At 56.1% G+C, this 243,793-nt stretch overlaps 7 protein-coding genes, 5 long non-coding RNA genes and 1 other non-coding gene across 56 annotated transcripts; 6 read left to right on the plus strand and 7 right to left on the minus strand.

Annotated features, from left to right (window-relative positions):
• Positions 1–16,645: 16,645 nt before the first annotated feature.
• Positions 16,646–30,953, plus strand: LOC144336995 (uncharacterized). Its single transcript, XR_013409547.1, has 2 exons — positions 16,646–16,761; positions 29,914–30,953. It is a non-coding gene; the product is annotated as an uncharacterized LOC144336995 (long non-coding RNA).
• A 7,004-nt stretch (positions 30,954–37,957) lies between these two features.
• NFIC (nuclear factor I C) lies at positions 37,958–150,053 on the plus strand. Of its 24 annotated transcripts, none has more exons than XM_028839220.2 (11): positions 37,958–37,991; positions 59,853–60,384; positions 104,316–104,387; positions 112,994–113,068; positions 113,758–113,881; positions 114,551–114,675; positions 129,819–129,944; positions 133,298–133,482; positions 134,581–134,734; positions 137,441–137,526; positions 143,573–150,053. In XM_028839220.2, the coding sequence occupies exons 1-11, from the start codon at positions 37,989–37,991 to the stop codon at positions 143,588–143,590; spliced, it is 1,500 nt and encodes a 499-aa protein (XP_028695053.1). In that variant the 5' UTR covers positions 37,958–37,988; the 3' UTR covers positions 143,591–150,053. The 24 variants fall into 24 exon arrangements, 18 of the variants coding, with proteins under 18 accessions (XP_028695053.1, XP_077835166.1, XP_077835158.1 ...); XM_077979040.1 differs by having other exon boundaries at positions 114,554–114,675; positions 143,573–146,214; XM_077979032.1 differs by lacking the exon at positions 143,573–150,053 and adding an exon at positions 140,503–140,870 and having other exon boundaries at positions 137,441–137,613.
• Positions 42,587–43,257, plus strand: LOC144336974 (uncharacterized). Its single transcript, XR_013409523.1, has 2 exons — positions 42,587–42,772; positions 42,950–43,257. It is a non-coding gene; the product is annotated as an uncharacterized LOC144336974 (long non-coding RNA).
• LOC144336997 (uncharacterized) lies at positions 58,749–62,784 on the minus strand. The gene is made up of 2 exons (XR_013409549.1): positions 62,617–62,784; positions 58,749–58,850 (listed from the first exon to the last, which is right to left on the minus strand). It is a non-coding gene; the product is annotated as an uncharacterized LOC144336997 (long non-coding RNA).
• LOC144336978 (uncharacterized) lies at positions 63,705–65,594 on the plus strand. The gene is made up of 2 exons (XR_013409529.1): positions 63,705–63,986; positions 64,627–65,594. It is a non-coding gene; the product is annotated as an uncharacterized LOC144336978 (long non-coding RNA).
• On the minus strand, positions 67,631–69,608 carry LOC144336975 (uncharacterized). The gene is made up of 2 exons (XR_013409524.1): positions 69,479–69,608; positions 67,631–69,183 (listed from the first exon to the last, which is right to left on the minus strand). It is a non-coding gene; the product is annotated as an uncharacterized LOC144336975 (long non-coding RNA).
• A 5,840-nt stretch (positions 150,054–155,893) lies between the features above and the next one.
• Positions 155,894–161,490, minus strand: SMIM24 (small integral membrane protein 24). The gene is made up of 4 exons (XM_001117904.5): positions 161,331–161,490; positions 160,028–160,139; positions 159,620–159,676; positions 155,894–156,498 (listed from the first exon to the last, which is right to left on the minus strand). The coding sequence occupies exons 1-4, from the start codon at positions 161,395–161,397 to the stop codon at positions 156,345–156,347; spliced, it is 390 nt and encodes a 129-aa protein (XP_001117904.2). The 5' UTR covers positions 161,398–161,490; the 3' UTR covers positions 155,894–156,344.
• A 2,720-nt stretch (positions 161,491–164,210) lies between these two features.
• SMIM44 (small integral membrane protein 44) lies at positions 164,211–165,181 on the minus strand. The gene is made up of 2 exons (XM_077979178.1): positions 164,739–165,181; positions 164,211–164,588 (listed from the first exon to the last, which is right to left on the minus strand). The coding sequence occupies exons 1-2, from the start codon at positions 165,040–165,042 to the stop codon at positions 164,347–164,349; spliced, it is 546 nt and encodes a 181-aa protein (XP_077835304.1). The 5' UTR covers positions 165,043–165,181; the 3' UTR covers positions 164,211–164,346.
• Positions 165,182–172,721: 7,540 nt separating this feature from the next.
• On the minus strand, positions 172,722–188,793 carry DOHH (deoxyhypusine hydroxylase). Of its 7 annotated transcripts, none has more exons than XM_015122453.3 (5): positions 188,642–188,793; positions 179,116–179,460; positions 176,584–176,660; positions 174,017–174,254; positions 172,722–173,568 (listed from the first exon to the last, which is right to left on the minus strand). In XM_015122453.3, the coding sequence occupies exons 2-5, from the start codon at positions 179,387–179,389 to the stop codon at positions 173,249–173,251; spliced, it is 909 nt and encodes a 302-aa protein (XP_014977939.2). In that variant the 5' UTR covers positions 179,390–179,460; positions 188,642–188,793; the 3' UTR covers positions 172,722–173,248.
• Positions 188,794–188,938: 145 nt separating this feature from the next.
• On the plus strand, positions 188,939–219,599 carry FZR1 (fizzy and cell division cycle 20 related 1). 13 transcript variants are annotated; one of them, XM_077977064.1, is made up of 15 exons: positions 188,939–189,102; positions 190,844–190,958; positions 205,382–205,484; positions 210,627–210,752; positions 210,879–210,942; positions 211,028–211,155; positions 211,767–211,849; positions 212,336–212,519; positions 213,624–213,689; positions 214,542–214,644; positions 214,739–214,923; positions 215,240–215,513; positions 216,077–216,231; positions 217,280–217,372; positions 217,655–219,599. In XM_077977064.1, the coding sequence occupies exons 3-15, from the start codon at positions 205,416–205,418 to the stop codon at positions 217,694–217,696; spliced, it is 1,572 nt and encodes a 523-aa protein (XP_077833190.1). In that variant the 5' UTR covers positions 188,939–189,102; positions 190,844–190,958; positions 205,382–205,415; the 3' UTR covers positions 217,697–219,599.
• On the minus strand, positions 203,659–203,727 carry LOC114674249 (small nucleolar RNA SNORD38). The gene has a single exon (XR_003725264.1). It is a non-coding gene; the product is annotated as a small nucleolar RNA SNORD38 (small nucleolar RNA).
• A 1,568-nt stretch (positions 219,600–221,167) lies between the features above and the next one.
• TEKTIP1 (tektin bundle interacting protein 1) lies at positions 221,168–228,725 on the plus strand. 2 transcript variants are annotated; one of them, XM_028839228.2, is made up of 4 exons: positions 221,168–222,090; positions 226,027–226,265; positions 226,348–226,473; positions 226,621–228,725. In XM_028839228.2, exons 1-4 carry the CDS (start codon positions 221,948–221,950, stop codon positions 226,800–226,802), a joined length of 690 nt encoding a protein of 229 aa, XP_028695061.2. In that variant the 5' UTR covers positions 221,168–221,947; the 3' UTR covers positions 226,803–228,725. The 2 variants fall into 2 exon arrangements, with proteins under 2 accessions (XP_028695061.2, XP_077835288.1); XM_077979162.1 differs by having other exon boundaries at positions 221,771–222,090; positions 226,027–226,473.
• MFSD12 (major facilitator superfamily domain containing 12) lies at positions 226,986–240,981 on the minus strand. Of its 2 annotated transcripts, none has more exons than XM_077979113.1 (10): positions 240,517–240,981; positions 234,453–234,663; positions 230,944–231,088; positions 230,669–230,851; positions 230,279–230,371; positions 230,096–230,188; positions 229,074–229,244; positions 228,893–228,987; positions 227,621–227,751; positions 226,986–227,511 (listed from the first exon to the last, which is right to left on the minus strand). In XM_077979113.1, the coding sequence occupies exons 1-10, from the start codon at positions 240,785–240,787 to the stop codon at positions 227,489–227,491; spliced, it is 1,416 nt and encodes a 471-aa protein (XP_077835239.1). In that variant the 5' UTR covers positions 240,788–240,981; the 3' UTR covers positions 226,986–227,488. The 2 variants fall into 2 exon arrangements, with proteins under 2 accessions (XP_077835239.1, XP_014977945.3); XM_015122459.3 differs by having other exon boundaries at positions 240,490–240,981.
• Positions 240,982–243,793: the final 2,812 nt, after the last annotated feature.

Here is a 243,793-nt window from a genome sequence, read left to right on the forward strand (position 1 = left end):
GAGATGGGGACATGGAAGGAGGAGGGGGGTTGAGGAAGATGCTGAGTCTGGAGACCTTGAGGAATGTCCTGGAAGCTGAATAAGGGACCGAGATCGCTGGAGTCTAAGATAATGACTAGAACATCTGCGATCAGTGACTGCTTGTGAATTGGATGGAGGGAGGGAGGGAAGAGTAGATAGGTGGGTGGGTTGATGGGTGGACAGATGAATGAGTGGATGGCTAGGTGAGGGGATGGATGGATGGATGGATGGATGGATGGATGGATGGATGGATGGATGGGAGGGAGGTGGATGGATGCGTGGATTGATACGTAGATGGATGGATGGATGGATGGATGGATGGATGGGTGAATGGGAGGGAAGTTGATGGATGGATGGATGGGTGAGTGGATGGATGGATGGATAAGTGGATAGATGAATGGAGAGATGAATCAATGGCTGGCTGGCTGGATGGATGGATGGATGAATGGGCAAACAGATGGGTAGGTGGATGGTTGCATGGATGAATGGATGGACGACTGCATGGTGCATGGATGGATGGATGGATGGATGGATGGATGGATGGATAAATGGATGAATGAAAGGATGGATGAGTGTATGGCTGAGTGAGTGAATGGATGAGTGGAGAGATGAATGGATGGGCTGATGGATTGGATGGATGGATGGATGGATGGATGGATGGATGGATGGATAAGTAGAGAGATGGATACGTGGATGGGTGAATGGATGGGAAGGTGGGTGGATACATGGATAAAGGAATGAAGGGAGTGGTGGGTGGATGGATGGATGGATGGATGGGTGGATGGGTGGGTGGATGGGTGAATGGATGGAAAGGTGGATGGATAGATGGATAAAGAGATGAAGGGAGTGGTGGATGGATGGATGGATGGATGGATGGGTGGGTGGATGGGTGGGTGGATGGGTGAATGGATGGAAAGGTGGATGGATAGATGGATAAAGAGATGAAGGGAGTGGTGGATGGATGGATGGATGGATGGATGGATGGATGGATGGATGGATGGATGGATGGATAGATAGAGTGATGGATGGGTGGACAGGCGAATGGATGGGAAGGTGGATGGATAGATGGATAAAGGGATGAAGGGAGTGGTGGATAGATGGATAGATGGTTGGCTGCATGTGTGGGTGGATCAATGGGTAGGTGGAGCCTGAAGACAGAAGTGGCTGCCCTGAGTGTGAAGGCAAAGGTACAGCCCTAGGAAGCCCCCAGATCAGGGCCAGGAAGAGGACATCTGGGGAGGGGGCAGGAACTGTGCCAGTTGCCCCCGTAACTGCCTCTCTGTAAGGTCTCTCCACCCAAGTCCTTTCCTCTGCCCCTCTTCCCCATAAATGGCTTTAGGACTTGGAATCCCCGCCCCCTCCCCGTACCCCACCACACACACACACACACATGGCTCAGCTCTGGGGGGTCTACCGCAGACAAATCAGTGGAAAATTAAAAGAGTGCCTGTGCACTGGTGATCGGCGGCTTCAGCAGGGCACTTAATGACCCCTTTCTGGGGATTGTTACCAGCTGGAGGTGGCGGGGGGGTGAGGGTCTTCACCAGCCACCCAATCTGCGCAGGAGAGGGTGGTCCCTGGGAGAGGGGGTGCAGCCCACGAAGCCAGAGGGTGGCAGTGATGACAAGGCTGGGAAGGGCTTAGGCAGGGACAGGGATGACCTTGAGCTCTGGGGATGAACCCACCTGGACCCCTGCACCCCTGTGGCTCCTGCTGGGATGTTCTTTCTCCCTCAGTTTGGCTAGATGGCTCCAGCTCATCTTGTAGGTCTCAGGTCCAATGTCACCACCTCCAGGAAGCCCTCCTGGACTAGGTCAAATCCCCTCAGAGGTATCTGACCACCCTTATCTATAATCCTATTTGCCTGGAGGCCTTGAGAGCAAAACCTCACTTTGCCACATTAACTGTGTGTCCTTGGGGAAGTCACTTTCCCTCTCTGTGCCTTATTTTCCTCATTTGTAAAATAAGGCTGTTAAGAGAATTTTTTTTCTTTTTTAGAGACAGGATGTGACTCTGGCATCCAGGCTGCAGTGCAGTGGTGCGATCACAGTTCACTGCAGCCTCAAATTCCCTGGGTTCAAGCAATCTTCCCACCTCAGCCTCCCAAGTAGCTGAGACTACAAGTGCATGCCACCATGCTTGGCTAATTTTTTAGTAGAGATGGGGGGTCTCACTATGTTGCCCAGGCTGTCTCGAACTCCTGACCCCAAGTGATCCTTCCGCCTCAGCCTCCCAAAGGGCTGGGATTACAGGCGTGAGCCACTTCGCTGGGCCCCTGTTGGGAGGATTAAATGAACAATTGTGGGTAAACTGGTATTTACTAAGCCTTTATTATGTACTGGGCACAGGGCTGAATCTGGTCCTCAAATTCTCATAAGCCAATCAATGTCAGCAAGATGTTCATCCCCATTTTGGGGAGGGGGTCACTGAGGCCCCTGGGAACGAGGTAAATTCACTTAATAGCGTCATCGTGTGCCTGGACCAGTCCAGTCCCCTCTGCTGTCACCCCCACAGTCTGTCCTCCCCACAGCAGCACCAGAGGATGCCTGTGAGCACCAGGATCAGGTCCTGTCCCTCCTCTACCTACAAACCTCCATGGTTCCCACCTCCCTCAGGGTCAAAGCCCAAGTCTTCCCCATGGTCCATATGACCTGCCCCGTCCTCTCCCTGCCCTCTCTTCTTCCCTCTCTCCCCACTAACTCTGTCTGCTCCAACCACACGGGCCTCCTTGCTGTTACTACAACATGCCAGGCATGGTCCTGCCCCAGGGCCTTTGCACTGACTGTGCCTTCTGCTCAAGATGCCCTTCCACCTCCCCTTAGACAAACTGGCTGTGCCTCCTCCATCTGGCCTCAACTCAAATGGCATCCAGGACACCCCTTCCCCAACTAAAGGTCCTCTTGCTGTAGTGTCTGCCCCGTCCCCATTCTTGTGAACATAACAGACACACACACACACATTGCAATAATTCTGTATGTGACTTTGCAGGCGTCTCTGTTCCCCACTCAACTGCAGCGAGGCAGATACTTCTGTCCTAGCCTTCTTGGGGCCTCCAGCACCCCACATCAGAGGGCGTGGCTCATAATTGGCACTGAAGGGCCGGGTGCAATAGCTCACGCCTGTAGTCCCAGCACTTTGGGAGGCCGAGGCAGGTGGATCACCTAAGGTCAGGAGTTTGAGACCAGCCTGACCAACATGGTGAAACTCCATCTCTACTAAAAATACAAAAATTAGCTGGGTGTGGTGGCGCATGCCTGTAATCCCGTCTACTCCTGCTGAAGCAGGAGAATCGCTTGAATCTGTGAGGTGAAGGTTGCAGTCAGCCAAGATCATGCCACTGCACTCTAGCCTGGATGACAACAGTGAGACTCCATCTAAAAAAAAAAAAAATCTCTATCAGTATGGATTTGTACAGATTAATGTTATACTTTGGTTTCTTTTTTTTTTTCGAGACGGAGTCTCACTCTGTCGCCCAGGCTGGAGTGCAGTGGCCGGATCTCAGCTCACCGCAAGCTCCGCCTCCCGGGTTCACGCCATTCTCCTGCCTCAGCCTCCCGAGTAGCTGGGACTACAGGCGCCCGCCACCTCGCCCGGCTAATTTTTTGCAGTTTTTAGTAGAGACGGGGTTTCACTGTGTTAGCCAGGATGGTCTCGATCTCCTGACCTCGTGATCCGCCTGTCTCGGCCTCCCAAAGTGCTGGGATTACAGGCTTGAGCCACCATGCCCGGCCTGTACTTTAGTTTCTAATTCAATTCTGTGTATACACGCACACATTATATATATATATATATATATCCTCAACAACAGCAAACATTAGAGAAATATTTGTGATGTACTTGCAAAAGAATTTTACTAGGCAACAAATATGTAAAGAGTTCCTACAAATCAATAAGAAAAGATCAACTGAAAAGATATGCAAAAGATATGAACACATAACCACAGAAAATACTTAAAAGAAATAAAAATGGACTTTAAATCTGTGAGAAAATGGCCAGGCACAGTGCCTCACACCTGTAATCCCAGCACTTTGGGAGGCCGAGTTGGGAGGACTGCTTGAGCTCAGGAGTTTGAGACCAGCCTGGGCAACATGGTGAAACCCTGTCTCCACAAAAAATACAGGGATTAGCCAGGGTATAGTGGCTCATGACTGTAGTCCCAGTTGCTCGGGAGGCTGATGCAGGAGAATCACTTAAACTTGGGAGGCGGAGGTTACAGTGAGTTGAGATCACGCCGTTACACTCCAGCCTGGGCAACAGAGAGAGACCCTGTCTCAAAAATAAATAATAAAAAATAGATGACTAAATTGATTAAAATATATGAGAAAATGTTCACCCTGATTCATAGGAAGGTAAATTCAAGTTAAAACTACAATAAGGCGAGGTGTGGTGGTTCACACCTATAATCCCAGCACTTTGGAAGACTTGACACAGGAAAACTGCTTGAGGCAAGGAGCTGAAGACCAGCCAGGGCAACATAGTGAGATCGTGGCTCTATAAATATGGGGTGCAGTGGCTCACGCCTGTAATCCCAGCACTTTGGGAGGCCGAGGCGGGCGGATCACCTGAGGTCAGGAATTCGAGACCAGCCTGGTCAACAGGGTGAAACCCCGTCTCTGCTAAAAACACAAAAATTATCCGGATGTGGTGTCAGACACCTGTAATCCCAGCTACTCGTAAGGCTGAGGCAGGAGAATCGCTTGAACCTGGGAGGTGGAGGTTGCAGTGAGCCGAGATCGCACCACTGCACTCCATCCAGCCTGGGCAGAGCCAGACTCCATAAAAAAAAAAGAAAAAAGAATATTCAGTGCCACCTAGTTTGTAGTGGCAAAAGTCTGGAAATAAATAGAATAAGCATTGAGAGGCACTTTTCTTTTCTTTTCTTTTCTTTTTTTTTTTTTTTTTTTTGAGACGGAGTCTCACTCTGTCGCCCAGTCTGGAGTGCAGTGGCGCGATCTCCACTCACTGCAAGCTCTGCCTCCCGGGTTCACGCCATTCTTCTGCCTCAGCCTCCCGTGTAGCTGGGACTGCAGGCGTCCACCACCTTGCCTGGCTAATTTTTTTATTTTTAGTAGAGATGGGGTTTCACCGTGTTAGCCAGGATGGTCTCGATCTCCTGACCTCGTGATCCACCTGTCTCGGCCTCCCAAAGTGCTGCGATTACAGGCGTGAGCTACCGCGCCCGGCCTCTTTTTTTTGTAAGTGATGCATCCGTGCAATAAATCGCTGCAGCATTTAAACGCGCTTGAGTATTAGCCATTCTGATGGGCAACCCTCTGAAATTTAAGTGATGAACGGCCGCGATGCCTGCAGTTGTCACTAGAGGGAAGCACATGACCATGAAAACTTCTTGCATAACCGTCTCAAATTATTGAAGGGTTTTATCCTGTGAGTTTCATTCTTCGGTTTCTTTCTTTCCTCTTTGATTTACCCCATGCATTTCTATCCGTTTTCTTTTTCTTTTTCTTTTTCTTTCTCTTTTTCTTTTTTTTTTTTTTTTGCGACGGAGTCTCACTCTGTCTCCCAGGTTGGAGTGCAGTGGCGTGATCTTGGCTCATTGCAACCCCCACCTCCTGGGTTCAAGCAATTCTCCTACCTCAGCCTCCCAAGTAGCTGGGATTACAGGTGTGCGCCACCACGCTGAGCTAATTTTTATATATATACTTTTTTTTTTTTTTTTTGAGATGGAGTCTTGCTCTGTTGCCCAGGCTGGAGTACAGTGGTGCGATCTCAGCTCACTGCAAGCTCCGCCTCCCGGGTTCACGCCATTCTCCTGCCTCAGCGTCCCAAGTAGCTGGGACTACAGGCGCCCGCCACCTCGCCCGGCTAAATTTTTTTGGATTTTTAGTAGAGACGGGGTTTCACCGTGTTAGCCAGGATGGTCTCGATCTCCCCACCTTGTAATCTGCCTGCCTCGGCCTCCCAAAGCACTGGGATTACAGGTGTGAGCCCCCATGCCCGGCCCACACCTGACTGATTTTTGTATTTTCACTAGAGACAGAGTTTTGTCATGTTGTGCAGGCTGGTCACAAACTCCTGACCTCAGGTGATCCGCCAGTCTCGGGGTCCCAAAGTGCTGAGATGACAGGCGTCAGCCACCACGCACAGCATATTTATTTATTTATTTATTTATTTATTTATTTATTTAGAGACGGAGTCTCGCTCTGTCGCCCAGGCTGGAGTGCAGTGGCCGGATCTCAGCTCACTGCAAGCTCCGCCTCCCGGGTTCACACCATTCTCCTGCCTCAGCCTCCTGAGTAGCTGGGACTACAGGCGCCCACCACCTCGCCCGGCTAGTTTTTTGTATTTTTTAGTAGAGACGGGGTTTCACTGTGTTAGCCAGGATGGTCTCGATCTCCTGACCTCGTGATCTGCCCGTCTCGGCCTCCCAAAGTGCTAGGATTACAGGCTTGAGCCACCGCACCCGGCCATATTTATATATTTAGTTTGGACGGGATATTGCTCTGTAGCCCGGACTGGAGTGCAGTGGCATGATCATGGCTCACTGAAGCCTTGACCTCCTGGGCTCAAGCGATCCACCTCAGCCTCCAGAGTAGCTGTGACTACAGGCTTGTGCCACCTCGCCCGGTTAATTTTTGTTTTGAGTTTTTGTTTATGTTTTCTTTAGATACAGGGTTTTGCCATGTTGCCCAGGCTGGTCTCAAACTCCTGACCTCAAGTGATCCCCCTGCCTCAGCCTCCCAAAGTGCTGGCATTACAGGTGTGACCCACCATGCCCAGCCCCATATTAATTGTTTTGTTTTGTTTTTTTAAGATGGAGTCTGGCTCTGTCACCTAGGCTGGAATACAGTGGCGCAATCTCGGCTTGCTGAAACCTCCGTCTCCCAGGTTCAAGCAATTCTTGTGCCTCAGCCTCCCAAGTAGTTGGGACTACATGCGTGCACCACCACGCCTGGCTAATTTTTATATTTTTTAGTACAGATGGGGTTTCACCATGTTGCCCAGGCTGGTCTCGAACTCCTGACCTCAAGTGATCCACCTGCCTTGGCCTCCCAAAGTGCTGGGATTACAGGTGTGAGCCACTGCACCCGGTCCTGTATTAACTTTTGATAGACATTCAAGCTACAAATAGGAAAGTGTATCTAGTATAAATGTACAGCTCAAAAATTGTCCCAAACCAAACACATTTATGATTTGTGTAATCAGGTCCCTGAACTCATCAAGAAAAATGATATTTCTCCTTCCCCCACCACCCTCATAGTCACCCTGATCCTCCCCCTTGGTCTCGAACTTTCCCATGGTTAAGCACCAGCCCGATTTCTCTCTTCATAAATTAGTACAGGGCACAGTGGCTCACATCTCTAATCCCAGCACTTTGGGAGGCTGAAGCAGGAGGATCACTTGAGGCCAGGAGTTAAAGATCAACCTGGGCAACACAGGGAGACCCCAAAACGTAAACATATGTTTATCTCAAATAACAAAATAAAGTAATCAATCAGTACTGCCCACTGTGAACTCCATGTACACTAAATCACCATAATGACAGGCCTTTTGTCCTCAACATAAAGCTTGTAAGATTCATCTGTGTTGTTAAAAGTTTTTGTAGGCCGGGCGCGGTGGCTCAAGCCTGTAATCCCAGCACTTTGGGAGGCCGAGATGGGCGGATCACGAGGTCAGGAGATCGAGACCATCCTGGCTAACACGGTGAAACCCCGTCTCTACTAAAAATACAAGAAAATTAGCCGGGCGAGGTGGCGGGCGCCTGTAGTCCCAGCTACTCGGGAGGCTGAGGCAGGAGAATGGCGTGAACCGGGAGGGCGGAGCTTGCAGTGAGCCGAGATCGGGCCACTGCACTCCAGCCTGGGCGACAGAGCGAGACTCCGTCTCAAAAAAAAAAAAAAAAAAAAGTTTTTGTAGGTTGAGTGTCAACACATTTTTTCTTGTAAAAGGCCATATCATAAATATTTTAGGCTTTGTGGACCAGGCAGTCCCTGTTGCAGCTACTCACCTCTGTCCCTGTAGTCAATAGGCAGCCATAGACTATATGTAAGTGAGTGGGTGTGGCCGTGTGTGCCAATAAAACTTTATGTATAAAAATAAGTGGTGGTCTGTGTATTAATCAGGCTTCTCAAACAGAACCAATGCGGGGTGTTTGTGTGTGTGAGAGAGAGAGAGACAGAGAGAGAGTGATTTTAAGGAATTGTTGGGTGTGGTGGCTCACACCTATAATCCCAGCACGTTGGGAGGCTGAGGCAGAAGGATCTCTTGAGCCCAAGAGTTTGAGACCAGACTGGGCAACATGGTATCCCCATCTCTACAAGATAGATAGATAGATAGATAGATAGATAGATAGATAGATAGATAGATAGATAGATAGATAGATAAAATAAAATAAAATAAAATAAAATAAAATAAAATAAATTTGCCAGTTATGGTGGTACACACCTGTAGTCCCAGCTAGGTGGGAAGCTGAGGCAGAGTTGAACCCAGAAGCTCAAGGCTGCAGTGAGCTGTGATCACGCCACTGCACTCAAGCCTGGGTGACAGCATGAGATCCCGTCTCAAAAAAAAAAAAAAAAAAGAAAAGAAAAAGTAAACAAAATTGGTTCACTTGATTTGGGGGCCAGCCAGTCCAAAATTTATAGAACAGGGCAGCAGCTAGACATTCAGGTAAGAGTCAGTGTTGCAGGCTGGGCACGGTGGCTCACACCTGTAATCCCAGCACTTCGGGAGGCCGAGGTGGGCGGATCACCTGAGGTCAGGAGTTCAACACCAGCCTGGCCAACATGGCAAAACCCCGTCTCTACTAAAAATACAAAAATTAACTGGGTGGCTGAGGCACAAGAATCGTTTGAACCAGGGAGGCGGAGGTTGCAGTGAGCCGAGATTGCACCATTGAACTCCACCCTGGGCAACAGAGTGAGTCCCTGTCACCAAAAAGAAAAGAAAAGAAAAAGAAAAAAAAAAAAAAACAACAACAGAGAGTCAGTGTTGCAGCCTTGGGTCCAAAAACTGTAGGGCATTCCCTGCAGGCTGGAAACGATGACTTTTTTTTTTTTTTTTTTTTGATGGAGTCTCGCTCTGTCGCCCAGGCTGGAGTGCACTGGCATGATCTCTGCTCACTGCAAGCTCCACCTCCCGGGTTCAAGTGATTCTCCAGCTTAGCCTCCTGAGTAGCTGAGACTACAGGCACCCGCCACCACGCCTGGCTAATTTTTTTGTATTTTAGTAGAGACGGGGTTTCACTGTGTTGCCCAGGCTGGTCTCAAACTCCTGAGCTCAGGCAATTGCCCGCCTCGGCCTCCCAAAGTGCTGGGATTACTTTGTGAGCCACCACGCCTGGGAAAATGAGGATTTTTATGTTCCGGTCTTGAGGCAGAATTCCTTCTTCTCTGGGAAACCCTGAATGTTGCTCTTACATCCCTCAACTGATTGGACGAGGCCCACCCACATTACAGAGGGTCATTTCCTTCACTTAAAGGCAACTGACTCTAGACATTTTCCACATCTGCAGAATACCTTCAGAGCAACATGCAGATGCCTGTTGGAGCAAACAACCAGTTACCATGGTCTCTCCCCGAAGACCCATGCAATCAACCATCACAGGCTGGATCTGATCCCGGGCCGTGGTTTGACAGTTCCAGTGTTCACGTGCTCCTTGGCTTACGATAGGACCATGTCCTGATAAACTCACCATATGTTAAAAATATCGTAAGTCGGCCGGGTGCGGTGGCTCATGCCTGTAATCCCAGCACTTTGGGAAGCTGAGACGGGTGGATTACCTGAGCTCGGGAGTTCAAGACCACCCCAGGCAACATAGTGAAACCCTGCCTCTCCTAAAATACAAAAAATTAGCCAGGCGTGGTGGTGTGCAACTATAGTCCCAGTTACTCAGGAGGCTGAACTGGGAGAATCGTTTGAACCTGGGAGGAAGAGGTTACAGTGAGTCGAGATCGTGCCACTGCACTCTAGCTGGGGCAACAGAGTGAGACTCCGTCTCAAAAAAAAAAAAATCGTAACTCAAAAATGCATTTAAGCCAGGTTCTGTGGCTCATACCTATAATCCCAGCATTTTGGGATGCTGAGGTGGGAGGGTCACTTGAGGCCAGGAGTTCATGAGCAGCCTGAATAACATAATAAAATCCCATCTTGGCCGGGCACAGTGGCTCATGTCTGTAATTGCAGCACTTTGGGGGGCCGAGGCGGGCGTATCACCTGAGGTCAGGTTTCACCTGGCCAACATGGTGAAACCCCGTCTCTACTAAAAATACAAAAATTAGCCAGGCGTGGTGGTGCACACCTGTAATCCAGGCTACTCGGGAGGCTGAAGCAGGATAATCACTTGAACCCCAGAGGCAGAGGCTGCAGTGAGCCAGGATCGCCCGGCTTCACTCCAGCCTGGGCGACAGAGCGAGACTCTATTTTTTTTTTTTTTTTTTTTTGAGACGGAGTCTCGCTCTGTCGCCCAGGCTGGAGTGCAGTGGCTGGATCTCAGCTCACTGCAAGTTCCGCCTCCTGGGTTTACACCATTCTCCTGCCTCAGCCTCCCGAGTAGCTGGGACTACAAGCACCCGCCACCTCACCCGGCTAGTTTTTTGTATTTTTTAGTAGAGACGGGATTTCACCGTGTTAGCCAGGATGGTCTCAATCTTCTGACCTCATGATCCGCCCGTCTCGGCCTCCCAAAGTGCTGGGATTACAGGCTTGAGCCACCACGTCCGGCCTTCTATTTTTAAAAAAACGAAAAAGAAAAAACGTATGTTGGAATCATTGGTCTTCGTTTCCTGGGCCTTCCTTAACAAAGTAGCACAGCAGGGCCGGGCGCAGTGGCTCAAGCCTGTAATCCCAGCACTTTGGGAGGCCGAGACGGGTGGATCACGAGGTCAGGAGATCGAGACCATCCTGGCTAACGCGGTGAAACCCCGTCTCTACTAAAATACAAAAAAAATTAGCCAGGCGAGGTGGTGGGCGCCTGTAGTCCCAGCTACTCGGGAGGCTGAGGCAGGAGAATGGCGTGAACCCGGGAGGCGGGGCTTGCAGTCAGCCGAGATCCGGCCACTGCACTCCAGCCTGGGCAACAGAGCCAGACTCCGTCTCAAAAAAAAAAAAAAAAAAAAAAAAAAAAGTAGCACAGCAGGAGGGGCTCAAACTACAGAAATGTATTTCCTGACGGTTCTGGGGGCTGGAAGTTCATATTCAGCGTTGATTCCTTCTGAGGGCTGGCAGGGAGAGTCTGCTCCACCCTTCTCTGTTCTTAACCTGTAAGATGACACCTTCATGTACATGTGACGGTCTCCCTAAGTGCATGTCTGTGTCCAAATTTTCTCTCTTTTTATAAGGACACCATTCAGGTGTCGGATCTGGACTAATGGCCTCATTTTATTTTGATTCCCTCTATAAAGACCCTGCCTCCTAATAAAGTCACCTTCTGAGGTCCTGGGGGTTAGGACTTCAACATATGAATTTGGGGGGCAGCACAATTCAATGTATAATCACCCTGTTGTCCATGTCGGTTTTTTGTTTTGTTTTGTTTTTTTGTTTGTTGTTTGTTTTTTTCATTGCTGTTTCCACCCATTCTAGTGTGGATGTTCATTTCAATTAGGTCCAGTTCTGGGCTCTTACAAATAAAACCGCTGTGAACATTTCCACGCATGTCTTTCAGTACATAGGTGTGCCCGCCCTTCCTTCCTTCCTTCCTTCCTTCCTTCCTTCCTTCCTTCCTTCCTTCCTTCCTTCCTTCATCTCTCTCTCTCCTTCCTTCCTTTCTGTCTCTCTCCCCTTCCTTCCTTTCTCTCTCTCTCTCTTTCCTTCCTTTTCCTTCCTTCTTTCCTTCCTCTCTCTCTCCTTCCTTCCTTCCTTTATCTCTCTCTCTCCTTCCTTCCTTTCTCTCTCTCCTTCCTTCCTTTCTCTCCTTCCTTCCTTCCTTTTCCTTCCTTCTTTCCTTCCTTTCTCTCTCTCTCCTTCCTTCCTTCCTCTCTCTCTTTCCTTCCTTCCTTCCTTTTTTCTTTCTCTCTCTTTCCTTATTTCCTTCCTTTTTTCTTTCTCTCTCTCTTTCCTTATTTCCTTTCTTTCTCTCCTCTCTTTCTCTCCTTTCTTTCTTTCTTTTCTCTCCTTTTCTTTTCTTTTTCCTTCCTTCCTTCCTTCCTTCCTTCCTTCCTTCCTTCCTTCCTTCCTTCCTTCCTTCCCTCCCTCCCTCCCTCTCTCCCTCCCTCCCTCCCTCTCTCTGTCTCTGTCTTCTTTTTTGAAATAGGGTCTTGCTCTGTTGCCCAGGCTAGCGTACACTGGTATGACCATGGTTCATTGTAGCCTCAAACCTGGGGGTTCAAGTTATCCTCCCTCCTCAGCCTCCTGAGTAGCTGAGACCACAGGCATGTGCCACCGTGCCCAGCTGAGACCACAGGCATGTGCCACTATGCCTGGCTAATTTTTTTCTTTTTTTTTGTAGAGCGGGGTTCTCACTCACTATGTTGCCCAGGCTGGTCTGGAACCCCTGGGCTCAAGCAATCCTGCCCCTGGCCTCAGCCTCCCAAAGTGCTGGGATGATAGGCGTGAGCCACTGCACCCAACCAAATGTCCCCTTTTCATTAGGACACTGGTTTTTGGACTAGGGTCCCACCCTACTCGGCAATGATGTCATCTTAACTAACTCCATCTGCAAAGACATTATTTCCAAATAAGGTCACCCTCTGAGGTCCTGGATGTTAGGACTTCACTATATGAATTTAGGGAGGTGCAGTCCAACTCATAACCACCCTGTTGTCAATGTAGGGGGTTCTTTTTCTTTTTCTTTTTTTGAGACGGATTCTCGCTCTGTCGCCCAGGTTGGAGTGCAGTGGCGCAGTCTCAGCTCACTGCAACCTCTGCCTCCCCAGTTCAAGCAATTCTTCTGCCTCAGCCTCCTGAGTAGCTGGGACTACAGGTGCCCGCCACCACGCCCGGCTAATTTTTGTATTTTTAGTAGAGACAGGGTTTCTCCATGTTGGCCAGGCTGATCTCAAACTCCTGACCTTGTTATCCACCCACCTCGGCCTCCCAAAGTGCTGGGATGATAGGCGTGAGCCCAGCCAGGGAGTTCTTTTTTATTGTATCCATTCTCGTGCAGATTTTCATTAAGTTGGTTCCAATCTGGGGCTTTTATGAATAAAGTGGCTATGAACATTTCCATGCATGTCTTTGGCTATATAGATGTGCCCTTCCTTCTTTTTTTTTTTTTTTTTTTGAGACAGGGTCTCGATCTGTCACCCAGACTGGAGTGCAGTGGCTCAATCACAGCTCAAGGCAGCCTCAACTTCCCAGGCTCAAGCAATCCTCCCACCCCAGCCTCCTGAGTAGCTGGGACTGCAGACGCTTGCTATGCATGGCCAATTTTCTTCCCTCCCCTCCCCTCCCCGTCCTTTCCCTTCCCTTCCCTTCCCTTCCCTTCCCTTCCCTTCCCTTCCCTTCCTTCTCTTTTCTTGTTTTAGACATGGGGTATCTCTATGTTACCCAGGCTGGTCTCGAACTCCTGGGCTCCAGTGATCCTCCAGCTCTGGCCTCCCAACATGCTGGGGTTACAGGTGTGAGCCACTGCACCCAGACCAAGCATTGTCGATAGGGATACATACAACATAGGTGAAGTTCCTGCACACAGTAGGATCACAGAGACGCTATCATCATTTGTGACTGGCACAGGGAATCAGGCAATGAATTGCCCATCAGAGAAGACAAGGAATAGAACAGAGGGAAGAGACAGATTAAAGGTTAAAAGCCCTGGGCGCCGTGGCTTACGTCTGTAATCCCAGCACTTTGGGAGGCCGAGGCAGGCAGATCACCTGAGGTCAGGAGTTGAAGACCAGCCTGGCCAATATGGTGAAACCCTGTCCCTATTAAAAATACAACAATTAGCTGGGCGTGGTGGCAGGTGCCTGTAGTCCTGGCTACTCGGGAGGCTGAGGCAGGACAATCGTTGAACCCAGGAGGTGGAGGCTACAGTGAGCCAAGATTGTACCACTGCACTCCAGCCTGGCTGACAGAATGAGACTCTATTTCAAAAAAATAAAAAAGGCTGGAGGGAGCTGTGTGTTGCATGGCAGGTGCGTGGGGGGCAGAGATCCCTCCTACCCACCTGTTTCCCCCCAGATCTGTGCCAGTGGGGTCAGCGGGGACATCAGGAGAAGGACCTGCTGGTGGGTTCAGTTGCTTTCGGCGTGCTGGGGACAGGTGGCTGCAGGGAGAGTGAATGAACTGTGAGGTGGACCAATACAAGGGCCACCTTGTGGGGTAGTCTGGGGGGTATCTGGGTTCAGGGAGCCTCCACAGCCCCGTCCCTGCCTCCCAGAGCAGCAGGTACCTGCCAGGCGACAGCAGGCAGCCAGGCCTGGAGCTGGGGTTTGGGGAATCCAGCTACTCTCTCATCCAATCCCAGCTACCGCTGCTGGCCAAGGCCGTGACCTTTCTCCCAGATCCTGGAGCTGAGTAACAGTTACTGGAAAAATAAGTCGGCCATCTGGGGGTGGCCACAGCCCCATCCTGTTGGGTCCCCAGCCTGGCTGCTAGAAGTGAGGGTGCCAGGGCTGGGCTGTCTGTCCTACACAGCAGTACCATAGCCACCGATGTGACCAGGCCAGGTACCTCCTCCCCGTCACACTCTATCCCCGCCATGCTGTACTTCCCCCAGTGCAGGAGCCTGAAGTGACGGCCCCACTCCCATACCCGGACACCCAGGAAGGCCTGATGGGTGGGTGGAGAAAGAGTCCCGGGCATCCCTGGCAGCCCTGAATGTTTCCTCTGGCCCTGGTCTCAGAGACGCCCATGTCTGGGAAAAGCAAGTCAGCAACTCGGCCCAGAAGGAGCCTTTGACAGTGACAAGGGCTGCATTTGAATTTCAGCTCTGTCACATTTTTTTTTTTTTTTTTTTGCAGGGTGACTCTGAGCGGGTCACTCATTTTCTCTGAGCCTCAGTTTCCCCCTCTGGAAAAAAGGGAATAATGGAGCACCCTCATGGCCGGTTTCACGATGCTCAAATGCAATACAGTTGTGCTAAGCGCAGTGCGTGGTCCTGAGTGGGCAGTCAATATACATGAACGGTTCAGCCCTCAGTTGCCAAAGTATGTTCAAGGCACCTGCTGCGGGTCCAGCTCTGTCCTAGACACAGGAGATCCAGCAGCAAACAAAAGTGACACAGACACCTGTCCTTCTCAAGGGGTTGGGACTCCAGGGAGAGACGCAAACCGTGAATTAAAATGTTAATGTCCAAGAAGGATGAATGCTACAGAGAAATGAAACTATCATTAGATCTTATTATTGTTGTGACTGTTACTGTTGACGCCAAGTTGATCGTGATTATAGCCCCGATTCCAGCTTCCACAGGTATCAGAGGCATGCAATTATTTAGCACCAACTGCGTACCAGGCTCCAAACACCTATAGCCCCACAAATTCATTTCCCAGAAGAGAAACCAAGTTCTCAGGTCTGTCCAAGGTTGTGAGCTGGTTGTGTAGGGCAAGCCTGGAAGTGGATCTGCCAGATGGCATGATTCCCGGACCTGCCCCCACCTCCCAGGGAGAGCTGGCATCCTCCCAGCTGGACCTGGCCCCCCCTTGGAGCTTCCCCAACCTGGGGATACAACAGGGCCCCCACGGGGAGGGAGGCAGCCAGGGCAGGCAGTGGGACAGAGCGAGGAGGGAGCAGAGTGTCTGCCACCCGCCCCCACGGCTGCCTGGGAAACGCCAGGGCCTAATCCTGGCTCAAGAGGACACGTTGTACCAGAGATTATATAAACCGACCTCTCCCTTTGTTTGTTTAATTCTTTCAGGCTTTTCCCCTCATCCTTCTCTCTTTAATCGCTCTGCCAGTGGGGCCAGGGGTGGGGTGCTCCGGGCTAGGCCTCCTCCGGGAGGGAGGGGGCTGCAGACCCAGCACCCCCCACTCTGGCCACACCCCTACCTGGTTTCCCAGCCACCCTCCCCCTGCTCCTCCCCCCACCACACACACCAAGTCCTGCCAGTGGCAGGGGCTGGACAGGCTTGGCCAGTGGAGTGAGTCTGAGAGGCCAAGGCCAAGGGCACTGAGTCAGGCTCAGACTCTGCTGGGCCCCTGGGATGTGGCTTCTCCACTCAGCACTCAGCTTCCTCTTCCAAAAAAATGGGATCCCTGTGGTCCCAACCCCCAGGTTGTTGAGAACACGCCCATGCAAGGAGTGAGCGTGGCCCATGGTGGATGCCGCGTGAGAGCTGCTGCCTGGCCCCAGCCCACACTGCAGACACCCGGGCAACAGTTTCGCCCTCAGACTGGCCCTGGAGCACCGTGACTGGTGGCCAGTCGGGCCTCCCGGATGTCCACAACACCCAGTGGGTGCTCTGATGTGGAAGGTTGGGCACCATCACCCAGAGAGGGCAACCAGGGGTGTCTGGCTCTGTGCCCACCCACCGCTGACTCCGAGCCAGGCCCTGGCCCTCACCAAGACCCAGTATTTCCGTCTGTGTCCTGGGGAGGCCAACATGAACCTCCCACCATCAGGGCAGTCCACCCACAGAGAGGCCTGGGTTCCCCTCCTGACCCCTCCTTTACCACCTCTGCCACCTGTGCTGCTTGGTTGCTCTGTGCCTCAGTTTCCCCATCTGTAAAGTGGAGATCATCACAGCAGTCAGACCTCCCAAGAGGATTAATCATGTTAATCCTTACAATGTATTTATTCTTAATTTATATTACTTTATTTTTTTGTAGCGATGGGGTTTTCCCATGTTGCCCAAGCTGGTCTTGAACTCCTGGGTTCACGTGATCCACCTGCCTCGGCCTCCCAAAGTGCTGGGATTACAGGCATGAGCCACCGCACCTGGCTATGCATTTTAGAACAGGCCCTGACATACATTAACATGAAAGTATCTGCTAACTAAAGGAAAATAAAATAAGTAAAAAACGGCCGGGCGCGGTGGCTCACGCCTGTAATCCCAGCACTTCAGGAGGCCGAGGCAGGTGGATCACCTGAGGTCAGGAGTTCGAGACCAGCCTAACCAATATGGTGAAACCCCATCTCTACTAAAAATACAAAAATTAGCTGGGCATGGTGGTGTGAACCTGTAGTCCCAGCTACTTAGGAGGCTGAGACAGAAGAATTGCTTGAACCCAGGAGGAGGAGTGAGCTGAGATCATACCACTACACTCCAGCCTGGGTGTCAAAGTGAGACTCAGTCTAAAAAAGAAAAAAAAATAAAAATTAGGCTGGGCGCGATGGCTTACGCCTGTAATCCCAGCACTTTGGGAGGCTAAGGCGGGCGGATCACGAGGTCAGGAGATGGAGACCATCCTGGTTAACACGGTGAAACCCCATCTCTACTAAAAATACAAAAAAAATTAGCCGGGTGTGGTGGCGGGCATCTGTAGTCCCAGCTACTCAGGAGGCTGAGGCAGGAGAATGGCGTGAACCCGGGAGGCGGAGCTTGCAGTGAGCCGAGATCGAGACACTGCACTCCAGCCTGGGACACAGAGCAAGATTCTGTCTCAAAAAAAAAAAAATAAATTAATTAAAAATTAAAAAAAAAATAAGTAGGCCGGGCGCGGTGGCTCAAGCCTGTAATCCCAGCACTTTGGGAGGCCGAGACGAGAGGATCACGAGGTCAGGAGATCGAGACCATCCTGGCTAACACAATGAAACCCCGTCTCCACTAAAAATACAAAAAAATTAGCCGGGCGTGGTGGCGGCGCCTGTAGTCCCAGCTACTCGGGAGGCTGAGGCAGGAGAATGGCGGGAACCCAGGAGGCGGAGCTTGCAGTGAGCCGAGATCGCGCCACTGCGCTCCAGCCTGGGCGACAGAGCGAGACTCAGCCTCAAAAAAAAAAAAAAAAAAAAAGTAAACAAAGAAACCAGGCCCATTGCACACATGGGTAATTGATGTCGATGTTCCCAAAGCAAGTCAGAGGCAGGGCTGGGAGCTGAGAAACCAGGCTGGGAACCTCCCACCCTGCACCCCCATGGAGCCCAGTGGAGGGAGGCTGGGGGCGGGGGACAGAGAACTGAGGTCACGGTGCCAGGTCCCCAGGGGCCCAGGCTCACGTTCCTGCCCGATGGCCGCAAGCTCCCAAACATCCCACTCCGAGCCTCTGCTTCCCTTCTCTGTAAGACAAGCCCCGGGGTGGCACAGGGTGGGTGGGGTGCCGGGGTGTCCGGCCACTCCCAGCCCTTTACATAACCTGCGGCACGGCAGGAAATCAAAGTGCCAACAACTGCCTCCTCAGTAACCGACGGGCTCCCTCTGTAACCGACTTCCTGTCTTTACCCACCCACCTTGGGTACCAGCTGCCTGCTCCCTACCTCCAGTGGCAGAGGGATCCCATCCCTGATCCCAGGGCTTCCTCCCCAAGGAAGGGCCCCCGTACCCTAGGCTGTTCCACCATGCCACCCTGAGTGTCCAGCCAGCTCTGGCCTCAGTTCCCCCATCCAGATATGTCCCTGGGCTGCCAGGACCATCACCCTGCTTCTTTCGGCCATTGACTGGGAGACTGTGTACTGGCTGCCCCCAAACTGAGGCTGGAGGTCAGAGGGCAAAGGGCAAAGGCCAAGGAATTCCCTTTTTTTTTTTTTTTTTTTTCCTGAGACAGAGTCTCGCTCTGTTGTCCAGGCTGGAGTGCAGTGGCACTATCTTGGCTCACTGCAACCTCCGCCTCCCAAGTTCAAGTGATTCTCCTGCCTCAGCCTCCCTAATAGCTGGGATTACAGGCATGCACCACCAAGCCCGGCTAATTTTTTTTTTTTTTTTGTATTTTTAGTAGAGACAGGGTTTCACCATGTTGGCCAGGCTGTTCTTGAACTCCTGACCTCAACTGATTTGCCTGCCTCAGCCTCCCAAAGTGTTAGAATTACAGGTGTGAGCCACCATGCCTGGCTAGAATTCCCTTTTTTAATTAATTTATTTTATTTATTAATTAATTAATTTTGAGACAGAGTATCACTCTGTTGCCCAGGCTGGAGTGCAGTGATGCGATCTTGACTCACTGCAACCTCTGCCCCCCAGGTTCAAGCGATTCTCCTGACTCAGCCTCCTGAGTAGCTGGGATTACAGGCGTGCATCACCACGCCCAGCTAATTTTTGTATATTTAGTAGAGACGGGGTTTCACCATGTTGGCCAGGCTGGTCTCGAACTCCTGGCCTCAGGTGATCCACCTGCTTCGGCCTCCCAAAGTGCTGGGATTACAAGCACGAGCCACCGCACCCGGCCAGAATTCCATTTTTAGAGCAAGAAAAGCAGGAGTTGCCTCTCATCTTGAGGGAGGGAGACTCTGGTTCTTCAGGGCTTTTCAAAGCTGTGGGTAGGGGGTGGACGGTGCCCCCGCAATGGTGCAAAGAGGAGACCCCAGCCCTGCCCTGGAAGGGAGTGCAGGCTTGCAGGGAAGGTCTCTGTGGCAAACTTAGTGACAGCCAGTCATATGACTGTCCCCATTTTATAGATAGCGAAACTGAGGCGTTAAGCAAGGCCGCCATCTGCCCAAGGTCCCGTGGTCTGTAAGTGGCAGAGCCGAGATTTGAACCTCTGAAGACATGACTGCCGGGATGTGGGCGGAGGGGTCAGGCAATGGGCCCTCTGTGGGCTCTGCAGGGCTGGAAATCACAACATCTCTGCACAGACGTGGGTGACTCACTTCCGTGCTGTGACTCCTGCCAGGCATGTTAGCGGATCCTCTTGGACAGATGGAGAAACTGAGGCTCAGAAAACAGGAGCAGCCTGGGCAAGTTCATTCATGGGATACGGTGAGAGAGGCTGGGCCGGGGAAATACCCTCAGCCGGGAGGACTCCAGAACCTGTAGGCAGCATCGCCACCCTTCATATCGCCCACCTTGTGAGGGCCTAGCACCCCAGGCCTCAGTTTCTCCATCTGTGAAGGGATAGATGCCGGAAGGCTGTGACTGCGACCTCAGAGGCTGGCTCCCTGGGGCTCCGCCAGGCCGGGCATGAGGGCCTGGAGTGTGAGGGCAGGCTCTGGAGAGCCAGGTGATGCCTGTGCCCACACCCACAGTGCCAGGCCCACGGGGCAGAGGGGCTGGGGTAGACTCTTCTGCCATGCTCTGTGGTCTCTTTCCCCTACTGGGCAGGGCCAAGCTTGGTTCCACGTCTTCATCCAAAACTGCATAGCACACCAGCAGGAAAACCAGGGCCAGCTCAGCCAGCCTCCAAAGTCCAGCTCTTTCCACAGTATCCAGAGGGTTTCAGAGAACTCAGGGCACCAGCTCCCTGGCCTGGAGCCCCAATGCCCATGGGCAAAGGGCTGAGCCTCAGTTTCCCTGTCTACTCCACAGGGGCCGTCATCCACCTGCTCATTGCTCTGTGTCTTTTTTTTTTTTTTTTTTTTTTGAGACAGAGTCTTGCTCTGTCACCCAGGCTGGAGTGCAGTGGTGTGATCTCGGCTCGCTGCAACCTCCCCCTCCCAGGTTCAAGCGACTCTCCTGCCTCAGCCCCCCAGGTAGCTGGGATTACAGGCACCCGCCACCACGCCCGGCTAATTTTTGTATTTTTAATAGAGACAGGGTTTCGCCATGTTGGCCAGGCTGGTCTCAAACTCCTGACCTCAGGTGATCTTCCCGCCTTGGCCTCCCAAAGTACTTCACTTTTAAGAACATGTAATGTGTCCAGTGAGGGAGAAACATTGGGTAGCTGTCCTGCCCCATGGATCGCCAAACCCAGGAAGTGTTACCAGCTGTCTATCCCTCATCCCTCTTTCTGCTGGGCTTCTCCTCCCTACCTGTGTGGAAGACTGAAAGGGAGGGTTCTAGGGGTGAGCCCAAACAGACCCTGAACCACATCCTGAGCAAGCCCCACCTCCTGGGAGGGCTGCAGGAGGGGTTGGAGGCTTGAATCAGCAGAAACAGAAGCAGCAGCCTCCACACTTGGGATGTGAGTCCCACCATGGTGCCCTGCACGGCCTGGGTGCGAGTGTGAGGGGACCTAGAAGCCTGTGTGTTGCATGTGGCCATGGATCCCTGGGACAGACCCCTTTCTTTCTCAGCCTCAGTTTCCCTATCTGTAAAATGGGACAGGCCAGGCACGGTGGCTCATGCCTGTAATCCCAGCATTTTGGGAGGCTAAGGCGGGCGGATCATGAGGTTAGGAGATCAAGACCATCCTGGCTAACACCGTGAAACCCTGTCTCTACTAAAAATACAAAAAATTAGCTGAGCGTGGTGGCGGGCACCTGTAGTCCCAGCTACTCAGGAGGCTAAGGCAGGAGAATGGCATGAACCCAGGAGGCAGAGCTTGCAGAGAGCCGAGATTGTGCCACTGCACTCCAGCTTGGGCGACAGGGCGAGACTCCGTCTCAAAAAAAAACAACAAAAAAACACTGTCTTTGGGGGCTGTGTGTGAAGAGGTGGCAAGGACAATCAATCCAGGCTAGGCATGGGGGCTGAACCAAGGAGGCTATCCCTGTATCCAAGCCAGACGCATTCATCAGGCGCCTACCATGCCCTCTTGTCGAACCCAGGGCAGCCTGGAGAGGTGGGTACAGGGGTTGCCAGGCAGAGGACAGACAGCCCAGGGGCAGGACAGAGACACTGAAGTAGAGGGAGCCTCAGTTGGCCTTGGACTCAATGTGCGACTGTGAACTGGTGCCTCAGTTTACATATCTGTAAAACGGGGTGAGAAGTGGCTATGTCAGGAGTCATAAGATTGGACTCATCTGTGAAAGTGCCTGGCACATGGTAGGTGCACAATAAACCTGTCATTGTCCTCATCTCCCAACACTGTAACGAGGATATTTATTTATTTATTTATTTATTTATTTATTTCAAAACAAGAGTCTCACTCTGTCACCCATGCTGGAGTGCAGTGGCACGATCTTGGCTCACTGCAATCTCTGCCTCCTGGGTTCAAGCCATTTTCCTGCCTCAGCCTCCCAAGTAGCTGGTACGACAGGAACCCGCCACTGCACCCAGCTAATTTTTGTATTTTTAATAGAGATGGGGTTTCACCTTGTTGGCCAGGTTGGTATCGAACTCCTGACCTCAGGTGATCCACCTGCCTTGGCTTCCCAAAGTGCTAGGATTACTGGCATGGCCACCGCACCCGGCCATGAGGTTAAATGAAGCCTGCCCTATACTCAGGAGACTGAGGTGGGAGGATCACTTGAGCCCATGAATTTGAGGCTGCAGGAAGCTATGATCGCATCACTGCACTCCAGCCCAGGTGACAGAGCAAAACCCTGTCTCTACAAAAATTAAAAAATTAGTCAGGCGGGTGGTGCATTCCTGCACTCCTAGCTACTTGGGAGGCTGAGTCGGGAGGATGTCTTAAACCCAGGAGTTCAAGGCTGAAGTGAGCCATGATTGCACCACTGCACTCCAGCCAGGGCAAGAGAGTAAAACCCTATCTCTAAAACAGGCCAGGCGCGGTGGCTTACACCTGTAATCCCAGCACTTTGGGAGGCCGAGGCGGGCAGATCACCTGAGGTCAGGAGTTCAAGACAGCCTGGCCAACATGGCAAAACCTCATCTCTACTAAAAAGACAAAAACTAGCCTATAATCCCAGCTACTCGGGAGGCTGAGGTAGGAGGATTGTTTGAACCCAGGAGGCAGAGGTTGCAGCAAGCCAAGATCAGGCCACTGCACTCCACCCTGGGTGACAGAGTGAGACTCTGTCTCAAATAAATAAATAAATAAATAAATAAATAAATAAATATTAAAATTAAAACATTTAAAAAATGCAATAAAAAGCCAGCCCTCTAAAGGACTCGCCCATTGTAGCAAGTCAATAAATGTATGTTGAGTAAATAAAAAAAATAATGACGCAGCTCCTTCCATGGCATGACGTCTTCCCGTTTCCAAAACTGCTAGCTTTCTGCAGCTGGGTTCTCAGCACTGTGGACATCTGAGCCAGATTGGCATGTGTGTGCTGGGGAATGTGCTGTGCATGGCGGGAGGTTGCGTAACATCCCTGCCTCCACCTACTGCATGCTAGCAGCAACTCCCCCCGCCCACCGACCCACCCCTGTCCCAGTCATAACAACCAAATATGTCCCCAGACATTGCCAAGTGTCCCCTGGGGGGCAGAATTACCCCGCTGAGAATCACCGCCCAGCATCGTGGTGACTGTTCAAAGTTCCCGTTTAGCAGAAGAGAATAAAGGCTCAGAGAGGGGCAGGTCTAGCCCAGGGTCACACAGCACAGTGGGGTGGAGCTAGCTTCTGCACTGGGCATGACTCTGGGCACAGCCAAGCAGGGGTGGAGGCCAACAGCTCTGGCCATGCCAGGGTTCCAGGAACTGCCAGCAGGGGCCCAGGACATGCCACTGTTGCAAAATCTGAGGGCGGCATGCCGGCAAGCCTGAGCAGTTGCCACGGCCTCAGCCCCGTGGGCACCGCCTGGAAAGAAAAATGCAACTCACACCTGGGCACCGGGACAACCGGTGGAACCCCAGGCGTGGGACGGCTACCGGAAAGCAGGGCCCAATCAGAGACGGCTGCCTTGCTGTGTGGCCTATCAGAAGATGGCTGCATATGTCCTGGCCAATGAGAATCTCCCAGTGAGGAAGGCCACGCCCCCCCAAGTGAAGTCCATTGGCCCCATGAAACGGCTTTGATCCTAAAATTTCTTCTTCACTCTGTTGGTTGCAGACGCAGGTCAGCTGATGCTTCCTGATGCGTGGGCACTGAGGGTCGATCTGGGAGAGCAACCTTCTCAGAGGTGTGCCCCCAGACTGTTACCACCTACCCAGAGCCAGGATTCTCCTTAACATTTCAATGCCACTTATTAACCCTTTATGTATTTATTTATTAAACAGAGACAGGGGTCTCGCTATGTTGCCCAGGCTGGTCTCAAACTCCTGGCCTCAAGTGGAATTCTCACCTTGGCCTCAAATTCCCAAAGTGCTGGAATTATGGGTGTAAGCCACCACGACCGGCCTCATTAAACATTTACTGAGGCCGGGCATGGTGGCTTATGCCTGTAATCCTAGCACTTTGGGAGGCCGAAGCAGGCGGATCACGAGGTCAGGAGATCGAGACCATCCTGGCTAACATGATGAAACCCCACCTCTACTAAAAATACAAAAAAAATTAGCCAGGCGTGGTGGCAGGCACCTGTAGTCCCAGCTACTCGGGAGGCTGAGGCAGGAGAATGGCGTGAACCCAGGAGGTGGAGCTTGCAGCGAGCCGAGATCGCGCCACTGCACTCCAGCCTGGGCGACAGAGTGAGACTCCGTCTCAAAAGCAAAAAAACAAAAACAAAAAAAATTTATTGAGCCTCTGTTACGTGCTAGTCACTGAGGATGTGATGATGAACAAGGTGGATGTAGAATGTAGAGAAACAGCCACATTGGAGAAAGGGCCCTCCAGGCATAGGGAACAGCCCATGCAAACAGCCTGGGGCAGGACGGCACCTGATGTGTTGGAGGAACAGCGAGGAGGCCCCTGTGGCTGCAGCAGAGGGAGGAGAGGGAGAGAGGGAGGAGGCGAGGGCAGGGAGGGACAGGGCAGGTCAGGCAGGGCTTTGTGGCCCTCAGGGAGGACTCTGTTGCCTGGAGGGCGGTGAGGAGCCATGGAGGGCTTTAGGCAGTGGAGGGATGTGATGTGGGACTGGAGCCAGGTCCTTTCCCTCTCTGAGCCTCAGTCTCCTCATCCATCAAACAGGGGAATGAGAATGCCTACCTGGGGGCCCGATGCAGAGGGGAGGGAAGGACCCCACACAGTGGCCGGCACATGGCAGGAACACAGCTCCCACCAAGGTCCAGCCCCGTCATAGCCCGCCTGGGCCTGTGACGTCCCCTCGGCCCGGATGCCCCACTCCCACCCTCACCCCTGCAAGGCCTGTCCTACCTGAAGCAGCCAGAGGGTGCCTGTGAGCACCTGAGTCAGGGTCCAACCCTCCTCTGCCCGCAGCCCTCCATGGCTCCCACCTCTATCAGGATCAAAGCCCAGGTGCTCCTTGTAGCCTACGAAGTCCTGCACAACCTGTTCTGTCCCCTCCCTGCCCTCCCCTCCCCACTTACTCCCTGTCGCTCACTTTGCTCCAGCCACACAGGCCTCCTCCTGTTCCTCCACGCCAGGCATCATCCTGTCCCAGGGCCTTTGCACAGACCTGGAACGCTCTTCCCCCCACGCTCCCCATGGCTCCTCCCTTGCCTCCTTCAATTCTCAGCTTCTTAAAATTGCACCCTTGGCCGGGCGTGGTAGTTCATGCCTGTAATCCCAACACTTTGGGAGGCTGAGGGGGATGGAGCACCTGAGGTCAGGAGTTCGAGGCCAGCCTGGCTAACATGGCGAAACCCTGTCTCTACTAAAAACACAAACAATTAGACGGGTGTGGTGGCGGGGGCCTATAATCCAGCTACTTGGGAGGCTGAGGCAGAATTGCTTGAACCCAGGAGGCGGAGGTTGCAGTGAACCGACATTGCACCATTGTGCTCCAGCAGCCTGGGTGAGAGAACAAGACTCTGTCTTTAAAAAAAAAAAAATTGCACCCTTAAGCCTGCCCCACCCGCCTCCCTCTTTCCCTGGCCTCCTTTTCCTCAGTACGACTCGCAGCACGCTGTCCACTTTCCCTCTGTGTCCTGGTCACTGCCTGTTTCCCCATCTGATTATCAGAGCCATGAGGGCAAGAACTTTGTTTTGTTCTTAGTAGCAGTAACCCCAGAACCCAGAACAGGGCCTGGCACACAGCGGGTGCCCAATAAATGCGGGTACATGAGTTGTTGAAAGGCGGTTGTTATCCTTATCCCCTCCGTGTTCCAGATCAGTCCCTGTCTCCCTTTTTGCCCTCCTTCTCCCACTCTAGCCACCCTCCTCAGCCCTGGGGGAGCCCCAGAGGTCCTTTGGGTGGGAGAGGGAAGAGCAGGCAGGACCAGCCACCTCCAGCAGCCTTCAGCCCCTCATCACACCAGCGGCCGAGCAGGAGTCCTGGTGATTTTCTTCTTGAATCAGAGGAGGGGTCGTAAGCCCGGCAGTGGCCACACTTGTGTAGGGGGATCTTCATGCCACAAGGTTGCCTGAGCTCGGTTCTGGCCAGAGGCTGTCCTGTGGGATGGCTTCCCTGGAGATGGTGGGGATGGGTCTATGTGGGTGGGTGCAGAAATGCCACGGGGTCCCGACCCCCCACTCAGCCTGTAAACCCAGCTCAGACCATCTTGGTGGGGGTGGGAGGCAAGGCCCCGGCGAGCCCCCTCTTTCCCTATTTCTGGCCCAGGGTCCCCGCCTTTAGCTCTGGATTCGCCACCAGCAAAACCCCGAAACTCCACGAGGTTTTCAACAATGAACAGATGTCACAGGCGGTGGGGATGGGGGCCGAGCCAAGTCTGAGAGGACCCAGGGTCTGTGGAGCAGTCCTGCTGCCCTCCCAGTGAGGAAACTGAGGCAGGGAGCCCCCCTCCATGCCCCTGTGCCTGGGGCTGGGAAGCCAGTGCCATCCTCGGAAGATCCCCGGAGCGGCCACGTCATAGCTGGCGAGGGCAGCTCCAGGGAGGGCGAGGACCGGGCCCATTGCCATGTCAAATTCCTCCCGGAGCGGTGGGGGAAGAAGGAGACGGAGTGCTTTTTTTGTCTTCCCTTCATCCTCGCCCCCCCTTCCCCAACTCCACAACAGAATCAAAAGGAGGAGAGAGAGAGCTGTTGGCAGGAAGAAGGAACTGGAGCCAAGCCGAGGCTGGGCTCACCCTGAAAAATCACACTCTGGGCGGGAAGAGAGGACAGAGGCTCTTCCACCCCCTTCCCAGCATTTTGCAAAAGCGGAAAGGGGGTGGCCCGCTCAAAGGGCATCAGATGCGGCCTTCACGGCCCGCAGCTGGCAGCTGCCACCTCTCCCACGAGTGGCTCGACAGGCTTTCTACCTCCAGACCTTAGCTTGGCCGTCCTCTCCTCCTGGAATGCCTTTCTCGTCTACCTCAGTCTCCTTCCGGGCACCACCTGGGATCTGGACTTCAAGCCCCATGGACCTACAGGGCCAAGAAGAGTCGTGCTGCGGCCTAAGGCCAAAATAAACCCCCAAATCAGTAATACGTAATCGATCTTTTTGTTTGTTTGTTTTTTCTGTTTTTTTTTTTTTTTTTTTTTTTTTTTTTTGAGACAGAGTCTCGCCCTGTCGCCCAGGCTGGAGTGCAGTGGCACGATCTCGGCTCACTGCAAGCTCCGCCTCCCAGGTTTACGACATTCTCCTGCCTCAGCCTCCCGAGTAGCTGGGACTTCAGGCGCCCGCCACCTCGCCCGGCTAATTTTTTTGTATTTTTAGTAGAGATGGGGTTTCACCGTGTTAGCCAGGATGGACCCGATCTCCTGACCTTGTGATCTGCCCATCTCGGCCTCCCAAAGTGCTAGGATTACAGGCGTGAGCCACTGCACCTGGTGTGTAATCAATCTTTATTTAAATATCGATATTTCATTCATTCTGGATCTTCTGCAATCACTTTTATCCTTAGAAAGTTTGTGTTAAACCATGAGTTATCAGTTGGGTAAGGTGGCCTCACCCACCCAGCACCCAGTGTCAACCCAGCATTTTGGGAGGCCAAGACAGGAGGATCGCTTGAGGCCAGGAGTTCAATACTAGCCTGGGCAACATAGCAAGACCCTATGTCTACAAAAATTTAAAAATTAGGCCGGGCGCAGTGACTCACGCCTGTCATCCCACCACTTTGGGAGGCCGAGGCAGGAAGATCACTTGAGGTCAGGGGTTCGAGACCAGCCTGGCCAACATGGCGAAACCCTGTCTCTACTAAAAATACAAAAATTAGCCGGGTATGGCGGCAGGCGCCTGTAATCCCAGCTACTCAGGAGGCAGGAGAATAGCTTGAACCCAGAGGCGGAGGTTGCAGTGAGCCAAGATTGCACTGCTGCAATTCCAGCCTGGGAGACAGAGAGAGACTCCATCTCGAAAAAACAAAACAAAAAAAGAGAGAGAAAAAAAAATAAAATAAAAGAACTCCAGGCAGGGGAAAGGGCTATGCGTGTCTGAACTCTGGCCCAGCCTGTGGAGCTGCGCAGGGACGGAGGGGCCCCAGGCACAGTGGGGCCGGCTGGACTAACCTGGTCATCAGTCTTTGCTCCAGGAGCTTCAGCACTGAGTTTTCAGGGAACGCACGGCTGCCTCGGTTCCTTCCTAGTGCCAGAGCCCGCTCTCGGGGGCATGACCCCAGCAGATCCGGCCATGCCAGCGGTCCCATTGTGTGACACTGGGTAACCCATTTCCTTCATCTGACGCCTCCTCTATCAAACGAGGTAATAAGGGCTCCCCTGCCTGGCCTGGGGCTGTCTGTGCATGAAATGGGATAATTGCCGGAACCCGCGGCCTGACTACCTAAGCTGTTATTAAGGCTGCAGACCTACCTGTGGGCCTCAATTTCCTCATCTATAAAATGGGCTCATACCTGCTGCTGTTAACCTCTCAGGGTTCTGGAGGATCAAGGGGCACTGAGGATGCCTTGCAGAAGAAACGTCTGAAGGCCGAGCAAATTCTGCAAAAGTGGCCACAGTGGCTTTTCTTGTGAGGCTGCTTTCCCCCCACCCTCAATTTGTATAATGTCCCTTGCAAAAGTGTAGAGAAGGAGGAAAAAATATAACAAACAAACAAACAAAAAACAGCCAACACAGCCATTGTTGCAATTTTTTTTTTTTTTTGAAACAGTGTCGCTGGGCTGCCCAGGCTGGAGCGCAATGGCCAGATCTCGGCTCACTGCAAGCTCCGCCTCCCGAATTCAAGCAATTCTCTTGCCTCAGCCTTCCAAGTAGCTGGAATTACAAGTGCATGCCACCACGCCCGGCTAATTTTCGTGGGTTTTTTTTTTAGTAGAGAGGGGGTTTCACCATGTTGATCAGGCTGGTCTCGAATTCCTGACCTCAGGTGATCCACCTGCCTTGGCTTCCCAAAGTGCTGGGATTACAGGTGTGAGCCACTGTGCCCGGCCCACTGTTGCAATTTTAACCTCTTTTCTCCTGTTCCCAAACCTCATCCGTCAGTTTCTTTTTTCTTTTTTCTTTTTTTTTTTTTTTTTTTGAGATGGAATCTTGCTCTGTCGCTCGGGCTGGAGGGCAGTGGTGCAATCTCAGCTCACTGCAACCTCCACCTCCTGGGTTCAAGCTATTCTTCTGCCTCAGCCTCCCAAGTAGCTGGGACTACAGGCATGGCATACCACCATGCCCCGCTAATTTTTGTGTTTTTAGTAGAGACGGGGTTTCACCATGTTGGCCAGGCTGGTCTTGAACTCCTGACCCCAGGTGATCCACCTGCCTTGGCCTCCCAGAGTGCTGGGATTACAGGCATAAGCCACTGCACCCGGCCATCCCTCACTTTCTTTTCCTGCCCTTTTTTGCTGCTAAGAGATAGAAGGTAGAGCCATTGGACCTGAAGATGGGCTTTGTGAGTCAACTTGCCCAAATTCAAATCCCAGACTTAACGTTGGCTGTGTGGCATTGAGAAAGTGCTTCAACTTCTCTGTGCCTCAACTTCCTCATCTGTAGACTGGGAATGATACTATTAGGTTGGTGCCAAAGTAATTGCAGTTTTGGTCAGGCACAGTGGCTCACGCCTGTAATCCCAGCACTTTGAGAGGCGGAGGTGAGTGAATCACAAGGTCAGGAGTTCAAGACCAGCCTGGCCAACATGGTGAAACCCTGCCTCTACTAAAAATACAAAAATGAGCCCACTGTGGTGGCACGCGCTTATAATCCCAGCTACTTGAGAGGCTGAGGCAGGAGAATCGCTTGAGCCCTGGAGGTGGAGGCTGCAGTGAGCCGAGCTCATGCCACCGCACTCCAGGCTGGGCAACAGAGTGAGACTCCATCTCAAAAAAATAAGTAAATAAATATTTTTTGTTAGAGACGAGGTTTTCCCATGTTGGCCAGGCTGGTCTCAAACTGCTGCCCTCAAGTCATCTGCCTGCCTCGGCCTAGTTTTTGTATTTTTAGTAGAGATGAGGTTTCACCATGTTGGCCAGGCTGGTCTCAAACTCCTGACCTCAAGTGATCCGCCCTCCTTGGCCTCTAAAAGTTTTTACTTTTTTTTAGATGAGTTCTGCCTCTGTGGCCCAGGCTGGAGTGTAGTGGTGTCACCATAGCTCACTGGAGCCTCAGCCTCCCTGGGCTCAAGTGATCCTCCCTCCTCAGCCTTCCGAGTAGCTGGGACTACAGGTGCGCTCCACACCCACAGCTAATTTTTAAAATTTTTGTGAAGATGGGATCTCTCTAGGTTGCCCAAGCTGATCTCAAACTCCTGGGCTCTGGCAATCCTCCTGTTTCAGCCTCCCAAAGTGCTAAAATGACAACTATGATCCACCCTGCTGGGTTTTGGTTTTTTACATTGTTTAGCGGTTGAAAGAAGTCAAAAGAACGCTTTGTGACACGTGAAAAGTACATGTGATTCACATTTCAGTGTGTGTAAAGTTTTACTGGCACATGGCCACGTTTATTCATGGCCATGCCGTCTATGGTGGCTTTTGTGCACTAGGGCACACCTGAGCAGGTGCGATGGGGATGCTACGTCCTGCGAAGATGAAAATATTTGCTCTCTGGCTCTTTACAGAAAAAGTCTGCACACCCCTGAGTTAATGTATCATGAGCACTTTGAACAATGCTGGGCACAAAGTGTGCTGGTATTGTTATTCAAAATGTGTTTCAGGTCGGGCGTGGTGGTTCAAGCCTGTAATCCCAGCACTTTGGGAGCCTGAGGAAGGCAGATCACCTGAGGTCAGGAGTTTGAGACCAACCTGGCCCACATGGCAAAACCCATTTTAATCTCTACTAAAAATACAAAAATTAGCCAGGTGTGGTGGTGCGCGCCTGTAATCCCAGCGACTCAGGAGGCTGAGGCAGGAGAATCACTTGAACCCACGAGGCAGAGGTTTCTGTGAGCTGAGATCGTGCCGCTGCACTCCAGCCTGGGCGACAGAGCGAGACTCCACCTCAATAAAGAAAAAATGTGTTTCAGGTTGGGCGAGGTGGCTCATGCCTGTAAACCCCACACTTTGGGAAGCCAAGGGCAAGAGGATCATTTGAGCCCTGGAGTTCAAGATCACCTTGGGCCACAGAGCAGATCCCACCTCTACTAAAAATTTTTAAAACATTAGCCAGGTGTGGTGGTGCACTCCTGTAGCCCCAGCTAGTTAGGAGGCTGAGGTAGGAGGATCCCTTGAGCCCAGGAAGACAACGCTGTAGTGAACTTTTTTTTTTTTTTTTTTTGACCGAGTATGGCTCTGTGGCCCAGGCTGGAGTGCAGTGGCGCGATCTCAGCTCACTGCAAGCTCCAGCTCCCGGGTTCACGCCATCCTCCTGCCTCAGCCTCCCGAGTAGCTGGGACTACAGGCGCCTGCCACCACGCCCGGCTAATTTTTTGTATTTTTAGTAGAGATGGGGTTTCACCTTGTTAGCCAGGATGGTCTCGATCTCCTGACCTCATGATCTGCCCGTCTCGGCCTCCCAAAGTGCTGGGATTACAGGCTTGAGCCACCGCGCCCGGCCTTGTAGTGAACTATTAATGCATCACTGCACTTCAGTCGGTGACAGAGCAAGACCCTGTGTCAAAAAAGAAATGCACAAAGGTAAAAAAATTATATATGGTTCATACAAAAATGATATCATATGTTGTCCCCTATAAACATCCCATCATCATTATGTCTCCCAGACCACTGCCAATTTTTGGAAGCCTCACTGTGCCATCTCGTGAAATGTCCTCCACAGTCCCCTACTGCTGGACACTTAAGCTGTTCCCAGTTGCTAAGATGGAGCTGCAGGAACAGCCTCGCGTTTTAAGCTAGATTTGCTTTTATGTAACAATCACTTTTACGTCATTCACTATGTGTTAAGTCCTATCTCTGGGCACTTTGCAAATATCAACTTATTTCATGCTCTCTCCAACTCCCATAAACTCCCCATTTTGCAGATGTGAAAACGGAGGTTCTGTAGGTTGAGGTGACTTGCCCAGGATATGAACTCAGGCTGGACAGCTCCTGTCAATGCCCTGAGACGCCTGTCTCCTTCCCTACAGTGGAGACCCAGGAGCCAAATCACTCTGTCAAAGGGGAACAAAAATTCTTGCTGGGCGCAGTGGCTCACGCCTGTCATCCCAGCATTCTGAGAGGTTGAGACGGGTGAGTTACTTGAGCCCAGGAGTTTGAGACCAGCCTGGGCAGCATGGTGAAACACCATCTCTACTAAAAATACAAATATTAGCTGGGTGTGGTGGTGCATGCCTGTAGTCCCAGCTGCTCAGGAGGCTGAGGTGGGAGGATCGCTTGAGCCCAGGAGTTGGAGGCTGCAGTGAGCCATGATCATGCCACTGCACTCCAGCTTGGGAGACAGAATAAGACCTTATCTCAAAAAGTAATAATAATAATTATTATATATGTACATATAATATATAATACATACATGAGATTTTTGAAAATTATGTTGTTTTTGCCTAGGCTAGAGTGCAGCAGTATTCATAGCCATGATCATAGCACACTATAATCTGGAACTCCTGGGCTCAGGTGATCCTCCTGCCTCGGCCTCCTGAATAGGTAGGACTACAGGCCTCTGCATTAGGTTATTTATTTATTTAAGACAGAGTCTCACTCTGTTGCCCAGGGTGGAGCGCAGTGGCACAATCTCAGCTCACTGCAATCTCTGCCTCCCAGGTTTAAGAGATTCTCCAGCCTCAGCCTCCCAAGTAGCTGGGATTACAGGCACCTGCCACCACGCCAGCTAATTTCTTTTTTGCACTTTTTTTTTTTTTTTTTTTTTTTTTTTTTTTGAGACGGAGTCTTGCTCTGTAGCCCAGGCTGGAGTGCAGTGGCCGGATCTCAGCTCACTGCAAGCTCCGCCTCCCGGGTTCACGCCATTCTCCTGCCTCAGCCTCCCGGGTAGCTGTGACTACAGGCGTCCGCCACCTCGCCTGGCTAGGTTTTTGTATTTTTTTTAGTAGAGACGGGGTTTCACCGTGTTAGCCAGGATGCTCTCGATCTCCTGACCTCGTGATCTGCCCGTCTCGGCCTCCCAAAGTGCTGGGATTACAGGCTTGAGCCACCGCGCCCGGCCTCTTTTTTGCACTTTTAATAGAGACAGGGTTTTGCCAGGTTGGCCAGCCTGGTTTCGAACTCTTGACCTCAAGTTATCTGCCTGCTGCATCCTCCCAAAGTGCTAGTATTATAGGCAGGAGCTACTGTGCCTGGCCGTTTTTGCCTTTTGCATAGCACAGTCATGAATATCCTGGGTCATATTTCCTGTGGATATTTATCTAGGAGAGCAAAGGCTATGTTATTTGGCACATGTATGTTCAGTGTTGTGGCTAATGTCAGTCTGTTTTGAGAGAGACTGCAGTGTGGAAGAGATTTGTGTACCCGTGGCTTCTAACACTTGGTATTGTTGGACATTTTAAACTAACGGGCAGTGAAATGGGAGTAAAACGGGGCCTGTGACTTTATCATACATGTCCTGGATTCCTAACAACGTTGGACATCTCTTCATGTATTTGTCAGATGCTTGTGTTTCCTCTTTTCTAAAATGCCTTCTCAGGCTTTGCACATCTTTTTTTTTTTTTTTTTTTTTTTGAGGCGGAGTCTTGCTCTGTTGCCCAGGCTGGAGTGCAGTGGCACGATCTCGGCTCACTGCAAGCTCCGCCTCCCGGGTTCACGCCATTCTCCTGCCTCAGCCTCCTGAGTAGTTGGGACTACAGGCACCCGCCACCACGCCCAGCTAATTTTTTGTATTTTTTAGTAGAGACAGGGTTTCACTGTGTTAGCCAGGATGGTCTTGATGTCCTGACCTCGTGATCCACCTGCCTCAGCCTCCCAAAGTGCTGGGATTGCAGGCATAAGCCACCTCGCCCGGCCTGCATATTTTTCTTTTGAGTGATTGTCTTTTTCTTATTGGAACTTCATTCATTTTTTGAAGAGATGGGGGAGTGGGGGTCTCACTATGTTGCCCAGGCTTGTTTTGAACTCCTGACCTCAAATGATCCTCCTGCCTCACCCTTCTAAGTAAGGAACTGATTCTTTTTAAAAGACTGTATGAGATTCCATCAGAAGGTTTTCCTTTTCTTTATGGCATGCATTCTCAACAAAGGCAAAATTGGTTCTTGGCAGGGTGGTGTGAAAAAATCTTACTCTTTTAATGTACAAAACACAGCAAAACACAGATATACATATAGTATATAAGCAAATATACAGGACATCTATATTACTAAATTTTCATGTGGGGTGATTAGGAAAAGTCTGAAAAGATCTATGGGGTGATAATGACAAACAAGGTTTTTTTGTTTTGTTTTGTTTTGTTTTGGAGACAGAGTTTCGCTCTGTCGCCCAGGCTGGAGTGCAGTGGTGTGATCTTGGCTCACTGCAAGCCCTGCCTCCCGGGTTCACGCCATTCTCCTGCCTCAGCCTCCCAGGTAGCTGGGACTACAGGCACCCGCCACCATGCCCAGTTAATTTTTCTGTAGTTTTAGTAGAGACAGGGTTTCACCATGTTAGCCAGGATGGTCTCGATCTCCTGACCTTGTGATCTGCCTGCCTTGGCCTCCCAAAGTGCTGGGATTATAGGCGTGAGCCACCACACCCGACCAACAGACAAAGTATTTTTATACCAATTTTCATGAGTATATGGCAACAAACATTTTTAGGGGCATACATACCTTTTCTTTTTTGTTTTTTGTTCTTATTTGGTTGGTTGGTTTTGGGTTTGTTGGGATTTTTATCTAGTTTCTTTATTTATTTTGAGAAAGAGTCTCATTCTGTTACCCAGGCTGGAGTGCAGTGGTGTGCTCTCAGCTCACTGCAACCTCTGCCTCCTGGATTTAAGTGATTCTCCTGCCTCAACCTCCCGAGTAGCTGGGACTACAGGTGCCTGCCACCACACCTGGCTAATTTTTGTATTTTTCATAGTGAAGGGATTTAGCCATGTTGGCCAGCCTGGTCTCGAACTCCTGGACCTCAAGTGATTCACCCACTCGGCCTCCCAAAGTGCTGGGATGACAGGCGTGAGCCACCACACGCAGCCCCTGCTGGTTTTTTGAGACAGGATCTCACTCTGTCGCCCAGGCTGGAGTGCAGTGGCGTGATCACAGTTCACTGCAGCCTCAATCTCAAGGCTCAAGCAATGCACCCACCTCAGTCTCCCACGTAACTGGGACTACAGGTGTGTGCCACCATGCCCAGCTAATTTTTAAAATTTTTTGTAGAGATAAGTTCTCACTATGTTGCCCAGGCTGGTCTCAAACTCCTAGCCTCAAGTGACCCTCCCACCTCTGCCTTCCAAAGCACAGGGATTACAGGTGAGCCACTGAGCCTGGCCCATATATATGTTTTCTCAAGTTTAGAATAAGCTCCCAAAATTTAGACCGTAAAATCTGAGCCTGTCTTAGGCCTGTGCCACACAAGTCAAACTGCTTTTACAATTCATACACCCATTCAAGCACTGATGAAACTGCCTGTTTCAACACATCCTCACCAGCACCGGTTTTATCCATTTACAAATCTGCAGTGACTTTGAGGAGTGCCAAAACATGGTAGATTCTTCTTATTGTTTTTCCACCTTTCTTTGGTCTCTGTAAGGCTAAACCTTTTCAATATGTTTGCTCATCACGCTGTCCCTGGGGAATGTTCTAGAGTAGAACATCAAGTTGGCCCCTATGAAAAAGAGGGGGTCCCTTCATGTGGAGGGGCAGAAATTTAGCTGTGTTGTAGCCTATAGTTATGCAGAAAGTAGAATTTGCAAGCAGTGCACTTGGATATGTAGCCTAGAGGAATTTCCAGCAAAGTGTTGAAAGCACACGCTTCTTCTCTCTGCTTGTTATAAAATGTGAGAGGAAATAGACAGATTGAGGGAAGAAGTGTGAAGTAAAAAGGAACCAGGACTTGATAATCTGGGAGATTCTAAGCCCATGGAGATCACAAAAGATGCTAAAATTAGATGCTCCCGACCATCACCACTTCTCAACTCGGTGACCTCAGGCAAGTGTCGAAACCTCTCTGAGATGCAGTTTCCTCATCTGTAAAATGGGCTTGATGGTAGTAGCACCCACTTCAGAGGGCTGTGGTGAGGGGTAAGTGAGTAGGTTCATGTCAAGCACTTCACGCAATGCCAGGCAGGTGCAGGGGTGACTTCGTAGGGAAAATGATGGGTGAGAGGCACTGCATCAGTGCTCCACTGTCTCTACACCCCTCATTACTTCCTGGCTGCTATCAACCCATCCCTCCTCTCTGCTCCTCACCCGCAGGTACCTAATTCCCTGAGGCAGGGGAGGGAGTGAGAATTCAGGCTGAGGATTAGTAGAGGCCGATTAGGGACAGGCGGGAGTAGGAGGGTCTCCAACCCACTAACCCTTCCCTTGCCGGTCCTGCCTCAGGTTTGCGGGAGGGATGGGGGCCTGCAGAACTTTGGTACCTGCCACACCCCTGGATAAAGCATTAGGCTCCCTGCTGGTTGACCCCAGGTTGACCCCTCTCTGGGCCTCATTGGTTCCTTCTGAACTATGGGGTGAAGACTGCAGAAATGAAATGGGAAAGCCTCAGCGTCTGAAGATGAGGGCACAGGGTAAATGCCTCGGGGCTGGCTGAGACATCCTTCGCGTAGACAACACTTACTGAGCACCCACCATGTGGGCAGAGCTGCTGGCATCACCGTCGCCTAGAACTGCTCAGCTCCCAGAGTGCCAGACTCAACTTCCAGAACCCCCAGACTCAGCCATCGCTCCGGAGGGGCGCTCCGGGGCCTGATCCTCCTCCTGGGGTGCCGCCTGCTCCCACCCTCACCCTGGGCGTCCTCCCTGGGGGAGCAGGGAACCACTCCCCCAAAGGGGTCCCTGAAATCTTGTATCCTCAGTGTGGGTGTGTGAGGGGGGAACTGGGGAAAGACAGACAGAAGGACCGTAACAGAACCCCTTTCACCAGTCACCCCCTGCAACCTCCCGCAGCTGCGCCAGACGCAGAGCCGGTGGGGGGGAGGGGGCGGTGCCTACTCTGCGGCTGTCAGAGGAGGGGGACTGCGGGAGAGCGCTTGGGGGGGCGCTGCGGCAGGCGGTCCCAACCCGCAGAGACTCGCGCGGCAGGGGCGGGGGCGCTGACCCACCTTGGCCCGGCCCCTCCCCCGCTGCGGAGGCCTCGCCATTAATCCTGACCGGGGGAGGGGGCGCCAGCTGCCCCCACTTCCTACGGGGGCCGCTGCGAGCACTCCCCTGCCACCCCCCGCCTGGAGCCCCCGCGGGACCCCCAGGGGACCCCCGCCCCCAGGTCTGTCGCCCTCGGTGTCGGAGTCTGTGTCTGTGTCCCCGTCTGTCCCGTTTCCCTGCTGTGCGTGTGTGTAGCCGCGTGTCCCCCGGACACCTGCAGTCACAGGCCAGGGCGGCTGGGGGAGGGGTCCTGGGGGTCGGCGCGTGGGTCTCTCTGAGGTCTGGGTGTCTTTCTGGGACTGTGCGTCGGTGTGATCTCGGGGTGTCAGCCCCACAGGCTGCGAGTGTGCGTCTGTGTCGGCCTCCTGCAGAAGGTGTGTGTCCCAGATGCCTCACCGGCTTCAAGCGTGGGTTCCCGTGTGCCCGGCGGACACCCACGGGCTGTGTGTCCGTCACACGCTGTAGGCGCCGCGCGTGGGGATCTCTGCGCGTGTCCGTGTGTGGTGTGTATGTGTCCGTGGCTGAGTCGAGGAGGCCCGGCCCGCCGGTGTCCCCGAGTCGCCTGCGCGCGAGTGTGTGTATGCGCGTGTGTGTGCGCGCGCGCAGCGGCGAAGGTGGATCCGCTCGCTCCGCAGCGAGCCCGGCCGGGGCCCCTCGACCTGCAACCGCCGCCGCCGCCGCCGTTCCCCGGGCCTCCCCTCGCGGGGGCCGGGCCGGGGATGGAGCCGCAGCCAGAGCCGCTACAGCCGGAACCGCGGCGCGGAGCAGCCTGAGGCGCGGGCGGCGCGCGGGACCGGGGGGAGGGCGGGCCGAGGGGAGGGTCCTGCGGGCCGGGGGGGCGGGCGCGGCGCGCCCCCTCCCTGGCGCGCTCGCTCCCTCCCCCGCGCGCCCTCCCTCGCCGCCTCCTCCCGCCGCCTGCGGCCCCCCCTCGCCGGGGACCGAGCGCGCTCGCTCCGGCGCCGGCCTCGCCTCCTCGCAGCAGCGCCATGGTACGTCGCCGCACCCACTTTCGTTTTCGCCCGGGGACTTTTTGGGGTGGTGCGTGGGCTCCGGGCGAAAGTTGCAAGGTCTGGGGGGACAAGGGGCGGGGGCCGCCCGGAGGAGGGGCTCAAGGCGGGGACCCCCAGTAGCCCGTCGCCGCGGGACCCCTACCCACGATCCCCCCCGACCCCGGCTGGGGGCGGAGCTGGCGCGCGGGGCGCCGCGAGAGACCCCAAGTGGGGAGCCCCTGGCGGGCGCAGCGGAGTTGGCGGGGAGGGCGGGGCTCCCCGGAGAAGGCCCCAGCAACCCCAGGCCGGGCCCCCGCCCCCTCCCCGGGCCAGACCCCTGGCGGGAGGGCGCGGCCCTGGGCGCAAGACCCCCGAGGGCGCAGTCCATGGGGGAGCCCAGGCCAAGGAAGGGGCGCACGGCGGGGCGGTGCGGGGGGCGGGGGTCGCGGCGGCCCCCGCGGGGTGCCCCGGCCCGGGCGAGCGCGGCGCGCCAGCTAGCGGAAAATGGCCGCTGCGGAGAGGGGCGGAGAGCGCGCCGCGGCCGCCGCCGGGCGCCTTGAACTTGGAGCCGGGCGGGCGGCCGCGCTCGGCGCCGCGCAGGAGCAGCCGCCCCTCCTGCTCTCGCACCGCCCCCGCCCCGCCCCTCGGCAGACCCCGGCCCGGCTGCCGCGCACACGGGGTCCCCAGCTGGGAGGGACCCCTGGGACTCGGCCGGGCGCGCCCCAGGCCCGGGAGCAGCGGTGGCTGCACTTGGGGTTCCGGTGTCCGGTCGACTGGCGTCTGTGTCGTGCGCACCTCTAGGGGTGCGTGGGAGCCCCTGCGCTCCGTAATGGGCCGGCACTGGCGCCTGGGGGAGCGTCCGGGGTGCGCGCGACTCGGTGGTCGCATACCTGCCGTGGGGCCGCGGGTCCTGGCGCGTCGGTTCCTCCGCTTTCTGCGTCCGCGTGTGTCTGCACATCCACGTGCTGGCGTGTGTTGTTGTGAGCGCCGCCCGCATTGTGCGGCTGCGGGACACTCTTGTGTCTTTGGATAACTGGGCGACTGTGCGCGCGTCCCTGCGGGGCGGTGTCGTGAAACTATGGCTGGGCTGCGTGTCCGCGGGGCCGCGTGTCCCTGGGTGACCGTGGGGTGTCCCCGTGTGGGTGTGCGGCGGTTGAGGGGGGGTCGCCAGGGAGTGGAGAATTGTCGAGTGGCCGCGTTCCAGGGGACAGTTGGGTGCCGCTCGCTGTGTGCGAGTGACTGGCGCTGTGTCCCCCCAGGGAAGGGTCTGCCTTCCACCCCTGGCCTCGCCTCCCGCAGTTCCTTTTATCCTGTAACTGGGGACTGCCTGGGCGGCGGGGGAAGAGCGCTCCCTCTACCTTTTCAAAACTGTGTCCCTTTACCTCCTCCCTAAGTCCCCTCCACTTCCCCCAGTTTTCGGGGTCCCCCATCCGCTTGACCCAGGGGGTCCTGGCTGGAGGTTCGGGCACGAGGTGGCGCCGGGACGCGATCACGATCACTCGCCTCGCAGACGTCGCTCGCCAGGGGTTGCGCTTGCGCGGGGACCTGCCCCGAGGGGGGCGGGGCGGCGGAGGTTCCCCCCTCCCTGCGCGGCCGTGGAAGTCCCGAGGGGTGGGTGGTTACAGCAGAACAGGGGTTAGGACGGGCCCGGTGGGTGGCTAAAGAGACCCCTCTTATCCTATGCTAGGGAGAGCCCAGGGACGCCGGGACTGGTCCCGCAGTCCCGCAGTGCCGCCTCCAGCACTTGCCCCCAATGGACCAGAGGCTGTGGGCACAGAGAGCTGTTTTCTCACCTCCAGGGGAATCCCCGCCGCTCCCCACCCCCCCACCACACCCCCTGTGCGTTTGATATAATTTTCTAAATATAAAAACCCCAAGGCCAGGGGGGTGTCTCTTGTTTTCTTCTTGACGTCCCATCATGGGGGGCTGTTTGGGATTTCAAGAAGAAGAGAAAACTCATCACACAATGACACGGAGTCCTCCCTCCACAACACTCAAGGTCACACTTGGGTCGTCACCATCCCCCACACCCACTCCCAGCCTCAGACTCAGCACTCTCCCTCTGCACTCCCGGACGGACGGTGGGACGCCCTGGCCTTCAGCATGCAGCATGCACCTCTGTCCCCATTTTCTGTCCTGTGCACAGTGGGACACACGTGCATGCAGTCATAATTACACACACACACCCCCACGACACTCCCTCACGGTGCCTGTGTCTGTACGACTATGCACACACAACCACACAGAGACTCACATAGACACACAGGCCTGTCTAGAGACAGATGTCACACACACACAGGCGTGCACAGACACACATGGGCAGACGCACTCACGGATACAAACACCGCACTTGCGGGGGGGGGGGGAGGACAACCACATGTCACCCTCCTGCCCTTCCCTGTCCCCACCACGCTTCTGCAGGGCCAAGAGCCCAGCCCCAGGGAAGAGCTGGTTCGGGAGAAGCAGGGAGGTGGCGTGCTGTGTGTCATTGTGATGGCGCATATGTGACTCTGTGTGTGCCTGTGTGGGAATACCAGGAGGGTTCCACTTGTGGGTGTGTGTGCTTGTAAGAGTGTGTGGTTTGTGTGGAGTGTGTGTGTGATTGTGGACAAGTGCCCACGTGTTTGTGGTTGTGTCTGCACTTGTGTGGGGGCAGCTGTGTCCCTGTGTTGTGCTTGTAAAGAAGCGTCCTGTGGGGAGTTGGGAGGGTGTATTTGTGACTGTGTGTGCCATGTGGGCCTGTGTGTGTGTGTGTCTCTGCTCGCCCCTCTTTGAGGAGGTATTTGAGGTCAGATGTGGGGAAGGCTGTGATCATGTATGTATGGGTCTGTTTTTTGTGAATCTGTGTGTGTGTGTTTGTGTCTTTGTATGTGTGTAGGTGTGTGTCATGTGGAGTCTGTGTCTGCAACTGAGTCTGCACAATGTGTGTCTGTGCGTCTCTGTGGGTTGTAGTGTGTGGTGTGTGTGACTCTGTGTGGTGTGTGTGTCTTTATCTGTACCAGCCTCAATGGCCTATCTGACTTTTAACTCACTTGACCTTAACATCCTTTCTACAGCCTCAGTTTCTCATCTGTAAAATGGGACCATATGGGACACTTGCAAGGTTCACGGGGAGCTGACATTGTGAGCCCCTTGCTGAGTAGGTGTGGGGCAGGGGGAGGCTGAGTGCACACTGCACTGCTGTATAATCATTTGCCTGCAAGATTTATGTCCTTTATTCTCTGGGTGTGGTGGCTGTGGGGTTACCATGGGGGGCTGGGGTTCCTATCTACCCTACCTGAGCTGCTCTGTGAATTGCATTCAACTTTTTAAAAGTTTTCCTTTAATTACTGAAGCCATTAGTGATCATATGAAGACGATACAACTGTATCCAGAGGAAAAAAATCCAGTCTTTCTGATCACCCCCATTTCTGGGTGGAACCCCACTCCAGAATGTTACCATCTATAGTTGAAGCATTTGCAGGAGTGAGAAATACACATTCTTATAGAGGATACATGTGCGTATGTGTATATTTCCATAAAGGAGGTACTTGTGGAAATACTTGTGTATTTCCATAAAGGAGATATGTATGTGTGTGTGTGTGTATGTGTGTATATATATATATATATATATATTTTTTTTTTTGAGACAGAGTCTCGCTCTGTTGCCCAGGCTGAGTGCAATGGCATGATCCCAGCTCACTGCAACCTCCGCCTCCCGGGTTCAAGCAACTCTCCAGTCTCAGCCTCCCGTGTGGCTGACGTTACAGGCACCCTCCACCATGCCCAGCTAATTTTTGTATTTTTAGTAGAGACAGGGTTTTGCCATGTTGGCCAGGCTGATTTCGAACTCCTGACCTCAAGTGATCTGCCTGCCTCGGCCTCCCAAAGTGTTGGGATTACAGGCGTGAGCCACTACACTTGGCCAAAGGATATATATACATATGTGTGTGTGTGTGTGTGTGTGTGTGTATATATATATGGACACTGTATATATTTTTATAAATACATGTGTACTCTTTAAAACCCTAAATGAGATCTTGAGTTTCCTTGCTGGGTCTACAGCAGTGGGGTCTCAGCCAGGGGTGATTCTGTCCCCAGGGGACACTTAGCCATGTCTAAGGACATTTGTGGTTGTCACAACTGGGGGGTGCTCCTGGCATGGAGTGGGTTGAGGCCATGGACACTGCTCAGCGCCCTGCAGTGCCCTGGATCGCCCCAACCCAGAGAGCGATCCAGCCCCAGTGTCACAGTGCCAAGGGGGAGAGCTTGGTCTACAGCTTCCTGTCCCCCCGCTTGTCTCTTGGGGACATCACCAGTTGGGAGCCGCTGGTTTTACTCAGTTGCATAGTGTCCCGGCCTGTGCCAGGATTACTAAACTGGTCCCCCACAGATGGACAGCATGGCAGCTTCCAAACTGTGGGCATTAGTTTTATAGGTGGCAGTCAACTCTTTTGTGCTTCTGTATCTGGGACAGTTGCAGAGATGCCGAAGAGTGAAATAACTGTAGAGAGAGTGCTTTAAAAAAAAAAAAAAAAAAAAAAAGTGAGCCAGATTGTGCCGGAAAGTGCCAGGAGCTAAATCATGCACCCATCTTCCGGGCCCTCCACACGCAGGTCTAAATCCACCAACTGCCTTTTTAAAGAAACTACGATGTACGGTTCCCTGCTGTAACCAGGGGCAGGTATTTGCTGACTCGCCTACAACCCAGAGAGTTAGGAGCTGGCGTCGCCCCATTTCACAGCGGGGAAAGCTGAGGTGCAGAGAGATGAAGCTGCTGGCTGGAGGAGACATAGACCCAAGTATGGAGCCTGCGCTGCACTGGCCTGCTGCGTGCATGTACGGAACCAACTGTGTGTGCTGCGGGGGGCGGGGGGGGTCCCTTCCCACCCAAACTGGGATATAGGCTGCTGTTCATACACTTGCAGAAGCTTCTCCCTGTAGCCACTACCAATAATATTAACACACCCTTCCCACAGGCTAGACTCCAACCTTCCCCACCTTCCGAGATGCGTCCTGTTGCCATAGCCATTTTACAGATGAGGAAACCGAGGTTCCTAGAGGGGCAGTCTGTGCTCTCTAAACTTCACCTTCCAAAGGATTCTAAGCTACTGAATGAAGGTTGCAGGCAGGGTGGGTTGTGCAGGGGAGGGAGGGTGGAAGGCACGGGGTCTGGAAGTCTAGGAGGATTGTCTGAAGTCAACCGCAACTTTTAAACGTCTGTGAATTTTAGATTTCACCCTATACGTGTCCCTAGTGTGTTTTAATAAAATACTGCTTCACGTTATATTGGTAATGTGGATTTCCAGATACACTTCTCACCATTTAATTCAAATGCTCCCCACAGTTGCACGGTGGGTTTCAAACACAGACACAGACACACACACACATATATTTATGGAGTGTTCGTGATGTGCTAAGCACCGTTTGAATAATGTCACCATCAGGCAGAGAGGAGTCTGGGGGGGCGGGGGGGGTGCCCAGGGAACCTATGCTCCAGGAATTCTGCTGCCTCCTAGTCTACCTGTCGGGCCCTGGGCAAGTGGCTTCCGTTCTCTGGGCCTCAGTTTCCTCTCCTGCAACACCTGAGGATAATGGGTGCTGGTATCTTCTGTGCCCCTGGTCCTGGGGCACCTGTCCCAGCTTGGTGAGAGGGTATCATTTGTCCTTGGGAAGCTCGGAGAGATGAGGCGAAATGGCCAAGCTTTCTAAGAATGTCTTTAGTGGACATGTGTCCGAAGGTCAAGGCTCTGCTAAGGTCATTGTCCCTATCCCCAGCAGTCCTACAGGATGGGCACCTGTAAGCCACTTTATAGGGGAGAGAACCCTTCGGGTGGGAATGAGAGACACAGCAACCTCTGAACAAGCCTGGGAGGATCCAGGGAGTGAACCGGGGGAGGGTTAGGGCCCTGTCACCAGATGCCCTGGGGGCTCAGACCGAGGCAGGCCAGGTCTCTGCCCTGTTATTCTAGAAGGAGAACAGAATGTGGGCTCCGGGGCCAGATGGCCTGGCTCCAAGCCCCCCTCGCCATACCTCAGTCTTGAGATCTGTGAAAAGGGCACGTGCACCCCTGAGGCAGGTGGAAATTATTGGATACCCAGGGGGAGGCTGCAAGGGTTTATCTGGCCAGCTGGAGAATCCGCCTGGACTCCGTCCTCTGGGGTGCTGGAGAGAGACGCAGGCGAGGCCACCCCGCCCCTGCCCCTTGGGTGCTGAAGAGAGCAAATTCTGGAGCCTCCTGTGTTAGCCTGGGCCCTTCTCGCCAAGGAAGGGACGGCTGCACACAAGCCCCTCTAGCTGGGAACCCGCAGCCCCTGCCTGGCTCTGAGGGGAGAAGGGAGCGAGGGTGCTGTGGGACCAGCAGCTCACCATGCACCCAGAGTCGTACATCTTTAAGGGGAAAGAGGCGCGCTGGCCGGCCTCTGCGCACGTCACTTCTTCATTCCTTCCCTCCCCCCTGGCTCGTTCCTCCAACTTCCCGGCCAGCTCGGGGGTGATGAGGGGGTGGGGAGGGGGGGCCTTAAAAATCCACCTCTGGCCCCTCAATGTCCAGAAACAGCCGAGTACCCCCTCTCCGCTTGATCCGAGTGGGGGTCGCCCTGCAGTCCCGGGGTCCGGTCTAGTGCCCCTGGGCACTGCGTAAATTCGGGAGTGGGGGGTCCTGAGACGTCGGGGGAGGCTCTCCTTTCTCGCTCGCGCCCTTTTTTCCCTCGTTTCTTTGAAAGTTGGGTGTTGAGAAGTGGGAGGTTCGGGGTGGGAGGGGAGATAAATGGGGGGTGGGAGGGGAGAGAAATGGAGGAGGGAGGGGGAGGGTGTCAGAGGGTGGAGAGAGAGAGAGACAGAGACGGGGGAGAGAGGAAGAGAGAGACACCGAGAGAGACAGAGGGAGAGAGGGACAGCGAGCGAGGCGGGCGGCGCGAGAGAGGGAGAGCGGGAGGGAGGAGGAGGGAGACCGAGGGAGGAGGCGGCGAGGAGAGCGCGCCGGCCGCGGGAGGGGGGGTGGGGGGGGTGGTTTGGAAAAATGACTCAGTAACTTCAGCGCGCCCGCTCCGGCCGGCCCTGCGCCTCCCGCCGCGCCCGGGATGTATTCGTCCCCGCTCTGCCTCACCCAGGTACGGTCCTCGCCCGGCCCCCGCCCGCGCCCCCTGCGCCCTGGGCCCCGCGCCCCCCACATCCCAGCCCCGGAGTTTTGAAGCCGGAGGAGGCGGGACGAAAAAGGCGCGCGTCCCTCCCGCCATCCCTGCCCGGGATGCCCCCCCGGCGCCAAGGGCTGGGGTCCGGTGGGGGGATGGGTCAGGCTGAGGGACCCCCACACACACCCCTACCTACCCTGAACCCCCTAGGCGGGACTCCCGCCCAGCCTCCCCACCCTCGACTCTCGGGACCTCTCCCGGATGTGGGGGCTTGGTCTGCAGATTTGCGCTCCCCCCTACTCCGACGTACTCCCCTCTGACACTCGGAAAGGTCGGGGTGGGGGCTGGTCCCCCTCCAGCAAGGGCTCTGCGGGAAGCCCCCCGCCTGCCTCTGAGAGGAATCTAGGGGGTCATGATTGGACCCTGGGTCTCCCCAGCTGGAGAGAAGGGGACCTCTCATGTGTCTCCCCCATGTCCCCCCACCAAGGTTGTACGGGCCGCCCTGGCCCTGGGCCGCCTTTCCCCCGTTATTGGCCCACGTGTGCGTGGAGGGGGAGGGGGCACGAGAAGTTGGAGGCCCAGGAGGGGGAAGGGTGCTCTGGCGGCCCAGCTCGGTCCCCCGCTTTGCAGCCCCCCCCCCAGCACCATCCTGATATTTTGGCTGCATCAATTCTGGATTCTGTAGCCGCCGCCGGGAGGAGCGGGAGGAGCGGGAGGCCCGGCGCTCCGGGTCTGGCCCGGGCACTGCGGCGCTGCGGACGCCCTCGCCAGCCCGGCACCTGCCCCTGCCCCCTCCCCCTCCCGTAGCCTCTCACCCCTGGCCGCACTCCCAGACTGCCCCGGGGCCCAGCCTTGTGCAATGGCTGAGGGGGTGTATAGGGAGGGGGCGGCCCCCCCAACTCCTTCCAGCCCCAGACTCCCCGGGGACCCCGAGGTCTGCAGGTTCCGTTTTCCAGATTGCTGCTTTCCTCCTCATGCTGTGTGTCTTTAGGCTGGAGAGGTTCTGGCCTCAGTTTCCCCTGAAGTGACGTGCGGCTAAGGCTGGTTCTGGAGAGAGGGGCGGTATGGCGGGCAAACTGTAAAGTCCGGGCATGTGGGGGGTGCGATTCCAGCGAGGGCCAGGCCAGTCTTAAGGAGCACTGTGTGGGGAGTATGTGAGTGCCCGGCTTCCGCCCCAGGGCATGGCGCAGTGAGGGACTCCCCCACGCCAGGCATGGCCCTTGGTAGGGTCTTTCTCACCCGCCCCCTGCAGCCGACAGGGAATGTGGGGGCTGGTGCTGAGGGGGTCTGAGGCCTGTCCTACCTATGATCCCCTGAGTGACCTTGGGTAAGTCCCTGTCCCTCTCCCAGCCTCAGTTTCCCTTTCTGAGCAGCTTTGAGGAGGGGTTCCCGAAGAAGGCATCTCTTTGAAGCTCTCCAAGAACAACCAGGGTTGAGTGGGCACGCTGTGTGACCTTGGGCAAGCTTTGAAGTCTCTGGGCTTATGGGGAGACTGAGGTGTCCCCGCTTTGTCCTCGCCAGCTGGAAGGAGCCATTTGGGAGGGCTGAGCGGAGGGGAGGCTGTTCCCAGGCTGGGGAGGTTGGAAGGCTGCCTGTGCACCCTGGAATTCCCCCATCAGGGCTGGTTGGGAGCCATCCTGGTTGCTGGGGTTGGGGGTAGTGAGAACCCCAGACCAGGCATTGCTTCAGAGAATTGCTAACTCAGCCTCAGTTTCTCCAGGAATAGGGCAAGGACCAACCAGGAGGGCTGTCTGTGGACACCGAAAAACGGAGAGGCTAAAAACTAAAAACTATCCAGGGTTGCCGCGTGTAACAGACAGAGATGAGAAGACAGAGAGGGGCAGAGAGACAGAGGCGAGAGAGCTCCCAGGCCAGGGTGGGGACAGCGAGTCCCCAGTGCAGGGGGCTCCCTCCTCTCCTGTGATTCTCCTCTCTGCCCCTCCCTCCACCCCAGCCCCAGAGTGGAGCTGGGGACCCCCTTTCGGGTTTCTCTTCAGCCTGAATGTAATCCCCACTGCTCCCCCAAGGCCCAGCCTGGTCTGGGGTAGCCAGCGGGGCGGGCTGAGGGGCTCAGAAGGACCCTGAGTGTCCCATGCAGGACCCTCCCACCCAAGTCCTGGCTGCCTGACTCAGTTTCCCAAATCAGATCCCCTCGTTTCTCTCATCTTGGTCTATTTTTGTCCGTCTATCTCTCTCTCTTTCTTTCTCTCTGTCTCGCTCTGACACTCTCTCTCTGTCTGTGTGTCTCCCTGTCTCTCCATCTGTGTTTCTCCCTGTCTCTGTTTCAACAGCTCCCGGTCGCTGTTGGTCTCTTTCTGTCTCTCTTTCTCATCCTCTGTCTCTGACGTGTCATTCTCTCCCTCTGTCTCTATCTCTTCGTGTCTATCTCACCATCCCTTTCTCCTGTCTTTGTCTCTGCGTGTCTCTCCGATGTGTCTCTGTCTCTCTGCTTCTCTGTCTCTGTCTCTCTGCCCCCTTCCTCTCTGTCTCTGCGTGTCTCTCCGATGTGTCTCTGTCTCTCTGCTTCTCTGTCTCTGTCTCTCTGCCCCCTTCCTCTCTGTCTCTGCGTGTCTCTCTCTGTCTCTCTCTGTCTCTGGGCCTCCCTCTCCCCCCTTTTCCCAGCTAATTTTACAACCTGAGCCCAACCGAAAATAGCTCCCTTTTAGCTGATCCGACCCGGATCCTTCTCGGGAGCCGAGGCTGGTGGAGGGTGGGGGGGCGCCTCAGTGCCAGCCCGCTCTGTGCCACCCAGGCCCTGCCCGCTGAGGGGGGGAGCGGGTGCTGGCGGCCCTGGGGCATTCTGGGAGCCCCGGGCCAGGCTCGGCGGTGACTCAAGCTCTTTTTCACTTTTACTCTTAAGAGGAACTGTGTGGAGCCCGCAGCTCCCATAAATCCTGCCGGCGGGAAGGCCGGCCTCCCCGTGTCTGCTCTGGGCCTCCCTCCCTGCCTCCCTCCCGTCGGCGGCACCGCCACGTTATTCTGGGTTTGGGGCCAAGTCCCTCTTGGCTGCAGCGCGGAGGATTCCCCGGGCCACCTCCACCCCGCCGCCCAGTCCCTGCCTCATTCATTCATTCTTTCCTTCATTCCCTCGTCCCATGCCCTCTCAGAGTGGAACGTGCTTTGCTGCCGTTTCTGCAGCAGGGAAACTGAGGCTGGGAGGGGCTGTCCTCCCACCCCAGACCCCTGACCTTCGTTGGATTTTCTAGATCTTCCTTAAGCATCTCCTGGCCCCCGGGGATAGGAGAGGGTGGGGGAGGCAGCAGGGCCCAGGCCGAGTGTGCGTTCTTAGAGGGAGCTTGGGGGGTGCCTACCAGGAGCAGGGGGCCTGCAGCCCCTCAGGGCTGGGAGAGGGGCTAAGAGTCAGAGACGGCCAGGACCTGCCTGAAGCAGCACAGCGGGGCTGGCAGAGCTGAGGCTTTCCATCTGGCGGCTTGGGCAGGTGGGCGCTGTCTCCCTGTGTGCCCCCGACCCGGGGCCTGGTGCCCTCTGATTTACTCTCTACAAGGCGCCGCCACTCTCCCGGTGTTTCTCCCTGTCTCGGTTTCTCTGTGTGTCTCTCTCTGTTTCTCCCCCTCCCCTCTCTGCGACGGAGGTGCCTCTGCGCGCCAGGGCCAAGCGCCCTGTAAATCACCAAAGCTGGGATTCTGGCAGAGTCAGCATTCTCTCTCTCTCTCTCTCTCTCTCTCTCTCTCTCTCTCCCCCCCCCCACCTCCCTCTCTCCCCCTCTCCCATCTCGTTCTCTTCTCCTCTCTCCTTCTGTCTCTCTCCTCCTCTCTCCCCACTTCTATCTCCCTCTCTCCTTCTCTCTCCCTTTCCATCTTTCCCTCTTCCTCGCTGTGTCTCTCCTCCTCTCCCCTCTCTCCCTCTCTCTTTCTTCTCTTTCTCTGTCTCTCTCTTTCTCCCTCCCTCCCTCCCTCTCTCTCTGTTCCTCTTCCTCTTTCTCTCTCTCTGAGCTGGCCTCCCACCCTGTCTCACACCAAATGGATGAGAAGCGCTGCCTGGGCCTCCTGCCCCTGGCCACGGCCCACCCCCCACTCTCCTGCCTGTGTCCACACCCACCTCACCTGGGTGCCGGTCTGCCCTGCAACACATAGTGTGCAGGCACCCATGTCCTGACCAGGACACATCCATGACCACATGCTGGGCGCACACGCGTGTACACTCCCTGACACCCACATGGACAAGGACACAGCTCTGCCTCCCTCGGATCTGCCCTAACAGGGATCACCAACACATAGATCTAGAGTACCCCTCAGATCTGCCTGAAAATCTTGCTCAGGAGGCTCCAAACCCAATATAGTACCTGGTATAGAGTAGGTGCCAAATAATTGCTATAGAGCGGTGCCAAATAAGTGTTGCTGTGCTTGTGATTGTTGCTAAACTAATTCTCCTCTTTCCTGACTCTGGGTGGGTGACCTGCCCCCACCGTCCCCCCGACCCCAGACTGTTTCTTGCCCTGAAATGAAGTCAGCAGAAACCCCCACTTCCTCAGGACTGCTGCAGATTCAGGGAGGCAACGAAGTTCTTTTCGTTTGTTTTTTTTTCTTTTTGAGATAGAGTCTCGCTCTGTTGCCCAGGCTGGAGTGCAGCAGCGCGATCTTGACTCACTGCAACCTCCGGGGAGGCAGAACATTTCTGAAGTCCACGGTGCAGGGCTTGGTACTCAGTTGGTGCCCAATAAATACCTGTTGCATGAATGAATGAATGAACGAATGAATGAATGAATGAATGCTTTTGGTTGAGAGACGGGACTTTGGTCCTCCCCAGCCTCCCGTTTCTCTGCCAACATAAAATAAGAAACATAATGGCACTTTCCTGAGAGACATCACCTTAGTTCAATGCCTGGTACACAGTAGGTGCCAAATAAGCATTGCTGTGCCTGTGGTTGTTGCTAAACTAGTAATTGCATTAAACACCCCAGAGGCATTTTCCAATTTCCCTCCCTTCCCTCTGTGTGTATTTGCACAGCATAAGCCGGGCTTTGGGTTGGGTGACAAGGACAATGGTGACTTGGAAAGGCACAGGCTTGGACCCTTCTCCACTGTGGCATTTCTGTTAGTCTTTCTTTTTTCTTTCTTTTTCCTCCTTCCTTCCTCCCTTCCTCCCTCCCTCTTTCCTTCCTTCCTTCCTTCTCTCTCTCTGCACCTCTCTCTCTCTCTCTCTCTCTCTCTCTCTCTCTCTCTCTCTCTCTCTCTCTCGGAATCTTGCACTGTCTCCAGGCTGGAGTGCAGTGGCGTGATCTCAGCTCACTGCAACCTCCGCCTCCTGGGTTCACGTGATTCTTCTACCTCAGCCTCCCAAGTAGCTGGGATTACAGGTATGGGCCACCACGCCCGGCTAACTTTTGTGTTTTTAGTAGAGACGGGGTTTCACCATGTTGGCCAGTCTGGTCTCAAACTCCTGACCTCAGATGATCCACCTGCCTCGGCCTCCCAAAGTGCTGGGATTACAGGCGTGAGCCACTGCGCCTGGCTCATTTTGGTGTTTTTAGTAGAGACGGGGTTTCACCACGAGCCCGGCCTCTGTTAGTCTTTTCTCCCTGCCCAGCCCTGTCCAGGGTCTCCCTGAGTATGACCAGCCCTGCGTGGGTACCAGCCTTCTTTACACATGGGGGTGCGTGGATTGGGGGGGATCCCAGAGGCAGAGGATGGGAGCATTGCTTCAGTGGTCTGGATGCTGGAGATGCTAACAGATCAAAGCTATGCCCTCGTGGGACCGACAGTCTAGGCCGGGTCGGGGGCAGGGAGGAAACGAGGTGACCAGGACTCCTTGAGGATGTGGCGTGTAACAAACAAGGGGAAGGGAAGCACGTGGGACTTGCAGAGTGTGCACGGTGCAGACCAGGTGTCACTGGACACTCTGGCCCCACACTGTTTGCTCAAGGGGCCCAGGAGTGGGGGTGGGGTGTCAGGAGGCCCAAGGACCGGTCCCAGCTCAGTTCCTTCCCGACTGTGTGGAGGATTTCATGCCTCAGTCTCCTCCTCCAGGCAGTGGGCGCAATGATAGTCCTCACTTCATAGTAGGCTTTTTTTTTTTTAATGGAGTCTTGCTCTGTCGCCCAGGCTGGAGTGCAGTAGCACCATCTGGGCTCACTGCAACTTCCACCTCCCGGGTTCATGCAATTCTCCCGCCTCAGCCTCCCAAGTAGCTGGGATTACAGGCGTGCGCCACCGTGCCCAGCTACTTTTGGTGTTTTTAGTAGAGACGGGGTTTCACCATGTTGGCCAGGCTGGTCTCCAACTCCTGACGTCAGGTGATCCACCCGCCTCGGCCTCCCGAAGTGCTGGGATGACAGACGTGAGCCACCGCGCCCATCCCCCATTTCATGGTAGACTTGATAGCTCATCAAATGCTCAGCCTCTAAGAGGCACAGCCTTGCTCCCTGCCTCTCTCCCCCACCTCCTGGGCCCTGTGGCTCAGCCCTCATTGTCCTCCCAGAACATCAATGCACAGAGGGAAGTAGGGGGACCCAGGGTTCATTTTGCTGACTCATTACTTTGGCAGGGAGTTTGAACCCTGTGGACTCGGTTTACCCAAATTCCTCACTGTGGCCCACAAGGCCCTGCCCCGCCTGTCCTTGTCCCCTCCCCAACTCTCCCCTCCTCTCTCTTTCCCCCTTGCTCATTCTGCTCCAGCCACATGGGCCTCCTCGCTGTTCCTCTAACACACCAGGGGTGGTCCTGCCCCAGGGCCTTTGCACGACCCATTTCTCCCTCAGAAAATTTCCTGGCCGGGAGTGCCATCTCTCAAGACTTTGTTCAGGTGTCTGCTCCTGGAAGAAACCTTCCTGGACCACCCCAAGCTAAAAATCACCCCCCACCCCAGAGATTCTCTGGTCCTTCAAACTCTTTTAAATTTCTTCAGAGCACTTTGCCCAACTTGACGTTTTATTACATATTTTGCTGCTGTTAACCATCCATCCCTGCCTCAGATCTGGATCCAGGTGAGGGCCGAGCCCAGGTCCCTGCCAAGTCCTCAGCACCGTACCTGGGGCGGGCATGCAGCAGGCACCCGCTAAATGTTTGTTGAGATAGTTGAACGGCCTCCCTGGGAGCCGCTCACATGTCCACAGGCCGTGATTCTCTGAGCTGGGGGAAGGAGCGGCCCAAGGTTAGAGCCTGATGCTGCTGCCGGATGGGCCTGGGATTGTCCCTGTGACCATGGACGAGTCATCTGACCTGGAGAAGAGGGCATTAGAACTAGGGCTTTGAAGGATGTGTAGGAATTTGGGATAAGTGCTAAGTAGGTAATGAGCAGATTCTCATGAAGGATTGTTGAGTCACTTTCACCTGGAAACTTTTGGTTTGGAGATTGGAGTTTCATGTCCTGGTTTGCTGGCCTGGACTTTCAGGGTGGGAGGAGCACAGGGACGTGAGTGAAGGGCATCGCCCAGTGCATGGCATGGTCCTTCACCAAGGGCTTGGATCCAGATGTCTCCCTCCCAGCTGCTGCTGCTCTCTTTGGCCAGGAAGTCCCAGTAGACTAAGCTGGGGTTTCCAGGAAAGGCCTGGCCTTGTTCCCCTTCTCCCCATCACTTTGCAAGGAACAAGGTCACCAGGGCAAGGAATGAGCTCCCCTTTCTCCAGCAGGCTGCAGTATCCCTTTCTGCCCATTGTACAGAATGAGAGACTGAGGCCTATCTGAGGTGATCTGTTCCCTAGCCATTCAGACAGTGAAAACAGACATTACTGTCACCCAGCCACCTTCTCTGACACGGGGAGGTGATAGAGCTGGATGGTCCTGGCTAGATCTGGGAAACCCTGGGTTGAGAAGGAAAGGCTGCTTGAAGGAAGGGACACTGGAGATAGGGTGTTGAGGGATGTGTAGGAGTTTGGGAGGATTTTCAGCATCTAGCTTGCCTTGGTTATCTCTTTTGCTGGTTTGGGCCTCTGAGGGCAGTGGGAGGTCCCTGGAGAAGAAGTCCTGGTTATTGCAGGTCACATGGGACAAACAGAGTGACAACCAGCCAACCGGGCCCTGCCTCTCACCTGGTCTGATCCCCTGGGGAGGACAAGGGAGGATGGGGCAGCAGGTCCATGACCCAGTTACAAGCTGTTTGTCTTCCTGCCTCTGTAACTAGCCGGGGTCACCACTGACGTGGGGGCCCCCCCCTGCCCGCCTCCCTGGCACCTGTCCCCGGAAAGGGCACAGAGAGGGGGAGGAACATAGAGAGGGGAGGGGCAGTTAGGGAGGAGGAAGGGAACTCAGATCTAGGAGGGGCCAGAATGAGAAAAGGAATTCGCAGGAGGGGGGCTCGGAAGTGGGGAAGAACTCAGAGAGAGACAGAGGTTGGGGAGAGAAGGAGTTGAGGGGGCAGTGATCCCTGCCCCCCTCGCGGACGCCTCCCCCGTCCCTTCCAGCAACCTCTTATCACAGCCCCAGTAAGCGCCAGAGCTTGGGTGGCAGCCACAGCCCCAGCTGGACACCATTGTCCGGGCCTCCTGCCCTCCTGGCATCCCCTCCACGGGCAGGTCCTGCGCCGCCATGGATCCTCTCTGCCGCGTCCCACTGTCACCCCACACACCGCCCCCACCGCCCGGCTTCCCTGGCCAGACCATCTGGGCTCTGGTCCCGGCTCTGCTGACCGGCTGTGTGACACTGTACAAACCGCTCTGCATCTCTGGGTCTCGTCCAGGCAGGGGCAGGGACGAGGTTGGACAGGGCCTGGGCCGGCCCCCCTCCATCTCCCCTTTGCCTTAGCAGGTTGGCTGGGGAAGCGGGGGCAGCGGAAAAGGGCCCTGAGGTCCGGTCCCTGCTGCAGCTGTTACGGTGACTCACGCTTCGGGGGACACTGGGGTGGGGGAACGTCGCTGGTACAAGCTGACTCTGGTCTTGCTGGGTGGGAGGCTATTTTCAGAGCTTCAGTAATAGGTGAAATCTGATGTCCCGCCCCTCCCCCCGAAGCACCCCATGGCCGGAGGTGGCCCAAGGGGACGTGGAGCACAGAGCAGGGAGGGTGATCTGGCAGCGGCTGCTCTGCCCATCCTGGCCTGGAAATGGGACCGAGTCCAGCCACATCCGCTGGCACACACAGCGGGAGTCCAGGGTGAACATCTCCCTAACTTCCCGAGACCCCAGCCTCACAGAGAACAGGCTGTTCTGAGAAAGGGACCCATGGCCTTCCAGGGGGTCAGGGCCCTGGTTCTTATCGTCACACCGGCCCCGAGACCCTGTGGGACCTCAGCCAGGTCTCCACCCCTCTCTGAGCCTTAGTTTCCATGCCACAGAACGCGCGGCGGGGCCTGAGGCTGTTCCCCGCTTCCTGGAAGATCGTCTGCGTCAAATGATGATCACAGCAATCGTGTCTGTAGTAATGGAAACACGCCAGTGTCTTGGAGGGGCCGAGGCGGGAGGATCGCTTGAGCCCAGGAATTCGAGATCAGGCTGGGCAACATAGCAAGACCCCCATCTCTAGTAAAAGTACAAAAATTAGCTGGGCATGGTGGCGCACCTGGAATCCCAGTTACTCGGGAGGCTGAGATACGAGAATCGCCTGAACCCAGGAGGTGGAGGTTGCAGTGAGCTGAGATCATGCCACCACCCTCCAGCCTGGGCAACAGAGTGAGACACTGTCTCAAAACAAAAAAAAAAAAAAAAGGAAAGAAAATACCCCAGTGCCTTGGGAGGCCGAGGTGGGAGGATCACTTGAGCCCAGGAGTTTGAGACCAGCCAGGGCAACATAGTGAGTGAGACCCCATCTCTGCAAAAATAAAAATAAAAATTAGCCAGGCATACTGGTTTGCGCCTAGAGTCCCAGCTACTCGGGAAGCTGATGTGGGAGAATCGCTTGAGCCTGGGAGTTCAGGGCCCAAGTGACCTAAGATCGTTCCAGTGAGACTCCCATCTTTTGTTTTGTTTTGTTTTGTTTTGTTTTGAGACGGAGTCTCGCTCTTGTCTTCCAGGCTGGAGTGCAGTTGGCGCAACCTCGGCTCACTGCAACCTCCACCTCCCAGGTTCAAGCGATTCTCCTGCCTCAGCCTCCCGAATAGCTGGGATTACAGATACCCGCCATCACGCCCAGCTAATTTTTTGTATTTTTAGGAGAGATGGGGTTTCAACATGTTGGCCAGGTTGATCTCAAACTCCAGACCTCAGATGATCCACGCGCCTTGGCCTCCCAAAGTACTGGGATTACAAGCATGAGATGCCCATCTCTTACACCAGGCTGAGATGCCCATCTCTTAAAAACATTTTTAAAAAGTAATAAAATAGCCCCGGTGGCCGGGCGCGGTGGCTCAAGCCTGCCTCTGCTAAAAAAAAAAAAAAAAAAAAAAAATACAAAAAATTAGTTGGGTGAGGTGGCGGGTGCCTGTAGTCCCAGCTGTTTGGGAGGCTGAGGCAGAATGTCATGAACCCTGGAGGCGGAGTTTGCAGTGAGCTGAGATCGCACCACGGCACTCCAGCCTGGGTGACAGCGAGACTCCCTCTCAAAAAAAAAAAAAAAAAAAAATCCCAATAGCAGTGTAAGTTGTAATGACAACAATAATCGCAGCATTAATAACAATGTAGCCCTTTGAGAGCTAGTGGGAGGAGAACAGGTTTCTGTTCTAGGAAGGGATCACCCCTGTCCGAAATGCCCAGCCCAGCCCTGTCAAGGCAGGGAGATGGCAAGTCAGTTTTGCTTCTCTTTCTCTTCTTTCTCCTTGAATTTATTCCACCTTGAGGCTGAGAAACCAGGTCCCAGATGTTTTAAATTTATTTTATTTTATTTTATTTTATTATTATTTTTTTGAGACGGAGTCTTGCTCTGTCACCCAGGCTGGAGTGCAGTGGGGTGATCTCGGCTCACTGCAAGCTCCGCCTCCCAGGTTCACGCCATTCTCCTGCCTCAGCCTCCGAGTAGCTGGGACTACAGGCGCCCGCCACCACGCCCGGCTAGTTTTTTTTTTTTTTTTTTTTTGTATTTTTAGTAGAGACGGGGTTTCACCATGTTAGCCAGAATGGTCTTGATCTCCTGACCTCGTGATCCACCTGCCTCGGCCTCCCAAAGTGCTGGGATTACAGGCTTGAGCCACCGCGCCCGGCTGTTTTTTATTTTTTTAGAGACAGGGTCTTACTCTACCCCTAGGCTGGAGTGCAGTGGCACAATCACAGCTCACTGCAGCCTCAACCTCTGAGGCTCAAGTGATCCTCCCACCTCAGCCTCCTAAGTAGCTGGGATTACAGGCGTGCGCATGCAGCAATTACGCCCAGCTAATTATTTTTGTAATTTTTAGTAGAGATGGGGTTTTGACATGTTGTCCAGGCTGGTCTGAAACTCTTGGGCTCAAGTGATCCATCCACCTTGGCCTCCCAAGTAACTGGGACTACAGGCGCGCACCACAAAAATTATGCCCAGTTAATTTTTGTAGTTTTTGTAAAGATAGGGTTTTGCCTGCTGGGCGCAGTGACTCACACCTGTAATCCCAGCATTTTGGGAGGTTGAGACAGGTGGATCACCTGAGGTCAGGAGTTCAAGACCAGCCTGGCCAACATGGTGAAACCCCATCTCTACTAAAAATACAAAAATTAGCTGGGCATAATGGTGTGTGCCTGTAGTCCCAGCTACTTGGGAGGCTGAGGCAGGAGAATCGTTTGAACCGGGGAGGTGGAGGTTGCAGTGAGCCGCAATTGTGCCACTGCACTCCAGCCTGGGTGACAGGAGTGAAACTCCATCTCAAAAAAAAAGAAAAAAGAGATGGTTTTTTGCCATGTTGCCCAGACTGGGATTGAACTAGGCTCAAGTGATCCGCCCACCTCTGCCTTCCAAAGTTCTGGGATTGCAGGCATTAGCCACCGTGTCCAGCGGAGATCCCAAATGCTGTGCAGACTCAGTTTCCCTTGCTGGAAAATGGGAAGAATGGGAGGGGTCTGCCCACACCCGACAGGGAGCCAGGGGCCTCCCACTGCCCCACGTTGCTCTCCAAGGGGCTGCCGTTATTTTCGTGGGGAAGTCAGATATCAGAGTGCAGGTTCCAGTCCACCTCTGCCCCCCATGGCCAGGTTCCCCCTCAAGGCCTCAGTTTCCTCATCTGTAGCATGGGTTTTGGGGGGCTGCCCTCAGACACCGATTCATCATGATTTGGGAGTAGGTTGAAGTCCCAGCTCTGGCCTGGTCTCAGCGTCTCCCCAGCCCTCAGACTTCCCATCTCCAGAATGGGTCTGCAGGGAACGCGGTGGCCCCTCTCCCAGCTCTGAACCTTCGTGGCAGAGTGTCTGCTTCTGTGGTCTCTGTTTCTGTATCCGCACGGTGGGTTCATGGAAAGGGGAAAGGAAGGAGAGGACTCCACCTGGGATCTCTCCTCCCTCTGATTAATCCTGGTACCCTTTAATCTCGTATCTTTTGATGCAGAAATCCCCCACCTTTCCATCAGGCCCTGACCTCCAGGCGGGCCTAGTGTCTGCCTGTGGACCTCAGCCAGGCCTGTCTGTACATCTGCTCTGTAGGAATAAACTTTTGTACTCATTTTTTGTTTTCCCAAGACGGAGTCTTGCTCTGTCACCCAGGCTGGAGTGCAGTGGCATGATCATCTCGGCTCACTGCAACCTCCGCCTCCCAGGTTGAAGCAATTCTCCTGCCTCAGCCTCCTGAGCAACTGGGATTACAGGCATGGCACCACTACGCCTGGCTAATTTTTGTATGTTTAGTAGAGACAGAGTTTTACCATGTTGGCCAGGCTGGTCTTGAACTCCTGACTTTATGGTCTGCCTGCCTCGGTCTCCCAAAGTGCTAGGATTTTTTTTTTTTTTTTTTTTTTTTTTGAGACAGTCTCACTCTGTCACCCAGGCTGGAATGTAGTGGTGAGATCTTGGCTCACTGCAACCTCTGCCTCCTGGGTTCAAGCAATTCTCCTGCCTCAGCCTCCTGAGTAGCTGGGACTACAGGCATGAGCCACCATACCCAGCTAATTTTTTGTACTTTTAGTAGAGATGAGGTTTCACCATGTTGGCCAAGCTGGTCTCAAACTCCTGACCTCAAGTGATCCGCCCACCTCAGCCTCCCAAAGTGCTGGGATTACAGGCATGAGCCACCGCGCCCCGCCTCTTTTTTTTTTTTTTTTTTTTTTGTGAGTCAGGGGTCTCACTTCGTCACCCACTGGAGTGCAATGGTGCAATCTTGGCTTACTGCAGCCTTGACCTTGTGGGCTCAATCGATTCTCCCACCTCAGCCTCCCAAGTAGCTGGGACTACAGGCATGCATCACCATGCCCAGCTAAGTTTTGTTTTTGTAGAAATGAGGCCTCACTATGTCATCCAGGCTGGTCTTGAACTCCTGGGCTCAAGCAGTCCTCCCGCTTTGGCCTCCCAAAGTGCTGGGATTACAGGTGTGAGCCACCATGCTTGACCACCTACCCTAGTTCTTTTTTTTTTTTTTTTTTGAGACAGAGTTTCACTCTTGGCACCCAAACTGGAGTGCAATGGCGTGATCTTGGCCCACTGCAACCTCTGCCTCCTGGGTTCAAGCAATTCTCCTGTCTCAGCCTCCTGAGTAGCTGGGATTACAGGTGTGCTCCACTATGCCTGGCTACATTTTTTTGTATTTTTAGTAGGGATGGAGTTTTGCCATGTTGGCCAGGCTGGTCTTAAGCTTCTAACCTCAGGTGGTCCACCAGCCTCGGCTTCCCAAAGTGCTGAGATTACAGGTGTGACCCACTGCACCCAGCCTTTTCTTTTCTTTTCTTTTTCTTTTTTTTTTGACAGTGTCTCACTCTGTCACCCAGGCTGAAGTGCAGTGGCACCATCACAGCTCACTGAAGCATTAAACTCCTGGGCTCAAATGATCCTCCCACCTCAGCCTCCTGACGAGTTGGGACTATAGGTGCAAACCACCACGCCTGGCTAATTTTTGTTTTGTTTTGTTTTGTTTTGTTTTTGTTTGTTTTATAGAGATGGGGTTTTACCATATGACTCAGACTGGGTCTCAAGCTCCTGGGCTAGGCAATCCTCCCTCCTCGGCCTCCCCAAGTGCTGGGATTACAAGTGTGAGCCATTACCCCCAGCCCAAGCCTAGTTGCAATAGGCAGAGAATAGGTCCATGACATCTTTGTTCTCCCAACCTCAGTTTTACCCGTCTGTACAATGGGTCCTCCATGAGCTTCCACTTGGCCCCCTTAGCTTGCTCCATCTGTGTACTGGGGTTCAAGATAGGTCCTCCGTGTTCGGGCAGGGTGGCTCACACCTGTAATCCCAGCACTTCAGGAGGCTGAGAGCCAAGGTGGGCGGATCGTGAGGTCAGGAGATGGTGACCATCCTGGTCAACGTGGTGAAACCCCATCTCTCCTAAAAATACAAAGATTAGCTGAGTGTGGTGGTGGGCACCTGTCATCCCAGCTACTCGGGAGGCTGAGGCAGGAGAATTGCTTGAACCCGGGAGGTGGAGGTTGCAGTGAGCCGAGATTGTGCCACTGCACTCCAGCCTTGGTGATAAGAGCAAGACTCTGTCTCAAAATAAAAAAATAAATAAAAATGATGGTCCTCCACAAACTTCTGCGGTGATTTGTGCCTCTCACGTGGTCTAAGTCTCAGTTTGCTTATCTGGGTGATGGGTTCTTTCAGGTCCCTGATAAACCTCTCCTGGGTCCTCCCCGGCCTTCTGTGTGCCCCCGGTGGCGTGCACCGATCTGCAGCAACCCCCTGCCCACTTCTGCCCAGCCCCTCCCACTCTGCGGGTCTGTCCAGGGCCCCTCCGACCTCAGCCTTTGGGGCCGGGCAGTGGGTCCGCCCTCCGCGTCCCTGGCACCCCTGACCTCTCGCCTCTCCGGCCTACAGGATGAGTTCCACCCGTTCATCGAGGCCCTGCTGCCTCACGTCCGCGCCTTCGCCTACACCTGGTTCAACCTGCAGGCGCGGAAGCGCAAGTACTTCAAGAAGCACGAGAAGCGGATGTCGAAGGACGAGGAGCGCGCGGTCAAGGACGAGCTGCTGGGCGAGAAGCCCGAGGTCAAGCAGAAGTGGGCGTCGCGGCTGCTGGCCAAGCTGCGCAAGGACATCCGGCCCGAGTGCCGCGAGGACTTCGTGCTGAGCATCACCGGCAAGAAGGCGCCGGGCTGCGTGCTCTCCAACCCCGACCAGAAGGGCAAGATGCGGCGCATCGACTGTCTCCGGCAGGCGGACAAGGTGTGGCGGCTGGACCTGGTCATGGTCATCCTGTTCAAGGGTATCCCGCTGGAGAGCACCGACGGCGAGCGCCTGGTCAAGGCCGCGCAGTGTGGCCACCCGGTCCTGTGCGTGCAGCCGCACCACATCGGCGTGGCCGTCAAGGAGCTGGACCTCTACCTGGCCTACTTCGTGCGTGAGCGAGGTGAGGTGCGGCGGGCCTGAGCGGGGCGGCCATGGGGAGGGTGTCTGATGGCGGTGACGCGGCCTGAGGAGGGTCTGGGGAGGAGGCCAGTGCCTGTCGATGTGATGTGGTGGTCTGAGAGGGGAAGTGGGCCTTGGAGAGCGTCTGACGGGGGTGACACGGGGCCAGGAGCGCCTGAGGGAGGAGGCCGGTGGGTATAGATGTGATGTGGTGGTCTGAGAGGGGAAGTGGGCCTTGGAGAGAGTCTGAAGTGTGTGATATGGCACAAAGAGAGTTGGAGAGAGGAGGCTGGTAAATATAGATGTGATCTGGTGGTCCAGGCGGGGCAGCAGGCCTGGGAGAGCATCTGACGGGGGTGACATGGTGCAAGGAGAGTCTGTAGGAGGAGGCTGCTGCATATGGATATGATGTGGTGGTCCAAGCAGGGAAGCGGGCCTGGGAGAGCATCTGATGGGGATGACATGGTGCAAGGAGGGTCTGAGGGAGGAAGCTGGTGCGTGTAGATGTGATGCGGTGGTCCAAGGGGAGAGACGGGCCTGGGAGAGCGTCTGACGGGGGTGACACGGTGCAAGGAGTGTCTGAGGGAGGAGGCCAGTGCATGCAGGGCCCAGGGTAACTGCTGATGGGATGTGGAGGTCAGATGGAGGAGGCAGGCCTAGCAGAGGTCTCAAGTGAGAGATGGTACAAGGAGGTTTTTTTGACGGAGGAGGCGGGTGGGCTGTGGTGCTCCAGTGGTAGAGGCAGGATCTCACCCTCACGTCTGAGGGAGGAAGCAGGAAGGTCCTTGAGGTCTTGGGGGATGAGAATGTCCTGGAGGGTCTTGGGTGCAACGGACGGCCTTGCTGGAAGCAGGGATGAGGAGAGGAGAAGGACAGACCATGCCAGCCCTCCAGGGAGAGCCGGGAGAGTCCAGGCACTGCTTCCTGTGAATGCTTGTTGGTTGATCGACTCTCAGACCACACCAGCAGAGAGGCCTGATGAGCCTGGCCCTGCCAGTGGGCTGTTTGCCGGTGGTCAAATGCCTGATGTTGAGACCAGCAAGCTTTGCGGGGGTGAGGAAATCCAAGCTGGCTTCCCAGAGGAGGAGGTGCAGCTGAGCTCAGCTCTGCAGGATGGCCAGGCTGCAGTGAACAAGGGGATGCCCCAGGGGGCCTGGCAGGAGCATGGAGGTGGGAGGCCTGACGCCTGTGCCTCTGGTCCCGGTGCTAAGAGCAGGGTTGGTCCTGTAGCTTCTTGGCTGTGTGGCCCGCTTGGACTTCAGTTTCTCCTGCCTGCCAAATGGTAGAGGTGATCAGAGTCCGTAGCTGGATGGGGCTATGGGAGGTTCCAGAAGATCATGCGTGTAGCCACGTGCAGGGTGTCAGCTGCACCCCAAGACCTGAGTGGGTGCACAGCACCCCTGCCATGCCCACCCAGGCTGTGTCTGGAGCACGCATGAACCCTCACACACCCAGGGGCTGCCAGAGCATGTGGGATGGGTGCACGCCAGACGCAGACCCATGCAGGTCACCAGCCCAACCCCAGCCCAGGCAGCACTCTATAGAAAGAGACAATTGCACAGCCTGAGAGGGAGGGGCGTTTCCCGGAACAAGGGGGACTCGGACCAGACTGCCCGTGCTCCAGACAAAACTCTTCTTTTCCCCAGCTGTAGACACAACCCTTTTCTGTGCCTCAGTTTCCTCCTTGGTGCAATGGGAGTAACAGCCATGCCACCCTCTAGAGCTGGTGCAAGAGTGAGACAGGGTCACGGGCTCCCAGGCTCTGTGGTGTGTGGAAGGAGAGCAGGGCAGAGTTACCCAGTTTTTTTTTTTGTTTATTGTTTTTCCTGGAGACAGGGTCTCGCTCTGTGCCCCAGGCTGGAGTGCAGTGGTGTCATCTCGGCTCACTGTAGCCTCCACCTCCCAGGCTCAAGCGATCCTCCTGCCTCATCCTCCCAAGTAGCTGGGACTACAGGTGCACACCACCATGCCCAGCTAATTTTTTATATTTTTTTAGAGATGGAGTCTTGCTATATTGTCCAGGCTGGCCTCAAACTCCTGGGCTCAAGTCATCCTCCTGCCTTGGCCTCCCAAAGTGTTAGGATTACAGCAGGCAAGAGCCACTGCACCACACCAGTTACCCAGTCTTTTTTTTTTTTTTTTTTTTTTTTTTTTTTGCGGGGGGAGATGGAGTTTCACCCTGTTGCCCAGGCTGGAGTGCAGTGATGTGATCTCGGCTCGCTGCAATCTCCACCTCCCGGGTTCAAGCGATTCTCCTGCCTCAGCCTCCCCAGTAGCTGGGATTACAGGCGCCCGCCACCATGCCTGGCTAATTTTTGTATTTTTAGTAGAGACAGTGTTTCACCATGTTGGCCAGGCTGGTCTTGAACTCCTGACCTCAAATGATTCCACTGGCCTCAGCCTCCCAAAGTGCTGGGATTACAGGTGTGAGCCACCGTGCCCGGCAGTTACCCAGTCTTGATCTTGATTCTTTGACCTTGACCTTAGCATCTTTCTCCTCCCCCACCCCCACCAATGAGCAACAAACCTACTGGGGCTGGCTGTGAGGGGGCATTGGGGACGGTGGGGGCAGAGAGGTGGGCCGGGCGACTGCCTGTTGGGGGCAGGAGGCAGAGGCCACCGTGGGGGAGGGGGTGCTCATCGCCACGCAGGGCCAGACCTCTCTGCCACCACACATCTTCCTCGCCCGGCCCCGCCCCCACCTCCTCCACGCTGAGCTGATAAAATTTTGAAGCGAGCTTTCTGCTGCAGTCAGCACAACCTCTGGGCACCTCCCCACCCCCACCCAGCCCCTCCCGCCTCTGCTCAGCAGGCAGGCCTGTGCCCCGGGTCAGGTTGGCCTCTCTGAGTGAGGGCTGCACCCTCCCTCACCCCCAGCCTGCCCCCTTCGTCCCCAAGGGAATCCCTGCTTCAGTTGGCCCCAGCAGGCCACACCCCCCCCCCAGCCATGCCACCTGCCCACTGCGAGTGCTCCATCTCCTCATGGGGGTGAGAGCTGGGCCTGGACTCCAGCCCCAGCTCAGCTGCCCACTGGCTGGGTGATCTGGGGCCGGTCACTCACCCTCTCTGTGCTTCATTTCCTTGTCTACAAACTGGGGGGCTCAAAAATGGTTGCCCTGTAGGAAATGTTGCGTGCCCAGGGTGAGGGCTCAGTAAACCACCATGAGGCACCGTGAAGACCAGGCATTAGGCATGGGGCTAGGGCCCTCCATGGTTATCATTACTAACGTTATCCTCTTCAGGATTGGTTTGTTTGTTTGTTTTTGTTTTCATTTTTGTTTTGAGATGGAGTCTTGCCGTGTCGCCCAGGCTGGAGTGCAGTGGCGCGATCTCGGCTCACTGCAAGCTCTGCCTCCCAGGTTTAAGCAATTCTCCCGCCTTAGCCTCATGTGAGTAGCTGGGACTACACATGCCCACCACCACGTCCGGCTAATTTTTGTATTTTTAGTACAGACGGAGTTTTGCCATGTTGGCCAGGCTAGTCTCCAGCTCCTAACCTCAGGTGATCCACCCACCTCGGCCTCCCAAAGTGCTGGGATTACAGGTGTGAGCCACCACAACTGGTCTTGTTTTTTAGTTTTTGCAGAGATAGGGTTTCGTCATGTTGCTCAGGCTGATCTCGAACTCCTGGGCTCGAGTGATCCTCCTGCCTCGGCCTCCCAAAGTGCTGGGATTACAGGCGTGACCCCCTGCGCCTGGCCCATCCTCCTCATTCTGATTATAATCTCCCACTGCCAGGCCTTTCCTTATGCTGTTCCCTGAACATAGAATGTCTTTCCCATATGGAAAACCCCAACTCTGGCTGGGTGTGGTGGCTCATACCTATAATGCCAGCACTTTGGGAGGCCATGGCAGGTGACTCTCCTGAGCTCAGGAGCTCGAGACTAGCCTGGGCAACATGGCAAAACCCCGTCCCTACCAAAAATACAAAAAATTAGCCACCTGCCTGGCTAGAAATTCTTGCCCATTCTCACAGCTGCCCTGTGAGGCAGGGATCATTGCTGTATGTTTTTTGTTTGTTTGTTTGTTTGTTTGTTTGTTTGTTTGTTTTAGATGGGGTTTCACTCTGTCGCCCAGGCTGGAGTGCAGTGGCGCGATCTCGGCTCACTGCAACTGCTGCTTCCTGGGTTCAAGCAGTTCTTGTGCCTCTGCCTCCCGAGTAGCTGGGATTACAGGCAAGTGCCACCACGCCTGGTCAGTTTTTGTGGTTTTAGTAGAGACTGGGTTTTACCATGTTGGCCAGGCTGCTCTCGAACTCCTGGCCTCAAGTGATCTGCCCGCCTCGGTCTCCCAAAGTGCTGGGATGACAGGCGTGAGCCACCGTGCCCGGCCTGCTGTATGCATTTTACAGAGGAGGAAACAGGCTCAGAGGAGGGATCTGACCTGCTGAGGTCACACAGCTGAGACTGGGCCAGGTGGGATTTGGACTCAAGCAGCGTCTACCTCTGCCCTGTCCTTGACACCAGCCTCGTCCTCTGTTAGTGTCGGAAGGGGATGGGCGGAAATTGTGGTGCGTGAGGGGGCAGTCTGCTGGCATGGTGTGGTCACCTTCTAGCACGGTTGTGTGAGGATCTCACAGGCTGAGGTCTTACATAGGGTCCCCGGGCTGTGGCTGGCCTCAAGGCCTCCACGCTGATCCTGGCGGTTGTCACCTTGACAGCAGGAGGACTGGCCACCAGCTTCCTTTTCCGAACCGAGAGTCCCCTTGGCTGTGGAGCGTCCTGGCCCAGCCAGAGTGCAGCGTCTGGCTTTCATCAGCCCTGCTGGGCAGCTGAGACCCTGGGATAGATGCGGAGGGAGGGATGGGCATAGGGCCTTGGTTGGCCTCTTGGGGTATGCAGGGTGGATGTTGGTGGAGGGGCACCTGCCACGGGGCTGAAAGCAGCCACCACTTGCAGTGTCACAGGCGAGAGAGGGGGCCGGGCGAAGTGGCTCCCGCCTGTCATTCCAGCACTTTGGGAGGCTGAGGCGGGTGGATCACCTGAGGTCAGGAGTTCGAGGCCAGCCTGGCCAACATGGTGAAACCCCATCTCTACAAAAAATACAAAACTTAACCAGGCGTGGTGGTGGGCATCTGTAGTCCCAGCTACTGGGGAGGCTGAGGCAGGAGAATTGCTGGAACCCGGGGGGTTGCAGTGAGCCGAGATCGCGATACTGTACTCCAGCCTGAGTGACAGAGTGAGACTCTGTCTCAAAAAATAAAAATAAAAATGAATAAGAAGAGGGTGTCAGGGAGCGGCAGGAAAACAAAGCAGGGAGGGACGTGGAGAGGGGCTGGGGGCCACTTTGGATGGGGAGGGCTTCTCTGAGGAGGCATCTTTGAGGTGAGGCTTGAAGGGGGTGAGGGAACCTGGAGAGGCTGGAGGGAGGGGGCACTGGATGGGTTGTAGCCAGTACGAAGGCCTGGAGCCCAGGAATAGCATGTGGAGCTGGCTGGATGTTCAGGGGGTAGTGAGTGGCGAGGGCCGCCCTGTGGCCTCCTGGTGAGGGTGACCAGCCGGGGATGGGGTGGGAGAGGGTGACCCGGGTGCTCTCTGACCTGCCACGTGCTGGTGAAGGAGGCTGCAGGAACCAGGGCCCAGAGAGGGAAGCCGCCTGCCCGCCCAGGGACTAAACCCAGCCAGGCCTCCCCGCCCCCTCTGGCAGCCCAAGAAACCTGAGGCGCGGGCGGGCACCATGCCAGGGCTGGGTGGAGGAGGGGCTGCCAGGCCCGCCCGCCCCAGCAGCTGCCAGCCCGCCCCAAGCCGCCAGCCCAGATGGTGCCCATCTGCTGACGCCGCCATGGGCCAGCCTCCCGTTCCCGCCTTGCGTCGTGCCAAGCTCCTGCAGTCCAGCGCCTGGAATGGTGCGGTGGGCAGAGCCCGGCCTGGGAAGCTCACAGCATGCCAGAGAGGCTGCCCTGGGTGCCCTGGAGAGGGTGGCAGGAGAAATGTAGGAAGGGGAGGTCCCCAGCACTTCCTGGGTGGAACTGGGGAGCAAGGATCCGAACAGGGATGATGATGGCGGCAAACACACATGGAGTTACCTCTGTGTGCCAGGCTCCGAAGCCACTGTCACCCTAACTGGTTTAATTCTCTCCCCCATCCAAGAAGGAAGGGACTTAGACCTTCTGTCGTGTTCTAGTGGAGGAAGCAGAGACCCAGAGATGGTCAGTCACTTGTCCAAGGTCACACAGCTCCTCAGGGGCAGAGCCGGAATGAGTGTCCAGAACCCCTGTGAAAAAGGGATTGAGGCCGGGCGAGGCAGCTCACACCTGTAATCCCAACACTTTGGGAGGCTGAGGCAGGAGGATCACTTGAGGCCAGGAGTTTGAGACCAGCCTGGGCAACATAGCAAGACCCCCCCCCCCAACACACAACTTTTTAAAAAATAAACCGGGTGTGGTGGTGTATACCTGTAGTCCCAGCTACTCGGGAGGCTGAGAAGGGAGGATGGCTTGAGCCCAGGAGTTGGAGGTTGCAGTGAGCTGTGATCTCGTCACTGCACTCCAGCCTGGGTGACAAAGCAAGACCTCATCTCTAAAAACTGGTTTTTTTTAAAAGGGGTGATTGAGGCCGGTTGTGGTGGTTCACACATGTAATCCCAGCTACACAGGAGGCTGAGGCAGGGCAGTCGCTTGAACCTGGGAGGCGGAAGTTGCGGTGAGCTGAGATCGCGCCACTGCACTCCAGCCTGGTGACAGAGCGAGACCCTGTCTCAAAAAAAGGATGGGGGGTATTGAAATCCCTTAAACCTCTTTTCAAAAACAAACGGAAAGTACCCTTTGAGGTTATCTATTGGAAGCCACACCCTCTGAGTCATCTGGATCATACAGTACAGTCTGTGCACACTCAGGGAGTGAAGGAATGAATGAATGAATGAATGAATGAGGTGAACCCTATGGAAGGGGACCAAGCCCGGGGCCAGGGTGTCCATGAAACTCACCCTGAGCTTGACGGCAGGAGAAAAGGGTCTCAGCCTGCGAGTGAGGGGCCTGGGTTAGCCACAGTGCTGCCCTGGCTTGCTGTGTGACTTTGAGAAGGGTCCTGCCCTCTCTGGCCTGGGGTTGAGGGGAGAGGAGGGTGGGAACGGGCAGCCTTGTGGGCCACAGACAGGAGCAAGCCGGGTCCTCACGGAAAGCCTCCCAGCCTCTTCCGCTTTTATTGATCTTCATCCCGGCCGTGGGTTGCCACGCTGGGGAGACAGAGAGGCCGTGAGCGTGGGTGACGGTGCCCGTTTATTTGTACGGTGGACAGAATTTGTGTTTTCGTGTACTCCAGGCGGTGTGGGGCATATTCTCCTCTTTGAGCCTCTGTAGAATGGAGAGAATCAGAGCCGTGCCTGGCGCTTTAAGGATTGGAGTCAGTGGGCCGGCGCGGTGGCCCACACCTGTAATCCTAGCACTTTGGGAAGCCGAGGCGGGCGGATCACAAGGTCAGGAGATCGAGACCATCCTGGCTAACCCGGTGAAACCCCGTCTCTACTAAAAATACAAAAAAATTAGCCGGGCGCGGTGGCGGGTGCCTGTAGTCCCAGCTACTCGGGAGGCTGAGGCAGGAGAATGGCGTGAACCCGGGAGGCGGAGTGAGCCAAGATCCCGCCACTGCACTCCAGCCTGGGCGACAGACAGACTCCGTCTCAAAAAAAAAAAAAAAAAAAAGGATTGGAGTCTATGGTCTCTGAGAAGCATACAGAAGGCACTCAATAAATGCTCATTTCCTCCCTGGATCCTCTCCCCAACCCCAGGAGGGAAGGAGGGAGGCGCCAGTGCTGCCGCAAAACCCCAGGTCTCCTTTTCCCAACCCAGTGAGCCAGCGGGGGCACCAGTGACCCAGGAGTGGTTGTTGCCAGAAGCTGTCACCCTCTCCAGGTGTCTGGACAGCAGAGGGGTTCCTGCTAGCAGCAACCTGGTACCCCCCAGGGCCGGGCAGCCAGGTGTGCCAGCCGTCTGTCTTTGCAGAGAAGGTGGCTGCCGGGTGTGAGTCGCAGACACCAGCTGATGGTGTATTTATAGCGATGGCAGGAGTCCGCGGGGCACACGTCAGTGGTAAAGAGGGGCGGGCAGGTGGGGTCCAGCTCCCACAGCAGACGAGAGCCCACCAGGACTGGCCAGGGAGCTGAGCAGAGTGTCAGGGAGAATGAGGGGCACGTTCTCCAGCTGGGAGGCCCAGGCTCACACCCCTCCGCTCAGGAACTGCGTGATGTTTGCCAAGCAGCGTTGTAGCTGCAGGCCTCAGTTTCCTCCCCCCTCAAATGGGGATGATAATAATGCTGCCCACCTAATAGGGCTGCATAGGATCCAGTTAGTGCATGAAAAGCGTGAGGACAGGGCCAGATATACAGTTAGCACTCAAAAGTGATTTGTTGCCTGGAAAAGGGAGGGAATCCCGACATGGGCTATAATGTGGATGCACCTCGAGGACGTCACGCCCAGTGAAATAAGCCAGACACAGAAGGACAAATCCTGTGTGGTTCCACTCCTAGGAGGTCCCTGGAGTCGCCAGATTCACAGAGAAAGTAGGATGGGGGACGCCAGGGGCTGGGGAGGGGGCTGAGGAGAGAGAATGTTTCATGGGGGCAGAGTTTCAGTTTGGGAAGATGAGAAGGTTCTGGAGAGGATGGTGGTAATGGTTGTACAACCCTGTGAATCCACTTAATGCAGGGTTAATGCCGCTGAACTTAGAAATGGTTAAAAGAGAGGCAGGAGGATTGCTTAAAGCCAGGAGTTCGAGACCAGCCTGGGCAACACAGCGAGCCCTCATCTCTACAAAAAATGTAAAAATTATCTAGGCGTGGTTGCACGCACTTGTGGTCCCATCTACTCAGGAGGCTGAGGCAGGAGGATCGCTTGAGCCCAGGAGTTTGAGGCTGCAGTGAGCTATGATCACACCACTGCACTCCAGCCTGGGCCACAGAGCAAGACCTTGTCTCAAAACCAGAACCACTCCCCACAAATTTACATTATCTAGATTTTACCACAATCTAAAAATGTAGTTCTAGTTGTGAATAATGACAATAACAAGTAATAATGTTATATATATGGCCGGCTGCAGTGGCTCTACTAAAAATACCAAAATTAGCCGGCCATAGTGACGCAAGCTTGTAATCCCAGCTACTCGGGAGGCTGAGGCAGGAGAATCATTTGAACTGATTCTCAAGTGGAGGTTGCAGTGAGCCGAGATCATGCCACTGCACTTCAGCCTGGGGGACAGAGCAAGACTCCATCTCAAAAAAAAAAAAAAAAGAGAGAGAGATATTATCTCATTTAAATTGCTAGGCACCCCATATGCTCAATTCACAGATGAAGCAGTAAAGCACAGAGTTGACAAGAAACTCACCCAGGGTTACACAGCTGTCTGCAGGGCAGAGCTGGACGAGAACCACAGTGATGATGGTCATGATAATGACAATAATAACTACTGTGCTGTCACCGCAGACACTATTTTTTTTATTTATTGTTGCATGATTATATATGACATATTGCTAATTATTACATTGTAACATATGTAACTTTTTTTTTTTTTTTAAACCGAGTCTCACTCTGTTGCCCAGGCTGGAGGGCAGTGGTGCAATCTCAGCTCACCACAACCTCCGCCTCCCGGGTTCAAGTGATTCTCCTGCCTCAGCCTCCCAAGTAGCTGGGACTACAGGCGCCTGCCACCATGCCCGGCTACTTTCTGTATTTTTAGTAGAGATTGGTTTTCAGTATGTTGGCCAGGCTGGTCTCGAACTCCTGACCTTGTGGTCCACCTGCCTTGGCCTCCCAAAGTGCTGGGATTACAGATGTGAGCCACCGTGCCCGACCTACGCCTGGCTAATTTTTGTATTTTTTTTTCTTTTTTTTTTTTTTTGAGATGGAGTCTGGCTCTGTTGCCCAGGCTGGAGTGCAGTGGCCAGATCTCAGCTCACTGCAAGCTCCGCCTCCCGGGCTTACGCCATTCTCCTGCCTCAGCCTCCTGAGTAGCTGCGACTACAGGCGCCCGCCACCTCGCCTGGCTGGTTTTTTGTATTTTTTTTTAGTAGAGAGGGGGTTTCAATGTGTTAGCCAGGATGGTCTCGATCTCCTGACCTCGTGATCCGCCCGTCTCGGCCTCCCAAAGTGCTGGGATGACAGGCGTGAGCCACCGCGCCCGGCCTAAATGAAACAATATCTATGAAAAAACTAACCCTTTACACGTAGTGAGTGCTGGGAACTGGTGGGCTCTTTGAGGAGTAGGTCCCTCCACCACCCCGCAGATGCCCTTACCCAGCAGAATGCTGGTGTCTGCATGAATGCATTTGTGTGGGGACTCCCGAGATAGCCCCTGAGGGCCCCTCATTCACCCGGGTGGGGCCCAGGCCCTCCCAGAGCCAGTGGGAGGGGGAGGCGCCTTGTTGCACCTGTGATACCCCCCGTTGTGACTGGGCTGCAGTTGTCACCCTGGCCCCGTGCCCAGGAAGCCAAGGGGAGGCTGAGGGCAGCTAGGGACAGCTCCGTGCCCATGGGCCCCTCCAACCAGCTGCCAGGCCAGCCCCCTCTCTCCAGCTGGGCGTGGGCAGGAAGTCACTGATGGTCAGGGTTGGTGAGGGGTGAAGCAGGGGGCATTTGGGGACACCGGATGTCTTGTCCAGATGGGGAAACTGAGGCCCAGAGAGGGGCAAGGCATTGCCCAGGGTTGCCCAGGAAGGGTCTTGGCTCTTATCCCTTCTAAGTCCCATCTTTATTTTTATTTTTTATTTTTTTGGAGATGGAGTTTTGCCCCGTTGCCCAGGCTGGAGCGCAGTGGCGTGATCTCGGCTCGCTGCAACCTCCGCCTCCTCAGTTCAAGTGATTCTCCCACCTCAGCCTCCCGAGTAGCTGGGATTACAGGTGCCCGCCACCACGCCTGGCTAATTTTTGTATTTTTGGTAGAGATGGAGTTTCGCCATGTTGGCCAGGCTGGTCTCGAACTCCTGACCTTGTGATCCACCCGACTCAGCCTCCCAAAGTGCTGGGATTACAGGTGTGAGCCACCACACCCAGCCTAAGTCCCATCTTTAGGTCTGCTTGACTGTTCCAAGGCCACCCAGAGGGGTGGTAGGGACAGCAAGGAGGGACCCCAGGGTCTTAAGGCAGAGCATCTGCCAGAGGAGAGGGAGAAGCAGGTTCTGAGGGGAGGGAGGCGTAAGAATCCTGACGTTGAAGTGGTTTCCAGATTCTCCAGGGCACGAGTCCTGAAATCCCCAAGGCCTGAGTTCTAGAATTTCTTCCACTGGGGTCCTGACCACACAGGCGATTCTAGAATACTCCTAGGTGAATTCCAGACCCAGGGGTCCAGGAGAAATAGAATGTTGGCCGGGCGTGGTGGCTCACACCTGTCATCCCAGCACTTTGGGAGACCAAGGGGGTGCGGATCACTTGAGGTCAGGATTTCGAGACCAGCCTGGCCAACATGATGAAACTTGGTCTCTACTAAAAATACAAAAATGAGCCGGGCGTGGTGGCGCGAATCTGTAATCCCAGCTACTCGCCGAAGGCTGAGACAGAAGAATCACTTAAACCAAGGAGGCAGAGGTTGCAGTGAGCCGAGATCGCGCCACTGCACTCCAGCCTGGGCAACAGAGTGAGACTCTGTCTCAAAAAAAAAAAAAAGAATTCCTACCACACATATAATTTAATATTTTTCTGGTCCTCACACTTAAGCATGTAAATTTAAATATACTGGGAGAATTCATTTTAACATTATTTTTTAACATTATTTTAAATAACGTTAATTTTTTTTTTCTTGAGATAGAGTCTCGCACTGTCGCCCAGGCTGGGATGCAGTGGTGCAATCTTGGCTCACTGCAACCTCCACCTCCTGGGTACAAGCAATTCTTCTGCCTCAGCCTCCCGAGTAGTAACATTAAAATGTTTAATTTTAACATTATTTTATTTAACCTAGGGCATCCGGAATATTACCATTGCAATCCATAAGCAATAGGAAAAATTATTGACCAGGCACAGTAGCTCACGCCTGGAATCCCAGCACTTTGGGAGGCTGAGGTGGGAGGATTGCTTGAGGTCAGGAGTTTGAGACCAGCCTGGCCAACATAGTAAGACCTTGTCTCTACAAAAACATTTAAAAATTAGCCAGGCGTGGTGGCGTGAACCTGCGGTCCCAGCTACTCAGGAGGCTGAGGTGGGAGGATCGCTTGAGCCCAGGAATTCGAGGCTCCAGTGAGCTGTGATTGTGCCACTGCACTCCAGCCTGGGTGACAGAGCAAGACTTCAACTCAAAAAAAAGTTATCGAGGTAGTTTATGGTCTTCTCTTTTTTTTTCCCCCTACATTAAGTCTGAAATTTGGACAGACCAGATTTCAAGCACTGGATGGCATATGCGGCCAGTGGCTGTTGTGTTAGGCAGGCCGTGCTAAGACATCTGAGTTCTAGAGCCGGGGTTCTCGATGCCCGGGCCACAGACGGGTACCAGGCCTGTGAGGAACCCGGCCACACAGCAGGAGCTGAGCTTCCTGCAAGGGACCATTCTCACCTGGGCTCTGCTTCCCGTCAGATCAGTGGGCGGCTTTAGATGCCATAGGAGCGTGAACCCCATTGTGAACTGCACATAGGAGGGATCTAGGTTGTGGGCTCCTTACGTGAATCTGACTCATGTCTGATGATCTGAGGTGAGGCAGTTTCATCCCAGAGCCATCTCCCCACTCACCCCGTCCCTGGAAAAAAACTGTCTTCCATGAAATCGGTTCCTGGGGCCAAAAAAGGTTGGAGGCTGCTGTTCTAGAGAATTCGGAAGCAGATCTCCAATCTCCCAAGTTGGGTTCTTGAAAATGTGAGGGCAAGTTCTAAACCTTCCAAACTGGTTGCTTGAAAATCCAAGGAGGCCGGGCGCGGTGGCTCACGCCTGTCATCCCAGCACTTTGGGAAGCCGAGGCAGGCGGATCTCTTGAGGTCAGGAGTTTGAGACCAGCCTGATCAACATAGTGAAACCCCATCTCTACTAAAAATACAAAAATCAGCCGGCTGTGGTGGTGGGCGCCTATAATCCCAGCTACTGGGGAGGCTGAGGCAGGAGAATCGCTTGAACCCAGGTGGTAGAGGCTGCAGTCAGCCAAGATCACATCACTGTACTCCAGCCTGGGCAATAGAGTGAGACTCAATTCTTTTGCCCAGGCTGGAGTGCAGTGGTGTGATCACAGCTCACTGCAGCCATCAACTCCCAGGTTCAAGCAATCCTCCCACCTTAGCCTCCCAAGTTGCTGGGATTACAGGCGCACACCACCACAGTGGAATTTTTTTTTTCTTTTTTCAGTAGAGATGAGGTCTCACCATGTTGCCCAGGCTGGAGTGCAGTGGTGGAATCATAGCTCACTGCAGCCTCAATCTCCCAGGCTCAAGTGATCCTCCTGCTTTAGCCTCCCAGGTAGTGTAGTACAGGCATGCACCACTACGCCTGGCTGATTTTTTATATTTATTTATTTATTTATTATTTATTTATTTAATGAGATGGAGTCTCGCTCTGTTGCCCAGGCTGGAGTGCAGGGATGTGATCTCGGCTCACTGCAACCACCTCCCAGGTTCAAGCGATTCTTCTGCCTCAGCCTCCAGAGTACCTGGGATTACAGGCACTCGCCACCACGCCCGGCTAATTTTTGTATGTTTAGTAGAGACGGGGTTTCTCTATGTTAGCCAGGCTGGTCTGGAACTCCTGACCTCAGGTGATCTGCCTGCCTCGGCCTCCCAAAGTGCTGGGATGACAGGCGTGAGCCACTGCACCTGGCCTTATTTTTATTTTTCATAGATAGGAGGTCTCACTATGTGGCCCATGCTGGGATTTCAGGCTCTTTGAGCTTTCTTCCATATTGGCTGGGGCTGGAGCAGGACTCCACTGTGGCAGGAAGTATTTGGGTGCAAGGGGAGCAGTTGTGGGGACTGGTAGTGACCCCCAGTTACTGTCTGTTGTGCTTTGGATGCCAGGCACGCGAAGGCTGGCTGTAAGTGTGTGTTTCCAAAAGGTTGTTATGGGGCCTCGGGCACACCCTCACTGGGTCTGGATCCCAGCCCGTCTACCACCAGGCATCCCTTCCGATGGGCAAAGCTGCGTGAGAACTTCCCACAGGGATGCCATGGCTGCTTGTAGCCCGGAGCTTGCAGAGCTTTGTTTAAAGGCAGTGGCTGGGGCTGAGTGCAGTGGCTCATGCCTGGAATCCCAGCACTTGTGGAGGCCAAGGTGGGCGGATCACCTGAGATCAGGAGATCGAGACCAGCCTGGTCGATGGCTCAAGCCTGTAATCCCAGCACTTTGGGAGGCCGAGACGGGCGGATCACGAGGTCAGGAGATTGAGACCATCCTGGCTAACACGGTGAAACCCCGTCTCTACTAAAAAAATACAAAAAAAAAAACTAGCCGGGGGAGGTGGCAGGCGCCTGTAGTCCCAGCTACTCGGGAGGCTGAGGCAGGAGAATGGCGTAAACCCGGGAGGCGGAGCTTGCAGTGAGCCAAGATCTGGTCACTGCACTCCAGCCTGAGCAACAGAGCGAGACTCCACCTCAAAAAAAAAAAAAAAAAAAAAGAGACCAGCCTGGTCAACATGGCGAAACCCTGTCTCTACTAACCATACAAAAATTAGCTGGGCGGTGGTGGCACACGCTTATAGTCCCAGCTACTCGGGAGGCTGAGGCAGGAGAATTGCTTGAACCCGGGAGGCGGAGGTTGCAGTGAGCCGAGATCGTGTCATTGCACTCCAGCCTGGTCACAGAGTGAGACTCCATCTCAAAAAAAAAAAAAAAAAAGCAGTGACTGTCATGATCGGTTGTGGCATCTAGTGGGAGGCGGGGGTGTCTGCGTGTGTGTTTGGGGTACACTGTGGGGGGATTGCAGGCATATTGAGGGCTTACCAAGTGCCTGGCTCATCTAGCCCTCAGGAAACTACATTGTTGGAAGCTGCTTCACCGTCTTACAACGACCCACTGAGGTTGGAGTGATCATTAACGGCATTTAACAGATGGGGAAACTGAGGCCCAGAGAGGCAAAGTCACTGGCCCAAGGTCACATAGCTAAGGAGTAGAGCCGGGATTTAAATCCAAGTCTGGGAAATCCCAGGGCCCGCAGTGGGCACCAGATAAAGGAGCTGTTTGGGGTATGGCAGGGACTGCCCTGGAGCATTCCAGATCCTGCCTTTGGGCCTACAGGGCTTTGGTGCTGGTGAGCAGGCCGCAGGTTCAGCCGGCTCAAGGAGCAGCGTCGGGGCTGTAGCTGGGCTGGGGGCTGGGCGGGCCTCAAACCCCTGGACCTGGGGAATCAGGGAGGCGTAAGCTGCATCTGAGGTTGGGTGTCTCTATGCCTCTGTCTCTCTCTCTACCTCTGATTCTCCCCAAGCTGCTTTGTCTCAGTCCCTGTCTATTCCCACCCCACCCCACTGTCTCTTCGGCCTTGCCAGTCTCCTCCCAGCCCCCCATCCCACCCAGTGGGCTGCCCGGAGGTGGCGGCAACAGGCAGCTGAATGGGCTTCTTGTTCGTGGCCACACCCGCCCCTTGGGGTCACCCTGGGCCATGCCCAGGCAGCGTGGCTGCCTTAAAGGGCTAGTACCCAGAAAGAATGCGAGCAGGGGAGGCTGCGTCCACTCCCAAATCCCACCGGCTCCCAAAGGTGGACCACTCATGTGTCTGACGGGGGTGGGGAGCTCTGTACCTAGACACCCTTGTGGCTTGGGGGAGGCCTGTCTGGAGAAGACGACGTGATAGGGTTTGGGTTTGACCTTGGATAAATCTCTTTGTCTCTCTGTGCCTCAGTTTCCCTATCTAGATCAGGGGGCTCCTTGGAGCCACCCCTGTGGGCTGCTGGGCAGATGGCATATTATCCGGGATTCTGCACACAGTTGACACTCTTCCTGTGCCCACCGTGCCTTGATAGTGCACCTGCCGTTTCAGCCCAGCATTCATCCGCTGTGCAGACTTGGCAATTCCTTCTTCACCTTGCTCCGTGCATCAGTTTCCCCAAATGTAGAATGAGGCGATGGCTGTCTTAGCTTCACAGAGAGCTACGCAAGGATTGAGTCGGTCCGTGGTATTAGAGAGAAGGGCCTGAAACACTGCTGAGTGTCACCTCCGCTGGTGCACTTATTGAGCACCAGCTGCATACCAGGCCTTGCTGAGGAAGCTTCACTGCACAGGCTGCAGTGAGGTGAGAGGGGAAGGCCACCCAGCCTGGATCTCACTCTGGTGTCATCGCCTCCTGCCTCTGCTCAGGGCTGTGCAGCCTCAGGCTGCTCCCCTGCCCTCTCTGGGCCTCAGTTTCACCTTCAGAGCAATGGGAACAGCCCCATCCCTTCACACACTGGAAACCATCACCTTCTGCCTGGGAGGGGGTTGTGTTGTCTCTGGGAATCCCAGGCATCCCCTAGACAGGAGCCAACCCAGAGGCCCTCGGACCCGGGCTGCACCCTGTGACCGCTCCTGGTGGCTGTGGCGCTCCCATGCTCCAGGCCGGCCCCACAGACAGCCCGGGACAGGTTACTGCCAGATAGACAAGCCTGTGCCTCACTGCCTTATGTAACCAGTTTATGCAAGGGCAGCCGGCCCGCTTACATAAGGGGAGGCCGGGCCAGCGCCCAGCTGGGGAGGGGGAGGCTCTTAAAGGGACCGGCGTCCCCCGCGGCTCCCTCCACGGGCACTGGTGCGAATTCATGGGCGAGCTGTGGACCCCGCTCTCAGTAAGGCCGCCATGAATGTCATTATGATTATCTTTGTGGATGTTGTTTATCATTACTATATTCTTTTCCCAGGGCGGGGGTTCAGCTGAGAGGAGGACCACGCCCAGCGCTTGGGCAGAGGGCTTGGGCTGTGGCGCTGGCTCTGGGTGCCACTTGGTTAAGTCCCTCTCTCTGAGCTTCAGCCTCCCCTTCTGCACAGTGGAGCAGTGCAGGAAGGCATGGGGTCCTGGAAGGTCCTGGCCCTGCTGCCTGTTCACCGTGTGGCCTCGGGCAGGTGGCATCCCCTCTCTGGGCCTCAGTTTCCCCATCTATAAAATAGCGCCTGCTCCGTGGAGTTGCTCAGGGAGAGTTGATAAGACACATTAAGAGTTTACATGCCCGCCGGGCATGGTGGCTCACACCTGTAATCCCAGAGCTTTGAGTGGCTGAGACGGGAGGATCGCTTGAGGCCAGGAGTTCAAGACCAGCCTGGGCAACATAGTGAGACCCCCATCTCTACAAAAAATAAAACTTAGCCAGGTGTGGTGATGTGTGCCTGTAGCCCCAGCCACTGGAGAGGCCAGGGCAGGAGGATTGCTCAAGTCTGGGAGGTTGAGGCTGCAGTGAGCTGTGATTGGGCCACTGCACTCCAGCCTGGACGACACAGCAAGACCTTGTCTCAAAAAATAAAAATAGGCCAGGCATGGTGGCTCATGCCTGTAATCCCAGCACTTTGGGAGGTCGAGGCAGGCGGATCACTTGAGGTCAAGAGTTCCAGACCAGCCTGGTCAACAAGGGGAAACCCCATCTCTACTAAAAATACAAAAATTAGCTGAGCGTGTGGTGGGAGTCTGTAATCCAGCTACTGGGGAGGCTGAGGCAGGAGAATCACTTAAACCTGGGAGGCGGAGATTGCAGTGAGCCGAGATCGCGCCACTGCACTCGAGCCTGGGCGACAGAGCACGACTCCATCTCAAAAAATAAGTAAATAAAAATAAAAATAGGCTGGGCACAGTGACTCACACCTTTAATCCCAGCCCTTTGGGAGGCTGAGGCGGGAGGATTGCTTGAGCCCAGGAGTTTGAGACCCGCCTGGGCAAATCCCTGTCTCAAAAATTTTTAAAAACATAAAGAGTTTAGGACAGCATGGAATACAGACGCGGTCAGCACTCATCCAGTGGAACCATTTTGCAGCCAATAAATATTTAGTAAGCTCCTACTGTATGCTAGGCACTGCTCCAAGTGCTGGGATACTGCAGTGAACAGGACAGTTTAAAAATTCGGCCCTGGCCAGGCGCGGTGGCTCATGCCTGTTATCCCAGCCCTTTGGGAGGCCGAGGCGGGCGGATCACGAGGTCAGGAGATTGAGACCACCCTGGCTAACACGGTGAAACCCTGTCTCTACTAAAAATACAAAAAATTAGCCAGGCGTGGTGGCAGGCGCTGAATCTGAGGCAGGAGAATGGCGTGAACCTGGGAGGCGGAGCTTGCAGTGAGCTGAGATCGCGCCGTTGCATTCCAGCCTGGGCGACAGAGTGAGACTCTGTCTCAAAAAAAAAAGCCGGGCTTGGTGGCTCATGCCTGTAATCCCAGCACTTTGGGAGGCCGAGGCGGGCGGATCACGAGGTCAGGAGATCGAGACCATCCTAACACAGTGAAACCCGTCTCTACTAAAAAATACAAACAATTAGCTGGGCATGGTGGCGGGCACCTGTAGTGCCAGATGCTTGGGAGGCTGAGGCAGAAGAATGGCGTGAACCCGGGAGGCGGAGCTTGCAGTGAGCTGAGATCGCGCCACTGCACTCCAGTCTGGGCAACAGAGCGAGACTCTGTCTCAAAAAAAAAAAAAATTCCGCCTTGGTGGAACTCACAGTTTGGTTGAGGTGATGGGCAAAGAACAAGAAATAAATGTTGGTTTAGGCCAGGCGCGGTGGCTCACGCATGTAATCCCAGCACTGTGGGAGGCCGAGGCGGGCCAATCACCTGAGGTCAGGAATTTGAGACTAGCCTGGCCAACATGGTGAAACCCCGTTCCTACTAAAAATATAAAAAATTAGCCAGGCGTGGCGGTATGGACCTGTAGTCCCAGCTACTGGCAGCGGCTGAGGCAGGAGAATCACTTGAACCCGGAAGGTGGAGGTTGCAGTGAGCCGAGATTGTGCCACTGCACTCCAGCTGGGGCCACAGAGCGAGACTCCGTCTCAAAATAATAATAATAAGAAGAAGAAGAAGAAGAAGAAGAAGAAGAAGAAGAAGAAGAAGAAAGAAATGTCAGTTTAGTGATAAGAACTATCAAAAAAATAAAGAAGGCCAGAGGAAAAGAGAGGGATGGGATGTGCTGGGGAGGTCCCTGAAAGGCTGTCTGAGGACCTGCCATTTGAACTGAGACCTGAGGGGTGAGGAGGAACCAGTTATATGAAGAACTGGGGGAAGGCGTTCCAGGCAGAGGGCACAGCCTGTGCAAAGGCCCTGCGGCAGGACACACCTGGCACTTTGGAGGAACAGTGAGGAGGCCCGTGTGGCTGCAGCAGAGTGAGGAGGAGGAGAGAAGGAGGACAGGAAGGCAGGGAGGGTATGGGGCAGTTTGTGTAAGGCCTGGTGGACAGTAGGAAGGACTTGGGCTTCGACCCCAAAGTGGGAGCCATAGAGGGCAATGGGCAGAGGAGGGACCGGCCTTGACTCAGGTGCTCACAGGCGCCCTCTGGCTGCTGCAGGGAGGACAGACTGTGGGGGGCGAGGGCAGGAGCTGGGGATCAGAGCAGAGTGGACCGCCCTGGTGCAAGCAGGCAGTAGCAGGGGCAGAGGCAGGGGAGGGGACAGAATCCAGATGAGCTCCGACGGTGTGAGGATTCAGTTGCTCACCTGGGTCGTTTATACCTTATCTGAGTCTGGCTCTTGCTCTCCTTGCCCCGTCTCCTGCCTGCAAGCCGCACCTGCCTGGGCACATGCAGAGAAGGGAGCGGCGCGGCGCTAGTCATGCCCAGGAGCTCTCCTGCAATCAGGACTTTGTTATAGCGGGCAAGCTGGATATGGGTCCTGGTGCCTGGGAGGCCCGTGGGGCTCTGGGCTCCTGCCAGGGTCCCAGCCCCAACCCAGGTACACCACCCACATGGCACGGTTATTCTCATTTTTTTTTTTTCCTTTTTTTAAACAGAGTCTTGCTGTGTCGCCCAGGCTGGAGTGCAGTGGCACGATCTCAGCTCACTACACCTTCCGCCTCATGGGTTTAAGCGATTCTCCTTGCCTCCACCTCCTGAGTAGCTGGGACTACAGGTGTGCACCACTTCACCCAGCTAATTTTTGTATTTTTAGTAGAGATAGGGTTTCGCCATGTTGGCCAGGCTGGTCTGAAACTCCTGAACTCAAGTGATCCAACCGCCTCGACCACCCAAAGTTCTAGGATTACAGGTGTGAACCACTGCACCCAGCCTATTCTCATTTATTTTCTTTCTTCTTCTTTTTTTTTTTTTTTTCTTTTTTTGAGACTAAGTCACCCAGGCTGAAGTGCAGTGGCACAATCTCAGCTCACTGCAACCTCCGCCTCCAGGGTTCAAGCAATTCTCCTGCCTCAGCCTCCCTAGTAGCTGGGACTACAGGTGTGTGCCACCATAGCCAGCTAATTTTTGTATTTTTAGTAGAGATGGGGCTTTGTCATGTTGACGACCAGGCAAGTCTCGAATGCCTGACCTGAGGTGATCCGCCCGGCCTCAGCCTCCCACAGTGCTGGGATTACAGGCTGGAGCCACTGCGCCCAGACTTTCCTTCCTTTTCATGTCTCCTCCTTCCACTCTCCCATGTACCATCTCTCTGTCTCTCTTTTTCTCTCTGCTTCATCCCTCCCTCTCAACTTTCTGTCTACAGATGTTTATTGAGCACCTAGTCTGTATCAGGCCTTATTCTAGCCACTGAGGGCACAACAGAGATCTAGACAGACAAAGCCTCTGCCCTTGAGGAGGTGACGTTCCACTGGGGAGATGAGCAAACACCCGTGCAGTCACTAAGCAACTCAGCAAATCCATAGGCAATCACTAACTTCCCCTGAAGGAAAAAAAACAGAAGACTGAGATTGAGGGTGGCCAGAGGCTGCTTGAGGTGAAGGAGCTCAGGGTAGACCTCTCTGAGAAGGGAGCATTTGAGCTGAGACCAGGAGAGATCTCAAGGGAGAGAGCAAGCAGTTAGCTGTTTAGACAGAGGGACCAGAATGTGCAAAGGCCCTGAGGCAGGACTGGGCCAGGTGCATTGGAGGAACAGGGAGGAGGCCCCTGTGGCTAGAGCAGAGTGAGTGAGGGGGAGAGAGGGAAGAGCAGAGGGCAGAAAGGGGACAGGACAAGTTGTGCTGGGCCTGTGGTCCTAGTACTTCACTTTGAATACTCCCCCAAATCTCTTAAGGTTCCTCATGTTCCTTTCCCTGACAAGCATTTATTTTGCACCTGCTGTATACCAGATCCTATCAGGAGAATCCCAAATATTCATGCAACAAGTTCATATTGGGTACCTATGGTAGGCCGGGCTCTGCTGGAGTAATCACGCTCATTTGACTGCAAGCATTTATTGAGTGCCAGCTGTGTAAAAGCATTTATCAAGCACCACCTGTCTACTAGGCTGTGGGGAGAGAGGCCACATGAAAGCTTGGGAAGGAGAAAAGTTTCCTTCCACTCCCTTTCAGGTTCGTGCCCTCTGGTTTCCAGCCCCCTCCCACGTTCAAGGCAACACTTAAACCTCTGGGTTCAAGTTCTGTTGTCCACTGCGTGGCCGTGAGACCCAGGGCAAGCCCCTTCCCCTCTCGGATCTTCCGTTTCTCGCTCTGTAAAGCAGGGCACTCCACAATCTGATGTGTTTACAACTCGACATCTACTTTTTGCGGCAAGGGAAACTGAGGCACAGCAGAGTGGAGATGTGTATCTCTTCCTCCCCAAGCAAGACTGGCATGGAGTCCATTCTTCTGACCCCACGCCAAAGCCAGGGCGTTTGGTGTTTTGTTTTTTTCTTGGAGGCCCAGAGAGGGGCAGGGCTTGCCTGAAGCCACACAGCACCGGGCAGGCCTCAGGATTGCGGAGAGCCTTCCCCTCGGCGCCTGCCCGGGCTCCCGTGTCTTCCTCCTGCCTCCTTTGGCTGGGCCGCCAGCCTTGCCTCCCGTCCTCTGGACTCCCCAGGGGCTGCCCAGTTGGAGACAAGGCCCAAGAAATATCAGAAGGAAGGGGAAGCCAGGAGGGGCCTCCGCCTCCTCCCGCCACCCCCCGCCGCGCCCAGCTGCCCCCACCCAGTGCCCGACATTGGCAGAGTGTCCTCGGGCGCTTCCGCCTGGCCCTGCCTGCCTCGTGTGGCCACTGATCCCTTCCGGAGCCTCTCCATGGGGACGCCCGTGTGTGCGCTCAGCCCGTGGGCACATGTGGCTCCCGGGGCTCCCCCCTCCACCCCCCAACCCCCTGCCTGCCCCTCTCCCCCCATCCCTTCCGGAGCCTCTCCATGGGGACGCGTGTGTGTGCGCTCAGCCCGTGGGCACATGTGGCTCCCGGGGCTCCCCCCTAGGCCTGCCCTTCTCCCCCCCCCCACAGCCGCCGAGCCAGGCCTGCCAGGAAGATGTTGGGCGGGGGGGGGGGGCGCGGGGAGGCCTCGGCTTGGCTGCTGGAGAAGCCAAGAATTTGCTCCAAATGTAAACAGCGAGTTATTTTCAGCCCACTCCCCCCCACCCCGGGTGGCGTTGACACATTTGACATTGGCGGGACCGGGAGGGGGTGGGGGCGAGGGTGTGCGTGCGGGTATTTTTAACCTTGCTCCTCACATGCCTGGAGTTTGGCTGGTGCCGAGTGGCGTTTAATGGGGAGGGGGCGCGGAGGCGTGGGGGGCCCTGGGTGGCCGTGCGCGGGTGGGCGCTTGGCAAGGCCGCCCTGCTGTTGGTACCACGTGTTTAACCCCTGAGAGGCTGCAGAGGGGCTGGGGGAGGCGACCCAGGGTCCAGGGGTGCCCCCGAGGCTCCCTCGTCACCTTCTCCTGGTGTCCCCCCCCCCGCAACCCCACCCTGGAGGGCAGGGCCGGGTGCCTGAGGCCGGTGCCAGCCCGCGCCGCCCAGACCCACAAAATGGCCGCCAAGGCCAGAGAAACATCTGGAACAGGGGAAGGGAGAGGCGAGAAAATGGCCGCCAGAGGGATGATGTCATGGGCAGCGTGGCCTCCCAGAGCGTCCCCAGCACGGGGCGAGTCCCTGCCCGCAGGCCTCCGAGCAGGGCCCTGCGGCCTCCAGGGGCCTCCGGACCCACTGTCCAGGCCGGACACCCTCCAAGAGTGACACCGGGGTCCCCAGGGATCCCCAAAGGCGGCCCTGAGACCTGGGGGAGGGCCTGGGCCTCCAGTCCCAGCAGCCCGATGCTGGGGACGGTCCCGGGGCGGTGGTGGCCGCTGACCTGACCCGCAGGACACCGAGGCGTCCACGAGGGCCCGGAGCCAGGCCATGGAGCTGGGGGGGGGCCGGGTGGAAAGAAAAAAGAAACTTTTCTTTGAAAGTGATTCCGAAGCAGGTTGGCTCGGGCCCAGGCGGCCCGGCGGCAGGGGAGAGGGAGATGGAAAGTATGGGCCAGACTTGAGGAATGCAGGAAGGACGAGGACGGGGAGGCCCGGGGTGGAGGCCGGCATCCCGGAGGTCACCCCGTCCACGCCTCTCTGCCTCTCGGGCCCCCCCAGGTCTCATCCAGATTTTCCTCCCTGTCCCTGGCGTGGGCGGGGAGTGCCGAACATCGATGGGGGCTTGTGTTTTTTCTTCCTTTGATTTATCCAGACAGGCTCCGGAGGAGGGCTGGGCAGGGGTTTTAGGTCATCTGCACTGCCAGGATGTGGAGGCTCAGAGAGGGAGAGTGCTTTTAGTGAGGTCACACAGCACTGACAAAACTGATGGTTGCTTCTCTCCTTTGAGCACCTTGGGGAGGAGGAAGTTCTCTATGGAGGATCAGGGTCTGTATTGGAATTCCTTTATATTTTTATTTTATTTAATTAATTAATTTATGTTTGAGGCAGAGTTTCGCTCTTGTTGCCCAGGCTGGAGCGCAATGGCGTGATCTCGGCTCACTGCAACCTGCGCCTCCTGGGTTCAAGCAATTCTCCTGTCTCAGCCTCTTGAGTAACTGGGATTACAGGCGTGCGCCACCACGCCCAGCTAATTTTTGTATTTTTAGTAGAGATGGGGTTTCACTGTGTTGGCCAGGCTGGTCTCGAACTCCTGACCTCAGGTGATCCACCTGCCTCAGCCTTCCAAAGTGCTGGGATTATAGGCTTGAGCCACTGCACCCGGCCCCTTTTTCTTTCTTTCTTTCTTCTCTTCTTCTTCGTTTTTTTTTTTTTTTAAACAGAGTCCTGCTCTGTCACCCAGGCTGGATTGCAGTGACTTGATCATGGCTCACTGTAGCCTCAACCTCCTGGGCTCAAGCAGTCCTCTCACTTCAACCTCCTGGGTAGCCGGGACCACAGGCATGCACCACCATGCCCAGCTAGTTTTTGGGTTTTTTGTTTGTTTGTTTGTTTGAGACAGAGTCTCACTCTGTTGCCCAGGCTGGAGTGCAATGGCATGATCTTGGCTCACCAAAACCCCCGCCTCCCAGGTTCAAGCGATTCTCCTGCCTCAGCCTCCCAAGTAGCTGGGATTACAGACACCCGTCACGATGCCCTGCTAATTTTTTGTGTTTTTAGTAGGGACAGAGTTTTGTCATGTTGCCCAGGTTGGTCTCGAACTCCTGACCTCAAGTGATCCGCCTGCCTCAGCCTCCCAAAGTGCTGGGATTACAGGTGTGAGCCACCATGCCTGGCCTATTTTTTGTATTTTTCGTAGAGATGGGGTCTCACTATGTTGCCCAAGCTGGTCTTGAACTCCTGAGCTCAGGTGATCCACCCACCTTGGCCTCCCAAAGTGCTGGGATTATAGGCATGAGCCACTGTGCCCTGCCTACTTTTTTTGTAGAAATAGGGTCTCGCTATGTTGCTCAGGCTGGTCTGGAACCCCTGGCCTCAAGTGATCCTCTTGCCTTGGCCTCCCAAAGTGTTGGGATTACAGGCATGAGCCACTGCATCCAGCCAATGTCTGTGTGTTTTTCACTGCTCTGTCCCCAGTTCCTAGGACAGGGCCTGGTACACAGTAGGCGCTCAAGATGTGTGTTGGATGAAAGCATCACAGTTTTCTCCTGAGACTGGGGTTTGTACAGATGCTGGCACAGGATGGAGGCAGAGGCTCGGGAAACGCAAAGCAGGTTGCAATGTAACTGGACGCACACGGGAACCCTGTGGTCACATTTCTCAGGAGGGACATGAGGAGGCGAAAACTCAAACTTCCCTCACTTCAAGCGCAGATTCTGTGCCAGGAGCTGTGGACGATAAACCACATTTGAACAGAAGCCTGAATAAAGCAGAAGGGTGAGCCAGGCAGGCATTTGCAGGGATGGTGTTCCAGGCAGTGCTCACAGCCCGTGCAAAGGCCCTGAGGCAGGACCGTGCCTGGTGCAGTGGTGGAACAGCGAGGAGGCCTGTGTGGCTGGAGCAGAGTGAGCGAGGGGGAGAGAGGGATGAGGGGAGAGGAGAGAGGGGGCAGAGGCAGGCTGTGCAGGGCCTTGAGCGCTGTGGGGAGATGGGGAGAACTTGGACTTTTACATATTTGTTTGTTTTTGTTTTTGTTTTTTTGTTTGTTTTGTTTTTGAGATGGAGTCTCCCTCTGTCGCCCAGGTTATAGTGCAGTGGCACAATCTCGGCCCACCACCTTGAACCCTCTGCCTCCTGGGTTCAAGCCATTCTCCTGCTTCAGCCTCCTGAGTATCTGGGATGACAGGCATGCGCCACCACGCCCGGTTAATTTTTGTGTTTTTAGCAGAGATGAGGTTTCACCATGTTGGTCAGGCTGAGCTCGAACTCCTGACCTCAAGTGATCTGCCCGCCTTGGCCTCCCAAAGTGCTGGGATTACAGAGGTGAGCCACCGTGCCCAGCCGAATTTTTACATATTTGTAGACCCAGACACAGTCCAGGGTGCTGGGGACTAGAACAAAGGTTTGGAGAAAGGGCTGGGGAGGGTGTTCCAGAGAAGGAGACGTCAGAGCTGGGCTGCGAAGTATGGCTGGAGGTCTCCTGAGAGGGAGAGGGGCAGGGAAGACAGCATAGCCGGAGCTCAGAGGACTCAGGCCCAGGTCACGTGTATGTTCCATTGCCTTCCAGGACAGAGAAAGTTGAACCTTCACCGGGTAATGTTTAAAAATGGCCGGTGACACCCAGTAGCTGGGAATTCCAGGCCCTGGCTTTGGTTCTCTCTTTAGCTGGCTGAGGTTGGGAGGCGGACGTGGCAGCCGGCAGAGCCAGCAAAATTTGGAAGCTGGCTAACATTGGAAAATCAACCAGGCGAACTCACGGTGGCGGCCGATGCTGGAAACCTGGGCTCCGTGAGGTCCAGCAGATGCCCTGCTGGGGCCCAAGTGGACATCCTAGGCCTTCTGACAACCCGCCAGGTTTTTAAATAAGTGTGATTATGGTTTCAGCAAGTCCTGTCCTTCTACAGCCAAAAGATCATTCAATATGGCCACTCTGGGCAATGCCGGGCCAACCTGCTGGGCCAGGGCGTTGTGTTCAAGCCAAGATTCGCAACACCCGAGAGTCCAGAAGTCACTCGGCAGCCAGAAATTACTTTAAAAATTGCTTTAACTGTGGTAAGACACACATCACACGATTTTTTTTTTCTTGAGACACGGTTTCACTTTGTCACCCAGGCTGGAGTACAGTGGCACTATCTATTGTAGCTCATTGCAGCCTCAAACTCCCAGGCTCAAGCAATCCTCCCACCTCAGCCTCCTGAGTATCTGGGACCACAGGTGCAGTACACACCACAACACCCTATATATATATGTGTGTGTGTGTGTGTGTGTGTGTTTGTGTGTGTGTGTGTGTGTGTATATATTTTTTGATACGGAGTCTCACTATGTTGCATCATCCCAGCTCACTGCAACCTCCACCTCCCGGGTTCAAGCAGTTCTCCTGCCTCAGCCTCCCGAGTAGCTGGGACTATAGGCACACACCACCACACCTGGCTAATTTTTGTATTTTTAGCAGAGACGGGGTTTCACCATATTGGCCAGGCTGGTCTCAAACTACTGACCCTGTGATCCACCTGCCTCAGCCTCCCAAAGTGCTGGGATTACAGGCGTGAGCCACTGCGCCCGGCTGACACCCAGGTAATTAAAAAAAATATTTTATAGAGATGGGGTCTTGCAATGTGGTCGAGGCTGGTCTCGAACTCCTTGCCTCAAGCGATTCCTCCCATCTCAGCCTCCCAAAGTGCTGGGATTCCAGGCGTGAGCCTCTCTGCCCGGCCCAGAGACTTTTGAAAGTCTAAAATGGATTGTCTCATAGGCCACATCACTCGTCTTCACGCTGTGGGATAAAACCCAGGCTTCTCACTGCAATGCACACGGCCCTGAGTGGTCCCGCTCCCCTCCCCATCCCTTCCTCTTTCCTTTGCCCACCACGCTGCAGCCTGGGGTCTGTCGCTGCCCCTCCCACATCCATCTTCATTCCTGCCCCGTGGACCTTGCCCTTGTCACCGAATCTGCCTGGAACGATTTCACCCCAGCTCTCCACACCGCCGGGCTCCTTCTCCTGCTGGAGAGCCACCATCACATCCTCGGAGAGGTTCTGCCTGAGTCCTCCCTCCAATGCCACCCCCAAAGCCATTCCCCCTTCGGCCGGCTTCATCGCCTCCATAGAACCTAGAACCGTGTGAAATGATCTGAGGCTTCCTCTGTGTGTTGGTTCTGCCCTTCTCCCTCCTCACTTCCTTCTCTGCCATCCCCCCAAGGCCTGGCGAGTAGTAGGTGGTCAGTAAACACCTGCTTTGTGAGTGCCGGCCTCCTAGTCACCAACGGCGGAAGCTTCAGCCACCGGATGCAAGGAGTTGTCCCTCGCAAAGGGGGTGGGTGCTCCCGAGCGGGAAGGGTGGGGCCGGAGCCCACGGCCATGCCTTTGTCATGAGCTAGGACGGACCGAATTTGGGCTCGTGGCCACAGACAGGAGAGAACAGTTTGTCCGCACCGTCAGTGCCATCCAGCGTGCATGGCTGTTGTTGTGCCTCGTGTGTTTGCTTGAGCAAAGGCTACAGGGTGCAGTGACATTCCTGGCTGTCCTTGACACCCCACGGACTGGGAAGTCAAGAGAACTGGCTCTCGGCCAAAGGAGGGTGTCATTCCAAATACAATTTGCTGGCTGGGTGCGGTGGCTCACACCTGTGGTTCCTCCAATGTGGGAGGCAGAGGTGGGAGGATTGCTTGAGCCCAGGAGTTTGAGACCAGCCTGGGCAACATAGCAAGATTGCATCTCTAATTTTTTATTTTTATTTTTTATTTTTTTTGAGACGGAGTCTCGCTCTGTCGCCCAGGCTGGAGTGCAGTGGTGCGATCTCGGCTCACTGCAAGCTCCACCTCCCGGGTTCACGCCATTCTCCTGCCTCAGCCTCCCGAGTAGCTGGGACTACAGGCGACCACCATCACGTCTGGCTAATTTTTTGTATTTTTAGTAGAGATGGGGTTTCACCGTGTTAGCCAGGATGGTCTCGATCTCCTGACCTTGTGATCTACCTGCCTTGGCCGCCCAAGGTGCTGGGATTACAGGCATGAGCCACCGCGCCTGGCTGCATCTCTGTTTTTGTTTTGTTTTGTTTTTTAAAGGCAGCCAGGCAGTGTGGCTCATGCCTGTAATCCCAGCACTTAGGGAGGCCGAGGCAGGTGGATCACTTTGAGCTCAGGAGTTCGAGACCAGCCTGGGCAACATGGCAAAATCCCATCTCTCCTGAAAATACCAAAATTAGCCAGGTGTGGCGGGCACCTGTAATCTCCGCTGCTTGGGAGGCCGAGTCAGGAGAATCGCTTGAACCCGGCAGTCAGAGGTTGCAGTGAGCCGAGATCACATCACTGGACTCCATCCTGGGCAAGAGAGTGAGACTCTGTCTCAAAATAAATAAATACATAAAAAGTAAAAAGTAAAAAAAGAAATACAATTTGCCTTGCAGAACCAGGGCCTCTCTTACACTAGCATGTGTGTGGTTATCCATGCTAAATGGTGCTGAAAGAGCCATTTGTGTCTCTCTGAGGAGATGTTTGAGGAAAGTCCTGAATGAGGGGAGAGAATGAGCCACGTAGATAGCTGAGGGAACAGTGTTCCAGGCAGAGGCACAGCCTGTGCAAAGGCCCTGAGGCAGGACCACGCCTGGTATGTTGGAGGAACAGTGAGGAGGCCCTCCTGACTGGAGCAGAGTGAGGAAGGGGAGAGAGGAAGGAGGGGAGGGCAGGAAGGGGACTGATCGGGCCATGCAGTGCCTTGTGGGCCACGGGGAGAAGATGGGATTTTCCCCACAAAGAAGGTGGGAGCCATGGAGGGCTATGGGCAGAGGGCGGCAATGGTCATTTAACTCCTGGAGCTTGGCAAAATGCTATCATCAAAACAGACGTTAACACAAAACCTATAGCTATCCCCTTCCCCTCCGGAAGCTCCTCTGAGCATAGCCACAGAACTGTAAGGTAAGGCAGCGATTGGAAACGCCCGCTTTATAGATGGGGAAAACCAAGGCTCTGGCAGAGGAGGTGACTGGTCCAAGGGCCACATGGCCAGATTTGTGCTGGGGCTGGAACTCCATCGAACTCGGGTTTCAGGGTGCAGCCCTCGTTTCCATGAGATACTTTGAAATCACACAAGTCTGAGACTTGCCACCTCTTTTTTAAAAACCCCAGTGCTTTTTTTTTTTTTTTTTTTTTTTTTTTTTGAGATAAGGTCTTGCTCTGCTGCCCGGGCTGGAGTGCAGTGGCACAATCATAGCTCACCCACTGCAGCCTCGACCTCCTGGGCTCAAGCAATCCTCCTGTCTCAGCCTCTTGAGTAGCTGAGACTAACAGGTGTGCACCACCACACCCAGCTAACTTTTTTTTTTTTTAAAGTAAAGATGGGGTCTCCTGTGTTGCCCAGGCTTATCTCAAACTCCTGAGCTCAAGTAATCCTCCTGCCTCGACCTCCCAAAGTGCAGGAATTACAGTTGTGCGCCGCCACGCCCAGCCCTCCAGTGCTTTTTTATTATTCTTTTTTATTTATTATTATTATTATTATTTGAGACAGAGTTGTGCTCTGTCGCCCAAGCTGGAGTGCAGTGGTGCGATCTCAGCTCACTGCAACCTCTGTCTCCCAAATTCAAGCGATTCTTCTGCCTCATCCTCCCGAGTAGCTGAGACTACAGACACCCACCAGCATGCTCGGCTAATTTTTGTATTTTTTTTTTTTTTTTTTTTTTGAGACGGAGTCTAGCTCTGTTGCCCAGGCTGGAGTGCAGTGGCCGGATCTCAGCTCACTGCAAGCCCCGCCTCCCGGGTTCACGCCATTCTCCTGCCTCAGCCTCCCGAGTAGCTGGGAGTACAGGCGCCCGCCACCTCGCCCGGCTAATTTTTTTTGTATTTTAGTAGAGACGGGGTTTCACCGTGTTAGCCAGGATGGTCTCGATCTCCTGAACTCGTGATCCGCCCGTCTCAGCCTCCCAAAGTGCTGGGATTACAGGCTTGAGCCACCGCGCCCGGCCAATTTTTGTATTTTTAGTAGAGACCAGGTTTCACCATGTTGGTCAGGCTGGTCTCAAACTCCTGACCTCCAGTGATCTGCCTCCTTGACCTCTGGGGATTACAGGCGTGAGCCACCACTCCCGGCCCTCCAGTGCATTTTAAAGGCTCGGAAAAGTCCTGCGTTGTCCTGAAAACTCAGCGATGCTGAACCTTTTTGACCTGCGAACCCCAGGTTTGGGTAAAGTCTGCTGACGTCTAGCGGCACACCCATAGGAAACCCCCAGTGACTTGATTCACCAGGTCCTCGGCCTGGCTTTAGTTTCTCCGGTGTCCGTGTTTGCTTGTGCAATCATGAATGTATATTGACCAGCACCAGGTGCCAAATTGAACGTCTGGACTGAGCTCAACTGCAGAAGGCAACAAATTTGAGAGGGTGTCTACCAGGCCAGAAGAACACACACAAACCGCAAACATTTGAAAGCTTGCAATCGATATCGTATAAAATTTGAAAAGATGTTCATTTGTATGTTTTGTTTTTGTTTTCTTTTTTTTTTTTTTTCTTGAGACGGAGTCTCTATCTGTCACCCAGGCTGGAGTGCAGTGGTGCGATCTCGACTCACTGCAACCTCCGCCTCCTGGGTTCATGCCATTCTCCTGCCTCAGCCTCCCGAGTAGCTGGGACTACAGGCGCCTGCGACCACGCCTGGCTAATTTTTTGTGTTTTTGGTAGAGGCGGGGTTTCACCATGTTAGCCAGGATGGTCTCGATCTCCTGACCTTGTGATCCGCCTGCCTTGGCCTCCCAAAGTGCTGGGATTACAGGCCACTGCGCCCGGCCTGTTTTTGTTTTCTTAAGACAGGGTCTCGGTCTGTCACCCAGGCAGGAATGCAGTGGTACGATCGTAGCTCACTGCAGCTTTGAGTTCCTGGGCTCAGACGATCCAGCCTCCTCAGCCCCCAGAGTAGCTGGGACTGCAGGCACAGGCCACCACGCCAGGCTAATTGTTACATTTTTGTAGAGACGGGGTCTTGCTCTGTTGCCCAGGCTGGAGTGCAGTGGTGTGATCTCAGCTCACTGCAGACTCCTGGGTTCAAGTGATTCCCCACCTCAGCCTCCCAAGTAGCTGCAACTATAGGCACATGCCACCATGCCCAGCTAATTTTATTTTTATTTTTGGTAGAGAGGGCGTCTCCTTATGTTGCCCAGGCTGAATTCCTGACCCCAAGCAATCCTCCCGCCTCGGCATCTCAAAATGCAGGGATGACAGGTGTGAGCCACTGTGTCTAGCCTGTTCAGATGTTTTAAAGAGAAGTGCAGACAAAACTGGGTTGGTGCCTCCACATCCCTCTCTGTGTGATGTTGGGTAATTTTCTTACCCTCTCTGGGTATCCTGGAGATTGTCGGCCCCAGCCAAGGATGGTTATAAGGCATTAAACAATACCTAGGGCAGAGCCTGACATCTAGAACTCATTAAACCATCTCTACACGCAGATGTTGTAATTATTATCAGTGCTATTCTCTCGGTCCACACCCCGACTCACACCTCAGTGGCCCCAGGTGGGGGTGCTCTGAAATTTCTCTGACCTGTGCAGTAGCTGAGGAGGAGGGGCCAGGGGTTCTGCTGGAATAAAGCACAGAGGAGGAAGCTTTGAAGGATTTGTTCTGTCCCAGCTGTCCCCAGTATCACAGTTAGCCACGTGGATGGCAGAAGGGACCTTTGACAGTGGACACAGGGGCCGGAAGGTCCCAGCCTGGGGCTCACTGCAGTCTCTGCCTTCCAGTTCAAATGATTCTCCTACCTCAGCCTTCCGAGTAGCTGGGATTACAGGCGTGCCACCACGCCTGGCTAATTTTTGTATTTTTAGTAGAGATGGGGTTTCACCGTGTTAGCCAGGCTGGTCTTGAACTCCTGACCTCAGGTGATCCACTCACCTCGGCCTCCCAAAGTGCTGGGATTACAGGCATGAGCCACTGCGCCTGGCCTTGGGGCTTTATCTAACCGGCCAGAGAATGGGATTCAAACACCAGGAACCATCCCAAACCGCCAACAAGAAGGAGTCCTGGAGTGAGGGGAACCGAGATCCCTCCTAAAAGGATTTGCGAGGTGTCACAGAATCAAAATTACAGCAAGGGCTCAACTGTGAGACCCCGGGGTGCCCGCTTATTGGCTCTAGACCCACCAGCTGGTGTTCTGTGAATCTGATGCCATTGCTGTCTCACTTTGTGCCTCAGTTTCCCCGGCTGGCGATTACCGTCCCCATATGGGGACGTGTCTGCTGCAGAGGAGTTAACGAAGATTTGCGAGGCAATGGAGGCAACATTTGCAGCCCAACCTAGTCAAAGGAATTACTCACTGTGCATTAATTTGTTGTTGTTGTTTGAGACGGAGTCTTGTTCTGTCGCCCAGGCTGGAGTACAATGGCGCGATCTCGGCTCACTGAAACCATCCCCCGGGTTCAAGCAATTCTCCCATCTCAGCCTCCGGAGTAGCTGGGGTTACAGGCACGCACCACCACGCCTGGCTAATTTTTGTATTTTTAGTAGAGACAGGGTTTCGCTATGTTGGCCAGGCTGGTCTCAAACTCCCGGCCTCAGGTGATCCTCCCGCCTCGGCCTCCCAACCTCCCTAGCACTTCGACGATCTGAAATGACCCTCTTGATTTATTTGCTGACTTGTTCATTTCCTGTCGTGTTCCCATTAGAACATCAGTGTCTCGAGGGGAGGGATTCTTGTCCTGTGTCACCGCTGTGTCCCTCGGGCGTCTGGCATCCGGGTAGCTCTCTGCAATCCGTTTGCTGAGTGATCAAAGGAGAGAACTAATGGCAATATAGTGCAGCTCCAATGTACAGATGAAGAAATCCAGCCTCAGAGATGTGGAAGTACTTGTCCAAGGCCACACAGCCGGAAGCCCGCCAACTCTTTTAGTAAAGGGCCAGTGACACTGTAAACATTTTAGGCTTTTAGGCAGGTGACACGCGGTCTCTGTTGCATATTTTTTCTTTTGTTTACAACCCTTTAAAAATGGAAAAGACGGCCGGGCGCGGTGGCTCAAGCCTGTAATCCCAGCACTTTGGGAGGCCGAGACGGGCGGATCACAAGGTCAGGAGATCGAGACCATCCTGGCTAACACGGCGAAACCCCGTCTCTACTAAAAACACAAAAAATTAGCCGGGCGAGGTGGCGGCGCCTGTGGTCCCAGCTACTCGGGAGGCTGAGGCAGGAGAATGGCGGGAACCCGGGAGGCGGAGCTTGCAGTGAGCTGAGATCTGGCCACTGCACTCCAGCCTGGGCGACAGAGCGAGACTCCGTCTCAAAAAAAAAAAAAAAATGGAAAAGACAGGCCGGGCGCCGTGGCTCACGCTTGTAATCCCAGCACTTTGGGAGACCGAGGCGGGCGGACCACGAGGTCAGGAGTTCGAGACGAGCCTGACCAACATGGCAAAACCCTGTCTCTACTAAAAATACAGAAAGTAGGCAGCCGTGGTAGCGGGCACCTGTAGTCCCAGCTACTCGGGAGGCTGAGGGAGGAGAGTCACTTGAACCCGGGAGGCGGAGGTTGCAGTGAGCCGAGATCGCGCCACTGCACTCCAGTCTAGGAGACAGAGCGAGGCTGCGTTTCAAACAGAAAATAAAATAAAATAAAATAAATAAAAATCTTCTAGTTTTCCCACTAATGTCAGTACCCACAGACTGATTCCAAAACCCTGCACTGAGAATCTAAAATGCTGCCAACCCCAACTCTCATGCTGGGGAGAAAGTGCTTGGTTTTTTGTTTTTTGTTTTTTTTTTTTTTTGTTTTTGTGTTTTTTGAGACAGAGTCTCGCTCTGTGGAGTGCGAGGCTGGAGGGCAGTAGCGCGATCTCAGCTCACTGTAACCTCCGTCTCCTGGGTTCAAGCGATTCTCCTGCCTCAACCTCCCAAGTAGCTGGGACTACAGGTGCCCGCCACCATGCCCAGCTAATTTTTGTATTTTTAGTAGAGATGGGGTTTCTCCATGTTGGCCAGGCTGGTCTGGAACTCCTGACCTCATGTGATCCACCCGCCTCTGCCTCCCAAAGTGCTGGGATTACAGGTGTGAGCCATTACGCCCCGCCAAATCCTTGGTTCTTTAGGCTGGAGTGCAGTGGTGCGATCTTGGCTCACTGCAGCCTCCAGCTCCCAGGTTCAAACAATTCTCCTGCCTCAGCCTCCCGAGTAGCTGGGACTATGGGCGCATGGCAGCACACCCAGCTAAATTTTTTTTTTTTTGGTACTTTTAGTAGAGACGGGGTTTCACCCTATTGTCCAGGCTGGTTTTGAACTCCTGACCTCAAGTGATCCGCCTGCCTTGGCCTCCCAAAGTGCTGGGATTACAGGTGTGAGCCACCGCGCCCCGCCGAGTGCTTGGTTCTTTCTCGACTCAATCCCGTTTTCTTCTGCACAGATCGGGTCTGCCTCTACTCCCCTCACCCCATGCCCCATTTCACCCATTGACCTCTGAAGCCCAGAGATGGGCAGGGGTTTGTCTGAGACCACACAGCAAGAGGGGCAGCAGAGGAGGATGGGAACCCAGATCTGGTTCCCTCCCAGCCTACACCCCTGCAGCCCCCTGGCCCTTGCAAACTTGTATTTAAGCCTCCTCGTTACAGGGGTTTGGAGCCGAGGAAGCCCTGCTGTCTTCTAGTAAATGCTCTCCCTAGACGGCAATCTTTGATGGAGGCTCTGGGAGAAGTTATTCAGGCCTGTGCATTTATTGAGTGCCTACTGTATACCTGGTGCGGGTATAGGGTTGGGTGGAAGGGTCTTGTCCACTACAGTGTTTCAGAACCCTTTTTTTCTCCCCCATTATTGTCTTCACTGGCCAGGCAAGGTGGCTCACGCCTGTAATCCCAGTCCTTTGGGTGGCTGAGGCAGGAGGATCACTTCAGCTCTGGAATTTGAGTTCAGCCTGGGCAACATAGTGAGACCTCATCTCTACAAAAAAATGGTTTTAAAAAATTAGCCGGATGTAGTGCCACAAGCCTGTAGTCCCAGCTACTTGGGAAGCGAAGGCGAGAGAATTGCTTGAGCCCAGGAGGTCGAGCCTGCAGTGAGCTATGATGACGCCACTGTACTCCATCCTGGGCCACAGAGTGAGGCCCTGTCTCAAAAAAAAAAAAAAAATCAGGACCATAATTGCCTCCCTCTAAAGAGCCCTTTTAAATATTGTTTCCCTAATCACTCCCCTGTGAAATTTTAATGGCATTAAATATATATTATATATTATATATAGGTATATAAAGTATACCTATTTGCCATATAGATAGGTATATAAAACGTACCTATATGGCATGTAGATATGTAAAATATGCCATATAGGTATATAAAATATACTTATGGCATTAAATATGTATATATATAATATACAAATATACTGTATATGTTCTCTTCTATACTGTAACTATATATGTCTGTACATTATTATTATTATTATTAAGATGGAGTTTCACTCTTGTTGCCCAGGCTGGAGTACAGTGGTGTGATCTCGGCTCACTGCAACCTCCGCCTTCTGGGTTGAAGCGATTTTCCTGCCTCAGCCTCCCGAGTAGCTGGGATTACAGGCATGTGCCACCGCGCCCGGCTAATTTTGTATTTTTAGTAGAGACGGGGTTTCTCCATGTTGGTCAGGCTGGTCTCGAACTCCTGACCTCAGGTGATCCACCCTCCTTGGCCTCACAAAGTGCTGGGATTACAGGTGTGAGCCACCGTGCCCAGCCTACATTTTTTTAAAAACACAAAATTCTGGCCAGACGTGGTGGCTCACACCTGTAATCCCAGTGCTTTTGGAGGCCTAGGCAGGAGGGTCACTTGAGAGACCGGCCTGGGCAACATCGTAAGACCCCTGTCTCAAAACAAAACAACAACAGAACTTCTGAGTTAGGCAGACAACTTTACTCTGCATCTGACACCAGCTTTGGGAAATACGCTCTGTGCACTGGGCCTTGGTTGACCAACCTCACAAATTGAGCAGATTTAATCAGATGGGGCCAGGAAGTGCTATTTCAGCACAATAAAAACTCAGCAGATGGAAGCTGCCCACTGGGGTCTGGGGAATCTTGGGGCCTTGGAAGTTAGCCAGCCTGAGACATTATGCACTTATGCACATCTGCTCAGATCGAAAGAAGGTCCATTTTAAGGCTGGGTGTCTACTAAGTAGGTGGAGGAGGAGGAGGAATTATCTGTGCCTCTTTTTCTTTTCTTTTCTTTTCTTTTTTGTTTTTGTTTTGTTTTGTTTTGTTTTTTGAGATGGAGTCTTGCTTGGTCACCCAGGCTGGAGTGCAGTGGCTCGATCTCGGCTCACTGCAAACTCCGCCTCCCGGGTTCACGCCATTCTCCTGCCTCAGCCTCCCCAGTAGCTGAGACTACAGGCGCCCGCCACCTTGCCCGGCTAATTTTTTGTATTTTTTGTAGAGACGGGGTTTCACCGTGTTAGCCAGGATGGTCTCGATCTCCTGACCTCGTGATCCACCAGCCTCGGCCTCCCAAAGTGCTGGGATTACAGGCGTGAGCCACCGCACCCGGCCCCTCTTTTCTTTTCATGGAAGCAGCCAGGGCAACACAGTGCGCTAGAATGTTCCTTGCTGATGGCAAAATATTCTGTGCTGTCCAACTTGGTCACCACCAGCAGCCACATGTGGGTCTTTGGTGCTTGAAATGTGATTTGTGCAACTGAGCAACTTAAAATTTAATTTTCTTTCTTTTTTTTTTTTTTTTTTGAGACATAGTCTTGCTCTGTCACCCAAGCTGGAGTGCGGTGGCTCCATCATAGCTCACTGCAACCTCCACCTCCCAGGCTTAAGCAATCCTCCCACCTCAGCTCCCCGAGTGGCTGGAGCTACAGGGATGCCACTACAGCCAGCTAACTTTTGTATTTTTGTAGAGATGGGGTCTCGCCATGGTGCCCAGGCTGGTCTGGAACTCCTGGGCTCAAGTGATCCTCCTGCCTCGGCCTTTCAAAGCACTGGGATTACAGGCATGTGCCACTACGCCCCGCCTAATTTTATTTCAGTGTAGCTGACTTAAATGTAAAAAGTCACATGTGGCTGTGACTCTCATACCGAGGGCTCTAGAACATGGGGAGTTTTCAGGAGCCAAATGATGGAATAACGGTCAGCAGGTGGTTGGGAAATATTCCCAGGTTTTAGAGATGATTTAAAATGAGACGGCCAGCTGGGCGCAGTGGCTCACACCTGTAATCCCAGCACTTTGGGAGGCCAAGGCAGGAGGATCACTTGAGGTTGGGAATTCAAGACCAGCCTGGCCAACGTGGCAAAATCTCGTCTCTACTAAAAATACAAAAATTAGCCAGGTGTGATGGTGGGAGCCTGTAGTCCCAGCTACTCAAGAGGGTGAGGCAGGAGATTTGGTTGAACCCGAGAGGCAGAGGTTGCAGTGAGCTGAGATCGTGCCATTACACTCCAGCCTGGGCAACAGAGCAAGACTCCGTCCCCCCCCCCCAAGAAAAAATTAAATTTAAAAACACATAAATTCCTAGGACTGTAGGAAAAGAAGAAAACTTCCTTAACCCAAGAAAGGGAGCTACAAAACCCCACAGCTAACCCCATTACTTAGTGGTGCGAGACTGGATGTTTTCTCCTGTGATCGGGAACAAGATAAGGACACCACTCTCACCATTTCTATTGAACATTATACTGGAAGTTCTGCCAGACCAATAAGGCAAGAAAAGAGGCGGGACGTGGTAGCTCACACCTGTAATCCCAGCACTTTGAGAGACCAAAGCCAGTGGATCGCTTGAGCCCAGGAATTCCAGACCAGCCAGGGCAACATCACGAAAAACCCGTATCTACAAATAATACAAAAATTAGCCAGATGTGGTGGCGTGCACCTGGGGGCCCAGCTACTCGGGAAGCTCAGATAGGAGGATGGCTTGGTCTCAGCAGTTTAAGACTGCAGTTAGCTGTGATTGTGCCGCTGCACTCTAGCCTGGGTGACAGAGCAAGATCCTGTCTCAAAAACAAAGAAGAAAAAGAGATCATCCTGGCTAACATGGTGAAATCCCATCTCTACTAAAAATACAACAAAAATTAGCTGGGCGTGTGGGCGTGGTGGCGGGCGCCTGTAATCCCAGCTACTCGGGAGGCTGAGGCAGGAGAATTGCTTGAACGTGCAAGGCGGAGATTGCAGTGAGCTGGATCGTGCCACTGCACTCCAGCCTGGGCAATGGGAGAACAAGAGCGAGATTCCATCTCAAAAAAAAACAAAAAACAAAAAAACAACCAACAACAGATACAAAATAACACCATGGAAGACAGTAACAACAGTGCTATTAATCAAATAGCTATAGTAGTGAAGCCACTCTCTGCCTGGTGAAGCTCTGACTATGGCAACCATGGTTCTGGGAGTTTTATTAATAATTCATTCATCACCTTTTTTTTTTCTTTTTTTCTTTTTTTTTTTTTTTTTGAGACGGGGTCTCGCTCTGTCACCCAGGCTGGAGTGCAGTGGCCGGATCTCAGCTCACTGCAAGCTCCGCCTCCCGGGTTCACGCCATTCTCCTGCCTCAGCCTCCCGAGTAGCTGGGACTACAGGCGCCCGCCACCTCGCCTGGCTAGTTTTTTGTATTTTTTAGTAGAGACGGGGTTTCACCGGGTTAGCCAGGATGGTCTCGATCTCCTGACCTTGTGATCCACCCGTCTCGGCCTCCCAAAGTGCTGGGATTACAGGCTTGAGCCACCGCGCCCGGCCTCTTTTTTTTTTTTGAGATGGAGTCTCCTTCTGTCACCCAGACTAGAGTGCAGTTGGTCCGATCTCGGCTCACTGCAACTTCCACCTCCTGAGTTCAAGTGATTCTCCTGCCTAAGCTTCCTGAGTAGCTGGGACTATAGGCATGCACCACCACACCCAACTAATTTTTTTTTTTTTTTTTTCGGAGACAGAGTCTCACTCTGTCGCCCAGGCTGGAGTGCAGTGGCGCAATCTCAGCTCACTGCAAGCTCCGCCTCCCGGGTTCACGCCATTCTCCTGCCTCAGCCTCCCCAGCAACTGGGACTACAGGCGCCCGCCACCACGCCCAGCTAATTTTTTTTGTATTTTTAGTAGAGACGGGGTTTCATTGTGTTAGCCAGGATGGTCTCGATCTCCTGACCTCATGATCCACCCGCCTTGGCCTCCCAAAGTGCTGGAATTATAGGCGTGAGCCACTGCGCCCGGCCCCAACTAATTTTTTTATTTTTAGTAGAGGTGAGGTTTCACCACGTTGGCCAGGATGGTCTCGAACTCCTGACCTCTTGAGCCACGCACGTTGGCCTCCCATAGTGCTGGGAATACGGGCGTGAGCCGCTGCGCCTGGCCAATGTTTCATTCATTACCATCTTGTCCCTCATAAATAGCTTCCAAGAGAGGGTGCTATAGCTGTGTCCATTTCACAGATGAGAAGAGTGAGGCGTGGATGCATCTGAGACCCCACTCCCTGGCTGTCCAAATTGCAAGCTCATGCTGGGAGCCACCGTGGGGGCCTGGCACTTAGTAGGTGCCCAAGAAACATTCTTGCTTCCCAGGGAAACATCCGGACGCCAGCTGGACACTGCAGCCTGCTGAGTCCATGTGGGCTCTGGTTCCAGAAGAGGGTCCTGTGCCCACAGCCTGGAGCCCAGACGGCCGGCTGCCCAGGCTGGGCCCTTCCCAACATCATGGCCACCGGTGCCCAGCCTTGAGGAAGTCCAGATGGAACTGGCCAGCTCCGAGGGGCCGCTGGCTGCCCCAGCCTGGGATCGGCTGCAGGGCTCGGGGCCGAGCTGGGCACACTCCCCTCGGCTGCTGTCTGGCCCAGTTGGCCACAGCTGGGGCAGCCTAGCTGGAGGAAGGGCTTCTCTCATCTGTTCCTCTGTTTCCTGATGAGGAAACTGAGGCACCGGGCCTTGCTCCTGTGCTGTTTATGGCACCTTTGGTCGTGGCAATCAGTGGGTGCTAGACACACAGTGTGTGCAAAGCCGTTAGCACAGTGCCAAGCTAACTCCAGAGGCTCTGTGTGCCAGGAAATATCATTGCTTTGATCATTCCCACGGCAACCCTGAGAGTGGTCTTCATTTATTTTCTTTCATTTATTTATTTATTTATTTTTGAGACAGAGTCTCGCTCTGTCACACAGGCTGGAGTGCAGTGGTGTGATCTCGGCTCACTGCAAGCTCCGCCTCCCGGGTTCACACCATTCTCCTGCCTCAGCCTCCCGAGTAGCTGGGACTACAGGTGCCCGCCACCACGCCCGGCTAATTTTTTGTATTTTTAGTAGAGACGGGGTTTCACCGTGTTAGCCAGGATGGTCTTGATCTCCTGACCTCGTGATCCGCTCGCCTCGGCCTCTCAAAGTGCTGGGATTACAGGCGTGAGCCACCGCGCCCGGCCGATTTATTTTTTTAAAAGAAGGTCTTGCTCTGTCACTCAGGCTGGAGTGCAGTGGCATGATCACAGCTCACTGCACCCTCGACCTCCCAGGCTCAAGTGATCCTCCTGAGTAGCTGGGACTACAGGCATCTGCCACGCCCAGCTAATTTTTTTCTTTTTCTTTTTCTTTTTTTCTAAGATGGAGTTTTGCTCTTGTTGCCCAGACTGAGTGCAATAATGGTGCGATCTCAGCTCACCACAACCTCCACCTCCCAGGTTCAAGCAATTCTCCTGCCTCAGCCTCCCAAGTAGCTGGGATTACAGGCATGCGCCACCATGCCCGGCTAATTTTGTATTTTTAGTAGAGACAGGGTTTCACCATGTCGGTCAGGCTGGTCTCGAACTCCTGAGCTCAAAGTGATCTGCCCGCCTTGTCCTCCCAAAGTGCTGGGATTACAGGAGTGAGCCACCATGCCTGGCCTATTTTTTTTTTTTTTTTTTTGTATTTTTTGTAAAAACGGGGTCTCACTATGTTGCCCTGGCTGGTCTCGAACTCCTGGCCTCAAGCGATCCTCCCGCTTCGGCCTCCCAAAGTGCAGGGATTACAGGCGTGAGCCACTGTGCCACTACCCCTGGCTTAATCATCATCTCATTTTGCGGATGAGGAAACTCAGGCCTTGAAAGGAAAGTAACCTGCTCAGGAACGCAGAGACCCGGGGACTCTCAGAGACAGTACTTGGCTCAGGTGTCTGATCCCAGCACAAAACTGGATAAAATAACCCTGGTGAAAAAGCCCATCGCGGGGCCTGGGAGGGAGAACACTGCTGATGGTTCTGACCCGTAGCTTTCCTTGTCTGTGAAACGGATACAGCCAGGCACGGTGGCTCACGCTTGTAATCCCAGCACTTTGGGAGGCCGAGGCAGGTGGATCACTTGAGGTCAGGAGTTCAAGACCAGCCTGACCAACGTGGTGAAACCCCGTCTCTACTAAAAATACAAACATTAGCCAGGCGTGATGGCAAGCGCCTGTAATCCCAGCTACTCTGGAGGCTGAGGCAGGAAAATCACTCGAACCAGGGAGGCAGAGGTTACAGCGAGCTGCGATCGTACCACTGCACTCCAGCCTGGGAGACAGAGTGAGAGCCTGTCTCAAAAAAAATACAAAAAAATAAAAGAAATAGAAGAAAGTAGTAACAGGGCGGACTCTCGCGATTGAAGTCTCCACATGCCCTCAAGTGCTTCAGGAGTATGCTCTCCTCACTACCTCCCAGCTCTGATAAGGCCTGGGCAATGTTTGTGCCATGTGGAAGATGAGAAACAGGCTCAGGACAGTTAGGCAACTTGCCTGAGGTCACACAGCAATTGCATCCTGGCCTTGGGGTCTGGCTGGTGGGCCGGAGGAGCATGACTCTCTTCCTGCGGCCTTTGATGTTGGTTCCTGCCACCTTTGTCTTTGATCTGGGCGATCCATGGGTGGGGTTGGGGAAGGGGGTCTGCCTGGCTGGGCTTGTCCACCTGCCCCCCAGCTTCAGCCCTCCATGGAAGGGTCAGGGTTCCAGAGGGGGTGGATGTGACTCGTCCTGCATCCAGGCTGCCAGAGTTGATAACGCTGAGCTCAGCGTCTGTCTGCCTGCGCGTCTGCCAAGGAACCTGATTATTTTTAGATAAGATGGAGGGCCAGGCGCCGGGGCAGAGGGAGCACCCAAGCCGGGCGAGCGGTGGGGGCGTCGCCATCACAGAGACCACCCCTCAGCCTCCTCTCTCTGGGGTCTCTGAATGGCAACCCAGGACGAACAGTCGGGTCCCTGGGACTACAGGGGCAGAGGCTGAGGCTGAGGGACCTGACGTCTCCAGGACTCACCTCTCTGGTCCTCAGTTTCCCCGTCTGTAAAATGGGCACAGTGGTAGGCCTCCCGCATAGGGCTGAGGCGGGGCTGAATGACTGAACCTCATTTTATTTTATTTACTTATTTATTTATTTATTTATTTATTTATTTATTTTGAGATGGAGCCTTGCTCTTGTCGCCCAGACTGGAGTGCAGCGGCATGATCTCCGCTTGCTGCAACCTCTGCTTCCCGGGTTCATGTGATTATCCTGACTCAGCCTCCCCAGTAGCTGGGATTACAGGACCGTGCCACCACGCCCAGCTAAGTTTTGTATTTTTAGTAAAGACGGGGTTTCGCCATGTTGGCCAGGCTGGTCTTCAACTCCTGACCTCCAGTGATTTTCCTGCCTTGGCCTTCCAAAGTGCTGGGATTACAGGTGTGAGCCACTGTGCCTGGCCGTTTTGGTTTTGTTTTTTGTTTTTTTTTTTTTTTTTTTTTTTTGAGACAGAGTCTCGCTATGTCGCCCAGGGTGGAGTGCAGTGGCCGGATCTCAGCTCACTGCAAGCTCCGCCTCCTGGGTTTTTACGCCATTCTCCTGCCTCAGCCTCCCGAGTAGCCGGGACTACAGGCGCCCACCACCTCGCCCGGCTAGTTTTTTGTATTTTTTAGTAGAGACGGGGTTTCACCGTGTTAGCCAGGATGGTCTCGAACTCCTGACCTCGTGATCCGCCCGTCTCGGCCTCCCAAAGTGCTGGGATTACAGGCTTGAGCCACCGCGCCCGGCCCGTTTTGGTTTTTTGTTTGTTTGTTTGTTTAATTTTATTTTCTGAGATGGGGTCTTGCTATGTTGCCCAGGCTGGCCTCCAACTCCAGTCGCCCAGACTGGAGTGCAGTGGTGCAATCTTGGCTCACTGCAACCTCCGCCTCCGAGGTTAAAGCGATTCTCCTGCCTCAGCCTCCCGAGTAGCTGGGATTACAGGTCCGTGTCACCACACCTGGCTAGTTTTTGCACTTTTAGTAGAAATGGGGTTTCACCATGTTGGCCAGTCTGGTCTCAAACTCCTGACCCTGACCTCAGGTGATCTGCCTCCCTTGGCCTCCCAAAGTGCTGGGAATACAGGCGTGAGCCACTATGCCTGGCCTGAACTTCATTTTACAGATGAGGCTCAGAGAGGGCAAGTGACTTGCTCAGGGTCACACAGCAAGAAAGCAGCAGGGCGGGGATTTGAACGTCGGTCTGTTAAGACTCCTGGTGTCTTAAGTTCTTACCCATGACTGAGCCACCCCTTCAGAAGCGGAGGGCTTACCCCAGCATACAGGTACACTGGCGCTCACAGGGGCCTAGCTGGTGTCTGCAGGGTGCCTGGCCAGATGTCCGTGACCCTCTAGGGCAGCAGCCAAGGGAAGGGCCCAAGCAGAGACCTCGGGGCCTGGGCGTGTTTCGGGGCCACTATCTGTCTCCACAACACTGGCCCAGCCCAGGACTGGGGCACCAGTGCCAACACCTCATCTGTTCCTGGGGTGGGGTCTTTGTGACGTCACCAATATTTCTTCCCTCTCTTTGCAGATGCAGAGCAGAGCGGCAGTCCCCGAGCGGGGATGGGCTCTGACCAGGAGGACAGCAAGCCCATCACGCTGGGTGAGTCTGGGGGCATCGTGGCGGTGAAGGGTGGAGGGCACAGCCCTGTCCTTGTCTTTTATTTAGGAATCATTTGCTTGGCACCACTCGTTTTACAGAGGAGCAGACTGAGGCTCAGAGAGGTTAAGGGGCCTGCCCAGAGGCGACCAGGGAGCTGGGTTGGAACCCACGACTCTGAGCTGCCAGCTTCTGGGCTCTGAGGTGCTCAGCCCATGGGAGACCCCGGAGGGTTCTACAGTCCCATGGGATGTTTGGGGGGTTTTGTTTGTTTTGTTTTGTTTTCATTCATTTATTTATTTTGAGACGGCGTCTCACTCTGTCACCCAGGCTGGAGTGCAGTGGCGCGATCTCAGCTCACTGCAACCTCTGCCTCCCGGGTTCAAGTGATTCACCTGCCTCAGTCTCCCAAGTAGCTGGGATTACAGGCACGCACCACCACGCCCGGCTAATTTTTGTATTTTTAGTAGAGACAGGGTTTCTCCACGTTCACCAGGTTGGTCTTCAACTCCTGATCTCAGGTGATCCACCTACCTCGGCCTCCCAAAGTGCTGGGATTACAGGCATGAGCCACCGCTCCTGGCTTGTTTGTCTTAGAAACAGTCTCACTCTTGCTGCCTAGGCTGGAGTGCAGTGACACCATCCTAGCTCACTACAGCCTGGACCAGCTGGGCTCAAGCAATCCTCCCACCTTAGCCGCTCAAGTAGCTGGGACTACAGGTGTGCGCCACTGTGCCTGGCTATTTTTTTTTTTTTTTTTGAGATGGAGTCTCGCTCTGTTGCCCAGGCTGGAGTGCAGTGGTGCGATCTCAGCTCACTGCAACCTCCGCCTCCTGGGTTCACGCCATTCTCCTGCCTCGGCCTCCCGAGTAGCTGGGATTACAGGTGCCCGCCACCACGCCTGGCTAATTTTTGTATTTTTAGTAGAGATGGGGTTTCACCATGTTGGCCAGGCTGGTCTCAAACTCCTGACCTCATGATCCGCCCACCTTAGCCTCCCAAAGTGCTGGGATTACAGGCATGAGCCACCACGCCTGGTTTTTTTAAATTTTTTTGTTTTTGTAGAGACAAAGTCTCAGTATGTTGCTCAGACTGGTCTCAAACTCCTGAGCTCAAGTGATCCTCCTGCCTTGGCTTCCCAAAGCGCTGGGATCACAGGTGTGAGCCGCCACACCAGCCCTCATGGGATGTCTTAATAGATGGGTAGGACAGTGTAATTCTATGTTGTAGGGATAGGAAGTGGGAAAATTTAGCTCACCTAGACCAGAGCAGTCACTTCCATCCTAGCCCCCAGCTCCTGCCCTTGTCCCCCACCGTTTGTCTTTCTCACTATGGCCAGAGGACGCCTGTGAGCCCCCAAGTCAGGGCCCATCCCTCCTCTGCCCACAGAGGCTCCCACAGCCCTCCATGCTCCCACCTCTCTTGAGATAAAAGTCCAGGTCCTCCCTGTGGCCCACAGGGCCCTGCACAACCTGTCCCAACCCCGCCCTGTCATCCCCTCCTCCCTCTCTCCCCCTCGCCCACTCCTAGCCACACAGACCTCCTCGCTGTTCCTCCAGTGCACCAGGCCCAGTCCTGCCTCAGGGCCGTTGCACATTCTGTTCCCTCTGTCTAAACAGCTAACTAACTGCTCACTTGCTCTCTCCAGATCTCCTCTGGTCTCAGCTCAAATGCCCCTTCTCAGAGAGGTCTACCCTGAGCTCCTTTACCTCAGGCAGCTTCTGGCCACCCTCAATCTCAGCCCTCTTTTTTCTTTCCTTCAGAGGAAGTTAGTGATTGCCTATGGATTTGCTTAGTTGCTTAGTGACTACATGGGTGTTTGCTTATCTCCCCAGTGGAACGTCACATCCTCGAGGGCAGAGAGGCTTTGTCTGTCTAGATCTCTGTTGTGCCCTCAGGGCTTAGAATGGGGCCTGGTGCAGAGTGGGTGCTCAATAAATATTTGTAGAAAGAAAGGAAAGAGGGAGGGATGAAGCAGAGAGAAAAAGAGACAAGAGAGGATGTGTGAGGAGAGGAAGGAGGCGAGATGAAAAAGAAGGAAGGGGCTGAGTGTGGTGGCACACACCTGTAATCCCAGCACTTTGGGAGGCCAAGGCAGGCAGATCACCTGAGGTCAGGAGTTCAAGACCAGCCTGACCAACACGGCGAAACCATGTCTCTACTAAAAATACAAAAATTAGCCGGGCATGGCGGTGCACACCTATAATCCCAGCTACTGGGGAGGCTGAGGCAGGAGAATCGCTTTAACCCAGGAGGCAGAGGTTGTGGTGAGCCAAGATTGTGCAGCCTGCGTGACGCAGCAAGACTCTGTCTCAAAAAAAAAAAGGGGGCAGGGTGTGGGGGCTCACGCCTGTAATCCTAGCACTTTGGGAGGCTGAGGCAGGTGGATCACCTGAGGTCAGGAGTTTGAGACCAGCATGATCAACATGGAGAAACCACGTCTCTACTAAATATACAAAAATTAGCCGGGCGTGGAGGCACATGCCTATAACCCCAGCTACCCAGGAGGCTGAGGCAGGATAATTGCTTGAACCCAGTGAGCTGAGATTGCGCCATTGCACTCCAGTCTGGGCAATAAGAGTAAAAACTCCGTCTCAAAAAAACAAAAGAAAAAGCAGGAAGGGGCCAGGGTGCCGTGGCTCACACCTGTAATCCCAGCACTTTGGGAGGCCGAGTTGGGTGGATGACCTGAGGTCAGGAGTTCAAGACCAGCCTTGAACATGGCGAAAGCTTGAATGGTTCAAGCTTGGCGAAACCATCGCTTGAACCCGGGAGGCGGAGGTTGCAGAGCCTAGATCACGCCACTGCATTCCAGCCCGGGGGACAGAGTGAGACTGTATTTCAAACAAAAAAAAAAAAAAAAAAAAGGAAAGGAAAAGAAGGAAGGAAGAGAAAGCGAGTGGGTGAGGTGTCCTTCTTGGAAGGACCGGAACAGGCGTGCACAGGGAGGCTGAAAGGTTCCCGGAGGTTCACAGGCCTGAGGCCACTCCTCACTGGCCCCTGGTGACTCCTCCGTCTGTGACCCAGGTCCTCCTCGGCCTCCTGTGATCCCCAGACGCCTTTCTCCAAGCCAGATGTTGGAGGGAGGTGGGGGCAACGGCGCTTGGCCTGGTCCCCTGGGGAGCTTGGGCGTCTGGTAGAGGAAATCACATCCTCCCAGCTCGCCAGGGAGTCCCCCAGAGATGGAGCATAGCAGGCGCTGCACAAACAGGAAACCCCGGTGGGGGGAGGCGGAGGGGGCGTGCTGACACCAGCTGGCCAGCTGGGTCAGCAGGAAACGGCTCTGGCCACTTCTTCTGGACACTCGGGGGCCACCGCTCTGTCCTCCTCAGAATGTGTGGCCCTGAACCTCCCAGCACGGGGCAGGGTTCACTGCCTGCAATCCCAGCACTTTGAGAGGTCGAAGCGGGAGGATCACTTGAGCCCAGGAGTTCAAGACCAACGTAGTATAGCAAGACCCTATCTCTACCAAAAAAAAAAAAAAAAAACCAAAAAAACAAAAAATTAGCCAAGCATGGAGGTACATGCCTGTAATCCCAGCTACTTGGGAGGCTGAGGCAGGAGGATCGCTTGAGCCCAGGAGTTTGAGACCAGCCTGGGTAACACAGCAAGACCCTATCTCTACAAAACATAATAATAATAATACAAAAATTAGCCAAGCATGGTGGTGCGTGCCTATAGTCCCAGCTACTTGGGAGGCTGAGGCAGAAGCATCGCTTGAGCCCAGGAGTTTGAGACCAGCCTGGGTAGTACAGCAAGACCTTACCTCTACCAAAAAAACAAAAAAAACAAAAATTAGCCAAGCATGGAGGTACATGCCTGTAATCCCAGCTACTTGGCGGGCTGAAGCAGGAGGATCACTTGAGCCCAAGAGTTTGAGACCAGCCTGGGTAACACAGCAAGACCCTATCTCTACAAAACGTAATAAAATAATAATAATAATAATAATAATACAAAAATTAGCCAAGCATGGTGGTGTGTGCCTGTAGTCCCAGCTACTTGGGAGGCTGAGGCAGGAGCATCGCTTGAGCCCAGGAGTTTGAGGCTGCAGTGAGCTATGATTGCACCACTGCACTCCAGCCGGGGCAACAGAGCAAAACTCTGTCTCCCAAAAAGAAAGGAAAGATTGTAACGGGGGACTGGCGGGGGTTTGGGTCTGCAGAACCGGACACAGCCATGAGCTCCCTGCAGCCCGTGCTGCCCCCTGGGGAGCGGCAGAGGAACTGCTCCCACCGCCACCCAAAAGCCAAGAGCCCGTCCCACCTCCAAACGGACCAGGCTCCCTGGCTCTTTCCGTTCCAACCCTGCTGGCCTGCAACTTGCCAAGTGCGTTTCAACCCGGGGGCCTTTGCACCGGCTGTTCCCAGTGCCGGGAACATCGTGGCCCTCAGGGAGGTGATGAAACATCATCCGCATCAGAGAAGCCAACAGTCACGGGGCGGTTGCCAGGCGCTGTTCTCGGAGCTTTGCAGATTTTAACAAGTTCCTTCCTCTTATCCAGTCTCATCTTGAGGTCTTTGTAAAATGCTGCCATCTCGGCCAGGCTCTCTCTGGGCCCTGGGTGTAAAATAGCCTCCCTCCCCACCCTAGCTGGTTCCCCACCCGCTGCCTGCCTTACCACAGGCTGATGCACCTCGCATTTGACTTAATGAACTTTTAATTTGTAGTAAAATGTGCATAATGTACAATGTATCATTTTAACCATTTTTAAGTGTCCAAGTCAAAGTGCACTAAGTACATTCACCTCTATGTAATTCCAGAACATTTCTTTTTTTTTTTCCCCCCCAGGCTGGAGTGCAGTGGCGCAATCTCAGCACACTGCAACCTCCGCCTTCCTGGTTCAAGCAATTCTCATGCCTCAGCCTCCCGAGTAGCTGGGATCATAGTCACATGCCACCACACCCAGCTAATTTTTATATTTTTAGTAGAGACAGAGTTTCACCACGTTGGCCAGGCTGGTCTCGAACTCTTGATCTCAAGTGATTCTCTCACCTCAGCCTTCCAAAGTGCTGGGATTGCAGATGTGAACCGCTGAGCCCGGCCTAATTCCAGAACATTTCATCCCCCCTAAAAGAAACCCCGTCCCCATCAGCCACCACTCCCCATCTCCTCTCCCAGCCCTGATGCCCACACATCCCCTTCCTGTCTCTGTGGCTTGGCCTGTCCTGGATATTTCAGAGAAATGGCTCACGCCTGTAATCCCAACACTTTGGGAAGCCAAGGCGGGTGGATCACGAGGTCAGGAGTTTGAGACCAGCTGGACCAAGATGGTGAAATCCTGCCTCTACTAAAAATACAAAAATTAGCCAGGTGCGGTGGCAGGTACCTGTAATCCCAGCTATTTGGGAGGCTGAGGCAGGAGAATCGCTTGAACCTGGGAGGCAGAGGTTGCATTGAGCCGAGATTGCGCCACTGCACTCCAGCCTGGGCGACAGAGTGAGACTCCGTCTCAAAAAAAAAAAAAAAAAAGAAAGAAATGGCATCACACACTGTGTGGCCTTTTGTGTCTGGCGTCCCTCATTGAGTGATGGCCTCAAGGTGCATCCATGTTGTACCCTGTGTCAGAGCCTCGTTCTTTTATTTTTATTTACCTTTTTTGAGACAAAGTCTCATTCTGATGCCCAGCCTGGAGTACAAAAGCGCGATCTCGACCTGTAGCTGGGATTACAGGCACCCGCCACCATGCCTGGCTAATTTTTGTATTTTTAGTAGAGATGGGGTTTCACCATGTTGGCCAGGCTGGTCTTGAACTCCTGAGGTCAGGTGATCCACCCACCTCGGCCTCCCAAAGTGCTGGGATTACAGGCGTGAGCTACCACTACTGTGCCCAGCCCGGCTCCTCATTCTTTTTCTCTTTTTTTTTTTTTTTTTTTTGAGATAGAGTCTTGCTCTGTCACCCAGGCTGGAATGCAGTGGTGGAATCATAGCTCACTACAGCCTCGACCTCCAGGGCTCAAGTGATCCTCCCGCCTCGGCCTCCCAAGTAGCTGGGACTACAGGTGTGCACCACCACGCCCGGCTAATTTTTGTACTTTTTGTAGGGATGGGGTTTCGCCATGTTGCCCAGGCTGGTCTCAAACTCCGGGGCTCAAGTGATCCACCCGCCTCAGCTTCCCAAAGTGCTGGAACTACAGGCACACGCCACCATACCCAGCTAATTTTCATATTTTTTGTAGACACAAGGTTCCGCCATGTCGCCCAGGCTGATCTCAAACTCCTAAGCTCACGAGATCCGCCCACCTCAGCTTCCCAAAGTGCTGGGATTACAGGCATGAGCCACCATGCCCAGCATCCTTTTCACGGCTGAGTCCTATTCCAGTGTGTGGATAGGCCATGCTGTGTTTATCTCTTCAATTTTTTTTTTTTTTTTTTTTTTTTTTTTTGAGACAGAGTCTCGCTCTGTCGCCCAGGCTGGAGTGCAGCGACGTGATCTCGGCTCACTGCAAGCTCCGCCTCCCGGGTTCACGCCATTCTCCTGCCTCAGCCTCCAAGTAGCTGGGACTACAGCTGCCCGGCACCACTCCCAGCTAATTTTTTGTATTTTTCATAGAGACGGGGTTTCACCATGTTAACCAGGATGGTCTCGATCTCCTGACCTCGTGATCTGCCCACCTCGGCCTCCCAAAGTGCTGGGATTACAGGCATGAGCCACCGCGCCCGGCATCCTTTTCACGGCTGAGTCCTATTCCAGTGTGTGGATAGACCACGCTGTGTTTCTCTCTTCATCTTTTGAAGGGGTATTTGGGTGGCTTTCTGGTTTGAGCTGTGAAGAGTGCTGCTAGGAACACTCGTGGACTTTTGCTGACCTATTAATCTTGGCTGCTGTCGCTCGCACTGGACTTTGAGTCTCACGGGGGCGACTGCTTCCGCCTGTGTTATCTCCTGCTGTGTCGGGGCCCAGCTCAGAACCAGACACTGTGGATGCTTAGTAAACGCCTGTTGAGTCCATGAATCCCTCCTACAAGGGCGTCCGAAGGCAGAACAGGGCTGTCCCCAAGCTGTCTGAGGTTGGCCAAGGCTCCTGACCTCTCGGGGACAACTTCGATTTCCAAATCTGTGAAATGGGTCCAAACCACTCCAGTTAAGAGACGACGATCTCCCTTCCTTTGGCATTAGGTAGGAGCGGTGCTGGGGACACGGGGTGGGGAGTTTAACTACGGCTTGTGGACCCGCCATTCAGCTCCCCATTTTAACTGACCCATTGCTGGGTGCCAAGCTCTGGTCTAGGTATGAAGGACACTGCGGGGTCAGGGCAGACAGAAATCCCTGCCCACACGGACCTCCTGGTCTGGAGGGGAGAAGAACAAGAAGCCAGAGTATCTCGAAGGGTGACAGTGTGCAAAGCAAGCCAGTCGCCCCTCCCAGGCAGTTGGATGCAGACCTCAGAACAACCTCGACAGTGGGATTGATGGTTTCCACTTCTGCAATTAGGAAAACATGGAGGCTGAGAGAGGGAAAGTGGCCTGCCCCAGATCATACACCAAGGCGGGTGATGGAGCCAATGTGAGCCCAGGTCTCCGCTCTCCTTTCATTTTGGAGTGCAGTGGCACGATCTCAGCTCACTGCAAGCTCCGCCTCCCGGGTTCACGCCATTCTCCTGCCTCAGCCTCCCGAGTAGCTGGGACTATAGGTGCCTGCCACCACGCCCAGCTAATTTTTTGTATTTTTAGTAGAGACGGGGTTTCACTGTGATCTCAATCTCCTGACCTCGTGATCTGCCTGCCTCAGCCTCCCAAAGTGCTGGATTATAGGCATGAGCCACCGTGCCCGGCCTCCACTCGTTTTTTAAGACGAGGTGTCGCTCTGTTTCCCAGGCTGGAGTGCAGTGGCACAACAATGGTTCATTGCGGCCTCCACCTCTCAGGCTCAAGTGATCCTCCTGCCTCAGCTTCCTGAGTATCTGGGACTACAGGCACGCACCACAACACCTGGCTAATTTTAACACTTTTTTTTTTTTTTTTTTTTTTTTTGAGACGGAGTCTCGCTCTGTCACCCAGGCTGGAGTGCAGGGGCCAGATCTCAGCTCACTGCAAGCTCCGCCTCCCGGGTTTATGCCATTCTCCTGCCTCAGCCTCCTGAGTAGCTGGGACTACAGGCGCCCGCCATCTTGCCCGGCTAGTTTTTTTGTATTTTTTAGTAGAGACGGGGTTTCACCGTGTTAGCCAGGATGGTCTCGATCTCCTGACCTCATGATCCACCCTTGAGCCACCATGCCCGGCCAATTTTAATACTTTTTGTAGAGATGGCGTCTCACTGTGTTCCCCAGGCTGGTCTTGAACTCCTGAGCTCAAGCGATCCTCCTGCCTCGGCCTCCCACGGTGCTGGGATTCTAGGCGAGCCACCACGCCCGGCCTGCTGTCCACTTGAAGGCAGTGTTCCACAGCATGGGGGACCCAGATGAAGGCTGTGTGAAGGCCCATGCGGGACAAGGCCCCCCCGCCCACCGGGGCCTTCCCCATCGGACTGGAGCTGTCATTCCCCCACTGCAGGAGATAGACAGGGTGAACACCCAGGCTCGGGCCAGCCCAAGGAGTCCAGGCAGCCCTGGAGTGTGGAGAAGGGAAATAGGCCCGGCTCAGCCCACTGACCCCACTGTCTTCCTGTTCCAGACACAACCGACTTCCAGGAGAGCTTTGTCACCTCTGGCGTGTTCAGCGTCACCGAGCTTATCCAAGTGTCCCGGAGTGAGTGTTCCCGTCAGCCCAGAGCTGGGTCCTGGAGAGGGGAGGAGGCCGCAGGGAGGAAGGAGCTCACCCCCTCACCCTACTCCTTGTCGTTTCCAGACACCCACTGTGTTATCAAGCCAAGGTTCCTAGAAAGGGAGGGGGCCAGGCCCTTCCCAGAGCCCAAGGTCAGGGCTCCCTCCCACCTCCCCAGGAAACAGAATCCAAATGCTGGATGGCAACTAAGGAACCTTCTGCCCCAGCATCCTTCCTCCTCCCTGGGGCCTCCACTGTCCTGTCCCAGGAGACCCCAGAGGACCCCCCCACCCCCGCTCCTCCTGTCCCCTTGCTTTCCCTGCTGACCTGCTGGGGACCCAGCGAATTCCATCCCACACTGTCTGAATCCCACCCCAGCAAGTCCTGGGCGCTGTCCTTCTTTAGCCCTGACTGACACTCTCCCTGTCCAGATCCACAGAGCCTGGCCTCGAGCTCTGGCTATGCCTCTGCCTCACAGTGTGCTCTTGGCCTCTCCCCATGACCTTGGTCCTCTGATCCATAGAATAAAACTGGTTTCAGCCACCCTAGGAACTGGGCCAATATGGGAAGGGGGTCCCCCTTTGGACTGCACCCAATGGCTTTCCCTACCTCTAAAGCAAACCACAGCACAGGACACTGCTTCCTGCCTCACTCTCCTCTCTCACCCTCTGCAGCACCTGTGGTGACCGGAACAGGACCCAACTTCTCCCTGGGGGAGCTGCAGGGGCACCTGGCATACGACCTGAACCCAGCCAGCACTGGCCTGAGAAGAACGCTGCCCAGCACCTCCTCCAGTGGGTAAGTACCCAGGTCCCCACCTCTGGGCATTTCACAACCCCATTCATCAGCCCATCCCCTCTGGTCCGAGCCGACTCATTCCTCTCCCTGGAATACCTCTTTTCACAATTCACCTGGCCTGAGAAACTCCTATTCATCCTTCAAAACCCAGCCAGCCCCATGTGCCTCTTCCCCTAGCCCTGACAGCCCACCGTGGGCTCCCCCAGCCTCAAATCCTGCTGGCTCAGCCAGCCCTTAGGACGCCCCCCCGCCCCCGGAGAATGCAGACACAGGCTCTTGCTGAGATATGCTGTGTGACCTCGAGCGGGTCACATTGTGCCTCAGTTTCCCCATCCATAAAATGGGATCATACCCCTAACAGGCAGTTCTGAGAACTACAGGTGGTCAGGGGATTAGCCAGGCTGCCTGGGTTTTGGTCTCCACCATGCTAGCTTGGTGTCCGACCTCTGCTGAGACCCTCCCTGCCTTGGCCCGGGTGTCCCATCCAAGCAATGGTTGGAACAGGGGTTCATTGGGAATGGGCTGAACGCCCGCGGCTCCCGCGATGTCTCGCGGGACCACCTCCCTCGCCCTGCCCACTTAAGGACCGGAAGTAGCAAAGCCCGCGGCCGCGCCCCCCGCCCCCGCGTCTCCCTGGTAACCAGCCTCTCCCCCTCCCTCGCCCATAAGGAGCAAGCGGCACAAATCGGGCTCGATGGAGGAAGACGTGGACACGAGCCCCGGCGGCGATTACTACACTTCGCCCAGCTCGCCCACGAGTAGCAGCCGCAACTGGACGGAGGACATGGAAGGAGGTAGGGCTGGTGGCGGGGGCGGAGCCGGCCTTCCGGTCGGAGTTACCGCGGTGGGAACTACGTCTTCCGGCAGCCACTGCGCGGGCGCCGCAGGGCAGGAAGCCAGCCTGGAGCCGCGGGGCCTCCTGGGAATGGTAGTCGCTTCGAGCTGCGCGTGGCTGGAAGTACGGTCCGGGCTCGCGTTCTCGGATCTCTTTGGTTCTGCTGAGGCTGGAGAGGGCAGAGACTGTCCCGTCTGACTTTCCTGCCCTCCATCCTTGAAAGCCACATCTGTGTGGGGTCCCCGAGCTGCAGGATGGACTAGTAGTTACTCTGATCAACAGGGCCTCTCCTCCTGGGATCTGTCATAGAATCCCTCTTCTGTAAGGACCCGTTTGTCCTCTTCCCCGCTAGAAGATCCTGAGATGCTGGAACCCTTCTCATTGGGGTCCTTCTTGAAGTTACTTTTTTTTTTTGAACCAGGTTCGCATCTCCATGGGATCTTTCTCCGTGTGGTTCTGTAGGAGACTCGTCTCTTTTCTGTAGGGTCTCCATTCCCACGGCGTCCTTTTCCAGGAAGATTTTATCCTCTTGCTTTTCTGTCTTCAGAAGGGTCCTCTCTGGAGTGTCTTTCTTCCTTTCTTTTCTTTTTTCTTTTCTTTTCTTTTCTTTTCTTTTCTTTCTTTCTTTCTTTTTCCTTCCTTCCTTCCTTTCTTCCTTCCTTCCTTTCTTCCTTCCATCCTTCCTTCCTTCCTTCCCTCTCTCTTTCTTTCTTTTCTTTCTTTTCTTTTCTTTCTTTCTTTTCTTTCTTGTTTCACTCTTGTTACCCAGGCTGGAGTGCAGTGGTGCAATCTCGGCTCACTGCAACCTCCGCCTCCCGGGTTCAAGCAATTATCCTACCTCAGCCTCCCAAGTAACTGGGATTACAGGCACGCACCACCACGCCCGGCTAATTTTTTGTATTTTTAGTGGAGACGAGGTTTCTCCATGTTGGTCAGGCTGTTCTCGAACTCCTGACCTCAGGTAATTCACCTGCCTCCGCATCCAAAGTGCTGGGATTACAGACGTGAGCCACCGCTCCCAGCCTCCTTTTTTTTTTTTTTTTTTTTTTTGAGATGGAGTCCCAGTCTGTTGCCCAGGCTGGAGTGCAGTGGCACAACCTCGGCTCACTGCAATCTCTGCTTCCCGGGTTCAAGCGATTCTCCTGCCTCAGCCTCCTGAGTAGCAGGGATTACAGGCGCGTGTGCCATCACACCCGGCTAATTTTTGTATTTTTAGTAGAGACGGGGTTTCACCCTGTGGGCCAGGCTGGTCTTGAACTCCCGACCTCAAGTGATCTGCCTGCCTAGGCCTCACAGAGTGCTGGGATTCCAGGCATGAGGCACCACGCCTGGCCTGGGGTGTCGTTCTTATAGAGTTCCTGTTCTTTAGGGTCAGCAGCTTCACAGGGTCTTTTTTCCATTGAACGCCAGCTCCTTAGGATTATGTGTATTCCCTGTCTCCCCAAGCGCTTTCTCTAAAGATTTCCCTTATTTGGGGTCCGCATCTCCACTACAGTTCTCATCTAAAGAATCACTTTCGCTCTAAGGTCCTGCTCTCTGGCCAGCTGGCACCCGTGACTTTCAGGAAACTGTGCAAAATGGCCTGTGGGCTTGTGTCACGCTGAAGAGGGTGTCCCTGGCATCCATCCTCAGATTCTCAGCCGACTTTGTGCCCCTAAATTTTGCAAGCATTGCTCTGTGCAGTACCTTATCCTCAAGGGCCCCGGGGGCAGCCCAGTGGATACATGCGTGGGGTCCGTAGTCCACCTACGGGGGTCTGTAGCTCAGCCCTTGCAGCCTCCTAGTGACTCAAGGTTTCTGAGCCTCCCTCGCCCTGCCCACTTAGGGACCCGGTTTCCTCATCTGTAAAATGGGTGTGTTAGTACCTGCAGTACTGCTTGCCTGGGGTTGTCATGGGAATTAAGTGAATTAATGCATCTCGTGTCCATAAAACAGGCCTGGCACATAACACATAGGCACCCGATAAATGTGGAAATTTGTGGCTTTGTTTTTGAGACAGTCTCACTCTAGCCAGGCTGGAGTGTGGTAGCACGATCATGGCGCACTGCAGCCTCAACTTCCCCGGCTTAAGCGATCCTCCCACCTCCGTCTCCTGAGCAGCTGGGACTACAGGCAAATGTCACTATGCCTGCCTAATTTTTTTCCTTTTTTTTTTTTTTTTTTTTTTTTTTTTTTTTTTGAGACGGAGTCTCACGCTGTTGCCCAGGCTGGAGTGCAGTGGCGCGATCTCGGCTCACTGCAAGCTCCGCCTCCTGGGTTCACGCCATTCTCCTGCCTCAGCCTCCTGAGTAGCTAGGACTACAGGCGCCCGCCACCGCGCCCGGCTAATTTTTTTTTTGTATTTTTAGTAGAGACGGGGTTTCACTGTGGTCTCGATCTCCTGACCTTGTGATCCGCCTGCCTTGGCCTCCCAAAGTGCTGGGATTACAGGCTTGAGCCACCGCGCCCGGCCTTTTTTTTTTTTTTTTTTAAGAGATGGAGTCTCACTCTGTCACCCAGGCTGGTCTCAAACTCCTGGGCTCAGGTGATTCTCCCACCCCAGCCTCCTGAAGTTCTGGGATTATAGGCACGAGCCATTGCATCCAACCAGATTTGTTTTGTCTCCCTTCTTCCTCTCTCTCCTCCCTGTACCCATGGGGCCTAGTTTATTTTTATATTTGAGACAGGGTCTTCCTCTGTCACTCAGGTTGGAGTGCAGTGGTACAGTCACAGCTCACTGCAGCCTCGACCTCCCAGGCTCATGTGATCCTCCTGCCTCAGCTTCCCAACTATCTGGGATTACAGGTGCATACCACCATGCCCTGTTAATTTTTTTAATTTTTTGGTAGAGATGGGGTCTCACTGTGTTGCCTAAGCTGGTCTTGAACTCCTGACTTCAAGTGATCCTCCCGCCTTGTCCTCCCAAAGCGTTGGGATTCCAGGTGTGAGCCATCATGCTGGGCCCCTCTTTTTCTTTTCTTTTCTTTTTTTTTTTTTTTTTTTTTTTTTGAGATGGAGTCTTGCTCTGTCGCCCAGGCTGGAGTGCAGTGGCAAGATCTCAGCTCACTGTAACCTCTGCCTCCCGGGTTCAAGCGATTCTCCTGCCTCAGCCTCCCAAGTCGCTGGGGTTACGGGCATGCACCACCACGCCCGGCTAATCTTTATCTTTTTAGTAGAGACGGTGTTTCACCACGTTGGCCAGGCTGGTCTCAAACTCCTGACCTCAGGTGATCCACCCACCTCGGCCTCCCAAAGTGCTGGGATGACAGGCGGGAGCCACTGCACCTGGCCACCTGTAGGATTTTTAGAAGCAGTATAACATTAGGACCAAGAAGTCAGACTCAGGCATTGGAGAGACCTGGGTTCACATCCCAGCCCTGCCCGTATCTGGCTCTGTGTGCTATGTAACCTGGGGCACGTCATTTAACTTCTCTAAGCCTCAGTTTCTTCATCTTCACAATGAGGGTGATGTGAATAATTGTTCTTTAGGAACTACGGGAGGAGGAAGGGGTAGGACATGTGTGAAGCAACCGTCTGGCCCATGCGACATACCCGGGAAACGGGAGGTCATCGTTGTCCGTGTCTTTATAACATTCCTGTCTCTTTCTGGGGCTCTCAGACGCATCTGGTTGTGACATTTTGGGTGCGAAGGCCCCTCCCTCCCACAGTGTGGGCTCCCAGAGCAGGAGCATCCCTAGAGAGTCTCCATCTCTCAGGGGACCTGCCTCAGTATTTATGAGGTTCTTTTGTTTGTGTGTTCGTTGTTTTTGTTTTGAGATGGAGTCTTGCTTGTTTTGAGAGATCATGCCAGTGCACGCCAGCCTGGGCAACAGAGCGAGACTATGTTTCCAAAAAAAAAAAAAAAAAGTCACTTCTGGTTTTTTTTTTTTTTTTTTTTTTTTTGAGACAGAGTTTCACTCTTGTCACCCAGGCTGGAGTGCAATGGTGCGATCTTGGCTCCACCTCCTGGGTTCAAGTGATTCTTCTGACTCAGCCTCCCGAGTAGCTGGGACTACAGGCATGCACCACCACAACCAGCTAATTTTTGTATTTTTAGTAGAGACGGAGTTTCACTATGTTGGCCAGGCTGGTCTTGAACTCCTGACCTCAAGTGATCCGCGGACCTCAAGTGATCTGCCCGTCCTAGCCTCCCAAGGTGCTGGGATTACAGGCGTGAGACACACCAGGCCCAGCCATCACTTCTCATTAACTCTGGAGTTGATGAGGCTGTTGGAATGTAAACCGCACGCCAGTTAAAGTGAAAGACCACCTCTGTGATGGGCCAAAGCATCCCTGAGAGGAAAACTCATAGCTTTAAGTCTATTTTAGGAGAGGAGAAAGGTGGAAAATAAAGAATCTAGCTTTCAACTGAGAAAACTCAAAACATTTCAAGAGAGAGGAAATGTTAGAGTCTCTGAAGCTCCGTCGGACTTTTCTTCCCGGCTGCTCGCCGGCAACCCCTTCCACTGGGGAAAGACGGGATAGCAATGGGAGAGGACAGAGAGGAAGCCTCCACCAGCTTCTGCTGTGTGATCAGGAATCAGAGAGCGAGCAGGGAATGTCAGAGGAGGTCTGTGCTCCTGCAGCTTCCACTTGATTGCCTCAGGGGATGGCAAACTCACTCCCTCCTGAGGGTTGCATCCTCCGTGTAAAGCCCTCCTGTGTGCTGGCCCTACCTGAGGCCCTGGGGACACAGAGATGATCCAACCCACTCCTGTCCCTACCTTCCAGGGGCTAACAGCCTAGGGAGGGAGATGGGTTCTTACCCAGGTCACTACAGCCCAGAGGAGGAGGCACAGAGGACAGTGAGGGGGCACAGGGGGACCCTGATAAAGCCTGGAAGAAAAGGGAAGACTTCCCAGAGGAGGAGAATCAGGGTGACAGCAGTGAGGAGCTCGGGCAACTGGCTTCTCTGCATTTCCAGCTGTGTGACTTTTGGCAGGTTCCTTAACCTCTCTGCCCCTCCGTTTCCTCTGCTGTAGGATCAGGTTGATGGCCAGGTGCAGTGGCTTACAACTGTAATCCTAGCAACATGGCAAGACCCCAACTCTACTTAAAAAAAAAAAAATTAACATGGCATAGTGGCGTACACCTGTAGTCCCAGCTACTTGGGAGGCTGAGGTGGGAGGATTGCTTGAGACGGGAGGTCAGAGCTGCCGTGAGCTATCATCATGCCACTGCACTCCATCTAGGGCAACAGAGAAAGACCCTGTCTCAAAACAAAAAAGAAGAAAAGAAAAAGGAAAAAAAAAGAAAAAAGGCTCACCTATAATCCCAGCACTTTGGGAGGCCGAGGCAGGCAGATCACTTGAGGTCAGGAGTTCGAGACCAGCCTGGCCAATGTGGTGAAACCCCGTTTCTACTAAAAATACAAAAAACTAGCCAGGCGTGGTGGCGGGCGCCTATAATCCCAGCTACTCGGGAGGCTGAGGCAGGAGAATGGCTTGAACCTGGGAGGCGGAGGGTGCAGTGAGCCGAGATCGTGCCACTGCACTCCAGCCTGGGCCACAAGAGCGAAACTCCATCTCAGAAAACTCTGGCTCGATATCGCAGTGAAGAGAAAACACTAGAAGAATTTTTTTTTTTTTTTTTTTTTTTTTGAGACCGAGTCTCACTCTGTCGCCCAGGCTGGAGTGCAGTCGTGCGATCTTGGCTCACCACAACCTCCGCCTCTTGGGTTCACGCCGTTCTCCTGCCTCAGCCTCCCAAGTAGCTGGGACTACAGGCGCCCACCACCATGCCCGGCTAACTTGTATTTTTAGTAGAGACGGGGTTTCACCACGTTGGCCAGGATGGTCTCGATCTCCTGACCTTGTGATCCGCCAGCCTCGGCCTCCCAAAGTGCTGGGATTACAGGCGTGAATCACCGCGCCCGGCCAAACACTGGAAGAATTTTAACACCCATGGCCCAGGGCTGGACGTAAAGCACGCACTTGGGGTGTGAGAGCTGGGTTTATTATTAATTCGTGGCTAAGCTACAGCCGGGATGATTTAAGTGGATTTATCCACAGGGAAAATGATGGGAGGGCATTCCCAGAAGGGAGAATCGTGGTTTCGGGAGTTGCACTGTTGATGCTTGGGGCCAGATCATCCTCTGGGGCGGGGCCGTCTTGGGCACTGTTGGGTGCTGTGCAGGGTTCATGGCCTCCGCCCACTCCGTGTCAGGAGCACCCCCCAGTGGTGACAACCGTAAATGTCCCCAGATCTGGCCAAACGTCTTTTGAGGGCAGAGTCTCCCCTATATATGGCCAGTGGCATATGCAAAGGGCCTAAACCGAGCAGGGAGAAGGTGCGTGACCCCTGGTCTGGGCCACTTTTTTTTTTTTTTTCTTTTTGAGACAGGGTCTCTCCCTGTCGCCCAGGCTGGAGTGCGGGCGGTGTCACAATCTTGACTCACTGCAACCTCCGCCTCCCAGGTTCAAGTGATTCTCCTGCCTCAGCCTCCCGAGTAGCTGGGATTACAGGCGCCCGCCACCACAACCGGCTAATTTTTGTGTTTTTAGCAGAGGCGGGTTTTCACCATGTTGGCCAGGCTGGTCTGGAACTCCTGACCTCAGGTGATCCACCCGCCTCGGTCTCATCTCCCAAAGTGCTGGGATTACAGGCGTGAGCCACTGCACCCAGCCTTCCCCCCCCACCCAAATAGCAACTTGCTGTGTCGCTCAGGATGGAGTGCGGTGGTGCAATCTCCGCCCTCTGGGCTCAAGCTGTCCTCCTTCCAAGCCTCCCAAGTAGCTGGGACTACAGGCACTCACCAACACACCTGGCTATTTTTTGCATTTTTTTTTTTTTTTGTAGAGACAGGGTTCCCTGTGTTGCTCAGGCTAGTCTTAAACTCCTGGGCTCAAGGGATCTTCCTGCCTCTGCTTCCCAAAGTGCTGGGATGGCAGGTGTGAGCCACCACACCCAGCTGGCTCTATGTCCCTTCCCAACATTTTAGTCCCAGACAGCCCTGCGGAGGGGACTGGCAGGCTCCTCATTTTGCAGAGGGAAACCCCGAGGCTCAGAGAGGTGACGTCACCCGCTCCAGGTCACCCCCGCAGGAAGCAGGTGCACAGGGACACAGAACCACGTGGCCGTTCCCAGCGGCCCCACTCAGGGCACCTCGCTCTCTTTGTTTTATGGGACATCTGCGATGTCCTAAGCTGGGTTATTTCCCCTCCCCGGCAACACTGAGATCTGGGCTGCCCCGGCCATCAGTTGACAAGTGGGGAAACTGAGGCCCAAAGGTCCCACAGCAAGGAAGGGGCAGAGCCCTGAGCTTACGCCCAGTGCTTCCTGGGCCTCTTCCCATCGCTGTGGCCTGCATCGATAAACATTTCGCAGCCTCTGAAGTCCCAAGGAGGATGCCTCAGAACAGGCCTGGCCCCTGGGATGGAGTGGGGTTCCTGAGGTTCCCAGCTGTAACCTCGTTGCTGGACTGAGGCAAGGGCCAGGGGGCCCAAGGGAAGGGCCAGAGGGGCCGGGGGCATGGAAGGTTCAGGCTTACTGCTGCAGCCTGCAAGGTGGTCCCAGGCTGGGTGCTTCCGCAGAGGGAGGACACAAAACAGGAACCCAGGCGGGCAGGGTCTCTCCCGAAGGTGCCCTTGGCCCCTGGCCACCACCCTGGGATGTTCCTCCTCCTCCTGTGCTTCCTCCCCCTCCTCCTCCTCCTCCTCCCCGGCCTTTCCAGCTTCCTGTCTAGACAGTCCCCAATTAGCCGCTCATTAAGGGGGTTAAGCTGATTAGAGCAGTTCTCCCTTCCTCTGGCAGCCTTGGGGCCTTTTCTCCGGGCAGTGCTCAGCCAGCCCCCCACCCTGAGGCTCACAAAGGCCTGGGGTGGATCCTGCCAGGCAAGACCCCCACAGCACGCCTCCAGGCCCCACATTCCAGCCTCTAGGCTCTGCCCGCTTGGGGCCTGGGCCAGGAGTGCCCTTTCTCCTGGCCGCCTCCCCCTGAGGCCTCCCTGCTTACCCGGCTGCGTGGGGTGGAGGGAAGGCGTCTTCGAGCAGCCCCCCGGTGCTTTGTTTTTGCTGCTGGTGTAACCCCACTTGAAGGTGACACAGGCCCCATCCACAGGCAGTTACTACACAGGGCAGGGCAGGCAGCCCCCATCCATTCCTCTCCTCTGTCACCCTGGGCTTCCCCCATCCCTTTTTTTTTTGAGTCAGAATCTCGCTGTGTTGCCCAGGCCGGAGTGCAGTGGCATGATCTCAGCTCACTGCAACCTCTGCCTTCCAGATTCAAGCGATTCTCCTGCCTCAGCCTTGCAAATAGCTGGGACTGGGACTACAGGCACCCACCACCACGCCCAGCTAATTTGTGTATTTTCAGTAGAGATGGAGTTTCACCATGTTGGCCAGGCTGGTCTCGAACTTCTGACCTCAAGTGATCCTCCGAGCCACCGAGCCCGGCCTGCCCATCCCTTTTGGAGCGTGGCCTGGGGAGGGACAGAGTTGGGTTCCAACTCCACCTCCACCCCCGCTTGGTTCTATTGCTTTAGGTGAGTAACTTCTCCCATCAGGCCTCAGCCTCCACATCTGTGAAATGGGTGCAGCTCCTGTAAGCTCTGCACAGGGCAGCTGTGAGGACCACATTATGCGAGGAGGCTAGTGCCTTCACAGAAGGTCCTCACCCAGGGCAGTGCTGCCCCACCCCCAGGGACACTGGCCGGTGTCTGGGGACATCTGTGGTTGTCACAACTGGGGGTGCTCTTGACATGGAGTGGGTGGAGGCCAGGGACGCTGCTCAGCACCCAGCAGTGCCCAGGACAGCCCCTCCCCAGAGAACGAGCCAGCCCCAATGTCTACGGTGCTGAGGCTGAGAAACCTGTGTTAATTAATGTGAAAAAAAAAAAACTGAGGCTGGGCACGGTGGCTCATGCCTGTAATCCCAGCACTTTGGGAGGCCAAGGCTGGAGGATCACTTGAGCCCAAGAGTTTGAGAACACAGGGAAACCCTGTCTCTACAAAAAAATACCAAATGGGCTGCACGTGGTGGTATGTGCCTGTGGTCCCAGCTATGGAGAGGCTGAGGTTGGGAGGATCTCTTGAGCCCAGGAGATCAAAGCTGCAGTGAGCTATGGTTGCCCCACTGCGCTCCAGACTGGGCAACAGAGCGACACCCTGTCTTAAAAATAAAAGTCTGTGCAGTGAGCTGAGATCCGGCCACTGCACCCCAGCCTGAGTGACAGAGCAAGACTCCATCTCAAAAAAAAAAAAAAAAAGGCCGGGCGCGGTGGCTCAAGCCTGTAATCCCAGCACTTTGGGAGGCCGAGACGGGCGGATCACGAGGTCGGGAGATCGAGACCATCCTGGCTAACACGGTGAAACCCCGTCTCTACTAAAAAATACAAAAAACTAGCCGGGCGAGGTGGCGGGCGCCTGTAGTCCCAGCTACTCAGGAGGCTGAGGCAGGAGAATGGCGTGAACCCGGGAGGCGGAGCTTGCAGTGAGCTGAGATCCGGCCACTGCACTCCAGCCTGGGCGACAGAGCGAGACTCCGTCTCAAAAAAAAAAAAAAAAAGGTCTGCCCCCCACTCACACCAGAATAAACTCTCAGTGGGGCAGACGGTGTAAACCAGGGGACCCCCAGCTCCTGGGATTCACCTCCTCTCTCCCTCCCACTCAGGGTGTGGATTTCAACATGTGCAGCCTCCTGGGACCTCAGCAGGGCCGAGGATCATGGGACGCAGAGTCTCTTGGGGGTCCATGGAATCCTCTAAGCCAGGGGGTTTTACCTAGGGGTGATCCTGCCCCCAGGGGACACTGGGTGACATCTGAGGACATTTGTGGTTGTCACGACTGCAGGGTGGTCCTAGCATGGAGGGTGGGTCCAGGGACACCTGGGAGGCCAGGGACACCGCTCAGCACCCTGCAGTGCCCAGGATGGCCCCACCCCAGAGAACGATCCAGTTCCCAGAGAACGATCCAGTCCCAAATGTCTACAGAGCCCAGAGGAGGCCTTGGTGCACTGTCAACGCCCAGTGGTCACTGCTGTCCTCAGCAGATTCATGACCTGCGTCGGTGCTTCTGTCCACTCCACGCGCCCTGCGTAGGGCCCCCTCCTGGACCCCAGACCCTAGAGGCCCAGCAAGAGTGGGCCTTGGCCCCCTTGGGGAGCAGGCATTTCAGTGGGAGATGGGCTTGTTTGTTGAGCACACAGATGGCTGCCCCGACAGGGGTGATGAGGGCCTTTCGTTAAATACAGAGAGGAGGTCAGATGGGCGCGTGTGTTAAACAGACATGAAGAAGCTCCGACGGGGGAGCCCGCGGGCCTGCGTGCTCCCTACAGTCAATATTCTCAGACGGGGCATGCAGGATGCGGGGCGGGGCATACGGATGTGTTCCCTGAGAGGAAAGACGGCCACTGAGATGGGTGGGGGACGCACAGGCCCGCTGGCTGAACAGGGAGGTCCCACCGGGGTCCCAGGCATGCCTGCTGAACAGACGGAGGATGCTTGGAGGCAGGGTGCAGAGTCAGTGTCTGCAGAGCCTGCCGGGAGCATGCTGGGTTATTCTTTCTCGCAGTGCCTGGGCTGCGCTCCCCCCTCCTTCCTGCCCTGCCCTGGCTCCCGCTGGCCCCATCTCAGGAAGCTCTAGCGGTGTCTGCAGGGATGTGGCGGCGGGGGGTGGAGTCTGAGCCAGACTATTTCCATCCAGGACAAGCTGTTCTAGGAAATCCTCCTAAGTGAGCGTCTGACAACCCTAACCTCATTCCCGCCGTGGCCCGCGCCTGCAGGGAGCTGCCAGCCCCTACACACACTCATACACGCTTGCACACACACGTGCATGCTCATTCATATATGCACGCACCTGTGCAAGGCATGCACACATATGTATGCGTGCATGCTTGCACACACGTGTACATGTGTGTGCATGCATGCACGCACACATGGACATGAACATGCAGGTGCGGGCACACACGTGTGCGTGTATTCACATGCACATTGCACACGCATATGCGCATTCACATGCATAGACACATGCACAGACATGCACGCATGCATACATGTATGTGCACACACAGGCATGCACACATATACAGACATGAACGTGCATGTGCAGGCATACACATGCAGGCATGCACATGTGCACAAACGCTCACATGTGTACACACATGTACACAGACATGCACGCATACGTGCATCTATGCACATGTGTGCAGGCATACACACATACATGCATGCACATGTATGTATTCGCATGCACACGTGCACAGGCATACATACCCACACATACATGCCGACAGGACCAGCCCGGCCTCCCTGCCTCCAGGCCACTCTCATTCCTGCCACATCCTCCTGCCCTAGAAAAGCCCAGGCCTGGCTGCTGGGGCCCAGCTTGGTCACAGACTTCATGGCATCCCACTGGGCAGTGGGGCCTCTCTGGATGGCTCAGCCTCCATGCCCAGGGCCTCCGGAGTGTTCCCCCGTGAGTGTTCACAGACTGGGCATGAGTGGAGGCGTCATCCTTCCTGCCCCTCGTGTGGGTGTCCTGGGTGCCAGTCTTCTCCAGAGCCGGGTGTTCCCGGGTCCCCGCAAACTGCTGACCTGCTTCTGGGATGTGTCCCAGCGACACCTTCACTCCTCACAGCATGATGTGTGCAGGGCCGTGGGACAGCTGGTTCCATAGCGACAAAAGTAGATGAAGAGCCGCGTGTCCCCCCGGCTGGGTCCTGGATCTGGGCTCCCTCTGGGCTGCAGCCATCAGAGAGGACAGAAGTTCCCTGAGTGGTAACCCCATTCGGGGAAGGATACAGCGATGCTGGGAGGACAGAGGAGGTGGGGACAGGGCTGGGAAGGGGCTGTGCCACACAGATGGCTGGAGGTACCTGTGGAACCGTCAGCAGGAGACCCAAAACACGGTGACACCCTCACCGTTTCTCATCAGGGCATCACCCGGGGACACCAGGTCACATTTGGGGACATCTATGGTTGTCACCGCTGAGGGGTGCTCCTGGCATGGAGTGGGTGAAGGCCAAGGATGCTGCTCAGCACCCTGCAGTGCCCAGGACAGCCCTCCACAGAGACCGATCTGGCCTGCATCAGCAGTGTCGAGACTGAGAAATCCTGTGCGAATTATTTGGAAATACTGAGTTATGTCACTGCTCACACCAGACACCAGGAGAAGCTCCTGACAGGGCAGACGGTAGAAACCAGGGGGACCCCAGCTCCTGGGGTTCACCTCTTCTCTCCCTCCTCACTCGGTGTGGGTTTCAGTGTGTGCAGCCTCCTGGGACCTCAGCAGGGCAGAGGATCATGGGACACAGTCTCATGGAGGGTCCATGGGATCCCCTAACCCAGAAGGTCTCACCCACAGGTGATTCTTCCCCAGGGTGCTTTTGGTGATGTCTGGGGACATCTGTGGTTGTTACAACTGGGGGGTGCTCCTGGCATGAAATGGGTGGTGGCCAGGGACACTGCTCAGCACCCTGCAGTGCCTAGGAGAGCCCCACCCCAGAAAGCGATCCGGCCCCAGTGTCCGCAGTGCCCACCTGAGACACCCTGGAGGTAAGGAACTCCAAGGGCCAGGTCGAAGGGATGCTAAACTCATCACCCTGTTTGGATGGTCTCAGTAGATATGTTTTACCTTCAAAGAAATGTAAAAATCCTTTCTAAAACTGTGGCTCTCCAGGGCACGCCTCCCTGAGATTCCATTTCCAGGGATAGGGTAGGGCCCAGGACACTGCATTTTTCAGGCGAGATGTGATCCTTAGCCCTCACTTGAAAAAGCTTCCCTGGGGCCAGGTGCTGTGGCTCACGCCTGTAATCCCAGCACTTTGAGAGACCAAGGCAAGGGGATCGCTTGAGGCCAGGAGTTTGAGACCAGCCTGGGCAACATAGCAAGACCTCGTCTCTAAAAAAAATATTTCCTGGGCATGATGGTGCATGGCTGCGGTCCCACCTACCTGGGAGGCTGAGGTGGGAGGATCACTTAAGCCCAGGAAGTTGAGGCTACAGTGAGCTGTGGTCGTGCCCCTGCACTCCAGCCTGGGTGACAAATAAATTGGCCGGACGCAGTGGCTCATGCCTGTAATCCCAGCACTTTGGGAGGCCAAGGTGGGCGGATCACCTGAGGCTAGGAGTTGGAGACCAGCCTGGCCAATATGGTGAAACCCCGTCTCTACTAAAAATACAAAAATGACCCGGGCGTGGTGGCAGGCACCCGTAATCCCAGCTACTCAGGAGGCTGAGGCAGGAGAATTGCTTGAACCTGGGAGGCGGAGCTTGCAGTGATCCGAGATCACGCCATTGCACTCCAGACGGGGTGACAGAGCAAGACTCTATCTCAAAAAAAAAAAAAAAAAAAGACACCGCCCCAGAAGGCCAGGCATGTCCGCTCCAGAGCCGGAACTCCACCCCAGCCTCCAGGAAATACCCAAAATGGCCCTCTTTGGGACTCTGTGTTCCCACTTCATTTTAAAGACAGGGTGCAAGTGTCAAGGGGTACCCTGACATCTCCCCACTCACCCCAAATAGCAGCAGCAGTGGCTCCTGCAGTAACTAACATTTTTCGAGCTGGGTGGCTGACGTTCCCTCGGAAAGCTGGGCTGAAGGCATCCTCAGAGAATGCCCTCATGCCCAGGGATCCGGGACGGCCGTGGGCTTCACCCACACAGGCACCCCTGGCGCAGTCCTCACACCTGCCACTCCCACACTGCTCCCGATGGAAATGCCAGAGCTTTACAGAATCCCCTGTTTTATGAAAAGGGGTGGATGTGGCGGCTCACCCCAGGTTGCACAGCCCCATGGCCAGCCGGGGTTTGAACCGTGGACCACCTGCTTCCCCCACACCCAGGGGCTTTCCAGGGAGGTGCCTGGAGCGGGAGGGAAGCCAGCATTTGGTGGGTGAGCCTATCTGAGTCCATCCATCAGTTTTTGGTTGGTTTGCTTGCTTGTTTGTTTTTGAGACGGAGTTTCACAGTTTCGTTCTTGTTGCCTGGGCTGGAGTGCAATGGCGCAATCTCGGCCCACTGTAGCCTCTGCCTCCTCAGGTCAAGCGATTCTCCTGCCTCAGCCTCCCGCATAGCTGGAATTACAGGTGCCCACCTCACACCCGGCTAATTTTTGTATTTTTAGTAGAGACAGGGTTTCACCATGTTGGCCAGGGTGGTTTCGAACTCCTGACCTCGTGATCCGCCCACCTCAGCCTCCCAAAGTGCTGGGATTACAGGCATGAGCCACCGCGCCCGGCTGTCCATCTGTTTTTTCTGTGTTTGAGACAGAGTCTGGCTCTGTAGCCCTGGCTGGAGTGTAATGGCGTGATCTGGGCTCACTGTAACCTCCGCCTCCCAGGTTCAAGCAATTTTCCTGCCTCAGCCTCCCAAGTAGCTGGGATTACAGGCACCCGCCACCACGCCCACCTAATTTTGTATTTTTAGTGGAGACAGGGTTTCACCATGTTGGCCAGGCTGATCTTGAACTCCTGGCCTCAAGTGATCTGCCCACCTCAGCCTCCCAAAGCACTGGGATTACAAGCGTGAGCCCCCGTGCCCGGCCTCCATCTGTTTCTTCATTTGTTGATTCACTGAGGAGGGTGCGAGGGGCTGAGCTGCTGAGTTGGGGGCTGTCCCGGCTTCTGTCCCAGGCAGCCTGGGAGGTAGTAAGGCCCCTGTCTGCAGAGTGACGCCAGCAAGGCACTGCAGAGGGTGGATGCACCTCATTTCAGATCCCGGGAGGCTCCATTCCTTCCTCCCGTGTGGATGAAGGAAGGCAGAGCTGAGCTGGGGCTTGTCTGCACACACTTAGCCAGTCAGGGTCTAACTGGGCTTCGGACCTGACTGTCTCTGCCCTCCCTGCGCCTTCTCTAGGGCTCGGGTGACTTCTAGGTGATGGGGCAGTCGGGAGCCTTCCCATTTCTCTGGAAGGAGAGTAGGCAACAGGTGGGAGCGAGGCCCAGGGGCACGTGCTGGTACCCAGCTCTCCATCCCCTGGCCGTGCCGCCTTGGCCAGCCCCTTCTCTGCTCTGAGCCTCCGTTTACTCCTCCGTGTAATGGGCTCACAGCCTCTCCCCTTCAGGATTCTAGGGGAAGAGAAGGCAGGGTGATGAGGCTTCCTATCCCTTCGGAGGCTGGCTTTGGGGAAGGTCCAGGGCTCCTGGGGTGTGACCAGCCTGTGACTCTCTCGTCCCACCCCCTCCACAGGCATCTCGTCCCCGGTGAAGAAGACAGAGATGGACAAGTCACCATTCAACAGCCCGTCCCCCCAGGACTCTCCCCGCCTCTCCAGCTTCACCCAGCACCACCGGCCTGTCATCGCCGTGCACAGCGGTGAGCGCCACGGGCCCCTGGCAGGGAGGGGCAGCGGGCCCTGCGCTCAGGCCTCTCACAGCCAGAGAAGTCCCACTGGATGTCTGACCATGAGTCGTATTGCTGTAGCCTTCTAGGTGGGCAGAAAACCACAGAGGTGCCGTAGTGGACAGCGCCCGGGGCCTTGTCCCAGCCCAGCTGAGAGGTTGGACTCAGTCTCTTTGGGCCTCAGTTTCCCCCTTAGTATAAGAAGAGGCTGCAACCCAGGGCTTACCCTTCACCTCACTCCCCTCACCCCCTGTCTCAATCTAATCCCTGCATTCCAACCCCAGACACTGATGGACAGGCAGGATCAGAAGCTGCCAACGAGGCCCGGCGCAGTGGCTCACGCCTGTCATCCCAGCACTTTGGGAGGCCAAGGCAGGTGGATCACGAGGTCAGGGGTTCGAGACCAGCCTGTCCAACGTGGTGAAACCCCATCTCTACTAAAAATACAAAAATTAGCCAGGCATAGTGGCACGCACCAGTAGTCCCAACTACTTGGGAGGCTGAGGCAGGAGAACTGCTTGAACCCGGGAGGCGGAGGTTGCAGTGAGCGGAGATCGTGCCACTACACTCCAACCTGGGTGACAGAGTAAGATTCCATCTCAAAAAAAAAAAAAAAAAAAAAAAAGGCTAGGCTCGGTGGCTCACGACTGTAATCCCAGCACCTTGGGAGCCCGAGGCAGGTGGATCACAAGGTCAGGAGTTCGAGACCAGCCTGTCCAACATGGTGAAACCCCATGTCTACCAAAAATACAAAAATTAGCCGAGCATGGTGGTGTGCACCTGTAGTCCAAGCTACTTGGGAGGCTGAGGCAGGAGAATCACTTGAACCCAGGAGGCAGAGGTTGCAGCGAGCCGAGGTCACGCCATTGCTCTCCAGCCTGGGCAACAGAGCAAGACCCTGTCTCAAAAAAAAAAAAAAAAAACAAGGCCAGGCACGGTGGCTAACGCCTGTAATCCCGGCACTTTGGGAGGCCTAGGCGGGTGGATCAAGTGGTCAGGAGATGGAGACCATCCTGCCTAACACAGTGAAACCCCATCTCTACTAAAAATACAAAAAATTAGTTGAGTGTGGTTGGCGGGTGCCTGTAGTCCCAGCTACTCGGGAGGCTGAGGCAGGAGAATGGCGGGAACCTGGGAGGCGGAGCTTGCAGTGAGCCGAGATCGCGCCACTGCACTCCAGCCTGGGTGACAGAGCGAGACTCTGTCTCAGAAAAAAAGAGAGAGAGGCATCTCCACCTCGGCCGGGCACGGTGGTTCACGCCTCTAATCTCAGCACTTTGGGATGCCAAGAAAGGCAGATCACCTGAGATCAGAGTTCAAGAACAGCCTGGACAGCATGGTGAAACCTTGTCTCTACTAAAATATGAAAATTAGCTTGGTGTGGTGATGCATGCCTGTGATCCCAGCTACTCAGGAGGCTGAGGCCCAAGAATTTCTTGAACCTGGGAGGCAGAGGCTGCAGTGAGCCAAGATCGTGCGCACTGAACCCCAGCCTGGGCAACAGAGCAAGACTCCCATCTCAAAAAAACAAAACAAAACAAACAAAAAATCACCTCCCATGGTTGCCATTGGGATTAAGCGGGACCAATTGTAGGAAGCCTCAAATATTGCTTACTACCCCACGTTCTAGTGATAAAATATTTAGTTCTTTACGCAGTCATGCACACAGAGAGGCAGACCCAATCAAAGCAGTCATTTGGCCCAGGGGTCAGCAAACGCCAGCCCCCCGGCTGCCTGTTCTTATGAATAAAGTTTTATTGGCACACAGCCACGACCACATCTTTGTATATGTCCCGTGGCAGCTCCTACCCTGCCTCAGCAGAGCTGAGTAATAACAGCAGAGACCACGTGGCCAAAAGCCAAAAATATTTACTATCTGGCCAGAGGCTAGGGAGACGGGGGAGTGACTGCTATAAATAGTGAAAATACTAAAAATCACTGAACTGTTTAGAAAGAGGAAAAGGCAGGCATCACAATAGAATATGACTCAGCCATGAAAAGGCACGAGGCTCTGACGCAGGCCACCTTGAGGACGTCACGCTCAGTGAGAGAAGCCAGACACAAAAGGCCACACAGCGTGTGATCCCATTTCTATGAAATGTCCAGGACAGACCCAGCCACAGAGGCAGGAAGGGGATGTGTGGGTGCTGGGGCTGGGGGAGGGGGTGAGGAGTGATGGCTGATGGAGACGGGGTTTACATGCTGGATTTAGGCCTGGCACAGTGGCTCATGCCTGTAATCCCAGCACTTTGGGAGGCTGAGACAGGTGGATTGCTTGAGTCCAGGAGTTGTGAGACCAGCTTGGACAACATGATGAAACCTCATCTCTACTAAAAATACAAAAAATTAGCCAGGCGTGGTGGCACATGTCCCTGCTACTCGGGAGGCTGAGGCAGGAGGATCACCTGAAGTCAGAAGGTCAAGGCTGCAGTGAGCCATGATCATGCCTCTGCACTCCAGCCTGGGTGACAAAGCGAGATTCTATCTCTTAAAAAGAAAAAAATCACTATTCAGCCATTTGCAGAAAGAGCTTACCAACCCCAGGTTTATAGTATAGACCATGGAGCCAGATGGGCTGGGTTCAAATTCCGGGACTGCCACCTGATACTGTGTGGCCTCAGGCAGGTGACACATCCCCTGAAGGCCACCCTGTCATCCTCTGTTGAAAAAAAAAAAGATGGGGCCGGGCGCGGTGGCTCACACCTGTAATCCCAGCACTTTGGGAGGCCGAAGTGGGCAGATCACCAGAGGTCAGGAGTTCGAGACCAGCCTGGCCAACACAGTGAAACCCCATCTCTACTAAAAATACAAAAGTTAGCCGGGCGTGGTGGTGTGCACCTGTAATCCCAGCTACTGGGGAGACTGAAGCATAATTGCTTAAACCCAGGAGGTGGAGGTTGCAGTGAGCTGAGGTCATACCACTGCACTCCAGCCTGGGCGACAGAGCAAGACTGTCTCAAAAAAAAAGAAAAAACCCAGGCTCGGTGGCTTACACCTGTAATCCCCGCACTTTGGGAGGCCGAGGAGGGAGGATTGCTTGAGCCTAGGAGTTCAAGACCCGTCTGGGCAACATAGCAAGACCGCTACATCTGCAAAACTAAAAGATTAAATTAAAACACAGGATAATATCACAGCCCCATTGGGGTTGCCGTGGGAGTCAGGGAATTTGGGTGTAAATGTGGTCAGTGCGGCTGGGGTTTTTTTTGGTTGTTATTAAACGCACTGAGATGCAGGCAGGAATCACACCCGCAGACACACAGTCACACGGTCACAGAGCAGACCGGCTGGAGCCCCCAAGTAATCCCCGCTTCCCACTGTCTCCGCAGGGATCACCCGGAGCCCCCACCCGTCCTCCGCTCTGCATTTCCCTACGACGTCCATCCTGCCCCAGACGGCCTCCACCTACTTCCCCCACACGGCCATCCGCTACCCACCTCATCTCAACCCCCAGGACCCGCTCAAAGATCTTGTCTCGCTGGCCTGCGACCCAGCCAGCCAGCAACCTGGACCGGTGAGTCGGGCGGGGCGCATTGGGGCCTCTCCTGGCAGCTCCGGGTGACCTCCCGGGGGCCACGTGCTCACACGAAGGCACAACTTCTGCTCTGAAGGGTCTTGGGGACTCGGCTCTGAAGTCCCCTCCTCTGTCGTGCTGGGAAGCAGCTGGATTGGGTCAGAATTGAGATGCTTTCGGATGCCAGGGTTTCAGACACGTCACGTCGCACCCTGTGGGGTCTGGGTAGCACCCACAGGTCCCAGCAACTGCGTGAGTGGTACTCGTGTTAACACAAGGCAGGGAGGGACTGGGCATAGCGGCTCAGGCCTGTGATCCCAGCGCTTTAGGAGGCCAAGGTGGGAGGACTGCATAAGCCCAGAGTTCAAGGCCAGCCTGGGCGCATAGCGTGACCCTGTTTCCACAAAAAAAAAAATACTTCAAAATTAGCCAGGTGTGGTGGCGGGCGCCTGTAGTCCCAGCTACTCAGGAGGCTGAGGTGGGAGGATCACTTGAACCTGGGAAGTCGAGGCTGCAGTGAGCTCTGATTGTGCCACTGCACCCCAGCCTGGGTGACAGAGCGAGACCCTGTCTCAAAAAGGAAAAAAGATTTGGGGCGGGGGGCAGGAAGAAATTGATTGCAAAAAACCCACCAAACTCAGTTCAAGCGAGACAGCGTTTGCCAGACTCCACAGGAAGCTTTGGGTGTTCAGAGCTTTTCGGACTTTAGAACCACGGGCCGGGCCGTGGATGATGGCGGATGATGGCGTGCTCGTAATGAATTAGGAAAAACGCAGAGACCCTGCTGTTAGGAGGCAGTGGCACTGTTTGGAAGGAACTCAGTCGAGTTGGCGTGCAGGGGATTTACGGAGGAGATGCAGTGAGCGTGGCCCCAGCAGTGCCGGGCTTTGAATGACACCAGTAAGCGGGCGTCCCTAGGCCCCTCCACCTCCAGCTGTCCTCAGACCCACCAAACCCGCCATGGTCACACCCACGCTCTGGCTCCCCCAGCCTGCCATCCCGCCCGGGGCCGTGCACAGAGCCGGGGGCGGCCGGCGCCAGCAGCCCGAGGTAGAGGGGGAGCCCACCCCTTAACCACGTGTCTCTCTGTTCCCCCAGTTAAATGGAAGTGGTCAGCTCAAAATGCCCAGCCACTGCCTTTCTGCTCAGATGCTGGCACCTCCGCCCCCGGGGCTGCCACGGCTGGCGCTCCCCCCTGCCACCAAACCCGCCACCACCTCCGAGGGAGGAGCCACGTCGCCGACCTCGCCTTGTAAGCACGCGGGAAGTGGTGCCCTGGTGGGGCGGATGTCCGCAGGGGGGCCTGTCCCCTCCCCAGCCCCACTGCCAGGTCAGAGGTCAGGCCCGACCCTGCGGGGCCTGGCGAGTTTGGTGGGTCTCCGGAAAACAGCCCGGGGCCACATGGTTGGGCCCATGTAGGGCTGAGGCAGCCTTAGGGGCTCACCAGACCAAGCCACGGGCCAGGATGAGAGTCCAGGGTCTGTCCCCTTCGCCGAGTCGCCTGGGGGACCCCGGTGCCCACCATGGGCCATCAGAAATGCTCCCTGGTGTGTCATGCAGCTGACAGTGGACATGGATCTCACAGTGGTGGCCCGAGGGCCAGACTCCACCCCCAGACTGGTCTTTTGTGGAAAAGGAGAACAGTTGTTATCATTTTAAAATCAGGACGTTTTACATAAACATTTCCAGAGTTCTGGCTTCTTGGGGAGGAAGGAGCTACGCCAGGCGCAGTTCCTTTGGGTGATCTGGACTGGACCACACCTTTAGATGGGACCCTCTTTGCCTGTCCACCTGACCCAGAAGCCCCTGGGTTGCTGGCCACTGCACCTTCTAGACTTTTCCGCCCTCTGGATGTGGTTCTGGGTGGCCGCTGGATGGCCCCTCGGTCCTGGCATCCTCGTCCTGAGGTCCACCCTGTTCGTCCCCAGTGGCTCTATCCCCAGACTGTCCCGTGACCCCCATGCAGGCTTGGGTGGGTCACCCACCCTCACAGGGCGCCAGACATCTCAGAACCCAGAGACCTCTCCCCATGGACTCCATCTGCCCCTCACCCCCCTTTTTGAGCATCTCTGTCCCTCACTCTCCAAATGAGACCCCCCCACCCCACCCCACCCAAGCAGTTGGTGGCCATGGTTCCTTCTGTGCGCCCTCAGCTCCTCTTCCCCCTGCCCCGGCGTTCCTCCCCCCGGCCCCACTGCCTGCCAGAACCCGGGCTGCCTGCCCATAAAAACCGGCTTCTTTGGCCGGGCGCGGTGGCTCAAGCCTGTAATCCCAGCACTTTGGGAGGCCTAGGCGGGTGGATCACGAGGTCAGGAGATGGAGACCATCCTGGCTAACACGGTGAAACCCCGTCTCTACTAAAAAATACAAAAAAATCTAGCCAGGCGAGGTGGCGGGCGCCTGTAGTCCCAGCTACTCGGGAGGCTGAGGCAGGAGAATGGCGTAAACCCGGGAGGTGGAGCTTGCAGTGAGCCGAGATCGCGTCACTGCACTCCAGCCTGGGTGACAGAGCGAGACTCCCATCTCAAAAAAAAAAAAAAAAAACGGCTTCTTCTGAGCACTGGCTGGAGGAGATCGGCCCCAAATCCACCCTGGGCTGGAATCCCGCCTCTGCAGCTCTCTCCCTGTGTGACCTCAGGCAGGTGTCTTCCCCTCTCTGAGCCTCAGTTTTCTCAGCTGCAAAATGGGTTCGCCTTGGTGCCCAATTCCCAGGGCAGTGGGAAACAAGCCGGTGACATGGGTCAGGGAGGCAGGGAGGACGTTCCTTGTGGCGCCTGACGCTGCGTGGTGTCAGGCAGCTGTGGTCATTCTTGCCCCCCGTCCCTGCCTGCTCATCTGTGAAATGGGAGCATTGACTGCATAGGATCCACTCAGGGCTCAGTGGGATCATGCCCAGAGCCTGGTATGCAATAGACACTTAATAAATGCAGGATCCTGCAGAGGATCCACTCAGGGTTCGGTGGGATTGTGCCCAGAGCCTGGTATACAGTAGACACTTAATGGACGCAGGATACTGTGTAGTATCCACTCAGGGCTCAATGGGATTATGCCCAGTGCCTCGCATACAATAGACACTTAATAAATGCAGGATCCTGCATAGGACCCAGTCAGGGTTTGGCGGGATTGTGCCCAGACCCTGGTATACAGTAGACACTTAATAGATGCAGGATGCTGCGTAGGGTACACTCAGGGCTCAATGGGATTATGCCCAATGCCTGGCATACAGTGGACACTTAATAAATGCAGGATAGGCATGGATTCCACCCCCCTTTCTCTGCACGGGGGCTCTTAACTGCAAATCTACTCCTGCTTCTCCCCCTGAGCCTCGCTGCCTCCAGCTCCCCCAAGCCCCAGCCAGGACAACTTGGGGACCCCACCTGTTGCAGCTTCTTCTCCCCCTACCTGGGTCCCGGCCTGTCTGAGGCCCCCATCCCCGCTGTAGCACCAGGCCGTGAGTTACTCACACGCCGACAAAATATAATCGCTGAGACTGAAATATAAATATGCACATCTGTATGTATGCACACACCCAGCCCGCCCTCTGCCCTCTCCGGGAGGAAGATTAATAAAACGCCCTCAATAATTCATGCACCCCGCGCGGAGGCAGCCCTCAGTGGCAGGACCGGGCGGGCACGGCACACCCTGAATAATTCACGGGCGGTTTTGTGCATTACGGAGCCATCCTGCCTTCCCTCTCAGCAGACACCCTGCCCACCTGGGCGATGTCAGCCGTGACCCCCGGGCCCCTCGAGTCAGGATCCCCGCCTCCCAAGGACCTCGGGCCTTTCAGCGGGGCTCGGTTCAGCCGAGGGAGGGCGGCAGGCTCGGAGGCCCCAGGCACCGGGTGCGGAGGCACGGCTGCGTGACGCCTGGCGGTGGCCACCATCTCTGGGGCCAGGGCTGCCCCGGCTCCCGCAACCCCTCGCTAATGGGCTCTCGGTCTCTCTCCTCCCTGCAGCCTACTCTCCGCCCGACACGTCCCCTGCAAACCGTTCCTTTGTGGGATTAGGACCAAGGGATCCTGCGGGCATTTATCAGGCACAGGTAGGGGCCGAGAGGCCGGCTGGGGGGTCGGGAGGGGCAGGGCAGTGGGGCCGGCCCGGGGGGCTCAGGGCGAGGAGGGCCTGCTGGGTCCCACGCCACACCCCCGGCACAGGGGCGCCAGCCTCCCACACCCCACCCGGGCCTCGAGCCCCCGCCTGGTCTCTCCCTGAGGCCAAATTTCCCTCCACCTTGGTCCTGGGAGGATGGGGTGTGGCCCCAGACTCAGCCTGTGGGGTCCCCAGGGGCATCTCCTGGAGACCATCGTGGTACCATCATGGTAGAGCTATGGGACCAGTGTCGTTACCATTTGCTTCCCATTGCACAGATGGGAAAACTCAGGCCCAGAGAGACAAGGGGATCTGCCCAGGGTCACACAGCGTATCACCCCCCGCCCCCAGCCTCCATCCCCCATCCACACTGAGGCCTAGAGGGACCAGCCGGGGAAACCGAGGCAGCCCATGGCGGGGCGTGGGGCCTCCCAGGACAGCATCTGAGCCCCCACCCCAGGCTCCAGCCCACATCAAAGCCAGTGTGAGGGGTGGGGGCAGAGGGGCTTCGTCAGTAGAACAGACAAGATGGGGCAGGGGCCGGCGTTGGTGTCCATGCTGACATTCATGATCAGGCGGCTGCGGCTGAGTGAGCGTGGCCGGGGTCCTACCACCCCCAGAAGGCAGTCGGGCAGGCAGGTGGTGGACAGAGGAGGTTCAGAGAGGGGAAGTGAATTGCCTGAGGCTGCATAGCAGTCTAGGGAGTAGGGGCGTGGGAGGGCAGCCTTAGCCCCAGGCCCAGGTGTCCCTCACCCCCCACCCCCGCAAGAGGCTCTGTGCAGGCCAGGAGTGTGTGAGCGCGTCTTCGGGTTGTGGGTGAGCAGCCGGACCTTTGAGCCTCTGCTGTCTCCCCGGTTTCTGTTGGGGAGAGGGTTGGAGAATGTAGGGGCGGCTGCCGCAGGCCTGGGAGGTCCAGACGCCGAGAGAAACGAGCTCTGGTCTACCCAGCAGCCAAAGAACTGCAGAGCGTGGAGATGTGTGGGGTCCCCAGGGGCCGTGTTCAAATCTTCCGGCCACTGCGGGAGGTTTCCTGATGCAGAGCGCACAGGCAAGGGTCAGGGGGCCTCCCCGGGACCCTGCGGGGCTGTCCTGGCTGAGCGGATGGGGTGGGGGAGGGGACATGGCATTCCCCCTCCCTCCCTGTGCTGGGTGCCCAGGACGCCTGTAGGCGGCCCCTCCCTCTCCTCCCAGGCTCCACAAAACCAGCCAGAGAGGAAGCAGGGATTGAAGCTGCTTCTGAGTTCAGAGGAGACCCGCATGCCGTGGGTGTAGGGAATCCTGGGTCAGGAGCCAGGGCTGCAGCCCAGCGCTGCTCTGAACCTCTGTCTCTTCCTCTGGCCTTGGGTACCCACACCAGGAGCCTTTGAAGGGCACTGGGGGATAGAAAGGGCACAGATAGGTTCAGACTTCCCCACACCCCCTAAACATTAAGCACCCTGCCTTGCACCCACAGAGCCCCGGTGAGGGGAGTGGCTTGGTCAGAGCCCCCTGCGAGCAGACATCCAGGACTCCTCGCTTTGGGATTTGGGCCACCTATGACCGACCACCCTCTCCCTCGCCCGGTGCTGATGGAGCCAGGCGTTACCTCTGCCACCCCCACCCCGCATCTCTCCCTGCCGGAGGCTGGGAATGTCTTAAGTGGTTCAGAACCCAAAGCTAATAAAAGCTGCGGCGGGAGGAGGCCGCCCGCTTAACCCTTCCCCAGCCTCTGCCTTGGATGAAACTCTGACCGGGCAGTCCTGCCAGGGCCCGGGACCCTTCTCAGACTGCGCTGGCTCCAGCCCCACCCCGCTCGAGCCTGGGAGGGGAGGGAAACTGAGGCAGGCAAGGGCGGCATCTTTCTTAGCATCCCTTTCTTGACTGGCTGGACCCCTCTGGGAACCCAGAAGGAATGGGAACAGGGCTGGCGGAATGGGGTGGGTGGGGGGGCACGGGCAGGGGTCTCAGCATAGGCAATGTTGTTGGGGGGAGGCGATGTGGGAAATAGCTGGAATGTGAGAGACCTCCGATGGCAGGCGCCAGACAGATGACCTGGGCTGGGTTTTGCTCTGGAGTAGTGGGGAGCCACAGAAGGGTTCAGAGGGAGGGAGTGGCCACCCGCCAGGCCTGGGAGTCAGAACTTTCTGGGGCACAGAGGGGAGGTGACACATTGTCAAGAGGCTCTCAGGGGAGCATGAGTTGGGGGGAAGGCGAGGTCCCCAAAGTGGGTGTCAGGGGAGGGCAGGTCTGGGGAGGACCCCAGCGCTGCTGCCCTGACTGGACTAAGAGCACCCGGGGTGAGGCCGGGCACCGCTGCCTCCCTGCAGACCCCAGAGAGAGGGAGGGAAGAAGCAGTGAGAGCAGCTCTCCCCGCTCCCGCTCAAAGGACCCTGAGCTCAGAGGCCTCTCATTTCCGATTCTGGCCAGTCAGCACTTCTGCCTCCGCCTCCTCTATTCCTGGCAGGGATTCGCTTCCCTCTGCCCCCTCCTCCCCCGAAGCCTGGGTGGGCGCCCCTTCCCCTCTGCCTCTCCAGCTCCCGACACCCCCCAGTCCACAGACTCTCCCCCGATCAATATCCCTCCCTCTGATCAATGCTAATTGATCTCGTCCTGGTCAGTTACCCACCCATCCCCCCTTGTCCTTCCCCATTAATCCCCCCACCGTGAGGCTGAGTGGCTCTGATGCCCCGGCCCCTCCCCTCTGTGATGCCCTCCACGCCCCTACATTTCTCCTGCACGGGGGCCCACGTAAGCAGGTGGGTAAACCGAGGGTGGGGGGCAAGGCAGGCGTTGAGCCACATGCCCGGAGCCACACAAGCGGCTGCAGCCAGGCCAGCGGGATACCAGAGCCCAGACCTCACCCTACACACCCACTGCCTCGGTCTCCCCTCAGCTGAGTGGGAGGATATGGAGTTGAGGGTACCTCCCCCACCACCGTTGCTGGGGCCAGAGCCAGGCAGGAAGGGGAGGGGAGGGGGGAGGGGGAGGAAGGGCTGAGGGGAGGCTGGTCCACCACGGGAGGGTCACGCCCAGAGTCTGTCGGTTGCCAACAGAAACCAGACATGAGGTAATGGCCAAGATGAACTTGAACTTGGCTGGAGGTGGGACGCTGGGAACCATGGTGGCGCCAGTTCCATGGGCTGGCCCAGCAGCTGCCCGGTTGGAGGGGCTCTGTTGAATGATTTGCCACAGGGGTGGGGGGGCAGCCCCGCCTCTAACCTCAGGGGTCTTCCCCGGTCCAGAGGCACAGCCCTCCCCTCACAGTCCACACTGGATGCTCCATCCAAGGTTGCAGTTTGCATTTCCAGTGCAGGGGTCTGGACAGCGGCTTCTCTGCAGAGACTGAGGCCAGAGCTGTCCCCAAATTACATGACCCTGGGTACAGGCCCATGCAGAGCTCCCCCCGCCGAGCCTCAGTCTCCCGCCTCTGGTAGGTTGAGAGCCATCCTCAGCTCCCCTGCGCTTAGTGAACTTCTGTGGGGTGAGAGGGGGGCCATCCGGAGGTCCTGTGACAGGATGGGCCCTGAACGCCCAGGACAGTGCTCAGAAGATGCCAAGGGGGTCCTGAGAGGCAGGCAAGGGGGCTGGCCCTGGGCAGGAGCAGAAACGAGAGCCAGAGTCAGACAGGCCTGAGTTCAAGCTCCCACTCTGCCACTTCCATGCTGGTGACCTCGGGCAAGTTCCTTGACTTCTCTGGGCCTCACTTTCTTCCCACAAAACAGAGCAGTGGAGGGAGACCTACTCCCTCCTTCATGGGGGGGCTGGGGTCATCATTAAAGGGGAGAAATTTTTTTGTTTTCTCTCGTTTTTTTTTTTTTTTTTTTTTGAGACAGAGTCTTGCTCTGTCGCCCGGGCTGGAGTGCAGTGGCCAGATCTCAGCTCACTGCAAGCTCCGCCTCCCGGGTTCACGCCATTCTCCTGCCTCAGTCTCCCGAGTAGCTGGGACTACAGGCGTCCGCCACCTCACCTGGCTAGTTTTTTGTATTTTTTTAGTAGAGACGGAGTTTCACCGTGTTATCCAGGATGGTCTCGATCTCCTGACCTCGTGATCCGCCCGTCTCGGCCTCCCAAAGTGCTAGGATTACAGGCTTGAGCCACCGCGCCCGGCCTTTTTTTTTTTTTTTGAGACTGTTTTATGCTGTCCAGGCTGGAGTGCAGTGGCGCGATCTCGGCTCACCACAACCTCCACCCCCGATTCTCCTGCCTCAGCCTCCCAAGTAGCTGGGATTACAGGCACGTGCCACCACGCCTGGCTAATTTTTGTATTTTTTAGTAGAGATAGGGTTTCACCATGTTGGCCAGGCTGGTCTCGAACCCCTGACCTCAGGTGATCCGCCCACCTCGGCCTCCCAAAGTGCTGGGATTACAGGCGTGAGCCACCACACCCGGCCTCTTGTTTACTTTTTAAAAACATTCTCAAGGCTATGCGCACTGGCTCATGCCTGTAATCCCAGCACTTTGAATGGCCAAGGCAGATGAATAACCTGAGGTCAGGAGTTTGAGACCAGCCTGGCCAACATGGAGAAACCCCGTCTCTACCAAAAATACAAAAATTAGCCAGGTGTGATGGCGCATGACTGTAATCCCAGCTACTCGGGAGGCTGAGGCAAGAGAATCACTTGAACCCGGGAGGCAGAGGTTGCAGTGAGCCAGGATCGCGCCACTGCACTCCAGCCTGGTGACCAGAGTAAGACTCTGTCTCAAAAAATCAACAACAAAAAAACTCTTTATGAAGTAAACAAGGCAGCTGGTGTGGTGGCTCATGTCTGTAATCCTAGCACTTTGGGAGGCAGGAGTTCAAGACCAGCCTGGTCTACATGGTGAAACCCCATCTCTACAAAAAAAAAAACAAACTAGTCAGGTGTGGTGGTACATACCTGTGGTCCCAGCTACTTGGGAGGCTAAGGTGGGAGGATCACTTGAGCCCAGGAGGTGGAGGTTGCAGTGAGCTATGATGGCACCACTACACTCCAGCCTGGGCAACAGAGCGAGACCCTGTCTCAAAATAAAATAATAAATTGGCCACAGTGGCTCCTGCCTGTAATCCCAGCACTTTGGGAGGCCAAGATGGTGGATCACTTGAGGCCAGGAGTTCAAGACCAGCCCGGCCAACATGGAGAAACTCAGTCTCTACTAAGAATACAAAAATGAGCTGGGTGTGGTGGGGCATGCCTGTAATCCCAGCTACTCGGGAGGCTGAGGCAGGAGAATTGCTGGAACCTGGGAGGCAGAGGTTGCAGTGAGCCGAGATCATGCCACTGCTCTCCAGCCTGGCAAGAGAGCAAGACTCCGTCTCAATAAATAAATAAATAAATAATAAAATAATAAAATAAAATAAGATTGAGTTCCAGGCTGGGAGTGCGGGCTCACACCTGTAATTCCAGCACTTTGGGAGGCCAAGGTGGGTGGATCACTTGAGGTCAGGAGTTTGAGACCAGTCTGGCCAACACGGTGAAACTCCATCTCTACTAAAAATACAAAAATTATCCAGGCATGGTGGTGGACGCCTGTAATCCCAGCAACTCGGGAGACTGGGGCAGGAGAAATGCTTGAACCCAGGAGGCTGAGGTTGTGGTAAGCCAATATCACTCCATTGCACTCCAGCCTGGGCAACAAGAGTGAAACTCCATCTCAAAAAACAAACAAACAAATAAATAAATAAATAAAATATAAAATACAGTTCCAGATAAACAGATCTTTTTAAGTATAAGTATATCCCCAATGTTGCATGGGCCAGACTTATACTAAAAGAATTCTGTGTTAACCAGAACTCGGGTTTTACTGGGCATCCACAGAAGGCTGTGTCTGGCAGCCTTCCTCAGAGACAAAGTCACTTGCCCTGGGTCACCCAGCAGGTTGTTAGAGCCTGGGATGGGGAAACTGAGGTCCCAGGGTTGCAGGAGGTAGGGGGGGAGCGTGGGAAGAGGTAAAACATGTCTGCAACAGAGTCTGACCCCTTGACTTCTCTCCCTTTCTCTCTCTCCCCCTCCCCCTCTCTCTGTCGCCACTGGGCCACTCAGTCCTGGTATCTGGGATAGCAAAGGTCTTCTTCCCTCGCCCCTTCTCCATCGTCCCGGGAATCCCAGGGGGCCGCACAGCTGGCCCCCGGCCCACGTTTTCGGTGGAAAATTAGAGTGAACAAGAACACCCCCGCCGACCCCCAGCCCGGCCGAAAAGACAAAACACACAGACGCACACACGCAGGAGGAAAAGAAAAAACAAAGGAAAAAGAAGAAGAAAAACTAAAAACCCACCCAAGCAAGAAGACAAAAGGTAAAGACGCAACGTTTCCAACTCTCGGGACGCCAAGGCCACAGGACTGGAGGGTCAGGCCCCGCCACCCCACGGGAGACCCGGGACAAGGGCGTCTTCCTAAATTATTCATCTCTCCGCCTGCTGCTCGGGAAGGACAGACGCCTGCCACCCGCCCGCGCCCCGGAGGCCCTGGCTCTGTCCGGAGACCAGGTGAGCACAGCCTGGAGCCTGTGCCCAGGGCCGACAGGCGCGACACCCAGCAAAACCACCTCTCCCCGGGCCCCCGCGCCTCTGCCGGACACGGACCGGCCCCCGCCCTCCCCACCGAGGACGCAGCCACTGGGGGGAAAGGGAGACGCAGCGGACCCCGGCCGGGCAGCAGAGACCGCGGAGGCGGGCAGGGTGGGGCAGGCGAGTGGTGATGTCATGGGGGTGCGTGGCGCTTGCTAGCCCTGGCCAGGGGAGGGAGCGAGGCCCAGGCACCTGCTGGCCCTCGAGGGGGCCCTGCCTGCTGTGGGGCCTCCCCACACGCCCCTCCCAAAGCGCCGGCCGACTCGCTGTCTCGCTGGGGACTCTTTCAGCCCTCGCGCCCGCCCGTTTGGGAGGAGAAGTCTCTATGCAATTATGCAATTGATCCCGGCCCCCCCACTCTCCCCCCCCCACCCCCGGCATAGGAGGCCCCCCCCCCACCTCGCCCGGCTCACACCCCCAAAGGGAGGGACCCACATTGCACACACTGTAAGAAATGCACTTTCCGAAGAAGCGGATGGGGGAGCCGGGACATCCAGAGCTCCCCGAGTTGGGGGTGCCCGTCTGGAGCCCCCCCATCAGCCCCTGGCGGTGGGAGGTGAGAGCGAGTGGTTTAAGTGCCTGATTCCCACCACCCGCCCCCCCCTCTTTGTCCAGCTGGGACACGGAATGGCCACGGGCCTCCTCCCCCTCCCCTCCAGCCCCTCCACCAGCCCCTCCAGTCACCGCTCATCGCCGTGCCCCCCCCCAGAGCTAGAGAGATGGGGCCCCTCCGTGGCCCAAGGGGCAGAGCTGGGCGTCACCTCCCAAGCATCCTGCCCTGCCGGGGCGCGGGGATGGGCTCTGGGGAAGCCGGTGCGCCCCCCACGCCTCCGCTGCCAGTGCCTTACATTCTGGAGCGACCCCCCTCCCTGGTGCCTCCCAGCGAAGGGGGACTGCCGTTTGCACTTTCATCGCCCCCCCAAGCGGGGCCCAGCCGGGGGACGTGCATAACGGCTGAGCCCCCGAGGAGAGAGGAGGCCGACGCCAGCGGTCCCCGCTCGGGACGGGGAGGGTTCTGGGGGGGTTCGGCGTCGCACCTCGGGGCCCCCTCGCGGCCGTGCAGGGGGCCTCCCATCTGCTAAGCGTTTTTCCGTTGAGCCGCTCCAAAAACACTAAGCTGGGGACGCCAGGTGCCCCCCACCCCGGCTCCCTGGCCCCATCCACACCTCCACCCCTACCCCGGGATCGCCATCTTTAGGGGAGGCCTGGGAGGGGGTGTCAGGTGTTTTAGGGCCACCGAGCTCAAACACAAGGCCCCCTCCCCGGCCCACCCAGCCCAGCCCCAACTGACCTCCATGCCTAGGGAAAATCTCCCCCCACCACGGCCCGCTCCCCGCACCCAGGCCAAAGCCAGGGCAGGTCTCCGGGTCTCACCTGCTCCTAGCCTCACCCCCCTGCCCCCGAAATCCAGACTCTCCTCCCAAACTAGCCCCAGGAGCTTGGCGAACCCGCTCGCTCCTGAAGAGAAAGACCCAGGACCCTTCCCCATCACCCCCCAAGAGAGGTTCGCCATCCTCTGGCCTCGAGCCCTTGGTCCGTCCGTCCGTCTGTCTGTCCTCAGGGCCCCGCCCCCCGGTGGCCCTTGGGGACCAAAGCGTGGGCCGCTCTCCAGGAGGGCGGGCAGGGGAGGGGGTGGTAGGGCTGTGCCATTGGGGTGTCCGGAAGCTTCTCAGCCAGGGTGGGGGTCGTGGGGTTGGGGAGGGGGGCCAGCCGGGCTCCCGAGGGTCAGGGCGCGACGAGAACCAACTCTTTACCTAACTTTGCATGGTGCTTAGTCAAGGACTCCTGCGACCTGGCTCCCGAGGTCAGCTGGCGGCGCTGACACACATGCATGGCAGATTATACCTGGCTCTATCTCCCTCCCCTTCGCCCCCCCTCTGCCCCCCACTTCCTCTTTAAAAAAAAAAAAAAAAGATACAAAAAAAAAACCTTAAAAAAATTCCATGTTTCCTAATTTGCACGAAATTTTCTACCACAAGATGTGCCTTGCCTTCCGAGAATAAGTATTACCTTTAAACAATATCAGCGCACACACATAGCTGCATGTTCTGCTCGTGTAGTTTAAAAAAAAAAAAAGACAAAACAGTGACATGAAATAAAAAATAAAAATTGAAAAGGGATGTATTTCTATTTGTAAAAAAAAAAATAAAAAATAAGAAAGTGAGAATCTAAAAAAAAAAAGAAGAAGAAAACCCACACTAAAAATCAAGCCACTGAAAACAATTGCCCCCAGGTCTACCCAGTCCCTGGCTGTCCTTGGTCCTGTCTCCCCTCCTGCTGTATTCAGGGGGTGCCCCCTGGTGCTCAGCCTCTACCACCCCCAACCCTGCTCTCGGGTACTCAGAGGGGTCATTTCTGAACCCCTGCCCAGAGGACAGACCTCCAGGGCCCACCTTGGCCCTGGGAAAGGGCTCTCCTCTCTGATTGGTCCCTGGGCCATGGGCCGGCCCCCAGACACCATTCACTGACCCACTGCAGGTTGTCCCCCCAACTGTGGGGTGGCTACCCCACCTGCAGCCAGACTCCCCACTCCTCACTTTTCATGCAGGCTGGCATACCCCTGGCTCAGGGTCAAATGCTGTTCTCACACCCACCTCAGAGGCACCCCCTCTCCCCTGCCCTGTGCACCCCCACCCTTCTTGCCAAAGGACCTCTTTTCCCCTATCCAGAGACCACCCCAGGTGGCATTCTCTCCCACTCTCTCCTTTGTCCCCCATCCCCTGTCTCTGTCTTCCAGCTGTGAATATGAAGGGTATCCGGTATGAAACAAACAGAAACAAAACCTGATATATGCAATATCTGTCTGTCTGTCTGTGTGTCTACCCACGGGCCTGACTCAGCCATTGGAGGCCCAGCCGAGGGTCCGGCAGGGCGCAGGGACAGCCAGGCAGCACCGAGTCACAGGCCGTGGTCCAGTGGCTGACCATGCTGTTGTCTTGTCCTTGATTTTATTTTCTTGTGTTCTTTCTTTTTCTTTTCTTTTGGTTTTTAACTCCAGCTTCCTTTGCTTTTTACTTGACCAAAGATAAGACAATAGCCAGATGGTTAGTGGGGCAGCCAGGCAGGGAGGAGCCAGGGCTGGGATTCTCCAACCTTAGGCCATTCCTGCAGCCCTAACCACCTCCGGCCCCTCCCGGGCCCTCTAAGCATCTCGTGTAGGGACCCACGCAGATGGTCCCGTTCATTCACCATGGCCCCCCACCCTGGGGTTTCGGGTGGTCTCCACAGCCACCATCACTCATGCCATGTTTTCTTCCAAAAAGTCACCTCAGCGGTCTCCCCAGGCGACACAGAGGGAGAGCCCAGACCACCACAGCTGGCCACGACTTTGCCCTTAAGTACTATCCATTGGCCAGAGAGCGCAGACTGGCTACGCACAGCATCCATGTAGCTGATTTCTGGCTTTTTTTTTTTTTCTTCCTGCCCCCCTCCTGATCAAATCTGTCTTGCCAGGGAACTGGGAGCAACCGGTGGCAAAGGGAATGGGTGGCACCATGACTATCGGGACCATCGAGCCCCTGTGCAGCCCACATCTGGGGGCCCTGAGTCCTGGGCTGGGCACCACCTTTCTCGCCCCGAGCTTGCCTCCTGGGCTCACTTGGGACCTTGGCTGAGTATAGCAGGCAGAAGCCCATGCCGGGCAGCATGTTGTGGTTGGTTTAGTTCTCCCCGCCTCCCCCCATTTATTGGAAAAGATATAGGGTCCCTGTAGGGCAAAATTCCCAGGCACCTTGCTGCAGACAGAATAAGACAAAAACACCAGGAACCGGGATTCCATGCACACCTCTGCCGTTTGGGTTCACAGAAGGGGGTGCTGTCATCCCTGGGTGGAAGAGAGAGTGTTGGTTTGGGGTTTGTTTTCTTTTCACATGTATGAAACTGACATCTTCTCAGACCTTGTCCCACCCTCCTCCCAAAGCCCCGATCACCCACCCCTGCTATGGACACCACACCCATGCCAGGCCCCCCCAGTCTCACTCTGGGGTCTGCCCATTCTGTGGGAAAGAATAGGGAGGCCTCCCAAGTATATGCAAATTGTCCCCATTCCGTGGGGGCACCTGACCCTGACCCGGGTGGAGATGGGGCATGGAGGAGTAGGAAGACCCAGCCCTATTTGTCTGGGGAGAGAGGGATCTGGAGTCCTTCATGCCCAGGTCTGGAACCCAGGTTCTGACCCCAAAGCCCCACCCTGGGCTAGACAATCAGATCGCAAAGGAATGCCAAAGGGGACCCTGTTGGGAGATCCGCTTAGGGGCCAGACCTGGGTCCCCCTGCAGGTCCCCAGGCAGCAGGCAATTCCACCTTCCGTGCCCCAGGACCTTCAGAGACAGCAGCATCCCAGGCACAGACAGACTTGGCTGCATCCCACTGTCCCTTGCAAGAGAGGTCCTGGAGCCGGGAGCAACTGTCCAGCCCTCCAGAAGAGACAGCAAGCAGGCCCCCTCTACACCCTGACTTTCCCGATGGTACTTCGACCTCCAGTGTAGGGCTCTACTATACATATATATAATTTTGGAATGTGTTTCTCATAATACAGAGTATACAGTGGCTACCTTTTATCTTGGTCTGGATTCTCTCTCTGAGACCCCGGATTTTACTTTCTCTTCGGAGGGCGCTGGGACATACGTCTGTCAATCCAGCTTCCTCCGCATCCTCCCATCTTTCCCCGTTTCTGTCCCATCAGACACTTCCTGAGAGTCTCACCTCCAAACTGACACCACTGCCCATCTGTCGCTCAGTGGTACAGAGTGTGGGGTCAGTCCACCACCCTTGACCTCCCCACAGGGCGAGGGGAGGAGGCGGACCCAAAGCACCACCAGCAGGACTTGTTGCCAGTGATACCAAAACAGACTTTTCCCCAGCAGTGCCTCACATGTCTACTGGTGTAGCTTTGGGATTCTCCTGCCGCCCCCGCCCCGAGTCCCTGGCAGCCCCCTCCCCAAGGCTTTGCTCACACCTGAGACAGGAAGGAGGAAGGGGATCCAACAGGAATAAGGGCCCCAGAGAGGAAGGAAGTCATGCACCCCCAAGCCACCACCTCCCAGCCGTCCACGCACATCTCCTGGCTGGAAGAGAGCCCTCTGAAAAGGGGACACGGGCTGCTCCGGCCCCTCAACTGCATCCACACCGCATCTTCTCATCTTGAGTCCCAGCCAGGCCCCCCCAAAACCAAAGTCCCCTCAAGTTCAGGAGTCCCAGCCTGTGCCCCCAACTTCCTACCCACCTGGCCCCGAGCATCCGCACACAGAGAAGGAACAAGCAAAGGCTCCGGGGGGACAGGATGGGGCAGGGCATACAGTGGGGGGTCGGGGGGCAGCAGGAAGGAGGGAGGAACAAAACATTTTCCTTTGGGTTTTTTTTTTTTTCATTTTTTTTTTCTTTCTTTTTTTAAACCCTCCTTACTCTTTGGGTGGTGTTGCTTTTCCTTTCCTTTTCCCTTTGAGATTTTTTGTTGTTGTTGTTTCCATTTTGTATTTTACTGATATTACCAGGATAGTTTACTCTCCTTCTAGCTTTCTGCTTACCGCACACCGGATAACACACACGTACACACCCACAAAAATGCTCATGAACCCAATCCGGAGAAGGTTCCGGCTGGGTCCCCCGCCCTCCCCACCTCCTGCTACTCCTCTCGACGGTGAGGACAGGAGGGGGACAAGGGGACACCTGGGCAGACCCGCCGGCTCTCCCCACCCCGCCCCACCCCTCACATCATACTCCAATCATAACCTTGTATATTATGCAGCCATTTTGGTTTTCGCGGACGCGCCTACCTAAGTACCATTTACAGAAAGTGACTCTGGCTGTCATTATTTTGTTTATTTGTTCCCTATGCAAAAAAAAAAAAAAAAAAAAATGAAAAAAGGGGGATTCCATAAAAGATTCAATAAAAGACAAAAAAAAAGAAAAAAGAAAAAAATGTATAAAAATTAAACAAGCTATGCTTCGACTCTTTCTGGCTGTCCCGGGTCCTCTTTTCCGTGTCCCGTGTGGGTTGCTGTGTGTCCTTTGCAAAAGTGAGGGGCAGAGGCTGCAGGGAGCTGGTGGGGGGACCCCGAACCCTGTGGATGGGCAGGCTGGGATTCTGAAGGCTTCAGATCAAGTGTCCCCCGGGGGCATTAGACAATGTCTGGGGACATTTGTGGTTGCCATGACTGGGGGATGCTCAAGGCATAGAGTCGGTGGAGGCCAGAGACACTGCTCAGCATTCTGCAGTGCCCAGGACCAAGATTCATCCACACAAGACGTCCACAGTGCCTGGCGGGGAGAGACCTGCTTTGATTATTTGGAGGAAATAAAAAAAATCAGATTTGCGGCTGGGCGCGGTGGCTCAAGCCTGTAATCCCAGCACTTTGGGAGGCCGAGACGGGCGGATCACGAGGTCAGGAGATCGAGACCATCCTGGCTAACACCGTGAAACCCCGTCTCTACTAAAAAATACAAAAAACTAGCCGGGCGAGGTGGCGGGCGCCTGTAGTCCCAGCTACCCGGGAGGCTGAGGCAGGAGAATGGCGTGAACCCGGGAGGCGGAGCTTGCAGTGAGCCGAGATCCGGCCACTGCACTCCAGCCTGGGCGGCAGAGCGAGACTCCGTCTCAAAAAAAAAAAAAACACGGGCGCGGTGGCTCAAGCCTGTAATCCCAGCACTTTGGGAGGCCGAGGCGGGCGGATCACAAGGTCAGGAGATCGAGACCACGGTGAAACCCCGTCTCTACTAAAAAATACAAAAAACTAGCCGGGCGCAGTGGCGGGCGCCTGTAGTCCCAGCTACTCAGGAGGCTGAGGCAGGAGAATGGCGGGAACCCGGGAGGCGGAGCTTGCAGTGAGCCGAGATCGCGCCATTGCACTCCAGCCTGGGCAACAGCGTTAGACTCCGTCTCAAAAAAAAAAAAAAAAAAAAAAAAAAACAAAAACAAAATCAGATTTGCTTCCTGCTCATGGTAGACACCAGGGTAAGCTCCCAATGGGGTGGATGACAGAGACCAGAGAGACCCCCAGCTCCCCCCTCAGGGTGTGGATTCCAATGTGTGCAGCCTCTTAGGACCTCAGCAGGGTGGAGGATCATGGGACGCAGTCTACTGGGGGGTCCCTGAAATCCCCTAACCCAGGGAGTCTCACCCAAGGTTGATCCTGCCCCCCAGAGGACACTGGGTGATGTCTGAGACATCTGTGGTTGTCACGACTGAGGCATGCTCCTGGCATGGAGTGGGTGGAGGCCAGGGACGCCGCTCAGCACCCTGCAGTGCCCAGGACGGCCCCACCCCAGAGAGTGATCCAGCACGGATCTCCACAGTGTCCGGGGGTGGGGGAGACGCACTTTAGATGGTGGCTTTGAACGAGCTTCTGAGGCCAGACCTGTCCCAGCAACGCCCCCTGGTGGCTGGTAACCTCTTCGCCTTTGTAGGATGGGCTGTTTCACATACCCCTGGGCCTTTGCTCATTCCTGCCTCCCCATCTGTGCAGACCTTTTCACACGGGTGTCCTCCTCTGCGAGGAAGCCTTCCCACCTTTCTCCAGCCTGGTTCCCTCCCGCAGCAGTCTCAGAGCTATCGGTGAATCCCATGAGGCATCTATGGGGCACCCACTCCATGTCAGGCACAGGGGATTCCGCCCCCTCCCTTACGCCTTGGAGTCGTCCAAGCCTGGCACACAGTCGGTGCTCAATAAATGCACAAAATGCCTTCTCTTGCCACCTGGCAAACTCCCAGTCACGGAGCAAAGACTTCCTGAGTACAAGCACTGAGACCCAGCAGTGAACAAAACACTGAAAATCAGGTCTCCTCTTGGAACCTACAGCTTCCTCCAGGTGAGGAAGAACAATAAACAACAAACAGAAGTGGCCGGGTGCAGCGACTCACACCTGTAATCCCAGTGATTTGGGAGGCCAAGGCAGGAGGATTGCTTGAGTCAAGGAGTTCAGGACCAGCCTGGGCAACATAGTGAGACCCCATCTCTACAAATAAACTTAAAAAGTTAGCTGGGCGTGGTGACACACCTGTCGTCTCAGGAGGCTGAGGTGGGAGGATTGTTTGATCCCTGGAGGTTGACGCTGCAGTGAGCTGTGATTGCACCACTGCTGTCCAGCCTGGAGTGCAACAGAGCAAGACCCTGTCTCCAATCAATCAATAAAATAGAAGTAAAAGAAGTCAGAGGAGGTAAGTGATGAGTAGGCCATTGAGCAGAGGAAGGGTGGGGGGTGGTCCCATCTAGACAGAGGCCCGGAGGGAGGGAGGGAAGGAGCGTCCTCAAATTCTGGCAGAAGTCACAGCCCCTGCAAAGGCCCCAAGGCGGGACCATGCCTGCTTCATTGGAGGAACAGTGAGGAGGCCCGTGTAGCTGGAGCAGAGTGAGGAGAGGGATTGAGGGACGACTGGAGGTTGGGGGGTGGGGGGACGGGGCAGGTCATGCAGGGCCTTGTGGGCCACAGGGAAAACTTGACTTTTCCTCTGAAGGAGGTGGGAGCCATGGAGGGCTGGGGGCAGAAGGATGGGCCCCAACATGGTTCCAACACGCCCTCCTCCAGGAAGCCCTCCCCACCTGCCCCAGCAGAGCTTCTATCCCCGATCCCTCCTGACCCAGCCGTGACCACTCATGGGCATGACCGTATCCAGCTCTGTCCCCTCCAGCCCGGGAGCCCCTCCCACATTGAGGTCAGAGAGGGAGGGAGGCTGGGGCCCGGGAGAATCAGGAGTGTGAGAGGGGCTGGCTGCGGTGGCTCACGCCTGCAGTCCCAGCACTTTGGGAGGCCAAGGCATATGGATCCCTTGATTCCAGGAGTTCGAGAACAGCCTGGCAACTTGGCGAAACCCCATCTCTACTAAAAATACAAAAATTAGCCCGGCGTGGTGGCACGTGCCTGTAATCCCAGCTACTCAGGAGGCTGAGGCACAAGAATCGCTTGAGCGCAGAAGGCAGAGGCTGCAGTGAGCCAGTATCTCACCACTGCACTCCAGCCTAGGGAACAGAGTGAGACTCAAAAAAAAAAAAAAAAAAAAGTGAGAGGGGGCAGGTGTGGTAGCTCATGCCTGCAATCCCAGCGCTTTGAGAGGCAGGCAGATCACTTGAGGTCAGGAGTTTGAGACCAGCCCGGACAACATGGTGAAACCCTGTCTCTACTAAAAATACAAAAATTAGCCGGGTGTGGTGGTTCACCCCTGTAATCCCAGCTACTCAGGAAGCTGAAGCAGGAGAATTGCTTGAACCTGGGAGGTGGAGATTGCACCACTGCACTCCAGCATGGGCAATGGAGCAAGACCCTAACTCAAAAAAAAAAAAAAAAAAAAAAAATTAGCCAGGCATGGGAGTGCATTCCTGTAGTCCCGGCTACTTGGGAGGTGGAGGTGGGAACATCCCTCGAGCCCGGTAGGTAGAGGCTACAGTGAGCCAAGATCGCGCCACTGCACTCCAGCCTGGGCGACAGAGCAAGACCCTGTCTCAAAAAAACCAAGAGTGTGAGAGACTATTTTTTGGGGAGCTGAGATGGGGCCCTCCATTCTGTCCCCCACTCCAAAACCCCAGGTTGAGCCCTTTGGGGCAAAAAAAGCTCTTTGCCCCATGGGCTGCTTCCGTCTTACCCACAAGACCACAAGGCAGGGATGATCCTTTTTGGCAAATGGGGAAACTGAGGCACAAAGAAGCGAGGTAAGGTGCATTAACAGGGCAGCAGGCACACAGATACACGGCCCCACGCCTTCCTGGTGACAGGCACCGAGGACACCGAGGATGGGGGGTTCCAGGCCCCTTCCACGTCCCCCTCCCAACTTCGGTGGCCCCCACCACCCTCTGCAGCGAGGTTTTGGCGCCCCCTTGTGGGCAGACCGGGAACCCCACCCACATTCCCCATCCCTGCTCCTCTCTGCAGCCAGAAAGGGGGGCTCCAGCCAGGCCAGAGGAGGCTTCTTGTAGAGCAGGGGTTGAGCCGAGGTCAGGGGGTCAGCCGGGGCTGGGGTGGAAATTCAGAGGGGTGGAAACCTAGCCTCCCCTTGGATCTTACGGAAAACCTCGGTCGTGTCCAGCCTTTGGCTACTGAGTGATGAGATTCCTGGCTGGGAGGTGGGGGCCGTCGCAGCACTGCAGGCTGTTGGGTTGGTCACCCCGACTCCCCACCCTAAAACGGGGGCAGGCTTGTGACAACCCAAAATGCCCCCGCAAAAAAATTCCAAATGTGGCCGGGTGCAGTGGCTTATGCCTGCAATCCCAGCAATTTGGGAGACCCAAGATGGGAGAATAACTTGAGGCCAGGAGTTCGAGACCAGCCTGGGCAACATAGCGAAACCCTAGCTCTATCAAAAAATAAAATTAGCTGGGCACAGGGGCTCATGACGGTAATCCCAGCACTCTGGGAGGCCGAGGAGGATGGATTGTTTGAGCCTGGGAGTTTGAGCCCAGCCTGGGCAAGATGGCGAAACTGCGTCTCTACTAAAAACATGTAAGTTAGTCGGGTATGGTGGTGGGTGCCTGTAATCCCAGCTACTCAGGAGGCTGAGGCATGACAATTGCTTGAACCTGGGAGTTGGAGGTTGCTGTGAGCCAAGATCGTGCCACTGCATTCCAGCCTGGGCAACAGAGGGAGACCCCGCCTCAAAAAAAAAAAAAAAAGTTAGCTGAGTGTAGTGATGCGCGCCTGCAGTCCCAGCTACTCAGGAGGCTGAGGCAGCAGGATTGCTTGAGCCCGGGAGGTCAAGGCTGCAATGAGCTATGATGGAACCACTGCACTCCAGCCTAGACAAGAGAGCAAGACCCTGTCTCTACAAAATATTTTATTATTTTTTTTTAATTTGCAAATGCCCCCTAGCGGAGAATTCCTGACCCCTGCACTCCAGCCTGGGAAACAGAGTGAGACCTTGTCTCAAAAAATAATAACCACCATCCTGGCTAACACGGTGAAACTCCATCTCTGCTAAAATATACGCAAAAAATAGCCGGGAGTGGTGGTGGGCCCCTGTAATCCCAGCACTTTGGGAGGCTGAGGCGGGTGGATCACGAGGTCAAGAGATCGAAACCATCCTGGCTAACACGGTGAAACCCCGTCTCTACTAAAAACACAAAAAACTAGCCGGGCGAGGTGGCGGGCGCCTGTAGTCCCAGCTACTCAGGAGGCTGAGGCAGGAGAATGGCGTAAACCCGAGAGGCGGAGCTTGCAGTGAGCCGAGATTGCGCCACTGCACTCCAGCCTGGGCGACAGAGCGAGACTCCGTCTCAAAAAAAAAAAAAAAAGAAAGAAAGAAAGGAAAAGAAAAAGGTCCTCGTTAAGAAATGGTCACTGTGGCCAGACTGAGGCTGGAGAATTGCTTGAACCTGGGAGGCGGAGGTTGCAGTAAGCCGAGATCACACCATTGTACTCCAGCCTGGGCGACAGAGCCTGGGTGACAGATCACTCCATCTCAAAAAAAAAAAAACGAGAAATGGTCATTGTTCGGGGCAAGGTTCAGGGCCTGGAGAAGGTGAGGGGAAGCAGGAGAATAGAAACTGGGAAAAGGAAGTACTAGTCCCTTTCCAAGATATTGCAGAGCCCTGGGGCACCCCCACCCTCCAAGATACAGCTCCCAGGAACAAAGTCACGTGCCCCAAAACGTGGTGGAGGGGGGGAAGGAGCAAAGATTTCCGTGGAGACGGCGCTCAGGGCTCAAAGTCCGGGGCTCAGAACAGCAAAAAGCCAGATTGCCGGGGGAGTGTTTAATCTGCCCAGGGCATCTGGGCACCTGTGCAGCCTGAGCCTCCTTGTCATCCGCCCAGCCATCATCCCCAGCCCCAAAAGCAGCCTCCTTCCCCAGAGGTAAACTGAGTCCCAAGAGATGACAGGAGCCCTTCCAAAGGGCTCTTATGAATGCTTTAATGCAGGCCATCGGGAAGCAATCCTCAGCTGGGAGTGGGTGCGTGGGAGAGGGGAAGTTCTGGCCAGTAGACATCAGGCAGAAAGAAAAGAAATCAGGCAGTGGGTAGAAGCAGGTGGAGCCATGAGATTGTGGAGGATTGTGGGTGTCTCCTCAACCAGGGATGCTCTTCAAGTATGAGAAGAATCACCAGGCAGGGACCAAGGTCAGGAAGAGGGGTGCATGAAAACCATGTTTGCCCAGAGAGCCCCCACTGAGGGAGGTGGGGTGGGTTCCAAGCCTTCTTCGCTTGAGAACCCTGTATTCTGAATCCCAGATGGAGTCATTTCACTGGATTCAAATCCAGGGCATTGCTTGTAGGGGACAGAAGAGGTATCTCTGGGGGACTGCCTGGAAGAGGTAGCCGGGAATCTTCACATGGCTGTGTTCTTTGGTCTCTCTTGGTATCTGGGCTCTTCTTCCTCCAGCTCCAGTCCCAAGTTGCTCTCTCCTTCCTTCCCTGCCTTTTTCTCCTTCTTCCTCTTCTCTTCTTTCTCCTTGGCCGCTTTCTTCTCTCTCTTGTCTTCACTGTAGGGATACAAAGGCCCCAAACCATAATAAGAAACAGGGACACTCCTATTTAATAGTCACTCACTGGAACCAGCCCATGTGATGAGTGTTTTACAAGTGGTATCTCAGTGAATCTTCAAAATAACCCTAACTACGCAGCCTCACGATTTCCATTTCACAAAGACAGCACCTACGACTCAATTGCTCCATGGAAGGAGGGAGGGATGGATGGATGGACATAAGCCAAAGGGCCCCAGTTGCCTCTTGGGACTCAGTTTACCCCTGGGGAAAGAGGCTGCTTTTGAGGCTGGGGGAAATGGCTGGGCAGATGATATGGAGGTTCACACTGCATATTCATCATTGCAACTAAGACTCAATTTCTCCATGAATGGATGGATAGATAGGTAGGAGGGTAAAGAAGTTGGGGAATAGGGCCGGGCGCGGTGGCTCAAGCCTGTAATCCCAGCACTTTGGGAGGCCGAGACGGGCAGATCACGAGGTCAGGAGATCGAGACCATCCTGGCTAGCCCGGTGAAACCCCTTCTCTACTAAAAAATACAAAAAAAAAAACTAGCTGGGCGAGGTGGCGGGCGCCTGTAGTCCCAGCTACTCGGGAGGCTGAGGCAGGAGAATGGCCTGAACCCAGGAGGCGGAGCTTGCAGTGAGCCGAGATCCGGCCACTGCACTCCAACCTGGGCGACAGAGCGAGACTCCGTCTCAAAAAAAAAAAAAAAAGTTGGGGAATAGATGGGTAGATGAGTGGATGGGTGGGTGGATAGTGGGTGGGTGGATGGATGATCGATGGTTGTATGAATGAGAGGATGAATGGGTGGATGGCTAACTGGGTGAGCGGTTGGAAGGATGGATGGATGGGTGGGTGGGTGGATAGGTGGATGATAAATGGATGAGTAGACAGATGAATGGGTGGGTGGTTGGATGGGTGAGTGAATAGTTGAGTGGGTGGATGGATGATAGATGGATAGGTGATGGATGGATGGTGGGTGAATGGATGGGTGGGTGGGTGGATGGGTAAATGTGTGGGTGGATGGGTGAATGGGTGGATGAATGGATGGATGAGTGGGTGGATGAATTAATGAATGGGTGGGTGAACAGATGGGTGACTGAGTGGGTGAGTGAATAGATGAGTGGGTGTGTGGGTGGGCAGATGATGGGTGGATGATGGATGGATGGTGGATGGATGGATGATGGATGGGTGGATGGATGAATGAATGGGTTGGTGGATGAATGGATGGATGAGTGGGTGGATGGATGAATAGGTAAGTAGTTACATGAATGGATTGCTGCATGGAGGTTGAATAAATGAATTGGAAGATAGATGGATACATTACAGGAAAGAGAATGATGGAGGGATGGAGAATGGAGAATGGGTGGATGGGAGTATAGATGGATGTATAGATCAATGAACTAATGTATACATGGATGGATGGATGAGTAGATAAGCAGTTAGGTGAATTGATGGTTGCATGGAGGGAGGGACAGATTAGTAAGTAGATGAGAGGATGAATTGGAGGAAGAAGAGAATGACATATCAATGGATAGGTAGATGGAGGATGAATGATACTGTACGTGGGGGGATAGATCAATGAGCTAATGGATAGGTAGACCGATGGATGGGCAGTTGGAGAGTGAAGACTACATAGTTTGGTGGATGCATAGGTGGGTGGGTGGGTGTGTCAGTGAGTGGACAGATCAATGGGCTAATGGGTAGGTGGACTGATGGATGGGTGGTTGGAGGGTGAGGACTGCATGGGCAAACCAATAGATGGATGTACCGGTGGATGGTTGGGTGGATGGATGGAGGAATGAACAAGGCAGAAAGGAAGCTACAGGTTCAGGTGTACAGGTGGGATCCAGATCCCCCAGTACATCCTGGGAATAGGAATCAGATTTTACTGGGGCTGAACCAAGTCTTAGACAAAGTCACCACTCAGGTCCTCTCCCTCAGGCACGTCTTGGACTCAACTGAGACTCTCCCAGCCAGGCTGGTCACCTCCCAGCGGAAGGTCACCCCCAGTCCTGGATGGATGGATGGATGGATGGATGGACGGATGGATGGATAAATGGATGGGTGGATGGATGGCTGTGTGGGTGGATGAGTGAGTGAACAGATGGGTGATGGATGGATGGATGGATGGATGGATGATGGATTGATGGGTGGATGAATAGATGGGTGGGTGGATGAATAGATGGGTGGGTGGATGGATGGTGAATGGATGGGTGATGGATAGATGGGTGGGTAGATGGATGGGTGTGTGAATAGATGAGCGGGTGGGTGGATGAGTGAGTGAGTGGATGGGTTGGTGAATGGATGGGTGAGGGGGTGGGTGAGTGAATAGATGGGTGATGGATGGATGGATGGATGGACGGACGAATGACAGATGATGGGTGGATGGATGGTGGGTGGGTGGATGGGTAGGTGATGGATGGATGGGTGAGTGGATGGATAAGTGGTGGGTGAATGGATTAGTGGGTGGGCAGGTGGGTGAGTGAACAGATGGCTGATGAATAGATGATGGATGGATGGATGGGTGAATGGGTGAGTGGGTGAATGGGTGAGTAGGTGAATGGATGAGTGGGTGGATGAGTGGGTGATGGGTGGATGGATGATGGATGTCTGCGTCCCTGAGCCCTTTGTGGGCAGTGTCATAGGAGACACTGAGTCCAGGTGGGTCACCCATACCTAGGCCTTGTACAGACACCTACACAATCCTACACCACAGTCTTCTTCAACAGGTATTTATTAAGCACTTCCTGTGTTCCAGGCCCAATGCTGGGTATGAGGACACAGCCAGGACCAAAACTAAGTTGCCTACACAACTGGAAGGCACCATGTAATGTCTCAAACTTAGTGAATGACTAAGACCGTTCTGCTGGTGATAAACGTGAATGAGACATGGGGCTGGGGACAGCGTCGGGAAGGCTGGTGGCCAGGCCGGAAACCCCTGAGTGGGGACTGGAAGAGGAGGAGGAGCTGCCAGAAGATAAAGGAAAGGTGAAGGTCCCAGGGCAGTAATGTGCTTGAAGGATTCAGGACAGTAAGGTCATCAGTGCACACCTGTTCCCCCACCCCGAGGAGGGGCTCACACAGACCCCTGACACCCGCCCGCAGGCATAGTACCTCCCATCCTGGTATGGGTTGGACTCCATTCTTAACGTGGTCTCCTCGTCCTCAGCCCTGCAGAGATAAAGGGAAGGGTGGAAGGGGGTGGGAGGGGAGTAGGGGGAGGTAAAGGGAAGGAAGCGGTGTGACAGCCTCAGCCTCTGTCCCAACCTCCCAGCCGGGGCTCATGAACCCCAGGACGCAAGGAAGGGCTGGGCTGCCGGGCCGGTTATCTTGGGGAGAGAGGCGGGGGTGCAGGCCCGGGGTCTGGGCTCTGAGAGTAGGGGTTGGAGGAGCAGCAGGGCAATGGGAGACCTTTGGACATAGAGGCTGGTGATGGGGGGACCAGAGAGGGTTGGGAAGCTGGGGGCGGGGGCAGCGCTTTGGGCAGGGCTGTAGGGGCAGCGGGGTGGGGCGGGCGCCCACCTGGCCTTGGAGCACCAGAGGCGGTTGGCCAGCAAGACCACATAGACGATGAACAGGAAGCCGACTACTGCAGCCAGGCCCACGAGCCACGGCTTCAGGCGACGCTCCGTGGCTGCAGGAAGTTGGGGAGGCTCGACTCAGAGGAAGGACAGGGCAGAAGACCCCCATTCCCCCACCACCCTAGCAAAGAGAGAGAGAAGGGCACTGGGGGTGCTCCGACAGAGCGGGTATTGGAAAGGGACGGAGCTTCAGAGACCGGGGTGGCGTAGGGGGGTCGGCGGGGTTTAGAGAGGGAGAGGGTACCTTACCAGGGTGGGAGGGAGCCTGGGGGCCCAGAGAGGGGAGGGGCTCATAAAGAAGGGGGGCTCGGAGGGGACTGAGTTTACAAATCAGGAGGGCTCTGAAGGGGCGGGGCTTATAATGCAGGAGGAAGCTCAGGGGGAGGGGCTTCTAAAGGAGGCGCTGAGAGGGGAGGGGCTTATGACAAAGGAGGGGCTCAGGGGTGGGGTTTACAAAGGAGGAGGAGCTCAGAGGAGGGGCTTCTGAAGGAGGAGGAGACTCAGGTGGGGAGGGGCTTGTGAAGAACAGGGTCTCAGATTGGGAGGAGCTTATAAAGAAGAGTCTGGGGGGGTTGGGCTTACAGCAGAGGAGCTCATGGGAGGGGCTTATAAAAGGAGGCGGAGCTCACAAGGGAGGGGCTTACAACAGAGGAGGGGCTCAGGAAGGGGTTCATAAAGGAGGAGGAGAAGGAGGGGCTTACAAAGGAGGAAGGGGCTCAGATGGGGAGGGGCTCGTGAACTAGGGGGCTGAGTGGGAGGGGCTTAGAGAGGAGGCAGAGGCTCAGGGGGAGGGGCTTATAAAGGAGGAGGTGCTCAGAGGGGAGGGGCTTATAGAAGAGGAGGGACTCTGGGAGGGGCTTATAGAAGAGGAGGGCCTCTGGGAGGGGTTTATAAAGGCGGAGTAGTGAGAAGGAGGGGCTTACAAAGGAGGAGGGGGCTCAGATGGGGAGGGGCTTGTGCAAGAGGCAGGAGCTGAGAGTGGAGCCAAGCTCAAGCCGGGCTCAGCCAGGTGTGCTCAGAAGGGCTGGAGAAGGGAGAGGCTCAAGTGGGCAGTGGGGTGGCCCTTACAAAGGAGGGCAGAGCCCAGCGAGGGGGAGGGTGGGCGGGAGGGGTTTGAGGAGGGCCCCCAAGCCACCCTTCCTCTTCTTCCTGCCCCCTCTCCTCTTTCTCGCCAGGGAAAGTTGGGAGATGGTGATCACCTGACCAACACCCCCATCCCACGACGCCCCCTCCCCTGCACCTACTCTGCTGGGCCTCCGCCGGGGAGAGGAGCAGAAACTCCAGCACCAGAAGGACCCCCAGGGTCTCCATGACGGTCGAGCGAGCCAGCAGCCAGCCAGCGGCAGTCCACAGGTTTGGTGTGGGCGAGGCCCTACCTCCCCGTGATAAGGCACAGGCGGTCCGGGGGCGGGGGATGCCTGACACCTGGGAGCAGGGCCCGCCCCTGGCACCATCTGGTTGGGCATCCTGCCCTCCCCTGCCAGCTCCTGCCCCATCGCTCTCCCTTCGGGAGGCCAGACTCTGGACCTGTGTAACAATTAACTGAGGGAGTCCCTCCTCCCTGCACCCTACCCTGGGGACCATCAGCCTCAGAGCCGCCCCCTCGCGATCCCTGCTGCAGGGGCGGAACTGAGATGACTGCGACCTCCTGTCCCGGCCCAGGCCCCTGCCACTCTGTGCACAGGGGGAACTGACAAATACAACTAGAATATCTTTAAAAGGGTGCACCCGCCCGGTGCCTCACGCCTGTAATCCCACCACATTGAGAGGCCAAGGCGAGCAGATCCTTGAGCCCAGCTTGGGCAACTTTGTGAAGCCCTATCTCTACAAAAATAGAAAAATCAGCCAGGCGCGGCGGGCGCCTGCAGTCCCAGCTACTAGGGTGTGCCGAAGTGGATCTCTTGAGCCCAGGAGTTTGTGGCTGCAGCCAGTTATGGTCACACCACTGCACTCCAGCTCGGGTGACAGAGGAAGACCTTGTCGCAAAAGAAATAAAGAGTCACCGGCCGGGCGTGGTGGCTCACGCCTGTAATCCCAGCACTTTGGGAGGCCGAGACGGGTGGATCACGAGGTCAGGAGATCGAGACCATCCTGGCTAACACGGTGAAACCCCATCTCTACTAAAAAATACAAAAAACTAGCCGGGCGAGGTGGCGGGCGCCTGTAGTCCCAGCTACTCCGGAGGCTGAGGCAGGAGAATGGCGTGAACCCGGGAGGCGGAGCTTGCAGTGAGCTGAGATCCGGCCACTGCACTCCAGCCTGGGCGACAGAGCAAGACTCCGTCTCAAAAAAAAAAAAAAAAAAAAGAAAGAAATAAAGAGTCAGCCGGGCGCGGTGGCTCAAGCCTGTAATCCCAGCACTTTGGGAGGCCGAGGCGGGAGGATCACGAGGTCAGGAGATCGAGACCATCCTGGCTAACACGGTGAAACCCCGTCTCTACTAAAAATACAAAAAGAAATTAGCCGGGCGTGGTGGCGGGCGCCTGTAGTCCCAGCTACTCCGGAGGCTGAGGCAGGAGAATGGCGTGAACCCGGGAGGCGGAGCTTGCAGTGAGCCGAGATCGCGCCACTGCACTCCAGTCTGGGCAACAGAGCTAGACTCCGTCTCAAAAAAAAAAAAAAAAAAAAAAGAAATAAAGAGTCACCAAGGCCAGGTACGGTGTCTCACGCCTGTAATTCCAGCACTCTGGGAGGCCAAGGCGGGAGAATCGCTTGAGACCAGGAGTTCCAGACCAACCTCCTACCGTCTCTAAAACAAAAAATATAAAACTTAGCTGAGCATGGTGGCCTGCACCTGTAGTCCCAGCTACTCAAAGAGACTGAGCTGAGAGGATCGCTTGAGCCCAGGAGTTCCAAGCTGCAGCGAGCTACCACTGCACCACAGCACTCCAGCCTGGGCAACAGAACAAGACCTTGTCTCTAAAAACAAAATTAATTTGAGAGTTGGCTTTTGTGTTCTCAGAGCACACACAAGGTTCCGTGCTCGGCAGTTTCACAGATCGCATTTCCTTTCTTAACACCCCGCGAAATGGTGCCAGTCTTATTGTGCAGAGCCCAGGAAAGTCAAGGTCACACAGCAGGTCTGACCTGGGATTTGAAGCTGGGTCTGCCTCACCCCCAGCTTATCCTGCCTCGCCCAGGTTCTTGGCCCCTGGGGACCCACAGGCAGCCGTGGGAGCACACGGGGACAGGAAAGGTGTGCAGAGGCCACATGCCCGTGGTCCACCTGCAAACCTGGAAGCTCTCACGTGGGGATGCCCCGAAGGGCTGATGACTCAGGATCCAGGCTCTCCCGTCCTCAACTTTGGTCCCTCGGCTGATTAGATAGCAGGCCCTGCCCGGGCGAAGGGTGACCCCACCCCAGCTGACACGGGAGCAGCCATGGCCCAGGCGAGTGGTAGGAAGGCCCAGCGTCATCATCGCACATGTGTTTATGAGCGCCTGCTGCGTTGCTGCCACTTCCTCTCTTCCAGAGGTCTGTGCATGACCGCTGAGCAGACAGGCCACTCAGCAGGACTGGGCTCACACGTCCCAGCTCGAGGACGGCCACAGGTCTGCCTGAACAGCCAGGCAGGCATCTATTAACCTCTTACTGTATATCCCATCTTGTGCAGGGCTTGAGAGGGAAGGAGGCCTTGCTGCTGTCTGGGAGCTCTCCATCTGGTTAGGAAGTCAGGACCACCCCCCAGAGACAAGCCCACCCAGCAGCCGAGGTGGGGGCTGGAGAAGCTTTGGAGGTAGGGGAGCCCAGTAGAGGGGGTGGGGGTGGGACCCGCCTCGGAGATCCTGCCCTCCAAAGTCAGTCAGTTGCCTGGGCTTTTTCTGAGAGAAGCACTCTGTGCTCTGAGACCTCGGCGAAGCCATTTCACCACTGCGTGCCTCGGTTTCCCCCATCTGTTAAATGGGGGCGATCAGCTCTACCTTGGAGGACTAAATGAGATATTGCATAGAAAAAGCCTGCTCTGCCCAGCAGCAGGTACGCGCTAAGCGCTAGGTAAGGTTGGCCGATACTATTACCATGTTTTAAATCGCTCTAGTGCTTCTAGTTCACAGTTTGCTGATAGCTTGGCCGAGGCTGAGCCGAGCAGGCTCTGAGAGTGTGAAAGTAGCCAGCGTCCAACCCCCGGAACCTGCTGGCTGGGGAGGAGAAAGCCGTCCGCTGCGACCAGGGAGCTCAGGATTTGCAGAAAGGGCTCCAGTGCGCACAAGTTCCATCTACACGACCGCCAAAGCGTCCAGAACCCGGATTCAGGATTCACGTTCACATCAGCTTCCAGAAGGAGCTTCCGGATGGGGGATCCTTGAAGGCAATCGAGGGGCGGCGGGGCTCCGGGAGAGGCGGGGGTTCGGAGGGGGCTGCCCCACCACCCCCGCCGGCGTCCTCCTCGCCCTGCCAGGCCAGGGCCAGCTGCAGGTCCAGCCCCTCCAAGTCCTCTCCGGTCAGGCTGGGGCGCAGCTCCCGGGGTGCGGCCTCCTGGTCTGGCTTCGGACCAAACACGCAGTCTGCAGCAAGGGGGCTCGTGAGGCAACTCCCCGGCCCCGGCCACCCTCCTCTGTCCCCTCCCCAGCTAGGAGAAGCCCTTGGATCCCCTGACCACCCACCCAGTGTGGTCCAGCAGCAGCCCAGGCTAGGTTTCGGTGGGGGCAGCTCACCGGCCAGGTCGTGGGCGAGGTCTTTGATGAGGTGCCCGACGATGGCGTAGGCGACGGCCACCACCACCAGTGCGGCCAGGAGCAGGTACAGCACGTACCTGGGCAGGCGGATGGTGTCCAGGGGCGGCGGCCGGTACTCCTCGTACAGCGGCGGGGACGGGCTCCAGCCCTCGGCCTCCCCCTCGGCCGCCAGCCCCGGCATGGTGTCCGCCCGGCACAGGGGAGTCCCAGAGGTGACCCACGCAGCGGAAGTATTAAGGGGCTTTGAGCTAAGAGGATTGGGCGGCTGCCCCGCGGCCACCATCTGCCTGGGTTAATCACATTGCAAATCACTTCCGCCCACCGGCAACGTACTTGCTCAGCCCCAGTTACCACTCTGCCCAGCTATCCCCATCTCGGGGCCTCCGCACCGGCGCTTCTTTCTCCCAGGAATGCCCTGCCCAGATTTCCTCCCGGCCGGCTCACTCTCTTCATTCATTCATCTTTTTAATTCTTATCATTTTATTTAATTTTTTTCGAGACAGAATTTCACTCTTGTCGCTCAGGCTAGAGTGCAAAGGCGAGATCTCAGCTCGCTGCAACCTCCGCCTCCCGGGTGCAAGTGATCCTCCCACCTCAGCCTCCAGAGTAGCTGGGATTACAGGTGACCGCCACCACACCTGGCTACTTTTATTATTATTTTTGAGACAGGGTCTTGCTCTGTCGCCCTGAGTGCTGGAATGCAGTGACCCGATCATAGCTCACTGCACCCTCGACCTCCCGGGCTCAAGAGATCCTCCCGCCTCAGTCTCCCTAGTAGCAGGAACTACAAGTCCTCACCACTGTGCCTCGCTCTTCATTCATTCATCGAATGTGTATTGAGCAGTGACTAAGGCTGGGCACTCTCTTAGGTGCTGGAACACAGCTATGAGTAAGAAAGACTAGGCCGGGCGCGGTGGTTTACGCCTGTAATCCCAGCACTTTGGGAGGCTGAGGTGGGCGGATCACTTGAGGCAGGAGGTCGAGACCAGCCCGGCCAACATGGTGAAACCCCATCTCTACTAAAAATACAAAAACTAGCTGGGTGTGGTGGCGGGAGCCTGTAGTCCCAGCTGCTCGGGAGGCTGAAGCAGGAGAATAGCTTGAACCTGGGAGGTGGAGGTTGCAGTGAGCCGAGATCATCCCACTGCATTCCAGCCTGGGCAACACAGCGAAACTCTGTATCAAAAAAAAAGATAAATAAATAAAGGAAAAAATAAAAAAAGAAAGACCAAAACCTGACATTCCAGGGAAGGAAATGGATGCTAAGAAAGAAATGTAATCTTAGAGTAAATGACGTATTAGGTTAGAAAGGGAGGTGTGGCTGGGTGCAGTGGCTCACGCCTGTAGTCCCAACACTTTGGGAGGCTGAGGCAAGAGGATCACTTGAGCCAGGAGTTCAAAACCACCCTGGGCAACATAGCAAGACCACATCTCTACAAAAACTTTAAAAACTAGCCAGCCGTGGTGCGTGCCTGTAGTCCTAGCTACTTAGGAGGCTGAGGCGGGAGGATTGCTTGAGCCCAGGAGTTTAAGGCTGCAGTGAGCTGTGATTGCACCACTGCACTCCAGCCTGGGTGACAGAGTGAGACTATCTCAAAAAAAAAAAAAAAAAAAAAAAAAAAGGCTGCCGAGGCATCACTGAGGAGGTGACATTTGAGCAAAGACCTGGAGGAAAAAGGGAACCAGCCATGGGAGAACCAGGGGAAAGAGAGTTCCAAGCAGAGGGCACAGCCCCTGCAAAGGCCATAGGGCAGGACTGTGCCTGGCATGTTGGAGGAACAGTGAGGAGGCCAGTGTGGCTGGAGCAGAGCGAGCTGGAGGAGTTGGGGGGGAGGGGAGGATGGGGAGCTGTTATGCAGGTCCTGCAGGGCTGTGTAGACTGTGAGGAAGACTTGGGCCTAGACCCTGAGGGAGGTGAGAGCCATGGAGGGCTGTGGGCAGAGGAGGGACGGGTCCTGACACAGGTGCTCATAGGTGCCCCCTGGTGGTTTATTTGGGGGAAACAGACTGTGGGGGCCAGAGGGGAAGCCAGGAGGGGACTGAGCTCGACCTAGTGGAAGGAGAGTGGGCAGATTTGAGATGGACCTTTCTTTTTTTTTTTTGAGATAGGGCCTTGCTCTGTCACCCAGGCTAGAGTGCAGTGGTGGGATCTTGGCTCACTGCAGCCTTGACTGCCCACGCTCAAGCGATCCTCCTACCTCAGCCTCCCAAGTAGCTGGGACTACAGGTCTGTGCCACCACACCTACCTAATTTTCTGTATTTTTTTTTTTAAATAGAAACAGGGTCTCACTATGTTGCCCAGGCTGCCCTTTAACTCCTGGGCTCCAGTGATCCTCCTGCCTCAGCCTCACAAAGTGCTGGGATTATAGGCGTGGGCCACCGCACCCAGCCTTGGGATAGATTTTTCATTAGCCAAACCTGTGGTTTTTTTGTTTGTTTGTTTGTTTGTTTGTTTGTTTGTTTTGAGACGGAGTCTCGCTCTGTCGCCCAGGCTGGAGTGCAGTGGCCGGATCTCAGCTCACTGCAAGCTCCGCCTCCCGGGTTCGGGCCATTCTCCTGTCTCAGCCTCCTGAGTAGCTGGGACTACAGGCGCCCGCCACCTCGCCCGGCTAGTTTTTTTTTTTTGTATTTTTTAGTAGAGACGGGGTTTCACCGTGTTAGCCAGGATGGTCTCGATCTCCTGACCTAGTGATCCGCCCGTCTCGGCCTCCCAAAGTGCTGGGATTACAGGCTTGAGCCACCGCGCCCGGCCCAAACCTGTGTTTTTAGACTAAATGCCTGCAATGATGGTGTTGCCATTTCCTGAGTTAGGAACACTGCAGAGGAGAAACCTGGGGAGAAACACAGGGAATTCCAAGCAGCCAGGGGCCAGGGAGCCAGGACAAGGCAGTATAAGGTGGTGGTGAGGAAGACCTGGGTTCAGATCCCAGCTCTGCCCATCACAGCATGACCTTGGCTCTCCGGGGTTCCCTGGCTTCTCTCTACAATGGGGTGGGTAAAGTCTCCTGGGGTTTTGAGAGGAGGAGATGCAACGATGTGGAGAACTGTGTGAGCATTCCCGGGCGCGGTGGCTCACATCTGTAATCCCAGCACTTTGGGAGGCCGAGGAAAGCTGATCATGAGGTCAGGAGTTCAAGACCAGCCTGACCAACGTGATGCAACCCCATCTCTACTAAAAATACAAAAATTAGCCAAGCGTGGTGGCACGCGCTTATAATCCCAGCTACTCAGGAGGCTGAGGCAGGAGAATTGCTTGAACCCAGGAGGCGGAGGTTGCAGTGAGCCGAGATCGCGCCACTGCACTCCAGCCTGAGTGACAGAGCGAGACTCCATCTCAAAAACAAAACAAAACAAAACAAAAAAAGTGTGACCCTTGCCAGGCACAGTGGCTCATGTCTGTAGTCCCAGGGACTTGGGAAGCTGAGGCAGGAAGATTGCTTAAGCCCAGGAGTTGGAGGCTGCAGTGAGCTAAGATTGTGCCACTGTACTCCAGCCTGGGTGACAGAGCTAGATCTTGTCTCTACAAAAAAGGGGGCGGCTTTTTATTATATTTGAGTTTTGTTTGTTTGCTTTTTTTCTTTGAGACGGAGTCTCGCTCTGCCGCCCAGGCTGGAGTAAAGTGGCCGGATCTCAGCTCACTGCAAGCTCCGCCTCCCGGGTTTACGCCATTCTCCTGCCTCAGCCTCCCGAGTAGCTGGGACTACAGGTGCCCCCCCCCACCCGGCTAGTTTTTTTGTATTTTTTAGTAGAGACGGGGTTTCACCATGTTAGCCAGGATGGTCTTGATCTCCTGACCTCGTGATCCGCCCGTCTCGGCCTCCAAAAGTGCTGGGATTACAGGCTTGAGCCACTGCACCCGGCTTTGTTTGTTTGCTTTTGAGACAGAGTCTGGTGGTGTCACCCAGGCTGGAGTGCAGTGGTATGATCTCTGCTCACTGCAACCTCCACCTCCCAGCTTCAAGCAGTTCTCCTGCCTCAGCCTCCCAAGTAGCTGGGACTACTTTCCAGGGTTTTGTTGTTGTTGTTGTTGTTGTTTTAAGGCTCAGTCTCCCTCTGTTGTCCAGGCTGGAGTGCAGTGGGGCGATCTCAGCTCATTGCAAACTCCACTTCCCAGGTTTAAGCAATTCTCATGCCTCAGCCTTCCAGGTAGCTGGGACTACAAGCGTGTGCCACCATGCCCAGGTAATGTCTGTATTTTTTGCACCATGTTGGACAGGCTGGTCTCTAACTCCTGACCTCAAGTGATCTAACTCAAGTGAGGTAGATCAGCCTCACAAAACGCTGGGATTACAGGTGTGAGCCACTGTGTGCAGCTTTTTCTTGTTGTTTTAAAAAATTACAGCTGGTCTGTGCTGATGCGTAAAGAGAGGAAACCAACGAGGCAGGAGAGGAAAGGGGGAATGGCTGAAGTGACGGCTGTGAGTTGATGAGAAGGACCAGGAGTTGGTGAGCAAAAGAGGTAGCTCAGGCAGCCAATGTCACATGGGAAGGCACTACCTTGGAAGTGGCTCCTTCGCTCCCAGTCAAGCCTTCAGATGAGGCAGCCCTGGCCGAAAGCTTGACTGCAACCTCATGAAACACGCAAAGCCAGAAACATCCAGAGAAGCTGCTCCCAGACTCCTGACCCACAGGAAAGGTATCTGTCTTCTTTCCTCTATCTCTGGGGGTTTTCTTGTCTTTTTTTTTTTTTTTAAGATGGAGTATTGCTCTTGTTGCCCAGGCTGGAGTGCAATGGTGCACAATTTCAGCTCACTGCAACCTCTGCCTCTTGGGTTCAAGTGATTCTCCTGCCTCGGCCTCCTGAGTAGTTGGGATTAGAGGCGTGCACCACCAAGCCCAGCTAATTTTTGTATTTTTAGTAGAGATGGGGTTTCACCATGTTGGCCAGGCTGGTCTCGAACTCCTGACCTCAGGTGATCCACCTGCCTTTGCCTCCCAAAGTGCTGGGATTACAGGTGTGAGCCACTGCCTCTGGCCTTGTCTTTTGTTGTTGTTGTTGTTTAGGAGATGGGGGTCTCACTATGGTGCCCATGCTGGTCTTGAACTCCTGGGCATAAGAGATCCTGCCTTGGCCTCTAGAGTAGCTGGGACTGTAGGCATGTGCCACCGCGCTCAGGTCTACTTCTCTGTCTCTATAAGGACACTGGTCATTGGATTTAGGGTCTACTTTAAATCCAAGACAATTTCATGCTGAGATCTTTAAGAACATCTGCAAAGACTCTATTTCCAAATCACGTCACACTTATGGGTACCAGGGGTTACCACCTTGGCAAGTCTTTTGGGGGGACACGATTCGACCCAAGTCCAGCTGTTTGAAGTTGCTAAGTTTGGAGGAATTTGTTGTACGGCCATAAGGATCTTAAGTAAGTCTTGGCTAGCAGAACCAACAGTTCACCAGCCAGCATTAGCGGGCAGGAGGGGAGGCAGCGTGCCCGGCACGGGGGCAGGCAGGTGGGCACAGCTGTTGGTGGGGGTGCACGGAACATCTGTTTGATTTTCTCACCGAAGGCGAAAGCAAGGTCATCAGCTGAGTGAGGATGAGGGAGGTTGGAGGTCAACGAGAAAGTGACAGAGAGGACAGATGGCAAGAGAGAGAACCTCACGGAACCACAGTAGAATGGATGCTGGCTGCTCAGGAGGCTGACGTGGGAGGATCACTTGAGCCTGGGAGGCAGAAGTTGCAGTGAGCTTAGATCAAGCCACTGCACTCCAGCCTGGGCAACAGAGCAACACTCTGTCTCTAAAACATAAACAAGATGGCCAGGCACGTGGCTCATGTCTGTAATCCCAGCACTTATGGGAGGCTGAGGAGGACAGATCATTTGAGGCCAGGAGTTCGAGACCAGCCTGGCCAACATGGTAAAACCCTGTCTCTACTAAAAATATAAAAATTAGCCAGGTGTGGTGGCATGTGCCTGTAATCCCAGCTACTCAGGAGGCTGAGGCAGGAGAATCGCTTAAACCTGAGAGGCAGAGGGTGTAATGAGCCGAGACTGTACCACCGCACTCCAGGCTAGGCAACAGAGTGAGACCCTGTCTCAAAACAGAACAAAACAGGCCGGGCGTGGTGGCTCACACCTGTAATCCCAGCACTTTGGGAGGCCGAGGCCGGTAGATCATGAGGTCAGGAGATCGAGACCATCGTGGCTAACACGGTGAAATCTCGTCTCTACTAAAAATACAAAAAATTAGCCGGGCGTGGTGGCGGCGCCTGTGGTCCCAGCTACTTGGGAGGCTGAGGCAGGAGAATGGCGTGAACCCGGGAGGCAGAGCTTGCAGTGAGTGAGCCGAGATCATGCCTCTGCACTCCAGCCTGGAAAACAGCAAAACTCTGCCTCAAAAAATATATATATTAAAAAAAAAAAAAAAAAAAAACAGAACAAAACAAAACATATTGAGACCCCGTCTCTACAAAAAATACAAAAATTAGTTAGGCATAGTAGGGCAAACCTGAGGTCCCAACTGCTTGGGAGGCCAAGATAGGAGGATCGTTTGAGCCCAGAAGGTCGAGGCTACAGTGAGCTGCAGTGATCCACCACTGCACTACAGCCTAGGAGACAGAGCGAGACCCTCTCCATTAAAAAAAAAAAAAAAAAAAAAAAAAAAAAGATGGGCCAAGCGCAGTGGCTCACGCCTGTAATTCCAGCACTTTGGGAGGCTGAGGTGGGCAGATCACAAGGTCAAGAGTTCAAGACTAGCCTGGCCAACATGGTGAAACCTCATCTCTACTAAGAATACAAAAATTAGCGGGGCATGCATGGTGGCAAATGCCTGTAATCCCAGCTACTTGGGAGGCTGAGGCAGGAGAGTTGCTTGCAGCTGGGAGGCAGAGGTTGAGGAGAGCTGAGATCGCGCCAATGCACTCCAGCCTGGGCGACAGAGCAAGACTCCATCTCCAGGGGAGGGAAAAAAAAAAAAAAAGGCTGGGCGTGGTGGCTCACGCCTGTAATCCCAGCACTTTGGGAGGCTGAGGCAGGCGGATCATGGTCAGGAGATTGAGACCATCCTGGCTAACATGATGAAACCCGTGTCTACTAAAGATACAAAAAATTAGCCAGGTGTGGCAGTGTGCGCCTATAGTCCCAGCTACTCAGGAGGCTGAGGCAGGAGAATGGTGTGAACCCGGGAGGCGGAGCTTGCAGTGAGCCGAGATCGCGCCACTGCACTCCAGCCTGGTGACAGAGCGAGACTCCATCTCAAAAAAAAAAAAAAAAAAACAAACAAAAAAAAATTTAGCTGGGCGTGATGGTGCATGCCTATAATCCCAGTTACTTGTTAGGCTGAGGCAGGAGAAATGCTTGAGCCTGGCAGGTGGAGGTTGCAATGAACCGAGATCGCACCATTGCACTCCATCCTGGGTAACGAGTGAAATCCCATCTCAACAAAAATAATAATAAAATAAATTAAAATTAAAAACCTATAATCAAACACGTGACTTTCAGGCAGGTGTCTCAACCTCTGCACTCATTTGGGGCTGGATCATTCTCTGTTGTGGAGACTGAGTGCTGGAGGGTGTCTTCTAGCATCACTGGCCTCCCCCGACTCTGACTAGACGCCAGCTGCACACCGCGCCCCCCCCCACCCCATGACAAGCGAAACTGACACCCGCGGGCAGGATGGAGCACTCCGGTGGAGAACACTGCTCAGTGGACAGTCGGTTCCCGTCGCGTTTGGCCGCCTGTCTTCTGGTTTTGGCTTCTCTGGCTGCAGACCAGGAGCTGTGCACCTGTGATTCTACGGCTATGCCCATTTTACAGAGAGGTAAGTGGGCTGTCCCTGGCCACACACGGAGGAGCTGGGAGAAGATGGGGGTCCGGGAAGGGCCAGGCTGGAGGGCGGTTTCCCCAGAGCCCCCTTGGAGGGAGTTGGCTGGGCACACGCTCTTGGGCAACGTTTCCCGAAAGCCCCCACCTCTCCCTCCCTCCCACGCTCCCCTCACCCAACACACTCAGGAGTCAATGTTTGGCAAAAATAATTTAATATTCCATCTGGGCAGCGCTGTGGGGTCTGCTTGTCCCTCCCTGGCCGCTGTGCCCCACCTGACCCACTCAGGGACCACCACCCCATCCCTGCCCAGGCCTGGGGGTGGGGGAGTCAGAGGCCCCCAGACCCTGGGCCTCATTCCTAGTGAAACTGAAGCCACCATAATGCCAGCCTCTTCCAAGAGCTCCAGCTCTGCCCCTGGCTTCCCTGGCAATCCTCCCCTGTCCTGAGCCGGGCATCCCAGAGCCTCCCGCAGAGTCCCACCCCTGAACCTGGAAACTTCCACCCTACAGCCCTGCGCTAGGCCCCGGGGAGCTGCCAGTGGACTCAGGGAGTCACAGCACAAAGGCAGCTCCTGGGTCCCAGAGAAGGACAGCAACCGTGCACCCAGCAAGACACAAGCGATGACACCGATTCACACACACACTCAGTTTAGACGCCAAAGCCCTGCGGGGGAGGAGCGGCCCTCAAGAATCCTCAGGGAGCCCCAGGTGAGGGCGGGGCCCTAGGAGGGGGCCCCGTGTAGCTGCTCCAGGCCGTCCGCGTACTGGAAGGCTCGCCCGGTCTCGTGCTCATACATGTCCAGAGCCACCTCGCAGCTCTCACGCACCACGCGCTCTGGGTCGTCCGCGTGAGCCTGCAGCGCGGCCAGGCAGGCGGGCCGGGCGATGGCGCCCAGGGCCTCCGCGCACTCGTGCCGCACCATGGGGTTCTCGGCGCACCGGGCCAGGGCAGCTGCCAACTGGGGCACCGCCGCCTCATGCTGCAGCTGTCCCAGGACGTAGCCGACCTCGTGGCGGAAGAGGGCGCTCCCACAGTGCAGGCCTGCAGGGGAGAGGGGCACTCGCTGGGGCCAGGAGAGGTGGGAAGGGGAGCTCTGTCTTTTCTTAAGACATGGGGTCTTGCTATGTTGCCCAGGCAGGTCCCAAAGTCCTGGCGATCTTCCCACCTCAGCCTCCCAAAGTGCTGGGACGACAGGCGTGAGGTACCATGCCCAACCTGGAGTGCTCTATCTTGAGGACGCCCCTCCCCCAGCCCCAGTGATTAGGGCTGTCCAGGGGAACTGACCGCAGCTATGGGGGCGGGAAGAGCTGGGAGGTGTGGGGACCCAGGGACGCTCGCACGGGTTCTTAACAGGCCCCATGGGAAATGCTTGGGGCCAGGCCCGGTACGCCGTTCCCTGGGGCAGGCAGCGGTCCCACTGCACAGATGCCATCACTGAACCTCACAGCGAGGCACTGCCCAGGACCCCACCCGAGGAGCCCCTCCTCACCCTCGGCCAGCGCCAGGGCGGCCTCCTCGCCTCCCGCGTTGCGCAGGGCGAACATGGCGCGGTATCGCTCGAAGAGCGGCCGGGACTCGTCCAGCAGCGCCTCCCGCAGGCGCCCCACGTCACGCTCCTCAGCCGGCGGGGCAGGGTCCACGGAGAGGTAGGGTCCTGCCGTCGGCTCCCCGCCGTGCTGCTGCAGCCACTCCAGCCTGCGCACAGCCAGCTGGCAGGTCTCGGCCACCTGCGGGGAGGGAGTAGGCAGACAGCAGTTGGTCCTGGGGGTCCACGGGGGCCCTTCCCCATCCCCCCGGGATGGCAGCTTAGCAGGGGAGAGAGCCACTGGCAGGGTAACTAACCGATCCTTCCAGGCAGGAGGTAAGCCAGCGGGGGTGGCTGACTTGTGAGTGATGGGGACAGCTGGAGGGCTGGGGAGGGCCTCAGGGAGGAGGTGATGTGGAGGCAGAGACCTCAACCAGCTTAGGGAGGGAGTCAGGTGGAGACCCGGGGATGGGGAAGCAGGTGCAAAGGCCCTGAGGCAGGACCCTGCGGGAGGGGTGAGGGCCAACGGGACACGCAGGGCCCAGCCTGACTAGGTAAGGCCTGCGGGCCATGGAGAGGGCTTGGGATTTCGTTCTAAAGGTGATGACACACGGTGAGAGCTTTAAGCATGGAACAGAACAGCAGAATTGAGGGTCACACGTACCCGCTGCTGCCCCGGAGGAGGAAAGACTGAGGGTCAGGGTGGGATGTGGACGAGTGGCAGGGGAGAAAGGAACACGCATGTCCACACAAACACATGTACACACATGTCCGTGGCGGCGTGACTCATAATGGCTAAAAAATAGAGATAACCCAAGCATCAGCCACAGTGAGTGGACTGACACGGCATGAGCCGTCTACACCACGGAACGTGACTCAGCCACAGAAAGGAAGGACGGGGCCGGAGGCAGTGGCTCATGCCCATAATCCCAGCAGTTAGGGAGACCAAGGCAGGAGGATCACTTGAGCCCAGGAGTTCCAGACCAGCCTGGGTGACAGAGTGGGACCTCGCCTCTATAAAGAAAAAACTAATAAAAAAAATTTGTTTCATTATTTTTTTTTCTTTACAGAGATAAGGTGTCCTGGGCGCCAGCCTCTACTATGGCGGATGCGAGTAGTAGCAAGAGAGAGGGGGTAAGGAGTCAGAAGCTTATGTTATTTATGCAGGGGAATGCCATGTCAGGAGCACCAATTATTAGGGGCACTAGCCAATTCCCAAAGCCTCTGATTATAATGGGTATTACTATAAAGAAGATTATGCCCGCTGTGTCGCCCAGGCTGGAGTGCAGTGGTGCGATCTTGGCTCACTGCAACCTCCCCCTCCCAGGTTCAAGTGATTCTCCTGCCTCAGCCTCCCAAGTAGCTAGGGCTACAGGTGCCCGCAACCTCGCCAGGCTAATTTTTTTATTTTTAGTAGAGACGGGGTATCTCTATTTTGGCCAGGCTAGTCTCGAACTCCTGACCTCAGGTGATCCACCTGAACATAAAAGAATAGGCCAGGTATTGTGGCTCACGCCTGTAATCCCAACACTTTGGGAGGCCAAGGTGGGCAGATCATTTGAGGTGAGAGGTTCAAGACCAGCCTGGCCAATATGGTGAAACCCCATCTCTACTGAAAACACAAAAATTAGTCAGGCGTGGTGGCGGGCACCTGTAATCCCAGCTCCTGGGGAGGCTGAGGCAGGAGAATCGCTTGAACCCAGGAAGCGGAGGTTGCAGTGAGCGGAGATTGTGCCACCATTGCACTCCAGCCTGGGCGTTGCAGCGAGACTCTCTCTCAAAAAAAGAAAGAAAGAAAAAAAAAAAGCCTGGCCAACATGGTGAAACCCCGTCTCTACTAGAAATACAAAACCTAGCTGGGCGCGGTGGCTCAAGCCTGTAATCCCAGCACTTTGGGAGGCCGAGACGGGCAGATCATGAGGTCAGGAGATTGAGACCATCCTGGCTAACACGGTGAAACCCCGTCTCTACTAAAAAATACAAAAAACTAGCTGGGCGAGGTGGCGGGCGCCTGTAGTCCCAGCTACGCGGGGCTGGGTAATCCATCCGCCTTGGCCTCCCAAAGTGCTAGGATTACAGGCGTGAGCCATAGCACCTGGCAATAAAGCTGTTATTTTGAAAAACAAGAAGAAATGTTGGAAGGAAGCCAGAGACCCCTGAAGAGGTCTGGTGGGCCCGGGCAAGGTATCAGAGGTAGAGGGCACTGGGTGGGTTCAGAGGGGTCTTGGCAGAGGGACTGGACGTGGGGGTTCAGAGAAAGGGGGTCAGGCCAGCTCAGGGGCTCAAGGCCCAGGATGGAAGCGGGTAAGCAAAGCTGGTTGTCGCCGTTTTGCCAAATGGGGCTCAGCAAGTGTCTGTCCGGGTTCTTGCCCTCGCCTCCCTCATCCCTGGGGCATCCTTGGCCAAATGGTGGTCCTGGCAATCAGAGATGGGGAGGGTTTGAGGCTGCTCCAGGCCAGGGCTGGGGCAGGGCTGGCTAGGGCTTCCCAGGGACCCGAGACTGGCAGGGAGACAAGCGGGGGCCTGGTTACCTCGATGACGGGGTCCGAGGAATATTGCTTCAGGAGCTCCAGAACCTCCGGGTCCCCGATGGCCCCCAGGGCCTCCCCTGAGAAGCAGCAGCCAGAGAGTTCACGTTAGTGGGATGGATATGTGGAAAATGCCCGGCTACCTGTGGGACCAGAGGACACCCCTCCCACGGCTCTGCCCCTGTGGGGAAGCCCCGCCTCTGGCCATGGCTGATTGGAGCAGCAGTGGGTACAGGCTCCCCGCTGGACCAATCAGCATCCCCTCCCCAGAGCTAGGCATTGCCTGGAACCGCACCGGCTGTTGCTCAGAGCAAAACGGACCCGATCCCGGCCCGCACCATGAGACAGGGAGACAAGTATGTCCCTGCAACTCGGGATCACAGCTGACAAGCAGTTCCAAGAACCCAGGCGGTCAGGGTTGCAGTGAGCTATGATCACACCACCGTACTCCAGCACGGGCGACACAGTGAGACCCTGTCTCAAAAACAAAAAACAAACAAAAAATGCCCAAACAGGCCAGGCCTGCCGGCTGGAGACTCCACTTTGGGGCCACTGGTGCTGCACTTGGGTGGGTTCGGGTGCAGGCGCAAGTGCAGGCGTAGCAAGCCCAGGTCGGAGCTAGGCTGGCGGCGGCTCCCTGCAGAGCTCTGGGTGCAGATGTTCATTTTATTTTTTTCAGAATCGAGTTCAAGGGCCCTGCCTGTGAGGCAGCTGAGCTGGTAGCTTTTGCCTTTCCTGAAGGTTGCAGTTTGCATTTGTGCACCTGCCTGAAAGGCTCCCTCTGCCGGGAAGAGTCAGTCCCTGTTGCGCCAACACACGCTCTGTGTCAGGCACCTCCCACGCGCTAATTGCAAATGAACTCACTGGTTACAGAAACACAGAAACAATCTCAGTGACACAGACGCGCCAACTACCTGAGTCACTGGCGTCCTTTCCTTCCTTTCCTGTCTAGGTCCCTTGCTACAACGGTCCATTTTTTTTTTTTTTTTTTTTTTAGACAGAGCTTTGCCCTTGCGGCCCAGGCTGGAGTTCAATGGCGTGATCTCCACTCACAGCAAACTCCGCTTCCCGGGTTCAAGTGATTCTCCTGCCTCAGCCTCCCGAAGTAGCTGGGATTACAGGTGCCCGTCACCACACCCCGCTAATTTTTTTGTGTTTTTAGTTGAGACGGAGTTTCACCATGTTGTCCAGGCTAGTCTTGAACTCCTGACCTCAGGTGATCCACCCGCCTCAGCCTCCCAAATTGCTAGGATTACAGGTGGAAGCCACCGCACCTGACCTGAACAGTCCTTTTTTTTTGAGGCAGGGTCTCGCTCTGTTGCCCAGGCTGGAGTGCAGTGGTGCGATCATGGCCCCACTACAGCCTCAACCTCCCTGGTTCAAGTAATCCTTCTGCCTCAGCCTCTTAAGTAGCCGGGACCATAGGCGTGAGCCACAATGCCTGGCTTGTATCTGTCTTGTCACTGTTTTGACTCTCACATACGTGACAGAGCCTGGCATACAGTAGGTGCTCAAAAAGGTATGTCCAATGAGTGGAGTAAATCTAACATACGTTAGGAGTGGGGATCTATGGCTTGTCGCCTGTTTTTATATGAGTAAAAACTGATTTTTAAAACACTTTTAAGGGTCTAAGGCTGGACGCAGTGGCTCACGCCTGTAATCCCAGTACTTTGGGAGGCCGAGGCAGGTGGATCACTTGAGGCCAGGAGTTCAAGGCCAGCCTGGCCAACATGACAAAACCCATCTCTACTAAAAACACAAAAATCACCCAGGCGTGGTGGCACACACCTGTAATGCTAGCTACTTGGGAGGCTAAGGCAGGAGAATCACTTGAATCCGAGAGGCAGAGGTTGCAGGAAACCAAGACGGCGCCACAGTACCCCAGCCTGGGTGACAGAGTGAGACTCTGACTCAAAACAAACAAATAAATGGTTTAAAACAAAAAATCAAAGGGAGAGTACTTCCTGATGGGTGGAATTTATATGAAATTCAAATCTCAGCATTTACAAATGAAGTTTGTTTTTTATTTTTTTACAGACAGGATCTTACTCTGTTGCCCAGGCTGGAACGGCTCACTGCAACCTTGACTACCCAGGCACAAGCAATTCTCCCTCCTCAGCCTCCCAAATAGCTGGGACTACAGGTGCATGCCACCGTGCCCAGCTAATTTTTGTATTTTTTCCAGAGACAGGGTTTTGCCATGTTGCCCAGGATGGTCTTGAACTCCTGAGTTAAAACGATCCACCTTCCTGGGCCTCTCAAAGTGCTAAGATTACAGGCCTGAGCCACTGCCCCTGCCCCCCACCCAGTTGGGATTGTCTGGGCACACAACCTTAGCCATTTAGTGACAGACGACCCACGCTGGCTTCGCTGAATCGCTGTCTGGCTGCAGAGCTGCAGGTATTTACTATGTGGTGCCTTCTGGGGCAGTTGGCCACCCTGATATTTATTACCTGAGTGAGAATGGGGACACATGGGGTCATGAAGAGGTCAGGCAGGAGGGAGCAGGTGCCTGGGACACAGACAGGTGCTCACCTGCCTCATGGCGCACCATGGGCTCCTGACGGGTGTCTTGCAGCACGTCCACCAGCACGGGGATGGCGCGGGCATCCTGCATCTGGCCCAGGCAGTAGGCCAGCTCATGCTTGAGCAGGGCGGAATCATCACTGAAGGCCTGGCTGATCCAGGCAATGGCGCCTGGGCCACCGAGCCCGCGCAGCGTGAACAGCGCCCGGAAGCGGGCCTGCAGGGGCTGCTTGGGGTCCACCAGCGTCTGCCCAATGGCATCCACCTCCTGCTCCGTCACCATCGTGCTGTGATGGGCCCCGGCCTTCCACAACCCTGCTCAGGCTAAACCTCGGGACGCGGGCGTGTGAGAACCTACAGCAGAAAAATGAGAGCTCAGGTTAGAAGCCCCCTTCACCAGCTCGTTGGCTTGTTCCTAGGATCTGGGCGGGGCAACTTCCTACCCACTGACCAACCTGAGCATTTGGGCTGAAAGCTCAGCTCCAACCCCCCACTACCTGTGCAGCGTTCCATAAGTTGCTTTCTCTCTCTGGGCCTCAGTCTCTGCACTGCCTCTCGCCTATAGGCCTATCAGAAATGACCTCCACTGTCTGCTCTCCACACAGCAGCCAGAAGGACAGCTGACCCCCAGAATGCCCCTAGCAATCCCCACCCGATATTCATGGCTTTATATTTTTAGTAGAGATGGGGTTTCTCTCTGGCCGGGCGCGGTGGCTCAAGCCTGTAATCCCAGCACTTTGGGAGGCTGAGACGGGCGGATCACGAGGTCAGGAGATCGAGACCATCCTGGCTAACACAGTGAAACCCCGTCTCTACTAAAAATACAAAAAACTAGCCAGGCGAGGTGGCGGGCGCCTGTAGTCCCAGCTACTCGGGAGCCTGAGGCAGGAGAATGGCGTAAACCCGGGAGGCAGAGCTTGCAGTGAGCTGAGATCCGGCCACTGCACTCCAGCCCCAGCGGCAGAGCGAGACTCTGTCTCAACAACAACAACAAAAAAAAGGGGTTTCTCCATGTTGGTCAGGCTGGTCTCGAACTTCCGATCTCAGGGGATCGGAAGGCCCATCTCGGCCTCGCAAAGTGCTGCAATTACAGGCTTGAGCCACCGCTCCCAGCCAATAATGAAGGAATTCTTAATGGGACCCGTTTAGGATTAAACAAGTTTTACTGGGTGTCTGAAGAACTCCCCAAACCTCCATGATTTAGCAGGAGACAAGTTAAGGGCAATTACCTCAGCACCTTGACCCATTCAGATTAAGTAAATTTACTGAGGTTCCAAAGGAAGGTCTTCAGGATTCAGATCTTATAGATTAAAAGAAGTTAGTCACTTATGTCTTTAAATGAATGCACACTTACATGTAGATGTATAGCTTAGAGGGTATATAAGCTCTGGAAAACTTTGTCATTTTGAGTTGGTCTAGCGATATTTTCCAGGCCTTCTCCCTGTAACTGGTTACAGAAATAAAAACTCTCTTCCTCCCCAGTTAATCTGCATCTTGTTATTGGACCACGAGAAATAGCAGCCCGACCCTCAGTTTGGTCCAGGAACACCCGTGCTCCTCTCACGTTCCTGGGTCTCAAATGTCACTTCCTCATGGAAGCCTTCCCTGATCACAATGGACAATGTTGTCTTTCATCTCTTTTCGCTTGCTCGACTTTATTTTTCTCCATGGCACCGAAGACTCCTAGATATCATATTGGAAATTATTGGTTTAGTTGTTTGTGGTTGACCTTATCCCTCATCAGAATAGAACTCTGAAGGCTGCGACTGAGTCTATCTTGGTCACTGTTGTATTCCCAGCACTTAGTGCAATGACCAGCACGCAGTAGGGACTCAATAAAAACAATAACCGGCTGGGCGCGGTGGCTCCACCTGTAATCCCAGCACTTTGGGAAGCCGAGGTGGACAGATCATCTGAGTTCCGGAGTTCGAGACCAGCTGACCAACATGGTGAAACCCCATCTCTACTAAAAATACAAAAATTAGCTGGGCATGGTGGTGGGTGCCTGTAATCCCAGTTACTCGGGAGGCTGAGGTAGGAGAATCGCCTGAACTCCAGAGAGGCGGACGTTGCAGTGAGCTGAGATCGTGCCATTGCGCTCCAGACTAAGTGACAGAGCAAGACCCTGTCTCAAAATAGATAAATAAAAACGATAACCATGACAATAGCCGCTGACACTTACATAGCATTTGCTATGCGCCAGGCACTCCATGCTCTTTACATTCATTAATTTATTCAATCCACATCACTACCCTATGAGGTAGTTACTAAGATTGTCCCCATTTTACAGGTGAGGAAACTGAGGCACAGTTTGGGACTGTGCTTGGGAACTTGCTTGGGAGCAGCGTGAAGAGTTAGGAATCCAGGAAGTCTGGCTCCAGAGTCGGGCTCTAAACCGCCAACGCTTTGTTGAATGATTTAGGATGAAAGAACACAGCCAAGGAGGGGAGAAGGGCTGAGAACCTGGAGGATGAGAACCTGGAGGATGCTGAAAACCTGGAGAGATGCTTCATCTCAGGACAGGCAGGCTATGGCATGCCGGCAGCCCTCGCTGGTTAACAGTGGCGTCAGCAAGGCTGCCTGGGCCTGACGAGGGCGGTGTAGCCACCTAAGCACAGGTGACCATCACTGGAGAGTGACACCTTTAAAGAGGGATCATCAGAAACCACAGAGGCCAGGCCTGTGCGAGCTGGCAGGGCACTGGGGACCATCGAGACCCAGCCGTACGACATAGGAGCTTCAGGACGTGAGGCAGGCACTCTTTCATGTAAAAAATCCCAGAGGAAAGAGATCGCCGGGACTCGAGACCCCTTAACCGGCCCCATCCACAGCCAACGAATCCCTGAGAACAGATTCCCTAACGAGGCGCTCCCAGTGCCACCGTCCGCCAGACCCGGGCCCCGCACCGTGATCGCCGCCTCCGGGACGCCTCACCGAGCTCTGGAGACTCAGGGCCCGTCGGCCCGGCCAGTTCCCGCGGACGCCTCCGCCACCACCGCTTCACCTGCCGCGACGCTCGCAGTGCGGTCTGGGGGTCGCCATTTTCTCGCCCACGTGACCGTGCCGGACGGCACCAACGTAGCCCCGGGGGAGACCTAGTGAGAGGCTCCCGTGCAGGACAGAGGCCCGGAAGCCAGAGTCGGTGCTGGTGCCATAGCTCATGCAAGCACAGGAACGGTATTCCTAGTGCATTCCTCGGGGAACGGGACGGGCAACGTATGACCTTTCACGGGAAAAAATTATCACCAACCCCCCCCCACTGCGGTACTAGAAGTGAGAATGGTTTCTGCCGATTCTGCGCCGAGCCTGGGCTGGCTAGCGACGGAGCATGCGCAGTGTTTCTAGGCGTGGTCAGACTCCAGAGGCGTGGCCAATGGGCACAGGGAGCTGGAACCCTAAGTAGATGAGGAATAAAAAAACGAAGAAATGTAGCCGTTCATTCATTCACGTATGTAATAAATAGTACATGGACCTCGAGGACAAGACAGCCTGCAGCCCTTACCCTCGTACGCCTCACAGTGTTATTACGGAGACAGAAAATAACAGGATAAGTAAACGCAATACCTATTAGATAGTGAAAAAGGCTAACGAGAAAAAAAATTCGGTAGCCAAGGGCGGTGTATGGATAGGGGGAGCAGTTTCAGGAAGGGTGGCCAGAATGTGAGGTGGTGACATCTGAAGAAAGACCTGAAAGAAGCCGGGTGCGGTGGCTCACACCGGTAATCCCAACACTTTGGGAGGCCGAGCTGGATGGGTCACCAGAGGTCGGAAGTTTGAAACCAGCCTGGCCAACATGGAGAAACTCCGTCTCTACTAAAAATACAAAATTAGCCAGGCGTGTTGGGGCATACCTGTCATCCCAGCTACTTGGGAGGCTGAGGCCAGAGAATCGCTGGAACCCAGGAGGCAGAGGTTGCGGTGAGCCGAGATTGTGCCATTGCACTCCAGCCCGGGCAACAAGAGCGAAACTCCGTCTCAAAAAATAAAGAAAGAAGCAGAGAGAACAGAAATATGCAGGTGCCAGATTAATTCTGAAGAAGAAACAAACAGGATTTGTAGATGCATTGGATGTGGGAATTTAGAAAAATGATCCTAAGGATGAGTACAGGTGTTGAGAGGAGCAGCTGGAGAGGTGAACCCCACATTAATTGTTCTCACCTCATCATCCTATCCATCCACAGTCCTGTAGACTCTCCCTCTTAAACAGAGTCAGAATCCAATCAGCTCACTCATCTTTACTGCCCCCGTGGGAGCTTTTTTATGTATTTATGCTTTTGATCTTTTCTTTTCTTTCTTTCTTTTTAAAAATTATTTATTTTTTAGAGACAGAGTCTTTCTTTGTCACCCAGGCGGAGTGCAGTGGTATACTCAATGCTCATTGCAGCCTCAAATTCAAGCGATTCTCCCACCTCAGCTGCCCTAGTAGCTGGGATACAGACGCATGACACCTCGCCTAATTTTTTCTCTTTCTTTTCTTTTTGGAGACAGAGTCTCACTTTGTCGCCCAGGATGGAGTGCAGTGGCACGATCACAGCTAGCTGCAACCTCTGCCTTCCAGGTTCAAGCAATTCTCCTGCTTCACCCTCCCGAGTAGCTGAGACTACAGGTACCTGCCACCACACACAGCTAACTTTTTGTATTTTTAGTAGAGACGGGGTTTCACCATGTTGGCCAGGCTGGTCTTGAACTCCTCACCACAGGTGATCTACCTGCCTTGGCCTCCCAAAGTGCTGGGATTACAGGCGTGAGCTACTGTGCCCCGCTTACAATCTCTCATTTTTTAAATGTGGGCGATTGCCAGGAGTGGTGGCTCGTAACCATAATCCTGGCACTTTGGGAGGCTGTGGGGTGAGAGGATGATTGCTTGAGCTCAAGATTCCAAGACCAGCCTGGGCAATGTAATAAGTCCCCGTCTCAACAGAAAAAAATTTTTTTTTAATTTAGCTGGGCGCAGTGGCTCAGCCTGTAATCCCAGCTACTTGGGAGGCTGAGGCAGGAGAATCTCTTGAGTCTGGGAGACAGAGGTTATAGTGAGTTGAGATCCTGTCACTGCACTCCAGCCTGGGCAACAGAGCAAGACTCTGTCTCAAAAAAAAAAAAAAAAAAATCAACTGGGTGTGGTGGCTCATGCCTGCAGGCCCAGCTGCTCAGGAGGCTTGATAGCTTGAGTCCAGGAGTTCAAAGATCCAGTGAGCTGTAATCACACACACCACTGCATTCCAGCCTGGGTGACAGAGCAAGACTCTGTCTCAAAAAAAAAAAAAAAAAAAGTGAGCAATTAATTAAAAAAATATGGCTGGGCACGGTAGCTCACACCTGTAATTCCAGCACTTTGGGAGGCCAAGGCAGGTGGATCACCTGTGGTCAGGAGTTTGAGACCAGCCTGGCCAACATGGTGAAACCCCATCTCTACTAAAAATACTAAAATTAGCTGGGCGTGGTGGTAGGTGCCTGTAATTCCAGCTACTCAGGAGTCTGAGGCAGCAGCATCAAGTCTGAGGCGGGAGAATCGCTTGAACCCAGGAGGCGGAAGTTGCAGTGAGCCAAGATCATACCACTGCACTCCAGCTTGGGCAACAGAGCGAGACTCCATCTCAAAAAAAAAAATTAAATAAAAATTAATGAAAAAACATAAAATGCTGTGCATAGCAAAGAAATCCCTTTGGAAAGCCAACTTCTAGGTTAAGACAACATTCACAAATATTTATTGAGTAACTACTGTATGCTGGACAGTGTCCTTGGCACAGAGAACACAGGACAAAACAGACACAGTGTCTGGCCTTGTAGAACTGACACCCCTTTTTTTTTGAGACGGAGTCTTGCTGTCACCCAGGCTGGAGTGCAATGGCGCAATCTCGGTTCACTGCAAGCTCTGACTCCTGGGTTCACACCATTCTCCTGCCTCAGCCTCCCTGGTAGCTGGGACTACAGGCGCCCGCCACCACACTGGGCTAATTTGTTGTATTTTTTTAGTAGAGATGGGGATTCACCATGTTAGCGAGGATGCTCTCGATCTCCTGACCTTGTGATCCGCCTGCCTTGGCCTCCCAAAGTGCTGGGATACCAGGCGTGAGCCACCGCGCCCAGCCCACCCCCTTTTTTTTTTTTTTTTTTGAGACGGAGTCTCACTCTGTCGCCCAGGCTGGAGTGCAATGGCTGGATCTCAGCTCACTGCAAGCTCCGCCTCCCGGGTTCACGCCATTCTCCTGCCTCAGCCTCCCGAGTAGCTGGGACTACAGGCGCCCGCCAACTCACCCGGCTAGTTTTTTGTATTTTTAGTAGAGATGGGGTTTCACCGTATTAGCCAGGATGGTCTCGATCTCCTGACCTCGTGATCCGCCCGTCTCGGCCTCCCAAAGTGCTGGGATTACAGGCTTGAGCCACCGCGCCCGGCCTTTTTTTTTTTTAATTATTGCATTGCCTTCCTACGTGTTGGAAAGCTGACTGCAGATAACAGGCCTCACTGCAGCCCTCAGCCGCCTTGCGAGGACGTCACCTCAACATGTTTGTGGTTCCGGCTGTTTACAGAGGACTTCCTGTGGACCAGGAGCTGTGCTGACTCAGGAAGGCTACAAGGACAGGGTGCCAGGTATGATTGGCCCCAAGGATGCTCCCCGGGAGGAGATAATCCCAGGGTGCAGGACACAGATATCAAAGCCTCAGCCAAAAGCAAGGCCTGTGTAAGTCAGAGAACTTGGCATCTGGCCTCTGCAGACCTGCGAGAAACTGACAGCAAGGAAGAACCACGCCTGTGCCTTCTGTTCTGTGGTTCCTCTAAGATTGAGCAAGTCCCTGTGAGCCAGAAGTCTGGAATCCAGGTGTCTGCAGAGCTGTGCCCTCTCTGGAGGCCCCAGGGGAGGTTCCTTCCTGCCTCTTCCAGCTTCTGGGGGTGGCCGCCAATCCTTGGTGTTGCTCGGCTTGTGGCTTCGTCACTCCCATCTCTGCCACTGTCATCACCTGGCCTTGACCCCTGTGTGTCTGTCTCTGTGTTTCTGTGTGAGAATCTCCCTCTCCTCTCTTTTATTTTATCTTTATTCTTTTGAGACAGAGTCTTGCTGTGTTGCCCAGGCTGGAGTGCAGTGGTGCGATCTCAGCTCATTGTAACCTCCACCTCCCGGGTTCCAACGATTCTCCTCCCTCAGCCTCCCGAGTAGCTGGGAATACAGGGGCCTGCTGCCACGCCCGGCTAATTTTTGTAGTTTTAGTAGAGATGAGGTTTCACCATATTGGCTAGGCTGGTCTTGAAGGCCTGACCTCAAGTGACCCGCCCACCTCGGCCTCTCAAAGTGCCAGGATTACAGCCGTGAGCCACCGCGCCTGGCTCCTCTTTCAGATCTTTATTAAAACATCGTGTTTGCAATAAGACCATCCCCGAGCACTGCATCTGAAACCGTAACCTCTTGCCGCCTCCTATTCCCTGTTCTCTTTTCTCCTTAACTCAGCTCCAGACAAAGGGGAATTTTTTTTTTTTTTGAGACCGAGTCTTGCTCTGTTGTCAGGCTGGAGTGCAGTGGTGCAATCTCAGCTCACTTCAACCTCCGTCTCCCGGGTTCAAGTGATTCTCCTACCTCAGCCTCCTGAGAAGCTGGGATTACAGGCACGCGCCACCACGCCCAGCTAATTTTAGTATTTTTAGTAGAGACGGGGTTTCACCATGTTGGCCAGGATGGTCTCAATCTCTTGACATCATGATCCACCTGCCTCGGCCTCCCAAAGCAATGGGATTATAGGTGCGAGCCACTGTGCCCGGCAAGAACTTTTTAAATAACAGCTGTATTGAGATATAGTTTACATACTGTACAATTCATCCGTGTTACGTGATAATTGAGTGGTGTTTAGTATATTCAGAGTCAGGCAGCCATCATCACATCAATTTTTTTTTTTTTTTTTTTTTTTCTGAGACGGAGTCTTGCTGTGACGCCCAGACTGGAGTGTGGTGGCATGATCTGGGCTCACTGCAACCTCCACTTCCCGGGTTCAAGTGATTCCCCTGCCTCAGCCTCCCGAGTAGCTGGGACTACAGGTGCGCGCCACCACACCTGGCTCATTTTTGTATTTTTAGTAGAGACGGGGTTTCACCAGATTGGCCAGGCTGATCTCGAACTCCTGACCTCAAGTGATCTGCCCACCTTGGCCTCCCAAAGTGCTGGGAATACAGGTGTGAGCCAGGTGCATGGCCATCATATCAATTTTAGAACATATCCATCAACCCCCCCAAAATAAAGTTCATTCCAGTCACTCCTGATCCCCCTCTTCCAGCCTCTGGCAACCACTAATCCACTTCCTGTCTCTATGAATTTGCTTATGTGGACATTTCATATCAATGGAATCACTCACTGTGTTGTGTCTGGCTTGTTTCACTGCGCACAATGCTTTCGAGGTTCATCCAAGTTGTAGCCTGTGTCAGAGCCTCATTGTCTCATATTGCAAAATACCGTGTCATTGTATGAATGGAGCGTTTTCCATTCATCTGTTGATGCACATTTGGGTTGTGTGTACTTTGTGGCTGTTAAGAATAAAGCTGCCATGCACATGGGTGTGTGAGTTTTTGCATGGACGTTACATGTTTATTTCTCTTAGGTAGATACCTAGGAGTGTTACTGCTATGTCATGTGGAAATTCTATGTTTAACCTTGTTTTTTTTTTGAGATGGAGTCTTGCCCTGTTGCCCAGGCTGGAGTACAATGGCGCGATCTCAGCTCATTGAAACCTCTGCTTCCCCGGTTCAAGCAATTCTTCTGCCTCAGACTCCTGAGTAGCTGGAATTACAGGCACCTGCCACGATGCTCGGATAATTTTTTGTATTTTTAGTAGAGACGGGGTTTCACTATGTTGGCCAGGCTGGTCTCGAACTTCTGACCTCAGGTGATCCACCTGCCTCCGCCTCCCAAAGTGCTGTGATTACAGGCGTGAGCCACCGCGCCCGGCCCAGAATTTTTTTTTGAAACCTGTTTTTGTTTTTTTGGTTTTTTTTTTCAAGACATAGTCTTGCTCTTTCGCCCTGGCTGGAGTGCAGTGGTGCAATCTCGGCTCACTGCAACCTCCGCCTCCTGGGTTCAAGGGATTCTCTTGCCTCAGCCTCCCGAGTAGCTGGGATTACAGGCATGCGCCACCACGCCCGGCTAATTTTTCTATTTTTAGTAGAGACGGGGTTTCACTGTGTTGGCCAGGCTGGTCTTGAACTCCGCGCCTCAGGTGATCCGCCCGCCTCGGCCTCCCAAAGTGCTGGGATTACAGGCCTGAGCCACCACACCCGGCCTAAACACCTGTTTTGTTTCCTGCTGTCTCACTGGGGCCTGGAGGAGCAGCACTTAGTAGGAGCGCAATGCATGCTTGTTGAATAAATGAATGACTCTCAGCAGTGACGTTTCTACGTTCGGCACACGCACCTGGTGTTGGGTCCTATTTGCGCTCGTTAGGCTCAACGTCAATGCCGCACTGTGGTGTGCCTGGCTTCAATCTGCCCTAGGAAGGGTCTGCCCTGGGGCGCCCCATTCCGCGACTGTCCCCAGTGGGAACCACACCCTCAACCTACCAAAGCCATTTCTGCAACGTCTAGCACCTGGCCGGTCCTCTTCCGGTCGCGGTTGCCCTGGGCAACGCGTGGAGCCGCGCTTCCTGTATTGATTCGAATCGCGGGAGACGTCACGTCCTCCCGAGATGCCCAACGCGCGCAGGCGCAGCCACTCGGAGTGGGCAGAGCCTGGCGAGGTGTGGGGCAGGCGGGGGGCGTGGCCGCGATTCGCCGCGCGCCGGCGTGGGGGCGTGGCCGGGTTGCGGGGGTGCGCGCGGCCGGCTGGGCGCGCGCGGCGGAGGGAGGGAGCCGGGAGGCAGCGGAGGAGCGACCGCCGCCATATTAGGGACCGCGGAGCCCGGGAGCCCGTCAGCGGCGGCTGCGGCCGGGCTTGCGGGAGCTGCGGGGGCCGGAGGCGGGCGCTGTGCGGTGCCGGGAGAGGCGGGGTCGGCGGGAGCCAGCGAGCGACGGGAGCGAGCCAGGTGAGGCGACCGGGGTCGGGGACCCGCCCCCCGGGCCCTAAGCGGCGGAGCTCGACTGCGACCCCCCAAAACCGAGACGGCGGGGCAGGCTGCCACCCCCACCCCAGCTCAGGCCCCTCCAGGGGCCGCGAGTCTCCTCGAATGCCGCCTCCCAGGCCGCACTAGGCCCGGGTGACCTCAGCATCCCCGTCTCCCGAGTTAACACCCAAATCCCAGCGTCCCCCCACGTCGGGGCCTGCCGTGACCCCCACCCCGAGCCACCTGCAAGTCGTGACCTCCCCGCAGCCGCAGTCAGCGTCCACCATTCTTTTGAAAATAGGCTGAACTCTGCGCTCCCAACCAGGGGACCCCACTGCGCACCCCTAGAACAGCAGACCCCGCCTCCTAACCCGGGTAATTTCTCCCTGGCCTGTCATCCCCGGGACTTTCCAGTTCAGACCCTCCCAGCTTGGGTCCTGCCCACATGAAGCCCCCCACCATGGCTGAGCCTGTTGTGTGCCATGGCTCGCCCAGGCCCCAACCAGCCCCTCGCCCCAGTAAAATGCAGTCCCAGCCCGGGACACCCGGAAACCTATGTCTGGGGTCACTTGTGTCCACGAGTCCCCGCAGGTACGGGTTGAGTGCATGGGTGTCCCCGTCTCACCTCGTCTCTCTGATTTCTGCTCCCCCACCCTCCCAGCGTGCCCCCTGCCAGCCCCCATTCCCCCCAAATCCAGCTCTCCCACCAAAGCCTCAGACGAGCTAGCTGTGCACAAGTCCTCCCTCCTCCAAACTGAACCTCCGTCCTGCCCGGTGTCTTCTTCCAAACGCAAGCCTGGCCATCTCGGATCCCTAGAATATGGAGTGCGTCCCCCATTCAGAGCCATTTTACCCCTACTCAAACCCGTGACTCCCTCCTGCCCCCCTTCCACCGTCCGGACCCGTCCCCACCCCATGGCCTGAGACCCCCCAATGTGCAGATGTTCAGCCTAAACCTGTTTTGTTTTTTCCCCTGTTTTCTCCACCCCAAACTCATCCTCCGGTTCAGGGCGCCTCCTTCCCCCGCCCTGCCCCAGTCTACCGGGCGATGACCTCATGCCTCCCCGTGGTGAGGCCCCCATCCCAACCTATATGCTTTGAAGGAGGGTGGTTTACCTAAGGGAAAATCAGCTACCCAGAACACACACCCCCGGCGTGAGGGCAGCCTGTGGGGCCTTTGAAGTGAAGGCCAGGTGGGCTCTCTGGGCGTGGGGGTGGGGATAGAAGCTGATGACATCGCCTGGGTTTGGTCCCTGGAGTGGATGTATCTGGGACCGTCTGTCTTGCGGAATTCCGCGTGGGCCTCCTTCTGTGTCAGGGGCCGCTGTGTGTTTTGGCGACACCCGCTTGTTACTTCCTTCGGAATCCCAAGTGGAGGCAGGTGTGCTGGCCACTGGCTGCTGCCCAGCGCCTTGCACAGCGAGCGGAGTTGGGTTGCAGAGGGTTTTGCTAAGGGTGCAGACATTTGCTCAAAGTCAAGCCCGGTACTTTACTGGAGAGGGGTATCTTGGCAAGGTGGTGCCCGCCAATTTGCCCCTGTGACTGCTTCCCAGGTCAAATGTCAGAACCTGCGCCCTGGCTGCAGGCAGTGGTGGGGGTGGAGGTGGGGGTTTGGGGTTTGAAGGACGAGTTCCTAGAAACAAACAAGCCTAATTGGTTTCAAGGTGGGGCTACATTGATTTTCTTTTACTTTTTTTTCTTTTTTCTTTTTTTTTTCTTTGAGACGGAGTTTCGCTCTAGGTTGGAGTGCAGTGGCGTGATCTCAGCTCACTGCAACCTCTGCCTCCCAGGTTCAAGTGATTCTCCTGCCTCAGCCTCCCGAGTAGCTGGGATTACAGGTGTGTGCCATCACGCCCGGCTAATTTTTATATTTTTAGTAGAGACAGGGTTTCACCATGTTGGCCAGGCTGGTCTTGAACTTCTGACCTCAGGTCATCTTCCTGCTTCGGCCTCCCAAAGTGCTATGATTACAGGTGTGAGCCACCGCACTCGGCCTTATGTTGATTTTCAAATCACCTACTGTTTAATGGGACTTCTGGTGAGGGGGTTTTGTAGACTGAGAACTTGTGGGTTTGGGAGGCCCAGAATGGAATTGGTTCTGAGGACCTTTTGTTTGGTGTCACTTAGAGGGGAGAGGATGGAAAGTCAGGGTGTGAAGGGCTGCTCCCGGGAACTCCTGGCAGAGGTGAAGATCCAGGGGCTTGGTCTTCTAGGAACTCACCGATCCCAGCCCTGTCACTCCTTTCTCCTGGAGCAAAGCTCTCCACCGCCCGATTCTGTCCCCAGGGGACACTTGGCTGTGTTTGAGCCACGGGTGCTGCTCAGTGCCCCACTGTGCCCAGGACGGCCCCAATACAGAAAGCAGCCTGTCCCTAGTGTCTGGACTGTGAGCCCCATGAGGGCAGCGAGTGCGCCTGCCTGGTGCCCGCTCCGCCCCCGGCCTGTGCAGTGCCCTGGGCCATGTGCTTGCCAGCAGCGCATCCCCTGCTGGCGCTGCCACAGGGACCCGGGCACCTGCCAGCAGGAAAGGGAATGTTTGACCTCATCTCTCCTCTGCCCCCAACACCTCCCTGTGGTCACCAGTGACCTCCTTGTCCACTCCAGCTGTCACTGCCTTGCCCACATGTCACTCTTCTCCCCAGCCACTGCACTCAGCACAGAGACAGAGCCCCTTCTTGGGCCACTTAGGTTCTCGTCCAGGGACGTTCATGTCCCCAGCAGCCCCAGGTCCCTGTGTGCCTTGGCAGGTGACTGCCTTCCTCTGCCTCAGTGTCCTCATTCATGGATGGGATGAGGGGCGCACAGGCAGCCTTCCTGGCCGCGCCTCATTCAGTCACGCAGCCACCACTGACCACGAATGACACGCCGCCCCAACAGTGAACACCCCCGCTCTCTCGGCTTCCTACTCCGTCTGGTTTTTCCTTCGGGCTTCTTCACTGGCCCTTCTTACTTTCTTTCTTTAATTTTTGCTCGTAGCAGCTTTATTTGGATACATTTCTGCTGCCACATGATTCACTGCTTCAGAGCATGCAGTTCCCTGGTTTTTATATGTTCACAGGCTCGGGCCGCCATCCCCTCTGTCCAATCCTAGAGCATTCTCATCACCCCAGGAAGGAACCGGCCTTGACCCCATCCGCCACCACCACCTGTCTCCCCTACCTCTGTGGCTGGGCCTGTCCCGGACGTTTCATAGAAATGGGATCCCACATTGTGTGGCCTTTCGTGTCTGGCTTCTCTCACTGAGCGTGATGTCCTCAAGGTGTCTAGGCCATGGCCTGAGACAGAGCCCTGCTCTTTTTCGTGGCGGAGTCATGTTCTGTGGTGTGGAGGCCCGGGTTTTGTGCATCTCCGTATTCAGTGAACACCGGTGCAGTTTCCAGTATCTGCCTGTTGTGAGTCGAGCGGCCACAAAGAGGCAGGCGCTGGTGGTTGTGTGGCGACCGTCCTTGTTGCTCTGTGACTGAGGCGCTGGTGCCTCCTCTCGCCAGCCGATCGTGTCTGATGGTGTCACCCCCATGAGCCCAGCTCAAGAGACCTGCCTTCCAACCTTTCCACCTTGTCCTCCTGCCCCCAGTGTGTCCCCTCCACCCCAGCCTTCCCAAATGGCTGCACAGTTCTGATTTTTTTCTTTTGAGATAGAGTCTCGCTTTGTTGCCCAGGCTGGAGTGCATTGGTGCAGTCACAACTCACTGCAGCCTCGACCTTCCAGGCTCAGGTGATCCATCCACCTCAGTCTCCAGAGTAGCTGGGACTCCAGGTGCGCCACCATACCTGGCTAAGGTTTGTATTTTTTGTAGAGATGGGGTTTTACCATGTTGCTCAGGCTGGTCTTGAATTCCTGGGCTCAAGTGATCCTCCTGCCCCAGCCTCCCAAAGCTCTGGGATTAGCGGCAGAGCCAGCATGCCTGGCCTCACTGCTGGGTTCTGGAGAGTGGCAGGCAGGCCGTTCAGATTCCTGTGCCGTTTTGCACACGTTCCTTTCTGTTGTGAGTCTTCCTCTCTCCCAGATCAGATTTGGCCTGGGGACCTCTGTATTCTCATCCCCACCAGGCTTGCAGGCCGCTGGGTCAGTGGTGGAAGGATGATGGGAGCAGAGAGAGGGTGGGCAGCGGGCATCTGTCTGCTTTCACCAGAGGGCTGAGGAGTGTGGGAGGCCAGTGCTGGTCTGTTTGCCCTGGGGAACAACTCTTCCACCTAAGGATCCCCCTCATCCATACATTCCCCACCTGGGTGACTCTGCCCCCACAGGACACTGGGCAACATTTTGGGACCTCTGTGCATTGTCACAACTGGGGGGCGCTCCTGGCATGGAGTGGGTGGGGGCCAGGGATGCTGCCCAGTGCCCCACATAGCCCAGGACTCCCCACCATGGACCGGGATCCGGCCCAGATGTCCCCAGTGCTGAGGTTGGGACCCCTGCCCTGAGCTCCCTGGACTGGGTTTTTCCTGCTGCCGCCTCACCTCACCTGGGACCCGTGGGTGGGAGCTGCATGACACAGACAGAGATGCAGAGATGTGCAGGCCTCGGGAACCTGACGGGGCTCCATCCGATCCTGAGAGGCTGCAGGCTTGGTGCCGCGCTGCCTTCCTCCTCGCATGGGGCACTGCAGCCTTCTGTGCTGCTGCAGACCCGGGTGTCTTTTAGGTCTGAAGGTGTCACCAAGTCAGACAGGGCTCTGGGTGCTCGGTGGTACCAGGAGGCTGGAGATGGGAAACCTCGGGTCTTTCATCTGCAGGCACCATTTGGAAGTGTGGAGAGCAGCTCTCACTGGAGTAGGCCGGATGTGGGAGCCGCCCCCACACAGGGAAGAGGGTGAGGGCTGCTGGCTGAGAAGACCCTGGGGATGCTTCTCGTCCACTCTAGACTGCTGTTCACTCTAGACTGCCTGCCGGCCAGGTGCAGAGGCTCACACCTGGAATCCCAGCACGTGGGAGGCCTCAGCAGGAGGATTGCTTGATGAGCCCAGGAGTTCGAAATCAGCCTGGGCAATATAGGGAGACCCTGAGCCTCGTCTCTGTGTTTTAAAAACAAGAAAAGAAAAATAGACTGCACACCCAGGGGGACAGCAGCTCGGCTCTGCTTTGCAGCGCCTGGGTCGTCACCTAGAACCCACATGGCACATGGCTGGTTGGTGGGGAGGCGGCGGCTGGCAGCTGGCGGCGTGAGTAAATGAATGAATGATGCGCGCGGGGTATGGTCCCGGGGCCCATGCACCAGCCCCCAGCAGTAACGGGCCTCGCCGTGGCTCACACGGGACCCTGGAAGGCGCACTGTCCCTCGCCGAGGGTCTGGGCCCCACCCTTTTCCCCTGGCTACTCCTGGCTGTGTCTTTGTGTACGTAGAGGTCAGAGGCCGCCAGCTCAGCTTGTTCTTCCGCAGGTGGGGGTTGCTCCCTGCAGAGATCTCTGTGCCCCAGCGGTCTCTCTGCTAGGCCCTGCCTCTGGTTCTGGTCCAGAGTCCACCTCTCCCCTGTGTCGGTCTACCCCTGCAACCACGGCCACCTGCCCTAGAAGCCCCATTTCTCTGATGTCCTTCCTCTTCTCTGGGACTGACGGGGGCAGCATGGGAGGAGATAAGTATTGTGGTCTGTGGCCAGGAGGTCACTGGGGCAGCATCCTGGCTGCCAAGGCACCCCTATGCCCAAGGATGAAGGAGCAGGGAGCAGTCTGGGGACCTTCGTGCACCTGTCATGAGTCCCGGGCCCAGCCAGCAGCTGGGAGTCCTGGGCCCAGCCAGCTCTCACTAAGCACCTTCTCTGGATCAGGCTGGATGCCTGCCGCCCTGTAGACGTCGTGCCTGAGTTCACAGCTTCCTGGGTGCACAGCGCTATCCCTGCATGACTGATGAGGAGACTGACCTCCCAAGAGGTGAAGCTGTCCAAAGCTTCGTGGCCAGGAAGGGTTGAACCAGGGACTCAAAGCCTGGGCTGGTCCCGTCGAAAGCCCACACTCTTTCTGATGGACCCTGCTAGAACCTTTTCACGGGACTTGGTTTACTTCTGTGGGAGGACACAGGGAGGGCTGGCAATAAGGGTATCTGGGTGCTTCACCTGCCTTGGGCCCCTGGAGCTGCAGGGCCGAGGGCCTCGTGTGCTGGGTGGTGTGGTGCTGGTGGGGGGCTCACATGTTCTGACAAGGCCATCTATGTGGCTGGCACGGCTGCCCCCTTAATTGCATCATGACACTGAGGGCATCCAAATGGGACCCGAGAGAGCCATCTGGAGTCCTCTTCTGAGGAGCCGCTGGGAATGAGATCAGTGGGATGAGTGATGCTTGTGAAGCCATGTTTCATGAAGGACACTCCTGGGTGCAGGGCAGGAGGCAAAGTCCCCCAGAAACTCCCAGATCCAGTGAAAGCAGAGAGCGGATAGCTGGGCCACCCCCCATTTTTCTTTGGGGGGTCTTTCTCATCTGGTGCTTCTCCCCAGCCCTGCAGAGGATGGCTGGACATCACGCACAGGCACCCAGCAGAGTCCCTTGTCTCTCACACGAGGAGAGGGCTCCCTGAGAGGCAGCTGGGCCAGGGCCTCACAGGTGGTTTGGGGGCACCTGGGACCTCTCAGGCAGGAGCATTTTGCAACTTTGCAGGGGTTGGGACCTGCGAGGGGCTGTGAGCCGGCCCGTCCCCCGGCTCTGTCACCGCCATCCAGTGATCCTTAGTCAGACGTCTCCTGCCGGAACCCCTCTGCGGAGACTCCAGCAGGAAGCAGTGCCTTGCAGCTTCCCTGTGGGCAGGGCCGGGCCGAGTGCTGAGTCGGGGACACCTCGCCTCCTGGGGCAAGGGTCAGGGAGTGGGCACAGAGCCAGACCCAGACTGGCTGGGTTCACGTCCCAGCTCTCCCCTCACCAACTGCACAGGGACCTTGAGCAGAGGGTGCTGTCGCCGTCCCCAAGATGCAGTGGCACCTGCCCACCTGCTGTCCCGAGGACATTCAGGCATACTGAGTGCTTCCAGTGCCCGGTGGGCACAGGCACGGTTCGCCTCTGTCCTAGCCCCATGTGTGTTCCAATGCTCTGCCCCTGGGCCAGGAGCCCGCACGCGACATGGCGGCACCCATGAGGCTCTGGTCGGTGTTCCCTCCTCCCTTACCTGCTCCATGTCCCCTGTGGGTAGCAGGTGCCACCCACCCGCAGGCTGGAGTTACCTTACCCAGGGCGGTCTGCCCCGGTGTCCGCAGGGCCGGGGTGGGGGGCGCCCTGGTGTTTATCACAGGTGGCCTGTCCAGACCATAGTCAGCCTCAACACGTTGAGTCATAAAAGATCCGTCATTGGGATGTTTCTTTTTTTTTTTTTTTTTTTTTTGTTTTTTGAGACGGAGTCTCGCTCTGTCGCCCAGGCTGGAGTGCAGTGGCGCGATCTCGGCTCACTGCAAGCTCCGCCTCCTGGGTTTACGCCATTCTCCTGCCTCAGCCTCCTGAGTAGCTGGGACTACAGGCGCCCGCCACCGCGCCCGGCTAATTTTTTGTATTTTTAGTAGAGACGGGGTTTCACCGTGTTAGCCAGGATGGTCTCGATCTCCTGACCTTGTGATCCGCCCGCCTCGGCCTCCCAAAGTGCTGGGATTACAGGCGTGAGCCACCGCGCCCGGCCAGGGGATGTTTCAATTCCTTTTGTCCGTTAAAGAACCTGAAAAAAATTATGACAACAGTGGGGACCAGTTTTTCCAGCCAAGCAAAGCCTTGCAGGAGTAGGAGCTTGGCTGAGCCTCCAGGAGCGGAGAGCTGTGTTCCTGAGGAAGACTCGGCACCGGGTGAGACCTGGGGGCTTGCACCAGTGGTGTTCCCAGGCCCTGTCTACACGACACACAGCCCTTCATGCTTTGCGTCCCCACTCAGGGACACCGCAGAGTCGAGCCTGGAGACAAATCGTGCCACGTCATTGGCCCCCACAAACAGTGCCTTATCGGCTCCCTTTCCTCGTCTCCCCACTGGTGCAGTGGGGATGGGGCTGGGGGTTCCTGGCCACACTCTTCAGGTCTCACTCATTCAAGTCACTTCCCTGGTCTTGCCCTAGAGCAGGGTCTCTGCCCCTGCACCCTGTGGACATTGGATCCGGATCGTTCTCTGGGGTGCGACCATCCTGGGCACTACAGGGTGTTGAGCAGCGTCCCTGGCCTCCACCCACTCCACACCAGGGGCACCCCCAGTCATGCCAACCACAGATGTCCCCAGACATCACCATATATCGATACCCTGGGGGCAGAATCACCCTGGTTAAGACCCCCTGGGTTATGGGATTCCACAGACCCCCAAGAGACTCTGCATCCCATGATCCTCTGCCCTGCTGAGGTCCCAGGAGGCTGCACACATTGAAATCCACACCCTAAGTGGGCAGGAGAGAGAAGGTGAATCTCAGGAGCTGGGGGTCCCCCTGGTTTGTGCTGTCTGCCCCATCGGAGGCTCATTCTAGTGTCTGGTGTGAGCAGGGGCCGACTCCATTTGTTCCCACATGTTTATCCCAGGGCGTCTCCCTCTGTACAGGGGCCCTGTCACTGCGTTGTCAGGTGACTGGGTCATGCCCATTTCCCAGGGGAACAGGAAGAAGCTTGGAGACTGAAGGCTTGCCCGGGGCAGTGGCAGCAGGGGGCCTCCTGGCTCTTCATTCTGGGGCCCAGGGGGTGAAAGGTGGACCTTTCCTATGAGTTGGCCCATTGGGTTTGTAGGACCCACAGGGCAGTGCCCTGCCAAGGGGATGGGGCAGCAGGAAGCCCGGTGGCCCAGGGCCTGAGTCCACCACCCAGACCAGGGCAACCAAGTTGCAGGTGTCGGCCACACAGGCAGAGCCACAGCAGCGTCCCCACCAGGCACCCCTGGGCCAGGGATGAGAACCTCTGCAGGGCCTGGCAGAGCACGTGTCATTCACCGATTCACTGCTGATTGGCAGCGAGGGTCCGGGTTGCTGCTGAACTCCCTCTATCCGGTCTGAGCCTTTCCACACGGCCACGCACGTTGTCTGTGCTCAGGAATTACTTAACAGCAACTTAAGATCCTGATTTCTCTCTCCTCTAACCTTTTATAATGAAACCTTCCGAGCGTCCAGCAGAGGAGTGAGAACGTGGTGGTACCCGGTCTCATCCGGAGTCCGCCTGGCCCATCTCTGCCCGCTGGTTTATTTTTTTGAATAGCTCACAGTTCATGTGATTCAGAATTCAAGAAGTACAAAGTGAGGTGCCAAGAGAAATAAGGCTTCCTTCCTCCCTGATCCCCGTCCTCTCCTTCCTCTCCCCACCTACCCCATGACTAGCCGCTTTTCGAACCTCCTGGGAGCAGTGTGCTCTGCACGGTCCGTTTGTCTGTGCAGTGGGTCTTACAGCCTCTTCCACCCTATTCGGTGGCCTTTTGCGCCTTCCACTATGACAGGCTGCTGCAGTGACTCCATCTCTGCACACACGCACGCGGAATTTCTAAGGATAAATTCTTAGAAGTAGAAATACCACACCACAGAAAATGTACATTTTTTAAATTTTGGAAGCAATTGCCAAATTGCCTTCCTTTGAAGCCGTAGCAGTTTTCGGCTTCTGCCAACCATGAGCGCGTGTGGCTGTCTCTCCCCACGCCTGGGCTGGCGAGGCCGAGTCCCCCAGCCTGCAGCCTCCCCCGTCTGACAGGCGGGAGGGTGGTGTCCTCGGTTGGACTGGCAGCTCCCAACTGCGAGGGAGGACTGGTCCTTTCCCAGTGCGGTTTGTTGGTGTCCTTTGCTTCTTTGGGCTCTCCTGTGGGTGGCCGATGCCTCCCCCAGTTTGTCATCTCTTTTTTAACTGTGTTGGTGGCGTGTCTGCCCTGCGGACTCCCAATCTTCCCGGTGTTGAATTCCACAGCCATGTTTCTTATGGCTCCTGGATTTTGTTCTTCCTGCAGCGCGGCTGAGCGAGGGGCTTGGAGGGGTCGCTGGGGGTCCCAGAGCTGAGCTGAGGGCTGCTGGCAGCACCGGGCAAGTGTCTAGGTGAGGTGCCCTGGGAGGCCCCAGGCCCAGGACCCAGGACCCTCTAGATGTCGGAGGTGGGACGACAGTTTGCACTCCCGCCGTGTGCGCCCCTGCCCTCACTGCAGGGACAGACAGGAGCTGGGTCTCAGGCTGCTGGGCAGGCCTGGGCCCTGTGGTTTTGCCCACCAGCCTTGGCAGCGTGAATGAGTTGTGTGGCCAGTACACTGTGACGGCTGCCGCCCGCCTGCCAACATCTGGGCCACTGGTTCACAGCATCTCTGTTGCCCAGGAGGGCTCATGAGGTGCAGCCGTGTGCTGCAGGGCAGCGATGTGTGCCAGGGGCCGTGTGCAGCTGCAGCTGGTGCTGTGTGTACTTGCTTTCAGTGCTGACTTCAGGGCAGCATCAGTGTTCTGGGGAAGTGGGGGATGATATTTAGCCAATCGCAACCAGACTCTGCCAGCACGTGCCTCAGTGCACGCAGTTACCGCCGCTGCTGCTGGTCACATTTGTTTACATTCTCTCATTCTGGAAAAATGCTGGCCAGGTGCGGTGGCTCACACCTGTAACCCCAGCTCTCTGGGAGGCCGAGGTGGGCAGATTGCTTGAGCCCAGAAGTTCAGGACCAGCCTGGGCAACATGGGAAGGCTCCGTCTCTACAAAAAATACAAAAAGTGGCTGGGTCTGGTGGAGTACGCCTGTGGTCCCAGCTCCTCCAGAGGCTGAGGCGGGAGGATCACCTGAGCCTAGGAGGCAAAGGCTGCAGTGAGCCATAATTGCACCACTGCTCTCCAGCCTGGGCAACAGAATGAAACCTGATCTCAAAAATAAAAATTCTGGCCGGGCCCTGTGGCTCACGCCTGTAATCCTAGCACTTTGAGAGGCCGAGGCGGGTGGATCACCTGGGGTCAGGAGTTCGAGACCAACCTGGAAAACATGGTGAAACCCCCGTCTACTAAAAATATAAAAAAATAGCCAGGTGTGGCGGCGCATGCCTGTAATCCCAGCTACTTGAGAAACTGAGGCAGGAGAATTGCTTGAACCGGGGAGGCAGAGGTTGCAGTGCGCCGAGATTGCACCACTGCATTCCAGCCTGGGCAAAAAGAGTGAGACACTGTCTCAAAAAAATAAATGAATAAAAATTTTAAAAAGATAAAAATTCCAAGTTTGTGCAGTGTTTACCTAAAGGACTCACACTTAGGTCTGTGGAAATGAATTGCATCGCTAAGGTCTCTGTGAAACAAGATAAACAAAAAAGCGTCATCTGAAACGCTGTGATTTGTAACTAAACTCTTTAAGTTCTTCTTTTTTTTTTTTTTTTTTTCCTGAGACAGTGTCTTGCACTGTTGCCCAGGCTGGAGTGCAGTGGCGCAGTCTCGGCTCACTGTAGCCTCCACATCAGCCTCCTGAGTCCTGGGACTACAGATGTGCGCCACCACACCCAGCTAGCTGTTTGGTTTTTTGTTTTTTGTTTTTTGTTTTTTTTTGAGACACAGTCTCACTCTGTTACCCAGGCTGGAGTGCAGTGGCGCGATCTCTGCTCACTGCAACCTCAGCCTTCCAGGTTCAAGCGATTCACCTGCCTCAGCCTCCCGAGTAGCTGGGATTACAAGCATGTGCCACCATGCCCAGCTAATTTTTGTTTTTTAGTAGAGATGAGGTTTCACTATGTTGGCCAGGCTGGCCTCGAACTCCTGAGCTCAGGTGATCCGCCCGCCTCAGCCCCCAACAGTGCCTCTGTCTGTACTTTGTGTAGAAACGGGGTCTTGCCATGTTGGCTGATCTCGAACTCCTGGTATCCTCCTGCCGTGCCTGGCAGCTAAGTTCTTTAATGAATAAGATTTGCATTGTGAAGTTTTTGCATTCTTGGAGAAGGCCTGGCCAAGAGTGCTGAAGGTACAGAAGCCGGAGAGGTTCCCACCAGGACAAGGGAAGGGCTGGGCCTCACCCCCAAAGTCAGATCTGGAGCAGGGGCGGTGCTGGCATGGAATGCAGTCCTGGAGCTGTTCCACTTATACCCGCGCTCCCGCGCCCATGGGTCCCTCTGCGAGGTGCCAGGTCTTGGGGAGACTGTCCTGTGCTGGGGTTTGGAGTCTGCTGGTGCTGTCGTCGATCTTCCTTTTCCTTTGGCAGCTGGTTGTTGGGGGCCACTTTTACAAATGTCCTTCCTTTAGCAGGCATGGTGGTGCATGTCTGTGGTCCTAGCTACTCAGGAGGCTGAGGGAGGAGGATAGCTGGAGCCCAGGAGGTGGAGGCTGCAGTGAGCTATGATCAAACTACTGCGCTCCAGCCTGGGCGACAGAGCAAGAGACCCTGTCTCCATTAAAGAAAGTGTTTCCTGGCAGCACATGCCTCTGCCTAGGATGCTTCTCCACCAGCTTGGTTTTCTCCCACCGCCTCCTCCCGCAGGGAGCTCGCTCCAGTGGGTGGGTAGGTCTGTGGCCCTCTTGTTGGGAGGGCTCCGTTCGTGTGTGTTGGTCAATGAATGACCCTCCCCACCACATCCAACACAGTATGGGGCTGTCAGAAGTCAGGGGCCCGGGGGCACAGAGAGGAAAGAGAGAAGGCAGGGCACCCTTTACGGGGCTGGGCAGAGAGAGGGCCTCCAGGACCGTGGGGAGCATAAGTGTCTCGGGAAGCCCCGTCCACACCTGCCACCCTCTGAAACGTTCAGTCGCACCTGCAGAGTCCCTGCTGCTCTGCAAGGTGGCCTAAGCACAGGTCCTGGGGTCAGGACCCTACGCCCCTGGGCAGTCCGGATCGTGTCTGCCCTGCGGCAGCCGGGTCTACGCGGTGAGTCGCCTGCTGGCTGCATGGGGCCTGTGAAGCCGTCAGTGCTGGGCGACCTGCATGGAGCCGATGGTGGTGGCTGATCTACCCCGAGGAGGACGGAGGGCTGGCCTCTCTCTGGCCTCGGATTTGCTAGACTTGAACAAGTTCCTCGCCTCTTGGCTCTGGGATTCCTGGAGTCTGAGCAGCAGCAGCTCTCACCCCCGCACTGAGGCTCAGTGTTCAGGTCCTGCCTGGTTTTTGGTGTGCCAAGGGGTGCAGGCTACTGTCTGGGCGCTGCTGCCTGTGAAGCAGATGTTTCCAGCTGTCCTCCCCGGCCACGACTGAAGTCCTCTGTGGCTGCACGCACCACCTCTGCACGGCCTGGACGTAGCACTGCGCTTCCGACGGAGACCCCCCCCCACGAGCCCCTGCCCCAGAGTGGGGTTTTCATGGCACAGTACTGCCTTTGAAAGTGGCCTCTGCTCCGCGGTTTCCTTTCTGTAAGTGCTGGAGGATCTGTGTAGATCCCCCTTCATCTGCGAATCGGTCCTGGGGCGCCCACACCCACTGGGGCTCAGGATCTGCGTAGATTCCCTGTTCATATGTGAGTCAGTTCCGGGGTCCCACACCCACCGCTCTCCTGGGGCTCAGGTCTCTATAGCCCCTCTGTCTCCAGGCTCGGGAAATTGTCCCCCAGAGGCTGTCTTCACTGGGGACAGATGCTTAGGCCTCTCCTCGTCCTGGAATGGCCAGTGCTGGCCCAGGAGTGGTCGGGTGTGGTGGGGACACGTGGGCCTTTGGGGCTGCGGGAGGCGGCTGTGCCCTGTGGAGAACCAGTGGGGAATGTGGGTTGGGAGAGGCCAGTCTGGGTGAGGGAGAAGGGGGTGGGGAGGAGGCTGGTGACGTGATCTGGCGCCGGTGGGGGCGTGGGGGCAGGCTGGAAGGAGGGAGAGCTGCTGGCCACTGCTCTGTAGCCGCGTGGACCACCCCGTGCGTTGGGCTGAGCCACGTAGAGAGCCCTGAGCTTTCTGTGTGGCCGTGGGCATTGCTGCTCTGCACTCTGCCTTCCTGTCCTCATCTGCACAGGCGGCGGGCGCTGGCACCCCGTCCATGAGGCCTTGCAGAGGGGACATGAGATAAGCCATGAAAACCCACTAACACAGGGCTGTGGGCTGCACGCTCCTGTCCCTCAGAGCCTGACTGGCCCCATGTGGCCGAGCCAGGGACCCCATGTGTCCCGTGACTGCAGGCCCAGGCAACGCTGCCTGCGGGCTCTTGCAGAAGAAACAGCCCTGCGGTTGATCCTATCTCCAGCCCCAGGCCGGGAGCTCGTCAGAGGCCTCCTGGGGCTGTGGAGGTGGCAATCAGGCCGACCACCTCAGTATCTCAGGACAGAGTGGTGCTCAGGATGACAGGAGCAGCACCAAACCCGCATGGATCTGTCCCTACCTAGTGACGCAAGCTAGTGCCTGCCTCCGGTGTCTGTTTCCTAAAAAAGCAGGTGTCGCCTCGGCCCTCCTGGTCTCTGTGAGTCGGCCTCCTCCAGGGCCCTCCCAGGTCTTTTGTGTCTGGTGTCTCTAAAAGGGTGCAACGTCCCCAGGGCGTGTCCACGCTGTGGCCTGGGTCAGAGCCTTGCTCCTTTCATGGCTGGGTTGTGTTCCGGCGTGTGGAGGGCCGCGCTGGTTCGTCCCTCACTTGTTGATGCGTATGTAGGATTTTGCTGTATTTTGGCTGTTACGAATTGTGCGTCTGTGAGCATTTGTGTACCAGTTCCTGTGCCTTCCCCGTTCTCCTGGGTATGTATCCAGGAAGTGCTGGGTCCCATGGTAACTGTGGGTTTCTCTTCCTTAGACACAACTTTATTATCATTTAACGTCAGTAGCAGAATGGGACACAGCTTTCATCACTGACAGAGTCTCTGTGTTTAATGGTTGAGGAACTTACCTGCCAAAGAAGTCACTAGGGACTGGGGAGAGGGATGGGGAGTGAGTGTTCCACGGGGAAAGAGTTTCAGTTTAGGAAGATGAGAAAGTTCTAGGGATGACGGTGGTGGTGGCTGCACAACCACGGGAATGTGATTAATGCCACTGAACTGTCCTTTTTTTGTTTTTTTTTTGTTTTTGTTTTTGTTTTTTTGAGATGCAGGCCTGCTCTGTCACCCAGGCAGGAGTGCAGTGGCACAGTCTCGGCTCACTGCAAGCTCCTCCTCCCGGGTTCAAGCGATCCTCCTGCCTCAGCCTCCCGAGTAGCTGGGATTAAAGGCATGCGCCATCATACCCGGCTAATTTTTGTATTTTTAGTAGAGATGGGGTTTCACAACGTTGGCCAGGCTGGTCTCAAATTCCTGACCTCGTGATCCACTCGCCTCGGCCTCCCGAACTGTTGGGATTACAGACGTGAGCCGCCGCGCCCGGCCGGAACTGCACACTTAAACGTGGTCAAGATGGTAAACTTTCGGTAAATTTTTTCACTTTTCTTTTTTTTTTTTTTTTTTTTTGAGACAGAGTCTTGCTCTGTCACCCAGGCTGGAGTGCAGTGGCATGATCATAGCTTACTGCAGTCTGAAATTCCCAGCCTCAGGCGATCCTCCAGCCTCAGCCTCCCAAGTAGCTGGGACCACAGGTGCGTACCACCACACTTGAGCCCAGGAGGTGGAGGCTGCAGTGATCCGTGATTGTGCCCCCTGGGCAACAGATGGAGACCCTGTCTACAAAAAGAACCACTGTATTTACAGACCAGCAGCCTGCACGTGGCCTCGGGCTGTGGTTTGCTGGCCCTGGTGGAAAGAGCGTTGTTTCTAGGCTACCTTCTATCGCCACTGCCTACACGGACCTTCACTTTGTTCTTGTGCAAACCCCCTTCCTGCCTCGGGCTGTGCATCTCTCTCTGAAACGTTCTTTGCTGGTCTCCTCACTGCCACTTTTCTTCACGCCTCAACATAAACGCCGCCCTCTTAGAGGGGCCTTCCTGGTTTGGCTGAGCCTGGTCCCTTGTGGGCTCTGCGTGGGCCCCTGGATGTTACCTTGGTTGTAGGTGAATGCGGATGTGGCTTGTCCACAGGAGGCTGATGTCCCCGGAGCCGTGGCCTGGTCTACCTGGGCCTGGACCCACATGGCTGACTCGGGGTCTGTGCATGGCCAGCTCTTGCACACTGCCTTAGAGCTGGTGTGGTTTGTCAAACCCCCTTGCACACGTACACGCGCGTGGGTCCCCGTGGCGCCTCGAGACATGGAGGCTGCCCACGCTCAGGGAAGAGTCCTTGCCGGGACCTCCAGGATTCTTCCGAGCCCCCGCCTCCCTACCGGGGCCTCCAGGGCAGAAAGCCCCTTTCCCGGGCAGGAGGCCAGGGTGTGGGATGTACTGGCTGGGAGGGTCTGTCAGCAGCAACTGAGACCAGGGTTAGGGGAGCCTCACCCAGAATGAGGCTGGGGCTGGCAGGAGGTCCCCACAGAGGAGGCAGGAGGAGCCCACAGTCACTCTGGCTCCCAGGGCCTGGAGGTGCAGGTGAGCCCGTGGTCCCCGGGCGACTGGCCCTGCCCCACTGACTTCTGCCCTTCCCTCCACAGGCTAACCTTGCCGCAGGCCGAGCCCTGCCTCGCCATGGACCAGGACTATGAGCGGCGCCTGCTCCGCCAGATCGTCATCCAGAATGAGAACACGATGCCACGCGTGAGTGCCCCTTCCCCGCCCACCACTGTGGCTCCCCCTCCCCCAGCTGCCTCTGCCCTGGCCAGCAGCCTCGGGCGCTCCCGCTGTTGCTAGAGCCCCACGAACCATTCAGGTCCCAGTCCCTCAGGTCACACGGGGCCTCCGCCTCCTGGGCTGTCGGGGTTGCTGCCACCCCCAGGGCCGTAGTCAGAGCCCAGCGGGGCTTAGATGGACGAGGAGGCTAAAGGCCCGGAGTAGTGGAGCTGGGGTGGCCTGCAGAGCCTTTGGGGACACCTGTTCCTGTCTCCTAGCCCCAGGTGCATCTGGAACCCTGTGGGATTTGGGGGACCTGGCTTTGTCCTTCCTTGTGCTCCATCCCTCCTCCCCAGCCCAGCTATGTTTGTCTTGCCCTGCGCTCCGGGCACTCCACTGGCCACACAGGGTCTCAGGGCTGGCACTCAGGGCTGGCGCCTGCTGTATGACAGCCACATCCCTCATCTGCCTCCCCACGCGACTCCTGCCGGGGGCTGAGGGGCCAGATTGCCGTTGCCGTCTATACAACACGAAGCCTGGGTCAGAGTAGCACGAGGCTTAGCCTGGACGGCCACCAGCCCCTCCCCGTGACAGACGCCTGAGCCATCATTCTCAAAGACTAAGTTGCCGTCGTCCCGAGTCCCTCCCCCATGGGCTGCTGACCTGCACAGATGGGTCTGAGGGGCATGGGCCTCTGGGGAGGGGCTGCCCTGTTGCGGCTCCCTCAGCACCGGCACCCTCTGTGCCCAGGCATTGGGTGGGCCTGGGGCAGGCTCACCTTCAAGGCTTAGTTCAGCTTCAGACCCCAAAGCCTGGGTCCCAGGACCTGCGGGAGCCCACCACAGCCGCCTTCGCCCCGTGCAGCGTGGTCCCCGCAGGGCAGAGTCAGGGAGGCGGATCCGGGATCCTGCGTGGTGTGGCAGGGTCCCCGTTGGTGAAGGGACAGGGCCACTGCAGAAAAAAAGTGGCACAGAATTAGAGGGGTCTTTACAACCTCAGGGATTTCAGAGAGAGAGGCACGAATACACGGGTATCTGTGTGCACAGACAGGGTCTGAATACACGGGTATCTGTGTGCACAGACAGGGTCTGGGCACCACAGCGCCGAGCAGCCCTAGTGCTGGCCCTCGACCTCCAGAGCGTTCTCGGGGCTGCCCGGAGCACAGCGGGAGCCTGAGCGCCCTGTGTGCCTGCAGGCCCAGCAGTGCATGGGAGGGTGGGGCTCAGTGCGAGGACCCAGCACCCTCCACCCAGTGCACTTCAAGTTTCACGGATGCAGCCAGGCCAGGGTGTGAATGGGAGATGGGTGAGGAGCGGGCATTTGCAGTGTGGGAGAGCTCCCCACACACCCGGCCCGCCCTGCAGTCACCCAGCACAGCCTGGACTTTATGACACAGAACCACCTTCCGACCCAGACGGAGTACCAGGCTGTGGAGAGACAGCCCTGGAACCCTTCAAAAGTGTCAGGGCCATGACAGCATCACAGGCTGGGGGCAGGGAGATGTGACAACAGACGGAACTTTATCCTACATAAGCCTGTGTTTCCTGGGGCTCCACCAGAGAGGCCGCAGACGGGGCCTACACAGCACTCGCAGAACCTCTCCCAGTCCTGCGGAGCGGGAGTCGGGGGTCATGGTGTGGGCAGGGCCACATTTCCTCTCAAGGCTCCAGGGGAGGACCTTTCCCACCTCTCCCAGCTTCTGGGGGCTCCTGCTATCCGTGGCTGTGCCACATCGCTCTGGCCCCTGCGTCCGACCTGGAACCGTCTCCCTGTGTCTTTGTGTCCGTGTTTCCTTCTTTCTCTGAGGACGCTTGTCCTCAAATCAGGCCCATCCTAATGGCTTTCTCTTGGGTGTAATCACCTCTGCAAGAAACTCGTGTCCACACAGAGTCCCATTCCCAGGTAGCAGGGCTCAGGATTTCACACTATCCTCTTTGGGACACTGGTCAGCTCATAACAGACTCCTCACAGAAAAAGGATGTCGCGGGGACAGTCAGATGGGGTTAGAGGGTTAGACGGGTGTTGTGGATGGCACGGGGACAGTCAGATGGGGTTGAAGGGTTAGACGGGTGTTGTGGGTGATGGCGCGGGGACAGTCAGATGGGGTTGGAGGGTTAGACGGGTGTTGTGGGTGATGGCACGGGGACAGTCAGATGGGGTTGAAGGGTTAGACCGGTGTTGTGGGTGATGGCACGGGGACAGTCAGATGGGGTTGGAGGGTTAGATGGGTGTTGTGTGTGGCGCGGGGACAGTCAGATGGGGTTGGAGGGTTAGACGGGTGTTGTGGGTGATGGCACGGGGACAGTCAGATGGGGTTGGAGGGTTAGACGGGTGTTGTGGGTGATGGCACGGGGACAGTCAGATGGGGTTGGAGGGTTAGATGGGTGTTGTGGGTGGCGCGGGGACAGTCAGATGGGGTTGGAGGGTTAGACGGGTGTTGTGTGTGGCGCGGGGGCAGTCAGATGGGGTTGGAGGGTTAGACGGGTGTTGTGGGTGGCGCGGGGGCAGTCCGATGGGGTTGGAGGGTTAGACGGGTGTTGTGTGTGGCGTGGGGGCAGTCAGATGGGGTTGGAGGGTTAGACGGGTGTTGTGGGTGATGGCACGGGGACAGTCAGATGGGGTTGGAGGGTTAGATGGGTGTTGTGTGGCACGGGGACACTCAGATGTGGTTGGAGGGTTAGACGGGTATTGTGTGTGGCACGGGGACAGTCAGATGGGGTTGGAGGGTTGGGTGTTGGGGTGATGGCACAGGGACAGTCAGATGGGGTTGGAGGGTTAGACGGGTGTTGTGGGTGATGGCACGGGGACAGTCAGATGGGGTTGGAGGGTTAGACGGGTGTTGTGGGTGATGGCACGGGGACAGTCAGATGGGGTTGGAGGGTTAGACGGGTGTTGTGGGTGGCGCGGGGACAGTCAGATGGGGTTGGAGGGTTAGACGGGTGTTGTGGGTGGCGCGGGGACAGTCAGATGGGTTTGGAGGGTTAGACGGGTGTTGTGTGTGGCGCGGGGGCAGTCAGATGGGGTTGGAGGGTTAGACGGGTGTTGTGGGTGGCGCGGGGACAGTCCTATGGGGTTGGAGGGTTAGACGGGTGTTGTGTGTGGCGTGGGGGCAGTCAGATGGGGTTGGAGGGTTAGACGGGTGTTGTGTGGCACGGGGACACTCAGATGGGGTTGGAGGGTTAGACGGGTGTTGTGGGTGATGGCGCGGGGACAGTCAGATGGGGTTGGAGGGTTAGACGGGTGTTGTGGGTGATGGCGCGGGGACAGTCAGATGGGGTTGGAGGGTTAGACGGGTGTTGTGGGTGATGGCGCGGGGACAGTCAGATGGGGTTGGAGGGTTAGACGGGTGTTGTGGGTGATGGCGCGGGGACAGTCAGATGGGGTTGGAGGGTTAGACGGGTGTTGTGGGTGATGGCGCGGGGACAGTCAGATGGGGTTGGAGGGTTAGACGGGTGTTGTGGGTGATGGCGCGGGGACAGTCAGATGGGGTTGGAGGGTTAGACGGGTGTTGTGGGTGATGGCGCGGGGACAGTCAGATGGGGTTGGAGGGTTAGACGGGTGTTGTGGGTGATGGCGCGGGGACAGTCAGATGGGGTTGGAGGGTTAGACGGGTGTTGTGGGTGATGGCGCGGGGACAGTCAGATGGGGTTGGAGGGTTAGACGGGTGTTGTGGGTGATGGCGCGGGGACAGTCAGATGGGGTTGGAGGGTTAGACGGGTATTGTGGGTGGCGCAGGGGCAGTCAGATGGGGTTGGAGAGTTAGACGGGTGTTGTGGGTGGCGCGGGGACAGTCAGATGGGGTTGTACGGTTAGACGGGTGTTGTGTGGCGCAGGGACAGTCAGATGGGGTTGTACGGTTAGATGGGTGTTGTGGGTGGCGCAGGGACAGTCAGATGGGGTTGTACGGTTAGACGGGTGTTGTGTGGCGCAGGGACAGTCAGATGGGGTTGGAGGGTTAGACGGGTGTTGTGGGTGATGGCACGGGGACAGTCAGATGGGGTTGGAGGGTTAGACCGGTGTTGTGGGTGGCGCGGGGACAGTCAGATGGGGTTGAAGGGTTAGACGGGTGTTGTGGGTGATGGCATGGGGACAGTCAGATGGGGTTGGAGGGTTAGACGGGTGTTGTGGGTGGCGCGGGGGCAGTCAGATGGGGTTGGAGGGTTAGACGGGTGTTGTGGGTGATGGCACGGGTTCAGTCAGATGGGGTTGAAGGGTTAGACCGGTGTTGTGTGTGGCGCGGGGACAGTCAGATGGGGTTGAAGGGTTAGACCGGTGTTGTGGGTGGCGCGGGGATAGTCAGATGGGGTTGAAGGGTTAGACGGGTGTTGTGGGTGGCGCGGGGACAGTCAGATGGGGTTGGAGGGTTAGACGGGTGTTGTGGGTGGTGCGGGGACAGTCAGATGGGGTTGGAGGGTTAGACGGGTGTTGTGGGTAGCGCGGGGGCAGTCAGATGGGGTTGGAGGGTTAGACGGGTGTTATCTGTGGCGCGGGGGCAGTCAGATGGGGTTGGAGGGCTAGACGGGTGTTGTGGGTGGCGCGGGGGCAGTCAGATGGGGTTGGAGGGTTAGACGGGTGTTGTGGGTGGCGCGGGGACAGTCAGAGGGGGTTGGAGGGTTAGACCGGTGTTGTGGGTGGCGCGGGGGCAGTCAGATGGGGTTGGAGGGTTAGACGGGTGTTGTGGGTGGCGCGGGGACAGTCAGATGGGGTTGGAGGGTTAGACGGGTGTTGTGGGTGGCAGGAAATGGGGATGAGGGGACCACACTCCCAGGTGGTTCTGGGCACAGCTGTTCTATGTCTTGTGCCGTCAAGAAACAGTGAATGCGTGACATCCGCGCAGCGCTGGGAGGGCAGTCGGGGTCTTGTGCTCCCTGGCTCTGTCCCCTCTGCCATGGCCCCCATTCCTGCCATTCCATCCTGTCTCATGGCCCTTCCCTCTCCACCCTCCTGCCTGGCAGCGTTGGGAGGCCGAGCCTGCCCGTGGGCCTGGCACCTCCCGGAGGCTTCTGGCACATACATCCCTGACCAAGAGTGACTGTGTGCCTCCACTTGGGTTTGCAAGATCAAAGCCCTCTTTGCTCAGTGGCAGGGGCTCTCAGTGCTGAGAACAGGCCCTCCGCTGATGCCCTTCAGGTCACGGAGATGCGGCGGACCCTGACGCCTGCCAGCTCCCCCGTGTCCTCGCCCAGCAAGCACGGAGACCGCTTCATCCCCTCTAGAGCCGGAGCGAACTGGAGCGTGAACTTCCACAGGATCAACGTGAGGGGCTGGCCGGGCAGGAGATGGGACCCCCCGGGAGGCCCAGGGCCCCTCGTAGCCCCCTTGCTCTAGAGCCAGGAACAAGCAGGCACCTCAACCCCTCCCTCTCTGCTCTCCTCCCTGCAGGAGAATGAGAAGTCTCCCAGTCAGAACCGGAAAGCCAAGGACGCCACCTCAGACAACGGCAAAGGTTAGGGTCCCAGCCCATCCGCCCTGCAGGCCCCCACCCTGCCCTGCCCTGCCCCACCTCACCACACTGTGCTTGGTGCCCGCAGATGGCCTGGCCTACTCCGCCCTGCTCAAGAATGAGCTGCTGGGTGCTGGCATCGAGAAGGTGCAGGACCCGCAGACCGAGGATCGCAGGCTACAGCCCTCCACACCTGAGAAGAAGGGTCTGTTCACGGTGAGCCTGTGGCACCCCCCCAGGAACTGGTTCCCAGTGACAGCTTCCCCAGCCCCCACCTCCCGGGCACCAGCTCTGCCTCCCCGAGCCTGTTTCTTGGGCCCAGCCACGGCCCAGATTCCCACCCTCCCACCCTGACCCTGCTCCTGCTCCTTAGCCAGGCCAAGGGCCCTGGTCCTCTGGGATCTGAGGCTGGAGACCCAGCAGGTGAGCTGGGAAGTGGGGGTGCAGGAGGAATCCAGGCTCAGCCTCTTGGGCTTTTTCTCCCCACACCAATGCTACCTGGGGTCCCGAATACCCAAGACGGTGGGGTCTTGCCCGCAGGAGGCAGCACTGGGTACTCCCACAGGGCTGCACTCTGTCCACATGATCTGGGAGCCCAAAGGCAGAATCACACAGAGCCTGGCTTGGTTCCCTGAGAGAGGGCGGAAGGGGTGGGGGTCCACAGTCCCTGCCGGGAAGGCGTCTTCCTGTTCACAGCTGCTCTGCACAGGGTCTTAGCGCCTGCCTTAGGGCTACGAGCTGTACCAGGAGTGTGGGCTGCTGGGGTCCAGCTCTGAGGGTCCTACGGCCTGGGCGTCTGCTCAGCTGGCGTGTCCCCCACTCTGCAGTATTCCCTCAGCACCAAGCGCTCCAGCCCCGATGATGGCAATGACGTGTCTCCCTACTCCTTGTCTCCCGTCAGCAACAAGAGGTGGGTGTCCCTGTGGGTCCTGGTGGGCGAGGCTGAAGGGGGCTTCCCAGGGCATAGTGGCCTGGAGCTGTGATGTGTCCTCCCCCAGAGTCCTTAGAGTGGAGGGGGCCCAGCCCCCCATGAGGCCATGGTCAGTAATAGAAGTGTACACCAGGCCTAGAGTGGCCCAGAGACCCCCTCACCGAGGGCACACCATGGCCTGGCAGTGTTGGCCTCAGACAGGGGGCAGTGTAGTCAGGAAGGGCTGCCTGGAGGAGGTGTGGGCAGCAGAGCCAGCACAGCTGTGGAAGGGAGCCCAGAGCAGCCAGACACCTGAGGGTAAAGGGCTGTGGGGCCGTCCCCAGGTTAGGATCACGTGGTGGTGGTGGTGATCGGAGGGGCCGGACTGGGCTCCTGGGACTGGCGGGGGAGGAGGTACTTACCATGCGTTTGCAAGAAGTTACCCAAGTGCAGTGGCTGACGCACGCCACGCGGACGTCTCTGCAGCCAGAAGCTGCTCCGGTCCCCACGGAAACCCACCCGCAAGATCTCCAAGATCCCCTTCAAGGTGCTGGATGCGCCCGAGCTGCAGGACGACTTCTACCTCAATCTGGTGGACTGGTCGTCCCTCAATGTGCTCAGCGTGGGGCTGGGCACCTGCGTGTACCTGTGGAGCGCCTGCACCAGCCAGGTGGGTGCCGCATGGGGTGTGCCTGTGCACGAGGGCCTCCCCAGCTCCCAGCAGACCTCAGTGTACCCACCGGGATCCGGGGAGCATCAGTACGAGCCAGGCGCCTGCCATGGCCCTCCTAGCCAGGGCCTCCCAGGCCCCCAGGCCCCCCAGCCATGGCCCTCCCCGCCAGCAGTGGCATCTACAGCAGCATGGGGTGCCCACTGGAACCACAGTCTCTGTTCAGCTGCATAGAGAAGAGACAGGTGTCCCAGCCTGGCTGAGCCCAGGGGCCACCATAACCACCGAGTAGTCACTGTCCTGGAGTGGCCTCTGGACGCACGGGGCCTGCTGGTCCCTGCAGGAAGCCTGGGTTGCTGGTGCAGGGCAGCAGCAGATACTGCTGGGGTGGGGGTTTCAGGGATAACGCCATGCGAGTAGTCTCGGGAGAGCGAGGGTTGGCGCTTCCTCCCATCATCCGCTCGTCCCATGCAGGCCTGTGTCCCCTGCGTCTGTGTCTTTTGTCCACATCCCGCTTGAGCCTGCCGGGTCCCAGCAGTGACCAACCCAGAGACCCCACGGGCCTGGAGTGATGAGAGAGTGAATGAGTGGACAGGAGAGTGGATGGGAGAGTGGGTGGGTGAGTGGGTGGGAGAGTGGATGGGAGAGTGGATGAGAGAGTGGACAGGTGAGTGGACAGGTGAGTGAGTGGGAGAGTGGACGGGTGAGTGGACGGGAGAGTGGGAGAGTGGACGGGTGAGTGAGTTGGGAGAATGGACGGGTGAGTGGACGGGTGAGTGGACGGGAGAGTGGGTGGGAGAGTGGATGGGAGAGTGGATGAGAGAGTGGACGGGTGAGTGGACGGGTGAGTGGACGGGAGAGTGAGTGGGAGAGTGGATGAGAGAGTGGACGGGTGAACGGACGGGTGAGTGGATGGGAGAGTAGACGGGAGAGTGGACGGGAGAGTGGATGGGAGTAGTTGAGGGAGTGGATGGGTGAGTGGATGAGAGTGGACGGGAGAGTGGATGAGAGTGGGTGGGTGAGACAGTGGAGGGGTGAATGTACACATGGATAGACTGGGGCTTCGAGACCAGCGGCAAAGCTCACACTGACCTCTGCCTCCAGGTGACGCGGCTCTGTGACCTCTCGGTGGAAGGGGACTCAGTGACCTCCGTGGGCTGGTCTGAGCGGGTGAGTGCAGAGGGCTTGGCCCCCACCTGGGAGATCCGATGGGGCCCTTGACCATGTTGGGGGCCTTGAAGACCCACAGGGGCTAGTGCGTGGCCTGAGGTCGCCTGTGTCCAAGCATAGGTCTGTGTCCCCCACTGTCCCCGGCCTTGGTGTGGTCCTGGTGGAGGGAGTAACAGGGATGAGCAGGCACCCATCAGGCCCCCAGAAAGGATGGCAGGACCCGTGGGGAAGCAATACCCCGGTTCCTTCCGTGGGACCTGCCCACCCAGGACTCGCTCCCCTGGAGCTCCAGTTTCCACTCAGGGTGGAGTGGGCTTTAGTTCCATTTTAGACTACGATGAGAACATCCCGGCAGCAGCTTTGAAGCATGTCACGGGGAGGGCCTGTGCCCCCTGCCCAGAGCTGCCCAGGGCTGCCTCTAGTGCTCGTAGCCCCTCGCTGTGTCCAGCGTGTACACTCACCCTCCCTCCATCCACATAGATTTTCATGCGCCTCAGTCAGTTGCAACAGCCACACGTGTTGCCCAGCTCCTGGGCATGTGTGGAACCTGGAGCTCGGTGTCTGCAGTTTCTCCTTCCCTCTGTGTGACATGTCCCTGTGGGAAGGTCCACGTATCCTGAGTCTCGGCTGGACTCTGACAAACCCAGGCGTCGCATGCGTGGGGCGTGCCCGCCACCCCAGAATGTGCTGAGGGGATTTAAGCTGCTTCTAAAGAGACATGCATTCAAGAGTCTTTAGGGAGACCATCCCAGAGCCCCGGTGAGGAGAGAGCCTGGCGTGACCAAGTCCAAGCCGGGCACAGTCCCCGGGCCAGACCTGACGCTGGTGCTCTGCCCGTGCCTTCGCTCCTAGGGGAACCTGGTGGCGGTGGGCACACACAAGGGCTTTGTGCAAATCTGGGACGCGGCCGCAGGGAAGAAGCTGTCCATGTTGGAGGGCCACACGGCACGCGTCGGTGAGGTGCCCGGGTCCCATGGCTGGTGAGCTCCCCGAGTCCCCAGCTCCCCGAGGCCAGGAGAGGCTCACCCCTACTTCCGCCTGGCCTCCAGGGGCGCTGGCCTGGAATGCTGAGCAGCTGTCGTCCGGGAGCCGCGACCGCATGATCCTGCAGAGGGACATCCGCACCCCACCCCTGCAGTCAGAGCGGCGGCTGCAGGGCCACCGGCAGGAGGTGTGCGGGCTCAAGTGGTCCACAGACCACCAGCTCCTCGCCTCAGGGGGCAACGACAACAAGGTACCCCTGCCCCGAGCCTGGACTTCCCCTTCCCCAGGAGCCGCACCCCTCACGCTGGCAGGAATGGTGAAGCCTGGGCTGGGGGTGGGCGTGGGACCCACTCCACAGCCATCAGCAGGGCCCTGGGCTTGTCCTTCCTGCTTAGCCAGTCCTGCCCTGTGGCACAGGGTGACGAGCGTGTGCCCCCAGGGGTCCTTGAGGGAGCAGCAGGAGGGGTGTGGGGTGGGGTGCCAGGGCAGGTTATCACCCCTGTGAGGACCGGCCTATGGGACCACAGGGCTGGGACAGCCCCGGCCTCACAGCCCCTGTCCCCCAGCTGCTGGTCTGGAATCACTCGAGCCTGAGCCCCGTGCAGCAGTACACGGAGCACCTGGCGGCCGTGAAGGCCATCGCCTGGTCCCCGCATCAGCACGGGCTGCTGGCCTCGGGGGGCGGCACAGCCGACCGCTGCATCCGCTTCTGGAACACGCTGACGGGACAGCCGCTGCAGTGTATCGACACGGGCTCCCAAGTGTGCAATCTGGCCTGGTCCAAGCACGCCAACGAGCTGGTGAGCACGGGTGACCCGGCCTCCCACCAGGCCTCAGGATGTATGTCCTGCTGGCCCCTTGCCTGCCGTCTGAGAGCGGCCTGTGGGGAGATGGGTCAGAGGCGCTGAAGGGAGATGGAGGAGGGAGGCTGGGCAGGGAGGCAGGGAGTTGTCGGGGGTGGAGGGGGAAGGCAAGGCCCCTGGGCCCCATCAGGGCCTCACCTGGGGCAAGACTTGGAGCCTCTGGGCCCTCGTCGCAGCCACACCTGGCGGCTCTGTGAGGAGCGGGGAGCTCCCACAGCTGCTTCTGCTGAGAGGGGAGGCCCAGGACCAAGTGGGCTCTGCGGAGCACCCTGGCCTGCTTCAGCCACTCCGGGCATGCGTCACCAGGAGAGTGTCAGGGATGACTTGCAGGCGGGGCAGAGGGGCTGTGGGCCTGTGTGGGTCCTTGTTGGGCTCCAGCCTTTGGCGGTGGGTGGAGGGGTACACCTGTGGCCTTCACACCTCCCAGACAGACTCAGGAGGCAGAGCCACATCCCCGTATCCCCTGCTCCTCCCGGGCTGGCTGGCGGCTCCGAGCTCTCTAACGGGCTCGGGCGGGTACATAGGAGGCAGCAGGCATAGCGCCCGGCCTCGTTCCCCCCATCGACCGCGGCGCCCCCTCCACCCTCCAGGTGAGCACGCACGGCTACTCACAGAACCAGATCCTTGTCTGGAAGTACCCCTCCCTGACCCAGGTGGCCAAGCTGACCGGGCACTCCTACCGCGTGCTATACCTGGTGAGTGCACGCCAGGCACTTCAAGGTGCCCTGGGATTCTGGACAAACTGCCGTGGCTGCCCCAGAGCACCTGTCCTGTGTTCTTAGGGAGGGTGGTGTGCAGATGTAAAACCCCGTGGGACCCAGCACCGGGGCTGGCTGTCGGGGCATCTGGTGCTGGTTGTATTGCCAGTGTTGGAATGGGCTTTACCGAACTCCCCAGCCCTGCAGGTGTGGGCCCTGTCCTCCTGGAGGACCTCAGCCTCTTCATTTGTTTATTTTCCCCAAAAAGAGGGGTGAAGAGGAAGGCCAAAATTACCTCACACCTGACCACTCAGATGACCCCGTGGCCGTCCTCGCAGTAACTGTGTGCACGTCGCTGGAAGGGGGCCAGGAGGCGTCCTTGACCCTACGTGCCCTCACTGGCCAAGGTTTTATTTCTTCCCTGAAAAACATGTTTTGTGCTTTCATCCACGCATCTGACAGTCCCTCATCTACTCAGAGTGGACGGCCCCACCTTGCAAAGGGGTGTCCTTTGTGTTTTTGCAAAAATGCTCCAACCTTGGCCAGGTGCGATGGCTCACGCCTATAATCCCTCCACTTCAGGAAGCCAGGGTGGGAGGATCGCTTGAGCCCAGGAGTTCAAGACCAGCCTGGGCAACGTAGCAAGACCCCGTCTCTACAAAACCTTTTTTTAAGTGAGCCAGGTGTGGTGGTGTGCACCTGTAGTCCCAGCTACTCAGGAGGCTGAGATGGGAGGATCACCGAGCCCAGGAGATCAAGGCTGCAGTGAGCCAGGATCGCCCCACTGCACACTCCAGCATGGGTGACAGAGCCAGACCCTGTCTTAAAATTAAAAAAAAAACAAAAAGACTCCAACCTTGGTTTCTGCCTGTGGTGGCCTCGGCTTGCTCCTCCCTCCTGGTCCCAGAGTCTGGGCTCTGCCCATGCAACCTGGTTTGGGGGTCCCAGCCACCCCACACCTTGCTCCCCTTTCCTTCGGTCCCCCAGCACTGTCCTGAGGCACCTAGAGGCCCGGTGACATGGGGTGCTTCCCTCCCGTCCACAGGCAATGTCCCCTGATGGGGAGGCCATCGTCACTGGTGCTGGAGACGAGACCCTGAGGTTCTGGAACGTCTTTAGCAAAACCCGTTCGACAAAGGTAAAGTGGGTCGGTATCAGCGCCACTCGCCCCCGCCCCAGCCTGTCCCAAGGTCGTCCCTATACCCACTGTGTCCTCTGGCGTACCCTCCCCTGGGTTCCCCCACCTCCGAGCTTCCCTTACGTCAAATTCCGGGTCATGTGTCAGGGGCAGTGTGGCAGGCCGAGGCTGGACCGGCACCTCCCAGCCTCAGGACCAAGCCCCACAGCCTCCGGTTCCCTCCAGGCAGCTTCCTCCCTAGGGTTGCGGCTCAGCGCGTCTCCCACCCCCATGTGTCTGCAGGAGTCTGTGTCTGTGCTCAACCTCTTCACCAGGATCCGGTAAACCTACCGGGCAGGACCGCACCACGCCAGCCATCGTCGGAGGACCCCAGCTCCTCAGCTTGCATGGACCCTGCCTTCCCAGCGCTTGTCCCCTGAGGAAGGCGGCCGGGCGGGCGGGGAGCTGGGCCTGGAGGATCCTGGAGTCTCATTAAATGCCTGATTGTGAACCATGTCCACCAGTATCTGGGGTGGGCACGTGGTCGGGGACCCTCAGCATCAGGGGCTCTGTCTCCCTTCCTAAAGGGCAAGAACCACATTGGACGGTCCCGGCTCAGACCGTCTGTACTCAGAGCGATGGACGCCCCCTGGGACCCTCACTGCCTCCATCTGTTCATCACCTGCCCACCGGCGCCGCTGGCTCTTCCTGGAACTGCCCACGTCTGCACGGAACAGACCACCAGATACCAGGGCTGATGGGTGGGGGCCTCAGACCCCCGGTTGCCCGTTCACGGCTGCAGTCCCACTATGTCAAACCCAAGACCAGACCCAAGGCCAGACCAAGACGTGTAGGCCTGGGCAGATGGCTCAGGGCCACTGGCGGAACCGGCCTGTGGATCCAGGAGACAGTCCCCGCCTGGGCTTCACGGCGTCCTTGCAGCCACCTCTGCTGTCACCGCTTGAAGTAGCAGTCTCTCTGGAAGCATTTGTGTCACGGCCGTCACCTGGCAGGCAGTGGGCTTCAGATGGGCCTGTGCATCCTGGCTGAGCGTCACCCTCACACCGGAGGACGTCTGCTCTGGACTCGTCACCCCAGGAGAACTGAACACGGGCCTGCTCACTGCCCTGGCTGGAGAGGAGCACAACAGATGCCACGTCTTCGTGCATTCTTCAACACGTGCCCTCACCGGGCCAGCGTCCCCCTTCCCCGCGCAAGACTTGCGTCCCCCGTGCCTGCTGGGTGGCTGGGTCCTGTGGAGGCCAGCGGCGGTGTGGCCCCCGCTCCCAGGCTGCCCATGTCTTCGCCTGTCCTGTCCACCAGCGCCAGCAGCCGTGGGGAAGCCAAGGAGACCCAAGGGGTCCAGGAGGTGGGCGCCCTCCGTCCTTCCAGAAGCTTCCCGGGCTCCTCTGTTCCTCTGTCTCATGCTCCCAAGCCACACAGCAGGCGGGGAGGGAGGCAAGGCTGGGGAGTGGGGCCTGAGCTGAGCACTGCCTGCCCCCCCACCCCTTCCCATTTCACTGGTGGAGACGTGGAGAGGGTGGGGCGGGCTGGAGTCCGAGGGTCCCACCCGCCACCCTGCTGTGCTTGGGAACCTCCACTCCCCACATCCCAATAGCCTGGTGTCCCCAGTGGGGTTGGTGTGCATGTGTACATATGTATTTGTGACTTTTCTTTGGATTTGTTTTGTGTTTTTGTTGAGCAGTCCTGGAAATGTTTGAGGCTAGACGGGGAGGGGCCGGGACCCACCCACTGCTCCTGGGAGACGGGGTCCTGGTTTTAAAGCCCCGTCGTTTCAAGTGGGTGGATCTTCCGCATTCGCTGGAGAGACTCTCCCCACCTCTGTCCAGCGGGTGTGGACTCCTCGCCGCCCGCCCGTGCGGGGGGAGCCGGTGCACGTGGCAATGTGGATTTTCCATGGTCAAGGTCTTACTGTTTCGGGGTTTTTAAATAGGAAAACCAACCCTGCCTTCGCCCATGCCCGCCCTGCCCACAGCAGCCCCTGCAGTGCCAAAGAGCCGCCTTGTCGCTGTGGGCCTCGGGGCGTGGCCGGCTCAGGGCACAGCCCACGGGGGCCTCCGAGGCTCCTCCTGGGACCGGAACCGCCGCAGGGCCGGAGGGAAGGGGTGAGATTTGTGTTGGGGCTGGTTCTGCCCATGCTGGGGGGCGGGGGACCTCCCAGGACAGATCAGCCTTCTTTCTCATGTAATGCAGTGACGCTGTCATTAAACGCGTGGATTCATGTGTGGCCGGGGCTGGCTGGCTCTAGGTCCCCGGCTCGGGTGGGGTCACACGGTCCTGCCCTTGAGTCCCCATCTGGCCCCGGAGCTGCAGAAGCAACTTCTGAGGGGCTTCCCAGCCCTGCATTTCACAGATGGGGAACTCAGCCCTCGAAGGCCGCAGAGACCCCTCCCGGGCCAGTCTGCCGGGTTGCCGGCCACAGTCTTGCGGGGCCAAGGACTGGACTCCAGGCGAGTCCCTGCGATCCAGCCGGACGGCCCTGTTCCCGGGAGGAGGTGCTCGCCCGACCCCATCAAGGAGGGAGGGTGGGCGCTGCGGGGCTGAGCTCACCCCCAGGGCTGGCCAGATGGGACCAGGAGGGACAGAGCAAGTGGGGTGAAGGCCGTGGTGGGAGGGGCCCATGATGACGGGCCAGGGCTTGTGTAGAAATGGGGGCTTTGGTTCCCCACAGCCCAGGACAGCTGAGAAGGGGTGGAGGGGCCCCAGGGGAGCATCCATCAGGCCTTGCGGGGCACGGGGGCCGCTCAGCAGCGCTGGGGCAGGTGCCTCTGCTGTCAACTCCACCCGACAGACCAAGGCCAGTGGGGCCATCGCTTCCTGGGGCGACCCTGGCCATGGCTGGGAGATGCCCGGATGGAGCGGGAGGCTGACGAAGGGCCCTGCAGGGCAGTTTGTGACTTTTTTGTTGATCCTGGAACGTAGCTGGTGCAGTGAGAGGGAAAGAGAATTGAAGAGCTCAGGCTGCCGCAGGTTCTGCAATGAGAGGTGCAGGAGGCAGGAGCCTGGCCCAGGGGGTGCTGGTGCCTCCCCGGGGTCTGGGAGAACAGGAGGAATGGCTGGGAAGTGGTTGGGGGAGCCAGGAGGCCTGGGGGCCAGGGGCTGCAAGGGAGGCTGTGGGGGGTGCCTGGCAGCCAGGAGGCCCCAGGTGGTTTTGAGGCTCGCTCTTGTACGGTGCCTGAGAAGACGGTGAAGGAGCCAGGGCAGGTCCCGTCCTGGGCATTGGAGATGATGAAACTGAGCAGACCTGGCCCATGTGGAGCTGGCCTGGGGGGCACAGCCCAGAGACAGGAGCTTATGAGGAAGTGAGGCGGCGGCGTCAGAGGGTGCGGAAGGGGCCCTGGGAAAGGGCAGCCTTGGATCAGGGGCTCACCGCAAGCCTGGCATTTCAGCCAGGGCTAGAGGAGGCAGGGACACCTGGGTGAGAGGCAGAGGGCACAGCCATGCAAAGGCCCTGGGACAGCACGGCACCTGGCATGCGGGAGGAACAGAGTGAGGAGAGGAGGGCAGGGCCTTGTGGGCCTCAGGGAGGACTTTGGCACTTACCCCGAGGGAGTGGGGCCCCTGGGTGCCTGTCAAGATGGGAAAGGCAGGGTCGGCTCTGTGGGGACCCGACGCAGGGGCAGGGGAAGCCGAGACCAGGGTGTAAGCTCTGCCCCCACCCAAGCCAGATTCTACCCGAGGCCAGGCCCAGCCAGAGGAGGCAAGGCAGGAGGTTCCTGGATGTTTGTTGGGTTTTATGTTGTTTTTTGTTTTTTTTTTTTTATTGTGGTAAAATACAAAATCTACCATCTTACAGTGAGGTGGCGTTCAGTACCTTCACCACGCCGTGCAGCCACCACCTCCGATTCCAGAACATTCTCATCACCCAGAAGGCAGTCCTGTCCCCGTTACATCACCTAGTCACCCCCAGGTCCGCCTCCCCAGTTCCAGCACCCACGAACCCTCTCCCTGCCTCTGTGGATCAGCCTGTCCTGGACATTTCACAGAAGTGGGATCACAGCATGCCCTTCTGTGTCTGGCTCAGAGGAGCGTGACATCCTCAAGGTGCATCCACACTGTGGCCTGGGTCAGAGCTTCGCACCTCCTGGTGGCTGAATCTCATTCCAGCACATGGCTGGTCCCTCCCCTCACTGGGTGTTCGGTGTTCTCCGCCTCAGGTTGTCACAAATTGTGCTGCTGTGAGGCCCCGTGTGCGGGTCTCATCCTGGGTGTGTTTTACAAACGGACTGGGTGTGAGCGGGTGAGGAGAGAGGAGCTGGGGTGCCAGGTGCCTGCGCCCCTGACTGGGCACCACCTCCTGCGATCGAAGGTGCAAGGGGGAGACAGAAGCCCCTCAAGGGGGTGTGGAGATGGAGAGGCCAGGCCCCAGGTGGGGCGTGCGTAGAGCTGGGGGCTCACAGCCACGGACCCCACCTGGCAGTGGCCCTGGCCCTGCCCACCCACACTGTGTCACCCCCCGTTGTTAAATACTCAGAACGACTCTCCAGCCCTCCCCTCGCTTGAGGCCACCTCACCCCGCCCGCTGCTGGGAGGAGGGAGCCGTCAGCGCTGTTGCCGGAACACTGGGTGGCCTTTATGCTGTCAACAGTGGCCTCGGAGGCCTTCCTGGCAGGAGCGCCAGGGACCCAGGCAGACATGCAAACCCTGAGGCGAGAGGCTGCCCGGCCCTATGTCCCCTCGGGGACCCTCGAGGCCAGCTTCCCAGCACCTCTCTACAGGTGAGCCCCTCCCTCCCTGGGTGTCAGGTTACATGGGGTTTGGTTTGGGGTCTTGCATGTGTCACTCATTATTCCTAAAAGGCTCACGTGTGTGAAGTCCCCTCCAGCTCTTCCTGTTCCCCTCCAGCCTGCGGCCGCTCACTGTGGGGGCCACAGACCTGGAGACAGGCCGAGAACAAATGTGTCTGTGGCCATTTCCAAGGGCTGCAAACGCACTGGGAGCTTCGGCCACAGAAATATCCACCCTCTGAAATCCAGGCGTGTGCGGGCCTGGGCCCTTCTGTGGCTGAGGGAGTCTGTCCCACACCTCTCACAGCCCGTGGTGGCTCTGGGCAACCCCAGGCACTCCTTGGCCCCCAGTCTCTGCTTCTGTCTTCACCCGGCCTTCCTGTCTGCATCCAAGTTTCCTTCTCCTTATAAGGGCGTCAGGCACTGGATTCGGGGCCATCCTAACACGGGGTGACCTCATCTTAGCTGCATCTGCTAAAACCATTTCCAAACAAGGCCATGTCCGGAGGTTCTCAGCAGATGCAATTTTGGAGGTATGCAAGTCACCCCAATACAGTGTCTATTAGCAGTTGTTTAAACAATTATGGAATACTATGCAGCCATGAAAAAGAAGAGTGAAAGCCCTTTGCTCTATTTCCAAGGAAAGAAATTAAACCAAGATGGTGGCTGGGCATGGTGGCCCACTGTAATCCCAGCACTTTGGGAGGCTGAGACAGGAGGGTCACTTGAGCCCAGGAGTTCAAGACCAGCCTGGGCAACATAGTGAGACCCAGTTTTTTGTTTGTTTGTTTGTTTTTCTGAGACAGAGTCTCACTCTGTTGCCCAGGCTAAGGTGAAGTGGCACAATCTTGGCTCACTGCAACCTCCGTCTCCGAAGTTCAAGGATTCTCCTGTCTCAAGCCTCCTGAGTAGCTGGGACTACAGGTGTGTGCCACCATGCCCAGCTCAGTTTTGTATTTTTTTTTTTGTACAGACTCTCGTTCTTGTTGCCAGGCTGGAGTCCAGTGATGCACTCTTGGCTCACTGCAGCCTCTGACTCCCTGCTTCAAGCCTTTCTCCTGCCTCAGCCTCCCAAGTAGCTGGGATTATAGGCATATGCCACCATGCCTAGCGAATTTTTGTATTTTTAGTAAAGACGGGGTTTCACCATGTTGGCCAGGATGGTCTCGATCTTCTGACCTCATGATCTGCTCACCTTGGCCTCCCAAAGTGCTGGGATTACAGGCGTGAGTCACTGCACCCAGCTGTGAGACCCCCATCTCTATAAAAAAATTAAAAGATCAGCCAGGCTGCCGGGTGCAGTGAGTCACGCCTGTAATTCCAGTACTTTCGGAGGCCGAGGCAGGCGGATCACCTGAGGTCAGGAGTTCAAGACCAGCCTGACCAACATGGTGAAACCCCATCTCTACTAAAAATACAAAATTAGCTGGGCATGGTGGCTCATGCCAGTAATCCCAGCTACTCAGGAGGCTGAGACAGGAGAATCGCGTGAACCTGGGTGGCAGAGGTTGCAGTGAGCCGAGATGGCGCCATTGCACTCCAGCCTGGACAACAAGAGCGAAACTCTGTCTCCAAAAAAAAAAAAAAAGGCTGGGTGCACTGGCTCATGGCTGTAATCCTTGCACTTTGGGAGGCCGAGGTTGGTGGATCACGACGTCAGGAGTTTAAGATCAGCCTGGCCAAGATGGTGAAACCCCGTCTCTACTAAAAATACAAAAAAAGTCTGGGTGTGGTGGCAGGTGCCTGCAATCCCAGCTACTCAGGAGGCCAAGGCAGGAGAATCACTCGAACCCAGGAGGCGGAGGTTGTAGTGAGCCAAGATCGCACCACTGCACTCCAGCCTGGGTGACAGGGAAAGATTCCGTCTGGAAAAAAAAAAATCAACCAAGCATGGTGGCACGTGCCTGTAATGCTAGCTACTTGGGAGGCTGAGGTGGGAGGATCGCTTGCGCCCAGGAGGTCAAGGCTGCAGTGAGCCGAAATCGTGCCACTGCACTCCAGCCTAGGCGACAGAGCAAGACTCTGTCTCAAAAAAAAAAAAAAAGTGTCTCACTCGGTTGCCCAGGCTGGAGTGCAGTGGCATGATCTCGGCTCACTGCAACCTCTGCCTCCTGGGTTCAAGCGATTCTCCTGCCTCAGCCTTCCAAGTAGCTGGGATTACAGGCATGAGCCACCACGCCTGGCTAATTTTTGTATTTTTAGTAGAGACAGGGTTTCACCATGTTGGCCAGGCTGGTCTCAAACTCCTGACCTCGTGATCCACCTGCCTCGGCCTCCCACAGTGCTGGGATTACAGGCGTGAGCCACTGCGTTGGGTGCGAGACCCTATTTCTATTAAAAAAAAAAAAAATGGAGATGCGGTGGACAGGCTCCCGGAAGTGGGTAATAATGGAGGTGGGTGTACGTACCACCTGGTCCTGGAAGGAAACACCAGAAAGTAGTGAGTGGCAGGTGGGTACGGGGCCGACAGCAGTGGTGAGGGGGCCCATTTCTCATCAAATGTTATTCTGTGCTGTTTTAATTACTTTTTGTCTGTTTTGAGATGGAGTCTCTCTCACCCAGGCTGGAGTGGCACAATCTCGGCTCACTGCAACCTCCGCCTCCCAGGTTCAAGAGATTCTCCTGCCTCAGCTTCCCGAGTAGCTGGGACCACAGGTGTCCATCACCATGCCCGGCTAATTTTTGTATTTTTAGTAGAGACGGGGTTTCACCATGTTGGCCAGGCTGGTCTCGAACTCCTGGGCTCATGTGATCCACCCGCTTCAGCCTCCCAAAGTGCTGGGATTACAGGCGTGAGCCACTGCGCCCGCTCAATTTTGTGCTGTTTTAATTGCGTTTTAAAAGCTACACGTGTCTTGCAATTCATTTCAAAAGGGCGAGGTTCCCCAGATCTTGAAATTGCCTTTCTAGTGGAAAAGCCGAGTCTACGTGGTGTCCTTCAAACAGGCTCCGTAACTGGCCAGGCTACTCCCATGTTCTGTGGGCACCTGGGAGTCTAGTCAGGATTTAAGCCGAGTTCCTGCCATGAGACCTGGAACCAGGCTTTCCGTGCAGGGCACAGGTGAGATTGTTTTGAGCCCTGCCAGGCTATCTTGGGGCCAACAACCTTGTTCTCTGGGGTTCCTTGGGACATATTCCCAAGAGCAAGGCCAAAGCATAAAACATCTTTGAGTCTTTTCTCCTTTTGTTTTTGAGACAGTCTCACTCTGTCGCCAGGCTGGAGTGCAGTGGCATGATCTCGGCTCACTGCAACCTCCACTTCCCAGATTCAAGTGATTCTCCTGCCTCAGTCTCCCAAGTAGCTGGGATTACAGGCACCCCCAACCACGCCTGGCTAATTTTCGTATTTTTAGTGGAGATGGGGTTTCACCATGCTGGCCAGGCTGGTCTTGAACTCTTGACCTCAAGTGATCCACCTGCCTCAGCCTCCCAAAGTGCTGGGTTTACAGGTGTGAGCCACACACCTGGCCTAGTGCGTCCCCCAGTCCTCCCTGGGCCATGGCTCAGTGCCAGCCCCAGACCACTTCTTCCTGGTGCACCTCTGGGCCGGGGGGGGCTTCCCGAAGGAAGGGACTTGTAGGTCTTGCAGGCTGGACAAGGACTGTAGGAACCCAGGAGTAGCCAGGGCCCTCGTCCTCTTCCCCTCCCTCTTCCCCAGGCAAGAAAAGCTCAGAACAGAAAGGTTTAGTGCTGACTTGGGTGCTTGGGGTGGGACGTGTGGGGAGAGGGGGAGTCAACCTCTCTCCTCTGCCATCCACTCCCTGGGGTGAGGGATCCAGGGCTGAAGGACAGACACCAAGTGGCGAGGGAGGAAGGCCCCACGCCGTGGGCCAGGCCTCTACATCCTCCACCCTGGCAGACATCGCAAAGGGGTCACAGCACTCGCTGTAGAGACGAGCTCAGTCTCTGCCCCCTGCTCACTCTCAGTGATGACTACCTGTCCCTGGAGGGTCCCCGCTGGCCACTGGCCATCAGGCAGGCCACACGCTGGAAGTACACACCCATGGGACGCGACGCAGCTGGCCAGCTGTGGTACACAGGCCTGACCAACTCGGACACCCGGGAAGCCTGGTACAACCTGCCGTTGGACCCGGCCAGCCCCTTCCGCGAGGCCTACAACCGCTGGCACGGCTGCTACCAACGCCGTGAGCACACCATGCCATCGGGTGAGTGCCTGCCCTCCCCGCTCTGGGCACCGGGCCTGCTGGAGGGGGACAGGAATGACCGCCAGCCCCCACCCCACCGCAGCCTACACCCAGCACCTTCGGGAGACCGCCTGGCACGACCCCATCATCCCTGCCCAGTACCAGGTCCCCAGCACCCGGTGGGGGAGCACGCTGTGGAAAGACAGGCCAATCCAGGGCAAGGAATATGGTGAGGCCAAGTGCGGGGCGGGTCCCCGGGAAGCCTGGGGGACGAGGCCACCTAGGCCAGCGTAAAACCGCCAGGGAGGTCTGGGAGCCCCTTGCTGGCCAATGGCGAGGAGGTGGGGGCACAGAGTGACCCGGGTACCATCTACAGTCATCAACAGGAACCGGTACGGGGTGGAGCCGCTATGGAGGGCATCAGACTACGTGCCCTCCCTGTCGGCACCCCAGCGCCCGCCTGGCACCACCCAGAACTACCGGGAGTGGGGTCTGGAGCCGTACTGCCCCTCCACCTGCCAGCGGCCCCTGCCTTCCTCCACGCCCATGCCCCGATAAACGCATGCCCCGACGCACCCACTGTCTTTCTGCACCCAGATGAGGGGGCACTAACCTCGTCCCGGGGACCAGAGGCTTGGGGCAGAGGCAGATGCTGGGCTCGCCGGCTGCCCACAACTAGGGCAGGGCTGTGATGCCCAGGCTACCCCTGCCCAGGGACCCCCAGGCAGACAGGAGCCAGGCCGCCGTTACCTCTTTATTCGCTGCCAGCAGAGTCCACCAAGCCTACTGGGCAGTCCTGCTGCCCACCACGGCGGCGTCCAGACCCAGCCCACCACCCCATGACGGGGTCTCCTCTAGGTCCCAGCCGTCCTGAGGGGGCCCTGGCAGCATCTGGAGCCCCCCAGGCCAGAGGTGAGGGGTGAACTGGACCGAACTCAGGATGAGGGTTCCCCCAGATCCTTCTGGGATTCCTACTTCCTGCCGAGAGGGGCACCCCAAATCCTCCAGAGGGCTGGGCTGGAGTTGAGAATGGGGCACCCTCAAAGCCCAGGGGTCCCTGCAAGCCCCTGCATTCACAAGGCCCTGGCGGGCCTCCCTGCTGCCCTCACCCGACCCCATCCCCGGGAGTGGGGCGAGGATGGAGGGTGGGTCCAGAGGAGAGCTAGGGGCAGTGGGGGCTTCTCCTCGAGGCCCCGGGGGACATCCTCGCGGTTCCCTTGACAGGTGCAGGAGACCATCGGGAATCAGGGCCGGGTGTCAGGGTCCCCTGCAAGGGAGGGGTGGAAATGGCATTAGGGAGGGTGGGGTGCGGCCCACACCCACCCCCACCCCGGTGTGGTCAGTCTCTGGGGAGGGAGGGGTGCGCCGGGACTCACAGCGTCGCAGGCGGATGGGCCACAGCAGGAGGCTGCAGAGACACAGGGCAGCGGCCACACCCACACCGCCCGTCACGGCCACCATCGCCCAGTGGTAGAAGCTCACGCAGGCCCTGCAGCAGAGCTCCGAGCTGTGGGAGGAGGTGGGGGCTAAGTAGGCACCGCGGGGACCCCGCACCCCAGCTAAACCTGTTCCTCCCCTCCCACCCGAGGGCGGCTCCGTCCTGTCCAAGCCAGGAGCTGGGGTCCCTGCAACTCACTCCCTCCTGTCCCACACCCAACAGTTGGGCCAGTCCTGTCGGCCCTGCCTCCAGCGTCCATCCCGAATCCACTACGTCTCCCCGTCCCTGTCTCCCCATGTCCAGCTCCAACACAGCCCACCTGCACCCGCCCAGTCCCCTCCTCCCTGGTCCCAGGCTCCACCCTGTCCCCCACCAGCTGTCCTCCCGGCAGCGACCACCAGAGGGCGTCTTTGAGCGCCTGGGTCAGGGCCTGTCCCTCCTCTGCCCACAGATCTCCATGGCTCCCACTGTCCTCGGGGTCAAAGCCCAAGTCCTCCCCATGGCCCACCAGGCCCTGCACGACCTGCCCCATCCCCTCCTTGCCCTCCCCTCCTCCCTCTGCTCCAGCCACACGGGCCTCCTCCCTGTTCCTCCAACACGCCAGCTGTGGTCCTGCCCAGGGCTTTGGCCTGGAACGCTCTGACATCCTGCAGGTGTCAGGTCCATGTCACCTCCTCCAAGAAGCCCTCCCTGGCTTCCTGCCCTGGCTGGCCAGGCTTCTCTGAGCGTTCACCTTTACACACCACCCACGCCCATCCCAACCACACATTCACCTCTGTGACTATTCACAGGGCTGGCTCTGCCCCAGGCCCAGACCAGCTTTGGTTTCCAGGCCCTGAGCCTCTACAGGCATGAATGCTGTGATGCCGTGGTCTAGAACCATCCGTGTCTGAACCCTGAGTTCTATGGGTCTGGGTTACACAAACTCGGGGCTCCCTTCCAGCTGGGTCCACCCCCGATAGATTTCTGTACAGTGTTTTCAGCACTGCACACACAGACCCAGCGTTTGTTGAATGAATAAATGAAGTGCTCAGTGGAAGAAATGAGAGGTCGCCCTGGTCTATGACTCTCATTGGGGCAGGTGTCTTTGGTCCACAGCTGGATGCCCAGACCCAGAACACTGCTGGGCACACAGCAGGCGCTCAATACCCTCTTACTGAACAAACGAATAGATGAAGGAAAGAATGAATGAATGAACAGCGGCACTTACGGGCAAGGGTGCAGGCTCTGGATGGCCATGACTGCCAGCCCGTTGGCCACCTTATCCGAGAAGCTCATGGAGCCGTACACGAACGCTCCGCTGTTCTGTGGAGACACAGGCAAGGTGGTCAGCATGCATCCCGAGATCTAGGCCCCGGCCTCCCCAGCCCCAGCCCGGCTACCAGCCCTACCGTGTGGGGACCGATGAGGTCAGCCGTCATGGCCAGCGAGGTGACGAGGATGGTGGCACAGCCAGCACCCAGCAGCACAGCCGCTGCGTATACGGCCACGCCCAGCCCCTCTGCCAGCGCCACCCAGGCAGCAAAGGCCAGGATCACCAGGAGGCCCAAGAAGTAGGTCATCTGTAGGGACAGCCCCGGGGTCAGGCCCATACCACTGGGTGCCCCCAAGCCTGGTGCTGGCCCTCTCTGGTCTTCAACCTGCCACCCCTACCTCCAACCCCAGCAAACAAGGGGCATGAGCTGGATGGTCCCTCAGGAGCCCGGGCTCTGGCCCTGGACAAGTCCGAGGCTCAGCAGACCCTCCATGCCAGTGCTGTGCTTTCTGTCCACGCCGTAGCGGCTGCAGACACGTGGCTACTCTGCCTAAAGGCAGGTCAGTTACAACGAAAGCAAACGACGGACTCGGCTCAGTCCCCGCGGCCACATTTCACGCCTTCAGTGGCTGCACAGGGTGGACAGAAAGCACCAGAGCTCTGCAGCCTCGAGAGTATGAACTTGAGACATGCAGAAGCCAGGGTCCCAGCATTCCTCGTTCCCAGATCCGGGGCTTTTTTTTTTTTTTTTTTGAGACGGAGTCTCGCTCTGTTGCCCAGGCTGGAGTGCAGTGGCGCGATCTTGGCTTACTGCAACCTCCACCTCCCAGGTTCATGCCATTCTCCTGCCTCAGCCTCCCGAGTAGCTGGGACTACAGGCGCCCGCCACTGCGCCTGGCTAATTTTTTTTTTTTTTTGTATTTTTGGTAGAGACGGAGTTTCACCGTGTTGGCCAGGATCTCCTGACCTCATGATCCTCCCGCCTTGGCCTCCCAAAGTGCTGGGATCACAGGCGTGAGCCACCGCGCCCGGCCTAGATCCAGGGCTTCTACAAGGCGGGAACTCAGAGGCCTGGAAGCATCCAAGGCTGGAACCCGGAGTGGGTGGAACCTCGGCTGCAGGGCACCCCGTCCTCCGCCCCGGTCCCCGTGCACTCACGTTCCGCCCAATTCTCTTGTTGATGGGCTTCATGAGGAAGGAGGAGAAGAAGCCACTGAGGTACATCACCAGGGGAATGGTAGCGATGAACTTCTGCGGGGGCAGAGCCAGGCACAGCTTGTCAGTCATGGCTCGCCAGGCTGGGGCCGTCCCATCCCAGCATCCCCACCCCAACCCACTCACCTTGGGCAGGTGGAGGGAGTAGGTGAGGTACATGGCCATGTAGGTCTGGGACAGGTTCACGATGAGCCTGGTGGTCATGTACAGCACGCCCACCTGTGGGCGGACAGAGGGACTGGCAGGGATCAGGAGGGCCTTCTCCACTCCCACCAGCAGGGGGCACCGGGGCCGGGGTGGGCGCGCCCTGCAGCTGGCATTTGATCCATTGGTCGTGACTGCCCAGTGGGGTGGGCCGGGGGAGGAGAGCGGCGCTTGATGAGTGATGTCTGCCCCGGGTGTGGGCTGCACCAGCGGCCGCGTGTGCTCTGTGTCTGGACGCAGCTTGCCCCACAGAGCAAAGGCCCGGTGGGTGGGAGAGGAGGTCCAGCCAGCCCCGCCGCCCCCAGCACGCACCTGGTAGAAAGCTGGCTCCCGGAGCCAGTGCTTCCAGAGCAGCAGGGGCTGGGCGACGGCGGGGGCCAACAGGGGGGTGTGCTCGCCCGGCTCCTCCACGTGCGGCCGGCGCCTCTCCCGGGTGCCCAGGTGGAACAGCAGTGAGAACACGGCGCCGACACCCACCACCAGCAGGGACAGGTTCTGGGGACCCGGCGGAAGCGGTCAGTGGCGGCTGGCCCAGCCCCTATCCCTGGCTTGAGGACTTCAGGCGACCCACCCGGGCTCCAGCTCACCCGGAACATAGGCACGTCCTGGCCCCCCAGCTGGTCGCCGATGTCGATGTCCTGGGTGGGCTCCACCCGTGACGAGCCCTGCAGGTGCAGCAGGAGCCAGGCGGCGCCGTAGACGGTGATGTTGGCCACCACGGTGAACGCGTACCTGGCGGACAGGCAGGCAGGGACTCAACGAGACGCCAGGACCCCGGGCCACTTCTTCCCCGCGTGGCCGCACCGTCAAAGCAGCCTGGGGAACCCCTGACTGGTGGGTGATTCTAGCCACCGTCACACTGTGGCCTCCAGGAAGCCCATGCTGGCCTCCATTTCCCCAGCCCACACATTATCTAACGCAGGACAGCTGTGACCCGCAACTCCCTGCTTCGTGCCTAGGACCAGGGTGCAGTGGCTCAGCCAAGCGGAGTCCACGCTACAACCCAAAAGTCTGAGAACCCAGAGACTCAGAAGCCGGAATTCGAGAATTCTTCCCCAGATGCTGGACGGCTACAGGGCGAGGGCTCCCTGGTCTAGAAGCATCCAGGCCGGCCCCTGCCCGCAGCCCGGCCAGGCATGGAGCCCCCCAGGGGGGGCCTCAGAATCCCACCACGAATCAGTTTCTTTCTGAAAGCGGGAACCGGCTGGGCGCGGTGGCTCAAGCCTGTAATCCCAGCACTTTGGGAGGCCGAGACGGGCGGATCACGAAGTCAGGAGATCGAGACCATCCTGGCTAACCCGGTGAAACCCCGCCTCTACTAAAAATACAAAAAACTAGCCGGGCGAGGTGGCGGGCGCCTGTAGTCCCAGCTACTCGGGAGGCTGAGGCAGGAGAATGGTGTGAACCCGGGAGGCGGAGCTTGCAGTGAGCTGAGATCTGGCCACTGCACTCCAGCCTGGGGGACAGAGCGAGACTCCGTCTCAAAAAAAAAAAATGAAAGCGGGAACCATGCCACCTCCAGAGGCCACGTGAGCACAGCAGGAGGTCAGCTGGCAAAGCGATGGCACGTAGGAAGTGCCTGGGGTCTGGTCCCGGTCAGCTGGGGCCCTCAGGGGCCCTGGGCATTGGGCAACCCGTGTCGTTAGCGCCTGCACCTGTCTCATGGCCATAATGGGGAACTCAGATCCGGGGGTGGGGAGGAGGCCAGAGTAGGTGGAGCTGGTGATGCACGGTCAGATGTGGAGACAGGAGCTCCCCCGACACAGAGGCGCTGTGTGGACCCTGGCTTTGGGCACTAGCTGGGGGCAAGCCCTCCTCTGGAGCACGTGGGAGAGAACAGTTCCCACCTCACAGGGAGGGTTAAGGAAGTTGAGATTCATGTTAAGGGCCTAGAACTATGCCAGGCACACATCAGGTGCGCAATACATCATCCTCGTAACCAGAAGAAGCTCTTCCTGTGCCCCTAGCAAGTGAGTGGATAAGCCGGGCACCTGCCGCACCCAGGTGTAACAGAAAGAATTTTTTTTTTTTTTTTTTTGACGGAGTCTCGCTCTGTCGCCCAGGCCGGAGTGCAGTGGCGCAATCTCGGCTCACTGCAAGCTCCACCTCCCAGGTTCAGGCCATTCTCCTGCCTCAGCCTCCCGAGTAGCTGGGACTACAGGCGCCCGCCACCTCGCCCGGCTAATTTTTTGTATTTTTAGTAGAGACGGGGTTTCACCGGGTTAGCCAGGATGGTCCTGATCTCCTGACCTCGTGATCCACCCGCCTTGGCCTCCCAAAGTGCTGGGATTACAGGCGTGAGCCACCGCGCCTGGCCAACAGAAAGAATTCTAAGGCAGCCCCAGAGAGGCCTGCCCGTCCCATCCCCTCCCTGTGGCAGCAGGACCTGTAAGTCTGCCATGGACATTACTACCAGGATGTAGCCGGGGCTAAGTGGCGTTCTATGGCAGAGGGAAAGGGACTTTGCAGACATGTTCTAACCAAAGACCTTGGTCAGCTCGGACATATCCACAGGGAGATTACTGGTCAAACGCGGTGGCTCATGCCTGTCATCCTAGCACTTTGGGAGGCCGAGGAGGGCAGATCACTGAGGTCAGGAGTTCGAGACCAGCCTGGCCAACACGGTAAAATCCCATCTCTACTAAAAATACAAAAATTAGCCGGGTGTGGTGGCGGGCACCTGCAGTCCCAGCTATTTGGGAGGCTGAGGCAGGAGAATCGCTTGAACTCGGGAGGCGGAGCTTGCAGTGAGCCGAGATGGCGCCACTGCACTCCAGCCTGGGTGACAGAGTGAGACTCTTGTCTCAAAAAAAAAAAAAAAAAAACAGGCCAGGCACAGTGACTCACACCTGTAATCCCAGCACTCTGGGAGGCCAAGGCAGGCAGATCACCTGAGGTCAGGAGTTTGAGACCAGCCTGGCCAACATGGTACACGGGGAAACTCTGTGTCTATTAAAAATACACACACACACACAAAAAATTAGCTGAGATCGTACCACTGCACTCCAGCCTGGCTGACAGAGCGAGATTCTCTCGAGGGGAGACTACTGTGGGTGGGCCTGGCCAAATCAGGCCATCCTTTGGGAGAGAGGACTTAGGACTTCTTGGGATCAGAGATTCCCCCTGCTGGCCTCAGAAGCAGCAGCCGGCCACCATGATCTGCACAGGTGCAAGACGGCAAATTCCGCCACCAACCACGTGAGCACAGAGGAGGGACCGCCCCCAGCCTTCCCTAAAACCCTAACCCTGGACAACCCCTTGAATGCAGGCTCAAGACAGACCCTGAAGCACAACACCCCTCTCCCCCCAGCTCAGCCATGGAGACTCCTGACCCCCAAAAACTGTGACAGGAGAAATGTGTGATGGCCGAGTGTGGTGGCTTACACCTATAATCCCAGCACTTTGGGAGGCCAAGGCAGGAGGATCGCTTGAGCCCAAGAGTTCAAGACCAGCCTGGGCAATATAGTGAGACCCCATCTCTACAAAACCTTTAAAAAACAGCTGGATGTGGTGGCACACTCCTGTAGTCCCAGCTACTCAGGAGGCTGAGGCAGGAGGATCACTTGAGCCCAGGAGGTTGAGGCTGCAGTGAGTCGAGATCACACCACTGCACTCCAGCCTGGGCAACAGAGTGAGACCCCCCTCTCCAAAAAATAAACATAAGGCCGGGCGCGGTGGCTCAAGCCTGTAATCCCAGCACTTTGGGAGGCCGAGACAGGCGGATCACAAGGTCAGGAGATTGAGACCATCCTGGCTAACCCAGTGAAACCCCGTCTCTACTAAAAAATACAAAAAATTAGCCGGGTGAGGTGGCGGGCGCCTGTAGTCCCAGCTACTCGGGAGGCTGAGGCAGGAGAATGGGGTAAACCTGGGAGGCGGAGCTTGCAGTGAGCTGAGATCCGGCCACTGCACTCCAGCCTGGGCAACAGAGTGAGACTCCATCTCAAAAATAAAAAAAATAAAAATAAAAAATAAACATAAAAGACTGCCTGGTCTCGAGCAGCCGAGTCTCTGGCCACTCGTTACGTGGCCCCACTGACTGATACACCAAGCCAGGGCCCACCCTGCCCACGGGGGAGGGTGCCCAGGCTCCCACCTGAGTGCTGTGAGCTCCACCTTCTCATGGTCGTTGGTGACGAGCTCCGGGATGAGGCTGAGGTGGGAGATCTGTGTGGAGGCCCAGCCGAACTGGAAGATCACGATGAACGGGCCATAGTAGAGGAGGGCAGCCCACTCGGGCGTGGCCGCCCCGCAGCCCAGGCAGGGGCTGAAGATGAAGGGGAAGGACAGCAGGACGCAGACGGTGCCTGTGGACGGGTGGGGTGGTCAGTCATGGGGCCGTCCCGCACCAGCCAGGGCTCCCAGGGTGGGGACACAGAGAGAGGAGAGAGGGAAACCGAGGCGCAGACGGAGACACCCCCCCATGCACACAGTCACGCAGGAGGGAGGGTCTGCAGCCGGGGTCCCCCAGGCTTATGGCCCTGGTGACAAAAGGGGAATTTGATACCAGGTACCTGGGCTCAGCCTGTAAGTCAGAAGAACCCGGGTGCAGGGGGTCCCCCGGAAACCTGCCCCCAACAGGTGCCCCGGTTACAGCCACAGCCTCCCGCGGCTCCTCCCCCTCAGCCACTGAGAAGCCTCCCATGGGGCCTCGGGAAGCGGGAGGCCCAGGTAGGGCTGGGCGGGGCTGGGCTGGACCCTGCCCTCCTTGAGCTCCGCTGTCCCTGTCAGCTCCTAAGGTGACCACTCCCTATAACACTGTGGCGTCCAGGCCTCCAGGGACATTCTGGAAATAGCACTTGCCCCCAACCCGAGATCTGCTGTGCCAAGCCCTGGTTCTTCACATCCTCAGAAAAAACCCCTAAGATACCTTGGAACAAATGTAAGATCCTCCCTGCCGCCCACGGGGCCCTTTGCGACCTGCCCTGTTCCCTCTGTGCCCTGTCCTGCCCTGCCCTCTCCCTCTTCTCTCTCTGCTCCAGCCATGCACGTCTCCTCACTGTTCCGCCAACACCCCAGGCGGTCCTGCCCCAGGGCCTTTGCATGGACGTGCCTCTGCCTGGAGCTTTCTCTCACATCTTAGCAAGACCGGCTTATTTTCACCTCTGGGTTCAACGGGAGTGTCACCTCCTCAAACACCTCTCTCCTGGCCCTTGCAGCTCCTACTTCACCCTTCAGCGCACCAGGGAATTCTCTGTCTGTCTGTCTGCCAGCTTCCTGCCGGCTTTCCTCTGCAGACAGCAGCTTCTGAGGGGCCTGGGGAGACCCAGTATGGAACTCGGGCACTTCAATATCTCCATTTTTTTAGAGAGACAGTCTTGCTCTGTCGCCCAGGCTGGAGTGCACTGGCGAGATCTTGGCTCACTGTAACCTTTGCCTCCGGGTTCAAGTGATTCTCATGCCTCAGCCTCCCGAGTAGCTGGGACTACAGGCACCTGCCACCACGCCCAGCTAATTTTTGTATTTTTAGTAGAGACAGGGTTTCACCATGTTGGCCAGGCTGGTCTCCAACGCCTGACCTCAGGTGATCCACCTACCATGGCCTCCCAAAGTGCTGGGATTATAGGAGTGAGCCACTGCACCCGGCCTTTTTTTTTTTTTTTTTTTTTTTAATTGAGACAGAGTCTCACTCTGTGGCCCAGGCTGGAGTACAGATCTCAGCTCATTGCAGCCTCCGCCTCCCGGGTTCAAGTCATTCTCCCACCTCAGCCTCCCATGTAGCTGGGATTACAGGCGCCCGCCACCATATCCAGCTAATGTTGGTAGGGATGGAGTTTCACCACGTTGGCCAGGCTGAACTCGAACTCCTGGCCTCAAGTGATCCACCTGCCTCAGCCTCCCAAAGTGCTGGGATGACAGGCGTGAGGCACCGTACAGGCTGTTCCTTCACTATCTTCTGAGCAGTGAAAAACAATAGTGGCTCTGACACAGCCTAGAGACGTGGGTGTCATGATCCTCATTTTCCAGATGGGAAAACTGAGGCCCCTAGAGTGAGCCGGAGCCAGGCTCCTTCCCCGCAGCCCTGTACTCCTCTCCTCCCAGCCTGGGGCACCTGGAAGGGCCCCTGTACCACCAAGCCTGGCGGCGGGACCTCCTTCCTCCCTCCAGGCTCCAGAGATGATGTCATCCCCAGACGCTGGGCCAGCCCCCAGAGAACTGGAATGGGGAAGTGAAACCAAAGGCAGCCTCTGCTGCTGGCTTCCCTGGAACTAGGGTCTGGGAGGGTTTGCGCGGATTCCCGGGGTCCTGGCGGGGTCATCCGGGGGCAGAGCATGAACTGTGGACTCCGGTGAGAAGGTCTCTTCCTGGCCGGACTCCCTGTTCCTGCTGGCCAGTCTGGGTTAACCATTGCTGGGGCCAGGCTGCCTGGCAGGGGGAGCTTGGGCAAGTGACTGTGCCTCTCTAGGCCTTAGTTTTCAGAAAGCAGGGATCGTGGCCAGGAGTGGTGGCCCATCCCTGTAATCCCAGCACTTTGTGAGGCTGAGGTGGGAGGATCGCTTGAACCCAGGAGGTCGAGGCTACAGCGAGTCATGATCGTGCCACTGCACTCCAGTCTGGGCGACAGAGCGAGACCTTGTCAAGAAAAAAAAAGAAAGAAAAAAACAATGAAAAGAAATGAAACAAAAAGAGAAAGAAAGGAAAAGAAGAGGCTGGGTGCGGTGGCTCACGCCTATAATCCCAGCACTTTTGGGAGGCCGCGGCAGATAGATCACCTGAGGCCAGGAATTCGAGACCAGCCTGACCAAATTGGTGAAACCCTGCCTCTACTAAAAATACAAAAATTAGCCGGGCGTGGTGGCACACGCCTGTAGTCCCAGCTACTCGGGAGGCTGAGGCAGGAGAATCGCTTAAACCCAGGAGGCAGAGGTTGCAGTGAGCCGAGATCACGCCACTGCCTTCCAGCCTGGGAGACAAATCAAAACTCCATCTCAAAAAAAAAAAAAAAAAGATTGGCCGGGCGCGGTGGCTCAAGCCTGTAATCCCAGCACTTTGGGAGGCCGAGACGGGCGGATCACTAGGTCAGGAGATCGAGACCATCCTGGCTAACACAGTGAAACCCCGTCTCTACTAAAAAATACAAAAAACTAGCCGGGCGAGGTGGCGGGCGCCTGTAGTCCCAGCTACTCAGGAGGCTGAGGCAGGAGAATGGCGTGAACCCGGGAGGCGGAGCTTGCAGTGAGCTGAGATCCGGCCACTGCACTCCAGCCTGGGCGACAGAGCGAGACTCCGTCTCAAAAAAAAAAAAAAAAAAAAAGACAAAGAAGGGTAGTGAAAGTTCCTGCCCATGGGGACGTGGTGGCTCACACCTGTAATCCCAGCACTCTGGGAGGCTGAGACAGGCAGATCACTTGAGGTTAGGAGTTCAAGCCCAGCCTGCACAATATGGTGAAACCTTGTCTCTACTAAAAATAAAAAAATTAGGCGGCTTTGGTGGCACGTGCGTATAATCCCAGCTACTTGGGAGGCTGAGGCACGAGAATCATTTGAATCCGGGAGGCGGAGGTTGCAGTGAGCCGAGATCCCGCTACTGCACTCCAGCCTGAGCAACGGAGTGAGACTCTGTCTCAACAATAACAAAAAACAAAAAGAAAGTTCCTGCCCCACAGGCTGCTGTGAGGATAGAGTTCACGTGTGGCACCAGCAAAAGCTCCATCTACTCTGAACCACTTCCTGCTTCCGCAGCTTCAAAGTGAGGACTGGTCCTACCTTTTCTACAGCTGCTTCTGCTACTTGGAATGTGCCTCTCCACACACTCCTACCCATCCTTCAATATCTCAAAGCTAATGTCCTTCCTTCTGAAGCCCATTTGTGCCACCTGCCCACCCACAGGAGTGTTTGTGTCTGAGTCTGAGGGTCCTCTCAGGATTGGGGGGGAGCCCCCCAGGACTTGTTAAGGGGCAAAGCGAGTCCTTAGCCACCAGCCCCAGACTTGGGGGTGAAATACAGAAGTGGGTGCCATTGCCACAGTGACCTTCACTCAAGTCACCTGCTCAGGCATCAAGAGCGGCTGCCTGGGCTTCTGCTCCCAACAGACCCTCCAGGCCCACCCAGGCAGCCCCCGACTCTCAGCTCCCGGGGCAGGTGCCCCCTCCCCAAGGCGGGGAAGAGGGGTGATGTTGGAGGCCTTGGTGTCCAATTGGAACACCCGTTCCCAAAAGCCTGCTTTGGAAAAACATAAAGCCTTCAGTTACTTTTTCTGTTTGTTTTCTTGTTTGGGTTTGTTGTTGTTGTTTGTTTTGTTTTAGACAGACTCTCGCTGTGTCTGGAGTGCAGTGGCGTGATCTCCGCTGACTACAGCCTCTGCCTCCCAGGTTCAAATGATTCTCCCGCCTCAGCCTCCTAAGTAGCTGGGATTATAGGCACGTGCCACCACACTCAGCTAATTTTTGTATTTTGGTAGAAACAGGGTTTTGCCATGTTGGCCAGGTTGGTCTCAAACTCCTGACCTCAGGTGAGGAGGCCTCCCAAAGTGCTGGGGTGACAGGAGTGAGCCACCGTGCCCGCCCTGCCCAGAAATTATCTTGTGCATCTGTCAAAGAGCTTATCCAACTATTATGATCAAAGAGGAATTTGGAGCCCTGGGCTCCACTCAGGTCCCCTCCCAGCCGGTCCCCTCCCTGTCTGCTGCCACCTCAGGTGACCCAGGAATAGCCCAGACATAGGAAACATGAAAATCCAGTCCTCACGTTGTGCCTCCTGCTGGGCCTGCGCCCTCAGACCACTGGAGATCCACTGCCTCTTGCAAAAAATGTCAACACCCAGAGCCTGGGGCCAACCACCCACCTCAGTCATTGTTCCCAAGGGTGAGGAGGCACCGGCCTGCCCCTCCTGCAGCCTGGAATTCCAAGAACTGAGCAAGATTCCTAGCCCTGCCTCCTGAAATGCCCTGTGTGTCCCAAATGCCAGGACGCAGCCGGCACTTTTGTGAGGGCAAGAAAAGCAGGGAAGGAGGCCGGCTAATCTTCAGGCCCAGGGTCCGGGCGGGGAGAGGAGGGCCGCTGGAAGGCAGTCCTGCAGTCTTATCGATGGGCACCGGGGCAGGGTAACCCAGCCCATGACGCCGGCCTCCTGCCCTCCCAAGAGCCCTCTCTAATCAGGGCACCTCCCCCAGACCTAGGGGAATCCCTGACCCTGGCCAGACAGACAGAGGCAATGCAAGAAGAGGGCAGAGACCCCTGACCCTCCAGTCCCACCCAGGCGGCTCCCAACTCTCAACTCCGGGGCAGCACCCTCCAACCGCCCACGCACCAGGTTGCCCTGGCAGGACAGATAGAGACAGGAGGCTCTAGGCAGCCTGACTGTCCCTCAGCCATAGCTGTCCCGGTTGGTCACCCTAATAGATGAGCTCAGGCTAGACAGACTGAGAGGAGGCACCACCAACCCTCCAAAGGGTTCAGGGCGGCCCGAGAGGTCAAAGGCATTGACACTAGGAAGTCATGTAGTCAGATGGTGAAGGCCCTGCAGGTCAGACGGCAGCTCTGAGGCAGACAGACAGGGGAGGCTGGGCCAAGGGACAGACAAAAGGGATACGGGGCAGTTAAGCAGACACACAGGGGAGGCTCACGGCTCAGGCAGATAGAGAGGCCCTGCACGGTTGGACAGATGGGGGAGGCCCTGCACAGAGAGATGGGGGCGGCTCAGGCCATGGGCAGAAAGACGGGGGAGGCTGGATGGTGGGATAGGCAGGGGAGGTTCAGGAGTGACACCACAGAGGGACCACTGGGTAGTCAGACAGAGGCGGGAGGCTCAGGCCACAGAACAGACAGAGGAGTGAAGACTCAGCTCATGGGGCAGACACACAGGGAAGACTCAGGCCCCAGGCAGGCAGACAGAGGGGACAGGGTGGTGGGACTGATGGAGGAGGCTCAGGCCATGGGCACAGACAGACAGGCAGGGAAGGTTCTGGCCATGGGACAGACAGAGGGGTGAAGACTCAGCCCATAGGGCAGAGAAATAGGGAGGTTAAGGCCGTGGACAGACAGTGCAGGGGGGCTCGGGCCACCGGACAGACAGACCGAGGGGAGACTCCGATCCCGGGCAGGCAGACGGGGTGGCGGGTCAGAGGGAGGAGGCTGCCGGGTCGCGGAGTCTCGGAGAGACTGCCTGACAGGTGGCGGGGCCGGGACGCTTACCGACCAGGTGCCAGGCCTTGCGCGGGCCGTAGCGGGGGCAGCAGCCGGCGGCGCGGTCGGCCTCGTAGCCCACGAGGGGTGTGCACAGCCCGTCGGCCACCTGGCCCAGCAGAAGCAGCAGCCCCGCGCCGCGGGAGCTGTAGGCGCGCACCGAGTGCAGGTAGAGCAGCAGGTAGGTGAACCACATGGACGCGCACAGGTCGTTGAGGAAGTGGCCCACGGCGTAGCTCAGCCGCGCCACCAGGGACAGCGGCCGCCGGGACGGCGCCGCTCCGGCCGCTGGGGGTCCCGGGCCCATTGCGGCGCCGGGCACGCGCCCCCCACCCCCGGGCTCCGCGGAGGGTACCGGGGCCAGGCCTTCGGGGGTGCCGTCGGGAGAGGCGCCGGGGACGCCCAACACGCACCGGGCACTCCGCACTCCGCGCCCCGCTCTCCTCCGGCCGCACCCGCACCAGCGTCTGCGGCGTCCGCCCCAGGCTCGACTCTGCGGCTGCCGGGCCCCAGAGCCCGGAGACTGCGCCGGGCGGGGAGGGGCGGGGCGGTTCCGGTGCCTGAGCCAATCGGAGCCGCGTCCCGGGGAACCGCAGCCAATCGCCAAAGAGAGCGGAGAGGGGCGTGGCCGCAGGGCTGGTTCCGTCTCTACGCCGGGCGCCCGTGCGGTCCTAGCGCCCGCCGGGTATGAGGGCGACCCCCGAGCGCTCCGCGTCAGTGGCCGGCACCCCCATAGACTGGGGAGGGAAATGTACCAGGGGGCACCGCCGGCTCCCACCCAGACCCCGCCTCCAGGCCCGCGCCACCCCAGTCCACCCGGAGCTGGACGGCCCAGCGGGCTGGGGTGGAGCGGGTGGGATGGGCTCTGGGTTTGGGGTCGCGGGGAGGTCTGAGCCCGAGCTGGCCTCGGGGTCCGCTGACTTCCCGACCTAGAGAGACTGGATCGGGAGAGGACGCAACAACACTAATTGGTTACTAACGGTAATAATAGGGGTAATCAACATAATGGTACCAGCTGGCCTTTAACGAGCGTTGCCTGCCAAAAGCCCCACGTGGTGGAGCAAATTTTACTCCCATTTTACAGGCGAGGAACGGAGTTGCCCGGGGCGCGCAGTGAGTCAGGCGCCCGTGACTCCGAGGCCTGTGCGCGCGACCCTCCCCCTCCAACCAACGTCCTCCCTCGAACGGGTCACCGGACTGAGGGTTTCAAGTTCCTCCAAGGAGTGCGGGCGGTTCCCACTACCTCAGGCCCTACTCCTTCCAGCGGCATTTTCTCTTCTTTCCTCTTTTTATTTATTTTAGAAACAGGTTTTGAGGCCGGGCGCGGTGGCTCACGCCTGTAATCCCAGCACTTTGGGAGGCCGAGATGGGCGGATCACGAGGTCAGGAGATCGAGACCATCCTGGCTAACATGGTGAAACCCCATCTGTACTAAAAATACAAAAAATTAGCCGGGCGTGGTGGCAGGCGCTTGTAGTCCCAGTTACTCGGGAGGCTGAGGCAGGAGAATGGCGGGAACCCGGGAGGCGGAGTTTGCAGTGAGCTGAGTTCGGACCACTGTACTCCAGCCTGGGCGACACAGTGAGACTCTGTCTCAAAATAAAAAAATTTAAAAATTAAAAAAGAAACTGGGTCTTGAGACGGGCGCGGTGACTCACACCTGTAATCCCAGCACTTTGGGAGGCCGAGGCGGGCAGATCACCTGAGGTCGGGAGTTTGAGACCAGACTGGCCAAAATGGTGAAACACGTCTGTATCAAAAATACAAAAATTGCCGGGCGCGGTGACTCACGCCTGTAAAAATCCCAGCACTTTGGGAGGCCGAGACGGGCGGATCACAAGTCAGGAGATTGAGACCATCCTGGTTAACACGGTGAAACCCCATCTCTACTAAAAATACAAAAAAAAATTAGCCGGGTGTAGTGGCGGGCACCTGTAGTCCCAGCTACTTGGGAGGCTGAGGCAGGAGAATGGCGTGAACCTGGGAGGTGGAGTTTGCAGTGAGCCGAGATGGAGCCACCACACTCCAGCCTGGGCGACTGAGCAAGACTCCTTCTCAAAAACATAAATAAATAAAATAAAAATAAAAATACAAAAATTAGCCGGGCGTGGTAGCAGGTGCCTGAAATCCCAGCTACTTTGGAGGCTGAGGCAGGAGAATCGCTTGACCCGGGAGGCGGATGTTGCAGTGAGCCAAGACCATGCCATTGCACTCCAACCTGGATAACAAGAGCGAAACGCCGTCTCAGAAAAAAAAAAAAAGAAAGAAAGAAAAAAAAAGAAATGGTCTTGCTCTGTGGTCCAGGCTGCAGTGCATTGGTGCAATCATGGCTCACTGCAGCCTCGATCTTCAGGGCTCAAGTAATCCTCCTCCTGTTTCAGCCTCCTGGGTAGCTGGGACTACAGGCATGCATCACCACATGTGGCTAATTTTTGTATTTTTAATTTTGGAGAGACGGAGTCTCACTATGATGCTTAGGCTGACCTCAAACTCCTGGTCTCAAGCAAGCCTCCCACGCTGGGCTCCAGAAGCTCTGGGATTACAGACATAAGCCTCTGCATCGGGCAGGTCTCCAGCAGTTTTCTTTTCTTTTTGTTCTCTCTCTTTCTTTCTTTTCTTTCTCTCTCTCCCTTTCTTTCTCTCTCTCTCTTTTTCTTTTTCTTTTTGAGATGGAGTCTCCCTCTGTCACCCAGGTTGGAGTGCTGTGATGCGATCTCAGCTCACTGCAGCCTCCACCTCCCGAGTTCAAGCGATTCTCCCACCTCAGCCTCCCCAGCAGCTGGAACTACGGGCACCCACCACCACGCCTGGCTAATTTTTGTATTTTTAGTAGAGATGGGGGTTTCACCATATTGGCCAGGCTGGTCTCGATCTCCTGACCTCAAGTGACCCACGCGCCTCGGCCTCCCAAGCGTTGGGATTACAGTCATGAGCCACCGTGCCCGGCCTACAGCAGTATCTTTAGACCTTGCAGTCTGAGTGAGGTAAGATTGTACCACTGCACTCCAACCTGGGCAACAGCAAGACCCCAACTCCAAAACAAAACAAAACAAAACAAAACAAAACAAAAGGTCCTTGCAGTCTGGAACGGGAATCGTTGGATCCATACTTGGTTCCACTGATTCTCAAGTCTTGTGTTTTTTGTTTTGTTTTGTTTTGTTTTGTTTTGAGACAGAGTCTCACTCTATCTCCCAGGCTGGAGTGCAGTGGCGTGATCTCAGCTCACTGCAACCTCTGCTTCCTGGGTTCAAGAGATTCTCCTTCCTCAGCCTCCCGAGTAGCTAGGATTATAGGCGCCCGCCACCACACCCGG

Source organism: Macaca mulatta, chromosome 19 (assembly GCF_049350105.2).
Source record: "Macaca mulatta isolate MMU2019108-1 chromosome 19, T2T-MMU8v2.0, whole genome shotgun sequence".
Taxonomy (NCBI): Eukaryota; Metazoa; Chordata; class Mammalia; order Primates; family Cercopithecidae; genus Macaca; species Macaca mulatta.

Coding starts and splice junctions, on each gene's coding strand:
- NFIC (XM_077979032.1), top strand. Junction 113,882..114,550: donor CCCAGCACCTCCTCCAGTGG/GTAAGTACCCAG, acceptor CTCGCCCATAAG/GAGCAAGCGGCACAAATCGG. Junction 129,945..133,297: donor TGTCATCGCCGTGCACAGCG/GTGAGCGCCACG, acceptor CTGTCTCCGCAG/GGATCACCCGGAGCCCCCAC.
- SMIM24 (XM_001117904.5), bottom strand. CDS start 161,397: ATGGAGACCCTGGGGGTCCTTCTGGTGCTGGAGTTTCTGCTCCTCTCC. Junction 160,140..161,330: donor CCCGGCGGAGGCCCAGCAGA/GTAGGTGCAGGG, acceptor AACTTCCTGCAG/CCACGGAGCGTCGCCTGAAG. Junction 159,677..160,027: donor CTCTGGTGCTCCAAGGCCAG/GTGGGCGCCCGC, acceptor TTATCTCTGCAG/GGCTGAGGACGAGGAGACCA.
- SMIM44 (XM_077979178.1), bottom strand. CDS start 165,042: ATGGTGGCCGCGGGGCAGCCGCCCAATCCTCTTAGCTCAAAGCCCCTT. Junction 164,589..164,738: donor CCTCGCCCACGACCTGGCCG/GTGAGCTGCCCC, acceptor CCCTTGCTGCAG/ACTGCGTGTTTGGTCCGAAG.
- DOHH (XM_077976398.1), bottom strand. CDS start 179,389: ATGGTGACGGAGCAGGAGGTGGATGCCATTGGGCAGACGCTGGTGGAC. Junction 176,661..179,115: donor CATGGTGCGCCATGAGGCAG/GTGAGCACCTGT, acceptor GCTGCTTCTCAG/GGGAGGCCCTGGGGGCCATC. Junction 174,308..176,553: donor CCCCGCTTGTCTCCCTGCCA/GTCTCGGGTCCC, acceptor GGGATGGGGAAG/GGCCCCCGTGGACCCCCAGG.
- FZR1 (XM_077977061.1), top strand. CDS start 205,416: ATGGACCAGGACTATGAGCGGCGCCTGCTCCGCCAGATCGTCATCCAG. Junction 210,753..210,878: donor TGAACTTCCACAGGATCAAC/GTGAGGGGCTGG, acceptor TCCTCCCTGCAG/GAGAATGAGAAGTCTCCCAG. Junction 216,232..217,279: donor CCTACCGCGTGCTATACCTG/GTGAGTGCACGC, acceptor TCCCGTCCACAG/GCAATGTCCCCTGATGGGGA.
- TEKTIP1 (XM_077979162.1), top strand. CDS start 221,948: ATGCTGTCAACAGTGGCCTCGGAGGCCTTCCTGGCAGGAGCGCCAGGG. Junction 222,091..226,026: donor TTCCCAGCACCTCTCTACAG/GTGAGCCCCTCC, acceptor GCTCACTCTCAG/TGATGACTACCTGTCCCTGG. Junction 226,474..226,620: donor AATCCAGGGCAAGGAATATG/GTGAGGCCAAGT, acceptor TACCATCTACAG/TCATCAACAGGAACCGGTAC.
- MFSD12 (XM_015122459.3), bottom strand. CDS start 240,787: ATGGGCCCGGGACCCCCAGCGGCCGGAGCGGCGCCGTCCCGGCGGCCG. Junction 231,089..234,452: donor GTGGAGCTCACAGCACTCAG/GTGGGAGCCTGG, acceptor CCTGTCCGCCAG/GTACGCGTTCACCGTGGTGG. Junction 230,189..230,278: donor ACTCCCTCCACCTGCCCAAG/GTGAGTGGGTTG, acceptor CTGCCCCCGCAG/AAGTTCATCGCTACCATTCC.